General features: G+C 37.6%; 4 protein-coding genes, 1 non-coding gene and 3 pseudogenes across 12 annotated transcripts; 6 read left to right on the top strand and 2 right to left on the bottom strand.

The window, feature by feature from the left end:
* Positions 1 to 31,846: 31,846 nt before the first annotated feature.
* LOC118858906 lies at positions 31,847 to 31,952 on the bottom strand. Its single transcript, XR_005011022.1, has one exon. It is a non-coding gene; the product is annotated as a U6 spliceosomal RNA (small nuclear RNA).
* A 7,173-nt stretch (positions 31,953 to 39,125) lies between these two features.
* LOC118857549 lies at positions 39,126 to 50,989 on the top strand (annotated as a pseudogene).
* Positions 50,990 to 60,269: 9,280 nt separating this feature from the next.
* LOC118855762 (serine/threonine-protein phosphatase 2A activator-like) lies at positions 60,270 to 61,068 on the bottom strand. Its single transcript, XM_036765784.1, has one exon. The coding sequence runs from the start codon at positions 61,052 to 61,054 to the stop codon at positions 60,467 to 60,469; it is 588 nt and encodes a 195-aa protein (XP_036621679.1). The 5' UTR covers positions 61,055 to 61,068; the 3' UTR covers positions 60,270 to 60,466.
* A 27,563-nt stretch (positions 61,069 to 88,631) lies between these two features.
* On the top strand, positions 88,632 to 141,455 carry RNPC3 (RNA binding region (RNP1, RRM) containing 3). Of its 5 annotated transcripts, XR_005010868.1 has the most exons (18): positions 88,638 to 88,906; positions 89,513 to 89,596; positions 90,521 to 90,568; positions 91,880 to 91,998; positions 95,739 to 95,822; positions 97,480 to 97,591; positions 100,002 to 100,070; positions 103,371 to 103,513; positions 108,795 to 108,920; positions 109,727 to 109,863; positions 112,168 to 112,326; positions 113,114 to 113,208; positions 113,300 to 113,358; positions 114,989 to 115,121; positions 116,206 to 116,278; positions 117,196 to 118,640; positions 138,296 to 138,485; positions 141,412 to 141,455. XR_005010868.1 is itself a non-coding variant. In XM_036766731.1 (16 exons), exons 1-15 carry the CDS (start codon positions 88,718 to 88,720, stop codon positions 116,263 to 116,265), a joined length of 1,617 nt encoding a protein of 538 aa, XP_036622626.1. In that variant the 5' UTR covers positions 88,638 to 88,717; the 3' UTR covers positions 116,266 to 116,278; positions 118,563 to 118,768. The 5 variants fall into 5 exon arrangements, 3 of the variants coding, with proteins under 3 accessions (XP_036622627.1, XP_036622626.1, XP_036622625.1); XR_005010869.1 differs by lacking the exons at positions 138,296 to 138,485; positions 141,412 to 141,455 and adding an exon at positions 132,411 to 132,487; XM_036766731.1 differs by lacking the exons at positions 138,296 to 138,485; positions 141,412 to 141,455 and having other exon boundaries at positions 118,563 to 118,768.
* Positions 141,456 to 146,359: 4,904 nt separating this feature from the next.
* Positions 146,360 to 152,427, top strand: LOC118856450 (annotated as a pseudogene).
* A 13,182-nt stretch (positions 152,428 to 165,609) lies between these two features.
* Positions 165,610 to 197,445, top strand: LOC118856448 (alpha-amylase 1-like). The gene is given in 13 exon segments (XM_036766733.1): positions 165,610 to 165,674; positions 173,991 to 174,204; positions 175,784 to 175,930; positions 178,578 to 178,775; positions 186,587 to 186,817; positions 187,209 to 187,342; positions 188,085 to 188,207; positions 188,309 to 188,408; positions 189,917 to 190,035; positions 190,303 to 190,392; positions 190,394 to 190,426; positions 197,095 to 197,121; positions 197,123 to 197,445. Coding segments are annotated over 12 exon segments (1,530 nt in total). The 5' UTR covers positions 165,610 to 165,674; positions 173,991 to 174,036; the 3' UTR covers positions 197,283 to 197,445.
* A 24,678-nt stretch (positions 197,446 to 222,123) lies between these two features.
* On the top strand, positions 222,124 to 240,806 carry LOC118856449 (annotated as a pseudogene).
* Positions 240,807 to 260,626: 19,820 nt separating this feature from the next.
* On the top strand, positions 260,627 to 287,877 carry LOC118856445 (pancreatic alpha-amylase-like). Of its 4 annotated transcripts, none has more exons than XM_036766729.1 (12): positions 260,653 to 260,708; positions 264,262 to 264,522; positions 274,910 to 275,123; positions 276,222 to 276,368; positions 278,709 to 278,906; positions 280,445 to 280,675; positions 281,063 to 281,196; positions 281,932 to 282,054; positions 282,151 to 282,250; positions 283,114 to 283,232; positions 283,567 to 283,692; positions 287,446 to 287,877. In XM_036766729.1, the coding sequence occupies exons 3-12, from the start codon at positions 274,956 to 274,958 to the stop codon at positions 287,633 to 287,635; spliced, it is 1,536 nt and encodes a 511-aa protein (XP_036622624.1). In that variant the 5' UTR covers positions 260,653 to 260,708; positions 264,262 to 264,522; positions 274,910 to 274,955; the 3' UTR covers positions 287,636 to 287,877. The 4 variants fall into 4 exon arrangements, with proteins under 4 accessions (XP_036622621.1, XP_036622622.1, XP_036622624.1 ...); XM_036766728.1 differs by having other exon boundaries at positions 260,657 to 260,708; positions 264,258 to 264,522; XM_036766726.1 differs by lacking the exon at positions 264,262 to 264,522 and having other exon boundaries at positions 260,627 to 260,708.
* Positions 287,878 to 288,358: the final 481 nt, after the last annotated feature.

The following is a 288,358-nucleotide window of genomic DNA, read 5'->3' as shown; positions in this document are numbered from 1 at the left end:
AATTTCTCTCTTGTTCTGTTGCTCATCTATGAAATGAAAGGTTTCAACCAGATAAATGATAACTAATAGTCCTTCCAATTCTAAATCCTACAACTATTCCTCCTCTCACCTCTCCCAAAGCAACTTCTTATATAAGTAACTATTGCCCAATAATTGTGATAGGATGAATTTGTTTGAAGGGCATCTTGTTGTTTCTGTCTTGTTTGATTTTTAAACAAAACCTTTGACATCACTGGTATAGGGAACTTTTAAGTTAAAAACTCCCTTTATCAATTCAGTACCTGCTCAGTATCAGTACCTGCTCAACCTGCTATCAGTACCTGTTCAACAATGCAAACAAGAGCTTCCTGAGGTATTGAGGTCAGGTGATTTGTCTAGGGGTCATACATCCAGTATGCCTTCAAATTAGCATTTTCTTTTAAATCTGTCAATCCTTTTTTATCTTCTTAATACATGCCTTCTATTTTTCTCAATTTTGCAGGAATTTACTCATATCTCCTATCTCCATTCTCTCCTACCCTCCTCATTCTTTTGTCTTCAGTCACTATCTTGAGCAGGAATATGGGATAAAACCAAAGCACAGTAAACACAGTGGTGCATGGGCCACTTCAGCTCCAGTGAACTATTCTTGGTGATTTCAGTAGAGCATGAGGAGAACAGAATAAGAGGACAAAATGAGAATCCCACCAAAAGCAATCTAAGTCAGCCAGTAGATTTAATTTACCAGCCTTCTAACTTTCTACAGAAAGGAACTAATCTCTTAACAAGGTGCCCCTCCTTTTTTCCCCTAACAGTCTGATATGTTCTGAACCAATAAATGACCCATGGTCACCCAAAGGTCACCAGGGATTTCTATCCTAAAATCATTCATAAACTTCAAAAAAAGTCATAACTGTTCTAAAACATAAGACACCAATAGTGGGTAGCCTATCCTTTCCATCCCACTTATTGAAAGGAATATAAAGGGCAGGATTTGGGTCAGAGATAAAGAGACATCCACCTAACAAAATTCACATTGTAAAGTCGGGGACTTTCAACTTTCCCATTGCCTTGCCAATGTTTCCCTACAGGCAGCCTAAAAGACTACTCAGAAACGTTTGAATAAAAGCCCAAACAATGGTTCCTTCACCAGTGGGATCTTTAATTGATTACGGCTGTGTTTAGGGGAGCAGAAGAGACTTTACACAATATGACACAATGCCTTCAGTTTTAAAAATGCTGAGTAATGTCCAGGGGAAAAGAGATCCATCATCAACCCCACTGATTTAACTTTATATAGAACTGTCTGTGTTATTTATTTAAAAATACAATAAATCCACACCACCTTTTTGATTGAATCCCTAGCATGAATGGGGGTGAGGGATGAGGGGAGAGAGCTAATTTCCATGAATGTACATGCCATGGAGCATGTGAGATCGAAATATTAAACATTAGACAGAAGAATAAACAATAGGCACTTCCTGGAATCCCCCTTCAGCCAGGCTCCCATATCTGTCAGTTTGCTGAGGTCCTCACAGAACTACAGCATTTTTTTTTAAGCAAGTCAAAGTTAGTTCAGATAAACCAAGGAGTAATAGTCACTTTGGTAATTCATATTGTTTTAAAAAAAAATCTGATTAAAAAAAGTGAGTTTACTTTCCCAGATGTTCTACTGCTAGTTGAAATTAACTAAAATAACCCCAAAGATTCCACCTATTTATTTAGAAACCTAGTAGACCAAGAACAGTTGAAGGGATTTAACTGGAATCAGTAGATGGCTTTTTATTTGTCTGCAAACAGTGACCTCTACAGGTCAAACTACCACAAAAACACAGACTTTTCAGTTCTGTGAACTTGAATTAAAGATGATTTATTCAAGTCAGAAGCGTGTTGTGACTTATGGTATTAGCTTTAAAAAATGCATTAGATCATCAAAGCTATTTTATCCTTCGAATTGTCAAACCCCACCCAAATCAAACATTCTCTGATAAATCAGTCTTCAGAGCTGCTGACTCCAATTTCAAAAGGCAGTGATAACCTGACAAGTTTTTTAGCTAGGATTAATGAACTATGATGGCTGTGGTCTAGAATTCACCATGATGATACTGAAATACTTGGTTTTTGTTTTAATGAAAATTAGGCAGGTAAACCTAGGAAGATTACTTCTGAATTCAAATCTATGAGCCTGAACGTGGATGTCTACCAACCAATAAGCATTTATTAAGTGTTGGATAAGTGGCAAGAACTATATAGGCCCTGGGAACATAAAGACAAAAATAGCTCTTGCCCTCAGGGAACTCACATTCTATAAGGAGAGACAACATGTACACCTATATGTAAATTCAAAATATTTATAAAGTAAATTAATTGAGGGGGAACCACTAGCAGCTGGAGGAATTAATAAAAGACATCATAGAGAAGGAGAAACTTAAGCTGGGCTTTGAATGAAATAAGGAATTATAAAAGGTAGAAGTGAAGAGGAATACCCTTCAGACATAGAGGACAGGCCGTGCAAAGGCACGGACATGGAAAATGAAATGATGGAAATGGAAGCTGGAATGTCTTGTGTAAAAGAGCAGGTAGACTGACTAAAAACTAGAGTCTGTGAAGAAGAGTAATGAGTGATATGAAAGTTAGGCTGGGAGAGTCTTTAAAAGCCAAATGGAAGAGCCACTGGAAGTCTTTGAATAAGGGAGTGATATGGTCAGATGTGAGCTTTAGGAACATTTGGGCAGCTGTGTAGAGGATGATTTGGAAAGGGAAAAGAATGATGCAGGAAAAGCAAACAGGAGGCTAAGCCAGGTTAGAAGTGATGAGGATGGCGGCATAATGAGCAAAGAGAGGGGGATAGATGTGACACATGTTGTAGAGGTGGAAATGACGAAGCCTGGCCACTGTTTGAATATGGAAGCTGAGGGAGAGTGAAGTATGACTTAGATTTTGAACCTGGGAGCCTTGAAAGATCATGAATCCATCTATAGACATAGAGGAAGGAGTTCAGAAGACAGGTGGGTTTGGAGAAGAAGAATACTCTTTTGGACATATTGAGTTTGAGATGGTCATCTGTAAAAAGAGTTGGAGAAGGATATGGCAAACCACTCCAGTATCTTTGCCAAGAAAACCCAAATTGGATCATAAAGAGTCAGACACAACTGAAATAATACAATAACAAGATATCCATTTGGAAATGTCTGGTATGCATCAAAAATACAGAAAAGATTGATTTTTTTTTCTCACTCGCTATAACTTTTTCTTAGTTGATGACTTAACTGCTCATTTCTAAGGATCTCTTATTTTTGAAATCTAAGAATTTTTCCTCTTTTAGTAACATGATTATTTAGTATGTGATAGCCTGTCTCTTCAATAAAGTTTTATGCTGTTGTCTCACTGAAGCACAGATATGATCTTGGGTTCTTGAAAATGAGAACATAAAAAAGATCAACACTGGCAGATCCTATTAAATCAGATTTTAAAATTTTAGATCAGATATAGTCCTTGCCCTTGTGGAGCTTATAGTTCAAAAACAGAATGAACTGCCTTGAGAGTCCTGAATTTCCTCTCACTCTAGCTTTTTAAGCAGTGGCTATCAGGAATGTTTTACAGAAATTTCTTATTCATTAATTCATTAAATCATTCATTCATTCCACAAGTATTTATGAAGCACATTCAGTGTTCTAGATACTGTGCTATACTAAGGGATATAAGGATAAAAACAAAGTAGTCTGTAACCTTGAGAAGTTTAGTAAGTCAATGGCAGTTAATAAACATTTATTAAGTACCTACTGTGCACTAGACACTGTGCTAAAAGGCTGAGGATGAGGCAAAGACAAAATAAAGTTTCTGCTCTCAAGTTGTTCGCACTTCAATGGGAAAGGGTAGGTTATGAAGGATTGTGAATGTAAACAGGATTTTATATTTGATTCTATGGTTGGAGTTTATTCTGTGTTTGGGAGTGACATGGCTTCCACAATTTACATTCTATGGAATAGGTGATAAGGAGAAAGAATACGTCCATAGATAGAAAAATGCAAAGTAATTTGGAAACCAGAAGTACTATCAGTTACATTTGGATTAAAGCAGAGGCCCCTTCTAAGTGAGATGTTGTGCTTCTAAAAGGCTTTAAATGTGATCCTACCAGAAAACTTTGTCTTAGCTGACTTTGGAGAAGCTTATTATCAAATTGACTGCTTTAAAAAAAAAGACAGAAACTCACAGTTTCTACTAACATGTGGAGGAAAGAGTTCAGTTGTAATTTGCGTTGGTAGAGGGAGTTATTTTTGTCCTTCATGCTCAGAGAGGACCAAAATGATACTACAATGTTGGGGCAATGTACAGTGTGTCCAACTGTGGCTGATCAGACCAATATAAGCTCAGAAGGCTCTACCATAAGTTGGGCACAAATAGTCTGCAACAGTCCCCACTGGGGATGGAGATCTTCTAAATTTATGTATCTCAAGTATCTTTTGATCTACTTTTTTTCTGCTTTGCTCATAGAACACAGTGCATTCTTTGATGTGGGCATGCAATGCTGCATGGTCCTGTGCCGGCATCCACCATGTGTCAGGATTGATACCTTGAGAGAGACCTTGAGAGTGTCCTTGTATTGCTTCTTCTGACCTCCATGTGAGCAATTGCCTTGTGTGAGTTCTCTGTAAAATAGTCTTTCAGGCAAACTACGTGGCCAGCTCATTGAAGTTGTACTTTCTGCAGGAGAGTTTGAATGCATGGCAGTTCAGCTTGAGAAAGGATCTGTGTCCAGTACCTTATTTTGCCAGGTGATCTTCAGAATCTTCCTAAGACAATTCAAATGGAAGCATTTAATTTTCTGGCGTGAGCACTTGACTCTCTGGGTTTCATAGGTATACAACAATGGGGTCAGGGCAATGGCTCTGTAGATCATTGTTTTTTTGGTAGGCAGCCTAATACCTCTAATCTCCTACACTTTCCTTCAGAACCTCCCAAATGCTGAGCTAGCTCTGGCAATGTGTGCATCAAACTCATCATATCCCTGGAAAGTATAATTTTGCAGATGAGGAAACTGAGGCAAACAAAGGTTAAGGTTAAGCTAGTAACAACAGCTAGTAAATGTTTAAGGTAGAGTGTGAACTCAGCTCTTCTTGATTCTAGGTGCGGCACTCTATCCACTATGACACCTCGCTGCATTCAGTAATCCCACTTGTGTGTTAAATATGTGTATGTGTGTATGTTATATAATTAGGTTATGTGTCCATGAATAGATAACTCTAGAGGCTTGTCCAGGGCAGCTAAGTGATGCAGTAGATAGAGTGCTGGGCCTGGAATCAGGAAGACTCATCTTCTGAGTTCAAATGTGGCCTAGCTGTGTGATCCTGGGCAAGTCATTTAACCCTACTTGCCTCGGTTCCCTCAATTGCAAAATCAGCTGGAGAAAGAAATGGAAAAACACTCCAGTATCTTTGCCAAGAAAACCCCTAATGGGGTCATGAAGAATCTAACACAATTTAAATAACTGAACAACAAGAGGCCTGTCCACCCACCCCTCTGCAAAAGAGAGTTTGATTCTGGCCAAGAATAGAAGCAAGAGACTGGGGCCATGAGGATAGCCACTCTGCTCTCCTTATATAAATGGGGTATCAGGCTAAAATTATATTTATCTGTTCCCTTAAATATTGTTAGTCTATGGAAAATAATTTTTAGTTTCAAGCTGAGATGCTAATTAGTATCTCTTAACAGGGAAGGAGTGACCCAATCTGCATATCCAAGACTTTTGACTCCTTTCTCATTATTTGCTATTTACACAAAGACCACACATGGCAAATAAACTCATTTATCCAAGCCAATAGTAAACAGAAATCAGAGAAGCTATAAATATGAGAACATACTAGACAACACACAAAGAGAATAAGCTCTCTCACTAGTAGCGAGATACCTCAACTCATTCAGGTGAGAGAATCTCAGATCTTAGCCTAGGAAAAATTCTCTGAAATCTCTCATGTGGTAAACTGGGGAAAGGAACATGATCAAGGTGCCTACTCTTCTATATCTTAAGTTCTTCCCAGAGCCTTCTTCTCCTTTCAGAGACCACTTCCTGATGAGAATCTGGAACTGCTCTTCTCCCTCAAAGCTGACAGCCAAAAAAATCAAGATCTCTCTTGTCTGCCATACCGAACAACCACCAAAAAATTATTTTATATAGCTAGAAAAAAATATAACAAAATTCATCTGGAAGAACAAAAGGTCAAGAATATCAAGGGAATCAACAAAAAAAAAATGTGAAGGAAGGTCGCCCAACAGTACCAGAACTCAAACTATTATAAAATGCTAATCATCAAAACTATCTTGTAGTGGCTAAGAAATAGAGTGGTGGATAAGTGTAACAAAATTAAGTATACAATACGTTGTAATAAATGACCATAGTAATTTAGTGTTTGATAAACCCAAAGATCCAAGCTTTTGGGACAAAAACTAATTATTTGACAAAAACTGCTAGGAAAACTGAAAAACAGCATGGCACAAAGTAGGTAAAGACCATCTCACACCCTATGCCAAGATAAGGTCAAAATGAGTATAGGATTTAGACATAAAGGGTGATACCAAAAGCAAATTGGAGAAGCATAAAATAGTTTACCTGTCAGATCTACGGATAAGGGAAGAATTTAGGACAAAACAAAAGATAGAGAATATTGTAAAAGGTAAAATGGATAATTTTGATTATATTAAATTTAAAAAAATTATACAAATAAAACCAATGTGACCAAAATTAGAAGGAAAGCAGCAAACTGGGAAAATTTTTATGGTAAGTATCTCAGATAAAGGTCTCATCTCTCAAATATATAGAGAACTGAGTAAAATTAAATTTAGTTTTCAAAACCTGAAACTTCAGAGAATTTCAGTTTTTATATACTTATTTGTTGTTTCTATCATGTAGGCTGATATAAGAATCTAAAAAAATCATGAGTGTCTAAATGTAAAATTAACTCTTCTTTTAAAATTATCAGACAGATATTTCAAAAATGGGGAAGTAATTTCACATTCTTTACAATTATTAATATAACTTTATGTGTAAAATTCTTAATCCAATTTTGAGAACTTATTACTAAAACGTAATCAAAGCCTGAATTTTCATGCTAGATACATTTGGAAGCCAGTCATATATGTATATAGTTCTAAAGGAAAAAAATATCTAATTGTGTCTCAAAATTTGCCATTCCATTTAATTAGAAATCTTTTGCATTACATCATTGTCTTATTACTTTGTCTAGCCCCCTCCCCTGCCCCTTTTGGAAGATATCATCCCTACTTACAATTTGACCACAAATACAAATGAAAATCATAAGATTTTTCATAATTGCATCCTATTATAGTAACTCAGAGATGTTCCTATATCAATTTATTAATTTATAGATTTAGTATTGTACTTAAAAAACTTCCACTGCTTACCTGCCCTAATTCTAGAAATCTGCTATGAAAAGAAAAGGAGGGACACAGTTATAACACTGTCAAAACTTGTTCCCTTCAAGGGCACAGACTGACCTGACATATACCACAACAGAGGAAAAACTCTCTTAACTCTGATTCCAGCCATGAGTCATATCTGACAACTAATCATGTAGTCACACTAATCATGTAGTCACAGGGTATCAAAAGTCAGGTTGTGGACTAACCAGGTGGGGAAATTTCCTTTTCAGAAAGGAAATAGCACATTGAGGAAATTGAGTCAAGGATTCTACCTTAGGCCATGCCAAGACTGTCCCCTCAAATTCTCCCAGGGACAGACAGTCACCTGTAACAGTTCTCAGACTGCAGCACATGTCATTTTCTGCCACTGGCTTCATGACAATTCAGACAGCCATCTCTGTAATCAAAACAAAAAACAATAGTAAATCATAGTCCCAAGAGATTTCACCTCAAATAGCAAAATTTCAGCAATCACAACATAGGTTTTGAAAACTATTAATTTCTTGTGTTTACCTAACAGCTATATTTCATTTATTCTTTACTTATAAATTAAAACTAGCCACACTGTAAGGTTTCAGACATGTAGCAAATACATGATAATTGACTCATTTAAACCACCCTCTATATTTTCATAATTTTTAGTGAAAGCCAAAAATTTTCAAATGAAAACTCATGCTTTATTATAGTAAAATTATTATTGTTTTAAAACAAAATATATACCATTAAGTATTTGACTGTTTTCAAATGTCTATTTTTATCATATTCTTTTGAAAGTTCAATTCATTCTCTAACAGCATCCAGATAAAAAGAAGTTATCTTTTTAACAACATTTGTGATCCAATGGTTTTCCAAATTTCATAACAGAATTTGGAAATACAATAACATATAAAATACTATGTATTTAAAAAATGAAACAAAACTTATCAGTCAGATGACTTCAATTTGGCCAAATGCATTTCCAAATTATCTGACATAGAAATTTTTAATCTTATTTCCTTTGATATTTTTTACTAATCACATCTAAAATCCAGTATAGAGTTATCAAGTATGGAGCAATTACATTTAGTTAAAGAAATAAGTCAACATTTATATAGTACTTACCATGTATTAATCACTGTGTTAAGCACTTCACAATCATTATACTATTTGATCCTCACAACAACTTGTGACATAGGTACTAGTGTTATTTTCTTCTTTACAGATCAGGAAACTGAGACAAATGGAGATAAGATAACTTGTGTAAGATCTCACAACTAATAAATTTCCGAGACTGGACTATAACTCAGGTTTTCCTCATTTTTCCAGCATTTTTTTGTTGTCATTGTCCTACACCTTTATTTGGAAACCTGATCAGAGATGAGAGGGGTTAATAGGGTCAGAGAAAGAGGGTTTCTGGGGAGTCAGATGTGGTCTCTGAACTGGGGCAGGAGTCAGAGGGGAGTACCTGAGCTGGAGTGGGGCTTCAAGGGGTTACTGATCTGGGATATAGATCAGATGAATTGGGATGGGGGAGCAAAAAGTCCCTGATTTAAACAACCTTTTTCTCTTTTCATGGTCAAGGAAGTGTTAACAAGAGGCAAGTATAAAATGCAACTTTGAGCAAATCTTCTTCTGAACATGGGCTCCGATAAATTTGTTCTATTTTCTATTATCTTTTGCCTGCATAGCATTCTCAGCTATGATTGCAGTGGGGATGATATGACTTAGTTGGGTTTCATAAAGCTTCTGAATGATCTACAAGTCTTCTGTTGCTATTTATTCATTGAGTCAACATTTTTTTTTTGTCTGAAAGGACCTCAGAAGCCATCTAGTTCAAATCCATTAGTTAAGAAAAACGAGGCCTAGGAAAGTTAAGTGACCAACTCTACCACTTCTTTTCTTTGTCTCTCCTAGGAGATCCTGTCAGTCTTGCTTTTATCTAGATGTGACTTCTTTATGTCTTCTATCCTTGAAACCAGACTTAAATTCAAGAAGACAAGTTCAAATCCTGCTTTGGAAACTTTATGGTTGTGATTCTGGGAAATTTGCTTAACCTCTCCAAGTCTTGGTTTCCTCATCTGTAAAAAAGGATAATAGCTCCTACCTCGCAGTATTGTGGTGAAATTCAACTGAGATAATATATGTAAAGTTCTTTGAAAACCTTAAAGCACTATATAAGCTCTAGCTATTACTATCATTCAATTCTTCCAATAATATCTCAGCTCATTGACACATTATACAAAGAACTCATATACAGAATATTACCAGATAAGTTAACGTTTAGAGATGCTCTAAAAACTGTGCTTCTTAGCATACTTTCTACACCACTCCTTTCCACTCACCCCTCTTCCCACAAGTCCATCACTTTCATTTTGGAAGTGAACTTAGGGTCATTTTTCTTTGTTTCATGGTTTGCCATGAATGAAGATTTCACTGCCAAATAGCCAAGTTACTTGTAATAAATCTCTCCACATTTGGTGCAGTTAATCTTTAAACACTATAATCGTCTATAATCCAGGCTATATTATATTTTTTTCTAGCTTAGTCAAATTTACCTTCCACTGGGCTACTAACAAGAACTTAAGGAACCTCTAAGCCCCAATGAGGCCTCAGAGTATGACTTTGCAAAGTAGTCTTGCTATATGTTCATTAATTATATGCCTTGTCAGAGTAACTGATTATAATATACAGCCAGTCAGCAAATATCACAGGTCTATACGCAAGATACTGTGCTAGGCTCTGGGAATGAAAGGATAAAAAAGAACACAATACCTTTTGCTTTAGCATTTATAGAATGCATTTTGCCAAAGATTTTAGGAGCGTATTTAGATTGTACAGCATGGATGAAATCATGTTTATGAAACCTGTGAATTCTAAAATTCATTTACAAGTGTTCCTGAAATATGTTTGTTTCATTCCATTTTTAAAAATGCTGGAAATCTATGCACTTCCAAACTTTATTTTAAGCGTGAGTTGTAGTACTTGTAAGAGGCAATAGACTATAGAGGTCAGCAAAACTATGAAAATCCTGTAATTATCTAAATCTGAATTAAAATTATAGTTTTGCCAAAAAGCATAAAGGATTAATTTCTGCTTAGTTCAAGCTTGTCAGGAGTTCTATGTCTTTCTTGGTTTGGGCAGAAACTGTCATACTTAGTAGCAGATTTTCTATAAAATCCCTTTTTTCATTCTAACATTTAGTTAAGCAACTTAGCAAATGTTCTCATAAAATTTCAAGGCACAAGCAACTTAAATATTTGTAGTAAAAGGGGATAGAGAAATTAGATAAGTGAAATCCACAGATAATCCAAATACCTAATTTTCAACATTTTCATTTCTTGCCATAATTTTATCAGCACTGCTTCAAGGAGGTAAAATCTATTATTTTGAGTTTCATTTCCATTTATTTTCATTGTTCATAACCTACCACCAGTGCTTAAAAAGTCTGGAAAGAGATGCTTTAAAAAGTGAAGGTTACATATATGTAGATTTTTACTATATGTCATAGATTACATATACTTATCTAGATGCATATTCATATATATACATATATAGTCATTACATATTCACAACTCATTGGGGTAGGCATTATTTTCTCCACTTTATTAATGAGGAAACTGAGGCTTAGAGAAATAAAGGAACTTAGAATCCCTAGTCTCAACTTCTTAAAATCAGGGTTTTACTGATTACACCACCACCAAACACACACACACACACACACACACACACACACACACACACACACTCTGACCAGTGCCTCTTCTACACTTCCATGTTATCTTGTATGCATTTTGTATTTACTCAACTATGTAATGGGGTACTGGCTAATGAGAGCCCAGTCTCAAGAGTTTATACATCATCTGCCTACTGTTAATTCACATAGACTCTTAGTGAGACTGCTCCTGAAAATATGTGATAGAAAGATACCTTTCCTTCTGATTCAAAGCAGGTATAGATATCCTTAGATTATTTCCTGTTCTTTTACTTTGTGGTGATGAAAAAACCTCTTAATTGGCTACTGAGTTGGAATGGAATAGGCATACAAATGTGTGAATGAGAGGAATAATGCATTTTATCCTGGCTATTTTTGAGTGAGGAGGAAGAAAAAATGGTGTGGGACTCTGAGTGAAGAGGAAATGTAGCAGCAGTGGCCAACTGCCTGCTGTCTTATCTCCCCTCCCAGCCACCATGTGACTGTAAACACATGGTGCCTCTCTTTCTGTCTCTGTTTTGTTTATTTTTTCTTGATCTTAAGTGACTCTTAAGTATTAGAGACAGAAAGGACTAAGCTACAACCTTGTGAGTATCAAAAGGTCAGAAGAATCACCAGAGCTCCAACCATTTGAGTCCAAAGGAGAGTGTGCTGGTAGCCACAGCACACAAGCCAAGGAGGAGCCAATTTTATAGAATAATCTGATTGACTCAACTCAGCAGTGAAATGATAGCAGCAGTTGTGATATAATATCTTGAAAATAAGTGAGCAACTCTCCTATCAACTACTTTAAATTTGAGGCCTCTCTCCTCAGGGACCAAGGTGATAAAGGACATTATGGAAATCTGAGTAAATATTCTTTTATAAAAGTGAATTGATATTAACTGGTTAATTCCTATTGAGAGATCAAATGGTCAAACTGATATTGGGAGGGAATACACTAGATGTGGGAAAATGAGCAAAACTACTCCATAACCTCACAGCCCATCTTGATTACCTCTAGTACCCTACACAGAGAAGTAGTTTGGTTCTTGCGACCTAACCTGCCTATTCAAGTTAAGACTGGGAGAGTGAGCCTAAAACTTGAAGTTCATATCTAGATATATTTTGCACCTCATAAAATGTATATTTCCTGTGGGCAGGGATTATTTCATTTTGTCTTCCTATCCTTAGTTTCTAATATGTATGTAGTGTCTAAATAAAAATGTAATACATGCTTATTAATTCAATAATTGATTGGTTCTGACTTTTAATTTCATTTTATTTTTCTGGGAGGAATTATTCTTGCAATGCAATAATTCTTGCATTGTTTGTCAAACTCAGTCTTCTAAACCTTTTGCTTTGACTTGTAGATACTTCTTATGTTCTTCTAATTGTGCTGTCTCAACTTTACTATAATATTTTGGATGAATTATTGAACTTTTTAAAGTTCTTTCTCCTCCATTCTCATGTTTAGGGTAATGACTTCTTTGCTAAGATTTTCTAGATTTTTGATGACAAGACTCTGGGCAAGCCGTTGAAACAGCCCCCCAGGCTTTGATAACTCGATGTTGGTGCTTCTCTGGTAGCTATGTATTACTATGGATAGATTGGTTTGTGTTATTTGCTCTGTTTATATAATGTATGCTTGTAATTTCTGTTTGTATTTGCTCTGAAGTTCAGGGAGCTGCTCTTTTCTTCCTGAACTAAATGAATGATACATATATGTTTAATTAAAGTAAGACTGTTAACCCCTTAAAGTTGCTTTCCTTGGAAAAGCAGATCAAAGAACCTGTGTCGGACAGCCCTTCTGTGTGCTGGTGTTATTGGCCTTACACAGCCACAGTAGCTGCTAGCCACATTGTTGTTACAAAAGATTAAATTATTTATATCCCTAAAAATGAAGATGGTACCGGTAACTCGTGAGAAATGTATCTCTATTAAGGCAGTTAGAAGAAGTATACATAGACTTAATGTGTGGATATAAGTTGGCTTTGCTGTGATGAAATAAAAAACAAAATTAAGGGGTGAAAAAAAGGATTGTACTGGGAGAAGAGGAAGGGGAGAGGCACAATAGGGTAAATTACATCACATGAAGAGGCACAAAAGATCTATTAGAGTAGAGAGAAAGAAGGGAGGGAGTGAGCATAGTTTGAACCTTACTCTCATTGGATTTGCCTCAAAGGGAATAAGACACACAATTCCCCTATAGGGAAGTAGGAGGGGACAGGGGAAAGAAAAGGGAAAGGGGGGGTGGAGCTGATAGAAAAGAAAGTAGAAGGGAAGGCAGAAGTAGGAGGAGAAAGGGGAAAGTAAAGGAGGGACTGATGGAAGGGAGGACAGATTGAGGGAGGTAGTAGTCAGAAGCAAAATACTGGTGAGGAGAGACAGAGCCAAAGGAGAGAGAAGATTATAAGTGGGGGTGGGGGGCAGGGATAGGTTGGAGGGGAACACACAGTTAGTAATCATAACTGCGAATATGAATGGGATGAACACTCTCATAAAATGGAAGCAGATAGCAGAATGGATTAAAAACCAGAATCCCAGAATATGTTGTTTACAAAAAACACATTTGAAGCAGAGAGGTACACACAGAATAAAGGTAAAACACTGGAGCAGAATATAGTATGCTTTGGCTGAAGTGAAAAAAGTAGGAGTAGCAATCCTGATCTCAGACAAAGCAAAAGCAAAAATAGATCTAATTAAAAGAGATAAGGAAGGAAACTACATCTTATTAAAAGGTACCATAGACAATGAAGTAATATCAATATTGAACATAAATGCACCAAGTAGTATAGCATTCACATTCTTAGAGGAGAAATTAAGGGAATTACTGGAAGAAATAGACAGCAAAATCATACTAATGGGGGACCTCAACCTCCCTCTCTCAGAAGTAGATAGATCTAACAACAAAATAAGAAAGAAGTTAAGGAGGTGAATAGAATTTTGTAAAAGTTAGATATGATAGACCTCTGGAGAAAAGTGAATGTGGATAGAAAAGAATATACCTCTTTCTCAGTGGTACATGGCACCTACACAAAAATTAACTATGTATTAGGGCATAAAAACCTTATAATCCAATTCAGAAAGCCATAAATATTAAAGGCATCCTTTTATATCATGATGCAATAAAAATTATGTATAATAAAAAGTCATGGAAAGATAGGCTAAAAACTAACTGTAAACCAAATAATCTCATCCTAAAGAATGAGGGGGTCAAACAACAAATCATAGAAACAATCAATAATTTCATCAAAGAGAATGACAATAATGAGACAATATACCAAAATTTATGGGATATAGTCAAGGCAGTTCTTTGGGGAAATTTTATATCTCTAAATGCTTACATGAATAAAATAGAAAAAGTGGAGATCAATGAATTGGGCATGCAAATAAAAAAGCTAGAAAAAGAATAAATTAAAAATCCCCAATTAAACACCAAATAAGAAATTCTGAAAACCAAAGGAGAGATTAATAAAATGGAAAGTAAGAAAACTATTGAACTAATAAATAAAACTAAGGGCTGGTTTTATAAAAAAAAAAACAAACAATAAAACAAACAGTTGCTTAATTTGATCCAAAGAAAGAAAAGAAGAAAACCAAATTATCAGTATCAAGAATGAAAAGGTGAATTCAAAACCAACAAAGAGGAAATTAAAACAACAATTAAGAGCTATTTTGCCCAACCGTATGCCAATAACTTTGACAATCTTACTGAAATGGATGAATATTTACAAAAATATAAATTGCTCAGATTAACAGAAGAGGAAATAAAATACTTATATTACCCCATTTCAGAAAAAGAAATTGAACAAGCCATCAATGAACTCCCCAAGAAATCTCCAGGTACAGGTAGATTTACAAGTGAATTCTATCAAACATTTAAAGAACAATTAATTCCAATACTACATAAACTATTTGGGAAAATAGGCAAAGAAGGAGTCCTACCAAATTCTTTTTATAATACAAATGTGGTACTAATACCTAAACCAAGAAAAGCCAAAACAGAGAAAGAAAATTACAGCCCAAACTTCTTAATGAATATAGATGCAAAAATTTTAAATAAAATATTAACAAAGAAATTACAGAAACTTATCACAAGGATAATGCATTATGACCACATAGGATTTATACCAGGAATGCAGGGCTGGTTCAATATTAGGAAAACTATCAAAACAATTGACTATATCAACAACAAAACAAACAGAAACCATATGATTATCTCAATAGATGCAGAAAAAGCTTTTGACAAAATACAACACCCATTCCTATTAAAAAAACACTAAAGAACATAAGAATAATCAGAATTTTCCTTAAAATGATAAGTATCATTTATCTAAAACCATCAGCAAGCACTATATTTAATGGGGATAAGCTAGAAGCATTTCCAATAAGATTGGGGGTGTAACAAGGATGTCCATTATCACCACTGTTATTCAATATGGTACTAGAAATGTTAGCTTTAGCAATAAGAGAAGACAAAGATATTGAAGGAATTATGATAGGCAAAGAAGAAACAAAACTATCATTCTTTGCACATGATATGATGATATACCTAGAGAATCCTAGAGAATCGAGTAAAAAAACTATTGGAAATATTTTTAAAATTTAGCAAAATTGCAGGATATAAAATAAGCCCACATAAATCACTGGCATTTCTATATATTACTAACAAAGCCCAACAGCAAGAGCTAGAAAGAGAAATTCCATTTGAAGTTACTGTAGACACTATAAAATATTTGGGAGTCTACCTTCCAAAACAAACCCATGAACTATATGAACATAATTATAAAACCTTTTCACACAAATAAAATCAGATCTAAATAATTGGAAAAATATCAGTTGCTCATGGGTAGGCATATAATAAAAATGACAATTCTACCTAAATTAAACTACTTACTCAGGGCCATACCAATCAAACTAACAAAAAATTATTTGATATAGCTAGAAAAAACAATGATGAAATTCATGTGGAAGAACAAAAGGTCAAGAATATCAAGGGAATTAATGAAAATAAACTCAAGGGAAGGTGGCCTAGCTGTACCAGATCTTAAATTGTATAATAAAGCAGCAATCATCAAAACTACTTGGTATTGGCTAAGAAATAGGGTGGTGGATCAGTGGAAAAATTAGGTACACAAGACACAATAGTCAATTACTATAGTAATCTACTATTTGATAAACCCAAAGACTCCAGATTCTGGGATAAGGATTCCCTATTTAACAAAACTTGCTGAGAAAACTGCACAACAGTATGGCAGACTAACATCTTCTGTTGCATACCAAGATAAAATCAAAATGGGTACACAATTTAGATAAAAAGGATAATACCATAAGCAAATCAGGAGAATAAGGAATAGTCAGATCTATGGAGAAGAGAAGAATTTATGGCCAAGCAATTGAGAATATCATGAATGTAAAATGGATAATTTTGATTACAGTACAACCAAGATTAAAAGGGAAGCAGAAATCTGGTAAATAATTTTTATACCCAGTTTTTCTTATAAAGGACTCATTTCTAAAATATATAGAGAACTGAATTAAATTTATAAGAATACAAGTCATTCCCCAATTGATAGTCAAAGGATATGAATAAGCAATTTTCAGATGAAGAAATTGAAGTTATTTATAATCATATGAAAAAATGCTCTAAATCACTATTGATTAGAGAAATGCAAATTAAAACAACTCTGAGGTACTACCTCATACCTTTCAGATTAGCTAATATGGCAGAAAATGAAAATGACAAATGTTGGAGATGTGGGAAAATTGGAACACTAATGCATTGTTGGTGTAGTTGTGAACTGATCCAGTCATTCTGGAGAGCAATTTGGAACTATGCCCAAAAGGCTATAAAAACTGTGTATACCTCTGATCCAGCAATACCATTCAGACTATAGCAATATTTTTTCTATTTATTTATCTATTTATGACTTTTTTTTTAAATTTTGAGTTCCAAACTACTAGGTCTATATCCCAAAGTCATCATAAAAAAGGGAAAAGGACCCACATGTGTAATGGCAAGCAAAGTAGGACTTTTTTGCTGTTTTTTTCTTTTGGAGTGCTTCTTAGCACTAAGGCAATCAAATGCCTTTGATCGAGTCTTGCCTTTGTTTGAATCAAGAGTCTTTGATTGAATCAAGAGTCCTTGATTGGAAACAGTATACATACTCTGAGGTTAGCATTTTGCTTTGGGGCTCATTCATTGGAAGAGTGTTTGTGTGATTTAGACAGATGAGACTCTGGGTAGCCATTAAGGAGCCCTCAGCTTTGAAAAACCCAGATGTTCGTGCTTATCTCTCTGGTAACTATGTATGTATTTCTATGGTCAGACAGAATCTTGTCTGTTGATTTGTGCTATTTTCTCTGTTTGTAATTTCTGTTTGTATTTGCTCTGAAGTTTAGGGTGCTGACTTTTTCCACTGAACTAAGTGAATAACATATATATATATATATATATATATATATATATATATATATATATATATATATATATATATACACACACACACACATATATACATATATATATATATATATGTGTGTGTTTAATTAAAGTAAGATTTCCTTTAGAAAAGCAGATCAAAGAACCCATGCTAGCAGCCCTCCTGTGTGCTGGTGTTATTGGCCTTACACCTCCACAGCAGCTGCAAGTAGCACTGTTGTTACAACATGTACTAAAATAGTTATAGCAGCTCTTTTGTGGTGGCAAAGAATTGGAAATTGAGGGGATGCCCATCATGGGGAATGGCTGAACAAGTTATGGTGTATGAATGTAATGGAACACTATTGTTCTATAAAAAATGATAAGCAGGCGGATTTCAGAAAAACCTGGAAAGATTTACATGAACTGATACTAAGTAAAGTAAGCATAACCAGTGCACTGTGCACAGTAACAGCAACATTGTACAATGATTAACTATGATAGACTTAGCTCTTTTCAGCAATACCGTGATCCAAGACAATTCCAAATACCCATGATGGAAAATGCAAACCACATCCAGAGAAAGAACTATGGAATCTGAATACAGAGTGAAGAGTATTACTTTCACTTTGTTTGTTTTTTTTTTCTTTCTCGTGGCTTTCCCCTTTTGTTCTGATTTTTCTTTCACAACAGGACTAATACGGAAATATGTTTAACATGATTGTACACCTATAATTTGTATTAGATTACTTGCTGTCTTGGGGAGGGGGGAAGGAAGTGAGGAAGGAAGAAAAATTTGGAACTCAAAATCTTACAAAAAATTAATGTTGAAAACTATCTTTACATGCAATTGAAAAAAAATACTATTAAAGAAAAAAAAAGAAATAATTAGCAGGATGATTTCAGTAAAACCTGGGAAGACTTAAATTAACTAATGCAAAGAGAGGTGAGTAGAACCAGGAGAACATTGTATACAGTAACAGCAATATTGTAATGATGATCATCTGTAAAATACTTAGCTACTCTGATCAAAACAAATGATCCAAGACAATTCCAAAAGACCCATGATGAAAAATGCATCTACCTCCAAAGAGAGAACTGATGAACTCTGAGTGCAGATTGAAGCATACTTTTTTCACTTTATTTTTCTTGCTTATCTTCTTTTCTGTAACATGTTAAATGTTAAAATACATTTTGCAAGATTTCAAATCTATAACTGATATCATATTGCTTGCCTTCTCAGTGGATAGAAGAGGGGTGGGAGGGTGGAAGATGATTTGGAACTCAATTTAAAAAAAATGAATGTCATAAATAAAGAGATAAATAAATAGAAAAAATGTTTCCTATAGTATGAGTAATAAATTAATATTATAAGATATTAAAAGAAACCTAAAAAAAGAAAAAAAACATATGTGTGTGCTTTGATAAAAAGAGAAAATTGTGCAATCAGGCAAACATTTAGGTGTCAGTTTCAAAAAGGGAAAAATATATTTGTAAGGGAGTGATACTGAGTGAGTAAATAAATATTTATTAAACACCTACTATGTGCTATGAGTGCTGGGAATAAAAAAAAAGGTCTAAGATAGCCCCTGCTCTCAAGGAATTCACATTCTAATTGGAGAAGACAACACATAAGAAGCTAAAAAGGAAGAGAGGAGGAAGATATACGGTGCAGGGAAATGATAAAGTCCTGAAGCCAGGGTGGGAAATGATCTGAGGACTTGTTAAGGTATAGAATTGGTTCCAGCTTACAGGATGATCAGTTTCTAGAGATGATGATGGTGTCCAGGAGAGTAGCTGAAAGGGAAATGATGGGTGCCTTCCATAAAAATGGTAAAAGATCTGAGAAGACTTTTCCAACGTTTACCCTCCACCCTATTAGTACTTTGCTTCAATTCACTTTGGCCTCAAACTTCATGGGACACTGAAAGTATCACTCTCTAACATCTACTAAGTACAAGTGAAAGGGAGAAAGGGGTCTTAGAAGGTACTTATGAAGTTATACAACTTCCACTGAGCCTCAAAGCATATAATCATCACAGACCAACTCCTTAATGGTACTGACTGTTTCAGGTCCATGAGGTAGTTGAACAATACAGCCACCCATGCATGAGACATCCCCAGAGAAATCTACACAATACCTTCCTAGAACAGGTAGTATACCAGAAGTCTATCCAAATGCGCAAAAGATACAGTATAATAGCACCTGTACTACTTTGTTACAAGAGCTCTGCCCAATTTCATCTCTTTTTCTCCTTCCTTTTCTCTCTCATTATTCATCTAAAGAAACATAGGGATCAGTCTCACTATATCAGCAATTGTTTCTTTGGTAGCTTAAACCCACACAGAAACCCTGGTGAAACTTCTTAACACTACAACCGCATTTTCTCAGTTCCCACTCTACAATTCAATTGCGTTGCCTCATATCCAAACTCACTAATAGTCCACACACCTCTTTCCCCTGGTGGTGAGATAAACAGTTAAGCTACTCTCCCTTTAGGATGACCCTATTTCCCAGGGACCTTTACATTTATATGCACATTTGTACTGAAGATCCCTCTTATTCCTTGCCATGCCCCTCTAAACACCTCACAAAGGGAAAGAACTAGGGATGTTCAAATGTCAAGCAACTTTCCCCTGCAGTGAGTACATTACTTCCAATATATAGTAGTATCCTGGATGGGGAGCCCCTGATAGGAAAATCATTCAGTATCCTTGTAGTATACCCACAAAGATTGCTCCCAAGAACCTGAATGGTCTATATAACTTCTCAGTACCAGTGAAAGCCAAGGTCTATGTTTGCTCCTCTATGTTGTGACTCTACCCCTTGCTCCTAGGTTCTGGCTCCTGTCTGGTTTAGGAACTCCAAGTCAAGCATTTTAACTACTCTCTAACACTGCCTTAGAAGAAGAAGCTAGAGATGGGGTAGTAATACCTGTTATATGGTCCCTGCCCTCTAGGGACCTTAAAATCTAGCTGGGGAGACACAATATTAAAGAAGTGAATTAAGTAATATTAAAGAGGTGAAAAAATACAAAACAGTAAATGATTAAGTACTAAATGAACAGAATAGGCAAAAAGTATCTTTGTGGTATAACTAAAAGCTATTCAAATGAACCAAAGTGGATTTCTATACTATCTGTGTAATGAATCAGTAGTACTTATGGGCTATTATGAAATTGTAGTGTCTGATAGATTTTAGAATTGGATTAGACATCTGGATGATTAAGAAGAACAATAACATGCAGTTATACTGTAGGGATAAATACAGTCAATCCATCATCATATACCAGGAACTAAGTTGATCAGGAAAAGAAAACAAAATCCTCATTTTGCTCCCATGGGCATAACCTAACAAATGCATTGCTTAGATATTTCATTTTTATTCTCATTTTATAATCTTGTACCCTTTTTAAGGATCAAAATAAAATAGATAAAAGGGGAAAAAATTACATTCTCTGTCACCACCTTTTTTACAAAAGGCAAAAAATAAAAATACTACGAGGCAAACCTCCAATGTATGTGATTTCATCTTGCTATGACTTAATAGATAGAAAATTGGAAATTGCCTGAGGCAGGTAGAGGTTAAGAGATTTGCCCATGATTTTGCCTTACTTTGTATTCCTGGGGCTTAGCAAAATGCTTGCTGATTAATTGATTACCTAGTGAGTGTTGAAGGCAGGATATGAACCTAAATTAATCTGACTCTAAGCACACTATTCAAGCCTTTCCACAATGTAGCCTTTAGGATGAATTCAGTGTTATATGGCATATTTGAAATACCTTCTTATTGACTATATAGACAAAAATTGTTGTCCTGTAACTTTTTTAAATTTTGTGTTTAATTTGTGGAACAAAAAAGCATTTCCAGAACATAGTACAATAAAAAAAGATGACCGTACATTAAACTGCAAATCTACTGTACACAACTTGCTATTCCTTTTTTTTCTTCCCTCCCTGCCCCTTTCCCCAGCCTAGAGATGGCTACCATTAGATACAAACAGACAAACAAGCTACTATTAAATACATCTGTGTATGTATGTATATACATAAAATGTGTGTGTATGTAAAATAATTCCATATATACTCCTATTTGTCAGTTCTTTCTCTGGATGCAGATAGTACCTTTCTCCATAAGTCCTTTATGGTTAATTTGGATATAATTATTAAAATCCATGTTATATTCTATTTTAAACATGCCATTCCATGGGGTATAAATAAAAAGTCCAACAATTTACAACCTGATCATCCAATGACTGTATTCCAATTTATACTGCAAAGGTAAATCACTATCTCAGAACAACTACCGAAGCTGCACATTTCCTTTAGAAAATAGAGAATATTTCCTTGGCTAACTAATTAATCATATTATATAATAAATAATGTTATTTTAGTTTGACATTTAAGCAAACTTTTAAAGTGGCAAGACAGTAAGAAGAAAATAAGGAAGAAAACAGAAATCAGGAACCAAGTAAAGATGAAAATAAATTCAGAATTATATATAAAAACATATCAGCTTAATATGTTATCATAATAAACTATGCCATACCAAAAAAAAAAGGAGAACAACCAAGTGAAGTTAGCCATAATGGAAATGAGGATCGAGGCATCTGCTTTATTATAAAGTACCTGCAAATCGGTTATTAAGCATATGTAACTGGGAAAAACACTGACTATAGAGTCAGAGTGTGCTATTATTGTTGTTCAGTTGATTTTCAATTGTGTCCAACTCTGTGACCCCATTTGGGCTTTTCTTGACAGAAATACTGGAATATTTTGCCATTTCCTTCTCCAGCTCATTTTACAGATGAAGAAACAGAGGCAAACAGGGTTAAGGGGCTTGCCCAGGGTCACACAGCTAGTAAGTGTCTAAGTCCAGATTTGACCTCAGGAAGTTGAGTCTTCCTGACTCTAGGCTAGGCCAACCACTCTATTTAATGCTCTACCTAGCTGATCTGAAGTCAGGGGACCGGCATCCAAATCTAGTCTCTGAGACTTACTTCCTGTGTGACCTTAGGCAAGTCACTTAACCTCTCTGGGCCTCAGTTTCCTGATTTGTAACATAAGGCTGTTCGACTAAATGGCCTATGAGGTCCCTTCCAACTCTAGGTCTATGATCTTATAATCTGTCACTAAATATAACTGCGATTGAATGAATGTGTAATTTCGGATAATAAATGTATCAGTATTAGCAAATCTATGTACCATAAACATCAACAATCTCACTGCAAATAGTGAAACCCAAGACAAAGAAAACAAGGGCTAATATAACCACTCTGACTTCTACATTCAGTGTGTAACTATCTTTCATTTGTCTTCCAAAAAAGTTTTACTCTCTTTAATTATAAAATTAATATCAGATTTTTTTTCTCTTTTGTATATTTATTTCTAAAAACCCTCAAATGCTCTGTGGCCTGATCAATGCGTATGTTCTTATCAAAGATGATGAGAGCAAACTTTCCATTCCTTCCATTCTTTGAGACTCTTGTCCATTTCCTCCTGTAAGTTTCCTATGGGGGTCCACCTGCACATGGTATTAGCCTTCCTCACCTCTGACATCATGAGGATATAAGTGAAGTGTGCAGGCTGTCCGCTGCTCATCTCTTATTCACACCATGTGACCAGCTCATCTTCTTTATCAATCATAGATTTCCCTGATGATATCTTTTATTCCGGTTCTTCAAACTTCTTGTTTGTAATATGCTCACATCTACCCAGAGACTCTCTATTTCCCTCTGTGTGATATTTATTTTTAATTCTTGGAGCCTGTAACTTGTGACTCATTGCCACATACAACAATATAGGATATAGGTTTAGCCCTACCACAGCTTCCTGTCCCCAGCAGAGTAAGATTTGCAAAGGCTGCAAGAGTTAGCCCTTGACACACAAATTAGGAAGAAGCAGCTTCGATGACTTTCCTCAGGCAGCAGTAGCAACACAGGCAGGCAGTTTGTTCTTCAACATGCAGTGAATGCATTATCCTTTCTATTTTGTCCTTCATTGTATAGAAATAGCCACAGTTCAGAAGTGGAGAAACAACTGGGAGCTGTGAGTAGGACAGTGAAGACCTCTCATGGAATCTGGGTCTCAGCCTTTGTGTGAATTGAGTGGGATAAATGGAGGTGAGGACTTGGCTCAAGGATTCTGATTGACAGCTAGGCCTAAGTTTCGAGTTACTAAAAATCACCTGAACTGTGCCCTCACCAAATAAGGATAGAAGTGTTCTTAAGAGTCGGTATTGGCTAAATTAGTGTTTCCTTGTTACTGGTACCTGGGTTAGATTTCCACGTTTAGATTGGGAGCCTGAGCTCCACAATGACAGTAAAGGTCAGTGGTGGGTGGCGACTGTTTGCATTAAAGTAGATAACTAATTTCTGCTTTCTGGGCCCAGCCTCTCCCTATCAATTGTCTATGGGTTCAGAGACTACCCTTTCTCTCGAGATCATAAATAAAGACTCCTTTTTCTCCTTCTTGCTTTGATGAGAAGTCTCTGAATATTTCAATATTACTTGAGTTGTCTCACACAGCTGTTTGGCTGTGGGTGAGGTATTAGAATCATGGGAGTTGGGCATAAATGAAGAAAGAACTACCCAGGAGTAGTTGTAATCCAAAATTGGGAGCATCTAGAACTTTGCCTTATTCATAGATCTGCTTGGGGAGTGAACTGCTGGCACAGAACTTGTTATTTGCCTGTGTCTACTTCCAAATACTGCTGTAATCTGGTAAATTTATGCATTTCTTATTCCCTGCCACTCTCCCTTCTTCCTGGTGAACTACCATTAATTGCCTTTTGGAATTTCCTGCTCATTTAAGTCTTTTCTACGTGTTGTTTATACTTCTATGAAGAGTTTTGAATCCAGATAAAGATAAGTTTACTGCATTCTGAGCTATAGTTTGCTATAGAGGAAGTAGGTAAAAGGGGGGAATGCACTGACAAGTGGGAATTTTTCAAAGGCTACTATAGACCAGAGTGTCTACTCCCTGCTAAGTAATTAGGGGGAAAATATTTCTTCTCTAATATAGGAGATCTGAATTTACTGATTTCCATGAATAATCAACATATTTCGTTTCCTCAAAATAGCAGGGAAAAAGGACAATTGTGACCACAATATATTACATTTGAAAATTAAAGGTAAAATGAGAGACAGTGTTTTGTGCAGATCAATTTATTATTTACGCTAGCAGTGACCAATAAATTGGGTCACTGGAATCTCTCAGTGACCAAAGACAATGAGATGGGGCTTACTAGCTTTCATATAGTTTGGGGAAGTATGAGAGAACAAAGAGCAGAGTCAGGCAGGTGAGGAAAACAATGTGATTGATCACAAAGGAGACAGCATCATAGCGATGGGGACAAATGATGGTTAGAAATTGGGAATGAGAGGCTGGCAACAACTCCCTCCTCTTAATGACTAAAAAATGTTAATTGTTTAAGTCCACTGTCGGCGGCCGGACGGGATGTGCCCCACTTCGGCACCCCGTACTCCCCGACTACCGCCTATCACTCACCCTGCCCTCGGGTCTTCGGACGTCTCCAGCTCCTCTCGGGGGATGCGAGAGGAGAATCACCAGGCAGAACGCCGGAGTCAACAAGCAGCTTTATTGCATGGCGTACCAGAAATCTCACACAAATCCCACTGACCCTCTCTGGGGAGCGCCTTATATTGGGTGTTTCGGGTTGGCTCCTCCCCAGTTCCTCCCCGAGGGTGGAGCTCCTCCAGTAAGAGCCGCCCCGGTACTGACGTGGTGGAAGCCACACGGGCACTGCCGCGTCAGCAGGTCCAGACTCTCTGGCGTCTCACTACCCTCTCGGGGGGCCCAGGCCCAGAGCGCCCCTAACAGTCCACCTGCAAGATGGTGGATTAGACTTCTTTGGATAACAAACAAGACATCCTTAAAGATAGCTCGGTGATGTAAAGACACTAGACCACGCTCATGGTACCTCCCTACCTCCTTCAAGGATAGTAGACTTCCTTGACATAAGAAGAGAACAGTGATTAACAAGAGAACTGGATTTCTAAACCTAACTCATAATAGGGCAGCCGAATTTCTGAACTAAATTCAGAGACAATCATGACTTAGGCAGTTACACGACAAAATCAATTAATTGTAAATAGGATCAATTTTTAAAAGATAAAGAATCAGTTTTATTGTTTTAAATGCAACTAGCTGCCCTGGATTATGGGGGGGGGGGAGAGGAAGGAAGAGGGGAATAGGCCTGTGTTAAGCTGTCTAGTGCCTTCTAAGGTCTTCATTTGTATTAAAAAGATAGGGTCTTGTTTCTGAGAGATTTGGGTAAGGTAGCTTTAGAATTTCAACAGACCAGATAGTCTGTTCTCTGACTCCCTAGATTAAAGATTCTAGGACTTAGAAGCTCTAGAGATCCATATAACTGCTTTTTATTATTCCCCAAGTAAACAGTATTTGCACACTAGATTAAATGGTTATGGATTGCTTCCAAGAGTCTCTACAATGTTCAAAGACTTGATATCATCCACAAAAGGAGTATCTAAAAGATCTAACTTTCCACAGAAAATCTTTTTTCAACTTGAAGTCCATGCTGAATATCCTCCATTAGAGTAGAGCTCACTGCAACTAACATTTTCTCTTTTATTGATCACCTGATAGTTATCAGATGTCATTGAACTAGGTAATATCTGTTGTATCTTTTTAGGGTATATTTTACTGATGTATTTTGCTTTTCATTGCCTAAATTTCTCTCTGTATCCTCCTCCCACTTTCTTCACAAAAGATATTTCCTATAACAGAGAACATTAAGAAGAAAAACTATCAATACATTGAAAAAAATTGAAAGTGTATGTCATGGACCTCCCACTTCTGCAAAGGAGTGGAAGGAGATTTTTTTTTTCCTTAATCTCTTTCTTGGAGGCCAAGCTTGCTCTTTTAAATTTCAAAACATTAACTTTTGATGTGTGTTTTTGTGATTGTTTTTTTCTATTTACATTGCTGTAGACACATAATAAGTGATTAATAAATGTTGATTGATTGATTGTAGTCACTGGCTATCTTGTTTTATTGTCTCTACTTCACTCTACACTAGTTCATAAAAGTCTTTTTATACTTTTCTATATTCATAATATTCATCATTTACTTCATTAGTATCCCCTTAAATTTATGCAACACAGTTTGTAGCCATTCCCCAAGCAATGGGCATTGACTTTATGTCCATTTCTATGCTACCATGAAAAGCTTTGCTAAAAATATTTTGATATGTATTGGGATTTTCTTATCAATGACCTCATTGGGGTATATGCATGGCCATGAAATCTCTGGGTTAAAGTGTATGAAAATTTTAGTCACTTTAACACTTTAGTTACTTCCTGTTGGATGGGAAATGATCTGAGGAAGTATGAGGTACACAGTTGGATTTATCTTGCCAAATGATGAGTTTCTAGAGATCATGAAATTTAGAAGAACAACCAGATGGGAAATTATGAGGTGAATTCTTGGAGATTCCTCCTTAAATGGTAGAGGATCTGGGAAAAGCTCTCCAATGTCCACCCTCTTCAATCAGAGAGAGGGAGGGGCCCCAGGGTCAGGGGGTATTTAGGAGAGGTGAATTTCAAAGTAAATTTCATCGCTGAATGAGTTTGTGGAGATCATGAAATTTAGGAAATCAGCTGGGTGAGAAATGATGAGGTGAATTCTCTGGATATCATCCTTAGTTAGGAAAATCCCACCTTTCTAACCAGCTATCCATATCTCAAATCTACCTTTATCTTTTGAAGCCCTGAAGACATCATCTGCGCCTACATGATAGTGGCAAGTTCACTGGCTTTGAAGCAGAGGACCTGGATTTAAATCCTGCCTCTCTCGTTTACCACCTGTGTAATCCTGCACGTCATTTTACCTCTGTGGACCTCGATTTCTCTTTTTTTGTTTACATTGAGAGAGCTAGAATGATGGCTTCTACAATCCCTTCGAATTCTAAATCTATGATCTTATGACTAAGTCTTTAGTAAGATTTCACAGTGGGGCAATGCTTTCTAGACTGTTAGTGGCAAGATTATATATGCCCGCATTTGTAAGCTATGATGGGTAGGGGCCATTAAACTTGTCAAGTTTTGAGAGTTTCTCCCTCACATTCTACTTGGATTCATGCCCTGAGAAGAAGAGAATATATTATTGTTATATGGACTTAAAACATCAAGTTCCAAGTCTAATCACTTCCTAAGTCCTATTTCTTCACAGTATCTCTAGGATTCTTCCCTTCCTCTCCATTTCTTTTGTGCCCCTTAATACTTTAAAACTGAATTATTAAAACAGCCTTCCAGCTAGGCTTCTGACCTTCAAGTTCTCTCACTTTAGTTAATCCTGTGTATTGCTGCAAGCTTAGTCTTCCAAAATTATCCTTTCGTTATCTTATTCCACTTTCTTTAAAAAAAAAAAAAAACTACAAATGCTCACATAAAGAGACATCTTTATCTCTTCTGCAGTTTAACTTTTGCCTTAAATTTTCATACTCCATACTCATGGTGACCCAAATCCTTGACCCAGAGCTAGTATCCTTCCAAATTTATTGTAATAACAGGTTGGTAGGTGGGAGGAACTTTTATGTAGATTGGGAAATATCTATGTGACAGCCCTTTACATGTTGAAGACAGACATCTTGTCTCTCTTAAGTTTTCTCTTTTCCAAGATAAGTACCCCAAATTGCTTCAACAAGAGTATGATGCTCTTTCCAATATGTCTTTTGTTTAAGAATTAAGAAAAATTATAATCTAAACCTAATTGAGTTAGATAATGTAGAGAGAGAGGAAATCACGAGAAACGTTTTTTACATTTTAGTGAATATGTAAGTAATAACATAGTACTAAGAAGGCCTGTTGACTTAAATGTTTATCTTTTCAACTACTTCTTAGTTTGAGATTGATGATTAAACAACTCTGAGAGGCAGCGATTCAATACCGAAATTGGTGTGAGTAAATGTATCTTATTTTATCCTATAAAAAAATATGGTGGTGTAAAATTTTCATGTTGTACTCTGAAATCACAAACCATTAGCTGTCTCAGAATGCTATTAAAAGGTGAACAACAGCATTCTCACTGTAGCTTTAATGATATTTTAAATGGATTTGCCTTAAATTAAATACCAAAGCCACAAGTATTTACTTTATGAACATAATACAGGAAATGAAAATCATTCCTTCTATTTAAGATTCAGTTCAAGCATGAACTAATGTAGTTGCTTCAGCAATGGATGCTCCATTCTCTCCTCCTGGCTAGAATTTCCTTCAGTACTTATTTTCCAAAAATATCAATAGCAATGCCCTTTTATGTCCTTGAGAGTACAAAGGTCAGCATTGGGTCATGAGTCTTTTAAAGGTAAGAGCACAATGAAGCAATCATATGGGGGAAAAAAGACAAAGTTAAGACTTTTTTAAAAATCTATATAAAATTTTTGGAGTTGTGATTTTAAAAAGACTGCTTGAAGCTCTAGATCATGTATTCACCGAGAAAGAGTCTATTTGGACTAGAAGAATGGCAAAGAATGTTTACTTTCCTCATTTTATTATTAGTATATATATATATATATATATATATATATATATATATATATATATATATATATATATATATATATATATATATTAGATTTGGCAGTAAGGAGGTATTAGGAGGATGTAATTTACATGTAGATTATTTTTGCTGAGTACTCTCCTCCAACACTTGTTCATCTTGTCTTATTTACTTCATGGTCCCTCTCATTCCATTTTCTACTTTCCTTCTATTAGTGCTTCTATTATTGCAGTCTGAAGACCAAGGTTCAAATATTGCTTTCAAAAGTAAGGATCTGATGCATTGTATACACCAGTAAAGTCCCTTAAATAACTTCAAAATTATTGGGATGCTACCCTTAGGAAGAAAGCACTATAGGCTGGGGAGTTCAGGACAGACCTTATGAAGAAGATGGCATTTGAATTGTACTGAAGAAAGACAAGTATACTAAAAGGTAGAGACAAGGACAGAGAGAACACTCTAGGCATAGAGGACACCCAGTGCAAAGACACAGAGATGGGAGATGAAATATTGTGTGCAAGGAATAGCGAGATCAATGAATAAGAAAACTGGAATGAGAGAAAGGTGCCAGATGCTGAAGAGCTTTCAATGGTAAACAGAGGAGTTCGTATTTGATCCTAAAAGTAATAGGGAACCAGAACAGTTTATTGAGTAGAGGAGGTGGGATGTGCTATAGTCAGACCTACCATATAAAACCATAACTTTGATAACTATGTGGATAATCTATTGGGTTAGAAAAAGACAGGGTACATGGAAACCAATTAGAAGTCTATTACAATATTCCAGACAAGGTAGGGTTTGAACTAAGAAGGTGATTTTTCTGAACAGATAAAAGGAAACACATTTAAGAGATGTTGTATAATGAGAAACCATAAAACTAACTGAATATGTAGGGCAAATGAAGAGCCAAAGATGATACTGGTACTTTAAAAAAAAACCTCATCTTTTTATTGCTTATGGGCATATACATGGTGAAAGCTACAGATTTTTTCTATAATTAACTTCTTTATTTTTAGTTTTCAACACTCACTTCCATAAGATTTTGAATATTAAATTTACTCTCTCTCCCTCTCTGCCCCTTTCCCCAAGACAGCGTGCATTCTGATATCGGCTCTACTTATACTTTCACATTACACATATTTTCATGTTAGTCATGATGTAAAGAAGAATCAGAAATGATACGAGGGACCACAAGAAAGAAGAATCAAAACAAAACAACAAAAGAAAAGGAGAGTAAAGAGTATGCTTCCATCTGCATTCGGACTCCAAAGTTCTTTCTCTGGTTGTGGATAGACTTTTCCATCATGAGTCTTTTGGAGTTGTCTTAGATCCTTGCATTGCTGAGAAGAGTTAAATCTATCAAAGTCAGTCATTGTACAACGTGGCTGTTACTGTGTACAATGTTCTCCTGGTTTTGTTCATTTCACTCAGTATCAGTTCATATAAGACTTTCGAGGTTTTTCTGAAGTCTGCCTGCTCATCATTTCTTATAGTACAATAGTATTCCATTACATTCATATGCCACAACTTGTTCAGCCATTCCCCAATTGATGGACATCCCCTCAATTTCCAATTCTTTGTCACCACAAAAAGAGCTGCCATAAATATTTTTGTACATGTGGGTGCTTTTCCCATTTTAATGATCTCTTTGGGATACAGATCTAGAAGTGGTATTGCTGGATCAAAGGGCATGCATGGTTTTATAGCCCTTTGGGCATAATTTCAAATTGCTCTCCAGAATGGTTGGATCAGTTCATAACTCCACCAACAATGTGTTAGTGTTCTAATTTTCCCACATCTTCTCCAACATTTATCATTTTCCTGTTTTGTCATGTTAGCCAATCTGATAGGTATGATATGGTACCTCAGTGTTGTTTTGATTTGAATTTCTCTAATCTATAGTAATTTAGAACATTTTTTCATATGACTATAAATAGCTTTAATTTCTTCTTCTAAAAACTGCCTGTTCATATACTTTGACCATTTATCGATTGGGGAATGACTTGTATTCTTACAAAATTGACTCTGTTGTCTATATGCTTGTATTGGGAATTAAGTTGGGACTTTTTCACTATTTTAGAATGATAAGTCTCTTTGATTGAGCCTTACTAGGTGAAAAGCCCCAGGCCCAAACCCCTCTCTGCTAGGTGCTAAATTGATGTGGGCATGAAGCCCTGGGGTAGGGGTGGGGCCCTAAGGGGAGTTGCTAAGACCAGAGCCAATAGTATGAGCCTAAGTTCTGGTCACTCAGATGACGTTTAATGATATCCAAAGACTGTATAAAAAGAGAGAACAGAACTATTTGCTTGAGGCTCTGACTCCTGGAGGAGTGTTGGCATGGGACTCTGGGCAGCTACTCTAAAAGCCTGCTGGCTCACCCAGATCTTGATGGTTTCTTGGTAACTATGAATTGTATTTGGTCTGTTTATAATGTACATTTGTAAGTTGTTTATATTTGCTCTGAAGTTCAGGGTGCTGGCTTTTTCCCCTGAACTAAGTGAATGATATTTGTATGTTGGATTGAAATAAGATTGCTAACCCCTTAACACTACTTTTCTTAGTAAAGCAGATCAAAAGAATCTGTGCTGGCAGCAGTCTTGTTGTTGGGCTTGTGTTGGTCTTTCACCCCCACAGCAGCTGCTAGCCAAATTGTTGCAACAATTCTTTAGAAATGAGGCCTTTATCAGAGACACTGGCTATAAAAATTATTTTTCAGTTTTCTGCTTCCCTTCTAATCTTGGCTGCATTGGTTTCATTTGTGCAAAAACTTTTCAATTTAATGTAATCAAAATCTTAACGATATGGAATGCTTCATGAGTTTGAATGTCATTCTTGTGCAGGGGCCATGTAATCTTCTCTGCATCATTCCAATTTTAGTATATGTGCTGCTGAAGTAAGCATGATGATATTGATATTCCTAACCTAGGTAATTAGAAGGATTATGGCACACAACAACAGTAATAGTAAAGTTTGAAGTCTTTGTGATTTGACCCTATACCTATGAATAGGCAAACTTAAAGGAAGGAAGAACTCTAGATTCTTTTCTCTAGAAGTGGAATTTAATTTTAGGGATTAGAAGAGCAGAGATTAAAGTATTAGTATTTTTGTCCAGTCTATTTCTAGATTTAGATTATTCTTAAAGTTTGCAGAGAGGTGTCACACAAATAGTAAAACTTTACAAAAAGAAAAAGAAATCTTATATGGTAATAATGTGAATTAATTGAAAGACAGTTTCTGGTTCATTTTTTGTGAACTGTTCTTTATGTGTACTAGAATCATAATCTCTTTCTGATCATTAATTGGATTTTACGACAGAAATTAAAAATGACCATACATAGAGTGTATACCAGGACTGTAACAGAGTAATAGCCTAATCATTTTCAGGATCCATTATCCAAACAGTGCTGTTTTCTGGTTCAGGAATGTATTTAAATGTAAAGATGTGTTTAATAAATGCATTACACGTTTGTCACATGTGGCAACAGTGAGATTCTATGCTGGTAGGAAAATAGTTCAAAAAACAGGTTTGTTTTGTTAGTGACAACTATGCAAAATGTAAAAAATAAAAATAAAAGGTGGGGGGTGGAATGTGGGTTAAGAAGGTAGAAGCTTTTTTTTTTTTCAACATCTTTTTTGTCCCTTACTCAACCCCATTGGCATGCCAGTCAAAGAAGATAAGGGGAGCAGAGCAGATTGCATTTCCACTCCCCCACCCCCACCAAGCCTCTACGCAGCTCTTATTGTATTGAGGTGTTTTTTGTTTGTTTGTTTGTTTGTTTTTTAGTCCCCTGAATTGGATTTGTGTGGGCACAGGATCCTCATAAGGAGTTAAATGATAGTTACAATAAACGTCCAACTCTAAGTTAGATAGTTGTCTGGAATCACATATTGGCTTTCCAAAGAAGAGAACTGATCTTAACCTGTAAAAGGTGGATAATAACAGCACCTATTTCAGAGGGTTGTTGTATCAAATGAGATATTTGTAAAGTGCTTGTCACAGTGCCTGCCACAAAGAAAGCACTTAATACACGCTTGATGATTGATGATGTGCCTCTTCATGCACATTCCCAGGCAACACTTGTGATCTAAATATCTGTTACTTGGTCACACATATTCTCTGTGTGTACACTCCCCTCTCCTTTTCCCACTTTAATGCACACAAACTAGTAGTATAGTAACCTATGAGAAAGCACAACTCTTGTGAAATAAGGGGATTGGTTTGTCATCACTTTATTTGCTTTGCCGCTTGACTGAATGTCATTTGTTTTAAACTCGTGTATTTTCTGGATAGCTGGTAAAAAATACAGATGATAATGGCAGTTCACATGCTGTAGTTTTGAGTACACACTGAACCTCGAAAAGATTTGAATTAATTTTCTAGTGATCCAATGTGAGAAGGAATGCTGATCAGAACACAGTCACAAAAGATGTATTTTCCTCCATTAGCTACCCTCTCCAACCAACCACAAATATTAATGATTCAGCACTATTTTTTTTTTTTAGTGATTCATTGAATTAAGAGACTTTACCTTTTTAGGGGCAGGTGGAATGGGAGGGTGTGATGATTTTGAAACCAATAACATTGCCAATTTAGTTTGCAGACAAAATGAAACCAGCTGGTTAATATTACTTACTTTTAAGCATCAAAGTTTTAAGGTTAAAAGAATTACACTTTCTGAAAGGGTATGATTATCTGCCATAAATATTCTCATTTGTTTTTAAAATAACTATTTTTGAACAACTGAGATACTGGTTCATTTGAGTAGTGTGAAAATATAATATTAGGAACATAAAAATCATCATCCAAATATGCAGGACCAAATGGAGAAAGCATATGCTCTCAAACATTAAGCCTTGTCTCACTCCCTCTTCTACTGAGGAAATGCTTGGGAAAAGAAGCCCCAGAATAACAACACTGCTTTAACCCTTGTAAATGACTAGTCTTTTGTTAACTACAGAATAACAAATTCAGGAGCCACACCAGGAAATTTATTGCAGGAAACCCTCGGAGCTTCTAACAGAATCTCTATTGCCTGCTTCAACCCCTACCCATTATTTCTGGGATTCTCATCCTACCCTCTCCCTCCCTTCACAAGGCAATCTGGTATGCATAGCCCTCTCACTCTGCAAAAGACACACACACACACACACACACACACACACACACCCCTTAATTAAAAAGATTTTATTAAGTACCTACTATGTGTAATGGGTGTTTGGTGCAAGCACAACATAAGATAGAATAAAGAATTACAAACACCTTGACAGATCTGGAGAGATAGAAATAATTTGTAACTGGGGGTGGGGGTACCTCTTCATTTATGAACCTTTTACATACCTTATCCACTCACCAAAAGTAGTGAAAAGAACACTGGTTCTGCAATCAGAAGCCTTGGGTTAGAACCCTACGTATAACAATACCTGTGTGACTTTGTGTAAGTGCCTTAACTGCCCTCTGCTTCAGTATCCTCATCTTTAAAATAAAAGGGTTGTTACAAATATCTTTGAGCTCTAGCTCTATATTTTAATATACAATAAATTTGAATTTTACTTAGTGGCGACAGGAACCAATAAAGATATTTGAGCTGAGGATGTATCTGGGCATAAGAAAGATTATTCTGGCAGGGATATGAAGTATGTATTGGGAGGGAATATGTAGGGGCAGGACAGAAGATAATGAGGCTATTACAAGAGTCCTAGTAAATGATAGTAAGAGTCTGCATTTGTATGGTGACTGCAGAAAACGAGAGGAGAGGTCAAATGTGAATGTGATTATACAAGTGAAGTTGATAGAACTTTATAACTAAAGAAAAGAAAGAGTCAGAGTTAACCACAGGGTAAGGAACTTGGGTGACTGAATGAATGGTTATGCTACAGATATGAATAGTACAGTCAGAATAGTATGTTTAGGAGAAAAGAGTTCAGTTTGAGGTACCCATGGACATGTCTTGTGGGTAGTAGGAGATGATACATCTAGAGCTAGAAGGGACTTCAGAAGCCAACCCCCTCATTATACAGTTGAAGCCACTGAAATCCAGAAAGGTGAAATAATTTGTCCTCAGGGTCAGCCAGGAATTAAGTATCAAAAGCAGGATTTAAAGCCAGATCTAAGACTCTAGAATAAGTGTGCTTTTTCATTGCAGTATACTGTGGGTCTGGAACACTGAGGACAGATCAAGCAATCACTCCATAAAACAGTAAACATTTATTAAAAACATACTGACAGGGTACGGGCCCAAGCTAAGAACTTTGCCCCTTAGAATTTGGGCCCTGGAAAACCCCACCTTGAACTCCTCTTAAACCTCCCCACTAGATCTGGTATTCCCCTGAGGCTATAATCCTTTCGTTATGGTTTATGCCCAAATCTCTGTTATCCTTAACCTAGCCTAGCCCTTCATTATCTGTTATCTCCAGATAGCCTTCTGCTACCTCCCATCCTTAATCCTATTCTCTTGGTTTTCCCCTTCTGATCTCTAGTCACCCCAGCTTACTGGCCACTCCCATCAAGATCCTCCCTAGACTTCTCCTCCAATCACTCCAGACTACTTGGCCAACCCTAGATCCCTCCCACAATCTTTCTGTATAAAAGATCCATCTAGGCCTCCTGCTCAGATTCAATCTGGCCTGCTTACATTAGTTACAAATGTTCAGATTCCTTAAGAGTCTAGGCAATATGGTGAATCTTTAATAAACTTTATTTTTCTTTGGCTGAAAGAAGGCTGGAGTCGAATTCATTTGGGCAGGACCCATGCATCGCTATTTCAGGGTCCCAGAACCCGTAAACCTCAACACTACTATGTGCCAGGCACTGTGTTAAGCAGCAGGGATACCAAAGGAGGCAAAAGACAGTCCCTACCCACAAGGAACGTACAATCTAATGGGGGCAACAACATTCAAACAAATATATACAAAGCAAGATATATTCAGGATAAATAGGAGATAATTAACAGAGGGAAGACACTAGAATTAAGAGGGGTTGAGGGAAGCTTCTAGTAACAGACAGGATTTTAGTTTGGAATTTAAAGGAAGCCAGGGAAGTGTGTAGATGGAGTGGAGGAGGCAAGAGCATTCCAGGCATGGGAGACAACAGAAAAAATGTTGGAATGTGGAGTGTCTTGCTCTGGAACAGCTAGGAGGTCAGTGTTACTGGATGAAAGAATATATGTCAGGGAGTAAAGTGTAATTAGGCTAGATACAGGTGAGGGATGGGGGCTAGGTTAGGAAGGGCTTTGGATGCAATAAATGAAGTCTAGGAGTGACCAATATGGCAGTCATCTGTGTAGAAGTGATAGTTGACTAGCAGGCAATTGGTAACCTCACAGACAGCAGTTTCAATAGAGGGGTGGGTACAGAATCCTGATTGCAAGAGTGTATTGCTCTTAAGTCATCTCTTTCTTAACTCTATAATGACTTAGGCAGGTCTCTATATCTATAAAGTCACCACTAGATGAAGCTTGTGTTGCTTCAAAAAAATCTCTTCCATGAAAAATACTATCTAGGGAAATGTTTCCAGATGTACTGAGTGCAAATTTAAGCACATTTTTTCCCTTTATATTTCAAAGATTTTTTTCCCCACAATCTGGCTAACGTGGAAATGTCCTGCATGACTTTACACATACAATGGGTATTATATTCCTTGCCTTCTCAATGTATCAGGGACTAGAAGGAGGGAAAGAATTTGGAACTGAAAATATAAATTAAAAATGTAAAATAGAAAAAAAATTCTCTTCCAATTGAGCAGCCTTATAGTAATCAGGGTTGGCTTGTCAGGGACTTCAAACATACACCACTTATCCTAGGCCAAAACAAACATAATCTTGAGGCAGTATGAGAATGATAAATAATTTGCATAAAAGAGTTCATCCATTCAATGAGTCTTTACATCTAGACTAGAGTGCCCCACCCCTGGCACTATTGCCTCCGTGAGCTACTGCAAAGATGAGATCCACAATTCCAAGTCTTCCTTTTGCCCATTAACTATAAAGTTAGACACTGTCTCCTCCGTTAGGAATGTAAGCTCCTCCAGTGCAGGGACTGTTTGCTTTTTCTTTGTATCCCTTACATTTAACACAGCGCTTGGCACATAGTAAGTGCTTTATAAATTTCAAATTGATTATCTGCTAGTTAGTCTTCAAATTAAGCAGTTGATGGCAAACTAGTGAGAAATCAGTCCTCTAGCTGAAACTTAATGAATCTATAAAGTTTAGTCATTCCCTGACAAATCCTTTGTCTCCATGACTCCTTGTCCAATCAGGACAGAAGAAGCCTCTTTTTCAAAGACTCTAAAGTTTAAGGACTTAGAAAACTGAGATATGAGTACTATTTCTGAAATTAGCTGTATTACTTTGGACACAGGATCACAAAGCCAGAGTTTGAAAGGTAAACAGGTTCAAAAAATCAACTTCACAAATACAGAGTGTGGCTAGAAACAAATCTTGTGAAAAAGATCTAGGAGCTTTGATGAACTGAAAACTCGTTCTGAACATCCAAGGTGATAGTGATAGCACTAGCTACATGGGCTACATTAGGAGGAACAATGAGAGGAGTGATGGTCTTCCTTGGCCTCACAGGATGTAACTAGGAGGGGAAAGATGGTAACTACAGAGAGATAGATTTAGGCTTGATGTTAGAAATAACCTTCTGACAATTAGAGCTACTCAAAGTTGAATGTGCTGCTTCAGGAATTATTAAGATCTCTCTCCTTGGTTATCTGCAAGTAGAGTCTGGATTACTATTTGTTGGGGCAAAGGGGTTGTGTTATAAAGAGGATTCTTATTCTTTTGTGGTTGGATGGGCAAGATAGCCTATAATAACAACAATAATAATATCTAGCATTTATAATAGTACTTACTATCTTTCTGCAGGCACCATGCTATGTGTCTAAAAATATTATTTTTTGATTCTAACAACAACCCTGGGAGGTAGGTGTTATTATGATAATGAGAGTCTGTATTTGGGTAGTGGCTACAGATCAAGAGAGGAGGGGATGGGTGTGAATGTTATTATATAAATGAAGTTGATGGGTTTTATACCTGACTATGAATAGTTACAGAAAGGAAAGAGTCAAAGATAACCACAAGGTAACTGAATGAATGGTCATAGCTGACTGAATGAATGGTTATGCTACAAGTATCAATAGTAAAATCAGCATAGTATGTTTGAGAGAAAAGAGTTCAGTATTGGATATGTTCAGTTTGAAGTACCCATGGACATGTCTTATAAGTAGCAGGAGATCATAGACTCTATAAATCTAGAGGTGACCCAGTTTGCTGTATGTTATCTCATCCAACTCAGTACCTATGCTGCTTAAAAATGTATAACGTTAATCAAACATATAAGAATATGGGTTTCCCCAAAGCTACTATGGCCTGTGTCCCTTGATGGCCTTTTTTCACAGTATCCCTGCTAAGCTTTGTAGCAAAAGTAGTAATATGATGCTCTATGGCTTTTTTAGTAACAGTCATCTTAAGAAAATGCTTGGGAAAGTAAGCCTATATGTTACTATGAAGCATCATACATTCAGATCTCTCTATGCGTTCTTCTGCCATGGAATAAGGCTAGGTTCAGGATTATCATCATTCCTTTAGTTGAGGAAGAATTGTATATATCCTAAGGGATGCCTTCCCCAGCATTAAAATGTCAAGTCCATCACTTCCCATCAGCAGTGTTTACTCACATATTCCATGGACTTGGAAGCAACTTCATATCCTTCTTCATATCCCCTATCCTCCCCAACACACACTAATAAACATATACACACACATACCACAACACTACCGTCACTATCACTACCAAATGCACAGAAGAACATTATCTAAATTAAGTCCCCAGAACACTCCTGGGTAGAATCAGATTCACAGAATTAACAACTAGAAGTCCAACTCCCTCATCTTACAGATGAAGAAAACAAGGCACAGGGAAATTAAATTGCTTGTCTAAATTGAGGTAGGATTTGAACTCATGTATTACGATTCCAATAAAAGTGATTTTTTCATCTTGCCTCTAAAATAAGGGTATCCCATATTGTCACCAAATAAACATGAAAATAATGTTATAAGGTCTTCCGGTGCCAATATGGCAAAGTGAGGAAGGCACTCCAGGAGCCCTCCCAAATTCCCCTCCAAACAACCTTGAAAAATGCCTCAGAACCAATTTATGAGCTTACCAGCACAGCAGGAAAGGTCTGTCTCACTGAGGTAGGAGGGGAGACTGTTAAACAAGCAGCATCAACAGGCTACACCCTAGGGAGTCTGCAGCAAGGCTCTGAGCCCCAGAGCAATCCGCCAGTGAGGCCCCACACCTATGCAAGCCAGCAGTCCCAGACCAGCAGCACAGCAAGGCGTGATACTCCCCTTACCCTTACTCTGACTCATGCAGGCCACCAGTGAGGCCCCACCCACCCCCATTACTGACCAGTAGCGAGAACCCATCCCCAGAGACAACAGCAGCAAGACTCCATCTAGGCAACAAGACCCTGCCCTGCAGGCCAGCCAACAGTGAGACTCCACCCCAAAGACAGGCCAACTGGGAGGCCCTGCACCCCAGCACCAGCTAGCAGAAAGCCTACTCCCTCCAGTGCAAGCCAGCAGATAGGCCCTGAGGCCCTGTGAAGGTTAGCAGCAAAGCCTCAAGCCCTGGCACAAGAAGCTCAGGACACTGCAGGAGCAGAGTCAACTTTTACATAAAAGTACAAAGTCATGAAATAGGCAGGAAAAAAATTAGCAAAGAAAACAAAACGAAACAAGAACTTGACTATAGAAAGTTGCAATGATGACAGGGAGGATTGAAGCACAACTGAGAAGAGGACAACAGTGTCAAAATGGCTATATACAAAGCCTCAAAGAAAAATATAAATTTGTCTCAGACCCAAAAAAAGAACTCCTGGAAGAGCTTAAAAAGGATTTTGAAAAGCAAATAAGAGTAGAAAAAAAATTGAAAAAAAATGAGAGTAATGCAAGAGAATCATGAAAAATGAGTCAACAGCTTGGTAAAAGAAACACACAAAAATGGGAAAATATATACAAAAATTCACCAAAGGAAATAACTCCTTAAAAAATAGAATTGGACAAATGGAAAATGAAGTACAAAAGCTCATCAAATAAAATAATTCCTTATAAATTAGAATTGGGCAAGTAAAAGCACATGACTTCATGGGACATCAAAAAACGATAAAACAAAATCAAAAGACTAGAAAAAGAGAAGAAAATGTGAAATTTCTCATTGCAAAAACAACTGACCTGGGAAATAGATCCAGGAGAGATAATCTAAGAATTATTGTAATACATGAAAGCCATGATCAGAAAGAGCCTGGACAGCATCTTTCAAGAAATTATCAAGGAAAATTGCCCTGATATCCTAGTACCTGAGACCAAAAAAGAAATTAAAATAATCTACCAATCACCACCTGAAAGAGATAAAAAAATGAAAACTCCCAGGAATATTATAGCCAAATTCCAGTGCAATCAGATCAAGGAGAAAATACTGCAAACAGCCAAAAACAAACAATTCAAATATCGTTGGGGTACAGTCGGGATTACACAGGATTCAGCAGCTTCTACATTAAAGAACTGGTGGACTTGGAATATGATATTCTGGAAGACAAAGGAGTTAGAATTGCAATCAAGAATCACCTGCCAACAAAGGGCACTATAATCCCTCAAGGGGAAAAATGGATATCTAATGAAATAGAGGACTTTCAAGCATTCCTAATTAAAAGCTCAGAGCTGAATAAAAAAATGATTTTCAAATACAATACAAGAGAAATATAAAAAAGTAAAATAAAAATGAGAAAGAGAAAACATAAGATATTCAATAAAGTTAAACTGTTTATATTCCTACATTAGCAAGGTGACATTTAAGGACTTAATCGCAATAAGAGCAATTAGAAGGAGTATACATAGACGGAGTGCAGGTATGAGGGGACTATGATGGAATGACATCCAAAAAACAAAACAAAATTAAAGAATGAGAAAGAAGATTCCACTGGGAGAAGAGGTAAGGGAGAGATAGTATGGGATAACTTATCTGACCTAAAAGAGGTATGAATAGGTCTTTCATACCTAGCTATTACAAAGAAGGGGAAGATGGGGGGGGTGGAGTGGCAGGTAACATTTGAACTTTACAACAGAATTGGCTCAAAGATGGAATAACATAGACACTCAGTTGGATATAGAAATCTATCTTACCCAATAGTGGAGAAAAAACAGGTGGGGATAAGAGAAGAGGGAAGAACTGATAGAAGGGAGAGCAGATTGGAAGAGGCTGTAAACAGAAGTAAAACACCTGTGAGGAGGAAGAGGATAAAAAGTGAGAGGGAGAGAAAGATAAAGAGGGGAAGATAAGCTGGAGAGAAATACACAGTTATTTATCATAACTGAAAACGTGAATGGGATGAATTCAATCATAAAACAGAAGTGGAGAGCAGAATGGATTAAAAACCAGAATCTAACAATATACAGTTTACAAGAAACACATTTGAAGCACAGAGACAAACACAGAGCAAAAATAAGACACTGGAGGAGAATCTACCATGAAGTAAAAAAAAAAGCAAGGGTAGCAATTATGATCTGAGACAAAGCAAAAGCAAAAATAGATCTAATCTACCACAGACAATGAAGTAATAGCAAAACTAAACATATATGCACCAAATGGTATAGCATCTAAATTTTTTAAGATGTTAAATAAATGAGTTACAAGAGGAAATAAACAATAAAACTATACTAGTGGGGCACCTCAACTTCCTCCTCTCAGAACTAAATAAATCTAACTGCAAAATAAACAAGAAAGAAGCTAAGGAGGTGAATAGAATTCTAGAAAAGTTAGATGTAAATTTCTGGAGAAAACTGAGTAGGAATCGAAAGGAATATACCTTTTTTCAGCAGTACATGGCAACTATACAAAAATTGACTATGTATTAAGGTATAAAAACCTTACAAACAAATGCAAAAAAGCAAAGAAATTAAATGCATCCTTTTCACATCATAATGCAATAAAATTTATATCCAATAAAGGAACGTGGAAAGATAGATTAGTAATTAATAGGAAACTAAATAATCTAATTCTAAAGAATAAGTGGGTCAAAGAACAAAACATAGAAACAACCAATAATTTCATTAAAGAGAATGGCAACAATGAGACAAGTTACCCAAATGTATGGGATGCAACCAAATTAATTCTTAGGGGAAAAGTTATATCTGTACACACTTACATCAATAAAATAATTAAAGAGCAGATCAATGAATTAGGCACTCAACTAAAAAAAAACTAGAAAAAGAATAAATTAAAAATCCCCAATTAAATACCAAATTGAAAATCCTGAAAATCAAAGAAGAGGTGAATAAAATTGAAAGTAAGAAAACCAATGAACTACTAAATAAAACTAAAATCTGGGGGTTTTTTTTTGAAAAAAAAAACATAAAATAATTAACTCTTAATTAACTTGACTTAAAAAAGGAAAAAAGAAAACCAAATTCCCATTATCAAAAATTAAAGGGGTGAATTCACCATCAATGAGGAGGAAATTAAAATAATTATCAGGAACTATGGTATATTGCCCAATTATATGTCAATAAATCTGACAATCTAAATTAAATGGATATTTATAAAAATATAAACTGCCCAGATTAACAGAAGAGGAAATAGAATACTTAAAAAAAACAGTTTTAGAAAAAGAAATCAAACAAACTATCAATGAACTCCCAGAAGGGAAAAAAAAATACTCAGGGCCACATGGATTTACAAGTGAATTCTACCAAACATTTAAAGAACAACTGATTCCTATAAAAGTCTTCTAAATTGAGAGGAAATAAAATGGTAAGGGGATAGGGAGGGGGGAGAGGACAAGGGAGGGATCTTTAGAAGGGAGGGCAAGTGAATAGGTAAAAGGGGGGTATAGAATGGTGTTTAGATCAATAGGAATGGGAGGATAAGGGAGGGATCTCTAGAGGGGGAAGGTGAGGGAATAGTTTATGGAGGCTATAGAAGGGTATTTAGATTCATGGGAATGGGAGGATAAGGGAGGGATCTTTGGAAGCAGGTAGGCAAGTAATAAGAGGGCAAGGTAGAGGGTAGAAGTAAAGTAGAGAAGGCAGGAGGAATAGGAAAGGAGATGTGCACAAACATACAAACAAAGATCAGGAGTAGAATGTGTTTGGGAAAGTGTATGCCTATATATGCATGTATACATGTATATGTATCTATCTATAGCTATAGAGAAATATATCCACATTTAATTGTAGCTTTCTGGGGTGGGGGAAGGAGATAGGGAAAAAAAGAACAAAGTAAAAAAGTGCACAGCAGAGAACTAAAGAAAACTCACAAGGAAGCAAAGATGGACAGCTCTGAACACAACATGTAGTATTCCTCAAACTGGCTTTCTTGAAATGAAAATTTATTGTTACATATTTTGAAATGTTCTGCTATGCAACACATGCTTTTTTTCTTTCTTATTTTTTATTTAAGTTCCAATGTTTAAGTTTATGATATGTTTCTGTTTCTTTTCTCTATGCTCTATTTGTGTTCTGGTGTTAAGACTAAAATAATGAAAAAAAAAGAACAATTGATCCCAATACTATATAAAATATTGGGAAAAATAGGAGAAGGGTGTGGAGTCAAGATGGCAGCTGGAAAGCAGGGAATTGTGTGAGCTCCCCACCAGGTCCCTCCAAAAATCTATAAAAAATGGCTGAACAAATTCTAGAACTGCAGAACCCAGGAAATAGCAAAGGGAGGCAGGGCTCCAGCCCACGACAGCCTGGATGGTGGCTGGGTGAGGTCTATCATGCACGGAGCTGGGAGCAGAGGGGAGCAGAGCTCAGCGTTGGCGGCGGAAGGACCAACCAGACCAGGAGCCGGGCGGAACAGGCCCTAGCGCCCTGAATCAGTGAGCTGCGGCAGTTACCAGACTTCTCAACCCACAAACATCAAAGACGACAGAGAAGGTTAGTGGGAAAAGCTGCAGGGAACAGAGTGGAAAGAGTTTGAGGTTTGGCCACCACTCCAGGGGCAGCAAAGGTGGTGCAGCTACACAACTACAGCTGCAGTTGCTTTTGACCCCAGCCCCACTTGGTGGGAGGAATTAAGTGGCAGATCAGAGTGGCAGTGCAGAGCCTGCTTAAGATCTCAGTCAGGTCCGGGTTGGGGGCTCTTGGGGAAGGAGGAGTGCTGGTGTGGCAGAGCTGGCTGTATAGAAAAAGCTCTGAAAATAATAGCGCATCCCCTCAAGCTTGGAACAAAGTACTCTTTACTCTACAAGCAGTCATACCCCCATGAAAAACTCAAGGGTCAAGTAAGTTGGATGGGAACATGGCCAGGCAGCAAAAACAGACTCAGATTCAGTCTCAGACTTTGGAATCTTTCTTTGATGACAAAGAACACCAAAACATACAGCCTGAAGAAGTCAACAAAGTCAAAGAGCATATATCAAAAACCTCCAAGAAAAACATTAACTGGTCCCAGGCCATGGAAGACCTCAAAAAGGATTTGGAAAAGCAAGTTAGAGAAGTAGAGGAAAAATTGGGAAGAGAAATGAGAATGATGTGAAAAAACCATGAAAAAAAAACTGAAAAAAATATTGAAGAAAACAACACCTCAAAAAAGAGACCAACTCAAATGGCAAAAGAGCTCCAAAAAGCCAATGAGGAGAGGAATGCCTTGAAAGGCAGAATTAGGCAAATGGAAAAGGAAGTCCAAAAGACCACTGCAGAAAATACTACCTTAAAAATTAGATTGGAGCAAATGGAAGCTAGTGACTTGATGAGAAATCAAGATATTATAAAACAGAACCAAAGGAATGAAAAAGTGGAAGACAATGTAAAATACCTCATTGGAAAAACCACTGACCTGGAAAATAGATCCAGGAGAGATAATTTAAAAATTATTGGACTCCCTGAAAGCCATGATCAAAAAAAAGAGCCTAGATATCATCTTTCAAGAAATTATCAAGGAGAACTGCCCTGATATTCTAGAGCTAGAGGTTAAACAGAAATTGAAAGAATCCACAGACTGCCTCCTCAAAAAGATCCCCAAAAGAAAACTCCTAGCAATATTATTGCCAAATTCCAGAGCTCCTAGATCAAGAAGAAAATACTGCAAGCAGCCAGACAGAAACAATTTCAGTATTGTGGAAACATAATCAGAATAACACAAGATCTGGCAGCTTCTACACTAAGGGACTGAAGGGCTTGGAATACGATATTCTGGAGGTCAATTGAGCTAGGATTAAAACCAAGAATCGCCTACACAGCAAAACTGAGTATCATGCTCCGAGGCAAAATATGGACTTTCAATAAAATAGAGGACTTTCAAGCTTTCTCAGTGAAAAGAGCAGAGCTGAATAGAAAATTTGACTTTCAAACACAAGAATCAAGAGAAGCATGAAAAGGTAAACAAGAAAGAGAAATCACAAGGGACTTACTAAAGTTGAACTGTTTTGTTTATATTCTTACTTGGAAAGATGATGTGTATGATTCATGAGACCTCACTGAAGGGAATATGCATATATGTGTGTGTGTGTGTGTGTATGTGTATATATACATATATGTGTGTGTGTGCGTATGTATATATGTATGTGTGTATATATGTATATATAGATAGAGGGCACAGGGTGAGGTGAATATGAAGGGATGATATCTAAAAAAATAAAATCAAATTAAGGGATGAGAGAGGAATATATTGAGAGGGATAAAGGCAGAGATAGAATGGGGTAAATTATCTCATATAAAAGTGCCAAGAAAAAGCAGTTCTTTAGGAAGGGAAGAGGGGGCAGGTGAGGGGGAATGAGTGAATCTTGCTTTCATCAGATTTGACCTGAGGAGGGAATACCATACACACTCAATTGGGTATCTTACCCCACAGGAAAGAAGGAAGAAGAAGATAAAAAGTGGGGATGATAGAAGGGAGGGCAGATAGGGGAGGAGGTAATCAAAAACAAATACTTTCGAAAAGGGACAGGGTCAAGGGAGAAAATTCAATAAAGGGGGATAGGTTAGGAAGGAGCAAAACATAGTTAATCTTGAACAACATGAGTATTGTGGAAGGGTTTTACATAAGGATATGCATGTGGCCTATGTTGAATTGCTTGCCTTCTTTGGGAGGGTGGGTGGGGAGGGAAGAGGAGAGAGAATTTGGAACTCAAAGTTTTAAAAACAAATGTTCAAAAACAAAAAAAAAAGTTTTTCCATGCAACTAGGAAATTATCCACAGGCAACGGAGCGTAGAAATTTATCTTGCCCTACAAGAAAGCAAGGAAAAAGAGGATGGGAGGGGAATGGGGTGACAGAAGGGAGGGCTGACTGGGGAATGGGACAACCAGAATATACACTATCTTGGAGTGGGCAGAAGGGTAGAAATGGGGAGAAAATTCGCAATTCAAACTCTTGTGAAAATCACTGCTGAAAACTAAATATATTAAATAAATTAAATAAATAAAAGGAAAAAAAAAGAAAAACAGGAGAAAAAGGAGTCCATTTGACCCTGAGCATTTTATTTTCCTAGGGAGTTCATGTAGGAGTCCTACCAAATGCTTTTTAGGACACAAATTTGGTGCTGATACCTAAAGCAAGAAGAGTAGAAACAGAAAAAGAAAATGAGAGCCCAATTTTCCTAATGAATATTGATGTAAAAATTCTAAACAAAATAGTAGCAAGGAGATTACAGAATATATCACAAGGATCATATGCTATGACCAGGCAGGATTTATACCAGGAATGCATATCTAATTCAGTATTGGGAAAACTATCAGCATAATTGACCATATCAATAAAAAAACCAATAGAAATCATATGATTATCTCAGTAATGCAGAAAAAGCCTTTGAAGAGATGCAACACCCATTCCTATTAAAAATACTAGAGAACATAGAAATAAATAGAGCTTACCTTAGGATGATATTTATCTAATATTTATCTAAATTTTATTATCTAATTTATCTAAATTTATTAAATTTAATATTTTAATTATTAAATTCAATGTATTATTATTAAATTATTAAATTTATTACATTAAATCTAAATTCATTTAAAACTGTTAGCAAGTATTATCTGCAATGGGGATAAGCTAGAAGTCTTCTCAGAAAAATCAAGGGTGATGCAAAGATGCCCATTATCACCACTATTATTCAATATTGTACTAAAAATACTAGCTATAACAATAAAAGAAGAAAAAGAAAATGAATGAATTACAATAGACAATGAAGAAACAAAACTATCACTCCTAAAGAATCAACTAAAAAGTTAGTTGAAATAATTAACAACTTCAACAAAGTGGTAGGATACAAAACAAACCCAGATAAACCATCAGCATTTTGATATATTGATATATATATATATATATATATATATATATATATATATATGTATATAGACAGCAGCAAGAAAGAATAGCAGAAAAAAAGAGAAATTCCATTTAAAATAACTGTAGACAATATAAAATATTTGGGAGTCTACCTGCCAAGACAAACCCAAAGGTCCAAACTTTTGGGACAAGAACTCATTACCTGACAAAAACTGCTGGGAAAACAGTATGGCAGAAACTAGGTAGAGACCAACATCTCATATACCAAGATCAAGTCAAAATGGTACATGATTTACACATAAAGGGTGATACCATAGGCAAATCTGGAGACCATGCATGGTTTAACTGTCCAGTCTATGGATAAGGGATGAATTTAGGACCAAAAAGGATACAGAGAGCATTATGAAATGTAAAATGGATAATTTTGATTATATTAAATTAAAAAGGTCTTATACAAGCAAAACCAATGCAACCAAAATTGGAAGGGAAGCAGAAAATTGTGGGGGCGGGGCGGGATTTACAGCAAAGTATCTCTGATAATGACCTTATTTCTCAAATGTATAAAGAACTGAGTCAAATTCATAAGACTAGGTGGGGGCGGAGCCAAGATGGCCGCATGAAGGCAGCGTCTTACCGGAGTTCTCTCGCAAGGTCTGTCAGATTCCTATAAAAAGGTGAATGTGAGCAGATTTGAGAGAGTCAGAAACCGTGAGCAGTCTGTGTGGGGCAAATTTCCGAGCCAGGAGAGTCTGAAAGGCCGAAGGCACGAACCTGTAGGCTCAGAGAGTGCTTGGTGCCAAGCTGCTCCACACCAAAGCGGAGGCGGCTGGCCGGGAAATCCACATGGGAGACAGGCTGGGAGAAAGCTGGGTGCCCAAAACCGGCGGAGATCCCCAGGCCTCCCAACACAGGACGGCAGTCTGTGGAAGTGACGAGAGGCAGCGCAACGCCACCAGCTGTGAAACACTGACTCCTGAGGCTTGCAGCCCAAACATATGAAACTCGGATTCTTGAACTTCCGGGAGGCATAATGTCCAGGTAAATGGCTCTAATCCCTCCCCTCCCCACCCAGAGAATTCCTCGGGGGAAAAAAAAAGAACGCTGGAACTGAGCAGAAAGTAGTGGGGCTTCAGTGGTCAAATAGTAGAAGTTCATTAGTCCTAGAGGGGCAGAGTCGGCAGGGGTCAACGCCAGGAGCCCAGACGTAATCATGCTCCCCCAGGGGAAGTGCCAGACATCAGCTCAAACAACAAACAGCTGAGACCATTGCTGAAAAGCAAGTGCTGGAGAGCACCCATAGGGAGTGAGAAGCCAGGGAGCCAGACCCCTCCCCCACACCTCAGGAAACTGAAGGCTATAATTCTAGACTCACAACCCCCAGAATAAGAAAGTTGGGACAGAAAGCCCTGAGGCCCAAAGGATAAAATTCGTTGTGAAGCCAGGAAAAGACAAACCAACATGAAGAAGAACACCAAAAAACCGAGGACAATAGATTCTTTTTATGGAGACAGGCAGGATCAAAATACCAATAAGGAAGAGAACAGCAATGACACTGTAGATACATCGGATACCTCAAAAGGTAATATGAACTGGTCTCCAGCCCAAAAAGCATTGCTGGAAGAGCTAAATGAGGATTTTAAAAACCAAACTAAGGAACTAAAAGAAAAAAATGGAAAAAATGGAAAAAAAAATCCACTGATGAAATCAAGTCCCTAAAGAATAAGATTGGCAAAATGGCTACAGAGATTCAGACTCTAGAGAGAGAAAATGACACCCTGAGAGACAAAATCAACCAACTGGAAAAGGAGACTCAAAAGCAAAATGAAAACACTAACTCATTAAAAATTAGAATTGAGCAAGTAGAAGTAATGAATCTATGAGGCACCAAGAAGTAGTAAAACAAAACGTAAAGAATGAAAAAATAGAAAAAAATGGGAAATATCTAATTGGGAAAACAACTGACCTGGAAAATAGATCCAGGAGAGACAATTTAAGAGTTATTGGTCTACCAGAAATCCACGATGAAAAAAAGAGCCTTGACAGTATCTTCGAAGAAATTATCAAAGCCAACTGCCCAGAGGTCCTAGAACCAGAGGGCAAAATAGTCATAGAAAGAATTCACTGATCACCCCCTGAAAGAGATCCCAAACTGAAAACACCAAGAAATATTATAGCCAAATTTCAGAACTATAAACTCAAGGAGAAAATACTTCAAGCAACCAAAAAGAAGCAATTGACATATCGTGGAACTACAGTCAGGATCACACAGGATCTTTCAGGTTTCACATTAAAAGACAGGAGAAATTGGAATATGATATTCCGAAGGGCAAAGGAGCTGGGACTACAACCAAGGATCAACTACCCAGCAAAACTAAGCATAATTTTTCAGGCAAGGTGATGGACATTCAATGAAATAAGGGAATTCCAGATCTTCCTGATGAAAAGGCCAGAACTCAATGGAAAATTTGATCTCCAAATACAAAACTCAAGAGAGACATAAAAAGGTAACCAGGGGGAAAAACCCCACAAACCTTATTAACCAATTACGGCAGGTTGTTTACATCTTTATGTGGGATTATATCATCTTATGTATGTTTCATATATGTGTATATATATATATATATATATATATATATATATATATATATATATACATACACATATATAAGCCAGTCTTGAGAATGGTACAGCTATTATGACAATTGAAAGGGATATACATAGGTTGTGAATGCCTGTATAAATTAACTGATGTAAAGATATAAAATATAAGTAAGAGATATAAAGAGAGAGCTATGAGAGAAGCGGTAAGGAGGTAGTAGAAAAGGGTAAATTACACCAAATGAAGTAGCACAAAAACATATTACAGTAGAGGGAAAGAAGGGAGGGAGAAGAGCAGTATTTGAGCTTTACTATCATCTGATCTAGTTCAAAAAGGGAATAACATACCCTAATAAGTTTAGAAATCTAACTTGTCGCTCTTTGCAGCTCGCGCCGACCATGGGAATCTCCCAGACAACTGGTACAAGAACCGCAAGACCGGGGGCAAGCGCAAGCCCTACCACAAGAAGCACAAGTATGAGCTGGGCCGGCCGCCCGCCAACACCAAGATCGGCCCGCCGCATCCACACCGTGCGAGTCCGAGGAGGCAACAAAAAGTACCGGGCGCTGAGGCTGGACGTGGGCAACTTCTCCTGCGGCTCCGAGTGCTGTACCCGAAAAACAAGGATCATTGATGTGGTCTACAATGCATCCAACAATGAACTGGTCAGGACCAAGACGCTGGTGAAGAATTGCATTGTGTTCATTGATAGTACCCCATACCGCCAGTGGTATGAGTCCCACTACCCGCTGCCGGTTGGAAGAAGGGAGCGAAGCTGACTCCTGAGGAGGAAGAAATTCTAAATAAAAAGCGGTCAAAGAAGATCCAGAAGAAGTACGAGGAGCGGAAGAAGAATGCCAAGATCAGCTCTCTTCTGGAGGAGCAGTTCCAGCAGGGCAAGCTCCTTGCCTGCATCGCATCCAGCAGGCCAGGCCAGTGTGGCCGAGCAGACGGCTACGTGCTCGAAGGCAAAGAGCTTGAGTTCTACCTGAGAAAAATCAAAGGCCGAAAGGGCAAATAAACCCTAACTTGGACGTTCTCTAATGGAATAAATCCCCATATCGTTTAAAAAAAAAAAAAAAAAAGAAATCTAACTTGTCCTAGTAGGAGGGGAAGGTGGGAAAAAAGTGAGGGGGGTGGTCAGAAGGGAGAGGAGAAGTAACAAGTGGGAAACGATAAGATAAGGGAGGGGAATAAAGAGGGAGGGTAAACTGAGGAAGGCGGGGGTCAAAAGCAAAACTTTGTTGAGGAGAAGGGGAAAGGGAGAAATAAAAGCATAAACAGGGGGAAATAGGATGGAGAAAAAGACACAGATAGAAATCATAACTCTGAACGTGCAGGGGATGAACATTCTCATAAAACAGAAGCAGATAGCAGAATGGATTAAAAACCATAATCCTACAATATGCTCTTTACAAGAAACGCATCTGAAACAGGGTAATACACATAGGGTAAAGGTAAAAGGCTGGAGTAAAATATATTGGGCCTCAGCTGAAGTAAAAAAAGCAGGTGTAGCAATCCTAATCTCAGACAAAGCAAAAGTAAAGATAGATTTAATTAAAAGAGATAAGGAAGGACATTACATCCTGCTAAAAGGCACCATAAACAATGAAGCAATATCATTGCTTAATATATATGCACCAAGTGGTAAGGCATACAAATTCTTAGAGGAGAGGTTAAGGGAGTTACAGGAAGAAATAGACCACAAAACCATAATATTGGGAGACCTCAACCTCCCCCTTTCTGAACTTGATAAATCTAACCTCAAAATAAATAAGAAAAAAGTTAAAGAGGTAAACAGAATTTTAGAAAAGGCACATATGATAGACCTCTGGAGACAACTGAATGGGGATAAAAAGGAATATACTTTCTTCTCAAAAGTACATGGCACATACTCAAAAATTGACCATGTGATAGGGCATAAAAACCTCACAATCCAGTGCAGAAAGGCAGAAGTAGTCAAAGCATCCTTTTCAGATCATGATGCAATAAGAATGATTTTTAATAAAGAACCACGGAAAAATAAGCTAAAAACTAATTGGAAACTAAATTTAATTCTAAAGAATGAGTGGGCCAAAGAACAAATCAGAGAAACAATTAATAACTTCATTCAAGAGAATGACAATAATGAAACAACATACCAAAACTTATGGGATGCAGCAAAAGCAGTTCTTAGGGGAAGTTTTATATCCCTAAATGCCTACATGAATAAAATAGGGAAAAAGGAGATCAATGATCTGAGCATACAGCTGAAAAAGCTAGAAAAAGAGCAAATTGAAAACCCCCAATTAAATACCAAATTAGAAATACTGAAAATCAAAGGAGAGATTAATAAAATTGAAACCAAGAAAACTATTGAATTAATAGTAAAACAAAGAGCTGGTTTTATGAAAAAACCAATAAAATTGATAAACCTTTGGCCAATTTGATTAAAAAAAAGAAAGAAGAAAATCAAATTACAAGTATCAAAAATGAAAAGGGTGAGGTCACCTCTAATGAAGAGGAAATCAAAACAATAATTAGGAATTATTTTGCCCAACTGTATGCCCATAAATTTGACAACCTTAGAGATATGGATGAATATCTACAAAAACATAAACTGCCCAGGCTAACAGAGAAGGAAGTGAAATTTCTTAATAACCCCATATCAGAAAAAGAAATTGAGTATGCCATCAATGAACTCCCTAGGAAAAAATCTCCAGGGCCAGATGGTTTTACATGTGAATTCTATCAAACATTTAAAGAACAACTAATTCCAATACTTTGTAGACTATTTGGGAAAATAGGTGAAGAAGGAGTCCTACCAAATTCTTTTTATGACACAAATATGGTACTAATACCCAAACCAGGTAGAGTCAAAACAGAGAAAGAAAATTATAGACCAACTTCTTTAATGAATATTGATGCAAAAATTTTAAATAAAATATTAGCAAAAAGATTGCAGCAACTCATCACGAGAATAATACACTATGACCAGGTAGGATTTATTCCAGGAATGCAAGGCTGGTTCAATATTAGGAAAACTATTAGCATAATTGACCATATCAACAACAAAACTAGCAGAAACTATATGATCATCTCAATAGACACAGAAAAAGCCTTTGACAAAGTACAACACCCATTCCTATTAAAAACACTAGAAAGTATAGGAATAAGTGGAACCTTCCTTAAAATTGTAAATAGCATCTACCTAAAACCATCGACAAGCATTATTTGTAATGGGGATAAACTAGATGCATTCCCAATAAGATCAGGGGTGAAACAAGGATGTCCTTTATCACCCCTATTATTCAATTTGGTACTAGAAACGTTAGCTGTAGCAATAAGAGAAGAAAAGGAAATTGAAGGAATTAGAATAGGAAAAGAAGAAACTAAATTATCACTTTTTGCAGATGATATGATGATTTATCTAGAGAATCCTAGAGAATCAAGTAAAAAACTACTTGAAATAATAAACAACTTTAGCAAAGTTGCAGGATATAAAATAAATCCACATAAATCCTCAGCATTCCTATACATTACTGACAAAGCCCAACAGCAAGAGATAGAAAGAGAAATTCCATTCAAAGTTACCGTAGGCACTATAAAATATTTGGGAGTCTATTTGCCAAGACAAACCCAGGGCCTATATGAACATAACTATGACACACTTTTCACACGAATAAAATCAGATCTAAATAAATGAAAAAATATCAGTTGCTCATGGTTAGGCCTAGCTAATATAATTAAAATGACAATTTTACCTAAATTAATCTATCTATTCAGTGCCATACCAATCGAACTACCAAAAATTATTTTACTGAGCTGGAGAAAATAATAACAAAATTCATCTGGAAAAACAAGAGGTCTAGAATATCTAGGGAATTAATGAAAAGAAATGATAGAGAAGGTGGCCTAGCCATACCAGATATTAAACTGTACTACAGAGCAGCAGTCATCAAAACTACCTGGTACCGGCTAAGAAACAGAGTCGTGGATCAATGGAATAGGATAGGTACACAAGATGGAGAAGTCAACGACTATAGCAATCTACTCTTTGATAAACCCAAAGAATCCAGCTTCTGGGCTAAGAATTCAGTATTTCACAAAAACTGCTGGGAAAACTGGAAAATGGTAGGGCAAAAACTGGGCACAGACCAATATCTTACACCATATACCAAAATAAAGTCAAAATGGGTTCATGATTTAGGAGTAAAAGCTGATACTATAAGTAATTTGGGAAAGCAAGGAATAGTTTACTTATCAGATTTATGGAAAAGTAAAGAATTCATGACCCAACAAGAGATAGAGAGCATTACAAAATGCAAAATGCATAATTTTGATTATGTCAAATTGAAATGTTTTTGTACAAAAAAAGCCAATGCAACAAAAATTAGGAGGGAAGCAGAAAATTGGGAGAAAATCTTTGCAACTAGTATCTCTGATAAAGGCCTCATTTCTAAAATATACAGGGAACTGAGCCAAATATATAGGAATACAAGCCATTCCCCAATTGAGAAATGGTCAAAGGATATGAACAGGCAGTTTTCAGAGGAAGAAATTAAAGCTATCTATAGGCATATGAAAAAATGCTCTGGATCACTACTGATTAGAGAAATGCAAATCAAAACAACTCTTAGATACCACATCTCTCCTGTCAGATTGGCTAAAATAACAAAACAGCAAAATTATAAATGCTGGAAAGGATGTGGGGAAATTGGAACATTGTTACATTGCTGGTAGAGTTGTGAGCTGATCCAGCCATTTTGGAGAACAATTTGGAACTATGCCCAAAGGGCTATAAAAATGTTCACACCCTCTGACCCAGCAATACCACTTTTAGGGTTGTATCCCAAAGAAATCACACAAGCGGGAAAAGGACCCATATGTACAAGGATATTTATAGCGGCTCTTTTTGTGGTAGCCAAGAATTGGAAATCAAAGGGATGCCCATCAATTGGGGAAAGGCTGAACAAGCTGTGGTATATGAAGGTAATGGAATACTATTGTGCCATAAGAAATGGGGATGATACGGACTTCATAACAACCTGGAAAAACCTACACGACATAATGCTGAGTGAGCGGAGCAGAGCCAGGAGAACATTGTACACAACCACAGATATATGGATTCCGTGAGGACCAACCCTGACATACTTTGCTCTTCTCAGCAATGTAAGGTGCAAGGACAACGCCAGGGGACTCACGATGGAGAATGCTATCTTCATCCAGAGAAAGAACTGTGAAGTTTGAATATAGATTGAGGAACAATACATGCTCGCTTTTTTGCTTCTCTTTTGTTTTGGTTTTTGGGTTTTTTTGTTTTTTTTTTTTTGGTTCTGTTTCTTCTTTCTCATGACTCATTCCATTGGTCATAATTCTTCTCCACAACTTGACTAGTGTATAAATTAATTCAATGCGAAGTTATACATGGTAGTTATATGAGATTCCAGGCCGTCTTGGGGAGGGAGGGGGGAGGGATGGGAGAAAATCTGGAACTCAAAATTATGTAGAACTGTGTGTGGTAAACTAAAAATAAATAAATAAAAAAAATTCATAAGACTATAAGTCATTCCCCAATAGATGAATAATCAAAGGATATGAACAGACAGTTTTCAGACAAAGAAATCAAAGCTATTTATAGTTGTATGAAAAAATGCTGTAAATCACTATTGATTAGAGAAATGCAAATTAAAACAATTCTGAGGTTCCACCTCTCACCTATGAGATTGGCTAAGATGACAGAAAAGGAAAATGATTAATGTTGGAGGAGATGTGGGAAAACTGGGGCACTAATGCATTGTTGATAGAGTTGTGAACTGATCCAACTATTCTGGAAAATGATTTAGAACCATGTCCAAAGGGTTGTGAAACTGTACATATTCTTTCATCCAGCAATACCATTGCTAGGTCTGTATTTCAAAAAGAAGAATTGGAAAGTGAGGAGATGCCCGTCAATTGGGGAATGGCTGAGTAAATTGTGGTATGTGACTGTAATGGAATATTACTGTGCTATAAGAAATGACAGGCAGGATGATTTCAAAAAAATTAGAAAGATGTACATGAAATGATATAAAGTAAATTGAGCAGAACCAGGAGAACATTGTACACAGTAACAGCAATATTATATGATGAACTGTGAATGACTTAGCTATTCTCAGCAATACAATGATCCAATATAATCCCAAAGGACTCCAGATGAAAAATGCTATCTGCCTCCAGAGAAAGAACATGATGTTGTCTGAATACAGACTGAAGCATACTATGTTTAACTTTTTCTTTCTTTCTTTTGCTCTTTTTCTTTCTTTTTCTTCCTTCCTTCCGTCCTTTCTTTCTTTGTCCCCTTGGAATGCTTAACTAATCTTCATGTGGAATGATATTCATGTCCATTACCCTTCTGGTTGCCCACCTCTAAATGCCATTGAATCCAAACTCTTCATTTTATAAATAAGAAACTAAAGCCTAGGGAGATTAAATTTGATCTAATAAGTAGTCATGAAAAGTACTTGAGCAGATAGATGATATAAGAGGCCTTTTCCCACTCTAATATAGCTCTAACAATCTATATTCTACTTCTCTAACTTGCTTTTCCAAATCCTTTTTAAGCTCTTCCATGGCCTGGGACCAGTTCATGTTTTTCTTGGAGGCTTTTCTTGTAGGCTCTTTGACTTTGTTAACTTCTTCTGTCTGTATGTTTGGGTCTTCTTTGTCACCAAAGAAAGAATCCAAAGTCTGAGACTGAATCTGAGTGCGTTTTTGCTGCCTGGCCATATTCCCAGCCAACTGACTTGACCCTTGAGTTTTTCAGTGGGGTATGACTGCTTGTAGAGTTTAGAGAACTATGTTCCATGCCTGGGGGGATGTGCCAGCTCTGCCACACCAGCACTCCTCCTTCCCCAAGAACCCCCAACCCGGACCTGACTCAGATCTTAAGCAGGCTCTGCACTCCCACTCTGATCCGCCACTTAATTCCTCCCACCAGGTGGGCCTGGGTCCGGAAGCAACTGCAGCTGAACTTCTGTAACTGCCCCACCTTCGCTGCCCCGGGGCTGGTGGCCGAACCTTGAACACCTTCCACTCCCGCAGCTTTTCCCACTAACCTTCTCTGTTGTCTTTGGTGTTTGTGGGTTGAGAAGTCTGGTAACTGCTGCAGCTCACTGATTCAGGGCGCTAGGGCACATTCCACCCGGCTACTGGACTGGTTGGTCTGCGCCGCTCACGCTGGGCTCTGCTCCGCTCCCAGTTCCCAGCTCTGTGCAGGATAGACTTCACCCAGAGACCATTCAGGCTGTCCTGGGCTAGAGCCCTGCTTCCCTCTGCTGTTTTGTGGGTTCTGCAGTTGTAGAATTGTTTCAGAGACACTTTTTTATAGGTTTTTGGAGGGACTCAGCGGGGAGTTCACACTAGTCCCTGCTTTCCAGCCGCCATCTTGGCTCCGTCCCCCCAACAATCTATATTCTAAAGTTTTATCTAATTTTAATTTACAAGTATAGACAGTAAAGAACCTTGTAGAAAGATAGAGGACATTGGCAAGAGGTAAGGAGTAAGGAATGGAGGGCCAAGCTAAGATAGAGATTGCAAATTTCCAAATGCCAGAAGTTCTGTCCTCTCTTATTTGGTCCTACTCCGACTGTAGTCCATATAGTTTATTTACTTTGTCATTCTCAATGTATACCTAGAAGAAAATAAGGCAAGGTCAGGTTGCATAAATAAGATGTACTTGTTCTTCATAACTATTAGTGCAGTATGTGTGTTCTGGTCCTCCCTCTCTCAGCCAGGCTGTTAATATCTGCCTCTCAAGGTTTCAGGGGAGTAATCCTAAGGGGTTGTAAGGTAGCAAGTGGCAAGGAATGTGTTCTCTATTTCCATTGACTGAATACCCCACCAGCTATGTTCCTGTCACAATAATCTTGCTAGCAGCTACTGTGGCTGTGTAAGACCAATAACACCAGCATACAGAAGGGCTGCTAACACAGGTTCTTTGAGTTGCTTTTCTAAGGAAAGCAACTTTAAGGGGTTAACAATCTCAGTTTAATAAAACATACATATATCATTCACTTAGTTCTGGGGGAAAAGATCAGCCCCCTGAACTTCAAGGCAAATACAAGCAGAAATTAAAAACATCAACAGACAGACCTTGTCTGATCAAATCACAACACATAGTTACCAAAGAATCAATGGGTCTAGGTTAGCAAAGCCGGGGGGCAGGTACAACGGCTTGCCCAGAGTCTCAACGCTCCTTCCATGAGTGAGCCCCGACAGTCAAACACCAAGCTCCCTTAATTATATCCTGTGCGGGCCTTGAGGGCTCCGACCTCACCCAGGGTAGGTATGTGAAAGTTACCCAATCCCAGTATCACATCATATACAAGTCAATGACCCCTGATTATCTTAGTGCTAGAAACATTCCTAAACAAGATCACACTTCACCAGCCTCATTCAAAGGCCAGAATCATTAAAGGCATTTAAGAGAAGAACAGCAAAAAGCCCTACCCTGATTACCATTACAGTTCCTTACCTTGTTAGGGAGCTATAACTACCTCTACCCCCAGTTCCATTTAACCACTTAAGGATGATTAATGTTTACAAAGCTATATTTACTTCAAATATATAGAAAAAAACCCAACATATAAGCATTTTCCCTCATGCCTTCCATTCCTTCCCCTGTACCATTTGGTTTCTGGGAGAGTAGGCTCGAAACTTAGCTCAAGTCACGCATAGCATTGCTTCTACCAACTTCATGCCAAGATGCAGTATGATTGCTAGGTAAGTTATTCCATTGGTCTAGGGTCCCAAAAATTGCTCCCAAAGATTATGCCCCACTCCTTGGGAGCCAGCATTTTGCATTGACTCTGGAACACCAGAATTCTGTAGTGCTTTCCTGACAACTCTTCAAACTCACTAGTCATGAGGTTTCTCTGTGCCTACCATGCGCCACCGCACCCCCCATCTAAAACAAAGAAGAAAGAATAAAAAGTCCAATGACTAAGGCCTGTTTCTTAATATGATATGGCCACAGCAGGTAAAAGACCCTAAGGTCATTTTCCTTATAGCATGGTCTCTACAGAAAAGGAGGTAGTTAATACTACCTCTTTTAAAATATTTCCAAAGCTAATCAAAGAGCCTCCCCTTCACCATGTAGTTAGACATGGAACAAGTTACAGAATGCCTACTTATAATCCACAGTATCTCCAAGACACTTCTCTAACATGTTATCATGATACTACCAGAAGTAAATTCCCTAGAATCTTCCAGGTTGAAAGGTTGTATAAGTCAAAGACAGGTAATGGGGTCTGTTCACGGACTATACCCCTACACATAAATAGCACATATTTGTTTTTGTAATTATTAGAATAAACTGTAAAGTTATACCTGGACATAGTTCTAGACTTTCAGTTCTGTTCTACCATTTCTCTCTCTTCCCCCAAATATCACCTCTAACTTTGAGGGGAACTAGCATTAAGAGAACAGCCTAGCACAGTAGAAAAAGAATTGGAGGTGTAGTCAAAAGAGTTGGGTTTTTATTCTTTTTTTTTTCCAGGTGCAAAACACATTTTTAATCAGAACAGCAATGAAAGAGCAAGGGGTTAGGGTGAAGCAGCCTCAAAATGGAGTGGTGTTGGCACATAGTGGGCAGGCCCTTGCATGAGAGGCCAGGAAGGTGACAGCCTACCTAACTCCATGAGGGGTCCTGGTGGAAGATATTTGGCCTCCTTTTGGAAAACTTTATATAACTCGTATCTTCTCCCCCAGCTCAAGCCCTAAGAATGCTCTGGATCAGTGGCCCCGGATGACAATCCAGCTAAAATGGCAATGGGACCACAGACCAGAGAGGAAATCCAACACACTGTGCTTGTCAGGGTGTTCCCCTACCCAAAAGGAGTGTTGCCCAGATCTGGGGATGTGTGAAAGAAGATGAGGGGATGGGCCTAAGCAGCCAAATAAAATGTTTGTTTTAAAGAAAAAGAAAAAACAACCCTGATACCAAAAGCAGAGGAAGAAACACTTAATGGAGAAGGGGATTCTATAGGGAAAACCTACAAAACCCATCTCCTTGTAACAGATCTGGAAGAGCTCAATAAATGTTTGTTGAATTGAAGAAAACTTGGAACTCAAGTGCTGATAGCATCACCCCTATCCCAGTTCACCACCCCCATTCCTGAACCCAAATATCCAAGAGCTAGAGTGCTGTAACTTGGCCCTCAAGCAAGTCACTTACCTCAGCCCCCAAATGGCTCTAACAGTATAAGACCAGCTTTCCCAAAGGTAGGCGTTGTTACCTCCTCTGTCTTGTGCCCTAGGACCTGGGAAAATCCCACTGGCATGCAATTGCCATTGCAATTGCAATTCATCTCAGTAATAAATAGGATGCATTCCAGGAACATGTAGTCCTTGTGATTCTCATTCACCGCTTTTTCATCCACAAAGTGCCTAGGCTCCAGATGGGGGTGCTCTATAAGCTGAGAACTGCCCCAGATGAAGGGCAAAAACTGGAAGTCATCTAGACCCCACACTCCTTGGCTTCCAGCTGGCTCCATCCTGTAGGTTTTCTAAAGTTTCCTCATAACCTCAAGGTACCGATTAAATACTTTGAAGACAATGGCCATTTGATCATCTACCCTGAGGACTCCAATCTTGCAGAGACAGCAAAGGAAGGCAGCAAAGGCCGCTTCATGACCTGTGCCATAATCAATTCGGGTAGGGTTTCCCACTGATTCCTTTAGGTAAAGGGCCACCTCAGGTACAGCACCTGCCAGATGACTAGGGACCACTGTGGCCACTAGGTTTTCTGCTTCCTGGTCAAGTTTAGCATACCAAGTCCTGAAGGCTTTGTTCCCAAATCTGGAGGGCTGATCCATGGGAGGGGTCTCATCAATCCATCTGTCTAATGTGTTGAGGAGAGCGACAAGCTTATTAACGGGCTCAGAGACTTTGTATTCACAGGTTAACTTCTTCCCCTTAACCCCTTCATTTAAGGTGAAGATGAAACCAATGTAATCTGCATATGCCTGAGACCGTTTCCACTTGCCCATGTCAGGAACTGTATTTATCTCCTTCTTTGGAATCATGAAGTTATGAGCAGTAGGAGGGGACTCCTCCAAAGAGTCTGAAGGCTGCTGGCGACCGCTCTCTGCCATATTCTTCCCCGAGCTGCTCTGTCCACCCGCCCGACGCTGTCACCTCTCACCTTTCCCTTTTGCCTCCCCTGGTGGCTCCACCCTGGGCTGAGACGGAAGAATTTACTGAAAAGGAACCGGCACCCGCCCGCTATAACCGAAAACCGCGACCAAGCGTCACCCAGCCTGAGCCACCCGCCATGTTGATGCGGGGCGCCTGAGAAGCGCATCCACCCATTGGGTTTTTATTCTGGTTAAATTAATGACCACCTGGTTGGCCTTGGGCAAATCATTTAGCCTCTCTGGTCCTCAGTTTCCTTATTTGAAAAATAAAGGTATTGGATCATATAGTTTTCAGGTCTATTAAAGTTCTAAATCCTTGGATACTAAAAAATTAGCCTTTTGAGAAAGATTGTCCTGGTATTGTACAAAATAAACTAGCCTGGGAAGAAGCCAGAGGCAGAGAAACTGGCAAGGGGATTGTTACAGTAATCCAGGAATGAGTTCAGACAAGGCTAGTAACTGTAAAAATGAGGAGAAGCAGTTGGATCTAAGTCATTATGGAGGAATGACAGGGAATAATTCTGTGACTAATGACACAGGGACAAAGGAAAGAGGTAAGCTGAAAATAACTTTTGAGGAATAAGACAGCAAAATGCTTCGCATTTTGGTTATGACTGACAGTACTGGACTAGGAAAGAAGGGTGTTTCTTCCTTTGGAGTACATTATGAGGCGCCAACATCCACCTTCAACCTGTAAAAGCTATGTGAAACTGCAGAAATAAATGTGAGGAATTCATAACCCTCCCTTCTCTATTTAATGCAAACAATGAGCCACAGTGATGGATGCCTTAGAAGACCTTCTAATGATAGTGTGTATTTACAAGCCATTGAGTACCTACAGCTAAGAAATTAAATAAGTAGAATGAATTTGGTCCATACATCTTTAAGTGTCACTCCATCATAGATCACACATCAGTTCACTGTTGTTTTTCTAGTTAGTCCACCGCTGAATTAACGGCCGCCAGTGGTAGATGTGTAAACAGGCATCTCTTAAGCCAAACTGTCCGAATGGCTTGCCAAAAAGAAAATGGGTCAGAGGCTTATGCAAACATCTGGAAGTCATTTGAGCAAAAGAAACAACTCTGATGAAACATGGCTGAGTAAATGTCTTGACTAATGGGAACTGCTACCGAATATTCTTCTTGAAGATTCTATGTCCGGGGAATGAGCCCAGAAAGGAGTCCCCTCTTCCTCTTACATTTTTGGAGCCAAGCTTCTCTTCCACTCTAGGAAAAGAGCTATTCCCTCCATAGCTGATGATTCACAAGAAGTGCCACTCTCACCCCCATTCCCCTGCCAGATGTTTCTGTGTCCCTCTGGGAGCTGGATCAAAGACTATAACTGAAATTTCTTTGGGCCTGTCAATGTAAATAAGAGTTTCTTATTGTTAAGTAAGCAACAAGTCTGAATCTCAGACATCATCTAGTCCAACTCTCACATTTCACAAATGAGGAAACTGAAACAGAAAAAAAGTTAAGGGACTGGCTAATATTCACACATTGAGTAAGGATCAAAGGTGGAATTAGAACTCAGGTTTCTCCTGAAATCAAGGTGCATGTGTTTTTCATTTCATCTCTCATGTGACTTAAGAGCTATAGTGGAGAACTCACAACATCCTGAGGCAGCCCTTTTGGATGGCTGTAATTTCTTGGAACTTCCTCCTAACATTGATCTGAAATCTAATTCCCTGTCATTTCCAGTCATTGGTCTTCTTTTTCTGTTCACTGGGGCTTTATACGTATACTTAGTGTTATAAAAGTCAAATGCTTTAAGCTATTAAAATATAAAATTGCACTGAGATTTCTGGGACACCTTTTGTATACATGTGCAGGTATGTATACATATATGTATATGTATTTACACACATATATACACAAATACACACATGTATGTACACACTTACATTTTCCCTCATGGCAATCCTTAAATCCCACCTGATACATGATATGCACTTGTTTCTTGAATCTAGGTAGTATTTATTTGAGGGTAATCTTTAGGGTTTTTTGGAACATTCTTTTTTTTTTTGCCAGTTTCAAACAATCAGCAAACATTTATTAGGCACACGCTATGTACCAGACACTGAGCTAAGTGCGTAGGATATAAAAAGAGACAAAAGACAATCCCTACTGTCAAGGAGCTTACCATCTAATGGAGGACAAAACACACAAACAAAAATATACAAAAGAAAAGATAAATAGGCAATAATTAACAGTTTAATCCCTCCTCCATGTAACAAATAGGTGAAGACACCTATCAAATAGGTGAAGATGACCATCACATCCCTCTTCAGTCTCCTTTTTTCCAAGATAAATATCTCCAATTCCTTCAACTAATACTCCTATAACATGAACTCAAGTTCCTTTACTATCTTGGTTGCCTACCTCTGGTTATTCTTGAGCTTATCACTGTCCTTCTTAAACTATGCAACTAAGGACTAAATTTCTGGATAAAGTATCTTCTTCTGGATGAGTAGTTCTATTGCTAGCTGCTGTGGCTGAAGGGGTAGCAGATGGTAAAAAATGAGAAATAATACCTTCTCATCTCCTGATTGGGGCGGGGCGGGGTTTGAAGAGAGACAGGGAAATGACCTTCGCACTGACAGTGACAGAATAAAATGGATAATAGCTAATTCGGCTGTCTAAGACTAGAAAGAGAAGGAAGAGGAAGTTCAGGAAGGATAAGTAGTATTTTAAGAAGAGTATAATGAAGTATTAGAAGGAATGGGGTGATAATGGTAATAATAGTTTCTTCTACCCATCCCCAACCTTTTCAGCTTTATCTAAATTAGAGGCCACTCTGAAATGAATTAGGAGAACCAAACAGCCATGGAGATTCATGTCTTATCCTGCAAGTGACTGGTTTAGTGAAACCAGAAATGATGGGGTAAAATGAAAAGACTGAGGGTAATCTAACACAACAGTAGCTATGGACAATCTTTCCATCTTTAACAAAAAAGGAAAATAGCCGTAATCAGTAACAAACTGCCAATCTACTTCTAATTTTAAAAAAAGCTATGTAAAAACCCACTGCTCCGACCTCTTTCGAATTACATGCTGTTAAAAACTGTATTTTAAAAACACTATATAATGATAGTAAGAAAAATCATCTTGCCTGTGTGAAAAAAAATTTTTAGAATACATGATTTGAACTTGCAACTTTTATAGACTTTGTAATATATTCAGAAGAAAAAAATAGTTTGGTGTAATCTTGTGAAGTTAAAATTCTCCCTATGTTTCAGTGTCACCATCTGTGAAATAAAAATTAGCCTCCTACAGATTGCTATACAGGAACATCCTGCATAATAACTGCTTTGGCCAAACTCATTTTGCAATAGAATCATTAATAGATAATTGTCAAAACTAAAAGTAAGTTCTCAAAAGTAATATTGCTTATTATTCAGCCTATTGCACCAGACCAGTTCAGTACTTTTCAAGGGTCCTCACCCCAAACAATTCAGTTACTAGAGATAGCCTGGTATAGGAGATAGAGCTCTTGGGTTGGACCAAGGATGACATGGGTTTGAATCCTACATCAACACTTACTGATTGTGTGAGCATGGTCAAGTAACTTAACTTCTTTCAGCTTTAGTTTCCTCAGATGTAAAATGGAGAAAAGAATATCTATAGTATTTTATCATGGGATTGATATAAGGATCAAACAAGATATTGTATGTTTGGGGAAACTAACAAGATTTGCAGGTTGTCCCTGGTGGGCACCCTAAATAAGAACAAGCAATTTTATTGCTGGCACATATGTATCATAAAGGCAGAATTTACAAAAAAAATGTGCCTGTGAAAGAGGCTCTTCTTGTTCCTGAATTTACTTGGATGGTCATTACTTGGATGGCGCTAATGGAAGCCTTGTCACAGAAGTTCAATACAGTTTTTTGGGGGTTTTTGGACTGGTGTCTCCAAAATAGTGTGATGGGACAAAGACTGACAATCAGGGACTTGACAAGCACTAAACATAACTTTTTAACCTCAAGTAAGATCATAAGCTGTGTTAAAGGACTTTAAGCAGCAGCCAGAAAAGTATTAATCAAAAGAACCATCAATCTTTGACAGAGGGCTTCTACCACTGGCTTTTGCCATCTGTGAGGCCATGCTAAATTAGCATAACTTGAATTAGAGAATATTTCTAAAGTGGTGCCAGTCCTCTGATTGCAGAACCAGCACTCTTTCCAGTGCCATACTACCTGATAAAGATCCCTGGTGAAATGGCTTTAATAAATAGATCCTAGTCTACAAAGTCAGTTAGTTGGCACAATGGACAGAGCACTAGGCCTAGAGTCAGGAAGACCTGACTTCAAATCTAGTCTAAGTACTAATAGTAAGTACTAGTTGTGTAACCCTGAGCAAGTCACTTAACTTCTCTCTTCCTCAGTTTCCTCAACTGTAAAATAGGGATAATGTCAGCGTTGTTATAAGGATAAAATGAGATAATATTTATAAAGTGCTTAGCACAGTGCCTGAAATGTAGGAAGAGCTATACAAATGCTTATTCCCTTCTCTTCTCCTTCTTCCTACACAGCCCAGAAGAGCTTCATTCCTCCCTTAGAAAGTACAACTGTCCCCAGGGAAATGACCATAAGGATTTCAGTTAACACCAAAGCCATCTAGTTCTATGTCTAAGACTTCAGTTCTATGAATAGTAAATAGGGAGATTCAAATTCCAGCAGAAATGACGTAACATACAGCAGTTGGCATAAATACATTGCCTGGCAGAGGGAGCTATGAGGACATCAATAAAGTATACTGACATCAGACATTTATAACATCAGAGATATGAATTTCTCTAACCCCATATGTGCCCAAATACCACATATGTGTCCTCCATTAATGTTCACTCCATGAGGCCCCTTTAAATATATTCCCTGAACACAGGATTCTAGTAGGGATGAACCAGTTTGGGTACGCCTAGATAGAGATATGTATAATCAGAATCAATCAATCCATCAGTCAACAAACATTATTAATGGCCTACCATGTACCTAGAGCATTGTGATAGGCACTTGAGATACAAAAACAAAGAATGAAACAACTCTCTACTCTCAAGGAGCATATATTTTAATGAGGAAGACAAAAACATATTTAATGATAAAGAGAATAAATATAAAACAATTAAATCTAAGGTAGTTTGGAAGGGAAAGCACTAATAGTTGGAGGGTCAGGATAGGCTTCTTGTAAAAGGTGATGTTTGAGATCAGTCTTGAAGGAAGATAAGGATTTTAAGAGTCAGAAGTAGAGAAGAAATACATGCCAGGTATGAGTAACTGTGAAAAAGCATAGAGATGGGAGATAGAGTATACTATGTGAGGAGCAAGTCAAGTCTACAAGAATTTACTAAGCACTTACTATATACCAGGTACTATACTAAGCACTGGGAATTAAAATAGCAAAAAAAGAAAGACAACCCCTGCCTTCAAAGAGCTTACATTCTTTTTTTAATTTTCTTATTATTTAATATTATTTAATATTTTTAACATTGATTTCCACAAGATTTTGAGCTACAAATTTTCTCCCTATTTCTACCCTTCCCCCCACCCAAGATGGCATATATTCTGATTGCCTCTTTTGCCAGTCTGCCCTCCCTTCTGTCATCCCATTCCCCCCCCCACTACCACCTTATCACCTTTCCCCTTACTTTCTTGTAGGGCAAGATAGATTTCTATATCCCATTGCCTGTATGTCTTATTTCCCAGTTACATGTAAAAACAACTTTTTGGGGAAACATTTATTTTTAGAACTTTGAGTTCCAAATTCTCTCCCTTCTTCCCTCCCCACCCACCCTCCTTGAGAAGGCAAGTAATTCAATATAGGCCACACATGTATCATTATGCAAGACACTTCCATGATAGTCAGGTTGTAAAAAGACTAACTATATTTCCCTACATCCTATCCTGTCCCCCTTTATTCAATTTTCTCCCTTGACCCTGTCCCTTTTCAAAAGTTTTTGCTTTTGACTGCCTCCTCCCCTGATCTGCCCTCCCTTCTATCATCCTCCCTCTCTTATCCCCTTCCCCCCTACTTTCCTGTAGGGTAAGATACCCAATTCAGTGTGTATGTTATTCCCTCCTTAAGTCAAATCTGATGAGAGCAAGATTCACTCATTCCCTTTCACCTGCCCTCTCTTCCCTTCTATTAGAACTGCCTTTTTTGTCACTTTTATGTGAGATAATTTACCCCATTCTATCTCTCCCTTTCTCCTTCTCCCAATATACCCCTCTCTCACTCCTTAATTTTATTTACTTTTTAGATATAATCCCTTCATATTCAACTCACCTGGTACCTTTTTTCTATATACCTATATATGTGTGTGTATATATATATATATATATATATATATATGTATATATTCCCTTCAACTACCCTAATACTGAGAAAAAGAGCTTACATTCTAAAGGAGAAAGACAATACATAAAAGAAAGCTAAAGATGGGTTGGGGGGAGTAGGGGAACGAGAAGATACCCACACAGGGCCATGGAGGTATAGTCTAGAAGATCAGTTGTGGAACAGATAGAATCAAGGATGGCTGGTATAGGAACTTCCTCAAAATGGTGGTTCCAGGAAGAACTTATCAATTGGAGGAGGTGGGGACAGAGGTGAAAGGATCTTCCAGGATGAGAAGGTAGCTGAGGTATGGTGAAGAAGTCTGGAGGGTTAGGTCTGGAGCTAGAAAAGGGGGAAAGAAAGAAAAGAAAAAAAGCATAGTTTGGCTGGATCACAGAGACCATAATGGGGAGTAATATACAAGAAGTCTGGAAATATATACTGTGGCCAGGCTGGGAAAATTTTAAATGCTGACAGTGAAGTATGTATTTGATCCTAGAGGCTGGAGGGAGATAGTGTAGTTTAATGAATTGGAGACTGACGTGATCAGATCTGCACTTGAAGAAAATGACTGGTAGCTATGTGGAAGATGGACTGCAATGGGAAGAAATTTAAGGTAGAGAAATTACTTAGGAGAGTATTGCAATAATCTACACAAGAGGTGATGAAGGCCTGAACTAAGATAGTAGCTATTTGAGTACAGAGATGGGGTAAGACATGAGAGATGTTTGGAAGTAGAATTAAGAAATGAATGTGTTGATGAGGGAGAGTGAGGAATCAAGGATGTGGCATAAAGGTTAAGAACTTGAGAGACTGGAAGAATATTACAACATCTGAGAGAAATAGGGGGTTCAGGAGGAAGTAGCATGGGCATTATGACCAGATAATTGGCATTATGGAGTAAAGCAGACTGGAGCATTGTGTTAATATGGGAGAAGAACTGCTCAGAGGAACTCGGAACATGAAGTGTTAAGTATGTCAGAGTTTTAAAAGAAAGATGGTATGCTGGTGTTTGGAAATATGCCTGCAGAAAATTCCTCAATGAATTGGGTATTTCTCATTTATATCACTGTTCCCGAATCACTAATTATCCCCCATTCATTGTTTTGCCTGGCATTGTGTTTCTCTAGAACCAATTCTTGTAATGATTCTATTAGATTCATCAAGCATTTATTAAGTGACTGCAACCTGGAAGGTGTTAGGCACTCAGGATATGAGAAACATGAAACTCTCCTTGCCTTCAAGGAGCTTACATTCTAATGGATTGTACAGATCGATGAGATAATACCTTTGAAAAATCTATGAATAATATATAAATTTAAAACTATTTGAATGTCATGTACAAGTGACTTTGTCCATTGCTTTGTCTCCCATGCACACACCTAGCTCTTTTTTATCCTGATCTTGCTAAGTAAATTATTACTTTCTCTCATAGGTAGAAGGAGTTAAAAAGCAAATTTTTTAAAAGACTTAAAACTACTGTGGTTAGAATGGCCTTTGTTTTCTTTGAGTGACTCAGCTTACCTCATTTAGCCTTGCTGGGTGCTGGGGCTTGCTCTTCCAGGGCAGGAAGCCCAGACACCATGCCAGGAAGCAGAGAACTTCCTGTGTGATGAGTCATGGGGCTGGCTGAGGGGAGGTGTTAACTCCAGAGCCATGCCCTGTTGGGTGTTAACCTAGTCTACGCTAGGGGGAGGGGCCAACTCAAGAACCAGTCGGCCCTGGTCATTCAGGTGGTGCTTGATGATGTCAAAAACTCTATAAGAGGGGAGAGGACAGCTTGAAGAGCTCTCTTTTCCTTTTCCGGTTTGCGCAACAGCAGTGGGTAGTGTGACTCTGGGCCAGCCCTTGCTCTCGGGCCGAGCCCAGATGTTGGTAACTATGAATTGTATTGGGTCTTCAAATATCGGTTGATATTTGTAATTTGTTTATATTTTGGTTTTGAGGTTCGGGATGCTGGTTCTTTTCCCCTGAACTAAATGAATGTTCTGAACCTCAGGGTGCTGGTTTTTTCCCCTGAAGTAAGTGAACGAAATTGTATTTGGTCTGTCTCTTGATGCTTGTCTCTTTGCTCCCCTGAGCTAACTGAATGCTGGTGTTTTCCCCGAACTAAATGAATGTTGTCTGTATGCTAACTGAATGCTGGATTAAAGTAAGCTGGTCAACCCCTTCACCGTGCTTTCCTTGTTTAAGCAGATAAAAAGAACCTGTGCTTTCCCGGCGTGCCGGCAGCCTACTGGGTGCCGGCAGCCTCCTGGATGCTGGCTGTGGGGGGCGGGGATCTTACGCCCCCACAGAAGCTGCTAGCTGGGTTGTTAAAACAACTGCTTAAGATGCTATCCTGATTCCTTGTCAGTTTACATGTAAATATTAAATTAGTTTCTTATCTGGAGATAAATGAGGCATTGAGGGTAACATAATAACTTTAGTAATAGTCGCACACTTAGTGACAGCTTACTGGCATGAAAAAGTTGTCTTTTTTTGTTTTTAAGCATTTAACTTAACCACCACAGGTGCCTAAGGTACAAGAAAGTATAAAATTCTTTAAGTTTTTCAGATACCAAGTAGCTATAATTCTGTCTAGTAACATAACAGATTCTCTTACTTGTCCCTTATAATCCCCTTAGCTTCATATTTAATCATCAAAATGTTCCATAAAAATATTCCTACACTCTATAAAGGGGAGTATATTGACAGCAGAGTACAGTATCCTCATTAATAAAAGTGTCACCACATTTTTCAAGCCTGAGGTGCTTCCTGGTGAATACAGCACATGGACAGATGTCATGGCCTATAGTCTGGTTGCCCGAAAATCTTTGTATTTGTTTTTGTTTTGTTTTGTTGCTAATTTCTGGATAGATGAGGTAGCTTAATGTCTAAATTCCAGCTAGATGACTACATAACTACACAAATCCATATGATCTACCCATTCATTCATTCAATATATATTTCTTTTTTACCATCTAACAGCTAGGCATTATAGACAATACAAAATATAACTAGGACATAGTCTCTACCCTGAAGAACCAACTAATTACCCAGAACCATCATTATAATTGAAAGGTTAAGAACAGGCACCCTTATGCTGTAACCACTTAAGATTATTATTTCCCTGACCTTTTTCTGACTTGGGTATACAAATTTGGTAAATCAGGTTTGAAAAGACTCTTGAGGATAAGAGGCAAGTGTCAGGCCAAGGTTGTAATCTTCCACTTATTAATATAGGTAAATACACAAATGTGGGCTTATGGGATATACTTTTTTAGGAGTACAGATTCATAGTGCATCTTGAACTTAGGGTGGCTATCTCCTGGGATGCACCAATGAAAGATGGGGTTTTCCCCCCAGGGAACTATACTACCATGATCCCTCATTTATAAATTTCGGGCCATGATTCATCAGTTTCCCTGACCCTAATAAAGAAAGGCAATATTTTCTATTTCCAGCCCAGGATCACTACTCTTAATGACAATGGATTAAAACTATAAGCTCTGTATAAGCATAGTTACAGAAGTATACAGTATTTATGTACTCATCCTTTCATTTAACAAGTAATAACAGTATGTTAGGTACTCGGAATTCAAGGAAAGAGGGGATAATTCAGCAATGACACAGTGCCAGCCCAGAAGGAGGGAAAAGGGTTACTACAATCATACAAGTAATTATAACTTTGTATTCCAAATGATCCCTAGCAAAGTGCCAGTGGAAGCTCAATAATTACTTTTTGAGTGAATGAATATGTGAACAAATATGAATGAACTATATGGTTCATGTACAGATGATGTTGACAGTAGTACTTAATAAAATGATTATTTCATTTCTGACAATCTCTCAAAAATACAATTAACAAGAAATACTGTAAAATGTATTTAAAATACAAGGTGACATGAAGTTTGATAAAATAGTAAAAATAAAATAGAAGAAAAATTCCAGAGATTTCTATTCTACAAAGATTCAACCATCAATTCTTGCATCTGTGCCACAGTTCCACCCGGATATATAGAACAATGGTGACCTCTGTGCTTGTGTAGCTAACAGGAGGTCAGGACAAGGGAATCATTTGTGATTTTCATAATCTTGGCAATATTGCAGAGGAAGAAAATGGGCTAAGATCAGACAGAGGCACAGCCCACTTCAGCAACTAATACAACAGAACTGATAGGTTCTGGTATGAATCAGGAACATATTTCTCTTCAATGGAGAGCAAAGTTTACAAAATGGCATGGCTATTAGCAGCTACATCCCCCAAAGGAAGAATCCCTCACTATACACTGTTAATACTGAAAGGTATGTGAGATCAGCCTCAGTGGAATGGTGGCAGTCTTACCTTCTTTCTGTGTATTTTAGGCTGGAGGTCGTAGATTCAGAGCTGAGATAGAGCCAGAATTCATTCTGAGTGAGCTAGAACACAAAAAGAAAAGTCAGACTTTTCTCTTTTTCTCTTCTGGTTTGTTATGCCTTCCTAGAGAAGATAAAAGAAAGAAAAGTCTGACTTTTTTCTTTAGGTTCTAGCTCACCCAGAATGAATTCTGGCTCCACAAGTCCAGTGTGAGAGCCTTTGTAGGCACCCCACCACCATCATGAGTCATATTGTTTAAGTTCTGAAAAGGATATTTTAAAAAATCTAAATAGCTATAAAAGTTTCTACCCATTCTGAACTAAAGAAGATTCTTCTTTGGTAGAGCCCTAGGATCCACCTCAGTCATTCACCAACTGCGTGACCTTGGAGAAGTCCAACCTCTCTAGGCTTCATAAATGAAGGGGTTAGACTAGATGTGCCTAAGGCCCCTTCTAGCTCTGAATCTATGATCTATGATCTGACCTCTACAGTCCCTTCAGACTGCATATAGCTTCATGGATTCCAGAAATACAGGCTGGAGTTTGTACGTTTGCCATTTCTCTTTTATGGGAATAAACCTTTTTTTTTTTTTTTTTTTTTAAGAATGCCAATTCTAACTGCAGCTCTCATTATTTAGTCACTTTGGATGCATTTAGAAAGCTTATGCTTCCCCCTGCTGGCAGCTGTGCTGCCATTACTTCAGAAGTTGAGATCCCTGCCATTATTAAGGTTTATTTTTTTACAGTATATTTTTCTCCTTTAAAATTAAATTAATATCAATTTTTAAGAGCTTGAGGATTATTTTATTCACTTTCACCCTCACTTAAGAAATCACAGGATATGAACAAACAATTCTCAAGAGTAATGACAAACTATTAACAACCATATTTTTAAAAAATGCTCCGAATCATTAATAATAAGAAAAACACAAATCAAAACAATCTCCCACATATAAAACTGGCACATGGGACAAAAATGAGAATATTTAATGTTGGAGAGGGTATGGAAAGAAAGGTACAATAATGATTTGTTGATGAAGCTGAGAATCAATCTAATCATTCTAGAAAGTGATTTGGAATTATGCAAATAAAGTGTCTATACTACCCATACCCTTTGTCCCACAGATTACACTGGTAGGCACATATGCAAAAGATTTCACCGATAAAAAGAAAGCCTTCCCATATATACTAAAGTATTTATAGTTGCCCTCTTTGTGGTAGCAAAGAGCTGGGGATAAAAACAAGAGTAGGAGCCCATTCAATTGGGGCATGACTAAACAAACCATAGTACATGAATGTAATGGAATATTATTGTAATGACAACAAACATGATGAAAATGGAGAAGCATGGAAAAACTTACATAAACAAATGCAAAATAAAATAAGCAGAGTGAGAAAAATAATATTCTTGACTACATCAATGTAAATGGAAAGAACAACCATTATAAAATAATTGAAAGCTATGGCTAAACCACAAAGAATAAAGGAAATGAAAAGATATCTCCCCTTGTTTTTTTGTAGAGGTGTGGTAACAAGTATAAAACATTGCATATAATATCAGATTTTATAATGGATTGATTTGTTTTGCTGATTTTTTTCTGTTCCTCCATTTTTCTTTCTTTTTTCCTCCTTGAAGTCTTTGTTGTAGGGATGGCTCCCTATACGGAAGGGAAAGAGGGAAAAATCTAGGCAATGTAAAAACAAAAGATATCAATAAAAATATATTTTGAAAAAAAGCTACTCCCAAAATCTTTCTATCTCTCTGTGGAAATTGTGTTGTGGATGTTTAACAAGTAGCAATGCCCTTATTGCTATACTATATAGAGATCAAGACAGAAATACGTTATAATTACATATCAATTATAAATGTTTTGTTTTATAAATATCATCATAGTCTCAAGTATTTCAGGCAATGATAATAGGTTTATTTTTTACTGTGGCAATAGAATTACTCAATATTACTATATTCCATAATGTTTAAAGTAAGAATTCTAATGTAAATTCAATTTCAAATATAAATGTAAATATTATCAATATACTAAATAAAAAAATACTTCTAATTCTTTAATAGTCTAGAATTTGTCATAGATTCACCAAATATTTTAAATTATGTAGGGACACATTTTTTCAAATCATTAATATTTCATTAACAAAAAATGTAAAAGAGCCTATTTTGTCCTAAAAGAACATTTTAAAAGTTCTTTTTCTTCTTTTAATCTTGAATTTTAAATCTCTTCTCTACTTTGTCTTGTCTTTTTCTGCTTTTGTCCTCCATCTTCTCTTTCCTTCAAATACACTGGTATAGTGGAAAGTGGAGAAGCCTGGGAGTCCCTCCCCTGACAGTCCTGTAACCTTGGTCAAACTAATTTAAGGGAGCAGACATATAATTGTAGCCTAGCATATCATCTATCTGACGATAGAGGGGCCAGTCTCTGGTCATCTTCCTTTCCTGGTAGGCATCAAAGTCTCCCTTGGAGAAGAGTAGGGTGGTACTTTTCCTAGAGAGTCATATTTAGCCAAACCCATTTGGGGGCTAACCTATAAGGATAAAACAACCGCACTTCACTCCCCACCACCCCACCCACCCACCCACATGCATCTCTCTACACAAGACAGAAGGCGACATTACATAAATAAACATAATTTCTTTCAGAACTTTGGTTTCTATGAAGGAAAATGAGCTTATCGCTACTTTAAATGAATGCTAGGAATAAGTATCTCAAAATTAGCAAGGTTACAGTCCTCTGTGGGGGAACATAAAGTAACACTGTTAATTTACAAAACTAAGCATTCTCTTCTCCACTACAAATATGCCCTCCAAGAAGCTCTAGACTTTTCTGCTTTCCAGTTACTTTATGGATATGCTTTCTAATAGGCAGGCAGGCATGCAGGCAACAAGCACTTTAAGTTTTTGTTGTCTGCTAGACACTGGGTTAAATGCTGGGAATACAAATAAGAGCAAGGAGAATCTCTTTCCTCAAGGAGATTACATTCTAGTGGAGGAAGATGATACATAAAAAGGAACTGAAAAGCTAGGGCTGGGAGACAGGAAGGTCTTGTACAGGTGCATGGTAGTAAGAGTCAGAAGCACAGACAGGAGGGGAATGAAGTATGGCTAGTCTGGGTGCATCCCCAAAATAGAGTCTCTACCTGGGAAGAAACTCATCAGCGGGAGAAAAGAGCCAGCAAGGTAGAAGCATGTTCTAGGATGAGAAGGCCCACCACAGGAGCTAAGTGAAGTGCCAGTGTAAGAAGGCAGCTGAGTCATGAGGCAGCTATAGGTGGCACAACAGACAAAGCGGTGGACTGGAGTCAAGAAGACTAGTTCAGATCTGGCCTCAGACACTCACTAGCTGTGTTACACTAGGCAAGTCACTAACCCATCTACATCAGTTTTCTCAACTGTAAAATGGGGATCAATCAATCAATAAACATTTATTAAGAGCCTATGTGCCAGGATGATAGCACCTACCTCCCAGGATTGTTGTGAGAATCAAATTAAATAAAATTTGTGAAGCACTTTAGCACAATGCTTGGCATATAGCAAGTACTGAATAAATGCTTATTCCCTTCACCTTCATGGTCAAGGTGGCAGCCAAGAGTCAGAAGCACAGCCTAGAGGAGAATGGAACATGACAAACCAGGACCTTTTCCTTTTACTTGGATGAAAGGTCTAAAGCTCCCTTAGAACAAATAGCCCAAAGGCCATGATAGCCTCAAAGCCAAAGGTCCCAGCCATCCAGGTAACAAACAAAATACAATAAATGCACTCAGGCTAAGATCCTGCTTTTCATAGATTCTTTTAATGTTATCACAGTTTCTTTCCTCAAGCAACTCTCCAACTGCAGGTTATAAAATCTGTTTTAACTTTTGTTTTCGCCTTTATTATCAGGCTTCGTTAACATTTTGAAGATTCCATATGACAAAACCATAAAGGATCTGTTTGGAGCTGGAGTGATGTTCCTTCAGCTCTTTCACTTTTCCAGATCCCAGTGATCTAAATGGGAAAAGAACAAAAAGAGCCAGGGCTATCAATTCATTTTTTTAAGTGCTGCCTTTCTTATACATACCTAGAACCAACAAAGTCTCTGGCAATCACACTAGTCTCCCTAAAGAAGTACAAATAATGCTCTTTGTTAGCTATGAAGGATATCAAGATAGAAGCTGTACAACCCTGCTCTCAAGGAGCTAACAAACTAATGGAAGGAGCAGCACAAAAATAAGAACCATAATACAAGGGAAAATAAGTATAAAGATATAGGGATCAAAAATGCTAAGAAAAGAAAGAATTTCAGGAGAGTGGGATAGAAAACTAATTAAAGAGGAGTAGAATGATTAGCTTTTTAGTGAAGGTCCAGTTGAGCTTAGAAAAGAAGGTTGCATAACTTCCCCTTGCTCCATTCAGCAGCAGATGTGTAGGAGTAAAGGAGGAAGATGATTAGAGTAATCTAGGGTTGAGGTCTGGCAAGGAATGATATGTCAAGGGGCAAAAGATTCTGAAGGAGAAGATAGTAGAAATTTGAACTGGAATTACTAAGGATCAGGATTGGGAAGAGAGGATAGTTTAGCCAGTAAATGGGGTGATGGGCTGGGAAATAACTAAGGGTGAAGAATAAGCAGTATACTAAGATAGAGGGAACGACACAATAAAAAATTATAATCAGATCATAGAATTTTTTTTTGAGTTGTATCTGATTCTTCGTGATCCCATGGATAACAGCATGCCAATACTATTCATGGAGTTTTCTTGGCAAAGCTACTGGAGTGATTTGCTATTTCCGTCTTCAGTGGATTAAGGCAAACTGAGGTCAAGTGACTTGCCCAGGGTCACACAGCTAGTGGCTGAATTTTTTGTCATTGTTCAGTTGGGTCCAACTCCTTGTGGCCCTATTTGGGGTTTTCTTGGCAAAGATACTGAAGTAGTTTGCCATTTTCTTCTCTGGCTTATTTTACAGATGAGGAACTGAGACAAACATGGTTAAGTGATTTGTCCATGGTCACACAATGAATAAGTGTCTGAGGCCAGATATGAACACAAGAAAATGAGTATTCCTGAATCTAAGCCAAGTGCTCTGTCCACTGTGCCACCTAGCTACCTCCTAAGGGTTTATGAATATAGAAGTGGAACGTGATTGCAAGATTATGCAAAAGATTGTTCTTGTTTGTAGGTGAGGTGAATTTAGAATATGGCATAGCATTGAGAAACTGGGCAGTTATGGTATCTGAGGGAACATCAATATGTATATTGAAATCCCCTAGTATGAAGACAGAAATTAAGGTAAAGAATGTGAATTGGGTACTAAACTCATAGAAAAAGGAGGAAGAATCTCAAGGGGAATAGGAGTCAGTAGATAATGGCCACTACTAGCACTGGTGCCAGCATCAGTATTGAGTGGTAAATTTGGACAGTGCAAACCTCAAAGGAGGAGAGTAATTGTTAAAAGAAAGTGGTAGAGTTTGGAATTGGCAATAGGAAGGAAGGATATTGACTCTCCAACCAAGACCAGAGTAACAGGTATGAAAGACAGCACAGCCAGCACTGAAATGGGTGGCTAGGAATGTCACATTATCAGGAAGGAGCAAGATCTCAGTGAATTTCAGAAAATGGAAGAAATGAGAAATTTTTATAAATGTCTTATCCTCCATCCCACTCTTCTTTAAAAGGTTAATGTTAGAGGTGTTCCACTATATACAGTCTTCCTTTCTATTAAGAGAATATGTATCATAGCAAGTGTTAGAGCCAGAGCTGGGAGAAGTTTAAATCTTGTTTCAGGTACATATTGTATGACTAAGTCACATAACCTCTCAATCTCAGTTTTCTCCTTTGTAAAGTGAGCATAACCATGGGTTAGAGTGATAAAGAGCAAATGAAATGTAAGTAAGGTATTATATACACATTAAAGAACATTAGCTATTATTATTGAGTATACTTTGCATTGATTTTGTCTACCTATTACTTTACTATCTTTCTACTTATTAACATTGGCATTTTCCTCTTTCTTATAGACCATATCTAAGAACTCCAATTATTTAATTGCCCTACTTTGGGGAACAATAATTGTAGAGAAAACATTTTCATACACTGACAAGTGTTAGCATAGGATTCTAACTCCTTCCCTTTTTAACAGCAACTAGACTCTCAACTGTCAACATCCCTTCCTCAGCCTGGTGTTCTGAAACCAACCCCTTTTCAGTCTTCCCTTCCCATTATTTCTAAGGTAAAACTCCCTCGTGTATCTGGTTTGCAGGAATAGGTTCTTTTATATTATTATTTTAAAAAGTCTACTCCTTGGCTAAAATATTTGTAAAATGTGTAATTCTGTCACTGTGGTCCCTTCTCCTTGGTGTACGCAACCCCTCTATATGCACCTAACCTTTCCCATCTTTCCCAGCAGATTGCTGCTGCCATCATTCCAACTCTTTCTCTGTAATCTATCCTAATCTACTGGCTCCTTCCTAGCTCCTCAAAAACATTCCCATTTACCATCTTTAAAATCTTAATTGATGGCACCATCCCCACAAACTATCCTCTCTTCCCATTTACAAAGGAACTCCTTGAGAAAGCTGTCCAAAGTGGATGCATCCACTTTCTCTCCTCTCACTCTCTTCTAAACTCTCTAAAATTTGGCTTCTGGTATCATCATTCAACTGAAACTGTTCTCTTCGAAGTTATCAATATTCTCTTAAGTGAAAAAAATCTAATAGTTTTTTCTCAGTATTCTTTTTTCTTGATCTTTCCATACCATTTGACACTATTGTTAACAGATATCTAGTCTGTTAACAGGTTCATGCTTGGAGTCTTTCTAGCATGAGAGAGAACAATAAATCTTGCATTCTGCTAGCTTAGCCTTCAAGAACCCCAATCTCAACAGCAGGGAAAATAATCAGCATAATTAATCATATAAGAAACAAATAAACTACATTAAAAGTTACACAATTATATCAATACATGCAGAAAAAGCCTCTGGCAAAATAAAATATTTATTCATATTAAAATGTTTAAAGAAAGGGTAGGTTTTAGATTAGTGTTTTCTTAATACAATCAAAAAGCATTTATCAAGAACTTCCTAGTACTGCTAGCAAACACCAACACTTATAGCTTTATTAGTCTTCTGGACCTCCCAGGCTGACACAGAAAAAGTGTAGTGAAATTATATGGATTATATGGACACTAGACTACATGAAGATTTTTAAGTACTGAGACAGGGGAGAAATGGTTATAGCCATCCTGGCCTCTATGTTGCCAGGCTCCAGGTTGCACTGACCTTAGGAGTCTCTAAGTATCAATACTTCTCACTGGACATGGGGCTTATAGGACAAGGAAGTACTTGAGACAGATTGATTCTTTTGTGAAGGCAAACTAGGCCATCTTTTGAATCAATTCTTACCTAGCCTTTAATCACCTAATGTGTGTTGCCTCAGACAAACTGAGACCTGGGAAGGACCTCAGTTTAAAAAGGTCAGGGTTTCCCACTGTATCCAGGGCCATCTCCAGTTTTCCTGACCTATGTCTTGCCACTAGACTCAAATGACTCTGAAGGAGAGAGTGAGGCTGATGAATTTGCACAGCCCTACTTCACTTAAATCCAACTCACTGGCAAATCAAGACAACACCCTCTTGACATCATTGATCCTCTTTGAGAAAGGATGAACGACAACAATACTAGATAACTTTTTAAGAATAAAAGTTATCCTCTACTAGATATATGGTCAGATATTAATCATTTTCAAAAGAAGAAATGCAAATAGCATGAAAAATGCTTGAAAACATTAAAATAAGAGAAATTCAAATTTAATAAGACTAAAGCACCATTTCATAGCCATTAAACTAGTCAAGAGCAGAAAATGGAAATAGTCAATGTTGTAGTAACTGTAGGAAGACAGTCACACTACTGTAATGTTGGTGGAATTGTGAATTGAGTCAGCTGTTCTGGAAAATAATCTTGAGAAAACTTACTCACTTTTTGTACCCATTGATCCTGAGATCTGATGATTGTTCTTCTACCTTTTCTCTCTCTCCTTCATAATCAACAATATTGCTAGTTTCTAGGTACTGTGTTCTGCATTAGGGATACAAATAAACAGGCTTTCCCTGCTCTCAAAGAGTTTACTTTCTACTAGGGACATACAACATCTTCATAGATGAATAAATAAAGGCATGGTACCCCCACCACAGTCAGCAAGAATCAGAAAGAATGTAGATTTTCCATTTAGAGGGGACTTCCAGAGAGGTACTAGCTTTGGGAAGGGGAAGAGAATGCTTTCATCTTAAAATTGGTACAGACTGGTGGCAGTGAGGAATTGAGGCCCCGTTCCTGGATCTTCATGCTGAATTTTTCCTTTATAAGTTTTGGGCTGAGTGCCCATATTCCATAGCACCAGTGAGTGAAGAGGAGCTGTGGGCACTGGACCACTGTGGTGCAAAGGACAGTTTAGAACCTATTAGTACCTATAAGTTAGGGTGCCTCTGGTGAGAAGGTATATATCAGATGTTTTGCATATCTAAGCAGTCAAGCGGTATAGGGGACAAAGGGCTGGGCTTGTAGTGAGGGACATCTCAGTTCAAATCCTGCTTCAAAGACTTACTTGCTGTATGAGCAAGTTATCTTACTTCACTCAACTTCAGTTCCCTTATCTGTATAATGGGGATAATAATAACAAGATTGTTGTAAGGACAAATTGAAATAACTTATATTAAGCACGTTATAAACCTTAAAGTGCTATGTAAATGATAGCTGTTGCTTTGTTGTTTAGTCGTTTTTTTCTGAGTCTGACTCTTAATGAACCCATTTGGTGTTTTCTTGGCAAAGATACTGGAGTGGTTTGCCATGTCCTTCTCCAGCTCATTTTACAGATGAGGAAACTGAGGTAAACAGGGTTAAGTGACTTGCCCAAGGCCACACAACTTGCTGTGATTAATTATCTAATCAAAATGGGTTTAAACTAAAAAAAGATTGGAGAAGAAAAAGATTTATAGGTAGGCAAAATGGAAAGTAGCTACAATGAAAGAAGAATAACAGGAGAGCCGCCCTGGAGTTCACAGGAGAAAACACCCAAGAAAAGAGCCAGTAGTAAAAACCAGGGCCTCAAATATCAATTCATAAATGTCCAGAATTTAGATAATAAGCAAAAGGAATGAGAGGCCCTAATGCAAGGAAGAAAATTTGATTCTGTTTGTATTAGAGACTGGATGGTATGAAACTCATGACTGGAATGTGGCTCTAGATGGGTATACCTTAATCAAATGAAACAGGACAGATAAAATGAGGCGGGAGAGAGGGGAAGCATTGTATATTAAAAAGGTACTTTCCATTGTGAGAAAATGTATGAACCAGAGGCAAGGATTCTGGAGAGGGCATTTGGAATGAAGGTCAATACAGGGAGAAAGAAAAGTAGTTTATTCACTGAAGTATACTACATATAATCTGAATATAAAGAAGAAACATGAGGAGCTTGGGAAATATATCACAAGCCTGGTCCAGAGTTATGATATAGCAGTAACAGGGACTTCAGTTATCCAGACCAGGCTCTGCTGGAGCTTTGCCAAAACCAAAGCACATAATAATTTTGTGACTTGCTTTAATGATATTTTTTTTCCTCTAATAAATGAAGGAACCAAAAAGAAGACATTCTTTTCTGGATCTGATCCTTACTATCAAGGAGGAATTGCAGGGATAAAAATGAAAAGAGAAGGAAGGAGTTATTATTCCTCCTAGAGTATAGCAAAGGACAGGAAATTCAGGCATAGTCTGATATAACCTAGATTTTAGGAAAGTAGATTTCAAAGGGTTTAGAGGAAGACTAGGTAAGATCTTGTGAACTAAAATTCCACTGGAGAAGTCAGCTGAAGGAAGGATGTGAAATGCTCAACAGTGAAATTCTTTAGACATAAAATTCCAGTGAGGAAGAAAAATGGGAATTATCTGGAAATACCCATGTGGATTTATAGGAAACTTAGTGTAAGGTCCGGAATTCCCCAGGCTGGGGAGCCCTGTATCTTCCCCATGACCATATGGCTCCTTGTTACAGGCACACAGTTAACACTGTAATTCCTCAGATAAAACCTATCTCAGGGGTGCCTAACCCAAGGACTCCTTCCCTGGTGCCAGATCCCCAAGGCCCATGATCTGGCAATCCCCTTCCATCTTGTCCCCTTAACAAATCTATCTCGGTGGACTCCCTGGGTTTTCCCATACATAGCATATGCTAACCACTCCCTAGTATCACCCTGCATCACCTGATCAGCATACTTGGCATTCTGTCCTTGTCCCTTTTTCCATATAAGCTTTTAACATTACTTCTATGAGTTTGCAGGTTCCCTCAGAACCCTAAATGTGCGCTTCTATTGGCATCACAATAAACTTTGCCACAAATTTTGCCACTTGACTAAATGATGGCTTAAGCAGGTGAATTCATTCTAGGAAACTCTACCTTGTACCCTGACATTCTCGGGATTCCTAGAATCCCAAATCACATCAACAGGTAGTAGCTTCATTAATAATTACGAGTACTTACAAACAGGGGCAATCTTCTGTCTGGGGCAGCGGACAGAGAGTTCAGTGGATCCCTGCCAAGAACTCCAAAAATCCCTGCGGTAATTATAGAAAATGGACAAAGGAAGGAGGAGCTAGAGAGTTCGTCACTACTGACTGGTGGATATTTTGGGTTTTCTATTTAGTAATGAGCTTCGGGGTTAAGCCTACGCTATGCCCAAACATAAATTTGTGTATTGATCATGTACAGGTCACGATATTCTCATTATGACTTTCATAGGCCACAGTATCTTAAGTTATATCTCAGTGTATTCAGTGTCTAAGTTATGATTTGTTAAAGCTCACCATTTTCAGGCTTCCACCTTTCACAGAGTTTAAGTTTTTATGGCTTTTCCCCAACCAGGACCCCACACTTTGCAACCAATTTTGGTTAAAAAAAAAAAAGCAAGGACACACATTACATAGAATGAATATAAGAGCATGGCAGAGTCTGGTAAAAAAGCATCAGTAATATTAAAATTCAAAATTATCTATGTCTGGTGAAGGATGAGAAAAGGGGTTGTTTGTAGTTATCATGGTCTAATGGGAGTCTAGCACAAACTCAGTATGCCTCTAACAACAGCTCCCTTAAGTGGAGATTCTGAGGAGGGTACTTCATGCTGTTTTGGCAATCAAAATGGGCTCTTAGCACTCATTCAACCAAGTGTCCTTGAAGAGTTTGGCCTTTATTTCCTTGATTAAATTAGGAGTCCTTGATGACCTCCTTGCCTCAAGGGAAAGCCTAGTTTACATGGGTTTGAGTGACATGTTTGTGACATCAGAGGCTTTTAGACCATGTGGGTTTAAGTCACATTTTTGTGACGATTTTAGATCACATGGATGAGTCGCATGTGTGACTCACCTTTGACCCTGAACAAGATATATAAACCCAGAGGTTGGCTTTCTCCTTTGGAGCTCTGAGCCTCAGCAGGAGTGGCATGTGACTCTGGGCCAGCCGTTGTTGAGCTCCCAGCTGAACTCAGATGTTGATGGTTCCTTGGTAACTATGAATTGTATTTGGTCTGTTTATAAATGTATGTTTGTAATTTGTATTTGCTCTGAAGTTCAGGGTGCTGGCTTTTCCCCCTGAGCTGAGTGAATGATGTTTGTATATTAGATTAAAGTAAGATTGTTAACCCCATAACATTGCTTTCCTTAATAAAGCAGATCAAAAGAACCTGGGCTTGCAGTGTTCCTGTTGTTGGGCTTGTGTTGGTTTTTTACCCCCACAGCAGCTGCTAACCGAATTGTTACAACACATGCTTATACATGACTTAGATTAGAAATGCTGAGAAGAGACTGTGGAGCACATGAGCCCTTTTTATAAGTGGTTTTAGTCAGCTATCCACATGGGAAAGAGATGGTTTGTTTTTCACTGGTTGGTGTGTCAGTTTTAGCCTGGCTTCAGTACTCCATGGGGGGAGCTCCTTGCCCCATCACTCAAGGTGACTAGTAAAAACAGTGCAATCTCCAATCTAGTGAATGTGAATGGCCTGGAGGCACATCTGCATCTTCCAGTTAGAGTCTGGAGTTTGTAGAGAGAACAGCATCGGGGCCCTTGAGGAGCAAGGAGTGACATTCCCAGGTGATCTTTGGAACCCCAGCCCAGCTGTAAGCTGGACTTATCCTGCAGCAAAACCTCCATTTTACAGGAACCTGGTGGAGCTGAGCTGAAACAAATTGAGGCTACCTTCCCCGCTGAGATTTGAGGAGAACAATTTGTACTTTATTCTTGCTAAATCTTTTTAAAGCAAATATCCCTTTGTAAAAGCTATCTGATTAATAATGATTAAAAATAGTTAAGTATAACTGGAGCTAGTCATAGACAACTAACAATAGGGAGTAACCAAACTCTCAGCTTGCCCTAGAACTCTGAGGGGCAAATGTGTCTGGCTAGACCCAGGGATAAAGAGAGTACAGCATGGTGCAGTGAGTACAGCACCAGCCCTGAAGTCAGGAGAACCTCAGTTCAAATCCAGCTCAGACATCTGACACATTTACTAGCTGTGTGACCTTGGGCAAGTCACTTAACTCCAATTGCCCTGCCTTCTGCTCTCCAAAAAAAAAAAAGGAGAGAGAATAGGGCATATTCACTCGCAGGGGGAGTTCAGGGGAACAAAACTGAAAGAAGGGATAGAACCTTTGTTTGGTGTAGGAAGAACAAGTACTGGGTACAACAAACTGCCCAATTCTGATTTTGACTACATTTTCCCTGGGGAAACCTTTGCTCTCCCCCACAATGAAAGAACACCAATAGCTAAGAGGGTATTGATACCGAAGCTGAGAATGGGAACACAGAGTTGCCAATCACTTGTCTCAGATGAACTACATCCTTAGATGTGTACAGAAAGAACTGGCACACGTGATTGCTGAGTAACTGTAATATTTATAAGACTGCAGAAAATGATAAGGGTATCACAATTAAAGACAGGGACTAGACCTGTGATTTCATCGATAAAGGGATTCCCAGATCAGGAAATTGTCTACAATTTGGCATCTTTTCTGTATCTTAGTCTTAGAAAGTTGCCTGGAGCCCTGGGAGATTAAATGACTAGTCCAGAGTGACAGAACCGTTGCATGCCTGAGGACATTCTTTAACATTCCTCATCTTGCTGGCTTTCAGGCCAGCTCTCAATCCTTTATGCCACAGTTATCTCCAGATGAGAAAAGGGCAAATGTTCTCTCAATTTCAAAAGCAATCTTAGTCTTCTCTGAGAGAGAGAGAGTAATAGCTCCTCTGTACTGTATCCTGGTCACATCATATCTAGGGTATTGTACTCAGTTCAGTGACAATAACAATACTAGCTACTACCATTCATATAGCTACTCATTGTTCATATGGCTACTCTCATTATATTCTCACAGCTATGGGAGGTAGGTACTATCTCCATTTTACAGATGGGGAAACTGAAAATTTTCCTCTAAATTTAGCGTGATTTATTCAGGGTTAACATAACCAATAGGTGTCTGAGGCTGCATTTGAACTCAGTTCTTCCTGACACCAGGTCCAAAGTTGCATCCATTGTACCACCTAATTTTGGGGTGTTGTATTAGATTTTAGGAAGTTCACTGATAAGCTGGAGAGTGTTCAATGCCAGCAACCGGTATAATGAAAAGTCTTAAGTCCACATCATACAAGAATCTCTTGAAGTGTAAACTCTGAGTCACAGAGGTTATGCAACTGCTAGTTAACCCTCAAAATACTAGAGCTCACACAGGTTACCACAATCACAGTTAACTCCAAGAAATAAAACCAAAGGGCTAACAGTGGTCATAAGCAAAAAGTTTTCTTTATTCTGCTGGAGGAGGGAAACTAGATACATGTGCCAGGGCTTTCTCTAGGAGGAGATGGGCTTTAGTGAGGCCAAATCTTAATACATATAGCAGTGGCTACACAGTGAGCTGTAGCCATGACAATGAGGGCTAACAGCAACGTTGAGACAAGTCTGATTGATAGCAGGGCTTCATGACCAGAATACATTCCTGCAGGTGTTTGTCTGAGCTCAGGGACTGATGGGATAATAGGACCTGTATCCCTAAAAGGAAAAGACCATGTCTTTGATAGCAACTCAGTCCCTGAATTTTCCCTACATGTTACAGCAGCCCAGATCACATCTCCAGATACATCTTGACCAGAGGCATCTCCCCCAAGGCATATGGCCCACCCCAGCTCACTCAGATACTTGACCTACTCTAGATCACTTAATACCCTTTTCACTGTTGCACCTGGCCCACCCCTGGCTGTTTACCACTCTCCAATGCCATCCAGATCTTTTCATTGTTCCTTTTTTGCATATAAGTATCAGTCTCACCCCAATCAAGTTGCAGGTTCACTAGGAATCTCACCCTCACTATCTGAGTTACAATAAACCCTGCCACTTTGACTGGAAGAAGGCCTGAGTGTGTGAATTCATTCCAGGCAGACTCAGCCACGTACCCTGACATTTCAGGGTTCCCAGCAACCCCAAATTGGGTCAGGATCACCTGGGGCTGGTGCAGAAAATATTCTGGGATTTTGCTGTGGCAGATTTCATCCAGAGGGTAAGCAATTTGGACTGCTGTTATGTCAAGCTCAGGTCTCAGCTTGCTTGCTGGGCCTAAGCTCTGCAAAAAGGTGTCTCCTAAAAGTAATAGAAACAGTAAAAAGAGAGCGGTGGTCTTGGCATGGGAATTCTGACAGAAGGAACCAGGGATTTTTACTCTCAAGCAGAGAAGATTTTGCTGAGTAGGGGCAAGATAGCTGTCTTCAAGTAGTGAAAAGAATTTCATGTTGAAGAGTGATCATATTTGATCAGTTTGGCGCCAAATGGCAGAACTAGAAACAAGGGTGCAGGTGGTAAAGAGAATTTAGTCTTCACATCAAGGAAACTATCCAAACAGTTATGTAGAACTCAACAAATGTGGAATGGAATGCCTGGAGGGGTGGTAAATTTCTACTTCTTGAAGGTCTTCAAGCAGAATTAAATATTTTAGGGATGAGGAGGACGAGAAAGTAACCCAGGTCCCTTTAAAATAAAAATTCTGTGATTCTCAGTGACTCTGTAACTATAGTATGTGTAGTGTGTAATATGTACAAAGAAGAGACCCTGGCAAAATGCCACAAGAATTTTCATTTTAGCAGGCACGGAAGAAAGGAGCTTTTAAGGCTGAGTTGGTACCTGAGTTTAGTCTTTAAGAGGGAGGAGGTACAATAAAAAAAAAATTTCAGTGGAGAATGGCAAATCCATTTCAGACATGGGAGGTGCGTTCGTTAACGCACTTAACAGGCTCTTAATAAATGTTGACTGTTTTAAGGTTTTCGAAGCACTTTACTTGTGTTAACTCATTTGACTCTTATTATTCCCATTTTATTGGTAAGGAAAGGATAAGAGATGTGTGAGGTAGTGAGAGAATAAAGTGTGAAGGCTTCGCAGGGAATATGTATATATATGTATTTATATCTGAAATGTTTGAGAATCAATATTTAGAGAAAAGGGAAATGGTATAAATTTGAGTCTGTGGGAATCTGATTATTTAGCCTTTAGGAATGTCTTTCTCCCTCTCCTTCTTTAGATTTATAAATGTCACCTCAGCTGTGAATGGAATACAAGATTGTGAAAGCTTCCCTATGAATAACTCAGGCAATGCGATATTCAAATAGAGATAGTACAAACTTAGTTAGGATGTGAACCTCACCAGGCCTAAGTTTCGTTTTCCTGTCAATCATATGATTTCAGGGAAACCAGATGATATTCCCCTCTCTCCCTCCCCTAGCCTACTTACAAACTGCCATCTTAGCATTAAAATTTCCCTATAAGGTAATTCTGTAGTTTCTGTGCTTGTATTGGGTAAAAACTTGTTCCTGGTTAGATTGTGAGGCCACTCCTCTCTGCAAATGGGGACAGAGCGATGCCTAAGTCTGACAAGACTTGATTCAACTAAAGCTTCTGGTTTTTTTTCTGCCTTGAGAAACTGAGACACCTGTTTTTTTTAACTTGAGTCAGTGGTCTTTTGACCCACACAGAGAGATTAAGTGACTTTCCCAGCGTCACAAAGCTAGGCAGCATTTGAACTGAAGTCTTTCAGATTTCAATATGGTGCTCTACCCACAGCTGGCTGCCTCACATGACTTTTGCCTGAGAAATATATGCCTCACACTTCAGAGACTTAAGACTGGAATGGACTTTGCCAGTCACCGAGTTTCTCATTTTACAGATGAAAAAACTGAGGCACGGAGGTTAAACATGTTCAAGTTCACACAGTTAAAGTCTGAGGAAGGATTTGAACTCGTCTTTCTGACCTGACTCTATCTCCGGCACAATAACTAAAAGTACGTCTAGTCACTGCAAAAGCCTTTTTGGGCCTCCGTTTCCTAATGTGCAAAACAAAGAGTCAAGCCCAAAAGAGCTGTAAAGAAAGTTGGGGGACCGTAGAAAGCCCACGGCAAAATACTAGAAGTACTTCCGGGACAGGAGAGGCCTAATAGCACTACGCATGCGTACAGAGCTAGTCCTGCCCACCAGGAAGGAGGATTTAGAAGCCCCCTCTACTTTTTAACGAAAGCAGAACCCTCGCTTCGGCTCCTCTCGCCCCTTCCCCCCCCCCCCCCCCCCCCCCCCCCCCCCCCCCCCCGCTCAGAAACCTACAGTGTGTTCGAAAAGACAAGTCAAAGTTAGGTCAGCCTGGGGACTCAGTTCTTCACCTTTTGTTTTCTAGCCACTTTTTGGTCACAAGCACAGCCACCAGAAGGACCAAGGAAACCCTTTGCAGCACATGCGCAGCGCGCTAGTCCGCGAGGATCTCGCGAAAAGACGCTCCAGTTCTCGCGTCGTTTTCGCTAAGGCTGCGCTTCCGGTCGTCATCTGGGAGGTACCCTCCGTGCTTGTCCTCTGCGGTTCCTGTCACCGCAACTTCCACCAGAGGTGGCGGCGCTCTAGGGGGAGATGGCTGCGCCAGAGCAGGTCCCGCTGTCGCGGGGCTGCCAGGGCTCCTCAACGCAGCCGCTGCCGCGGGCCAACAGGACCCTCCTGGTGCGGCACTTGCCGGCCGAGCTGACGGCCGAGGAGAAGGAGCATCTCCTGAAGCACTTTGGTGCCCAGGCCGTGCGGGTTCTGTCCGACAAGGGCCGCTTGGTAAGGAAGGGCCAGCGCGGGCAGCCCCAGAGGTCCCGCAGGGCCCTATCCGAGTCCGATGGGGGTGCGGTGAAGACAAGGGCTTGGTTAGGGCGGGGTGAAGGAGGACGAGAGGCCCGATTTGGAAGCCCGCTGTCCTTGCCCTTGTCCTAACCTGTATTACTGTGCCTGAGACCGCGGAGAACCCGCGTATCCCGGAACCGATGAATACGCCCCGGAATCTGGGGCTAGAAAGAAGCTTTGAGCTCCCCTGGACTAGACCCAGAGAGGAAGGTGGGGGTGGAGGTGGAGGTAGGGCGACAAGCAAAATGACCTTTGGCGAGTCTCTTAATCTCTCCTAGACTCAGTTTCTTACACTTTAAAAAGAGGATGATTATATCTGCTGAAGTCCCTAGCCCTCGGTTCTTTGTAAGGCTCTAGTGAAGAAATGCGTTAATTAGCAAGTTAGGTAGTAGAGCCTGAATTATCAGAACGCTGGTGCTCTCACTCCAAACCTAACTTTGTGCAGCACCGAAATGCCTCTTTAATTAATCAGTTTATTTTTACTGTTCCATCCCTTCATCACCCCCTTGTGACCCCTCGACTTTCCTGACTGGAACTTTTGAGGCCGGAAACGGCGATGGTGAAGTGGAAAGAGCACCGGTTTGGGGGTCACAGGACCTAAGCTGGTTGGGTTCCATAACATTCCAGGTACATGAATATCTCATTTGAACTTCACAGGAACACTGTGAGGTAGAAGCTTTAATCCACATCTCGGTTCCAAAACCAGCTATACCTTAACTCCATGCCTTGCTACCTGTGTTAAGGAGTGAGGTGAACCTTGGGCAAGCAAGCCCCTGCCTCTCTCTGCCTCAGTTTTCTCATCTGTCAAATGAAGGGTTCTAAGGAGTTATAACTTCCAATTTTTAGATCTCATAATCCAATGAAGTGTTCCTCATCATTTCCTTTCTAAGAAAAAGTCCCAGGTATTCTTGATAATGGTGAGACAAGTAATGTCTAAGTAATAGAGTCGGATTTCACCCCGTGTCTTCTCCAACTTTAAATCTAGTGCTTTCTCCACATCCTTATGTGATTCTCTGACTTACATGCCAATGTTATGTTTTCCATATAAGTAAGAAAAGTTTTATAAATAGATTCAAAAATTAAAATGAAGTACTTCAGTTGAAACTTATTTAAATGAGTATTAGACTGATTTGTGTTATCTAAAAACAAAACTCCATTGTGAGATAACCAAAGACAAGATCTTTGTTCATCTGGCATAAAAATATAGTAACTTTTGATATTTGCTGCTTTTTATATTTTCTGTCCTCTTAAACTATAATTTTTAGAATAGAATTTTCCCATGAAGACAGGCCAAAAGGGATATATTTAAATAACAACATAAGGAATGATTTTCCTACTAATGAAAACTTATGCTTTGCATTGGAGATTGTAAAAGTTAAAAAGGACATTAAAATACTATGGATGTTTATTTCTTTGGTATAATTTAGTAGATGATGCTCTCAGATTTTCCTGCATTTGATGATTTTGTGTCTTTTAACCATGGGTGCAACTCTTGCTTTTGAGTATACTTTGGTGCTGTTCAAAGTTATGTATATTATGATTGTCTTTCAGAAACACACTGCTTTTGCTACTTTCCCTAATGAAAAAGCAGCAATAAAGGTATGTAATATTCTTGACACTAAACATTTTATCTATAGTCTCTTATCAAATTTGGACTACTGGGCTGAGGCCTGTTGACACATACTCTTGACCTTCTTTATGCTACCCTTCCATTCCTTCTTTCTTTCAACCTCCCTAAGGTAGAAGTGCCTACCAGGCATACCTAATAATAAACGTTTTCAAGTAATTAATTCTATTTGAAGTGCAAGAATTGAAATGTTTCAGCAGATATTTAAATTGAACTAAAAAAAAGTTACTAGACCTTGCTTGTGTGCACTGAGGCTCCTGAACAAGAAAGAAAAAAGAACAAGTTGGAACATTTTTCAGTGTCTTTTTTTTTCCTCCCAGAAGGTTTTGTGGTCCTGAAATTGTGTAGTAGATCTGATTGTGGTGATTCATGTTGCTCAAGGTAGAAGGTTCCATCTGTTTATTAGGAGGATTGAATGTAAGCCAAAATTTGAACTAAAGTTGAGCTTTGTAACTGTAATGTACATGTGACTCATGTTCCTGTGGTATACGCCACTATTAAGCATATAGTAGATGCTAGGTACTATACTAAGCACTAGAGATACAAAAGAAAAAATCAGCAACAATCCCGTTTTCAAGGGACTAATAGTCTAGTTGAGGAAACACAACATGGACACAGCCAAGTATAAGTAAACTATATAGGGTGGTTTTGAGAGAAATAAACAGCTGGCAGCATTGGAAAAGAACTCATACAAAGGCTACACTTGAGCTGAGCTTGGAGGAAATGAGAGATTTTAAGAAACCAAAGTGAGGTAATAGGATTAGTAATAGTTTAAAGTTATTATGCTTCAGGTAGTGAGTTTGGTAATGGCAATTTTAGCCAACCCACATGGTTGCCCAGTGAATATTTCTTGACTTGAGTATCATTGATGGTATTTTCCCTGTTCTACCTAAAATAAAAACTAAATAGGTAAATAATTCTTGACAAAGCAGCCACATGGATAAAACGAACCATTGTTGTAAAATTGGATTTTCACTAATGTTGAAATATATTTTTCTCAATTTTAGTTGTTGTAAGTTAAATACTTTCTTAATTTTAGTTGTTATAAGTTAAATATTTGAGTCATAATAGATTTTTTCTCTCATCCCTGTTACTATCTTGAAGACTTTTTTTTTTTGAATAACCACACTTTTGATCTGTTTCAAGAATCATGATTTATGTATGAACTTAAATAGAGCATTTGGGGTGGAGAAGATTAATTAAAAATGTGTTGCTAATAAGTCAGTTTTAAATGTTTTAGTACATTTATCAAAATTAGCTTTTTTGTTTTGTGTCATTTGAAGGCTTTATCAAGACTTCATCAGCTGAAAGTTTTAGGTCACACTTTAGTTGTTGAATTTGCAAAAGAACAAGACCAAGCTTCCTCCCTCTGCCAGACTTCATATTCAGAGAAAAAGAAAAGGTATGTGGTTATCAGGTTTGTTTGGCTTTTTCCTCACATTTTTAAAGTTATTTTAGAATTGGAAATTATGTTTTGGGGGGAAAATTGCTGAGTAAAGTTTATAGCTATTGAAACCAGTAAGTAAAGAGAACTAATTATATGGAATATTATGCTAATGAACACATTTAGAAATTTATTATTTCAGTTTAAACATTTGTTTGACAGAGTTGAGGTGCAGCACTGAAGAAAAGGGGAATTTACTCTCAATAACCTCATTTAGGGGGAAGGAGTTAAGTTGAAGTTCTCTTGCAGGAGGAGGGTGATGTTTGGTCTTTTGAGAAAAGAAGAGTGGGTTTGGAATAGCTGCTGTCAAGAGTGCTGTTAGGAATCATTCAGGGAAGAATAAAAGGATTTCTGTGTAGCAGTGAGGGTCTTGTTCAGGGTAAATAGCATACATTTATAATAGACTGAGTAGTCCCAGCTATGTGATTTCCTTCGATGTTAGATTCCTTGGAGAGAGGAAGAAGTCTCCATTCCTTTTGCACAGGGGTATGTGGTCCTAGGATGTGGGGATGGGGAAAGGAAAGAAATAATGATCCTAGCACAGGCCTGCACAACATATGGCCTGAGGGCTGCTTGCGACTTGCCCAAGGATTTCGTACATCCTTTGGTGGGCCATATGTTGTCTAGGCCTGTCCTAGCATCCCAAGTTGAAACTGAATGAATTTTTCCTATAGAAACATTGTCACCCATTATGGCGAGTTTCCTGTTTTGCCATTGAATTCTGGGTAATTTTTATACGGTGGGTTGGAAACCTAACATTGGTGATAACTTCATAGGCAGTACAGCAGAAGTCAAACAGTGAAGTTACAAACAAACTTTATAGCAAAGCTTGTTTATAAGTTAGGGGCTATGGTGGCATTCACTGAAAAATATTTGACCTAGAATCTTGGCATTAAGAAGGGACCATAAAGGTCATCAAGTCTAACTTATAATTTTTCTAGAAATAAGGAAAGTGAAAACAAAAGAGATTAAGTTACGTGATCAAATTTACATGACTAATAAGTGGTAGAGCCAGAATTTTAGTGATTTCATTTTCATCCCTTTCCACCCTGTAATCGAAACTCAAACCTTTAGCCTCAGTGTTCTATTGCTACTTGTATCTTGCCAAGCACCAATCCTGGATTTATTTTCATCATCTACCTTATCCTCTCTTGGATACATCCTTTTGACTAGAGCTCCAGGGCCTTAGTGAGTACCTGACAAATTAATGGTTTCAAACTCTAGTTGGGCCCCCGCTTCAATCCATTGTTCTCCCCTGATTTTCTCCTTGTCTTACTCCAAAGCAAGCTATGCCAAATCTTCTCATAGTTTCCCAAGCTCCCATACCTTCACCTCTACCATCAGCCCTTAATCTCTTGGCTAAAGATTTCACCTCTTAACCTTACTGAGAAAATTGAGGCCATTCAACATGAGCTCCCTTTTCTCGCCTTCTCTTCATTTTAGAATTCCTTGACCTCTTTTCTCACCCTCTGCTCATTTTTCCTAGTGTTTGATGACGAAATGACTCTTCTAGCCAATGCAAGTCTCTCCATATTTGCTCTTGATCCCATCTCCTCTGATCTCCAGAAAATGACACCCTCAATAACCTCATTGTCTAATCTTCAGCCTCTCCCTACCCACTAAGTTACTTCCTTAACTGCTTTTAAACATGGCTAAGTCTTTACCATTTTTAAAAAACTCCTAGACCTTAACAGCCTTCTCAGACTGTCACCCTGTATCTTTTTCTAGCCAGACTCTTTAAAAAAAAAACTCTACACACACTCATTACTTCTATTTCTTCTCTTCCCTTCACTCAGCCCATTGCAGTTTGGTTTCTGATTTCATCATTCAACTGAAACTGCTCTCTCCAAAGCTACCAGTGATCTCTTTAATTTTTGAATGTGACTGCCTTTTGTCAGTCTTCATCCTTCTTGACTTTTCTGATGATTTTGACACCACTAACCTTTGCTCCTAGACGTTCTTTTCTGGGTTCTCATGATAACCATTCTTTCTTTTTCTCCTATCTGTGAGATCACTCCTTTCTTTACTGGATCATTATCCATATCATGCTTCCTCTTCTATCCTCCTGTATCCTAAGGCTCTGTCCTAGGCACTTTTCTCTATCTTTACTCTCTCTTGATGGCTTCATTAGCATCTGTGGGTTTAACACCTCCCTGCAGATTATTGACAGATCTATACGTCCAGCCCCATTTTCTGCCCTGAGCTCCAGTCTTGTATCAACAGCTAATCAGACATTTCATATTGAATATCCTGTAGCTATATCAAATTCATTATGTTTAAAACAGAACTTCCTTTCTTTCCCTCAAAACCCACCTAGTCTCTCTAGTATGTAACACACCCAATGGTTATATCTAGACTCCTTAGTGATGCCATACTTTGCTGTTGCTGCCTCCATAACATTTCTTGCGTCTTAGCCCTTCTCTACTCATGTAGCTACTACTCTTGCTTCAGGCCCTAATTACCTCTTACTTAGATTTTTGCAATGGTTTCCTCATTGGCCTCCCTGCCATATATTTCTCACATAGCTGCCAAAGTGATTTTTTTTTCCTAGAAGTGCTAATCTGACCATGTCACACCCCTATTCAATAGACAACACTGGCTACCTGTTGTTTTGGGAATAAAATATAAATTCCTTTGTCTCACTTTAAAACCCTTCACAGACTGCAGCCTGTCTTTCTAGCTTTGTTATATGCTACTCCCCTTTCCACATTCTAGATCCAACCAAACTGGCCTTCTCTCTGCTCCTCACAGCATCCTCTCTCCAATCTGAGACATTACACTGACTGTCCTCCAGACTTATTAGGTACTCCATCCTTGCCTCCATTTCATAGAATCCCTCTCTTCCTTCAGTACTCAATTCAAGTACCACCTTCTACATGAAGCCTTTCTTAAACTTACAATTGCTAGTGCCCTCTTTCCTGAATTACCTTATGTTTATTAGCTGTGTCTATCTAGCACTCTATCTATACTTACATATTGTCTCCCCCATTTAAAACAAAAGCTCTGAGAGGAGGGAATTTTTATTTATATTTCTAACTTCTAATACCTAGCATCCCAGTGCCTTAAGCACTTATTAAATTCTACTTAATTTGTTAAGATGTTATGTTGGTTTGCCATTTCCTTCTCCAGCTCATTTTACAGATGAGGAACTGAGGTAAACTGGGTTAAGTGACTTGCCCAGGATCACACAACTAGTAAGTGTCTGAGGCTAGATTTGATCTCAGGAAGATGATTCTTCTTGACACCAGGCTTGATATTCTATCCACTTTGCAACATAGCTGTCACAACTTAATAGCTAATAGTAATAATTAGCATTTATATAGTCCTTTAAGGTTTGGAAAACACATCATACTTTTTTTTAATTCCTTACAACAATCCTGTAAAGCAGGTGCTGTTATTATTTCCCTTTCACATGTGACGAATTTGAGGGTGAGAAAAGGTAGATGACTGGCCCAGGTTTGCATACCAGCCAAGCCCAGTGTCATGTCAACGGTGCTGCCTAGCTTAAGAGTCTAGGTCTTCTTACTACTACATTGTAAGATAACAGTTGCGTAAAAGTCTTAAGGACAGCTATGACTTATTTATTTTTTGTACCTTCTGCAGCATCTAGCACAGTACACTTCATGGATCACAATTTACTGCTGTATATATTTTCTTGATAAAATTTTAGAAGACCAGTTTTGATCTTTATTTTCTAGGTCTGATGAACCTGTAGAAGAAGATAAAGAAAAAAAAGAGCCAAGTTGTTTGACCATAGAAAATGGAATTGCACCAAATCATGGGTTAGTATTCTTTTTCCTTTCTTTATTTTTTTTTTAACAGTTTGGTTCTTTTTATGAGATTTAATGAAAGTAAAATAGTTTTGAAGTTAGAGGTTATACTCCTGTGCTTTGTAACACGTCTAATGGATATATCTGTAATGAGTATATATTATAAGTAATAGTTGGAGAAATACAAATTAAAATAACTCTGATACCGACTCAAATCCATCAGATTGGCAAAATTGATATAAAATGAAAATGACAAATAGTGGAGAGGATGTGGGAAAACAAGTACATTAATATTTTGCTGGTAGAGCTCTGAACTGGTCCAGCTGTTCTGTAAAGCAATTTGGAACCATGCCTCAAAAGCTATTAAGCTGTGCATATGCTTTGTACCAGTGATACCACTACTAGGTCTATACCCCAAAGAGATCAAAGAAAGAGGAAAAGGATTGAAGTAACAAGAATATAGTAATTCTTTTTTGTGTTAACAAAGAATTGGAATCTGAGGAGGTTGCCCACGAGTTGGAGATTGGCTGAACAAGTTACGGTATGTGTGTGTGATAAAATAGTTTTGCACAGGAGAAAAAGAATTGAAGGAACTAGTTTCAGAAAAATCTAGGAAAACTAGTATGAACTGATTCAGAGGAAAGTGAGCAGAACCAAGAGAGCAATTTATACAATAACAATATTGTAAAGCTAGACAACTTTGCAAAACTTAAGAACTCTGATCAACACAGTGATTAACCTAAGAACTCTGATCAACGCAGTGATTAACCACCATTCCAAGGAGTCATAAAGAAACATGCTGTCTACCTCCAAATAGAAAGCTAGTGATCTTAGGATACAGATTGAAACATTTTCCTTTTTCCTTTTTTTTTCCTCCATGTGGCTAATGCAGGAATTTATTTTGTTTAACTATACTGATTTTTAATGGGCTTTGTTTTTTTTTGTTTGTTTGTTTTTTTGACAATGGGAAAATTGAGAAAAAGAATTCAGAACTGAAAACAAAATACAATTGAACTTAAAAATTGATTGAGCTTTGTAAGTAGCAAACTTAATTAATGCTGAGTTTTTTCAAGCAACATCCACTAAAACAATTACTATGTTACTGTAGAGGAAGTGGTGGGATTTTGCTGTTGTTTTAAAATTAAATCAAGGCATTAGTAAGAGAAATATATTTTTCGAAATGTTCCACTGTACTGGCTCAAAAATAGGCTGAACTTGTAAAATAATGTTACTTGGAAAAATCAACAAAATTGCTGAATTTTATGTAATAATAACTATATAGTGTTTTAATTTTGCAAAGCACCTAACAAGTCTTGTAAGGTGAATAATGTGTTCTTAGCCACCTGATTCCTTTTCATATTCTAAAATGACCAGAACAAATCTCATTTCACCACTGAGTTAGTATGCCTGTTTTCTCAACTGTTCTGACATTGAATTTTTTTCCTTTTTTTTTTTTTGCCAGTTTGATAGAGGTAATACCATAAGAGTTGTTTTAATGAATTTTTCTCTGATTATGAGTGATTTTGAACATTTTCAAATGGATTTTTTTTATTGCCTATTTTTTCACCATTTATTGAGGAAAAGCATTGAATAACTTTTTTGGGAAATGTGTGATTAATATTGCATGGTTTATATTAAAATTTGATAAGAATTTAATTTTTTTTTGTAGGCTAACTTTTCCTTTAAATTCGTGCCTCAAATACCTGTATCCACCACCTTCGAGCACAATACTAGCCAACATAGCAAGTGCCTTGGCAAGTGTGCCTAAGTTCTACGTACAGGCAAGTGGAGGAAATTTATACTTTTGAAATCAAATGCTAATTTTGCGTGCTGCTATTTTAACCCAGCCTATAATGACATCGTGTAACATAAATCTTTAAAAATCCAAGAATTAAGGGGCTACAAGAATAAGGAGTCAGCAGTATGAAATGGCAGCCCAGAAAACTTAATTCCATCTAGGATGCATTGAAATACAAGTGTACTAGACTAGGAAAGTTGATAGTCTTGCAGTACTCTGCCCTTATCAGATCACATCTGGAGATTTGGTTCTGGCCACCATATTTTAGAAGTCCATTGACAACCTGGAGATCAGAGGGCAGTCTTAAAATGGAGAGCTTTATGAACATACCATGGAAAAATCAGTTAAAGGAGCTGAGAATTTACAGCCTATAAAAGACTTAAAATGATAGACATGATGGCTTTTTCCAGTTATGTAAAAAACCGTCACATGGTAGAGAATAGACTGCTAAAGAAGGCCCCAGAGGCAGAACTAAGGATAATGGGTAGAAGTTGCAAAAAAGCCAATTTAGATTTGAAATAGGAGAAAAACAATTCCCTACCTATTAGCACTATCTAAAGATAGAATATATTGCTTTAGAGGTACTGAGTTACCTTTCAGAGAGAATCTTTTCTTTAATATCTTTTTTTACTTATGTAGAATTTCATTACTATATTAGAATTGCCTTAAATTTGGAATTAATTAACTTTAATATATCAGTTGTTCCTTTATAAGACAAATGATTATTAAATAGCCAGTTGTCAGAGTGTAACAACAATGCTACTTGCTGCTACTGTGGCTGTGTAAGGCCAATGACACCAGCCTACAGGAGGGCTACTAGCACAGGTTCTTTGATCTGCTATTCTAAGGAAAGAAACTTTAAGGAGTTTACAATCTCACTTTAATTAAACATACATATATCATTCCCTTAGTTCAGGGGAAAAAGTCAGCACTCTGAACTTCAGAGCCAATACAAACAGAAACTGCACACAGAGCCAATAACACAAATCAACAGACAAGCTTCTAGCTGCCTGACCAAAGCTATGCATACATAGTTACCAGAGAGAGAAGCACCAGCATCTGGGTTTTTAAAGCCTGGGGGCTCCTTAATGATTGCCCAGAGTCTCCATACCAAAACTCTTCCAAAGAGTGAGCCCCAAACAAAATGCCAACCTCAGAGTATATATACACTTCTTTTCAGGGTCAGAGTGCTTCATACCTCTTGAGGGTTTCACACCTCTCCTGACCTAACTAGCAAAAGGGTCTGGGCCTTCCTACAAACAAAGGCAAGACTCAATCAAAGGTATTTGATTGCCCCAGTGCTGAGAAGCACTCCAAAACAAAAGACAGCAAAAAGTCCCACTTTGCTTGCCCTTACAGAGACATCCAGGATTTTTCCTCTTCCTATTTCCTCATTTGGAGGTTAGGTTAAAGTTTAGTTCTCTTATGAAATGATGAAATGAAATCTTGGGTAAGACTTAACCAAAAGGGGAAAGCTTAGATCTTATCTGAAGGTAAAGAGATTCTACTCTAGGTCATTTCTGGTCTGTTGTGTTCTAGACAGGTCTGAGTAGAGGTGGACCTCCTTTGGCTAGGTTGCCCTGGGTGGGGAGTGATCTGGTAGAGATAAGTCTCTGTCCAAGACTGTGTGATCAGTCATGTTTCTCAGTCCCTCATTAGAATAAACCCACCTCTCATTATAATATTTTTCCATTATTTGCTAACCAGTCAGAGCTGATTTCCACCCTCAGGCCCAGCCCCTTTACCAAAAGCTTTATAAGCATTTAAGAAACTCCATGATGGGTCTTTGTTGGTCACCAAGAGGAGGAACTGACTTCATTTTATGGATTATCTGCTGGCCATAATTAATAAAATCAGTTGTAATTTACCCCCAAATTTTGTCTCTTATAAGTTTTCATTGCCACATTTAGAATAGCAGTAATATTTAATGTGGGACTGTAAGGTGTTGAGCTTTATTATCTTGATTATGATTTTTTTTCCTAAAATAAAAATATTTTCTGGCATAAATTCATAAAGTAGTGTCATTTACTAATTTTAATGTGCCTACTATTTTAGCACTATTTAAAAAAACAGCTTAAAGTATGTTTCAGCAAATACAAATGCCCATTTACAGTTGAATATTTCATATAATCCCAAAGTCAAGCCAAATTAGTAAAAATTTAATGAATATGTATGTTCTTAGGAATACATTAAAACTTCCAAATTTTAGATTGTTTTCTGCCTATTATAGTAAAATTCTTCAATACCTCAGTAACTAACCTCTAGATGATGTTGGAGTTAAAGATGGATTTGCTTTCTATAAAATATTATTGTAAGGTTCTAATGTAATGTTATATGCATGTTAAATAATCATTTTAATTCCGAATGATTTAGAAAAGTTTTTTTTTTTTAAGGTGCTTCATCTTATGAATAAAATGAACTTACCCACACCTTTTGGACCAATTACTGCCCGACCTCCCATGGTAAGAATATCTTTCTGCTATTTATAATCTTGAATATTTTTATCTTTATGTATGTATGTATGTATGTATGTATGTATGTATGTATGTGTGTGTGTATTTATAATTAGAGCAAGGATCAACAACTTCTTTTCTCTTGAGTGTATCAGTTGAAGTTAAGTTGATGCTAATAGATGCCATTAAAAAACCCAAGAATTTAAAAAGACTGGGAAAGAATGGAAAAAAAAAAGTAAATGGAAGATAATATCCAAATAAGTTTATGCAAAAAAGCAAGAGGAAAAAAAACAGATTAGTAGATTTCCCCAGTGATAACTAATACTCATTGATTGCCTTTCTTGGTATTTAATAAGTACTGTTGTACTGTGTGTGTGTGTGTGTGTGTGTGTGTGTGTGTGTGTGTGTGTGAATATCTAAAGAGTTCATTATTCCTATTTTGAGTTGACTTTGTTGTAGACAGTTTTATTTCTGCAAGATGTTTAGGGAAGTTGTTAAAATACCATACTTATATGTAAGTAGTTAATGAAACAAGCTATACCATAGAATTATAGATTTAAAGCTAGAAGAGACCTTAAAGGGTATCTAATCCAATCTCCTAATTTTCTAGATAAGAAAACTGAGGCTTAGAGTGGTTAAATAACTTGGTCATGAAAATAAAAAGTTGTAGACCTAGGAGTTGAAATCACATGTTCTGATTTCAAGCCCATCTTTTAGTTTCAGAATTTGGGGAATTTTTTTCCCTTAAAGTAATACTTCTGTAGACAAGACAGCAGGTTTTAGTTACTAAGCTCCAAATAGAAGAAAATTTTCCTAACGAAAATAGCTATTTTTTTGATACAGAACATGTCTTAAGTTCTGTTGCATTTGTAGTTTTGAGTTAAGCTTGGGTTTTCAAAGGCAGTGCTTATAGAAAACAAACTCTGGTACCTTGTAACCACTCAGAAAGGTTGGGTCCAGTGGTGGACTAAGGATCAGTCTGACTATATTTAGAGAAACTTGTCACCTTGTCTTGCATTGGTGGTGTATTTTTTGACCCTGGCAACTTTCAAAGATGTAAGTTTTAGAATCAATGCAGTCTTCAGTGATGGAAGAATAAGTACTAACATTGGGTTGAATATGGGTTAGGGAACATCACGATATCTGAAAATTTAGATCAAGAGATAGCAAAAAAAGTCACAAGCAGTATTACCTCAGAAAACATTAAAAATTAACAGAGCGGAAAATGAGCCTATAAAAATCTTGTTAGGAAATCTAATCCAGATCATTCCAATGGGATTTAGACATGAAATTGGAAATACAATAGTGATAGGAAAATGGGTTAGATTTGGAGTAAGAGGACCTACATTTGAACTACCCCTCTGACATTACCTATGTTAAGTCATAATCTCCATGGATCTTAGTTTCTTCATTGATAAAATGATCAAATAAAAGATCCCATTCACGTTTCTTCCACTACTCAGTTTTTAAAGTATTGAGGAGATATTAGCAACTATCAATCTACATAAGTACTTAGTGAGGGTATGAGAAAAGAACAAGCTTTTGCAGTCAGTTTTACAGACCATATTTTCAGTCACACAACAGATTATAGGATTCTGCCTCCTGTAGTGTTTTGCAAATTAGTCTAAATTGGTAAGACTCTTAGCTGCCATAAATCTAATGGAGATTAAGGGTTTACTGACTGAGTCTTTTCTCTCCTTTACCCTTAAAGTTATGATGACTGCTCTAGAACAATTTACTTCTCTAAGAAATAGTAATGATCAGAATCAGTAGCTTTATATTCGTTTCCCATTTTTCAGAGTTTAACTAGTTTGATTATAATAAACTTTTTATAGTTGTATGCAGTATTATCTTCTCATCTTTATCCTTTTAATTTGGTATTGATTTCACTTTTGCCCTTTTTGTTTGATTGCTGTACACAGTTGATTCAGAAATGACTCATAAATCAGTACCAATTTATTTTCTGTCATAAGCACTTTGACTTTTTTGCAGTGTTATTCATTACATACCATCTCCAGGACTTTCAGACTATTTTTGGTGGGAATACTAATGACTATAGGATCATATATTTAAAGCTGGAAAAAACCGTAGAGGTCTGACCTCTAGTCCTTTAGTGCAATCCTCTCAATTTATAGACAAGGAAACTAAGGTCAAGAAAGGTTATTTGCCCAAGACTGTAAAAGTAGTAAGCCAGAATTGGAACCCAGGTCCTCTTATTCTAAATCCAACATTCTTTTCTCATCATTGCTGAGTAATCTACAAACTTTTGACCTCCTTCATTTTAATCCCAACCTCTTTTTTCCTCATCATCTGAACCCGTTTAGCTATTAAAGTCAACAGTTATTCAATTTCTCTACTTCTTTGTCCCGTGCAACTGAATGCATGATGGTTCCCTTGTCACCATTTATCATGAGCACTACAGACAAGATGACTATCAGTAATTTATATTTCTTATTATCTTTTGGCACACGATGAAATCTAACTTTGCCCAATCTGTTTGCTTCTATAAGAAGAATTTTTCAAATATTCTTTTCTTGAGCTTGCAAATTATCTGTCTTCTGGTTTCATTTATAGTCAGAATGTCAATATTGATGTATATCATGATTCGTGTGAATAATGAATCCCTTGAAGGGATTCCTATGTATGTGAATTCATTTGAAATTGTAATTATATAAACTATGGTAATTGTTTCCAGCATAATGGAAATATGTAATGTCAATTCAAATAATGGGACCACTTCAGGGAATTCATTATTCAAACTAATTTAGGACCTAGTAGCTCTTCTTCTAATGATATATCAGCTGCTTGGTTACTGAAGAGAGTTTTCACATTTAGAGTTCCAACAATTAGTTGATCTTTATATGTCACCTAAAAACATTTCTTTGGACATTTTACTCCCTTTTCCCGCTACTTGTCATTATGTTAAAGAAATAATTTGAGGATTGACTTCCCTAATAGTGAAGACCATTTTGTGTTTTTCTTTGTTTTGTGGATTGCTTTGATTAGAAAGAACATAAACTAGTTGGCAATCTATTGGTGATTATTGTCTTCGTACTTATCTAGGTTGATCCTTGGACAGTGGAGACTGTACTCAAAGTCTTTTCCATCTTGATAGAATCTTCCAGGGCTTGCATCCTGCTAGCACAGTCTGTGAGAACACAGGGCCATTTCCACATCAAGATGAGCCATTGGTGTAGGACTTTTGCAGGAGATTGTTTGCATAGTTCATATAGAAATTGATGTTTTTTCCAGTTGAATTTATAATTTACATGTTACTACATACAGTACTTCTTGGGTTTTTTTGTTTAGTATGAAGAGTATATGCCAGTGCATGTGCCTCTTCCCCCTATACCTCCTTTGCCTCCTGAAGAGCCTCCTGTGCCAGAAGAAGGTGAAGGATCTAGTGGAGAAGAATCAGAATATGAGAGTGGTGATGATGAAGCCCGCGAGAGGTTTGTAATAAATAAGTTTTAGGTGTGAGAAATGTGAAATAGGTGATCCTTTCTCCGTTCAGATTTTTACTTTGTTTATAAGAAGATGTCACTAATTGGGACTAGTAGGATCATTCAGTCAGTAAGTTTTTATTAAGCACTTACTCTGTGCCAGTCACTGTGCTAAGTGGTAACAATACAGAGAAAAACAAAAGCAGTACTTGCCCTCAAAGAACTTGTATTCTAAAGTACGTACAAAATGTATACATAGTGGGGGAAAAAAAGGTAATGTCAGAAGGGAAGGCACCAGCTGCTGAGGGGACTGCGAAAGGCCTGCAGAAGATAGGATTTGAACTGAGTCTTAAAGGAAGCCATGGAAATCATGAAGTATAGGTAGAACATTCCAGGTGTGGAAGATTGGAGGATAGCCAGTGTATGGGCATGGAGATTGGAAATGGAGTGTCATGTGTGAGTACCTAAAAGTAAGCCAGAGTAGTTGGAGCGTGAGGGAGAGAAATGTATAAGAAGACTAGAAAGTTAGTAAGGTGTTGTGTTGCAAAGGACCAATTAAAATTAAGTATATTAAATCTTGAATATAGATTTGAAGGTCAGGGAAAAGCATGGTGAAAGACCAACAACAGCAGCACACAGAAGGGCTGCTAACACAGGTATTTTGATCTGCTTTTCTAAGGAAAACAACTTTAAGGGGTTAATAATCTTACTTTAATTAAATATACATATATCCTTCATTTAGTTCAGGGAGAAAAGCCAGCACCCTGAACTTCAGAGAAAACACAAACAAAAATTACACGCAGAGCTCACATAAGCAGCAAAATAACACAAATCAGCAGACAGGTTTCTGTCTGTCCAAGCAATACATAAACAGTTACCAGAGAGAGAAGCACTAATATCTGGTGTTCTCAAAGCTGATGGGGCTCCTTGACAGCTACCCAGAGCCTCCACAACAACACTCTTCCAATGAGTGTGCCCCCAAAGGCAAAATGCTAACCTCTGACTTTATAGACACTTCTTCAGGGTCAAAGGGCATCACAACCATGGGACTTAAACCCATGTGAACTAGGGCTTCCCTTGAGGTAAGCAGGTCATCAAAGACTCCTGATTCAATCAGATTCCTTAATGCTGAGAAGCACTCCAAAACAAAGACATTAAAAAGTCTACTTTGCTGGTTATTACATTTGAAAGGCAAAACTCATCAAAGATACTTGATTACTTCAGCATTCCAAAAGAAAACAATTGAAAAAAAAAAGGCCCACCCTAAATACCATAACACATGGTCAAAGGGGAAAGCTTATGGAGATGGTAGGGAATGAGATGTAAGGTACAGAAAGAGTAGTTGACCTTGTTAAGGAGAAGGACCCTTTCTTTCTCTGAGATTAGCACAAAAGAAGAGAGAATAGAGAAAGATGAACATTAGAGATTCAGTGCTACCAGGAACAGCTAAGGCTGGTATATTGCTTGAGTTAAGGAATTCTAAGCTACAGTAGGGCTAAAGCCAATACTAAGTCTGTTCCCAGTATAGTGTGATCCTCTGGGAATGGAGAACCTTTTACGCTGCCTAAGGAGGGACCAACTGGTTTAGGTCAGAAACAGAGCATGTCAAAACTCCTGTGCCCATTATCTGGGTTGGGCCTTTGAGTGTCCACTGAAGTTGTAATCTCAGTGAAATTTGGAGACCCAGTCTCCAAAAAAAATTGGAAAGGAGAAGCTTCTGACAGAGTCTTAGTTTTCCTGTTAAAAAAACAAAACAAGACATCTAAATCCTCTGTTAAGAGGGAGTGGTTGGTGTAGGTGGCTTAAGAACAGAAAGTTTGGAACTGATACTGGGGAGCACAATTTGGAAACAATATAGGAAGAGTTCAAAGGAATTTATTGTAGTAAGGGTCCAGTTGAGATTAGCATACGTTTGTATCAGATAAAGTCATCACATATCAAGCTATTTGACTTTCCTCCATTGGTTTTAGCAGTTGGTAAGTAGGACTAGAGAAAGCACACGTGGGAGTAATCTAAAGTTGGAGTTTGCCAAAGGATAGCACAAGGGATTCAAGGATAAAAGACTTTAAGGTTCAGCTAAAACACATTTAAATCTTGGCATTTTGATATTTAAAAGTATCATAGTTAACAGTAGGGTGGGAATAAATGGGGCAAACTGAGAAAAGCAGCAACAAGAAATGACCAGTTATGATCCAACGTATGGATAACAGGGGGTCAGTCATAGCATAGAGGGTCGTTGAATGTAGGGAAAGATGTGTGAGTACTGGGATTCCAGGCAAGGAAACGATTTCAGGGTTAGAGAATAGCATGAGTATCATCTGCTTGATGGCTAGTGTGGACTATAATTACACAGACTTGAAATAGGGTCACAACAGATAAGGATCAGGTCGCTAGGCCAGACAACTTGGGTAGTAAGAGTCTGGGATCTAGGTCTGGAGTGTCTGGATAGAAAGAATTAAACACAGTTTCATGAAGAGATTAATAATCATGAGAGCTCTAGACATTAGTTACTAGGAATGCACAAGTGACTGTAGTATGAAAATTGTCTCCTGACTTCCAGTATACTACTCTTCATAACTCAATGAATTCAGTATCTGGCTTATGGTCTTTCTCTTCTCCTCAAGCTCCTAACATCATACGAGGGAATTTCAGCATATGTATTGAACTCCCTGAAACTAGTTTTTCAGCTTATTCATTTCCTATGACCTAGTCCTCTACCCTACCCCAGCTGCACACAAATTAGTCATGTCCTTGTTATTGCCATTACCCATGTATACACCACTTCATCTTGACCTCTGAAATTCCCTTATCTGTTCATATTCTGTGGTCATTCCCCCAAACCACATTCTTTGTCTTCACCATAACCATTAATCCCTCAATTTTGTTTGTTTTTTCCCCCAGGCCATTACCTGCTGGCTCCACTGACTTCTCTTCCTCATTTTGACCTTTTTTCTCTCTAGTACCTTGCCCTCTTATCAAATGACTTGTCAAGCTCCAGCCTTGGATTGATTACTCTTACCCATACTTTGCCTTCATTTCTATTAAAATGCCACTGAACAAAGCTAAAGAAAATCATGAAGCTAAGCTGGCTGGATCCAGTATGAATTTATGTTACATAATCTCAACAGCAAAATTGTTCTTTTATATCTCACTAATTGATTCACTATCCCACTCTCCACAGAGGCTTTTCCAAACTGTTTCATCCCTCAAACATTCCCATATCCCCACTTACTTAGCTGAGAACTTTGCCTCATATTTCACTGGAAAAATTGAGGCTATTCCCTTAGAGCTTCCTCTTCTCCCTTCTTCCTTATTTTGCATTGCTCAGATGTTTTCTTCTACTGTCAAATCCTTTGCAACCCTATCTCTCATAATGAGGTGGCCTTTCTTGCCAAAGCAAACTCCTCTACATACATATAATCTCTCTCCATTCTATCTTCTCTAGTAAATTGTTCCCTCTTGTTATTTCCCCACTGCTTCATTTATCTTCAGTCTCTCCCCTTATTCCCATCTCTACCCCATCCTCAAAAAACCCTTACTTGATCAGTCTATCCCTGCTAGCTGTCATCTCATTTGTTGTCTCAAATATCTCCATTTTGTAACCAAATCTATAATCAATGTCTCTACTTGCTTTCTTCTCAGTCTTAACTTTCTTCAGCTTTATTTAACCTAAACTGTCTTTCCAAAGTTACCATTGATAAACTAATTCCCAAATCAAAAGGCCTTTTCTCAGTCTTCGTTCTTGTCACTTCTCTCTGTCACTTTTGACACTGTCAGTCACCCTTTTCTTGACATTCTTTTCTCTCTAGGTTTCTGTGACCATGTCCTGATTTTCCTGATTGTCTGAGCAAGCTTCCTCAGTCTCCTTTGCTGAATCTTTGTCCAGGTCACACCTGTCAACAGCTGTAGTTCCCCAGGATTCTTATCATGTGTCCTGTTCTCTTCTCTGTACTGTTTCACTTGGTTCATAATATTTTTCAGTCAGTAGCTTCCATGGATTTCATTATCATCCTTTTTGCTGATGATACTTAGATCTACTTACCCTCTAGATTTGTATCGCTAGGCATCTGTTCTACATCTCAAACTGGTTGTCCCATGCACATCTTAAACTCAGAATGTTCAAAACTGAACTCATCTTTCTCCAAAACCTCTCCCCTTTCAAGCCATCTTGTTGCTGTGGGAAGTACGCTATCTTCCCCATCACCTAGGCTAATAATAACCTAGGTATTATCCTTGTGTCTTCACTGTCATCCCTCATATTCAATCTGTTGCCAATTCCTTTAGATTTTAACTACATTAGATTTCTCATATATGTCCCCTTCTCTGACATTGTCATCACCCTGATGTGGGTCTTCATCACCTTATTCCTGGATCTTTGCAATAGTCTACTGGTTGGTCTCCCTACTCCACTCCATCTTCCACTCATTTGTCAAATTGTTCTTCCTAAAATACAGATTTGAGCATATCACCACTACCCTAATGAAAAGATCCCAGTATCTCCCTATCCCCTCCAAGATCAGAAATAAAAGCCTATGTTTGGTGTGCAGAACCCTTCATAATCTGGCCCCTTCCTACCTCTCCAGTCTTCTTATATCTTACTCACCCACACATACTCTGCAATCCAGTGATAATGACCTTCTTGGTATTTGTTGAACACAGTACTCTATCTTCTGACTTTGGGCATTTTCACTGCTTATTCTCTTGTGCTGTCCTTCCTCATCTCCATCTCTTAGCTTCCTGGGCTTCCTTCAAGTCCTAGTTGAAAACTCCCACCCTCTACAAAGAGCTTTTCCTAATCACTATTAATGCTGCTTTCCCTCAGTTTTATCGTGTGTGTGTGTGTGTGTGTGTGTGTGTGTGTGTGTGTGTGTGTGTATTTGTATGTGTTTGTGTATGTATAGAAAATGAGAGAAAGAGTGTGTTTGTGTATAGTTGTCTTCATGTTTTCTTCCTGTTTAGGTTAGGAGCTCCTGGAGAACTGAAACTGTGTTTTGCCTTTCTGTGTAATCCCTAGCACTTAATACTGTACCTGCCACGTAGTAAGGACTTAATAAATGGCTGTGGACTGATAGAAGTATTTGATTGAAGCCATTGCCCCGCCCAAAAAATGCTTAGATTAGAATTTCTTTTGAAGTTGTAGGAAACTTAATTATGCTTTTGTCTGGTATGCATAATTTTTAGTTGGGATTTTCTTAAAAACTTTATCTTGAAAGAACAATTTTGAGCATTTTATAAATGGTGACACATGGATAAGTTTTAGACAAGGAAGATATATTGTTTTCTAATTTAGGATGACAAAACTGATGGAATTAGCTAATTTTCAACCCAAAAGACCAACAACTGCAAAGCAACGCCATGTAAGGAAAAGGCAGAAGATAAAGGACATGTTGAATATGCCTGCATCTACTTCACATAGGTAATTTCAAGGATTTCTAGCTTTTTTTGTTGTTTTTCATTTTAATTCAGACTTGTGATTTCATCAGTTTTTAGGTTACAAAATAGCACTATGAAATATGAGTTATATCTTCTAAACTTGAAAGAAATACCATGGCCTTCTTTTGAAGGGAAATTTAAAGTTGATTAAAATAAACTCTGATATTGCACTCTAGATTTTTCATTGTGTTGATAGACAATTTGATTTAGAAATGTTTAGGTTTCAAAGTAATTTTTTTTTTAATTCTTGAGGCTTTTTGGGGGCGGGGAGACATTTGAAAAGTTGTATTTTACTTTTTTCCCCACGCTTTCATTGTCCTATCACTTCATATGGAATTATCATCTAAGACTTCCCTTTTCTGTTTGGTTAACTCACCCAAAAGTTATATTTAAATGTTTTGGTTTTCCTTTACTCCCCTGAAGGAGTAAGTAGCCAGAAGGTTTGAGAAATACTTACTGTTCAGGAAAAGTCTTGATAATCTTCTTTTCAAGAACATAACTTTTATTTTGCTTGATACTTAAAGTTATCCTGTTGTCATGTTTTATGTTGCTGTCTTTGAAATTCTGCCACCATTTTGAATTCCCCTTAAGTATAAATAATATGAGAAATTATTTCACCTTCATAGTGCTCATTTTAAAATATCCAAAATAAATATATTGTGATCTTAATTAAAGTAATAGCAGAAATCAGTAGGGGAGACTTTTTCGATAACATAATCATATGTCACTAACTGGAAGAGTTGCTTTTCCCCACTTCGGTGAGACTAATCTGGCGTTATTTTTAAACAGTAATTTACACCCTGCGCTATTACCTTCAGATGTGTTTGAGCAGCCACAACCTGTAGAGCATAAAAAAATAGAATTCAACATATCTTCAGGGATACCTGCTGCGTTTGTAAAAGATTTAGAGGGAGAACAAAATAGTGGTAAGGAGATTTTACAGTTCTTTTATATAATACTATGCAAAATCAAGTTACATTTCTTTTTAACATCTTTTATTTAGTAAAAGGTAAAAAATGTGTGTATACATGCATATATATCTTAACGTTTTATTATACTTAAGATGTATTTTTATGCCTAATTTGGTATTTTTCGTTTATATAACTTTCTACTAGCCTAGAGAATGATTTGAAAGCTAACATTCTCAAGCTACCTAAAGCTAATATTTAATTGTAGGCATCTATGTCACAGACTCAAAATATTGTGGAGTTAGAAGAATCATTAGATACATAATTTTTTAAAATGAATTTTTTTCCTTTTTTTTTGTATTTATTTAGTATTTAATTTTTCCCTAGTTACATGTAAAAGCAGTTTTTAACATTTGTTTTTAAAACTTTTGAGTTCCAAATTCTCTCCTTCCCCTTATTGAGAAGGCAAGCAATTCCATATAGATCATGGAATAGGCATGCAAGACATATCCATAATAGTCATGTTGCGAAAGAAATAGACCAAAAACAAAAAAACCTCAAGAAAAATAAAGTAAAAAAAAATATGCTTCAGTCTGCATTCAGATATCATCAGTTCTTTCTTTGGGTATGGATAACATTTTTCATCCTAAGTCCTTCAAAGTTGTCTTGGTCATTGTATTGTGAGAATAGCTAAGTCATTCACAGCTGGTCATCTTACATTATTGCTGTTACTTTGTGCACAGTACAGTCTTTCCAGCTGAGCAGCATCCAGAGCAGCATCCATTCCAGATGAGAGCATCCTGCTCATCATTTCTTATATAGAACAATAATATTCCATCATTATTACATACCACAACTTGTTCAACCATTCCCCAGTTGATGAGCATCCCCTCAATTTCTAATTCTTTACCCCCAGAAAAGAGCTGCTACAAATATTTTTGTACACATAGGTCCTTTTCTTTTTTTTGTTTTTTATCTCTTTTGGGATACAGACCTAGTAGTGGTATTGCTATGTCAAAGGGTATGCATGGTTTTATAGCTCTTTAGGCATAGTTCCACATTGCTCTGTAGAATAGTTGAATCAGTTCACAACTCCACCAACAGGGCATTAAAGTCTCATTTTCCCTATATCCCCTCCAATATTTGTCATTTCCGTTTTACAGTCTATTAGCCAGTCTAATAGGTATGAAGTAGTACTTCAGAATTGTTTTAATTTGCATTTCTCCAATCAGTAGTGAGTTAGAATATTTTTTCATGGCTATAGATTAATTACTTCATCTGAAAACTCATTATATCTTTTGGTCATTTTTCAATTGGGGAGTGACTCTTATTTTTATAAATTTGACACAGTTCTCTATATGTTAGAGAAATGAGGCCTTTATCAAAGAAACTTGCTTCAAATTTTTTTTTCAGTTATTATTGTTAATTGTATTTCCCTCCATCCTCTTCACCCTACCCCCATTTATTCTATTCTCTTTCTCCTTTCACCCTGTCCCTCCTCAAAAGTGTTTTGCTTCTGATTACTCCTTTCCCCAATCTGCCCTCTCTTCTATCACCCCACCCCTCTTTCTTATCCCCTTCCCCTTCTACTTTCCTCTAGGGTAGGGTAGATTTCTATACCCTATTGCCTGTGTATCTGTGTATCTCTTTGAGCCAGTTCTGATGAGAGTAAGGTTCACTCACTCTCCCTCACCACCACCCCTCTTTTCCTCCATTGTAAAAGCTTTTTCTCACCTCTTTTATATGAGATAATTTATCCCATTCTACCTCTCCCTTTCTCTTTCTCCCAGTACATTTCTCTCTCACCCCTTAATATTATTTTTTTAGATGTCATCCCTTCATTTTCAACTCCTGTCTGTGCCTTCTTGTCTATAGTTACCCTAACAATGAGAAAGGTCTTATGAGTTACAGATATCATCTTTCCATGTAGGAATATAAGCAGTTTAACCTTATTAAGTCCCTTATGATTTCCCTTTCCTGTTTATCTTTTTATGCTTCTCTTGAGTCTTGTATTTGAAAGTCAGACTTTCTCTTCAGCTCTGGTCTTTTCATCAAGAATGCTTGAAAGTCCTCTATCTCATTGAGTGTCCATTTTTCCCTCATAGGACATTAGATATATTCTAACTCATTCTTTTTACAGAAAGTATAGAGGTCTAGAAATATTAAGTGATTTACCAGGTTTTATCAGTGACAAATCTAGAACTAGAATTTAGCTTGATAATTTTACCGTATACTTTACCACATACTTTTCCTCTTAAAACTTTTGAGTTTTTTCTAAATTAGGCATTTACACGAATAATGTTAATACTAAAACTACTTTAGATTTGTCTACTTCTGGAGATACAACCAATGAAGGATTTGGAAAGATCTTTCCAACTCCCATTCTGAATGACAAAGAGGAGATTCAAGAAGACTCAGATGAGATACCAGCAGAATTTGTCTCTAGAAAAGAGTTGGAAAAAGGCAGAATTTCTAAAGAAGGTAATTATTTGATCTACCATAAAATATTATTGCCTGTTTTTTTATTTTGACAGTGATGATTGTGATGACAGTGATCATTAAGTTTCTTTGCATGAAACCACAGTTGCTAAGCACAATGTCTGGCACTTGGTAAACAGTTATTAAACTAATAAAGGAGATCATAATGGAAATGTCTATAAAAATGTCTATAATACTAAGAGGACAAACTTTCAAATAAATTTTTTTACAAAAACAATTGACTTGCTAATTATCTTCATCTTCTTTCATAAAACATTTCATTTACCAGCATCTTTTAATCACTGTTGGCTCAATTTGAGTTCGTTCTAGAAAAATTAGCAACAAACAAAAACTCAAGTATTCAGTAATTAGAACCTCATAGTATTTCCTCCAGTTTAATAGTAGTTAACATTTACATAGCAATTTTTAGGTACCAGACAGTGTGCTTTTACAGTTATTATGTCATTTGATCAACCCTGCAAAGTAGGTGCCATTATCTACATTACACATATGAGGAAACTGAGGCAAACAATTTAAGTGATTTGTCACTTAAGTTAAGTCACACAGTTAATAAGTGTCTGATGCTACATTTGAACTCGAGTTTTCATGACTCCAGGCCTAGCACTCTATCCATATGCACTTTACAGTTTCTATCCGTTTTATATTTTCCAACCGAATATTGAATGCTTTATGTTATTTGGAATTGGTTCTCTTTATGACTTGTTACATTTGTTTTTTGAAATTGGTTAAAACATAATTTCCCCCTTTCTTTTTTATTCATTGCTCTAAGAAATGGAAACACTTTCAGTTTTCAAAAGTTATGAACCAGGGGATCCAAACTGTAGGATTTATGTAAAGAACTTAGCAAAGCAAGTTGAAGAAAATGTAAGTATAATTCCCTAAATTGATCTTTTAGAAAATTTATTTTTTGGCTTCCTTGTGATTTTCCTTTTTTTCCTTCTTGATGAAATTCTAGGATCTTAAGTTTATTTTTGGAAGATATGTTGACTTTTCATCACAAACAGAACGAATCATGTAAGTCATTTCGAACAAAGTTTTGCATCTTATTTATCCTCATTTCTTCCCTAATATTTTCCCTCTAAAACAAAGTGAGGATTGCATAGCAAACAATAAACCATGAAAATCATGATAAGCAACTTTCTTTCAACTTAAGGACTGTTCCCCCAGCAACTTTCAAAATTAGTGGCATAGTTAATTGGAATTTAGATTTAGCATTCTCTTTTTAGCAATCCATTTTGGCTCAGCAGAAGATCGTTTTTAAGCATAAATGTCTTTGTTAAGAAACATGATTTATAAGTTTTTGAAACATGGCATATGGGGGATTTCCTTTAAAAGTTTAACATTTAAAACTTAAGGCCTTTGGTCCAGAGAAAGAACCCTTCAGGTGGACAGTAGCTCCACAGTCCAAGTTTTGGAGTGGTAGGAAGGCAGAAGTAAGGAAGAGGAGGTAATGATGAGACACATTTAGGGAGAAATTGTTTAGATTAAGGAATGTTTGCTCTCTTCTAACTTGACCTTTTTATTTCATCTGCACTGGAGAACACAAAGTATATCTTAGATTCTAGCAGTAGCAATTCCTTTTCAAAGAAGAAGGGAAAAAATGATTATATTACTTAAGAAGAACATAATCCTTTGTAATACTGAAGAGAGGAAATAAGGGGGAAGAATCCACAAACAGATATTATATGCTCAGCTAACTTAGTGTTAAAATTTGGTTTTTACAATTCTCATTAGTTTCAGAATTGATTTCTTACCAATATAGTTTTAAATACTCCTTTGCTATCAAGGTACACAGTGCCAACCTCTTTACTTCATTACTATCCTTGAAACAATATTGAAGGCCAGCTTTCTTAACAGTGACATAAACATGAATTACTTCCATTTGCCATGAGTTTTAACTTTTTAGGAAGAATAAAGAGATTCTGAATGCACAATGCTATAGGCACCTGCAGTGCTAAGTTTTTGCATCTGTGTACCAGGAGTTATAACAGTTCAGTTTTTCACTGTTTTCCAGTATCCTAGACTTCTCAGTGAATTTAATATTATCATTTTGAACACTGAATTTCAGAAACAAAACATTAGTTCTGCAAGGGAACCAGTTTGTGGTATTGGGAAAGGAATATTGCTTAACTAATATGCCTGTTTCCTCAGTTGTTTAACAAGAAGACTAAGTCTCTGTAAGGTCTCATCCAATAGTTTTATGGCTATTATCTTCTCTTAAGAAATTCAGTATCCCTTCTTGCCTTGAGTGTTGGGTTGTTTCCTCTCTTGATCAGAGAGAACTAGCCCCATTTACTTCAATAATGGGAAACTGCTAAAATGGAACAAAACATTTGTAACATATGCATTTCATTTTAGTTACTATTTTTATGGTTTCTAAAGTTTCAAATGTATTCCTGGTTTTTTAAAAATCCAATAAATTTATATTAGCAATCTTTAAAGACCTTTTTTTAGAACAGAATATGTGTGTGTATATATATTTATATATATATATATATATATATATATATATATATATGGTCTTAGATAATGAAGTAATGGGGTGGCTGGGTGATACAAAATCTTTACTATGTATATCAGTTAATTGAACAATTTTGGTTAATGTTAATTAGAAGCAAAATACATTCTTCATAAATTTTTCTAGGTTTGACATACGCTTAATGAAAGAAGGTCGCATGAAAGGCCAAGCTTTTATTGGATTTCCAGATGAAAAGGCTGCAGCTAAAGCTTTAAAAGAAGCTAATGGATATGTACTTTTTGGAAAACCCATGGTGGTGGTATCCTTTTCAAAGTTGTCTATGTTTTGCTGTTTAGGCACCAATTTGTAGTTAAATCTAGTATAGTCCAAAATGCACGGTCAGATACTGTGTAGTCTGGTACCCTATTATAGGATAAAAGGGAAAAAAAAGTAATTTTGTTGTTTGTGTTTTTTTTTTAAGTGACATCTGGTATATATAGTAAGGATAATGTCAGACCAGTCATTTATCAGAAAGATTGGTTTTATGTATGACCAGGCTCTTAATATAGGTATAATTTGTGTGGTAACTATAACCAATAAATATCATTTATTCACTGAATGTGTTAGGTCAGGGGTGGGGAATCTGCAGCTTCAAGGCCACATGTGGTTCTCTAGGTCCTCAAGTACAGCCCTTTGACCAAATCCAAACTTCATAGAACAAATCCTTTTAACATTTTAACAAATCTGTGTGAAGTTTGGATTCTGTCAAAGGACCAGGCCGCGGTTGAAGGCCACATATGGCCTCAAGGCTGCAGGTTCCCTACCCTGTGCTAGGTAATAGAACTAATGTTGGCTTCTATTTTATTTGTGTGTATGGTGTGGTGTGGTGTGGTATGTGTGTGTGTGTGTGTGTGTGTGTGTGTAAATATAAATTTGGTTTAATATATTAATACATGTATATTATTTATATATATGTTAAACCAAATTGATGGACCTCAGGTCAATACCATATGTAGTCTATCTCTTATTTTTCATATGAGAAAACAGGCTGAAGGAGATCAAATGACTTGCCTGAGGTCACCACAGTTGCTAAGTAGCAATCAAGATTCGAACCTAGGCCAGCCTGCTCTTCTCGAAACTAAGTATCCCCAGTCCCTTCCTCCTATAGCATATGGTATAATTGGATTTGCAAAAAAAAAAAAAATTGTCATGAGAGTCAGGGCCAGGGAACAAATAAGATTTGTTAGGGGTAGTAGGAAGAAACAGCCTTACTCTAATACAGGGCTGTGGCTAGGATTTTACAAGAATTGAGTGAATGGATAGTCCAGAGAACTTAGAAATTACATCATTAGCAAATGTAACTTTCGTTTTCCTCCCTCAAGAAATCCTTAATATACTATTAGCAATTTGCTCGATCTGCTAGACCAAAACAAGATGCTAAAGATGGAAAAAGGAAAAGATAGATAATTGCTAAAGGTAAGTAGGGACTTTTATGTAATAAAGGGAAATCATCATTCTTTAAGGGAAAATAAAGAGAATATGCATGTTAGAGTAGTAATTAAACTATCCCAAGTTTTTAAAGACTTTTTTTGTGGGGGAGGAGGAGAACTGTTGCTATTGATTTTGAAGTAATATGAAAACATGTTTTCAGGGGAAAAGATTCAGAAACAAATTTCACAATGAAGAATTGCTCTTATAAATTGTTTCTGTACATAGTGACAAGTTAAGATCTCATATAGTAGCCCAGTAGAAAGCTAAGTGCACTGAGTCTGGTAGTTAAAACATCATTTTAACAAGTTGCATAATTCACGTATGGAAAATAATTGTGAACATTTCACAAAATGAAAGTTAGATATAATTTAGAGATTGATAAAATATCTTGCATATGTCAAGCTCATACCTCCATGGTACTTGTCTGTATTTAGTAAAATAAGAATGAAAATGGTTTGTAAAAAATTTTTTTAAAATTACCTGCTTAATAATAGCATTAAGCATTTTTAGTTAGAAAATTTGTTTCAGTGGCTTCCTGCTTGATCTTTCTGTGGGAAAGAATAATGTTAGAAGTATTAACACTGAATTGAAATGTAGTCCTTTTGTTTGTTTTTTAAAACAAAGCAAAAAAACAACCCTGTCTTTGTGGATTGAAGAGGAGACTAAAAGATGGGCCAAAATGACCCATGCTTCCTAATAATCACTCAGTAAAATGCCTTGAACATTTGTATTTCATTACTATCCCAATTTTATTGTAATCAGAAGATTTTCAAATACCCTAGAGTGAAGGGATTAAGCTTTTAGCAGTCAAAGCATATTCATTTACGATAAAATATCAATACTTTATAAATCTATGCTGAAAAATAAGGAAAATTAAACTACATTCTGCTGTTCTTCTTTAGAAGCATTCCTGCGTAAATACTGCAGTAATACTGTCATGCAAAGTGTATCCTTTCTTGTTGTATCCTTTTTGGGGCAGTGCTTTTCTGTAGAAATATTTTTTTTTCCCTAATGTAGATTAACTTTTGATTCTAGAAATAATATATTTTCAAAATTGTTGGATGTTAGGTTGAAGAAAATTTGATGTTCCTTCTAGATTTGTTTAAATTTGTCTATAATGTACTTTAAGAAAATTCATTCCAGGGAAAGTTAGTGAATCAGGTCATTAAATTTACTAAAGAGATGCTGACAGTTGTTTTAACCCAGAATTTGATCTTAGCTCTTTATATTTATCTTCTTTCTGAAATTTAATTTTTGTAATTTATGGACTTGGTGGTTTTAAAATACCTGTTTTGGGTCTTTTTCTATTTTTGTGCAGTATAATATAGGAAATATATCAGTACTACTTGGATGGGAATAATCTTTCAAAGATATTATAGAAAATCCAAACAAGTTGATTTCTAGAGATTGTCTTCATAATGACTTTCTAAGTGACATAAATACCAGATAACAGTCTTGCTGTTCAGCACCTCAAACCCAGGGTATTAAAATTTTTAAATCCCTACTGAAGTAGGCAGCAAGTGGAATTTCCCCTTATTAGGGCAAGAGACAATTGGAAATACCAAATTATTCTATAGTGGATACATACTTGAAAGAAATAATATAGTTAATCTGCTTATGTCAGTTAATGGTGGCAACCACAGTATGACTGCCAAAACATAGTGTATAACTATCAGTTTCCAAAATACTTTGACTCACCACCTAAACCTCTTAAAAATTGGTCAAATAGAAAGTGTATGTAATCCTTCCTTGCACCCAGAGTCTGTCACAAAATATACACTTAATAAAACACATTGATTTGAATGGCCCAGTGTATTATTGTACACAGTGCTTAATACATGTTTATTGAGTAAAAACCCACTTTTTTCTATCCTCAACCTCTTGAAAACATTGTTAATGCTCATATCAAACTAAACTTTTTCATCTGATAACTTCATAACTTCCAGAAACAGTCTAGATTATAGTTAGTTGTCATTGACACTTGTATAAAAAGTTTAAAAAAAAAGACCAATAGAGTAAATTGAATTCATGATATTTATTTACATTGCTTTTTGGGACCCTTAAAATATATTTAATTTTGGTGCTTTGATTCAACTTTAGGTCACATAAACTATGATTAACCTATAAAAATCAAATTATACTGTAAAATTGACATGATTCACTAATTTTCTAAATCCTAAAGTTTTAGCTTTCTAATACATTTATAATATATAAAATATATTTCTACTAAAATAATTTTCATTTTTGATGGGCTTTTATGGTGTTTTAGGTTCCTTTTGAATTACATATATTTCAAGCATTCTCCACCTTTGAGAAGAAGAAACTTGAACATCTGGACTCTTGAATTGTGCGTAATAGCTTTAAGAATATATTTAAAAGCTTAATGAAATGCATTTAAATCTTATTGGAAGATATGCAGCAGATTTGTTTTAGTCAACTTTCTATACCTCCAATAAATTATTTTCTTTCCATTAAGATGTCTCGATTTTTTGTGTTCAGAGAAATGGATTAAGTGTATTGTTTTTATTGGAGAGAACTACTCATGTATGGTCCTAATTTAAGATTAATCATAAGTGGTGTACAGTTAAAATCACTTTGAAATTCCAAATGTAAGTTTTTTTTTTTTCTAGCCGAATTTGTCAATATTTATTATTATAGGGAAATCACATTAAGGAAACTCCTTCTACCAACGTAGCTTAACACCAGCTCTGCAACTTAAGGCCTTAGAGAGTTTCCTGGGGCATTGAGAAGCTAAATTGTAAATGGTTTGCCCAGAGTCGTACAGCCATTTTGTGTCAGAGTTAAGACTTGAACCCAGATCTTCTGACTCTAAAGCCAGATCTCTTTTATTATAAATTTTGCCGTTTGTCATTTTTACATGGCTACTAAAATTCTTAGGTACATGTTTAAAGAAAAAAAATAACTTATTAAAGCTTTTCACGAACTCTTATTTCAGCTTGGGAATTTGAACACTTACCCTAATGGAATGTTGAGTTTCCTGCCTGTGCCACTTCATTTCGCTACTGTCTACAATTTTCATGTGCTGGTTTTCCAATTATTTTTTGAAAGGTTAAAGGAAATTGTATGAGCAAAAGATCTAAGAATGATACTATTAGGGGAATGATGATAAGCAAATTTATGTGTAAGTACATAAGAATGAATGAATAGTAGTAAGTAAAGTATAATGGTAAATAGAGCTCGAAAATAGACATGAAGATAGTTGTGAGGGAGAAGAAACAAAAGATACTGAGGGCCTTGGGGCTACTATTTGATGTCCCGTTAGGAAATAAGGAGTAGCGGGTTAGGGATAAACGATGAGTTTGCTTTTGGACATGTTGAGTCTGAGATCCCAGTTTGACATCCAGGTAAATACGTCTTGTGATAGCCTTTCATTCTGGGTGATGGAGTGGCCTTTGTGAGCAAGTGTAGTAGGGAGTATCCTGTAATGTCCCACACCAAAAATTTTTTGGGGGAAAAATATTAGTTAAGGTTCTCAGTGGGCTGTTGGGAAACTAGATTATATAGAACCTGAAGGAAAGAATACAAAGATCCTTTTTATAAGTTCTTTTTCTAAGAGAGAAATGAGGCTGTTAGAAGTCATATTTTGGATTGTTAGAAAATTCCCTTTTTTGTAGATAGTAAGCTGTTCAAGATGGTGCAGTATTATGGAAATAGGGATAAGCTGTAGTAGGAAATCCTTTGGGGCAGCTAGGTGGTGCAGTGAGTAGAGCACCAGCCCTGAAGTCAGGGGGACCTGAGTTCAACTCCGGCCTCAGACACTTGACACACTTACTAGCTGTGTGACCTCGGGCAAGTCATTTAACCCCAATTGCCCTGCCTTCCCCCCTGCAAAAAAAAAGAAAGAAAGAAAATCCTTTGACTAAGTAGGCAAAAAGAATAAGTTGGGTCAGTGAGTGAGTGCAGATATCAGTCTGGAATGAGCATTACATAAGCAAGAGACAGTAGCTAGGACTTGAGAGAATAATAATGAGAAGTTACCTCTCATAAGTTTTGTTAGAATCATGTCAGAAAAATCCAGTCACAGAGTATAGATTTCAAGTTGTAATGACCTCAGAATTTTTACCAATAAGGAAACTGAGGCAAGGCAAATTAGTTGATTTGTCCAGAGGCACCCAGCTAATGTCTAAGGCAGATTTTGAATCTGGGTCTTCCTGACTGCAGTGCAAGAGAGAAAATTTTTACTTTTGTATTTCAACTAGGTCAAAATATTTATTCCCTACAGTGTCTCTTTGATTGTTCTTATTCCTTCTGCTCTAAATCCTCTTATCTCCTTTTTCTCAGAGTACCTTGCCTACTCTTGAGAAAATAAAGGGTATTCATGAGTGTCTCTTCTTCCCTCTCTCATACCTCAAAACACATCATTTCCTGTTCTCTCTTCCATTTGTGTTCTTGATTCCATATTCGGTCTCCTCTGGCAACTTGTTTCTCTAGATCATCCCTCCTCATCTCTCCATGCCCCTTTTTGGGGGTATATCTAGAGTCAAAAAGACAGGGACCACAGGCAAAGGCTTCATGTCCTCCCAAGTTTGCACCTGAAACACCAGGCTTGGAGCTAGAAGGATAGGCAGAAGCCCCTTTTCCTATCCTGTTTCTCTTGTCTTCATTTTAGTTATTCACCTCTGTTCTACCACTCAGTCCCTCACCTGCTGCCTTCCTTTTCCGTTGTGGTTTATGGAATCCCTACCTCATTATTTCCTAACTGCCCTTGAAAGTTGGGGTTCTTATGATTTCTCATTTTCTTGTGCTAAAAGGAAATTGTCATCTCCTGAGAAACCACACTCACTCCAAGGCTAGTTCGCAGTTCACTTATCCTTTGCTACTCTGGGCCAAGAGAAATAATTGGTATACTCCTTTCTTCCCTCTGCTACTTCCAGACCCCTCCACCTGCTACCATGGCTCAGCAAACTCCTCTGGGGATCACTCCACTTGTCCATATCATCCAGTGCATATCTTTGCTGTTACTAATTTCCTTCCTTTAAATATAAATATGGTACCTAAGTCATCCTTTTTCTCCAACCCAATCCCTGCACGTAGACTGGGAGACCAATATATAATACATTTGTGCCTTTTGAAGGACATTGGTATTTGAGATCATCTACTTCCTAAACTCCTACAGCTTCTTTCTATCCCCTTTCTTCTAAACTACAACTTTTCTCTTCCCTTAGGTACCTTTAAGGATGATCATATATACCCTTAGATCTTACCATCACACCTGTAACTGCTCCATGATCCTTTGTGAAATTTTGAAATCCCTTTTCTGATTAAAATCACCTTTAATATGATCAAAAGTAAACAGGATAGAAGTTTTTGTAAAAGATGAAAGACAATTTTGATTACAACAAGGTTTCATAGGAATAAAACCAATGCATATTGAATAATAAGGGAAACTTTTAAATGGGAAATTTTTTGCATTGAATATAAACAGTAAAGTTTGGGCAAGGTTCTAACTTGCATTAAGAATTTCTTCACCTAGCAGTTCTCTATACCAGTGAAATCAGAGGACCAGTCCCTGTTCCTGTATATGACCAAAAGCCATTCCCTAATAGAGAAGCCATCAAAGGATATGAATAAGATTTTCAAAGGAGCCCACAGCCTTGTGAAAAAATGGGGAGTAGGGCGGAGACACTGGGAAAGTGGGATACTTTCACTATTAATGCATCTATGAACTCATCCATGCATTTTATATAACAATTTGGACTTCTACAGGAAAAAAAAATTTAATATTCATACCCTATGACCTAGCAATTGTAGTTGACAAAGACCACAAGGAGGTTAAAAAGAAAAGGTTCCATATATACCAAAATATTTGTAGAAAGCAGAACTACAAAAAGTGGATGGTCATCAGGTAGGGAAGGCTGAACATCTTGTGGTATATGAACATAATGGAATTATTCTCTTGTAAGAAATGATGAATATGAGGATTTCAGAGAGGCATGGGAAAACTTATAGGAACTGATGTGGAGTGAAATAGAATTAAGAAGAGAAAACACAGTAATACTAAAAGGTAGCCAAAGTGGGATCAAACTTGGTCCCGATAATGAAACTTGACTTGAAATTTTTATGAGAGGGGCAGCTAGGTGGCGCAGTGAGTAGAGCACTGGCCCTGTAGTCAGGAGGACCTGAGTTCAAAACCAACCTCAGACACTTGATACACTAGCTGTGACTTTGGGCAAGTCACAAAACCCCAATTGCCCTGCCTTCGCCCCTCCAAAAAAAATCTTTTTTATGAAGAAAGCAGGATTTTTATGAGAGAAGACTTAAGGATTTGCATACCTTGTCATACAGTTTTATATATTTTTTATTTTGTTTTCACTTTCTGCTAGCAGTTTTTATTTATTACAAAAGTAGGTTCTGTTTTGGAGCACAGGGATGAAATACGGACATAACCAGAAATGACTGATAAAATGAAACGGACAACCAGAAATGACTGACAAAAGGTACAAACAAAACATTAAGAAAGCTTGTTGCATGGAACTGTTCAACAAGTATTAAACACCTAGTGTGTACATCACTGTCCTATATGTAGTGAGGGCACTAGAAAACCAAGAAAGACATGGTCCATGCCCTCACTATTACATTCTAGTAGGGTTATAAACCACATTCAGTTACCTATATAATTGTAATACAAATTAAATGCATCTAAAACAAAATCCCATGTTAGGTATAAGGGATATCTAAACTAAGGTTGGTTGGGAGTGAGAATTCATTTTTTTTAAAGAAATGTGTCCTCAATTTCCAGTCTAACCAACCTTATCCTATTAAGGTAGCTGAATTAATAGTACTAGCTGGAGTTCTTGGTCCTAGGAGCAGAACGCCATGAAATGTATAAGTAGAAAAAAGCTATCCTTTTCTTGCAATAGTCTGCTAGAAAAGGGCTGGATGAATTTATGCCTACCACAATTCATTTCATAAAAGCTAATTTGTGATTATCACTCTTCACAAAATATTTATAAGGATGTGTTTGCTCTTTAGGAGTTTTGGAACTGCCATCCTTTATAAATGTAAATGAATCAACATTGCTCATTAGAAAACGCATATGTGTGTCTTGGGAATGGAGGTCCACTGGAACGCCTAGTTAGAGTAGTGAATGAATGAATGAAGCATTTATTAAGCTATTAGCTATGTGCAAAGCACTGAGTATACAAATAAAAAATTGAGAAGTCCCTGCTGTTAAGGAGCTCATTCTAATTAGGGAGATAACATGGAAGGCTTCAGTTTCAAATGTAAAAGTCTCATGGTTCTTAGAATGCAGTAGCAAAAAATAAATGGTAATATCTCTTATTAATGGATTTCCACGATAAAATCATATCAGTTTTTGATGTTTAACCATTTGACAATGACTTTGGTGATAAGAGCTTTCTTTTATTGGTTTTGAGATGTGGTGACAGCATCTGCAGAAACAGTTGCCAGGCTGCATCTCCACAGGAGTTGCTTTCTAGAATGATGACTTAAGACTCTGGTCTAGAAGCACTGCTATTACCAAGGCTTTTGGCTTCAGGGTTTTGGGCTGTTCCCATCAGGGTCTGAGAAAGGAGCCACTTGACGTTGGCCCAATTAGGTTTAACCACAACTTGTATACGTATTAGCAATTAAGTGCTGGCCGACTGCAGAGATTCAGGATAACCCAGTATGTGAAGTACTAAGCAAAATTCCTTGAATGGATGTTAACTTGTTTATTGCATATGTAATATGTTTTAGAATTTGGAAGCTGACTCAGAAAAATTAAGGTAAGGTAAGTCAAAATTTCAGGGGAACAAACAAGTGGTAGCTTTGTTCCCCTTCATATTCCCTCTCATAAGCTCATGGCCAAATGTTTGGGGGATGAACAACTTGGTTTTGGGAAGATTACATGGAAAATAGCCAAGACCATAAGAGTAACCTGCTACATGAGCAGGGCCAGAGTTGGTCATGTAAATCAAACTCCTTTCTTTCCATCACCCATCCTCCTTTTCTTCCTTAAACCCTGAACTAATTACGATGCCCACGGATCAGAAGCACAGATCTGTGAGCAGAAATGACACCTTGCTACTCTACCAATCAGTCCACTGAAACTCTTGGAAAAAAAGAAAAACTAAAAGTGGTTGGAGGGTGGGACCTTTGTGGTAACTTTTCAAAAAAAGAAAGCTGGAAAGATATGTTTTATCTCTAGCTGCCTCACCCCTATGAGCTGGCTGTGATACCTAGGTCACCTAGACAGCAAATGTAGGTTTACCACAAGCCACCTAGCTCTCCTGAGACTCCTGTCAGCTATAAAGAATATCTTTCAGTAAATCCTTTTGGTTGTATGTAAGCTGTCTCTTTTCCTTTTGTTATCATGGACACTCATTTACCACAATATCACTGATTTGGAAAATCATTTGTTGCCAAATATAGGAAAGAAAAGTAGAATTTGTTTAACCAATTTAAAGAAAAATCTTAGGGAGCAAGAGAATTAGTATTCAGTCTCAGCAAAATATGAAGTAGCCATCTCTTTGACATCTTCTAATCTCCCTTTCCATACCCCTGTCTTACTATCTAATTCTGTTCTTCTCAGGTTAACATTGCTCTCATGCTAACTTCAGGCTCCTAATTTTATACCCCACACAGGCCTGTCCTAACTCCCAATGTGCACAAATCCTATCTCACCTAACAAAAACCTTCCCTAAAAAAAATAACAAAAAAAAAACCTCATGTGGACATTAGGAGAAAAAGGCAACCAAATTGAACCCATTCACACTAAAGTATCAATGAGTGATAACCCCTTAAGTCTTCCAGAATCCTTTGGATTTTTGAAAGGACTCATGTTAGTACATAGGAATCTACAATTAATGGAATTTCATCAGTATAGTAATGTGAGGAAGCTTCTGTTACTACAGATAATTCTTTTAGCAGGTTCTGTTTGATATTAATTCATTGTCTATGATAACTTTGAGCAAAATGTAGCTTCATATTTATGTCTTTTACTCTTGTTCTTGCTTTGGACTAAGATCATGATCACAATCCCCCCCCCCCCACTTTTTTCACTTCCATTGAAAGCATAAAAGATTTTGTTCCACCTGTTATTTTAATTCTGTGTACATGTCTGTTTTAATTGTGGTTTGCATAAGCAGCATATTGTTGGAATTCTGCTTTTTAATCTGTTCTGCTATCTTCCATTTTATCAGTGAGTTCATCCAATTCACATTCATAGATAACTGTTAAGTATGTGTTTTCCTCCTTCCTAGTCTCATACTTTTCTTAACTTTTGTTTCCCAGCCTCCTTTATAAATTTGTTTTGCTTAAGACTAAATCCCTCTGTTAACTTGCCCTCCCTCTCCCCTCACAATCCCCACCCCCATTTTGTAAATGTTTCTCTATTGAGCGAAATGTATTTATCTTCTCAACTGTGAGTGTTCTTGTGGGAATTCTTTCCAGTATTTCACAGGAAATGTATGGTGGTTTGTTTTTTCTAAAAAATCAAACCTCAAGAAAAATCAGTTAAGAAATCAGAAAAAAGTATGATAGTTCTCCTGTGAGAATTAAAGCTTACAGCAATCAAAATAGAAATACTGTTGTTTCAGGGAAATCCACTGACATCGAGTTGAAAACGAGCAGAAAACACACATAGAGTCAAAGGTTAAGGTCAACATTTCCAGGATCCAAGAAAGGAGCATATAGCAAAGATGTGGTGACAGTCTCTAATCAGTCATCCTTGATCATGTTTGTTGCCATGTTATAAGTATGTATTTGTGGTCTCATCTGCTGGTAAAAATGAGTTATTCTTATACATAAATACTAATAGTTTTATATTTTTCTTCTTTTTTTACAAATCCTTTAAGTAGTATTCCAAGTTATAGAGGCAAAATAAATCCTTAAATGGGCAATTTTGATGTGATTCTATGTGGTGATTTTAACGTTGCTAGCAGATCTAGATGTTACCTTATTTGAATACCTCCCAATAATATTTGCTGGTGTTTTCCCATGTTTGAATATTCACTTTAGGCTATAGTTCTTTATAAATATTACTAATCTTAATATTTCATTTTAAAAATAACTACAATATCAAATATTCGTGGCATTTAATTTTTAAATGATTTTTGGACATTATGTTGTGCCCTTTTTAGTATTTTCTATTATCAGATGTCTATCAAATAAAGGTCATTTTTCTGTTATTGAAATATATAATATTGTCACTATGATAATTATAATAAACCAGGCATTTATGATATCTTTTTAAAGAAAATCTCAGAAACTTTTGCTATAAGCTTATCACAGAAAAATAATTCACTTTATTATTATGGCCACTTATTTTTATTTTAAAATATGTAAATAAACATTAAAAATTCAGAAAAAAAATTTTTCTGAGAATTCCTGGGAATTCTGATTTCTTGTTTCTTAAGACTGATATCAATCTAGAATTTGGAAATAATGCATGTGTATGTATTCTTCCCTCCAACTAGTTCAGATGAAGGTGGGGTTCAAGTGTCACCACTCCTATCCATTCCTCCTTGTTTATATAGACCTCTACTTGTGTACCAAATTAAGTGAGACTATTTTCCCTATCCTTCCTCTCCTTTACTCCCCCTAATGAGTGTATTCCTTTTCCCTTCCACTTCCATTTTTTCCTTGTAAGATCATCAAAACAGAACCACTCCCAGGCCCTCTGTCTAATTAGATGATGATAGTGAGAGGATACATGTATCATCTCCACACATTAGAATATAAATTTTTGTTCAGTCATTTCCAGTCACGTCTGACTCTTCTTCGAGGTTTTCCTGACAAAGACAGTGAAGTGGTTTGCCATATCTCCTCGTTTTATAGTGTTTTTTAAGTTCATTTTACAGATGAATGTATTAGCAAGGCAATAATCACAATATAGACAATAATTGTCAAAATGTCTATATGGTTCTATATCACAAAATATAAGAGACTCTCCCTGTAGAAAGTAGAAGTAAACCATTCATTCAGACACCAGAGAACCAGATCCCAAAACCAATGAGCCCAATCCATCACAGCAGCAGAGAATTCAATACACAATATCACAACAGAGAACCACTCCATCACATAACCTTCTGCCCCCCTGCTGGGGTCTTCCCACAAAAACACAGCACAGCACAAGTCTGCTCTTTCAGCTCTAACTGCTCTCTTCCAGCATTTCCTGTGATACATTTTCCCATTCCTGAGCACGCTCCTCCCACCACATGTGACAGGCTTCCTATGATGTAAGCAGGTCACATGGACCTATTAATGGGTGGGAAAGATCTTCAAATTTAAATTGTCATTACAATGAGGAAACTGAGGCAAGTAGGGTTATGTGATTTGCCGGGGGTCTCACAGCTTATAAGTTTCTGAGGCCAGATTTGAACTCAGTAAAATGAGTTTTCCTGACTTTGAGCCCAGCCCTTCATCCACTGCACTTAGCTGCCCATAGAATAGAAATGGTTTGTCCTTATTTAATCTCTTAGACTTGCTAGTTAACATTTCTCTTGACTCCTGTGTTTGTATGTCAAAGATTATACTTGGCTCTTTTCTTCAGGAAGGCTTGAAAGTCTATTTCATTAAAGGTTTTTTTCTCCTATAGGGTTATACTTCGTTTTGCTAGATAAATTATTCTTGGTTTAAGCTTAGATCTTTTGCTTTCTGGTATATCACAGCCCAAATTGTCTTTATTATAGTGGCCACAATCACTTGTGTGATTGACTGTGGTTCCTCAGTAGTAGAATTCTTTCTTTCTGGTGGCTTGCATTGTTTATAAAGATATTACTAAGAGTTTTTATTTGGGGGTTTCTTTCAGGAGGTGACATGTGGATCCTTTTGATTTCTATTTTGCATCTTGTCTCTAAGAGATCTGGGCAGTTTTCTCATAAGATTTCTTCAAAAATAGTTATCTACCTCTTTTTGGTCATAGCTTTCAGATAGTCTAATGATTTTTTAATTACTTTGCCTTATTCTCTTTTCTGTATTAGTTGTTTTTACTATGAAATATTTTACATTTCCTTCTATTTTTTTCAGTGTTTTTGTGTTTATCACATGAAGTCATGGATAATCTTTGGTACCTTTTGTTCCAAGCTGTTAATTTTTTTTTCAAATTTTTCTTTTATGGTTCTAATTTCTTTTCCCATTTTCCCCTTTCAGCCATCATTTAACTTTTCAAACAATTTTTTAGCTTTTTTTTTCCATTTTAACTCTTGCTTTCTTCTAGGAATTTCAGTTGGACTTGGCCCAACCTTTTATATACATACAATACATATTTACACATATGTGTGTGTATATACTTGTATGTGCATATATATATACATATATATATATATGTATCTTTGCTTATAGGTGTTTTTGAATCATTCTCTTCTTCTTGAGCATCTCTGTCACCATAATACCTCTTTATGATAGATTTTCCCCCTTATTTTTTCCAGCTTACTTCCTAACCCTGAATTTTAGGCTTTGCAAAATTCTGAGGGGAATGTTTCAATTTAGCTTTTGTCCTCCAGCATCCTGCTGTTTTCTTGGGGTATTGACTATTAATTCCAGGATTTCAGAGATAGCCTTGTGGGCTTTCAGTGCTCCCAAAGTATTTAGATCCAGTGTAAAGCCTGATCACTGCCCTTCTGGTCTGAGCTGGGTTTTCTGACCTGAGTTTAGGTGTCCATCACATGACTTTTGTCTTGCCCGTGGTTGGAAGTTCCAGTAGACAGCTGCTGTACTGAGCCACAATCCACCGGCTGGAAAGCACTGCTGATTCAAAGTGATAGAACTGCAGGTTCCTTTAATCCAAATTTCCTGTCCTGGTTATTTTACTGCTGATTTCACACTGAACTAGAAACTGGAGCTGAAATGCTGTTCCACTTGCGGCATCAGAACAACACAGCTATTGTTGATATCTGAATTTGTTCCTTAGTACATATACTGAGTGCTTCTAGAGTGCTCTTCACCCTAGAATGCCACCCTTAGACAAATATCCCCTCCTCAGTATCTTCTAGATTTGTGACCTAGAACTGAGTCATAATTAATGGACCTGCCAGTTGTGCCCTGTTATGAGTCTGGTTGGAATCTCTTCTTGCTTTTGGGCACAGCTTCAGTCCTCTTTCAGTTCTTGGGTGCTAGAATGCTGCATTCCTCTGGTGAGATTTATTTTGTAGTATCCTCTATTTCCCTATGCTGACCTGGGCTGGAAAAATAACTGATTTCTTTTTTTGGATTTTTCTATCCATATTTGATCTGGTGTGTTTTTTAGATCTTTATAGGAGAGGTGTGTGTGGGAGAATTCTGCTGTCAAGAAGGTTGAGGATTGAGGAAAAGTCATTCTGTTTGTTAATAAAGAGATCTCTGGTGGCTTCAGAAAAAAGTCACAAGCAAATGATGAAGTCAGAAGATGGATTACAGAGGGTTTTGGAAGGAAGTGAGAATTAGAGACCCTGAATGTAGAAGGCTTTTTTAAGGCATTCCAAGGGCAAGAGAAATATAGGATGATAGCTCCTAGCTACTGGGCATGGCAGGCTGTTGAGAGAGGTTTTTGAGACCTTGACATGTAAGAGGAGCCAGTAAGTAGGAGGACATTGATCAGAGAGAAAGTGGGGATGATGGTGGGGGAAGTTTGCTGGAGAAGATAAGAGGTGATGGGATAGAGGGAACATTTAGAGGGTTTGACCTTGACAAGCAGACCAACTCATCATCAGAGACCACAGTGAAGGAAATAATAGGGGGATGGTATCAGTCATGTTAGATGAAGAGGAAGAGGATAGGAGGAGAAGGAGTGCGGGTGAACTGCCTCAGTTATTTTCAGTGAAGTATGAGGCAAGCTCTTCAGCTAATAATGGAGGAGAAGAGGGTGCTTAGGGTGACATGGGAAGCAGAAGCTAAGAGACAATGTAAAACAGATACTATGGTGAGACACAGAATTAGGACTTCCTTAATGTAGACAGCCCAGTTCAGATTAACTAGCATGCATTTTTAATAGACCCATTCAACCTAGTTTCATAATTTTGTCTAGTTCCATTCAGTAGCACATGAGTGGGAGAGGAGGATCCTATGAAATTATTCTCGTTTATGATTACCACTACAATAAATAGGCTACACCTATCTGCCCAAAGTCAGGTCTCCTAAGTCGTGGGTAGTTTTCACAGCTTTTCTTCCACTTCTGATCCTATAGAATCTCTGAAAGAGATCAACTTGGTTATTTTGTTTTTCTATTGGTATGGGTAGCAAGCAAGTTAAACTAAAGATATCAACACAAAATGGCATATTTTACCTCATAGATATCACTTGGTAAGGTTAGACCTTTTACTGTTATATGACTCTGAAAGTATATAGCTATTTAAGAGAAACAGGAATGGTGGAGTGTTATAGAGTAGAGATGTATATAAGAAAAAATACAAGAGAAAATCTAGGAGACAGAGGGAAGACACATGGTAGATCAATGGATACAGAAAGAAGCAATATTGTCATCAATATAATGAAGAGCACTTAGTATGGAAATAAATGGGAAGTTTAGGATACAAATTGTTAGCCTGACAGTGGCTGGTGACAGCAGTGATGGGGAATGTTAATTGTCCAGACATCTATTAGAGTTCTTGGTGTAATAAAGGCAGACCAGCTAATCACTTCTTTATTTAACTTGATAACAATTTCATCTTTCAAATGGTAGAGGTGACAAAAAGAGATGTTTTATGCTGGGTCTGCTTTTCACCAACAGGGAGGAACTAGTTCCTTAGGCTGAACTGATGAAAACGTCGGGGAAAATCAACCATTCCATCTTAGAATTTGTAATAGAGAGGAAAATTGGGCTGAGTGTGATATATAACTTTGAATTGGGAGAACATATTTCAAAGGGCTCAGAAAAAGGAAAGAAATCTTACCTATACATACACATGCTGTTTATGTGCATATATGTATGTGGTGTGTATACATGCCATATACATGTGAGATATATATGTTTGTGTATACTAAGGACACATCCATGTACCTTGAGTAGATTCTTTTAAATCTGGTTGCTAACATTTTATTAGTAACTCGTATGTGTATGTATATAGATGTGTGTATTTATTTTTTACAATTTGTCACTTCATTATATACTGTTTTATATATGTTATTTATATATATATAGTTTACTCTGTTTTGCAGATGTAATGATGACAATGATAATAGCTCTCATTGTTTATATAAATAAGCCAGAGAGGTGATCCAGCCTAGTAGATAGAGGTTAGCCTTGCAATAAGGAAGACCTGGGTTTAAGTACTGTCTCTGATACAATTCAGCTATCTGATCGTGGGTAAGTGACAACTTCTCAGGTCCCTAGGTAGCTCTCTCTATGACTATAAATTGCTGCTGTGGAAAGAATTTCCATACTAACTGTTCCCTACATCAGTGAAATCATATATAGGGGAGATGGATGTGTCTATAATCTATACACATGCACATATATATCACAGATGTATTATATGTACTTGTATGTATGTGCATGTGGATGTGGATATGTATATGCATCTATTTGTGTGTATGTATGCACATAGGTATATAATGTAGCTGTAGATTATTACCATAAGCATTTAAATACAAGGAAGATTATTGTGCCCTCAAGTAGATGATAAAATTTTTCATGGAGAAATAGGTGTTAAATTAAAACTGAAGGGATGGATAGTATTGAGAGAAAGGGGGAAAAATTCCTAATCGTGAGTTTGATTTGGGGTTTGCATTTGACAGATAATGGGAAATAAAAAATCAAACTGGGAGGGGAAGACCCTCAGGGTTCCTGACCAAAAGAGAAACAGTTACTATTTAGTATTTAAATTCACTCTGAGCTAGGAGGACAGAGACCTATTGTCCAATCTATGAGCTCCAGAGTGAATTAGGTTTAAGGCTTGGTTTTTGAGAAAGAAATTTCTCCCTCATTAATTGTTCACCAGTCAGGGTTGATTTTTCTCCTGTCAGGGACATTCCCTTTCAAAAAAAATTTAACTTACCCAGTGTCTCCATTAGCTGTTTTTGGTCACCTAGAGATTCTACTGACTATCAATTTATTGATTATCACTACCCTAATTAATAACTGGATTATTAATTACCCAGAAACTCTGTCTCAGACTTTTCCTCCATCTCAATTTCTTAAGGTAATCTTAGTTCATTGTCTTCATTACCCATCCTGTAGGTATGAATGTCCAGATATTTGAACCCTTAACTCAGACCTGCACAACTGCTGCTACCACAGATTCAGTCACCACAAGGCCAGTTTCTGTTTTGCTGGGGCCAGGGCTATACTGACGTGGCCTGTGCTGGACTGCATTTCACTCTCACCCAGGTGTGACAGACCTTTCCTGCTGACCTTCTAAGTTTTCTTTGGCATCTGTGGGCTGAAAGGTCTGGAAAAGCTCCCTAGAGGCAGGGGCCATTTTCCATTTTGTTTTGTCTTGCAATGCCTGCCATAGTGCCTGGCACATAGCAGCGACTTAATAAATGTTTGCCGATGAGTGGGTTAATGACATAAGTAGATGGTAAGCCCCTTGAGAATAGGTTGTGTTTCAGTTTTTGTCTGCATACCCTGAGCATCTAGCAGAGTGCCAGGCATATAGTAAGAGCTCCAATAATTAATACTTGTTGAATTGAAGAGGTGTAGTTTTGCAGAACAGAGAAAATGCTACACTTAGAACCCTGAAGACTAACCTTCATATCCTGCCTCTGGCACTATTACTTGTGTGATGGTGAGCAAATCACTTCACCTCCCTGGGCCTAAGTTTCCTCATCTATAAAATGAGGGGATTGGACTAGAATGCCTTTCAACTCAAATTCTATGATCCTAATGAAATGAAATGGTTCTCTTTTTTTTAAATTAATATAGGAAAATCTAATAATTAAGGTAGAAGGGATAAGAAGTATTACCTAATTAAGGAAGTCTGGAGAGCAGTGATTAAGTTAATTCCAGTCTCTATTCATTGATTTGATAAGATAATGATTCTGTCCAACATTCACCTAAGCAAAGGGTAAATTTGGACAACCTGTTTCGTTCCAGTCCAATGATGATGAGCAATTCATTGGTAAACTAGACAGATTTTTGTGCCTTAGTCTCACTTAAGACAGAGCCAGGCTGTGGAGTAGAGGAAAACAGAAGCACCATGTCAAGAAGTGGCATTTCTGGGCTGAGGGAGGAAGCTGCAACCAAGAATCCATCTGTTCTAGATGTATACTCCTGGGGTAGAGGGGTAGGGAGGGTAAGTGTTCTAGAAGCATCTTGTGTTACCTTGTTGACTTTTTCTTTGGTCTTCTAAGAGAGGATAACTTTTTTTTTTTTTATTAATTTAGACGAAACCTAGAACTGATTTTCTGAGGAAGATGAGGAAAAGTCTGAATTAATAGTATTTATAATGTTAAAAAGGCTTCTTAATCTGCGGTCCATGAATTCTTTTTTTTGTGTGTGTGCCTAAAGGTTTTTATTTTCCAGCAAGTGTTTTTCGCCCTCTTTAAAATGCATTTTCTAAGGGAACACACCCAAGTGCAGATTACTGGCTTTACTAATCAAGTGGCATCTTGATTTTTCTAAAGCAGAAGATAAAATATTTTTAGCACTAAACACAGTAGCTATTTTTTTTGAAGATTTTATTTATTTATTTAATATACTTAGTTTTCAGCATTGGTTTTCACAAGAGTTTGAATTACAAATTTTTTCCCCATTTCTACCCTCCCGCCCACTCCAAAGTGGCCTATAATCTGGTTGCCCCGTTCCCCAGTCAGCCCTCCCTTCTGTCACCCCTCTCCCCTCCCATCCCCATTTTCCCTTACTTTCTTGTAGGGCAAGATAAATTTCTACGCCCCATTGCCTGTGTATCTTATTTCCTAGTTCCATGCAAAAACTTTTTTTTTGTTTTTGAACATCTGTTTTTAAAACTTTGAGTTCCAAATTCTCTCCCCTCTTCCCTCCTCGCCCACCCTCTCTAAGAAGGCAAGCAATTCAACATAGGCCACATGCGTATCATTATGTAAAATCCTTCCACAATACTCATGTTGTGAAAGATTAACTATGTTTTGCTCCTTCCTAACCTATCCCCCTTTATTGAATTTTCTCCCTTGACCCTGTCCCTTTTCAAAAGTGTTTGTTTTTTATTACCTCCTCCCCCTGTCTGCCCTCCCTTCTATCGTCCCCCCTTTTGTATCTTCTTCCTTCTTTCCTGTGGGATAAGATACCCAATTGAGTGTGTATGGTATTCCCTCCTCAGGTCAAATCCAATGAGAGCAAGATGTACTCATTCTTCCTCACCTGCCCCCTCTTCCCTTCCTAGAGAACCACTTTTCCTTGTGACTTTTATGCGAGATAATTTACCCCATTCTATCTCTCCCTTTCTCCCTCTCTCAATATATTCCTCTCCTATCCCTTAATTTGATTTTTTTTTTTAGATATCATCCCGTCATTTTCAACTCACTCTGTGGCCTCTGTCCATATATATACATGTATATGTATATATATATATATATGTATATATGTATATATGTATATATGTATATGTATATATATACACCTACATATATACATACATAGACACACATATGTATATATGTGTGTGTGTGTATATATATATATACACACACATACATACATACATATATATGTATATGCATACTCCTTTCAGCTGCTATGATACTGAGGTCTCATGAGTCATACACATCATCTTTTCATGTAGGAATGTAAACAAAACAGTTCAACTTTAGTAAGTCCCTTCTGATTTCTCTTTCTTGTTTACCTTTTCATACTTCTCTTGATTCTTGTGTTTGAAAGTCGTATTTTCTATTCAGCTCTGGTCTTTTCACTGAGAAAGCTTGACAGTCCTCTATTTTATTGAAAATCCATATTTTACCTTGGAGCATGACACTCAGTTTTGCTGGGTAGGTGATTCTGACCTCCGTCATATCATATTCCAAGCCCTTCGATCCCTTAATTTGGAAGCTGCTAGATCCTGTGTTATCCTGATTGTGTTTCCACAATACTCAAATTGTTTCTTTCTGGCTGCTTGCAGTATTTTCTCCTTGACCTGGGAGCTCTGGAATTTGGCAACAATATTCCTAGGAGTTTTCTTTTGGGGATCTTTTTGAGGAGACGATCTGTGGATTCTTTCAATTTCTATCTTACCCTCTGGCTCTAGAATATCAGGGCAGTTCTCCTTGATAATTTCTTGAAAGATAATATCTAGGCTCTTTTTTTGATCATGGCTTTCAGGGAGTCCAGTAATTTCTAAATTATCTCTCCTGGATCTATTTTCCAGGTCAGTGGTTTTTCCAATGAGATATTTCACATTGTTTTCCACTTTTTCATTCCTTTGGTTCTGTTTTCTAATATCTTGATTTCTCATCAAGTCACTAGCTTCCACTTGCTCCAATCTAATTTTTAAGGTAGTATTTTCTTCAATGGTCTTTTGGACCTCCTTTTCCATTTGGCTAATTCTGCCTTTCAAGGCATTCTTCTCCTCATTGGCTTTTTGGAACTCTTTTGCCATTTGAGTTAGTCTATTTTTTAAGGTGTTGTTTTCTTCAATATTTTTTTCAGTATTTTTTCATGGTTTTCTCACATCATTCTCACTTCTCTTCCCAATTTTTCCCATACTTCTCTAACTTGCTTTTCCAAATCCTTTCTGAGGTCTTCCATGGCCTAAGACCAGTTCATGTTTTTCTTGGAGGCTTTTGATGTGGGCTCTTTGAATTTGTTGACTTCTTCTGGCTGTACGTTTTGATCTTCTTTGTCACCAAAGAAAGATTCCAAAATCTGAGACTGAATCTGAGTGCATTTTCACTGCCTGGCCATGTTCGCAGCCAACCAACTTGTCCCTTGAGTTTTTCAGCAGGTTATGACTGCTTTAGGGTAAAGAGTACTTTGTTCCAAGCTTGAGGGGATGTGCTGTTGATTTCATAGCTATTTCTATACAGCCAGCTCTGCCACACCAGCACTCCTCCTTCCCCAAGAACTGCCAACCTGGACCTGATGCAAATCTTAAGCAGGCTCTGCACTCCTGCTCTGATCCACCACTTAATTTCTCCCACCAGGTGGGCCTGAGGCTGGAAGTAACTGAGCTGCACCACCCCCACTGCTCCTGGGGTGGTAGCCTTAACATGAGCTCTTTTCACTCTGTCCCCCGCAGCTTTTCCCACTAACCTTCCCTGTTGTCTTTGGTGTTTGTGGGTTGAGAAGTCTGGTAACTGCCACAGCTCACTGATTCAGGGCGCTAGGGCCTATTCTGCCCAGCTCCTGCTCTGGTTGGTCCTGCCACCACCCAGGCTGGGCTCTGCTCCCCTGCACTCTGTGCATGATAGACCCCATCCAGGGACCATCCAGGCTGTCCTGGGCTGGATCCCTGCTTCCCTGTGCTATTTTGTGGGTTCTGCAGCTCTAGAATTTGTTCAGAGCCATTTTTTATAGGTTTATGGAGGGACCTGACAGGGAGCTCACGCAAGTCCCTGCTTTCCATCCGCCATCTTGGCTCTGTCCACCGGTCCATGAATTCTTTAAAGAAATATTATGATAATTATTTCCATATCACTGATTTTCTTTGTAACCCTATGTTTTTGGTGCATGAAGAAATATTATTCAGAGAAGGGATTTAGAGGCTTCACCAGAGTGCTAAAGGGGCCTGTGACATACACATACACATATACACAGTATTAAAAACCACTAAGATCAACCCTTAATTCACGCTGGAGTCTTCCTTTAATGTTGTTTAGTTATAATAGCAAGTACCATTTTTATAACACAAAACACTACATGTGGTAGCTCATTTGGTCCTCCCATCTTAGGATGTAGCTGCTATTATGCTTATTTTACAGAGGAGGAAACTGAGGCACAGAGAGGCATGTGCAGAGTTACATAGATAGTAAGTGCCTGAGGAAGGATTGGAATTTAAATCTTTCTGTTTCTAAGTTCAATGCTCTATCCATTGAGTGGTCTTGCTTGACTTAGATGTGAGACTTTTTTCCTACCTCAGTAACTTAATACCTTTCAAATTACTCTAATAAAGTCCTGGCTGACCAGAATTTTGCTCTCTAATGAACAAGAGACTATTCCAACTGTTACAGATTACAAAGTAAATGGGGAAGGGCTTTCAGAAGTACAATCCAAAGGTTATGAGAAACTTGTTTAGTTTAGGACAACTGCTTTCTGGTAGGGTATTTTATAGGAGCCAGATAGTTTAGAGCAATAGGCTTTCTGAACACAGACCCCTTAATATTTAACCTTGTTTGCAGGGCCCTGTAAGAGCTCACAAGGTCTGTATGTTAAGTGTATATGTGTGTGCATGTATGTATGTATGTATGCATTCATGTATATATATCTGAGAATGGCCAAAGCTGAAGCAGCCACTCACCGGCCAGATCCCAATGCTATATGTAAGGAAATTTTGACCTGCTCTATTTTTTCTGACATGGGACCTGTTTGCCCCTCCTTAGAAAGCCTGGAGATTCTATGCACCTGGGGGCTCACCATGTTGGTGAGCAGACACTGGATTGGGTTTAGCCTTATGGCAGCTTAGAATCCCCAAACTGAAGCAATCCCCCATCCTCAGACCCCTTATGGTAGGGGCTACAGGCATATACCACCAAGCCTAACTATGTTGTGGATATTTAGTAATAAATAACTAGTGTGAAATGCCTTAGCATCTGTCTGTCCCCAGAGCTTGAAGATAAGCCCTAGAGACAAGAACAGCTGAGCTGACGAGTTACTCAGGCACTGGCTGTGTTATCCTAGGCAAGTCATTTATCTCCTGGCAGACTCATTTTTCTAATCTCTAAAATGACAGTAATAAGAGCACTTGCCTCACAGATTTGTGAGGATCAATTGAGATAATAAATAAAGTATTTAGCAAGTCTTGAGGGACTATGTAAATGCCAGCTATCATCATCTTCATGGTTGTTTCATTAGAATGCAACTTCAAATTCTTTGAGGGTGCTGACCCTTGTTGGTCCTCCCCACCCCCCCCATCCCTTGGATGGAATTTTTTGTCTCTCTACTCAATTTTCCCTTCATTTCCTATACAAGTTCTCCTTTCCCTTTTATCAAGACAGAATGCTGTGGTTGAAATTCTGCTGGATTTGAAGTCAGAGTACCTGGATATGAATCCTGGCTCTACCACTTTCTGACTCTGTGATCTTGGGCAAATCACTCAACCTCTGGCATCTCAGTTTCCTCATCTGAAACGATCAGATCCTCCAGCTGGACCATCTTTATCTTCCTTACCTAAGAACACATTAGAAGGTGACACTCCTTTATTAAAAGGTCCATGACAGTTAAAAATGAGAGGGGCACTTGATTTAGAGTGAGAAGATGATGTATATTGTGGTGCAGGCTCTACCCCTTACTGCTGGCATGACCTGCAGCAGTCATTTAACCTCTATGGGCCTTGATTTCTTCATCTAGAAACTGAGGGAGTTTGGACTTAAATGGCTTTGAATGTCCCTTCTTTTCTATTCTAGCTAAAGAAACAGTGGCTTAACTGTTTCAAAAAGCTTCTTGTAGTTTATCAGAAACTGTGAAGACTGAAAAATATTAAAGAGGAAGTGTCTAGAGTCAGGGGTGGGGTAACCTGTGGCCTTAAGGGCCACATTGGCCTTCTAGGTCCTTAAGTGTGGCCTCTCAGTCAAAAATCCCTTAGAAAACATATGAGTTGACATTTGTGATAAAACTCCTTATATTAATCTTTGGGTCTGAGTATCTGGTCAACATAATATAGGTCCTTCGTTAAGGATCTCTAAACATCACATGGAGATGATCCAGTTTCCCAGCCATGCTGGGCTAGGTTAAAACAATGCAATACAATTTTCTCATAATTCCCATAATTGCATAATGTCATTGTCAGGTATAGATCAGACTACTGAGAGGGCTCACAATGGACTACTTTTGAGAAGGGACATTTACATGTAACCTAGTAACCCATTCTTAATGTTCGTTTAACCAGTACATTTTGAGACACAGATGTCTCATGTAGTAATCTGGTCCCTAAATATCTTGGACAATATGCTTATTCTCAGGATAGGTCTAAAAGGGGCTCTGCTTCTCTGGTTCCAAATCTAGAGGTTCCTAGATAATTCTGACATAATATAATTTAGTACTACCACTTAAATTTGGTTCTCTAATTTTGAAACTTCAGAGAATTTCAGTTTATATCTCATTTGCTGTTTATATCCTTATCTAAATCCTGTAACTGATATAAAAATCTTTTAAAAATTTATGAGAGTCCAAACATAGCATGAGGTCTTTTGCCTTTTAAAATTATCAGACAGATACTTTAATAATGGGAAAATAATTTTACTTTCTTTGCCATTATCCATACAATTTATGTGTAAAATCTTAATCTAGTTTTGAGAATTTATTACTAAGACTTACTCAAAGTCTGAATTTCCATGATACATAAATGTGGAAGGCAATCATATAATCCTGTTGCTTTCTTAAAATTTACTGTTCCATTTATTTAGAAAACTTTTACATTACATCTTTGTCTTATTACTTTGCCTAATCATTTCTCCATTAGGAGGATGTCATCTCTAGATTATAATTTCACCACAACTATAGGTTAAGCTTGTAAGATGTTCATACTTGCATCCTCTTATAGGTACTCAGATGTTCCAGTATCAATCTATTATTTAATAGATTTAGTATTGTACTTACAAAACTTGTTGATTATGGAAATTTGCTACAAAAAAGGGAAAAAGGACATAGTTATAACATCATGTATCATTGCAGAGGTAAAAATTACCTTAGCTCTGCTGGATTATGGCCATGAGTCATATTTGGCAGCTAATCATTTAGTCACAAGATATAAAAGGCAAGACTCAGGATTAACCAGGTGGGAATTTTCCTTTTCCAAAAGGAAATAGCACAATGGAATAGCAGGGTTAGTAGGGTCCTATCTAGGCTGCGCCCAAGGTCGTCCTCAAGATTTTCCCAAGGACAGACATCCACCTTTAGGAGTTCCCAGATTACAGCAATGCCGTTTGCAACTATTGCTTTATGACAATTCAGAAAACTCTCCCTGAATTCAAAGCTCAAAACAATAGTAAATTACAGTCCCAGGAATTTTTAACTTAAGTAGCAAAATTTCACTAACCACAACTTAGGGCTTGAATATCTTTCCTGATGTTTCCAAACTTAACATTTCATTTATCCTTATAAATTAAAACTATCCATATTCTGCAGCTTCAGACATGCAGCAAATACCTCATAGTTGACTCATCATTAATATGTTCAAGCTACATCTTTAAACCATCCTTTATACTTTCATAATAGCCAAGATTTTTCAATAAAAATTTTCTATTATATATTAATATTATCTTCCTTAGAACAAAATATACCATATTAAATATTTAACAGTGTTCAAATATCTATTTTAATACTCCAATTCATGTGTAACAGCATCCAGATTAAAAAGTTGTTTCATCTGACAGCATTTCTGTTAACATGGTTTATCAAATTTCACAATATAAGAGAATTTAGGAATACAATACTAACAGAAACAATACCGTGTATTTAAAACATGAAATAAAACTTCAGATGACGTCAGTTGCATTTACAAACTATCCCATATAAAAATTGTTAAACTTCTTACCTTTGGCATTTTAAAACCACTTTGGGGTTATCAGGTATGGATATTCAATTAAAGAAATAGAAATATTATAGTGCTTAGCATATGCCAGTCACTGTTTTAGTCACTTTACAATCATTATATTATTTTGATCTTTGCAACAACCCTGGGAAGTCGGTACCATTATATTTCTCTTTACAGATGACGAAACTGGGGCAAACAGAGATAGGATAACTTGCCTAAGATTACCCATCTAATAAAATTTCTTCAACCAGGTCACGATTCAAGTTTCCCTACATTTTTTCTAGCATTTTTTAACACGTATATTTGGGAATCTGATCTGACATGAGAAGGGTTAAGAAGGAGAGGAAGAAAGTCTTTGAACTGAGGGAGTCACAGGGAATCTCTGGTTTATACAGTCATTCAAGGAAGGGTTAACAAGAGGTTGCTATCAAGTACAAACCATTTATCTATTTTTTTTCTGCCCTCTGGAATTACTTCCAAACTAGCTGCCTTCCTTCATTGCCTTAGAACAATGGAGCTATTAATATTGCTATTTACTTTTAAAACTTTGATAAAATCTCATTCTCATTTTTCCTTAAGATGGCAGCAGGAAAACAGGAACTCGCTTAAGCTCTCCCCCAAATCCCTCCAAACACCTGCAAAAAATGACTCTGAACAAATTCTAGAGCTACAGAACCCACGAAATAACTGAGGGAAGCAGGTCTCCAGCCCAAGACGGCCTGGATGGTCGCTGGGAAGTGTCTATTGCACTGGGAGAGCAGTGTAGCCCAGCCTGGGCTGCACCAGTACAAACCATGCACTGAGGAGATCAGATGGTGCAAGCCATAGGTGCCTGAATCACTGAGCTGTGGCAGCCACCAGACTTCTCAATCCACAAATGCCAAAGACAACTTAGCAGGTCAGTGGGAAAGCTGCTGGACAGGGGTGGGTGGGTGGGAGGAGTGTGAGGTGGGCCCCAGCCCTGGGGCTGTGGAGGTGGTACAGCACTACAGTAGCAGGAAGCTCCTGCAGCTGCTTCCAGAGCTCCAGCTATGGTTGCTTCTGGCCCCAGGCCCAGGTGGGAAGAATCAAGCAGTGGATCAGAGCTAGAGTGCAGGGTTCTCTTACTTTGCCCTGCTTGGATCTGGGTCACAGTGTGCACTGGCGGTTCTTGGGGGAGGAGGAGCACTGCTGTAGCAGAGCTAGCCAAGTAGAAGTAGCTCTGAAAACAGCAACGCAACGCCTCTGAAGCTTGGGACAAAGCACTTGTCATTCTGAAGGCAGTCATACCCTGACAGAAACCTCAAGGGTCAAGTAGTTGGCTGGGAACATGAGCAAGCAGTGCAGAAGAATTCAGACTATAGAATCTTTTTTTTGGTGACAAAGAAGATCAAAACATACAGCCAGGAAAAGTCAACAAAGTCAAAGAGCCCACATCGAAAGCCTCCAAGAAAAATATGAATTGGTCTCAGGCCATGGAAGAGCTAAAAAGGATTTGGAAAGGCAAGTAAGAGAAGTAGAGGAAAAATTGGGAAGAGAAATGAGAGTGATGCAAGAAAATCATGAAAAACAAGTCAATGACTTGCTAAAGGAGACCCCCCAAAAAATTAAAATAACATCTTAAAAAATAGACTAGCCCAAATGGCAAAAAAGAATGCCTTGAAAGGCAGAATTAGCTAAATGGAAAAGGAAGTCCAAAAGACAACTAAAGAAAATACTACCTTAAAAATTAGAATGGAGCAAGTGGAGGCTCGTGACTTTATAAGAAATTATAAAACAGAACCAAACGTATGAAAAAATGGAAGACAATGTGAAATATCTCATTGGAAAAACCACTGACTTGGAGAATAGATCTGGTAGAGATAACTTAAAAATTTTTGGACTACCTGAAAGCCATGATCAAAAAAAGCCCAGACATCATCTTTCAAGGAAAGCTGTCCTGATATTCTAGAACCAGAGGGTAAAATAGACATTGAAAGAATCCACAGATCACCTCTTGAAAAAGATCCCAAAAAGAAAACTCCTAGGAATATTATAGCCAAATTCCAGAGTTCCCAGGTCAAGGAGAAAATACTGCAAGCAGCCAGAAAGAAACAATTTGAGTATTGTGGAAACATAATCAGGATAAAACAAAATCTAGCAGCTTCTACGTTAACGTATCGAAGGGCTTTTGGAATATGATATTCCGGAGGGCAAAGGAGCTAGGATTAAAACCAAGAATCACCTACCCAGCAAAACTGAACATAGAACTCCAGGACAAAGTATGGATTTTCAGTAAAGTAGAGGACTTTCAAGCATTCTTGAAAAAGAAAAGACCAGATCTGAATAGAAAATTTGACTTTCAAATACAAGAATCAAGGGAAGCATGAAAAGGCAAACAGGAAAGAGAAAACATAAGGGACTTACTAAAGTTGAACTGTTTTGGTTACATTCCTATGTGGAAAGATGATATTTGTAGCTCATGAGACCTTTCTAAGTATTAGGGTAGTTGAAGTAGTTGAAGGGAATATACATATGTACATACATAGACAGACAAAGGGCACAGGGTGAGTTGAATATGAAGGGATGATATCTAAAAATAAATAAATAAATACAATTAAGGGGTGAGAGAGAAATATATTGGGAGAAGGAGAAAGGGAGAAATAGAGTGGGGGTAAATTATCTTACGTAAAAGTGTTGAGAAAAAGCAGTTCTATTGGAAGGGAAGAGGAGGCAGGTGAAAGGGAACGAATGAATCTTGCTCTCATCAGACTTGACTTAAGGAGGGAATAGCATACACACTCAATTGGTATCTTACCCGACACGAAAGTAGGGGGAAAGGGGAAACGAGAGAGGGTGTGATAGAAGGGAGGGCAGAGCAGGGGAGGAGTTAATCAAAAGCAAACACTTTTAAAAAGGGCCAGGGTCAAGGGGATAAAATTGAATAAAGTGGGACAGGATACGGTGCAGGGAAATACAGTTAGTCTTTCACAACATGACTGTTATGGAAGTGTTTCCCATGATGACACATGTGTGGCCTATGTTGAATTGCTTGCCTTCTCACAGAGGGTAGGTGGGGAGGGAAGAAGGGAGAAAATTTGGAACTCAATGGTCTAAAAACAAATGCTCAAAAAAATTGTTTCTTTACATGCAACTGGGAAATAAGATATACAAGCAATGGGGTATAGAAATCTATCTTGCCCTATAAGAAAGTAATGGGAAAGGGGATAAGGGGAGCGGGGAGTGGGGTGACAGAAGGGAGGGCAGAATGGGGAAAGGAGCAATCAGAATATATGCCATCTTGGGGTAGGGGTAGGGTAGAAATGAGGAGAAAATTTGTAACTCACAATCTTGTGGAAATCAATGTTGAAAACTAAAAATATTAAATAAAGAAATAAAATGTGGGAAAAAAAAGAAAATATAAATGTATTTGATAAACCTAAAAAAAAACAAAAATAAACACACAAAAAAAAAAACCAAAAACAAATTCCACAGGGTGGTACTATAAAACTTACTAAGATATTTCCAAAGAGAGTGAGTTCCTGGAACTATCCCAATGTCCCAGGAGTTCTCCCTTGCAATCTTAAAAATGATAACTCTTCAAATCTTCCAAAATATGCTTAGATGTTTTTAGCAGTTATACAAACTTTGGTTTTTTTTCTTATTACCTAATTTCCTGAGGAAAGCCTAATGTGGGAGTTAGTCTTGCTTACTGGGAAGGTTACTTCAACTGTGAAAGTTCATTAATCTTTCCTACTGTTCTAAACTCTCTGGCTAGATCCCTTAGAAATATTCCTCACTGGCTGCATTTTAAATTTTTCAAGGTAACAGAATCTATATCATCAACATTTTACACAACACAGACATTTTACATTTTACAAAGACATAAACATAGATAAAACAACAAAACAGATAAAAACAGAACAAAGCATGCAGTCACAATGAATGCAGAGGCACAGTTACAGAGGCATGCAGTTTCAACTTTACAAAGATATGCAATTTAAAAAACAAGAGCTACACAGAGAGACAAGAGGTGTGCACTTACAGTATTACAGAGGCATGCAGTTAAAAAATAACAACAGAGGCTCACAAAGAGGCCAATTAACAGAGGAGTGCAGTTTATGAAAGGGTATCCTTTCCAGAGTGATCTGAGATGAAATGGGTCACCAGAGGGGCCATGAAGTTTTCCTCACAAAGAATGGTGAGCTCAACCAAGATGGCAGCTTGGGATTGGAGCAGAGAGAAGGTCAGAGGACTCACCAGATGAGGAGGGGGTTGGACTGCAGAGAAATGAATATCCAGTGGTGCCCAGTCCATTCTCACTGGTACCAGAGAGTCCAATGGCCCAGTTTCATGTCTAATCCTACTTCTGATGCCAATTAAGGTCAACCTGACTGAACTGGACTCCAACCTGTGGGAGGCTGGAGCCCAACAGAGCAGGCTAGGTTATTACTTTTTAAAGTGCCATTAAGCTTACAAAGTACTTTCCTCCCAACAATCACATAAAGTATGTAGAATATTATCCCTGATTTACAGATGAGAAAACTTGGAATCAGAGAGATGGTAACTTGACTAGGTCCAGATAGTTATTAACTCATGAAACCAGAGCTTTAACTTTCCTAATGTGTAAGTCTAGCAATGGGAATCTTGGGGACAAAGAGTATGGATATCCAAGTCACCATTTTTTTTTAAAGAATTCTTTTTGGAATAGTTGGATAAATTCACAGTTCTATCAAACAGTGTGTTAGCGTCCCTGTCTTGATTCATGTTTCTGTTATTGTGATTTGGAAAAATCTCTCATGGGAATGTTAGCAGTTTCCAGTTTGTCTTTTGAGAACTGTTTGTTCTTATCTACTCAGTCACTTCTCCACTTACATGACTAAACTTTTAGACAGTTTTTAATGAAATCCTACAACAAACAATATTTTTACAGGTACAGAATGAACTAGATGGCCAGATGGCTTCTAAGGTTTGTTCCAAGAAATTTAATGAAACTACTTAGGTATCTGTGTTAGTAATTTGAAATAAGAAAGAGTATGATCTTTTCATGTAATTTATATATGTTCAACTCCGGAAAAATTTCATAGGTTGAGATGAAGAAGATTAAATAAGAGTGAAATAACTTTTTGTAAAAAATACAAGATTGAATATTTTCTCAACAGAAGGATAATGACTTCAGCATTTATTAAGAAATACGTAATGTTCTCAATTTACATTGACTGTTAATTTTCTTCTGTGAGTAAAGGGTTTTAGAAATAAGGTCTGATCCTAATTAAAGCACAGCTGGATCAATATTGTCAGCATAAATATAAATATTCAGGTGTTTGATATGTCTAATATTCTCTGCGTAAGAAAAATACGGAGTCCTTAAAGGTTATCTGTGCTTATGATCCTGGGAAATTTTACAGACTGTTTTTACCTGTTGAATTTAACACTACTTGCAATCTTTTTCAGAATACAAATAAGTCTGTGCTCTAAGTAGGCATCCATTCAAATTAATATTTGCTAATATGTTTCTTGTAGGAGTATAAATAGCTGCTGAAAAGAGGGCTAAGTACTTCAAAGCAAAATGAGGCTCTTACTGTTGTTTTCAGCCCTTGGGGCCTGCTGGGCACAGTATCATCCCCATCTGCGAAATGACCAAACATCTATTGTCCACTTATTTGAATGGCACAGGGATGACACTGCTCTAAATTGTGAGCGTTACCTAGCTCCCAATGGCTATGGGGGTGTTCAGATATGTGCACTTCAAAATTTATTTGATATTCATGTTCTAGGCACAATAAATAATTTAATTTATGTCTGTAACTACAAAGAAAAGAGGATAAATTGAAGGGGTTGAACTAGATGATCTCAAGGGACACCTCTAGTTGTAAGAACTAGGCATTTGGAAGAACTTGGTGTATAGAGTCTGAGACCTGGAGTCAGGAAGACCTCAGACACTAGGTGTCTGACTATAGGCAAAATTTTAAGCCTCTTTCTGCCTCAGTTTTTTCATCTGTAGAATGGGGATAATAATAGCACCTTTTATTATCACCTGTCTCCCAAGGTTGTTGTAAGAATCAAATGACTTAATATTTGTGGACCGATTTGCAAATTTTCAAGTGCTATATAAATGCTAGATATTATTAATTCCTATCTTAAAAAGCAGTATAGAACAGAGGCAAAATCACTGCTTGTTGTTCAGTTGTGTCTGATACTTCATGATTCCATTTGGTTTTTTGATTGTGTGTTTCTGCTGGATTTTGTTGTTTTTTGTTTTTGTTTTTGTTTTGGTAAAGATATTGGAGTGGTTTGCCATTTCCTTCTCCAGCTCATTTTACAGATGAGGCATTGAGGCAAACAAGGCTAAGTGACTTGCCCAGGGTAATACAGCTATTAAGTGTCTGAGGCCGTATTTGAACTCAGGGAGATGAGTCTTCCTGATTTCAGGTCCAGAGCTCTATCCACTATGACACCTAGCTTCCCTGAAAGCATTGGACCTGGGGTTAAAGGATCTGAGTTCAAATCCTGGTTCTGCCACTTACTACCTTTGTAACCTTGGCCATGTCACCTTAAAGCTTTGTGCCTCAGGTTCCTCATCTGCAGGTGGTTGGACAAGATGACCTTTCTGTTCCCTTCTGGCGCTAAATCTGGTTCTACAAATTAATATATGTGAAATGACTTTAAGAACAGTTGTGATGTTATGCATATAAGGGTTTCTACCAAAGTAACTTATTGATCCCTTGTTTAAATCTTTAATAGTGTATCACAACTCATTATATTAATGAATTTTCAAACAGTTGTAAATATAACACAAAATATGGTCTACTTGTTAGTAACTCCTTTGCCTTCCCAAAATTTAGGTCTTACTGCCTAATGAGAATGCAGTGATCACTAACCCTTTCAGACCTTGGTGGGAAAGATACCAGCCAATTAACTACAAGATAGGCTCGCAGTCTGGAAATGAAGATGAATTCAGGGAGATGGTGAAGAGATGCAATAATGTTGGAGTAAGTGGATAACAAGTTATTTAAGTCAAGGGTTCTTCTTCTGGGGTCCACATATCACCCGAGAGGTCTGTACATGAATTCCAGAGAGTCCATGAACTTGGATGTCATAAAATTACGTTTTTATTTTCACTACACTTTATGTGAAATTTAGAATTTCCCTTTGTTATTTAAAAATGGTCGTTCAGAGAAGGGGTCTGTTGGTTTTGCTATACTGTCTAAGGGATCAATGACACAACAGAGATTAAGAACCCCTGTTCAATGGTTCAGGAGATACGCTAATGAATGCATTATGCTGTTGTGTACAAATGACGTATTATTCACCAGAATTCATAATCTAACCTGTGGTGATCAACTTGTGTTTCATGTACAGATGAGATTGCAAATGGGTCATGCCATAGTGAAGCTTTCCACTTTGAAACTTTTACTCTCTTAACCAACCTGTTGAAAGGCAGCTTAATGGACTTTAATAAAGTTTTAAAGATGCTCTTTAGAGTGAGACCCTCAAATGGGCAGAAAACACCCTACGGCACACATGTCTACAACACACATAATCAATTTAGTCTCTTTAGCCAAACTGATTTAATGAAGTAACTGCCTTCTTTCCAATGACCTGTGAGTTTAGCCAAAAGAGGTGGATAGGTTGAATGTGGGTATAAACATATTCTTATGAAGACAAATAAAATATTTTTAATCTATTCTCTTGGGAAATAGTTCTGGGGAAGAGGTAGTGCATTTGAGAGAAGGAGAATATTAGCTCCTTGTAGTTAGGATTGTTTGGTTTGTCTTTGCATTCCCAATGCCTTGCCTTAAAGTGTCTCCTGTAGTGGTGTGTGTTATATTATAAGTTACAGGAAGAAGAAGATATTAAGTTAGGTTCATTGCCTAATTTAATGTCCAAGGTTCTAGCTTCTAAAAGAAATCAGAGGTCTTGTGAAGCGTTTGACAGCTGGTAGCTCAGAGAGCTGGACCTGGAGTCAGGAAGATCTGAATTAAAATCTGGCTTCAGATAATCACTAGCTGTGTGACCCTGGGCAGGTCACTTACCCATTGTCTGCCTCAGTTTCCTCATCTGTAAAATGGGACTGATGATAGCACCTACCTCCCAGATTTGTTGTGAGGATTTAATGAAATTATAATTGTAAAGTGCTTAACACAGTGCCTGTAACATATTAAGTGCTATATAATTGTTAGCTCTTTATAATTATTGTTATCCTACTAGTTTTATTTTGTACTTTATCTCCTGTTTGCTCTATTCTTCTGGTGTTCAAATGTGGGTCTTTTATGAGAAACAACATGGTATGATGAGAAGAACACCAGACTTGTAATCAGAATATTAGTTTTTGAGCCCTGACTCTCCTTTCTTGTACTCAGATGACCCTGGGCAGATGACTTATCCTCCCTATGGTTTAGTTTCCTTGTCTGTAAAATAAGGATAATATTGTTTGCCCTGCCTGCTTCTTAGGGGGTTTGAAAGGTTCAAATGAAACAATATATGTGAATGGGCTTTGTAAACTGTAATGTCTAATACAAATGTAAGATGTTATTCTTATGGGTGAATAAGAATGTGGGGAGATAGTGACATATTTTCCCCTTCAGTGATTCCTTCCTTCCCTTGTTATATTAAAATAAAATAAAAAATAGCAGAGCAAAACCATCTGACACAATGGCCCTGCGTGATAGCACATGCAACATCCTGTACCTGTAATACCTCACCCAGGCTAATACTGGTCATTACAATGAATCAGTATCTAGCTTGCCTCAGTGTTCTTTTTGTTTGTATCATTATAATCATTGTGTATATCCTCCTCTTTTTTCTCTTTACTTGAGTCTCAAATAGTTCCCTTTATTTATGTGCAACTGGTGACCACTGATTTTCAGGCCCAGCCTGATTTATTTAAGGTCCAGAGACCAAAGACAGTTTCATGGCTTAATTATAAAACACCAGGAAGACATATTTGTACACTAATTGAAAAAGTAGTTGTCTAATTGTACCAACATTCACTATAATTCATTAAATGATGGGGAGAAGTAGCATGCTGATGTAGAAGGAGGGCAGAATGAAGACTCAGAAGCTGAGTTCAAGTCCTTTCAGTGATGCTCCATCTGCTAATCTCAAACAAACCTTACTTTTGCAGGTGAACATTTATATGGATGATGTAGTGAATCATCTGTGTGGGAGTGGTGTGGGTGATGGAACTAGTAGCACCTGTGGCAGTTACTACAATCCTGGAGCAAGAGACTTTCCTGCTGTCCCATACTCTGGCTGGGATTTTAATGATGGTAAATGTAATACCTACAGTGGGGAAATTGAAAGCTACAATATTTATCAGGTAAATTTTTAGTTATTATTGAGTAACCATATATGGTTTATCTGCACCCAAGTTTTCTCCGCAGTCCAGCTTCCCTAGCTGACATGCACAATCCCATGTTCCTACTCTCTGCTGCCAGGATGGTTTGTGTACATGAATGTCAATGTCCTCTTCTCCTGGACTATTGCAATAATCACTTCATTGGTCCTCTGCTTCCCATCTCTCCACTATTTAATCCATATTCCATATAGCTCCCATAGTGATACTTCTCAATCACAGGTCTGACTATGTCACTCACTTGCTTATGAAGCCTTAGTGGATTCCTGTTGCAAATCAAATACAAATCTAAATATAAAGCATTTAAAGCTCTTACCCATTTTCTCCATCCTATCATTCCAAACTGTTACATGTTCCTTGCCCTCACTCACTCTATGTTCCAGCCATACTGACCTGCTTGCTATAAATACTAAACATTTTCTTTCCAAATGCTTGCCTTTGTCTGGAATGCTCTCCCTCTTATTTCCTCATCTTGGGGTTTTTGGTTGCCTTCTGGATTTAGCTCAAGTACTATCTTTTACATAAACTCTGTCCTGGTCCCTCTAGTTTTTAGTGTTTTCACACCCACTGTTCTCCCCCCAATGATATATGTACATGTTTTATTACTGCAATAACATTTAAGTTCCTTGTGGACTTGTTTTGTCTTTGTATCTTTAGCTGGTTGCACAATGCTTCACACATAGGAAATCCTTAAGGAATGCTAGTGGTGCAGTGTATAGAGATCGAGCCCCGGAGTCAGGAGAACCCAAGTTCAAATCCAGCTTCAGATACTTACTAGCTGTGTGACCCTAGGCTAGTCACTTAATCCTAAATGAGAGAGAGACACTAGGCAAGTCTCAAAGAGAGAAATAAATATATATATATATATATACATATATATATGTATATATATGTGTGTGTATGTGTGTGTGTATATATATATATATATATATATATATATATACATATAGAGAGAGAGAGAGAGAGAGAGAGAGAGAGAGAGAGAGAGATGGAGAGATGTTTATTGAATTGAACTTCATCAGTATAGGAAACTTCCTAGAAGAATTGCAGCCCTCTGTCTTTCAGAGGAATTTCCTAAAGGGCATAGAAGTTACATGACTTGCTCAAGATCAGGATTTGAATATAGCTTTTCCTGACTCTAAACCCAGAACTCTATCCACAATCCCAACTGCCTCTAGACACACATGAAGTTATAAGATTATAAGATCTAGAGCTGGAAGGAACCACTTCAACTATGTAATCCAACCTTCCTATTGTACAAATGAGGAAACCAAGGCCCAGGAAGGATAATGAACTTTCCCAAGATCATGCAAGCAGGATTTGAACCCAGGTCCCCTGATTCTGGAGTCAGGCCTCTCTTCATTGTATCACATTAAAGGGAAACTAATTTTAAGATTACCCTAGCCAAAAATGCTTCAGTGCATTGTGATTCTGGTGTTTAAAATGAACATTTCACAATTGGGAGCCAAAAGACGCTGCTGCCTATGTATCACATAGATCATTATTGTTTTTACAGTTTAGAGATTGCTGTTTGTCTGGGCTTCTTGATCTTGTCCTGGAGAAAGATTACGTGCATTCCACAATTGCTGCCTATATAAACCACCTGATTGACATGGGTGTGGCAGGGTTCAGAATTAATGCTTCCAATCATACGTGGCCTGGAGACATGAAGGCATTTCTCGATAAACTGAAAAATTTAAGCACACACTGATTCCCACAAGGATCCAGACCATTCATTTACCAGGAGGTACTAAGATAAAATGTGTGCAAATGCTGGGGACAGAGGTTGAGTGACAGGGTATGCATGTAATGATTTTATTTTTTGTGGAAAATTGTAATTTTGATTAAATGGAGATTTTCTGTAGGCTGGCCCAGTTATGTGTTTAATTCTGGTTATGCACTCCTGGTTTGGGTCAGCATTTTCACTGGGTAAAAATAAAAATTGCATAGATAATTTGATACTTTTTGAGAGAATCCCTCCAGAATGGAAACATTCAAGTCATCTTTTAAAATGAGAAAATTAATTTAAATATTTAATAGCAGACAGCACTAGAATTGTTGGCACAAAATACTAATATGGTGACTAAAGTATTTTGAGAGTTTCTATGCAACATCATATTCTTTCTCTGATTTCTACTAGGTAATTGATCTAGGTGGCGAGGCAGTTCAAAGCAGTGAATGCTTTGGAAATGGTCAGGTTACAGAATTCAGATTTGGTGCAAAATTCGGCATAGTTATTCGCAAGTGGAATGGAGAAGAGATGTCTTGTTTAAAGTAAATGAAAAAGGGGGTTCACCTTTGGACTACTGCTCAAAGAGTGTGCAACAATTTTTAGGCATTTATTTAAATGTTCCCAGTGTGAACTAGGATAGTTCTGCATTGATATCAATTAAGCATTTTTATTATACATAGATTTCAATTTAAAAACAGGCACTTTCAGAACCCTAAGAATCACTAGGTTTTAATTCAATCATGATAGGATGGAACTATATTCTGCTAATGCTTATTTTTATAATGTACTAAAACCATGTGAATATGAGCATTTAAAAATCACTGGAATATAAAAATAACACATTGGAGCCTCCCTACGATACCCCTTGCTTTAATACAGATTCTACAATACTCTTTTCCTATACAGAGTCTCACATAGAGTATATAAATACTACATAAATACCTAACATACATAGGGCCCAGTAGAGTTTCAGCTTAACTCTGGAATGTTAGAGCTGAAGGAAACCTTAGGGAGCCAAACTCCTTTTACTGATATAGAAATTAAGACCCAGAATGGTGAGGTGGCTCATTCGAGGTTAAATTGTTAAGTGATTAATTCAGAATTGGATCTCAGTTCTTCTGGCTTTCAGTCCAGGTCTCTTTTCAGCATACTATGCACACTCTGGATAAAGTTTTCTGCATATTTATGTTAAGGAGTACCCCACAGGGAGAAAAGACCAGGAAAAACCTGTGAGCCATAAGTAAAACACTCCTTATTTCTTTGTCCAGGAACTGGGGAGAAGGTTGGTCCTTGATGCATTCAGACAGAGCACTTTCCTTCCTTCTCTTCCCTTCCCATCACTTTTCTTTCCAACCGAAAAAGAAAACTTTAGTTATTATTATAGTGGGAATTCCTTTCATATATCAATTGGACTAAAATGACCACTGGCCTTCCTCACTATTCTCAAATTCTGTGATTTTTTCTTTTCTTTTCTAAGTTGCTTTTTGTATTCATCCTTTAAAACCTCTAGTATTACATGGTATAAGCTGCTTGTCTAAACTTATTTTTGGCCAAAATGTGTTCTAGTTTCCCCAGCAATTCTCATTTAACTTTCCTGAAGTAGTTTGTCTGACCGATGGAACCCTGTGTTCGAGAGTTAGAATGTTCTTCATTCCCATTCACTTACTCTGTTCCACTGATCTACTTTTCTCTTTTTTATACCCTACCAAATAGTGCTGATGATTAGTACTTTATAATACAGTTTGAGGTCTAGAAGTACTTTTTCTGCCTTTTTTCATCATTTTCTTTGAGACTGGGGATGCAAGGAAAATATTTATATAGAGAGTTTTGGAAGAATTTGATTAATAGGTGACACTTTAGTTGGGGGGTGATAGTAGTGGTAATTAGCACTTATAACAGAAGCAGAGGAAATTGGTATAAGAGATTCATGATATCTTTACAGGTATAAAATGTGTTCATGATCCTGAGAACCCTCTGCATAAATCTTGAACTCCAAAATCAAGCAGGGTATAGTAGGAGGCCTACTGAGTTTTGAGTCAGGGGACCTGTTTTTGAAATCTTGGCTCTGTTACTGTGTGACCTTGGTCGAGTTACTTAATGATTAAGACTTATGTAGCATGTTATTAAGATATATATACAAAACACTTTAAATATATTATTTCATTGATCTGCACAACAACTTTGCAAGGCTGTTGCTATTATTGTTTTCATTTTGCGGATGAGGGAATTGAGGCACAAAGCAGTTAAGTGACTCTCCTAGGGACACATAGTCAGTGCACAATTTGAAAGCAGGTCTTCCTGACTCCAAGTCACATGTCATATCTACTGTACCGCCTACCTTAAAATTTCGGCCTCAGTTTCTTGATTAATCAAATGTGTTTAACTAAATGGGTTTAACTAAATGACCTGAAAAGACCCTTCATTTCTGATTCATTGTCCTCAATGGAAAACTGTTTCTAATATGGACCAGTGACCCAAAACCCTTGTGTATATTCCAGTTGTGGACTTTTAGGGGGGCAACAGATTTGTTGAACAGCTAGCAACGCTGAGGGAGTAAGGATGCATCTTCGTCATCATCATCATCATCATCATGCTAGTAGTAACCTTGATAACCAATGTATCAGTGCTATATGGTTTGTGAAGCTTTACGTTCATTATCTTATTAGATTAGAGGAAGAGGGAGTAAATCAAAAAAAATGAAAATAGGAATAATACTTATAAACTATATAAAAAGAGTATGGAGGGGTGAAAAAAAAAGAAAACGGTATTGGTTAGTGTGGGAGTTGTAATAACACCAGGCAGGGTTGAAAAGTTCTGCCTTTTCCCAAAGCTTTAAGCTTAGAGAAATATAGCCTGAGTAAAAATATCTTCAAACTTACCTTCCAACTTCTCACATCTCTTTTTAAGAGTGAGTAGGTTGGCAGCAGTAATGTACAAAGGCCATGTAAAGCTTTTGTGGTTTTCTAGCCAGGGGCTTATGCCTTAGCATTTTAGATCCTTTAACAATCTTATATCAATGAACTTGCCATACCCGGAACTGAGTCTTCCACCTACAACTCTTATAGTCTCTCAGTCTGATTACTGAAATAACAGAAGACAAAAGTCAACCAAGTGTACTGCCTTGTCAAAACTTACAGCTGTTTGTCTTTCTAATTCATATCTTTCGTGCACAGTGACATCAAAGTACATTGACCCTGGATGACTTTACAATTCAATCACTGAAGCACCAGATGATTTTTTTCCTTAGCTTTCAATCCAAAACATTTTTTGCTTCCTCAAGGAAAAGGTTAAATATGATCAAATTTAAATTATAGAAAGTAATCAGTCTTTACTGAATAGAAGCAACTGGTACACCGCATTTGTCAGAAAAGAGCATAATGAAAATCTATTATATATACAGATTCTCTGAAGTCTTCATTCTTGTAAGAATCTTCACCTTCAAACACTCACCACTGGCTAAGAAGTTCTGTCATCTCTTATAGTGAATAAGATTTCTTTAGCTTGTTTGAGGACTGCCCAGATTCATTAGGAACACATCATTCTGGAGCCTCTCCATTTGTAAGGCTTTTATTTATGGAACAGACATACTCTAAGCATCTGAGATGGCCTTGCTTGTGTGTTTTTCAAAACACATTTCATATTCTTGCTTTATAGTTATGGTTTGTCTTTTGTATTACACGGCATTGTCATCAAATCTGCAAACTGGTCTTCCTGCTGGAACCTACTGTGATGTCATTTCTGGAGATAAAAGTAGTAACCATTGTACAGGAATTGAAATCAATGTTGGCAGTGATGGTCTTGCTTACTTTAGTATTAGCAACACTGCTGAAGACCCATTTATTGCTATCCATGTGGATGCTAAATTATAATAAATTACTGAATGAATGGCATTTCTAGAAACAATAAACAAAGTCAAATCCCATAATGATCAGTTCCCTTTTCTTAGATGTGCAATTGTACTAAAAATCAAGAAATTTTCTGCTGTGTAATATCAAAAAATACTGTCAAAATAAACCTACCTTCTTGACATTTAGAGCATATGTTAGGTAATACTTAGAATGTAATTCTACTAGAATGTAAATCTATTAGATCCAATTAAAAGTGACATGGAGAGAACAGCAAAAATGTTTTTGTGTTTATTATGAATCCTATGTTATTCTTCCATTTTTATTCCTCATTAATGGAAAACATAGAACTTTATTTTCTTTATTTTATTTCATTAACCACTTTAATGAGGGCAAAATCTATCAGAATTGTTTTCATTTTCATCTGCAAAGGTATATTACTACAATTAGCAGGCAGAATGGTTCTGCTTTTAATGAAACAGTATATATGGTTATGAATGTCATCTTAAGTGGAATTATAGTGGTCACTTGATCTAGTTTGCTCCAATTTCCTAATCTTTAAATGAGCTGTAGAATGAGACAACAAACCAAAATTTATGGAATGCAAGTGATACTTAGGGGGACAATTATATCTCTAATTGCTTACCTCAATAAAGTAGAGAAAAAGCAGATTAATGAATTGGCTTTGGAACTAAAAAAAAGACTACAAAAAGAACAAATTAAAAATCTTTGATTAAACGCCAAATTGGAAATCTTGAAAAATCAAAGGAGAGATTATTAAACTTGAAGTTCGGAAAACAATTGAACTAATCAATAAAACTAGAAACTGTCTTTATGGGAAAATCCAATAAAATAGAAAAATCATTGGTTAATTTGATAAAAAAAAAAAGGAAAGCAAAGCAAATTACTACCATCAAAAATGTACCACCAGTAAAGAGGAAATTAAGAAAATTGTTAGGAGTTTTTATGGCCAATTATATGCCAATAAATATGACAATCTAATAGAAGTGGATGAATATCTACAAAATTAAATTAACCAGATTAACAGAAAGAAATAAAATACTTAAACAACCTAATATTAGAACAAGAAATTGAACAAGCCATCAATGAACTTCCTAAGAAAAATTCCCAGGACCAGATGGATTCATAAGTGAATTCTATCAAATATTTAAAGAATAATTAATCACAATAGTATATAAACTATTTAGAAAAATAGGTGGAGTCCTACCAAATCTCTTCTATGACACAAATAAGGTGCTGATACCCAAACCAGGAAGAGCCAAAGCAGAGATAGAAAATTAAATTCCAATTTCCCTAATGAATACTGAGGTAAAAATTTTAAATAAAACACTAGAAAAAAAAATACAGCAACATATGAGAAGGATCATACACTATGACCAAGTAGGATTTATATCAGGAATGCAGGACTGGTTCAATATAGCATAATTGACCATATCAATAATAAAACCAACAGAAATCATAAGATTATCTCAATAGACGCAAAAAATCCTTTGACAAAATACTGGAGCCATTTCTATTAAACACTCTAGAGATTATAGAAATAAATGGAGCTTACCTTAAAATGATAAATAATATTTATCTAAAACTTTCAGTAAGCTTTGTCTTTAATAGGGATAAACTAGAAGCCTTCCCAAAACAATCAGGGGTGAAAGAGGTTCGCTATTATCACCTCTATTATTTAATATTTTACTAGAAATGTTACCTTTAGCAATAAGAGAAGAAAAAGAAACTGATGGATTTAGAATAGGCAATGGGGAAACAAAACTACCACTCTTTGCAGATGATATATTATACTTAGAAAATCCTAGAGAATCAACTAAAAACTACTTGAAATTATTAACAACTTTAGCAAAGTTGCAGGATACAAGAGAAGCCCTCATAAATCATCACATTTTCCATATATTACCAACAAATTCCAGCAGCAAAAGATAGAGAAATTCCATTTAAAATAACTACAGACAATATAAAATACTTGAGGGTCTACCTGCCAAAACAAACTCAATAACTATACGAACACAACTATAAAACACTTTTCACAAAAATAAAGTCAGACCTAAACTACTGGAAAAATATTAATTGCTCATGGGTAGGTTGAGAAAATATGATAAAAATGGCAATTCTGCCTAAATTAATCTAAAGTACCACACCAATCAAACTATCTATTATTTTTATAGACAGAAAACACAATAACAAAATTTATCTGGAATGACCAAAGCCAAAGGATATCAAGGTAATCACTGAAAAAAATTCAGAAGAAGGTGGTCTAGCTGTACCAGATCTCAAACTGTATTATAAAATGGTAATTATGAAACAAGCTGGGAGTGGCTAAGAAATAGGGTGGCGCTAATGCATTGTTGGTGGAGTTGTGAACTGTTCAATCATTCTGGAGAGCAATTTGGAAGTATTCCTAAAGGGCTATAAAAGAATGTATACCTTCTGATCCAGCAATATCACTACTAAGTCTGTATCCTAAGATCATAAAAAAGAGAAAAAATGACGCACACATAAAAAAGGTTTGTAGCAGCTCTTTGGGGTGGCAAAGATTTGGAAATTGAAGGGATGCTCTTCAATTGGGGAATGGCTTTTCAAGTTGTGATGTATGAATTCAATGGAATGCTATTGTGCTATAAGAAATGATGTGCAGGTGGATTTCAGAAAAACATGGAAAGACTTGGATGAACTGATGCTGAGTGAAGTGAGCAGAACTAGGAGAACATTTCACATAGTAACAGCAATATTGTGTGATGATCAACTATGATAGACTTTGCTCTTTTTAGCAATGCAATGATCAAAGACAATTCCAAAAGATTCATGATAGAAAATGTTAACCACATCCAGAGAAAGAACTATGCAGTATGAATGCAGATCTAATCATACTATTTTCACTTTTTTTCTTTCTTATGGTTTTTCCTTTCTGTTCTGATTCTTTTTTTCACAACATGACTAATATAGAAACATATTTAATATAATTGTATGTGCATAACCTATATCAGACTGCTTGCTTTCTTGGGGATGGGGGTGGGGAGGAAGAGATGGAAAATATTGGAAGTAATATCTTACAAAAATGAATGTTGAAAATCATTTTACATGTAATGGAACAAAATAAAATACCATGAAGAAAAAGAAAAAAGAAGTAGAGTAGACATGAGGTTTTTAGAAGGAACCTAGTTGCAAGGAAGGCCAGCTAGGGTGCACAGTGAATAGAATGCCATGCCTGGAGTCAGGAAGACTTATCTTGGTGAGTTCAAGTCTGGCCTCAGACACTTACTAGCTGTGTGACCCTGACAAGTCACTTTGCCCTGTTTGCTTCAGCTGCCTGATCTGTAAAATGAGCTGGAGAAGGAAATGTCAAACCACTCTGGTTTTTTGCCAAGAAAAACCCAAATGGGGTCACGAAGAGTCGCACATCACTGAAACCACTGAACAAGAACAAGAAGTTCCAAAGAAAAGGATTCAACCAAACTCAACAAGAGTGGTTAAATGACAGCATAGAACGCTATGATCATTTAGAGCTGAAAGAGATCTTAGAGGTCATCTACTCTGAAAGCAGCTCATGTGATTCTAAATGTAATTCTTTCTCCATTATGCCACACTGCATCTCAAAGTACTCTTTCTAATCCCTTTCATTTCTGTGGGTCCCCATTAATAACCCTTGGAAGCAAACCCATTGATAAATCCAGATCAGATCTCCTAAATCAGTGGTTTCCAAATTTTTGATCATGTTCTGTTAGTAATTTTTTTTCTGAGAACACAACCCATTGACTACTTATTTAATAAATTATATTTACCTGTATATAGCTATGCACATATATATGACTATATGAACAATTATGTATAACAGGGCTGTCCAATCTTAGGTTTTATTGAAACAATAGATAATATATTTTGATTTGCGATTTTAGTGAGACCTCTGGGGTAGCTTGGCTTTGTTTACTAAAGGATTTACATAAATTTCTGTGCTTGTAGGCAGCTGGATAAATCACACTGCAAGCTGCATTTTGGACAGCCCTGATGCATACTGTAAAACTTATGCAGAAATAGAAATTGCAAAAAGATGAGAAAAAATGAATTAATATTTGATCTAAAGAGTTTATCAGAAGGACTTCCAGTGTCAGACAATTAGAAAGCCACCTCAGAATTGATCTAGGAGCAGGGAAGCAGCTTACTAATACAGCAGGAAAGGTCTGTCTTGCTGGAGTTGGAGAGGAGCTAGATCCAAGAGCAGCAGCCAGCCTCACAGCAGGGGGCCTGCAGGAGACCTCTGAGCCTGGGGCAGTCCACCAGGGAGGCCTGCCAACTGTGCCCTGGCTGGGATCTTTTCTTGCTTTTGGGCACAGCTTCAATCCTCTTTCAGTTCTTGTGTGCTAGAACGCTGCATGCCTCTGGCCAGATCTATTCTTTAATGTCCTCAGATGCCTCTATCACCCTATGCTGACCTGGGCTGGAAAAAATAACTGATTTTTTTCTTGGATTTCTCTATTCATATTTAATCTGGTGTGCATTTTAGACTTTTATGGAAGAGGTGTGTATGGGAGAATTCTGCTGTTAAGACAGTTGAAGATTGAGGAAAAGTCATTCTATTTGTTAATTAAGAGATCACTGATGGCTTCAGAAAAAATGTCTCAACCAAATGATGAAGTCAGAAGCTGGATTATATAGGCTTTTGGAAGGAAGTGAGAGAAGACGTGGAGACCCTGAATGTAGAAAGCTTTTTTAAGGCATTCCAAGGGCAAGAGAAATATAGGATGATAGCTCCTAGCTATGGGCATGGCAGGCTCTTGATAGAGGTTTTCGAGGATGAGGAAGACCTTGGCATGTAAGAGGAGTTAGTAGATAGGAGATTGATCAGAGAGAAGGTGGGGATGTATAGCATGAAGGCAGAATTCATGATTTTAAAGAAAATCATATATATACCTGAATGGTTCAGAACCACAGGATATAAGGAATTCTCTAGGTAGAAGGCAGAGGAATTAAAACATTTATTCAAGCTCCAAAGTAGAAGACCCACAGACCAGTGTCCCCAATTCAATATCCTGGCCAAAAGCTTCCAGGCCCAATAAGTCTGTCTCACAAGAGTAACCAGGAGGTTACAGAAAAACTTTATGGCATTAAACCAAATCATATTCATGCTTCCCCCCTCCAATAAGAAGATTACCCTCTGGCCTCCACCCCTTGCTCAGCACTCTCCAGTCCACACATGGGTCAGCCCTCCTCTGAGCAGCACCTGCCGCTGCAGCTCCTTCTGCTTCGGCTGCTGCCACCCATGCTACTTTTCCTGCCTTCACCACGTCTCTATCTCCAAGCTGTGTTCTCTCTTTTTATACAGTTTCAGAGGTCATCAAATGTCATCTGAGCAACCAGAACTTAAGCTCCTATGATTGGCTCTGGTCTTAGCACCTCCTCTTAGGACCCTGGGGGCTTCACACCCACATCTGCTTAGCACCTAGTAATCCAGGGTTTAGGGCAAATTTAGGAGCAAAGATCTAATCAGACCTCCCTTAGTTGGCCCCACCTTAAGCCTATTCAAATGGGCGGGGAAAGATCTTCTCCTTTACTGATTGCCTTAAGGGGATTGATAGTGGGGGAAGTTTGCTGGAGAAGATAAGAGGTGATGGGATAGAGGGAACATTTAGAGGGTTTGATCTTGACAAGCAGAAAGACCAGCTCATCATCAGAGATCACGGTATAGGAAATTATAGGGGGATGATATCAGTAATGTTAGATGAAGAGGAAGAGGGCAGAAGAAGGAGTGCTGGCGAGCTGCCTCAGTTATTTTCATTGAAGTATGAGGCAAGCTCTTCAGCTAATAATGGAGGAGGAGAGGGTGCTTAGTGTGACATGGGAAGCAGAAGCAAAAGGAAAATGTGAAACAGGTGCTATGGTGAGTGAGACAGAATTAGAACTTCCTTAATGTAGACAGCCCAGTTAAGATTAACTAGCATGCATTTTTAATAGACCCATTCAACCTAGTTTCATAATTTTATCTAGTTCCATTCAGTAGTACATGAGTGGGAGAGGAGGATCCTATGAAATTGTTCTTGTTTATGATTACTGCTACAATAAATAGGCTATACCTATCTGCCCAAAGTCAGGTATTCTAAGTTGTGGATAGTTTTCACAGCTTTTCTTCCACTTCTGATTCTAAGGAATCTCTAAAAGAGACATACTTGGTTATTTTGTTTTTGTATGGGTATGGGTAACAAGCAAGTTAAACTAAAGATCTTAACACAAAATGGCATATTTTACCTCATAGATATCACTTGGTAAGGTTAGACTTTTGACTGGAATATGCCTCTGAAAGTATGTAGCTATTCAAGAGAAACAGGACTGGTGGGGTGTTACAGAGTAAAGATGTATATAAGAAAAAGAAAATACAAGAGAAAATATAGGAGACAGAGGGAAGACACATGGGGGATTGATGGATACAGAAAGAAGCCGTCTTGTCATCAGAGTATCCTGAAGAGCTCTTGGTATGGAAATAAATGGCAAGTTCAGGATACAGATTATGAGGCTAACAGTGGCTGGTGACAGCAGTGATAGGGAACGTTAATTGTCCAGACATCTGTTACAGTTCTTGTTGTAATAAAGGCAGATCAGCTAATCACTTCTTTATTTGACTTAACAATTTCATATTTCTTTTTTTAATTTAATATATTTAATATATTTAGTTTTCAGCATTGATTTTTACAAGAGAATGAATTACGAATTTTCTCCCCATTTCTACCCTCCCCCCCACTCCAAGATGGCATATATTCTGGTTGCCCCATTCCCCAGTCAGCCCTCCCTTCTGTCACCCCACTCCCCTCCCATCCCCTTTTCCCTTACTTTCTTGTAGGGCAAGATAAATTTCTACACCCCATTGCCTGTGTATCTTATTTCCTAGTTGCATGCAAATACTTTTTTTTGTTGTTGTTATTTTTGAACATCTGTTTTCAAAACTTCGAGTTCCAAATTCTCTCCTCTCTTCCCAGTTCTCCTTGATAATTTCTTGAAAGATGATATCTAGGCTCTTTTTTTGATCATGGCTTTCAGGGAGTCCAATAATTTTTAAATTATCTCTCCTGGACCTATTTTCCAGGTCAGTGGTTTTTTTCCAATGAGATATTTCACATTGTCTTCTACTTTTTCATTCCTTTGGTTCTGTTTTCTAATATCTTGATTTCTCATCAAGTCACTAGCTTCCACTTGCTCCAATCTAATTTTTAAGGTAGTATTTTCTTCAGTGGTCCGTTGGACCTCCTTTTCCATTTGGCTAATTCTGCCTTTCAAGGCATTCTTCTCCTCATTGGCCTTTTGGAGCTCTTTTGCCATTTGAGTTAGTCTATTTTTTAAGATGTTGTTTTCTTCAGTATTTTTTTCAGTATTTTTTTGGGTCTCCTTTAGCAAGTCATTGACTTGTTTTCATGGTTTTCTTGCATCATTCTCGTTTCTCTTCCCAATTTTTCCTTTACTTCTATAACTTGCTTTTCCAAATCCTTTTTGAGCTCTTCCATGGCCAGAGACCAGTTCATGTTTTTCTTGGAGGCTTTTGATGTAGGCTCTTTGACTTTGTCGACTTCTTCTGTCTGTATGTTTTGGTCTTCTTTGTCACCAAAGAAAGATTCCAAAGTTTGAGACTGAATCTGAGTGCTTTTTCGCTGCCTGGTCATGTTCCCAGCCAACTTACTTGACCCTTGAGTTTTTCAGCGGGGTATGACTGCTTGTAGAGTAAAGAGTACTTTGTTCCAAGCTTGAGGGGATGCACTATCATTTTCAGAGCTATTACAGCCAGCTCTGTCACACCAGCACTCCTCCTTCCCCAAGAACCCCCAACCCAGACTGGACTCAGATCTTCAGCAGGCTCTGCACTCCTACTCTGATCCACCACTTAATTCCTCCCACCAGGTGGGCCTGGGGCCAGAAGCAACTGCAGCTGTAGTTCTGTAGCTGCACTGCCTCTGCTGCCCCCGGTGTGGTGGCTGAACCATGAACTCGTTTCACTCTGTCCCTGCAACTTTTTGCACTAACCTTCTCTGTTGTCTTTGGTGTTTGTGGGTTGAGAAGTCTGGCATATGCTACAGCTCACTGATTCAGGGTGCCAGGGCCTGCTCTTCCTGGCTCCCGGTCTAGTCGGTCCATGCGGCCCACGCTGGGCTCCACTCCCCTCCTGCTCCCAGGTCTGTGTGCGATAGACCTCACCCAGTGGTCATCCAGGCTGTCCTGGGCTGCAGTGCTGCTTCCCTCTGCTATTTTGTGGGTTCTGCAGTTCTAGAATTTGTTCAGAGCCATTTTTTATAGGTTTTTGGAGGGACTTGGCGGGGAGCTCATGCAATTCCCTGCTTTCCAGCTGCCATCTTGGCTCCGCCCCCAACAATTTCATCTTTCAAATGGTACAGGTGACAAAAAGAGATATTTTATGCTGGGTCTGCTTTTCACCAACAGGAAGGACCTAGTTGCTTAGGCTGAATTGATGAAAACTTTGGGAAAAATCAACCATTCCATCTTAGAATTTGTAATGGAGGAGAGGAAAATTGGGCTGAGTGTGATATGTAGCCTTGAATTGACAGAAGAGATTTCAAAGGGCTCAGAGAAAGGAGAGGAATCTTGCCTATACATATAGACACATACATATATGTGTATATGCATATATGTGTGTATGTGTATATCTATATTTTTGTAATACACATGTGAGATATGTGTATATACGTATATGTCTGTATATATGTGTACATAATATACATATATATGTGTAGATGTGTATATATTCGTGTATATGTGTATATGTGTGTGTATGTGATACATCCATGGGCCTTGAGTAGATTTTTAAATCGGCTTACTAACCATTTACTAAGAATTCCTCTCTGTGTATGTGTGTGTGTGTTTGTGTATAATTTCTTTTTACAATTTGCCATTCACTTTCATCAGCCAAGACATTTGAAGGGACACAGGAAAATTTAAGAATAGGGGTTGAGGATGGGAAGATGATCTTTTTCTGTACTTAAAATTCTCTCTCCTTCCATGAGCTATCTCCTTACGCCCTTTCAGAATCTTTCTTTACTTTCAAGGTTTAGGTTATTACATGGCCAGTGAAGCTTTCACTATTTTCTCCAGGATCCAGGAGCAGCAGCCGTAGCTTAAAATACTTTCCTGGTCCCTATCTTGTCACATGCCTCCTCTGTGTCCTAGGGACATGAAACTTGTCATCAAGCCAGCAACTCTATTCCCCCGCACGCTGTCTCAGGATTTCCATGTTCCACTGGGTCCTGGGCTCTTTCTTGGCACTATTTACCCAGAAATCTCTGGTAAGTTACAAATAGAGGTTGATACTTCTTTGCACCTTTTCAATGGCTTTGTCTTTCAAAGATCTCTTAAATAAACAGGGGCCATACTGCCCTTCATATGCTGAAACCCTTCCCCACCCCCCTAACTTGGAGTTAATCAGTGGTCTCTTTCTCTCTGTCTCTGTCTATCTCTCTGACTCTCTCTCTCTCTCTCTCTCTCTCTCTCTCTCTCTCTCGCTCTCTCGCTCTCGCTCTCTCTCCCCCTCCCTTTTCCCTCTCTCCCCCTCTCCCTCTCCCTTTCCTCTCTCTCTTCTTCCTCTCTTTTTCTCTCTCTTTCTCTGTCTCTGTTTCTCTGTGTCTTCTTTCTATCTCTCTCCTCTCTCTGTCTCTGTCTGTCTCTGCCTCTCCAAACAACCTCATATTTATTTGGTTTGTACATTCATTCTGAAAGCTTTGCCTGCCAGCCATCTGACTCTGCTGAACTCAGTTTATTATTTTAGATTACCAGTCCTTTAAGGGATGGAGGAAGGGAAGGGATTCTTTTGGGTGGGTGGAGAGAGCAGGAGGGAAATGTTCATTTTTTTGGCCCTTGGCAGTCCCTATTAAAGAGCCAAGGAAGACACCCTGGGTGATCAGCAATTGAAGGCTGTTGTCTCATGAATTAGCAGGTGAGATTGCAGATGGGATGGATCCCTTGCTTTGAAGAAGGTGAAGTAGGGCAAGTAGTTTCAGTCGTTTAAATGCCCAGTGTGTACGGACTCTTTTCTCTTGAAATAAGTTGCTTCTGTGTATATAATTTGATACAGTTCAGTGTTTTAAAATAGGTTTCAGGCTTGTTGACAGCTAAGTATTCATGCTGAAGTCCAGGAGCACAAACAGAACTGCCTGCTCCTGTTTCTCAGGTCATGCCTGTGGTACCTCTGACCTTGCTGTCAGAATTCCGTGCAGGGAATCGAGACTTTACACCACTGCACACCAGGAATAAGTCTTGCATAGGTTCAGCTCTTGTGTTGGAATCTCTATTATCTTTGTCTAGGAAGTTTTCCAAGGCATTGAAGATTTATGTAACTTTTTTTGGTGGTAAGAGGGACCTCCAGGCCCACATAGTGGATGGAGTGCCAGACTTGAATGGGCAAGTCATTTCAACTCTATAAAGTTCGCTTTTCTCTTTGGTAAAATGGGCTTAATAAGAACTCCAGTACCTACCTCTCCTCACAAGATTGTTGTAGATTCAAATGAAATAATATAAGTGAAGCATTTTCCAAACTTTCTGGCTGCTTGCAACATTTTCTCCTTTACCTGGGAGCTTTGGAATTTGGGTATCATATTCCTGGGAGTTTTCATTTTGAAATCTCTTTCAGGAGGTGATCAGTGGATTCAATTTCTCTTTTCCCCTCTGGTTCTAGAATATCAGGGCAATTTTCCTTGATAATTTCTTCAAAGATGATGCCTGGGCCCTCTTGTTGTTCATGGCTTTCAGGTAGTCCAATAATTTTAAAATTCTCTCCCCTGGATCTGTTTTCCAGGTCAGTTATTTTTCCAAAGAAATATTTCACATTGTGTTCTTTTTTTCATCCTTTTGCTTTTGTTTTACTGTTTCTTGATTTCTCATAAAGTCACTACTTTTCATTTGCTCAATTCTAATTTTTAAGTTATTACTTTCTTCACAGAGGTTTTGAATCTCCTTTTCCATTTGGCCAATTCTACTTTTTAAGGAGTTTTTTTTTCTTTAGTGACTTTTTGGGCCTCTTTTACCATTTGGCCTCATCTGTTTTTTAGGTTATTATTTTCTTCAATTCTTTTCATGTCTCCTTTACTAAGCCATTGAATCATTTTTTTTATGATTTTCTTGCATCACTCTCATTTCTTTTCCCAATTTTGACTCTGCCTCTCTTACTTGATTTTCAAAATCTTTTTTGAGCTCTTCCATGGCCTGACACCAATTTCATGTTTTTCTTGGAGGCTTTGGATGTAGGATCTTTGACTTTGTTATCTTCTTCTGAGTGTGCGTTTTGATTTTCTTTGCCCTCGTAGAAATTTTCTATGGTCAGAATTTTTTTTTTCTGTTCTTTGCTTGTATTCCCATTGTGTTATTTAACTTTTAACTCTTTTCTGAGGTAGGGCTCTACTTCCAGGTGCAGTGTCCCAGGCTTCAGGGGTTTTGTGCGGCTGTTTTCAGAGATATTTCTAGGGACCTGTAAGCTTTTAGTTCCTCCAGGGTGGTATGATCTAAGAAGTGTTTACTCCTCTCCTGGCCTGTGCTGTGGTCTGTGAGTGACCACTAGCACTCTTTTCTGCCCTGAAACTGTGAAGAAGGTCCCCACTGCACTGTGGCTGCAAGCTCTGGTGTGCTAGTGCTCCTTTTTGCATTGGAACTGCCACCCAGGACTGTGACCCAGATCTCAGTATGGGCCAAGTAACGGATTCTTGCCTCAGTGCTAGCAAGGAGACCCCTGTAATCTCCTTCTGACCTTGACCCCTTTACAGACTGTTAGCTGACAGCTCTGGAAGCAGCCAGTGCTAGCACTGATTCAGCCACCCCAAAGCCTGCTCCCGGAGCTGGGGCTGTGCTGACATGGCCTGTGTCCTATTCTCACCCAGGTGTGACAGATCTTTCCTGCTGACCTTCTAAGCTGTCTTCAGCATCTGTGAGCTGAGATGTCTGGAAATTGGTACCACTGCTAAAGATTCAGTCACCCCAAAGCCTATTCCTGGTTTGCTGGGACAGGGCCTGTGATGATGTGGCCTGTGTTCCACTCTCACCCAGGTGTGACAAACCTTTCCTGCTGACCTTCTAAGTTGCCTTGGGCTGGAAAACTATTTCACTCTGGCTTTTTGTGGATTCTGCTGCTCTAGAAATTGTTTAGAGTCATTATTTAAAGGTATTTGGAGAAGTTTGGGGGACAGCTCAGCTGAGCCCCTCTCTTTAGTCCACCATCTTGGCTCTGCCTCAAACATTTTGCAAACTTTAATAGCAGTGTATATATGAAGTATTATAAAGTTATTATAGAGTACCAGTTATTATAGAGTAGGACATACATGTTGTATCCTGTGATTAGAGTGATAGCTCCCTAGGGGCAGGGGCCATTTCCATTTCATTTTGTCTTGCAGTGCCTGGCATAGTGCCTGGCATAGAGCAGGCACTTAATAAATGTTTGTTGATGGGTGGATCGATGGCATAAGTAGAAGGTTAGCTTCTTGAAGTCAGTTTTTGAGTTTTTGTCTTCATACCCTGAGAATCTAGCAGAGTGCCGGGCACATAGTAAGAACTCAAAAAATTAATAGTTGTTGAATTGAAGAGGTGCAGTTTAGCAGAATAGAGAAAATGCTAGACTTAGAACCCCGAAGACTAACCCTCATATTCTGCCTCTGGCACTATTACTTGTGTGACCATGAGCAAATCACTTCATCTCTCTGGGCCTGTTTCCTCATCTATAAAATGAGGGGGTTGGACTAGAATGCCTTTCAACTCAAATTTTATGATCCTAATGAAATGAAATGGTTCTTTAAAAAAAAATAATACAGGAAAATCTAATAATTAAAGTACAAGGGATGGGACCTGTTGCCCCTCCTTAGAAGGGAGATCCTATGCGGGGCTCACCATATTGGTGAGCAGCCACTGGAATGGTTTTAGCTTTATGGCAGCTTAGAATCCCCAAACTGAAGCAATCCCCCATCCTCAGACCCCCATATGGTAGGGGTTACGGTATATGCCACCAAGCTTGACTACCTTGTGCATATTAGGTAATAAATAACTAGTGTGAAATGCTTTAGCATCTGTTTACCCCCCAGAGCTTGCAGGTCTTAGAGACAAGAACAGCTGAGTTTTACAACTTACTCAGACACTTGCTATGTTATCCTAGGCAAGTCATTTACCTCCTGGCAGACTCAATAATAACAGCATTTGCCTCACAGAGTTGTGAGGATCAAATGAGATAATAAAGTATTTTTCAAGTCTTAAGGTACTGTAGAAATGACAGTTATAATCATCATAATTATTTTTTTATTAGAATGCAGTTTCAAATTCTTAAGGGTTCTGACCCTTGTTGGTCCCCCCCCCATCCCTTGGGTGTAATGTTTTCTCCCTCTACTTAATTTTCCCTTCATTTCTTTATATGAGTTCCCTTTTCACTTTTATTAAGACGGAATGCTGTGGTTGAAATTGTGCCGGATTTGAAGTTAGAGGAACTGGGTATGAATACTGGCTCTGCTACTTTTTGACTCTGCGATCTTGGGTAAATCACTCAACCTCTTGCATCTCAGTTTCCTCATCTGAAGCTATCAGATCCTCCAGATGGACCATCTTTATCTTCCTTACCTAAGAACACATTAGAAGGTGACACTCCTTTATTAAAAGGTCCATGACAGTTAAAAATGAGAGGGGCACTTGATTTAGAGTGAGAAGATGATGTATATTGTGGTGCAGACTCTACCCCTTACTGCTGGCATGACCTGGGGCAGTCATTTAACCTCTATGTGCCTCGATTTCTTCATCTAGAAACGGAGGGAGTTTGGAATTAAATGACTTTGAATGTCCCTTCTTTTCTATTGTAGCTAAAGAGTCAGTGGCTTAACTGTCTCAAAAAGCTTATTGTGCTTTATCAGAAGCTGTGAAGAATAAAAAATATTAAAGAGGAAGTATCTAGAGTCAGGGGTAGGGAAACCTATGGCCTTAAGGGCCACATTGGCCTTCTAGGTCCTTAAGTGTGGCCTCTCAGTTAAAAGGCCTTTAGAAGACAAAAGAGTTGACAATTGTGATAAAACTCCTTGTATCAATCTTTGGATCTGAGTTTCTGGTCATTGGTTAAGGATCTCTAAACAGCCCATAAAGATGGTCCAGTTTCCCTGACATTAAAGGCTACATTCAAACAATGCTCTAAACTCCTTACAATTCCCATAATTGCACAATTACGTTTCTAGGTACAGATCAAACTACTTAGAGGGCTCACAATAGACTAGTTTTGAGAAGGGAGATTCAATCCTATTAACCTATTCTTTTTTTAAAAAAATTTTTTTGGAGGGGTAAGGCAAGGTAAGGCTTTAAATGACTTGCCCAAGGTCAGACAACTAGTAAGTGTCAAATGTCTGAGGCTGGATTTGAACTCAGGTCCTGTTGACTCCAGGGCCAGTCCTCTATTCACTATACCAACTAGCTGCTCCTAACCTATTCTTAATGTCCATTTAACCAGCACATTTTGAGTCCCAGATGTCTCATATAGTTACCTTGTCCCTAGATAGCTTTTCTTGGACAATATACTTATTCCCAGGACAGCTCTAAAAGGGGATCTGCTTCTCTGCCTCAAAAAGTACAGGTTCCTAGAGAATTCTGACATTATATAATTTAACATAATCAATTAAATTTGGTTCTCCAATTTTGAAACTTCAGAGAATTTCATTTTATATTCCATTTGCTGTTTCTATCCTTACTAAATCCTGTACTTAACATAAGATTGTTGTAAAAATTCATATGGGTCCAACCACAACATGAGCTCTTCTGCCTTTTAAAATTATCAGATAGATACTTTAATAGTGGGAAAATAATTTCACTTTCTTTACCATTATCCATACAATTTAAACATAAAATCTTAGTCTGATTTTGAGAATTTACTTGGAAGCCAATAATATAATCCTGTTGCTTTCTCAAATCTTACTATTCCATTTATTTAGACAATTTTTACATTACATTTTTGTCTTATTATTTTGTTTAATCATTTCCCCCTTAGTAGGATATCATTGCTATATTATACTTAGCCACAAGTATAGGTTAAATAGTGATTCAGAGATGTTCTAGTATCAATCTATTATTTAATAGATTTAGTATTGTACTTAGAAAACTTCTTGATTATAGAAATTTGCTATAAAAGGAAAAAGAGGGACATAGCTATAATAATATCATATATCATAACAGAGGGAAAAATTCCCTTAGCTCTGTTTGATCCCAGGCATGAGTCATACTTGTTAGTTAATCATAGATGTTTAAAGCAAGACAGGTTTAATCAGGTGGGAATTTTCCTTTTCAAAAAGGAAATAGCACAATGTGGTAGCAGAGTCAGGAGGATCCTACCTAGGCTGTGCCCAAGGTTATCCCCAAAACTTCCTAGGCACAGACATACACATTTAGGAGTTTCCAGACTACAGCACATGCCATTTTCTACTATTGGCTTCATGACAATTCAGACAACTATCCCTGTAATTAAAGCTCAAAACAATAGTAAATTACAATCCCAAGAATGTTTATCTTAAATAGCAAAATTTCACTAACCATAACTTAGGGCTTGTATATCTTTCATGATTTAAACCCAAATGCTTAATATTCCATTTATTCTTTACTTATAAATTAACACTAACCATATTCTGGGGCTTCAGACATGCAGCAAATACCTGATAGTTGACTCATCATTAATATGTTGAAGCTACATCTTTAAACCATCCTATACACTTTCATAATAGCCAATATCTTCCAATAAAGTCTATCTATCACATATAATTATTATTTCTTATAAAAATATACCTTATTAAATATTCAACACTACTCAAATATCTGTTTTTTAACATATCCTTTTAATAGCCTAATTCATGTGTAGCAGCATCCAGATTAAAAAGTTATTTTCTCTATCAGCATTTCTGTTACAATGGTTTATCAAATTTCACAGTATAAGAGAATTTTGGAATACAATACTAATACAAACAATATCATGTATTTAAAACACAAAACAAAACTTTAGATGTCATCAATTGCATTTCCACATTGTCCCATATTGAAATCATTAATTTTATTACCTTTGGCATTTTAAAACCACTTTACAGTTATCAGGCATGTAATGGTTGTGTTCTATTAAAGAAATAAACATACTGTAGTGCTTAGCATATGATAGTCACTGTGTTAACCATTTTACAATCAATATACGATTTTGATCTTCACAACAACCCTGGGAAGTGGGTACTATTATATTTCTCTTTACAGATCAGGAAAGTGGGGCAAACAGGGATGAGATAATTTGCCTAAGATTACACAGTTAATAAAATTTCTGCAACCAAAACGTAATTCAAGTTTCCCTACATTTTTTCCAGCATTTTTTAACACCTGTATTTGGGAATCTGATCTGAGATGAGAAGGGTTAAAAAGGAGAGGAAGTTTTTGAACTGAGGGAGTCACAGGAGATCTCTAGTTTTTACAATCATTCAAGGAAGGGTTCTCAGGAGATTGCTATAAAATACAAACTGTTTACCCAATTTTTTTTCTATCTTCAGTCTGGAATTACTTCCAAACTAGCTCTTTCCTTCATTGTCTTAGAACAATGAAGGTATTAATCTTGACATTTGCTTTTGAAACTTTTATAAAATCTTATCTTTATTTTTCCTGAAAAAAAGTTCTACAGACTGGTATCCCAAAACTTACTAAGATATTTCAAAGAGAGTAAGTTCCTGGAATTACCCCAAGGTCCCAGGAGTTCTCCCCTGCAATCTTAAAAATGATAAATCTTCAAACCTCCAGAATATGTCAAGATGTTTTTAGCAGTTTTACAAACTTTGGTTATCTGATTTTTTTTTCATATTACCTAATCTCCTGAGGAAAACCTAAAGTGGGAGTCAGTCCTGCTTATTAGAAAAGTTACTTCAACTATGAAAATTCATTAATCTTTCCTAGTGTTCTAAACTCTGGGTAGAGCCCTTATAAGTCTTTCTGACTGGCTGCATTTTAAATCTTTCAAGGTGACAGAATCTATACAGACATTTTACATAGCACAGACATTTTACATTTTTACAAAGACATAAACCAGACAAAACAACAAGACATACAAACAGAACAAAGCATGCAGTCACAATGTATACAGAAGCACACAGTTACAGAGACATGAAGTTTCAACTTTACAGAGGTGTGCAGTTTAAAAAATAAGAGAGGCAAGCAGAGGGACAAGAAGCATCCAGTTACAATATTACAGAGGCATGCAGTTAAAAAAAAAAACAGCAGAGGCACACAGAGTGTCCACTTAACAGAGGGTTTTTTTTTAAATAAACAGAGAGCTCTTAATGAAAGGATATCCTTTCCAGAGTGATCCAAGATGAACTGGGTCACCAGAGTGGTCATGAAGTTTTCCTCACAGAGAATGGTGAGCTCAACCAATATGGCAGCTAGGGATTGGAGCAGGGAGAAGGCCAGAGGACTCACCAGATGAGGAGGGGGTTGGACTGCAGAGACATAAATCTCCAGTGGTGCCCATCCATTCCCACTGGTACCAGAGAGTCCAGTGGCCCAGTTTTGTGTCCAATCTCACTTCTGATGCCAATTAATGCGAACTTGACCGAATCTCCAACCTGTGGGAGGCCTGAGCTGAACAGAGCAGGAAAGTCAAGAATCAGACAGAAGGTTGATTTCAAAGTGAGGGAACCAGCTTGCAAGCCAGGAGGCAGATTAGACAAATGTGCCAGGGCCTCTCCCATAGTGGCAGTCCCTCTTTAGTGTGCCTGAACCTTGACTGATATACTTCTGGCTAGACAAAGAGTCAAACAACGTAGTATAGCATCGGTACTGAGGCTCACAGCAAAAGCAAGGCACAACAACAACATTAAGGCAAGTTGTCTAGTGACAAAAAGTCCATTTGTTCATAGCATGGCTTCACGTCTGGGCCTTTTGGTGTTTTCCTGAGCTCAGGGACTATCAGTTCCAGAAGGTGAGTACAAAGGATTGTTGTTATGCCAAGCTTAGGGCTCAGCTTGCTTGCTCGACCTGAACTCTGGAAATCAGGTTGTCTCCTAATATCTTGATACTAATTGATATGTGCGTGATATGTCTAATATTCTTGGCATTAGAAAATACACTAAATCCTTAAAGGCTGTCTGTGGTTATGGTCCTGGGAAATTTTACAGACTATTTTCACCTGTTGAGTTTTACACTACTTGTAATATTTTTCAGAATACAAATAAGTCTGTGCTCCTAGTAGCCATCCATCCAAATTATTATTTGCCAATTTGTTTCTTTATAGGAATATAAAGATTGGTTGAAAAGAGGGCTAACAACTACAAAGCAAAATGAGGCTCTTGCTGTTGTTTTCAGTCCTTGGGGCCTGCTGGGCACAGTATGATCCCCATCTGCGAAATGGCCAAACATCTATTGTCCACTTATTTGAATGGCGTTGGGATGACATTGCTCTTGAATGTGAGCGTTACCTAGCTCCCAATGGCTATGGGGGTGTTCAGGTATGTGCACTTCAAAACTTATTTGATATTCATGTTCTAGGCACAATAAATAATTTTAATTTATACCTGTAACTAAAAAGAAAGGAGGATAAATTGAAGGGGTTGGACTAGATGACCTTGAGGAACCCTCTAGTTGTAAGAACTAGGCAGTGCAAGCCACAGATACATGGATTCCGTGAGGACCAACCCTGACATACTTTGCTCTTCTCAGCAACCTAAGGTGCAAGGACAACTCCAGGGGACTCACGATGGAGAATGCTATCTTCATCCAGAGAAAGAACTGTGAAGTTTGAATACAGATTGTGGCACACTACATGCTCGCCTTTTTTGCTTCCCTTTTGTTTTTGTTTTTGGGTTGTTTTTTTTTTTCGGTTCTGTTTCTTCTTTCTCATGACTCATTCCATTGGTCATAATTCTTCTCCACAACTTGACTAGTGTATAAATTAATTCAATGCAAAGTTACACATGATAATTATATGAGATTCCATGCCGTCTTGGGGAGGGAGAGGGGAGGGAAGGGAGAAAATCTGGAACTCAAAATTATGTAGAACCGGGTGTGGTAAACTAAAAATAAATAAATAAATTTAAAAAAAAAGAATGAGGACTTCTTGAGAACACACACACAAAAATAAAAAGAACTAGGCAGTGCAGTGTATAGAGTGTGGGACCTGGATTCAGGAAGACCTGAGTTCAAATCCAGCCTCAGACACTAGGTGTCTGACTATGGGCAAATTCTTTAACTTCTGTCTGCCTCAGTTTTCTCATCTAAAGAATGGGGATAATAATAGCAGCTTTTGTTATTACCTGTCTCCCAAGGTTGTAAAAATAAACTGAGTTAATATTTGTGAAGTGATTTGCAAACTTTCAAGTACTATATAAATGTTATCTATTATTATTAATTCCTGTCTTAACAAGCGATGTAGTACAGAGGCAAAATCACTGGTTGTTGTTGTTCAGTCTTGTCTGACACTACATGAACCCATTTGTGGTTTTTACGTGTGTCTGTTTTGTTTCTTTTTTGTCAAAAATACTGGAGTGGTTTGCCATTTCCTTCTCCAGCTCATTTTACAGTCGAGGAACTGAGGCAAACAAGGTTAAATGACTTGCCCAGGGTAATACAGCTAGTAAGTGTCTGAGGCCAGATTTGAACTCAGGGAGCTGAGTCTTGCTGATTTCAGGTCCAGAGCTCTATCCACTATGCCACCTACCTGCCCTAAAAGCATTGGACCTGGGGTTAAAGGATCTGAATTCAAATCGTGGTTCTGCCACTTACTACCTTTGTAACCCTGGCCAAGTCACTCTGGAACTTTGGGTCTCAGGTTCCTCCATCTGTAGGTGGTTGCACAGGATGACAGATGTTCCCATCTAGCTCTATATCTGATTCTACAAGTTAATGTATGTGAAATGACCTATAAGAGCACTTATTATGCTATGCAAGTAAGGGTTTCCTGCCAAAGTAACCCATTGATCCCTTATTTAAATCTTTAGTAGTATATCACAATGGATTTTCAAACATTTCTAAATATAACACAAAATATGATCTACTTGTTATTAACTCCTTCGCCTTCCCAAAATTTAGGTCTCACCGCCTAACGAGAATGCAGTGATCGGTGACCCTTTCAGACCTTGGTGGGAAAGATACCAGCCAATCAGCTACAAGATATGCTCACGGTCTGGAAATGAAGACGAATTCAGGGAGATGGTAAAGAGGTGCAATGATGTTGGAGTAAGTAGATGACAAGTTATTGAGGTCAAGCGTTCTTCTGGGGTCCACAAATGCCCCAAAAGGTCTTTGGATAAATTTCAGAGGGTCCATGAACTTGAACTTGGATGTCATAAAATTTCATCTTTATTTTCACTAAAGTCTAAGTCAAATTTGAATTTCCTTTGGTCATTTAAAAACGATCTTTCAGAGAAGGGGTCTGTTGGTTTCACCATATTGTCTAAGGGATCAATTATACAACAAAGTTTAAGAACCCTTGTTGGATGGTTTAGGAGATTACATTGTTAACTTTTCCTGCCTCATGCATTCTGCCTCTATCTAAATTTTGATTACTGTGATAATACTTTCATTGATGTCCCTGTGATCTTATGCTTTTGGAGATTTCTTCCGATAGAACAGATTTGATCCCCATCTAGCCTCCCTATCCTCTACCACTCTTGTCTCTGTACTGTAACTCTTCCACCCACTTAAAGTACACAAATACACAAATACACACACACACACACACACACACACACGCAAACGTGTGTGTACCCTCTAGTTCAAATGTAGCTATCTAAAAGTCATTTTTTTAAGTCATATTTTCGAATTCATTTATGTACCAGAGAAACCTACATTTATGTAGCCAAAGAAACTTGATGGTGGTCAAGTTGACCTGTGATTTTCTGAGGAAAAAGCTAGTTAAAATAGGAAAAAAAATGCATGATTTCAAAGGCTCCTTTTGTTGCCAGCTAAAACTAGGTATTGCTCACCAATTCTTGAATTTTAGTTCATTATTCTTACAATGTATGCAATACACTAATGAATACATTATTCTGTTGTGTACAAATGATGTATTGTCCACCAGCATTCATAATCCAACTTCTGGTGATCAATTTGTGTTTCATTACAGATGAGATGGCAAAGGAGTCATGCCATAATAAGTCTTTCCACTTTGAAATCTTTTATTCTCTTAACCAACCTGGTAACAGGCGGCTTAATGGGCTGTAGTACTGTTTTAAAGATGTTCTTTAGAGTAAGCTCTCAAACGGGCAGCAAACACCCTACAGTACACGTCTACAACACACATAATCAATTTAGTCAGTTTAGCCAAATTGATTTATTGAAGCAATTGGTTTATTTCTATTGACCAGTGAGTTCAGTCAGCGCAAATTGATTGGTTGTAGGTGGGTATAAACATATTCTTATGAAGACAAACAAAATATATTTAATCTGTTCTCTTGGGAAATAGTTCTGGGGAAGAGGCAGTGCATTTGAGAAAAGGAGAATATTAGCTCCTTGAAGTTAGGATTGTTTGATTTGTCTTTGCATTTCCATTGCCTTCCCTTAACGTGTGCCCTGTAATGGTATGTGTTATATTATCATTGGAAGGAAGAAGAAAATAGTAAGTTAGGTTCATTGCCTGATTTAATGTCCAAAGTTCTAGCTTCTAAATGAAATCAGGGATCTTGTCAAGCATTTATTAAGATCTGCCATCTCCTTGACTGCTGGTGGCTCAGAGAGCTAGATGTGGAGTCAGGAAGACCAGAATTAAAATCTGGCCTCAGACAATCACTAGCTGTGTGACCCAGGGCAAGTCAGTTACCCACTGTCTGCCTCAGTTTCCCCATCTGTAAAATGGGACTAATAATAGCACCTACCTCCTAGATTTTTTTGTGAGGATTTAATGAGATTATAATGGTAAAGTGCTTAGCACAGTGCCCGGAACATACTAAGTGCTATATAATTGTTAGCTTTTTGTAATTGTTATTATCCTTCTAATTTTATTTCATTGTATATCTCCTGTTTGATCTATTCTTCTGCTGTTCAAATTTGGATTTTCTATGAGAGACAACATGGTATGATGAGAAGAACGCTGGACTTGTAATCAGAAGATTAGTGTTTGAGTCCTGACTGTGCTTTCTTCTACTCAGATGACCCTGGGCAGATTACTTATCCTCCCTAGGGTTTAGTTTCCTTGTCTGTAAAATAAGGATAATATTGTTTGCCCTGCCTGCTTCATAGGGGGTTTGAAAGGTTCAAATGAAACAATATATGTGAATGGGCTTTGTAAACTGTGATGTCTAATACAAACGTAAGCTGTTATTCTTATGGGTGAGTAAGAATGTGGGGAGAGAGTGACATTTTTTTCCCCTTCAGTGCTTCCTCCTTTCCCTTGCTATAATGAAATAAAATAAAAAATAGCAAAGCAAAACCATCTGACACAATGGCCCTGTGTGATAGCACACGTAACATCCTGTCCCTGTTATACCCAACCCAGGCTAATATTGATCATTACAATGAATCAGTATCTAACTTTGCTTCAGTCTTCTTTTTGTTTGTATCATTATAATCATTGTGTATATAGTTCCTCCTATTTATATGCAACTAGTGACCACTGATTTTCAGGCCCAGCCTGATTTATTTAAGGTCCAGAGACCAAAGAGAAAGATGAAGTTTCATGGCTTAATTTTAAAACACCAGGGAGACAGATTTATACACTAATTGAAAGAGAAGTTGTGTAACTTCATTTACATTCACTATAATTCATTAAATGATGGGGAGAAGTAGCATCCTGAGGTAGGAGGGCAGAATGTGGAGTCAGAAGGTGAGTTCAAGTCCTCTCACTGATACTCCATTTGCTAATCTCAAACAAACCTTACTTTTGCAGGTGAATATTTATGTGGATGCTGTAGTGAACCATATGTGTGGGAGTGGTCTGAGTGCTGGAACTAGTAGCACCTGTGGAAGTTATTACAATCCTAGATCAAGATACTTTCCTGCTGTTCCATACTCAGGCTGGGATTTTAATGATGGTAAATGTACTACCTCCAGTGGAGAAATCGAAGACTACAATAACGCTTCTCAGGTATTTTTTAGTTATTATTAACCATATATGGTTTATCTGCACCCAAGTTTTCTCCCCAGTTCAGCTTCCTTAGCTGACTTGCACAATCCCTTGTTCCTGTCCTTTGCTGCCTAGATGATTTGTGCACATGAATGTCAATGTCCTCTTCTCCTGGTCTATTGGAACAATCACTTCATTGGTCCCCTGCTTCCTGTCTCTCCACTATTTAATCCCTATTCCATGCAGCTGCCAAAGTGATATTTCTAAATCACAAGTCTGACCATGTCACTCGTTTGCTTAAGAAACTTTTGTGGCTCCCTATTGCCTCAGGGATCAAATACAAATCTTTCTTTTGGCATTTTAAGCTTTTTTCCATTTGTCTCCAGCCTATCATTCCAAATGTTACATATTCCTTGTCCTCACCCACTCTATGTTCCAGCCATACTGACCTGCTTGCTGTACCTTGAACATGGCATTTTTTTTTCCAAACCCTTGCCTCTGTCTGGAATGCTTTCCCTCTTAATTCTACATCTTGGGGTTCTTAGTTACCTTCCAGATTTATCTCAAGTACTATCTCTTACATAAAACTTGTCCTGGTCTCTCCAGATTTTAGTGTTTTCATACCCACTGCCCTCCCCCAATGATATAGGTACATGTTTTATTACCGCAATAACATGTAAGGTTCCTTGTGGACTTCTTTCGTCTTTGTATCTTCAGCTGGTAACACAGTGCCTCACACATTGAAAATTCTTAAGAAATGCTAATTTGGGGCAGCTAGTAGTATAGTGTATAGAGCACCAGCCCTGGAGGCAGGTCAGAGGACCTGAGTTTAAATCCAGCCTCAAAATCTTAGTAGCAGGACTCCTGGGAGCCAAGATGGTGGAGCAAGTAGTAAATCACTCTTACTGTCTCTCACTGACCCCTAAAACCCCCCAAAATGGCACCCTAGGAAAAATTCTGGAATCGCAGAGACAGTGGAAATATAGGGAGAAGGAGTCTTTTTCCTGGGAAACTTGGAGGATGACCAGAAAGGTCTGCTACACTAAGATAAGGCAAGCACAGTTCAGGATGGGAGGCATCCCAGCAAGCTTCGGGAAGCCTCACCTCAGTAAACCAGTGGGCAATCCTGAGCCCCAAGGTGATAGAGTAGGCCAGTGCCAACACCAGGACTCCCATGTGCCTTAACATAGCCAGGGGAACCAGTGGGCTCCAGCTCAGAGAACCATCGTATGCTTAGTGCAGCCTTGGGAGGGCTGGAATCCTCCAGCAGCTGATCTCCACATGATTCAGTGCAGCCCTGGGTGGGCAGGTGTGCTTCAGCAGCCAGACCTCCATGTGCTTCAGCGTAGCCCCAGGGAAATGCAGAAAAACCTCACCTTGACTCAGCACATGCCAGACACCACTACTAGGACCCAGCTCAGCACCAGGTAAGCTTCCTGACCCCTACAGCCTCTAACTGCCATCACCCAAGGCCCTAGTATACAAAGCCAGCGACTAGGCCCCTGGCCCCCTGCATAAGAAACTTTGAATAGTGTCCCCTGTGCTCCAGCAGGAGAGCTCAACTTTAAAAGCCAGGAAATGGGCAAACAAAATGAGGAAAAAGCAGAAAAGGACACTGACCATAGAGAATCATTATGGTGGCACAAAACACAAAATCAGAAGAGGATAGCATTGTTAATATACCTACTTATGAAATATCAAAGGGAAATATGAATTGGTCCCAAACCCCAAAAGCTTTCTTAGAAGAGCTCAAGAAAGGTCTTAAAAGTCAAATAAGAGAAGTAGAAGACAAATTGGGAGAAGAAATAAGAGGTATGCAAGAGAGAAAGTTGACAGCTTGGGAAAAGAAAGGACCACAATTGACTGAAGAGAATACTCCTTAAAGAATACAATTGGCCAAATGGAAAAGTAGGTACAAAAGCTAAATGGAGAAAACAATGCATTAAAAATTAGAATTGGGCAAGTGGAAGCTAATGACTCTATAAGACATCAAGAATCAGTCAAATAATATCAAAATAATGAAAAAAATAAAAGACAATGTAAAGTTCCTCATTGAAAAAACAACTGACCCAAAAAATAGATCCAGGATAGATAATTTAAGAATTATTGGACTACCTGAAAGCCATGATAAAAAAAATAGAGCCTGGACAGCATCTTTCAAGAAATTATCAAGGAAAACTGCCCTAAGGTGCTAGAACCAGAGGGTAAAATAGTCATTGAAAGAATCTATTGATAAACTCCTGGAAGAGATCCTGAAAGGAAAACTCAAAGGAATATTATAGACAAGTCACAGAATTACTGGGTCAATGAGAAAATACTGCCAGCACCCAGAAAGAAACAATTTAAATATTATGGAACCACAGTCAGGATTATGCAGGACCTAGTAGCTTCTACATTAAAGAATGGGAGGGCTTGGAATATGATATTCTATAAGGCAAAAAGCATGGATTACAACCAAGAATCAACTGCCCAGCAAAATTGAGCATCATCTTTCAGGGGAGGAGATGGACATTTAATGAAATAGGGGAATGCCAAATGTTCCTGATGAAAAGACCAGAGCTCAATAGAAAATGTAGTCTTCAAATAAAAGTCTCAAAAGAAGCATAAAAAGGTAAACAGGAAAGGAAAAAAAAACTATGTTATTCAACAAGGTTAAACTGTTTATATCCCTACATGGGAAGATGATAATCCTAATTCTTGAGAACTGTATCTTTATTACACATTTAGAAGGTGTATACACAGACAGATGGTGTGGGTATAAGTTGACTTTGATGTGATGATATAAAGTTAATTAACTAAGGGATAAAGAAAAGGATCATTCTGGGAGAAGAGGAAAGGAGAGGGCAGAAAAGGGTAAATTACATCACATGAAATGACACAAAGATGTATTACAGTAGAGGGAAAGAAGGGAAGGAGGTGAGCATTGTTTGAATCTTACTCTCATTGGATTCGGCTCAAAGAGGGAATAACATAGACACTCACTTGGGTATAGAAATCTATCTTACCCTATAGGAAGTAGAAGGGGAAAAGGGGAAAAAAGAGATGGGGGCTGGATAAAACACAGAGCATATTAAGGGAGATAGTTATCAGAAGCAAAAACACTAGTGAGGAGAAAGGAGAGAGAAGAGTATAAATGGGGAAGCTAGGATGGAGAGAAAGACACAGTTAGAAATCATAACTGTGAATGTGAATGGGATGCATGCTCCCATAAAATGGAAGCAGATAGCAGAGTAGATTTGAAACCATAATCTTACAATATAATGTTTATAATAAATACATTTGAAGAAGAGAGATATACACAGAGTAAAGGTAAAGGGCTGGAGCAGAATATATCATACTTCAGCAGAAGTAAAAAAAAAAAAAGCAGGGGTTGCAATCCTGATCTCAGACAAAACAAATGCAAAAATAGATCTAATTAAAAGAGATAAGGAAGGAAATGACATCTTGCTAAAAGGTGCTGCAGACAATGAGGTAGTATCAATACCAAACATATATGCACCAAGTGGTATAGTATCCAAAATCTTAGAGAAGTTAAGTGAGTTATAGGAAGAAATAGACAGCAAGACTACACTCGTGGGGGACTTCAACTTCCCCCTTTCAGAACTTGATAAACATAACCACAAAATAAGTAAGAAAGAAGTAAATGAGATGAATAGAATTTTAGAAAAGGTAGATATGGTAGACCTCTGGAGAAAACTGAATGGGAATAGAAAGGATATACCCTTTGCTCAGTAATACATAGCACCTACAAAAAAAATTGACTCTGTACTAGAGCATAAAATGTCACAGTCCAAAGCAGAAAGATAGAACTATTAAATGAAACCTTATCAGATCATGTTGCACTAAAAATTGCATATAATAAAAGGTCATGGAAAGATAACTAAGAATTAATTGGAAACTAAAAAATCTAATCCTATATAATGAGTGGGTCAAACAAAAAATCATAGAAACAATCAACAACTTCATCCAAGAGAATGACGACAATGAGACAACATACCAAAACTTATGGGATCCAGGCAAAGCAGTTCTTAGGGGAAATTTCATATATCTAAATGCATACATGAATAAAACACACAGAGAGAAGATCAATGAACTGGGCATGCAACTAAAAAATCTAGAAAAAGAACACATTGAAAATCCTCAAATAACTAATTGGATATTCTGAAAATCGAAGAGAATAACAAAATTGAAATTAAGAAAACTATTGAATTAATAAAACTAAGAGCTGGCATTATGAAAAAAAACAGTAAAATAGATAAACTTTTGGTTAATTTACTTAAAAAAAGGAAAAAAGAAAATCAAATTGCCACTATCAAAAATGTAATGGATGAATTCACCACCAATGAAGAGGAAATTTAAACAATAATTAAGAGTAATTTTGCCCAACTGTATGCCAATAAATCTGACAATCTTAGTGAAATAGATGAATACTTATAAAAATATAAGTTACCCAGATTAACAGAAAAGGAAATAAAATATTTAAATAACACCATTTTAGAAAAAGAAATCAAAAAAGCCATCAATGAACTCCCTAAGAAAACAATCTCCAGGGTCAGATGGATTTACAAGTGAATTCTACCAAATGTTTAAAGAATAATTAATTCCAATACTATATAAACTATTTGGAAAAATAGGTGAAGAAAGTCCAACAAATTATTTTTATGATACAACTATGGTGCTGATATCTAAATCAGGAAGAGCCAAAATGGGGAAACAAAAATATAGACTAATCTCTCTAATGAAGATAGATGCAAAAATTTCAAATAAAATATTAACAAAGAGATAACAGAAACTTATGACAAGGATAATACATTATGGCCAGGTAGGATTTATGCCAGGAATGCAGGGCTGGTTCAATATTAGGAAAACTATCAGCATAATTGACCATATCAATAACAAAATTAACAGAAATCATATGATTATCTCAATAGATGGAGAAAAGGCTTTTGACAAAATACTACACCCATTCCTATTTAAAAAAAAACACTAGAGAACATGGGAATAATTGGAATTTTCCTTAAAATGTTAAGTAGCACCTATCTAAAACCATCAGCAAGAATTATATATAATGGGGATAATCCAGAAGCATTTCCAATAAGGACAGGGGTGAAACAAGGGTGTCCATTGCCACCACAGCTATTCAATACTGTACTAGAAATGTTAGCTTTAGCAATAAGATAAAAAAAAAGAAATTGAAGAAATTAGAATAGGAAATAAAGAAACAAAGCTATCACTCCTTACAGATGGTATGATTGTATACTTAGACAGTCCTAGAAAATCAACTAAAAAACCTACTTGAAATAACAACTTTAGCAAAGTTGCAGGATATAAAAAAAAAACCCACATAAATCACTGGCATTTCTTTATATTGCTAACGAAGCTCAACATCAAGAGAAAGAAAGAGAAATTCCATTTAAAATAACTGCGGACAGTATAAAATATTTGGGAGTCTACCTGCCAAAGCAAACCCAGGAACTATATGAACGCAATTAGAAAACACTTTACACACAAATAAAGCCAGATCTAAATAACTGGGAAAGCATCAGTTGCTCATGGGAAGGCTGAGCTAATTATAATAAAAATTACAAATATCCCTAAATTAACTTGCTGTTTTAGTGCCATACCAATCAAACAACCAAAAAATTATTTTATAGAACTAGAAAAAATAGAAACAGAATTCCTCTGGAAGAACAAAAGGTCCAGAATATCAAGGGAATTAATTAATGAAAAGAAATGCAAGGGAAGGTGGCCTGGCCAACCAGATATTAAACTGTATTGTAAAGCAGCAGTCATCAAAACTACTTGGTACTGCCTAAGAAATAGAGTGCTGGAGAAGACACAGTAGTCAAATACTATAGTAATCTACTTTTTGCTAAATCCAAAGACTCTAGCTTCTCAAAAACTCACTATTTGACCAAAACTGCTGGAAAAACTGGAAAATAATATGGCAGAAACTAGGCATAGAGCAACATCTTACACCATATACCAAGATAAAGTGAAAATGGGTGCACGATTTAGACATGAAGGGTGATACTATAAACAGATTAGGAGAACAGGAAACAGTTTAGCTGTCAGATCTATGAAGAATGGAAGAATTTATTACCAAACAAGAGATAGAGAACATTATGAAATGCAAAATGGTTAATTTTCATTACATTAAAAGTTTTGCACAAACAAAGCCAATGCAACCAGAATTAGAAGGGAAGCAGAAAGCTAGGAACCAATTGTTCCATCCAGTGTCTCTGATAAAGTCCTCACTTTTCAAAAATATAAAGAACTGAGTCAAATTTATAAGAATACACATCCATCTCCAATTGATAAATGGTCAAAGGACATGAACAGGCAGTTTTCAGATGAAGAAATTAAAGCTATCTATAATCATATGAAAAAAATTCTCTTAATTACAATTGATTTGAGAAATACAAATTAAAATAACTCTGAGGTACCACGTCATACCTATCAGATTGGCTAACATGACAAAACAGGAAAATGATAAATGTTGGTGAAGATGTTGGGAAAGTGGAACCCTAATGCATTTTTGGTGTAATTGTGAATTAATCCAATTGTTTTGGAGAGCAATTTGGAATTATGCCCAAAGGACTATAAAACTGTGCATACCCTTTGACCTAGCAATATCATTCATAGCTCTGTATCCCAAAGGGATCATAAAAATGGGAAAAGAATACATATGTGCAAAAATATTTACAGTAGCTCTTTTGGTGCTGGCCAAGAAATGGAAATTGAGGGGATGTCTATCAATTGGGGAACAGCTGAACAAATTATGGTATATGAATGTAATAGAATGCTATTGCTCTATAAGAAATGATGAGTAGGCAGACTTCAGAAAAACCTGGAAAGGCAGAACTAGGAAAATATTGTATGCAGTAACAGCAGCATTGTGTGATGACCAGTTTTGATAGACAATCCCAAAAGACTCATGGTGGAAAATGCTATCTACATCCAGAGAAGGAATAATTGAGTCTGAACAAAGATTGAAGCATACTATTTTTCCTTTTTTTTTTCATTTCCTGTGTTTTTTCCCTTTGGTTCTAATTCTTTTTTACAAGATGACTAATGTAGAAATATGTTTAATATGATCGAACATGTATGGCTTATATCAGATTACATGTTGTTTTGGGGAGTAGGGAGTGAAAGGAGAGGGAGAAAATACAAAACTCAAAATCTTAAAAAAAAAGAATGTTGAAAACTAAAAATAAATAAATATTTTTTAAAAGAAAAGGAACTTACTAGCTGTGTGACCCTGGGCAAGTCATTTACCACAAATGTCCCAATTAAAAAAAAAGAGAGAGAGAGATGCTTATTCAATTGAGCTTCATCACTATAGGGAATTCCCTAGAATTGCAGCCCTCTATGCTTCAGAGGAATTTCCTAAAGGACGTAGAAGTTATATGACTTGCTCAGGAACAAGATCTGAAAGTAGCTCTTCCCAATTCCAAATCCAGATCTTTATCCAAAATACCAAGCTACCTCTAGACACACATCAAATTATAGGATCATAATATCTAGAGGTGGAAGGAACCACTTTGGCCATGTAATCCAACCTTCTCATTTTACCAATGAGGAAACTAAGGCCCAGGGAGGATAATGAACTTTCCCAAGATCATGCAAGAAGGATTTGAATCCAGGTCCTCTGATTCTGGAGTCAGGGCTCTCTTCATTATATCACACTAAAGGGAAACTAATTTTAAGATTACCCTAGCCAAAAATGCTTAAGTGCATTGTGCCTCTGGTGTTTAAAAGGAACACTTCAAAATTGGGAGCCAGAAGATGCTGCTGCCTATATATCACGTAGATCATTGTTGTTTTTACAGGTTAGAGATTGTCGTTTGTCTGGGCTTCTTGATCTCGCCCTGGAGAAAGATTATGTGCGTTCCACAATTGCTGCCTATATGAATCACTTGATTGACATGGGTGTGGCAGGGTTCAGAATTGATGCTTCCAAACATATGTGGCCTGGAGACATCAAGGCATTTCTGGATAAACTGAACAATTTAAACACGTACTGGTTCCCTGAAGGATCTAGACCATTCATTTACCAGGAGGTACTGAGATAAAATGTATGTAAATGCTGGGGACAGAGGTTGAGTGGCAGGGTATGCAGGCAATGATTTTATTTATTGTGAAAATTGTGATTTGATTAATGTGTGTTTTCTATAGCCTCACCCAATTATGTCTTTAATCCTGGTTATGCAGTCCTGGCTTGAGTCAGCATTTTCACTGGGTAAAAATAAAAATTGCATAGATAATTTGATGCTTTTTGGGAGAATTCCTCCAGAATGGAAAAATTCAAGTCATCTCTTAAAATGAGAAAATTAATTTGAATATTTGATATCAGACAGCACTAGAATTGTTGGCACGAAATGCTAATATGATGACTAAAGTATTTTGAGAGTTTCTATGTAACATCATATTTTTTTCTCTGATTTTCACTAGGTAATTGATCTAGGTGGTGAGGCAGTTCAAAGCAGTGAATACTTTGACAACGGTCGGGTTACAGAATTCAAATTTGGTGCAAAACTCGGCACAGTTATTCGCAAGTTGGATGGAGAAAAGATGGCTTATTTAAAGTAAATGAAAAAAGAGGGTTCACCTTTGGACTACTGCTCAATGAAACCTTCCTCTGAGTGTGCAACAATTTTTAGGCATTATTTGAATGTTCCCAATGTAAACTGGATCATTCTGCATTGATAGCAATTAAGCATTTTTATTACATATTGATGTCAATTCAAAAACATGTACTTTCAGAACCCTAAGAATCACTAAGTTTTAATTCAATCATGATAGGATGGAACTATATTTGGCTAATGTTTATTTTTGTAATGTACTAAAACTATATGAATATGAGCATTTAAAAATCACTGGAATATAAAAAGAACACATCGGGGCCTCCCTATGACAACCCTTGCTTTCATACAGTTTCTACATTAAATCTTTTCCTATACAGAGTCTCACAGAGAGTATATAAATATTACATAAGTAGCTAACATATATAGGGCCCAATAAAATTTCAGCTTAACTCTGGAATGTTAGAGCTGAAGAAAACCTTAGGGAGCCAAACTCATTTTACTGATATGGAAATTAAAACCCAGAATGGTGAGGTGGCTCATTCGAAGTTAAATTGTTAATAAGTGATTAATTCAGAACTGTATCCCAGTTCTTCTGGCTCTCAGTCCAGTTCTTTTTTCAGCATATTATGGGCATTCTGGATAAAGGTTTCTATTTATTTATGTTAAGGAATACCCTATAGGGAGAGAAGAGCAGGAAGAACCTGTGATCCATAAGTAAAACACTCCTTATTTCTTTGTCCAGGAACTGGGGAGAAGGTTGGTCCTTGATGCGTTCAGACAGAGCACTTGTCTTTGTGGATAATCATGACAACCAGAGGGGCCATGGAGCTGGAGGAGCTTCCATTCTCACCTTCTGGGATGCCAGGTAGGTGGTAGAGTTATCTACCTTTTTTTTTTAAAAAATATTTACTATTGATCTCCAAAATTTTCTTCTTTTCTTTAATGGCCTTGCTTTATAACTTCCAGATTGTACAAAATGGCAGTTGGATTTATGCTTGCTCATCCTTATGGATTTACACGAGTGATGTCAAGCTACAGGTGGTCAAGATCCTTTGAGAATGGAAAGGTATTTTTAATTTCAACATTTAGCAAGTACCTACTATATTAGGGAAAGATATAATCAATCAATAATCAGTCGATCCATAAGCATTGATTCTTTACTGTATGCCAACTGTGCTAGGTTCCAGGGACGTGAAACAGTGTCAGAAACTAAATAGGGCGTAGATCTTCCCCTTATTGAGCTCACAATCAGTTGGAAAGATACAGTGAATGTACCGATAACTATACAATGAAATTATACCCAACAAGTGTAAGAGAAAGAAAACCAAATCAAGTTCTTTGTGAGGTCTGAGGCAGAAGAAAGTTTGTAACTTTGTATCAGTAAGGCCAGATTCATGACCTGGAGGATGACCATGAACATGCTTGTATGGTTCAGAATCGCAAATTATGAAAAACTCTCTAGGTAGAAGGCAGAGGAAGTATGACATTTATTTAGGCACCAAAGAAACAGATCCCAGAACCAGTAATTCCAATTCGATATAGCAGTAATTGTATTCCAAAACCAGTGAGCCCACGTCAATATAGCAACAAAGAGATTAAAACACAGTATCACAGCAAAGAGTCAAGTCATCCTGTAACCTTTCTCCCTGCTAGGGCCTTCCCATAAACAATCACTCACGAATCCTATCTGTTTTGCTTGCCTGTGTCCTCTCCTACCTCAGTCCTCTGGTCTGCAGCTCTCTGGCTTCCACTCTCCCTCAGCACTCTCTTCTGCAGCTCTGTGGACTTGGGAGTTTTTACTTCTTGTTGGCTGAATTCTGAAGTCTAGCTTCTCTTCTGACCTTCTGAATTCTCAGTTCCCAATATCTGCCTCCTGGGTGTATATGTTCTTTTTAGGGCCTGAGGGCTTCAAGCTCAATAGGCAAAAGAGTGTGCGAAAGATCTTTAATCACTGATTGGCATCACCAAGGCATGGGCCTGCCTCCCCTAACTGGCCCCAACCTGTATTGAACGGGTGGGAAAGATCTTCACTCACATTATCACAACAACTTACGGAAGAGAAAGACTTCATGATGGAGGTGACATTGATACTGAGGTCCAAAGGTGGATGGAGATAGGATTGGATTCTAGGTACAGTGACTACCATTGAATCTTCTCTGCCTAAGACAGAGAGTAATGAAGTATTCAGAGGGTGGCAATTAGTACAGTTTTGCTAAAGAATAGATTATGTGATAGAGACTAGTTGTAGATAAGATTGGAAATATATAATGGTCTCAAATTGTAAAGGTTCTGAATAACAGGCCTAATTTTGTTCAGTAGGCAGTAGGGAGTTGCTGAGGAGTTTTGAGCAGCAGATGACACAGTCTGTGAATAAGATCATAGATTTAGAGCCAGAAGAGACTTTATAGGCCATCTGATTTTCAGCTGAGGATATTGTGGCCCAGAGTGATTTGTCCAGGTCACATGAGTAGGAAATAGCAGAAGCAGGACTCAATCCAGCATGGGAAAAGGAAGGGGGAAGAACCAAATAAATGAAATCACTGATACTCATGTCTCTGTTTTTGACAAACTAAGGATGCTAATGATTGGGTTGGACCACCCAATGACAATGGAGTGATTAAACAAGTAACTATCAATGAAGACACTACTTGTGGCAATGACTGGGTTTGTGAACACAGATGGCGTCAAATAAGGTAGGAAGCTTAGTTGTACCTTCTGACAGCATTCTCTTAACAGCTGATATATAGGTATCCCAAAAAATTTTAGTCCAATATTAAATGTTAATATCTTAAAACTGCACTAAGACTTTTGGTCTGTATGCAACTCTGTACGTGCACGCACACCACACCACACACACACACACACACAACACACACACACACCTTCACAAAGAGGGCAAAAAAGGAGGGAGAAATACTGAAATCAAATACTTTTAACAATATATTTTATATTTATTACAGGAATATGGTTACTTTCCGTAATGTAGTTAATGGCCAGGATTTTACAAATTGGTGGGATAATGGAAGTAACCAGGTGGCTTTGGCAGAGGGAACGAGGGTTCATTGTATTTAACAATGATGACTGGTAAGTAGCAGTTAATTTTTTAAAGTTTCATTTAAACATATGCCTTGACTGAACTTTTTTTTTTATTCCTGATGATTTTATTGATATTTCTAAATTATCCTGTAGGGATTAGAATAGATTCTGCCAAGTAGAAGAGAGAGGAAAGAGAAAGAAATAAGATGAAAGGGAGAGAGAAAAAACTTCTCTAAAATTAAGACATAAGAAGTACATTTGCAGATTACTTCTAACTTGTAAGAATTCCATCTTTTAGCCTCTCTATCTACTTCACATTGTATTGGAAAACAACAAAGGGAGTTTTTAAAAAAAATATTTATTTAATTTATTTAATATTTAGTTTTCAGCATTGATTTCAAGAGTTTGAATTGTGAATTTTCTCCCCATTTCTACCCTCCCACCACTCCAAGATGGCGTATATTCTGGTTGCTCCATTCCCCAGTCAGCCCTCTCTTCTGTCACCCCACTCCCCTCCCATCCCTTTTCCTTCGTTCTTGTAGGGCAAGATAAATTTCTACGCCCCATTGCCTGGTATCTTATTTCCTAGTTGCATGCAAAAACTTTTTTTTTGTTTTTGAACATCTGTTTTTAAAACTTGAGTTCCAAATTCTCTTCCCTCTTCCTTCCCACCCACCCTCCCTAAGAAGGCAAGCAATTCAACATAGGCCATATGCGTATCATTATGTATGACCCTTCCACAATATCATGTTGTGAAAGACTAACTATGTTTTGCTCCTTCCTAACCTATCCCCCTTCATTGAATTTTCTCCCTTGACACTGTCCCTTTTCGAAAGTGTTTGTTTTTGATTACCTTCCCTCTATGTGCCCCCTTCTATTGTTTCCCCTGTTTATTTCTCTCCTTCTTTCCTGTGGGATAAGATACCCAATTGAATGTGTATGGTATTCCCTCCTCAGGTCAAATCTCATGAGAGCAAGATTCACTCATTCCCCCTCACCTGCCCTCTCTTGTCTTCCTATAGAACTACTTTTTCTTGCCACTTTATGGAAGATTTTACCCCATTCTATCTCTCCCTTTCTCCCTCTCTCAATATATTCCTCTCTCATCCCTTAATTTGATTTTATTTTTTAGATATCATCCCTTCATATTCAACTCACCTGTGCCCTCTGTCTATATATATCTATACATATCTATATCTATACACACACACACACACCACAACACATAATATATAATAATATATCTATATATATATATATATATATACATACACATATATATATGCATATTCCCTTCAGCTACCCTAATCCTGAGGTCTCATGAATTACAATCATCTTTCCATGTAGGAATGTAAACAAAACAGTTCAACTTTAGTAAGTCCCTTGTGATTTCTCTTCTTGTTTACCTTTTCATGCTTCTCTTGATTCTTGTGTTTGAAAGTCAAATTTTCTATACAGCTTGGTCTTTTCACTGAGAAAGCTTGAAAGTCCTCTATTTTATTGAAAATCCATATATTGCCTTGGAGCATGATACCAGTTTTTCTGGGTAGGTGATTCTTGGTTTTAATCCTAGCTCCATTGACCTCTGGAATGTCATATTCTAAGCCCTTCGATCGCTTAATGTAGAAGCTGCTAGATCTTGTAATCCTGATTGTGTTTCCACAATACTCAAATTGTTTCTTTCTGTCTGCTTGCCGTATTTTCTCCTTGATCTGGGAGCTCTGGAATTTCATGACAATATTCCTAGGAGTTTCTTTTTGAGATCTATTTGAGCAGGCGATCTGTGGATTCTTTCAATTTCTAGTTTACCCTCTGCTTCTAGGATTTCAAGGCAGTTTCCTTGATAATTTTGAAAGATGATATCTAGGCTTTTTTTTGATCATGGCTTTCAGGTAGTCCAATAATTTTTAAATTATCTCCTGCATCTATTTTCCAGGTCAGTGGTTTTTCCAATGAGATATTTCACATTGTCTTCCACCTTTTCATTCCTTGGTTCTGTTTTCTAATATTTTGATTTCTCATCAAGTCACTAGCTTCCACTTGCTCCAATCAATTTTAAGGTAGTATTTCTTCCGTGGTCTTTGGACCTCCTTTTCCATTTGGCTAATTCTGCCTTTCAAGGCATTCTTCTCCTCATTGGCTTTTTGGAGCTCTTTTGCCATTTGAGTTAGTCTGTTTTTTAAGGTGTTGTTTTCTTCAGAATTTTTTTCAGTATTTTTTTGGGTCTCCTTTAGCAAGTCATTGGCTTGTTTTTCATGGTTTTCTTGCATCATTCTCATTCTCTTCCCAATTTTCCTCTACTTCTCTAACTTGCTTTTCCAGATCCTTTTTTGTTCTTCCATGGCCTGAGAGCAGTTCATGTTTTTCTTGGAGGCTTTTGATGTAGGCTCTAACAAAGGAAGTATTAATAAGGAAGACATTACTATCCATCTTCTAGTCCTTCTACTATAGTATCCCCATATTTTTTTAGCAGGTTTTGGGCTTTTCTTACAATTCTTAAACTTACTTTTCTTTTAAATATGTTTTATTGATATCTTTTGTTTTTACCTCATAATCATTTCTTAATATTCTCATCCTGTAAAACCATCCGTTGTATCAACAACAACTACAACCACAACCACAACCACCACATGTATTAGGGATCCTTGAAGAGTTTGGATTTTGTTTCCTTTGATTAATTCAGTGTATTTCATTGAGTCTTACTGCATGCTATGCCCCAGGCCCAAACCCCTATTAGGTGCTAGACCTATTGTGGGTGTGGATTGGTAATTAAGGAGGGGCCCAAGGTGGGGCTAACTAAGGGAGGCCTGATTAGATCTTTTCTCCTAAATTTGCCCCAAACCCCTAATTACTAGGTGGTAAGCCTACGTGGGTGTGAAGCTCCCAGGGTCCTAAGGGGAGGTGCTAACTCCAGAGCCAATCATAGGTGCTTAAGTTCTGGTTGCTCAGATAGCATTTGATGATGTCTGAAACTGTATAAAAAAAGGGATGACAGAGCCATTTGCTCAGGGTTCTCACTCTTGGTGGCATGCGGATGTGGAGACTCTGGGAAGGTGTAGTTAAGATCCCTCCAGCTTGCCCGGATGTCTGGACTTGGTTTTCTTGGTAACTATGAATTGTATTTGGTCTGTTTGTAATTTGTTTGTATTTGCTCTGAAGTTCAGGGTGCTGGCTTTTTCCCCTGAACTAAGTGAGTGATATTTGTATGCTGGATTAAAGTAAGCTTGTTAACCCCTTAACGTTGCTTTCCTTAGTAAAGCAGATCAAAAGAACCTATGCTGGCAGCGTTCTTGTTGTTGGGTTTGTGTTGGTTTTTCACCCCACAGCAGCTAGCCAGATTGTTGAAACACCACAGTACACAGTTAAGAAAGGAAAAAAAAAAAACTACACCCATAACCAATAAATGCAGTGAATGTGTTGGACAATAGATGCAATATCACATACAGGATTCCTCACCACTCTACATAGAGGTTGGAAATGTTTTTTATTTCCCAGACTCAGATTGCTAATTAAAATTATTCCTAGTGTGTCTTGCTCCTAGGATTCTTTTCATTTACATGAATATAATAATTGTATTTATGATTCTATTTTCCTTACTCTATATCACTTCATGTAAATTTCCCATGGTTCTTGAAATTCTTTATACATGTCATTTCTTGCCCTTTGGTGATCTATTTTGCCTGTATGCCACCATTTGTTAAGCTATTCTCCAATGAATGTGAATTTACTTTGTTTTCCGTTTTTTGCTACCACAAAAAGTGCTTCCATGAATATTTTGACATATTTGAAATCTTTCTTTTTTGGTCTTTGGACTCCTTTGGACAATTACTCATGACTGATGTCTCAGGGTAAAAAAGTATTTTTTCACACAATTTCAACTTGTTTCCCAAAATGGTTAGAAAAATTCCCATCTCCACTAACAGTATTAACATACTTATCTCCAACATTTAATTTTTATGTTTTTTGTAACTTTGTGCCCATTTTCTGGGTTTCAGATGAAACCTTAAAATTATTTTATTTTGTACTTTTTTTATTAGTATTTTGGAGCAATCTTTGCTTGGTTGATAATACTTCCTTTGAGAACTTTTTGTTTATATCCTTTCCCCACTTTCCACTTTGGAATGGCTCTTGGTTTAAAATTCCTTACCTAGAAAGGATAGCATATTTGTCTTTGGGATAATGGGTCCAAAGATTTTCTACATTTCATGATTTCTTTTTTTATTTTAGTTGCATTGGTTTTATTTAAGGAAAATCATGCTAATTTCTTCTACTTAATTTTTTTTGTGCTCTATTTTATCTCTTGTTTGGTTGGGAGTTTTCTCCCTAACCATAATTTTGACAGGTATTTTCCTCCATCCTCTTCCATTTCAAAGAAAAAGAAAACTTCAGTTATTATTATAGTTGGGATTCCTTTCATATATCAATTGGACTAAAATGACCACTGGTCTTCCTCCCAGTTCTCAAAATTCTGTGATTCTTTTTCTTTTCTTTTATAAGTTGCCTTTTGTATTCATCTTTTGAAACCTATAGTAGCACATGTTATAAACTGCTTATCTAAACTTATTTTTGGCCACAATATGTTCCAGTTTCCCCAACAATTCTCATTTAACTTTCATTAAGTAGTTTATCTGACTGGTGGAACCCTGTGTTTCAGAGTTAGATTGTTCTTCATTACCATTCACTTACTCTGTTCCTCTGATCTATTTTTCTATTTTTAAACCCTACCAAATAATGCTGATGATTACTATTTTATAACATAGCTTGAGGTCTGGAAGTACCATTTCTGCCTTTTTCATCATTTTCTTTGAGACTATATATGAAAGGCAAATATTTATATGCATGGCCTTAGAAGAATTTGGTTAATAGACAACATTTTGGTTGGTAGTGAAGGGTGGTGATTAGCCCCGATAAGGGAAGAAGACAGAATTAGTATAAGAGATTCATGATATCTTTACAGGTATAAAAGGTGTTCATGATTCTGAGAAGCCTCTATAAATCTTGAACTCTGAAGTGAAGCAGAGAGAAGTAGGAGGCCTACTGAATTTTGAGTCAGGGGACCTTGTTTTGAAATCTTGGCTCTGTTACTATGTGACCTTGGACAAGTTACTTAATGGTCAGGACTCATGTAGGAAGTTAAGATTTATATATAAAACACTTCACACGTATTGATTCATTGATACACTCAGCAACATTTTAAGGTTGTTGCTATTATGATTCCCATTTTGCAGATGAAGAAACTGAGGTACAGGGCAGTTAAGTGATTCTTCTAGGGAAATACAGTAAGTGCCCGAGTCAGAATTGGAAAGTAGGTCTTTTTGGCTTCAATTCATACTCTCTATCCACTGTACCACCTACCTTAACATTTCAGCCCAGTTTCTTGCACAGTCAAATGAATGGGTTTAACTAAATGACCTCAAAAGACCCTTCTAATTCTGATTTATTGTCCTCAGTGAAAAACTATTTCTAATGCTGACACATTACCCAAAACCTTTGTGTATGTTCTAGCTGTGCACTTTTAGGAGGGCAACAGTTTTGTTGAACAGGTAGCAAATGCTGAGGGAGTAGAGATGCATCATCATCATCATCACCATGATCATCATTGTGACACTAATAGCAACTTTGATAACCAACATATCAGTGCTATAAGATGTTCATAGCTTTACATGCATTATCTTATTACATTAGAGGAAAAGGGAAGAAATCAAAAGAAATGAAAATAGGAATTGTACTTATAAACTATAAAATGAGGAGGCAGGGGTGAATAAAAGGAAATGGTAATGGTTAGTGTGGGAGTTGTAATAACACCAGGTAGGGTTGGAAGTTCTGCCTTTTAGTTCTACTTTAAGCTATGGGAAACATAGTAAAAAGTAATATGAGTAAAAAGATCTTCCAACTTACCTTCCAACTTCTCACACCACTTGTTAAGAGTGAGTAGGTTGATAGCAGTAATTTACAAAGGGCATGTAAAGTTTTTGGGGTCTTCTGGCCAGGGGATTATGCCTTAGGATTTTAGATCCTTAACAGTCCTGTACCAATGAACGTGCCATAACTGGAACTGAGTCTTCCACCTACAACACTTAGTCTCCCAGTTTACTTACTGAAATAACAGAAGACAAAAGTCAACCAAGTGTACTGCCTTGTCAAAACTTGCAACTGTTTGCCTTTTATAATTCATATCTTTCATGCACTGTGACATCAAAGTACATTAGCCCTGGATAACTTTACAACTCAATCACTGAAGCACCAGATAATTTTTTTCTTAGTTTTCATTCGAAACATTTTTTGTTTCCTCAAGAAAAAGTTTAAATATGATCAAATTTAAGTTATCGAAAGTAATTGGTCTTTCCTGAATTGAAGCAACTAGTGCATCAATCTGAAATGTTTCCATTTATCAGAAAAGATCACAATGAAAATCTATTGTATATAAAATTTTCTGAAGTTTCCATTCTTGCTGTTTAAATCTTTACCTTTAAGCACTCACCACTGGCTAAGAAGTTCTGCCATCTCTGGTAATGAATAAAGTTTCTTTAGCTTGTTTGAAGACTGCACAGATTTGTTAGGAACATTTCTCATTCTGGAGTCTCTCCATTTATAGGACTTTTATTTGTGGAACAGACATACTCGTAATCTAAGAGTCTAGGGTGGCCATGCTTGTATGTTTTTCAAAACATGTTTCATATTCTTTTTATAGTTATGGTTTGGCTATTATATTACAGGGCACTGTCATCAAATCTGCAAACTGGTTCCTGCTGGAACCTACTGTGATGTCATTTCTGGAGATGAAAGTGATAACCGTTGTACAGGAATTGAAATCTATGTTGGCAGTGATGGTTATGCTTACTTCAGTATTAGCAACAATGCTGAAGACCCATTTATTGCCATCCATGTGGATGCTAAATTATAATAAATTACTGGATAAATAGCATTTCCGGAAATAATAAGCAAAATCAAATCCCATAATGATCAATTCCCTCTTCTTAGATACACAGTACTGAAAATCAAGAAATTTTCTGCTATCTAATGTCAAAAAATACTGTAAAAATAAACCTAACATCTTGACATTTAAAGCATATTTTATTTAATAATTAGAATGTATTGATTATATCCTTTATCAGATCCAATTAAAAGTGATATGGAGATAACAGCAAAAAATATTTGTGTGTTTATTATGAATACTACATTATTCTTCTGTTTTTACTTCTCATTAATGGAAAATATAGGATTTTATTTTGTTTTATTTTAAGGACCACTTTAATGAAGGCAAAAAACCTCAGAATTGTTTTCCTTTTCATCTGCAAAGGAATATTACTACAGTTAGCAGGCAGAATGGTTCTGCTTTTAATGAAACAGTATCTAGGCTTATGAATGCCATCTTAAATGGAATTTTAGTGTATCTAGTCCAAATCCTTAAGCAACATGTGACTTTTTCCCAAATGATCTTATTCCTTCTGCTTATTTCTTTCAGTGATGTGTTAGATCTCACTTCCAGATTCAAGCCATGTGTACATTTAATATATATGTTTTCCATGTCTACATCTAAAACATTAATAACAGTAGCTAGCATCATTTAATGCTTTAAGGTTTTCAAAACAATTTTGCCAATTTATCCTCACGATAACCCTTTGAGTTAGATGGTATTATTATCCCCATTTTACAGATGAGGAAACTTATACAAATGGAAGTTATATGATTTGTCCAAAGTCACACAGCTAGCAATTATCTGAAATCAAATTTGACTTCATTCCTTCTTGCCTTTAAGCCCAGAACTCCATCCATTGTGCCACCTAACTGCGTAATACACATTATTGGGTAGGACATGGTAGAAAACAGTAAAAAATATCATAAAACATAGCCCTCAAGTGTGAGACCAACAATCAATCATCAACAAATGTTTATTAATAGTCTGTTATGTATCAGATATTAAATAATACTTTTAGGGTCTAGTATTTAACCACATGTATGCACTGACCCATACTGTCTGTCATGCAGCCTATAGTTAACCATCTTGTTCCCAAGCGTATCATAAGTAAACTATTAATTCACACCAGAAACAAAATTATTTCCATATTATAAATAATCTTCCTAGAGAACAAATGGCCAGTCTGGAAAGAACAATTTGAGAACCACTTCTCAGTATTATATATAGTCATGGCTTTTAGAGGCACAAATTGTAACAGCTTATGTGTGTATGGATGTTAACACATTATTCATTTGAGCCTCAAAACCCTGCATGGTTGATAGCAGTGTAGATATTATCTCCTCTATTTTACAAATGAGGGAAGTGAGGTGTTTAGAGGGAATTTAGTTGCAAGTAGGGCCAGATAGGTTTTACAGTGGATAGAGTGCTGGGCCTGGAGTCAGGAAGGCTCATTGTCCTGACTTCAAATCTGGCCCCACAATTACTAATGGAGTGACCCTAGCAAGCCACTTGATCCAGTTTGTTTCAGTTTCCTCATCTGTAAAATGAGCTGGAGAATGAGACAACATATCAAAATTTATGGAATGCAACCAAAGTGGTACTTAGGGGAAAAATTATATCTCTAATTGCTTACCTCAATAGAGGAACAGCAGATTAATGAATTGGCCATGGAACTAAAATTAAAAAAAAAAAGACTAGAAAAAGAACAAACCAAAAATCCCTGACTAAACACCAAACTGGAAATCCTGAAAATCAAAGGAGAGATTATTAAAATTGAAAGTAAGAAAAACATTGAACTAATCAATAAAACTAGAAATTATTTTTTATGGGAAAATCCAATAAAATAGAAAAATCATTGGTTGATTTGATTTTAAAAAAGGAAAGGACATCAAAGTACTACTATCAAAAATGAAAGGAGAGAATTCACCACCAATGAAGAGGAAATTAAGAAATTATTAGGAGCTATTTTGGCCAATTATATGCCAATAAATATGACAATCCAATAGAAATAAATGAATACCTACAAAAACATTACCTTTGGCAATAAGAGTAGAAAAAGAAATCGATGGATTTAGAATAGGCAATGCAGAAACAAAACTACCACTCTTTGCAGATGATATATTATACTTAGAAAATCCTAGAGAATCAACTAAAAACTACTTGAAATTATTAATAACTTTAGCAAAGTTGTAGGATACAAAAGAAACCCCCATAAATCATCAGCTTTTCCATATATTACCAACAAATTTCAGCAGCAAAAGATAGAGAAATTCCATTTAAAATAATTGCAGATGATATAAAATACTTGGGGGTCTTTCCGCCAAGAAAAACTCAGGGTCTATATGAACACAACTATAAAACAGTTTTCACTAAACAATTGGAAAAATATTAATTACTCATGGGTAGGCTGAACCAATATGATTAAAATGGCAATTTTACCTAAATTAATTTAAAGTGTCATACCAATCACACTATCAATTATTTCACTTAGTTAGAAAAAATGCAACAAAATTCATCAACCAAAGCTCAAGGATATCAAGGTATTCAGTGAAGAAAAAATGCAAAAGAACATGGTCTAGCTGTACCAGATCTCAAACTGTATTGTAAAGTGGTAATTATCAAGCAAGCTGGCACTTTCCTATTACTGGTAACAGAGTGGTGCTAATACATTATTGGTGGAGTTGTGAACTGTCCAATCATTCTGGACAGTAATTTGGAAGTATTTCTAAATGGCTATAAAAGTATGTATACCCTTTGATCCAGCAATACCACTACTAAGTCTGTATCCCAAGAGATCATAAAAAGGGAAAAAAGGACACACATGTACAAAAATGTTTGTAGCAGCTCTTTGGGGTGGCAAAGATTTGGAAATTGAGAGGATGCCCATCAATTGGGGAATAGCTTTTCAAGTTGTGATATATGAATTCAATGGAATGCTATTGTGCTATAAGAAATGATGAGCAGGTGGATTTCAGAAAAGCCTGGAAAGACTTGGATGAACTGATGCTGAGTGAAGTGAGCAGAACTAGGAGAACATTTTACATAGTAACAGCAATATTGTGTGATGATCAACTATGATAGACTTTGCTCTTTTTAGCAATGCAATGATCAAAGACAATTCCAAAAGATTAATGATGGAAAGTGTTAACCAGAGAAAGAACTATGCAGTATGAATGCAGATCTAATCATATTATTTTCACTTCTTTTTTTTCTTTCTTATGGTTTTCGTTTTTGTTCTGATTCTTCTTTCACAACATGACTAATATAGAAATATGTTTAATATGATTGCACATGTATAACCTATATCATACTGCTTGCTTTCTTGGGGATGGGGGTGGGGAGGGAGGGAAAAAAATTGGAGTTCATCCTACAAAATTTATGTTGAAAATCATTTTACATGTATTGAACAAAATAAAATACCATGAAGAAAAAGAAAAAATAAATAGGAGTAGACATGAGGTTTTTAGAGGGAACCTAGTTGCAAGGAGGGCCAGCTAGGTTGCACGGTGAATAGAATGCCAGGCCTGGAATCAGGAAGACTTATCTTGGTGAGTTCAAGTCTGGCCTCAGACACTTACTAGCTGTGTGACTCTGACAAGTCATTTTGCCCTGTTTGCTTCAATTGCCTGATCTGTAAAATGAGCTGGAGAAGGAAATGTCAAACCACTCTGGTTCTTTGCCAAGAAAAACCAAATGGGGTCATGAAGTGTCGCACATCACTGAAACCACTGAACAAGAACAAGAAGTTCCAAAGAAAAGGATTCAACCAACTCAACAAAAGTGGTTAAATGACAGAGCATAGAACGCCTATGATCATTTAGAGCTGAAAGAGATCTTAGAGGTCATCTACTCTGAAAGCAGCTCATGTGATTCTAAATGTAATTCTTCTCCATTATGCCACACTGCCTCTCAAAGTACTCTTTCTAATCCCTTTCATTTCTGTGGGCCCTCATTAATAGCCCTTGGAAGCAAACCCATTGGTAAATCCAGAACAGATCTCCTAAATCAGTGGTTTCCAAATTTTTGATCATGTTCTGTTAGTAATTTTTTTTCTGAGAACACAACCCATTGACTACTTATTTAATAAATTATATTTACATATGTATATGTATACACATAATATGACTATATGAACAATTATGTATCTATAAAATATATGCAGACATAGAATTGCAAAAAGATGAGAAAAATGAAATAACATTTGATCTTAAGTGTTTATCAGAAGGACTTCCATGCCAAGATGGTGGAGGGAGGAAGGAACCCTCTGAAGTCCTCCTAATTTCCCCCTCCAAACACTTAGAAAACCACCTCAGAATTGATAATGGAGCAGGGAAGCAGCTTACTAACCCAACAGGAAAGGTCTATCTCACTGGGGTTGGAGGGAGCTAATCCAAGAGCAGCAGCCAGTCTCACCACAGGGAGCCTACAGCAGGGCTCTGAGCCTGGGGCAATCCACCAGGAGGCCCAGCCTTTCTGCAAAGCAGTAGCTCCCTAGGCAAGTGAGCAGTTTGTGCAGTGAAGCAAAGCCCACCCCAGTGACCCTGCCCCCAGCACAAGCCACCAGCAAAGCCTTGACCCCATTGCTGACTGGTAGTGAAACCCTATTCCAAGGCTGGCCAACAGTAAGACCTCTGCCCTGGGGCCTACCAGCAGAGAGACTCTGCTACCATAGTAATCCATCGGCAGGGCCCCACCCTTGGGGCAATCAAACAGAATATCCCTCCTCCAAGGTCAGCCCATTGCAAGCCAGCAGTAAGATCCAGAGCCCCAGCAAAAAAAAAAAAGGCCTGGAGAGTGCATACCAGAACATAACTTCCACATAAGAACACTAAGTCACAAAAAAGGATAGGAAAAAATGAGCAAAAGAATTAATAAGAGCTTGACTATAGAAAGTTACTATGCTGATAGGGAGGATCAAGGCACAAAGTTTGAAGAGAACAATAGTGTCAAAATGGCTAGATGTGCAGCCTCAAAGAAAATGTAATTTGGTTTCAGGCCTAAGAAGAACTCCTGGAAGAGCTTAAAAAGGATTTTGAAAGCAATTAGAGAATCAGAAGAAAAATTGGGAAAGAAATAAAAGTGATGCAAGAGGTTCATGAAAACAGTTCAATAGCATGAGTAAAGATGTACAAAAATTTACCAAGGAAAATATTCCCTTAGAAAAGGACTGGCCAAATGGAAAAGGAAGTATGAATGCTCACTGAAAGATACTAATTCCTTAAAAATTAAATTGAACAAGTGGAATGAATCTATAATGAATCTATAAGACATCAGAGACATGATAAACAAAATTTAAAAAAGTAAAAAAAATATGAAAGTTCTCATTGGAAAAACAACTGACCCCACAAAAGAGATCCGGGAGAGATAATATAAGAATTATTGGACTACCAAAAAGCCATGATTAAAAAAAAAAAAGAAAAGAAAGAAAAAATTTTTTAAAAAGCTTGAACAACATCTTTTAAGAAATTATCAAAGAAAACTTCCTTGACAGCTTATGACCAGAGTGCAAAATAGAAATTGAAAGGATCCACCATCACCCCTGAAAGAGATCCCAAAATGAAACTCCCAGGACCATCATAGCAAATTCCAGAGCTCACAGATTAAGGAGAAAGTTTTGCAAGCCAACTAAAAAAACAAAACAAAACAATTCAAATACCATGGAGCTACAGACAGGATTACATAAGATTTGACAGCTTCCACCCTAAAGAACCAGAGGGCTTAGAATATGATATATCAAAAATGCAAAGGGAGTGAGTATTACAACCAACTGAATCTAAACTTTCAGGGGAAAAAATGGACATTTAACAAAATAGAGGGCTTTCAAGAATTTCTAATTAAAGAGCAGAACTGATAAAAAATTTGACCTCAAAATACAAGAATCAGGAAAACATAAAAAGGTAAAAAAGAAACATGAAAGAGAAAACAAGATATTCAATAAGGTTAAATGTTATGATATTTGTATCTCTTAACTTATTACTATAAGAGCAATTAGAAGGCATATATGTAGAAAGAAAGTGTGGATATAAGGTGGCTTTGATGGATGATACCCAAAAATAAACAAAATTCAGGGGTAGGATAAAAAAAATTGAACTGGAAGGAGGTGGAAAGATTGGAGGTAAATTATCACACATCAAGAGGCATAAGAGCTATTATAATGGGAGGGGAAAATGGAAAAGGGGGCAGCAAGCAAAGCTTAAACTTACTCTCATCAAATTGGTTCAAAGAGTGAATATGGTACATACTCAGCTGGATATGAAAAACCTATTTTACTCTATAAGGATGTAAAAAGGGATGAGGATAATAGAGGGTAGGGAGTGGATAAAAGAGAAGGTGTATGGGGAAGGCAATGATCAGAAGTAAGAATACTAGTGAGAGAGAAAGGTAGGAGTAACAGAGAGAGGGGAATATAAAGTGAACAATAGCATGGAGGAAAACATAGTTATTATAACTAGGGAATGAATCCACATAAAAAATGAAAGCGGATAGGATAATGGAATAATAAATTGATTAAAAACCACAATCCTACAATATGTTGTTCACAAGAAACACATTTGCTCCCAAAGGGTTCTGATCTGTGTAAAAGCTGATCACTGCCTCATTGTCTGAGCTCTCCAATTTCCTGACCTGGGTTTTGTCCATCACACAAATTTGTCTTGACCCTGGTGGACTGAACCACACTCAGCACTGCTGGATTCAGTGATAGAACTGTAGGTTCCCTGCCCTGGTTATTTTACTGCTGATTTCAGGCTGACTAGAAGCTGGAGCTGAAATGCTGCTCCACTTCTGGCGTCAGAACAACACAGCTTTTGTGATATCTGAATTTGTTCCTTACTCAGCACATATACTAAGTGCTCCTAGGGTGCTTCTCACCCTAGAATGCCACCCTTAGACAATATTCCCCTCCTCAGTATCTTCTAGATTTGTAAACTCAGAAGTGAGTCATAATTAACTGACCTTCCATTTTGTGCCCTGTGATAATCATTTAATATCATTTAGTAACTTAAATAACGGTCAGAGCCTGAACTGAATAACCAGAGGAAGAGCTTAAACTGATTAACCAGCAAGAAGGAGTATGAACCTAACCAACCTCTTTGTTCTCTGAGTAAACTCAGAGAATACTCTTCCTATGTCGACAAGGCCAGATCGGGCCGGCTTAAGAACATTCTTTCCTCTGTCTGTTAGCCATTAAGGATGAGACCCTTACCCGAGAAACTATCCTGCTTAATATTTTATGGGCATATACTATGGTATGGCATGTTAATGGTAAATTAAACACAGAAATGCTGGTTTGTAGTTTCAATTGACCCTTGTCAACTCTCTTATTTTATTGTATTTACAACCTATCAATTTAGAAAAGTCCTCTTCTTGTATCATGGTTAAACATACATGGAGATCATAAAATTGAGTAATACAGACATGCTGAGTTGCGAGTATTCTAAACATGTATTAAACTTCATTCTGTTTAGGCAGTCAGATTTTGTCTGGCTTCATACAGGTATGTATCTGCTAGCTTTAAGGGAAGAAACAATATGAAATTACATATCACCTAGCTTGTTTGCCTTCTTTAAACCAAACTTCAGGTCGACACCTGTTATGAGGTCTGGCTGGGATCTCTTGCTTTTGGCACAGCTTCAGTCCTCTTCACTTCTGTTGTGCTAGAAGCTGCATCCCTTTGGCAAGCTCTATTTTCTAGTGTCCTCATACCCCTCTATCTCCCTTCATTGAGCTGGGCTGGAAAAAATACCTGATTGTTTTCTTGGATTTCTCTACCCATATTTGATCTGGTGTATTTTTTAGATCTTTATGGAAGGGGTGTGTGGAGAATTCTGCATTTCAAGTAGGTTGAGGATTGAGGAAAATCATTTCATTGTTAATAAAGAGATCTTTGGCGCATCAGAAAAAAGTCTCAACCAAATGATGAAGTCAGAAGCTAGATTACAGAAGGTTTGGAATTAAGTGAAAGAAGAAGTGGCGACTGAATGTAGGTGGCTTTTTCAGGCATTCGAAGGGCAAGAGAAATCTAGGATGATAGCTACTAGCTACTGGGCATAGCAGGAGGTTGAGAAAGGTTTTGAGTGTGAAGAAGACATCGACATGTAAGAGGAGCCAGTAAGCAGGAGGAGATTGATCGAGAGATAGTGGGGGAAGTTTGCTGGAGAAGATAACAGGTGATGTGATAGAGGGAACATTTAGAGGGTTTGACCTTGACAAACAGAAAGACCAACTCATCATCAGATATCACAGTATAAGAAATTATAGGGGGATGATATCAGTAATGTTAGATGAAAAGAAAGAGGGCAGAAGAAGAGGGAATTCTGGTGAACTGCTTCAGTCATTTTCTATTTTTTTGACAGATTTTTTTTCCTTTTTTCTGACAGCTTACTTTATTTAATATTATTAGTTTTCAGCATTGATTTCCACAAGATTTTGAATTACAAATTTCCTCACCGTTTCTACCCTTCCCCCCACTCCAAGATGGCATATATTCTGATCGCCCCATTCCTCGATCAGCTCTCCTTTCTGTCATCCCACTTCCCCCCATCCTGTTTTCTCTTACTTGCTTGTAGGGCAAGATACATTTCTATGCCCCATTGCCTGTATATCTTATTTCCCAGCTGAATGCAAAAAAAAACCACCATTTTTTTGTGAACATCTGCTTTTAAAACTTTGAGTTCCAATTCTCCTCCCCTCTTCCCTCCCTACCCACCCTTCCTAAGAAGGCAAGCAATTCAATATAGGTCACACATGTATCATTATGTAAAACCCTTCTACAATACTCATGTTGTGAAAGACTATATTTTGCTCCCTCCTATCCAGTCCCCCTTTATTCAATTTTCTCCCTTGACCCTGTCCCCTTTCAAAAGTGTTTGCATTTGATTACCTCCTCCCCCATCTGCTCTCCCTTCTATCGTCCCCTCTTTTTATCCCCTTCCTCCTTCTTTCCTGTGGGATAAGATTCTCAATTGAGTGTGTATGTTATTCCCTCCTCAAGTCAAATCCTATGAGAGCAAGATTCACTCAGTCCCCCTCACCTGCCCCCTCTTCCTTTCCAACAGAACTGCTTTTTCTTGCCACTTTATGTGAGATGATTTACCCCATTCTATCTCTCCCTTTCTCCTTCTCTCAATACATTCCTCTCTCATCCCTTAATTTAATTTTATTCTTTTTAGATACCATCTCTTTGTATTCAACTCACACTGTGCCCTCTGTCTGTATATATACACACAAACACACACACACACACACGCACACACACACATATTTATGTATGTACATATATTCATATTCCCTTCAGCTACCCTAATACTGAGGTCTCCTGAATTATACACGTCTTCTTTCCATGTAGGAATGTAAACAAAACAGTTCAACTTTAGTAAGTCCCTTATGATTTCTCTTTCTTGATTACCTTTTCATTCTTCTCTTGATTCTTGTGTTTGAAAGTCAAATTTTCTATTCAGCTCTGGTTTTTTCACTGAGAAAGCTTGAAAGTCCTCTATTTTATTGAAAATCCATATTTTGCCTTGGAGCATGATACTCAGTTTTGCTGGGTAGGTGATTCTTGGTTTTAATCCTAGCTCCATTGACCTCTGGAATATTGTATTCCAAGACCTTTGATCCTTAATGTAGAAGCTGCTAGATCTTGTATTATCCTGATTGTGTTTCCACAATACTCAAATTGTGTCTTTCTGGCTGCTTGTAGTATCTTCTCCTTGATCTGGGAGCTCTGGAATTTGGCAACGATATTCCTAGGAGTTTTCTTTTTGGGATCTTTTTGAGGAGGTGATTGGTGGATTCTTTCAATTTCTATTTTACCCTCTGGGTCTAGAATATCAGGTCAGTTCTCCTTGATAATTTCTTGAAAGATGATATCTAAGCTCTTTTTTGATCATGGTTTTCAGGTAGTCCAATAATTTTTAAATATCTCTCCTGCATCTATTTTCCAGGTCAGTGGTTTTTTCCAATGAGATAGTTTCACATTGTCTTCCATTTTTTCATTCCTTTGATTCTGTTTCATAATATCTTGATTTCTCATAAAGTCACTAGCTTCCACTTGCTCCAATCTAATTTTTAAGGTAGTATTTTCTTCAGTGGTCTTTGGACCTCCTTTTCCATTTGGCTAATTCTGCCTTTCAAGGCACTCTTCTCCTCATTGGCTTTTGTAGCTCTTTTGCCATTTGAGTTAGTCTATTTTTTAAGATGTTATTTTCTTCAATACTTTTTTGGGTCTCCTTTAGCAAGTCACTGACTTGCTTTTCATCGTTTTCTAACATCATTCTCATTTTTCTTCCCAATTTTTCCACTACTTCTCTTACTTGCTTTTCCAAATCCTTTTTGAGCTCTTCCATGTCCTGAGACCAATTCATATTTTTCTTGGAGGCTTTTGATGTAGGCTCTTTGACTCTGTTGACTTCTTCTGGCTGTATGTTTTGGTCTTTTTTGTCACCAAAGAAAAATTCCAAAGTCTGAACCTGAATCTGAGAGTGTTTTCACTGCCTGGCCATGGTCCCAGCCAACTGCTTGACCCTTGAGCTTTTTGTCAGAGTACAGCTGCTTGTAGAGTAGAGAGTACTTCGTCCCAAGTTTGAAGGGCTGAGTTGCTGTTTTTAGAGCCACTTCTACACAGCAAGCTCTGCCACACCAGCGCTCCTTGTCCCCCAAGAAGTGCCAACCAGGATTGTGGGCCAGATCCAGGCAGAGCAAAGCAGGCTTTGTACTCCAGCTCTAATCCACTGCTTAATTCCTCCCACCAGGTGGACCTGGGGCCAGAAGCAACTGCAGGTGTAGCCCTGGAAGCAGCCTCAGAGCTGCACCACCTCTGCTGCTCCCAGGGTGGTGGCCAAATGGTGAACTCCTTTTACTCTGTCCCAGCAGTGTTTCCCACTAACCTTCTCTCTTGTCTTTGGTGTTTGTGGGTCGAGAAGTCTGGTAATTGGCACAGATCACTGATTCAGGGCACTACACCTGTTCTGCCCAGTTTCCTGGTCTAGTTGGTCCAGGCATGCTCATGCTGGGCTGTGCTCCGCTCCACTCCCAGCTCTGTGTGATATGTAATACCTGAGCAGCGCAGGTATTGCTAAAAAAAAAAAAAAAAACCCTGCCCCCAGCCCCTAACTAAAAAAACCCAGTTTGCCATAAGAAAAAACAGATTTAGTTCCTGCCATTTGGCATTCAGCAAGTGTCCTTGGCCCCCGTGACTGTTCTGGGAGTATAGATTGTTTGGCCAGGGGAGGCACCTGATGCTAGCAATCTCTGTTTCCTGAGCAGGCTGAGAGATGTCCCTATCTTGTGTCAACAAACCCATCTGGAGCGTCCCTTGGTCTGCCTATGGTCTTGAAGGATGAAGGCCTCAGCCCCAGACATTCTTTTGAATTTCTTATTCTTATCTTATGTTGTGGGATGTAAATGGCAAATTGGACAGAGAGATCCTGGGTTGTAATTCAGTTGACACTTTGTCAGTTGTCTGATATGCTGTACTTGCAGTCTATTTAGGAGGTTCCTCTTCATGTATAATGATCATAAAAGTGAAAAAGGCTTGCCAAGCCTGCCAAAAATAACATATGCAAGCTTCAAGAGATAATTAACCACTGCTCCTTGATCTATTGTATAAATTTGACTTCTTCACCTCAAACTCCTGGTCATTCTGATTTGGGTTGAACCCCGAATGGCCGCCAGCTAATAAATTCTCCATTTAAAACTTATACTCTGTGGTGTGTCTCACTTGCTCTTGGTATAACAGATAGACCCTCCCCAGTGACCATCCAGGCTGTCCTGTGCTGGAGCCCTGATTCCCTTTGCTATTTTGTGTGTTCTGCAGCTCTAGAATTTGTTCAGAGCCGTTTTTTATAGGTGTTCGAGGGGACCTGGGGGGGAGCTTAAGTAAGTCCCTGCATTCCAGTTGCCATCTTCACTCCGCCCCTGCCTCAGTCCTTTTCAGTGAAGTATTAGGCAAGTTCTTCAATTAATAATGGAGGAGGAGAGGATGCTTTTGGTGACAATGGGCAGCAGGAGAAAAGAGAGAATGTGAAACAGATGCTATGGTGAGTGAGACAGTGAATTAGGACTTCCTTAATGTATACAGCCCAGTTAAGATTAACTGGCACGAATTTTTAATAGACCCAGTCAATCTAGTTTCATAATTTTATCTAGTTCCATTCAGTGGCAAATGAGTGAGAGAGGAGGATCCTATGACTGCTACTATCAATTTATTGATTATCACTAGCTTAATTAATAAATTGATTATTAATAACACAGAAACTCTGTCTTGGACTTTTCATTTATCTCATTTTCTTAAGTAATCTCCTTAGTTCATTGTCTTTGTTACCCATTCTGTAGGTATGAATGTCCAGATATCTGAGCCCTTAATCCAGGCCTGCACAACCTGCAGCCCACAGACTGTTTAGAGCCTTGGGCTGCTGGCAGTACAACAAAGGATTTCCTCTACATACAAAGGATGTTTTCCTCTACACTTTTTATTGGCTGCCTGAAATCCTTTGGCATGCTGTAAGTGGCCTGAGTGCTGTAAGTTGCAGACTGCAGGTTGTATAGGTTTGCCTTAAGCCTTTTTTTTAATTCATTGTCTCCTGTGAAATCCAGACCATTTCTACTTTATTCTTTTATGCATCACCCTTATGAAGTCAAGCTCCAGCATTTTTCATGTAACTCCATGTATACAAACATCTCATTATAAACTCTTCAATCACCTTTCACTTTCATCAAACAAGGGATTTAAAGGGAGGCAGGAAAATCTAAGAATAGCAGTTGAGGAGATGGGAAGATGACCTGTTCCTGAACTTAGAATTCTCTTTCCTGCTACGAGCAATCTCTGCATGCCTGGAAAACATTATCTCTTCGTCTCCCATTCTCAGAATCTTTCTTTACCTTCGAGGTTCAGGTTGTTACCTGAACAATGAAGCTTTCCCTATTTTCTCCAAGATCCTGGAACAGCAACCCTAGCTCAGAATATTTCCTGGTCCCTACCTTTTCACTGGCTTCCCCTATGTCCTGGGAACATGACACTTGTCATGTAGCCAGCAACTCTATTCCTCCGTACACTGCCTCAGGATTTCTATGGTCCATTGGGTCCTGGGCTCTTTCTTGCCACTATTTACCCAGAAATCTCTGGGAAGTTACAAATAGAGGTTATTATTTCTTTTAACCTTTTCAATGGATTTGTCTTTCAAAGATCTCTTAAATAAACAGTGACCGTATTGCCCTTTGTATGCTAAAAGACAAACCAACCCCAAAACTTGGAGTTAAACAGTGGTGTCTTTCTTCGTGTCTCTGTGTGTGTCTTTTCTCTCCCTCTCTCTCTCTCTCTCTCTCTCTCTCTCTCTCTCTCTCTCTCTCTCCCCCCCCCCCCATCTCTTCTCTGTGTCTGTGTTTCTTCTTTATCTCTCTCTCTCCTCTCTGTCTCTATCTCTATCTCTGCCTCTCCAAACAACCTCATATTTATTTAGCTTGTACATTCATTCTGAGAGCTTTGCCTGCCAGCCATCTGACTCTGCTGACCTCAGTTTATTGTTTTAGATCACTAGTCCTTTAAGGGATGGAGGAAGGGAATGGATTCTTTTGGGTGGGTGGAGGGAGTAGGAGGGAAATGTTCATTTTTTTTGGTCCTTGGCAGTCCCTATTAAAGAGCCCAGCAAGACTTCCTGGGTGATCAGCAATTGAAGGCTGTTGTCTCATGAATTAGCAGGTGAGATTGCAGATGGGATGGATCGCTTGCTTTGAAGAAGGTGAAGTAGGGCAAGTAGTTTCAGTCGTTTAAATGCCCAGTGTGTATGGACTCTTTTCTCTTGAAATAAGTTGCTTCTGTGTATATAATTTGATACAGTTCAGTGTTTTAAAATTGGTTTCAGGCTTGTTGACAGCTAAGTATTCGTGCTGAAGTCCAGGAGCACAAACAGAATTGCCTTCTCCTGTTCCTCATGTTCCTGGTCATGCCTGTGGTGCCTCTGACCTTGCTGTCAGAATTCCATGCAGGGAATCAAGAGTCTTTCCACCATTGCACATGATGAATCACTCTGCTATAGGTTCAGCTCTTGTGTTGGAATCTCTATTATCTTTGTCTAGGAAGTTTTACATGGCATTGATGATTTATATAAATTTTTTTGAGGGGGGTGGTAAGAGGGACCTCCAGGCCCACATACTGGATGGAGTGCTGGACTTGAATGGACAAGTCATTTCAACCCTCTGAAACTCTCTTTTCTCATCTGTAAAATGTGGTTAATAAGAACTCCAGTACCTACCTCTCCTCACGAGATTGTCATAGAACTCAAAAGAAATAATACAAGTGAATCATTTTGCAAAGTTTCTAGCTGCTTACAACATTTTCTGCTTGACATGGGAGCTATGGCATTTGCCTCTCATATTCCTAGGAGTTTTCATTTTGAGATCTCTTTCAGGAGGTGATTGGTGGATACTTTCAATTTCTATTTTACCTTCTGATTCTAGAATATCAGGGCAGTTTTCCTTGATAATTTCTAGAAAAACGATATCTAGGCTTTTTTGTTGATCATGCCTTTCAGATAGTACAATAATTTTTAATACTGTCTTCCTGGATCTATTTTCCAGGTAAGTTGTTTTTCAAAGGAGATATTTCTCATTGTCCTTTTTTTCATTCTTTTGGTTTTGTTTTACCATTTCTTTATTTCTCATAAAGTTATTAGCTTGCATTTGCTCAATTCTAATTTTTAAGTTTTTGCTTTCTTCAGAGAGATTTTGAATTTCTTTTTCTATTTGGCTAATTCTATTAAGGAGTTTTTTTCTGTAGTGAATTTTTGTGCCTCTTTTTCCATTTGGTCAATTCTGTTTTATAAGGCATATTCCTCATTTGTTTTTTGTACCTCTTTTACCATTTGGCCTTATCTGTTTTTAAAGTTATTTTCTTCTGCATTTTTTTGTGTCTTCTTTAGTAAGGCACTGACTTGTTTTTCATGCTTTTCTTGTATTACCCTCATTTCTTTTCCCAATTTTTCCTCTGTCTCTCTTACATGATTTTCAAAATCCTTTTTGAGCTCTTCCATGGCCTGAGACCAATTTCATATTTTTCTTGGAGGTTTTGGATGTAGGATCTTTGACTTTGTTATCTTCTACTGAGTGTATGTTTTGATTTTCTTTGCCGTCATAGAAATTTTCTATGGTCAGAATTTTTTTTCTGTTCTTTGCTTGTATTCCCACTGTGTTACTGAACTTTTAACTCTTTTCTGAAGTAGGGCTCTACTTCCAAGTGCAGTGTCCCAGGCTTCAGGGGTTTTGTGCAGCTGTTTTCAGTGAAATTTCTAGTGACTTGTAAGCTTTTAGTTCTTCCAGAGTGGTATGATCTAAGGAGAGGTGTTTACTCCTCTCCTGGCCTGTGCTATGGTCTGTGAGTGACCACTAGCACTCTTTTCTGCCCTGAAACTGTGAAGAAGGTCCCCACTGCACTGTGGCTGCAAGCTCTGGTATGCTAGTGCTCCTCTTTGCATTGGGACTGCCACCCAGGACTGTGACCCAGATCTCAGTATGGGCAAAGTAACAGAGTCTTGCCTCAGTGCTAGCAAGGAGGCCCCTGTAATCTCCTTCTGACCTTGACCCCCTTATGGTCTGTGAGCTGAGAGCTCTGGAAGCAGCCAGTGCTACCATTGATTCAGTTGCCCAAAGGCCTATTCCTGGTTTTCTGGGGTTGGGGCTGTGATGACTTGGCCTGTGTTCCACTCTCACCCAGATGTGACAGACCTTTCCTGCTGACCTTCTAAGTTGCCTTGGGCTGAAAACCTTTTGTGGGTTCTGCTGCTCTAGAAAAATTGTTTAGAGTCATTATTTAAAGGTATTTGGAGGGGTTTGGTGGAGAGCTCAGCTGAGTCCATGCCTTTATTCTACCATCTTGGCTCAGCCTCAAGCATTTTGCAAACTTTAATAGCACTATGTGTATAAACTATTATAAAGTTAGTGTAAACTGGAGTACCAGTTTTTATGGAGTAGGATATATATGCTGTATCCTGTGATTAGATTGAAAGGTCACTAGGGGCAGGGGCCATTTTCCATTTTATTTTGTGTGGCCTAGCATAGGGCCTGGCACATGGCAGGTACTTAATAAATGTTAATGGCTGGATTGATGACATCAGTAGATGACAAGTCCCTTGAGAATAGATTAGGTTTGAGTTTTTGTCTTCATATGCTGAGAATCTAGCAGAGAGCCTACTACATAGTAAGAGCTCAAAAAATTACTTGCTGAATTAAAGAAGTATACTTTGGCAGAATAGAGAAAGTGCTAGACTTAGAACGCTGAAGACTAACCTTCACATCCTGCCTCTTGAACTATTACTTGTGTGACTAAGGGCAAATCACTTCACCTCTCTGGGCCGTAGTTTCCCCATTTATAAAGTGAGGGGGTTGGACTAGAATGCCTTTCAACTCAAACTCTATAGTCTTAATGAAAGGAAATGGTTCTTTTTTTTTTTAAAGTGATACAGGACAATCTAATAATTAAGATATACGGGATAGGACCTATTTGTCCCTCCTTAGAAAGCCTGGAGATCCTATGCTCCTGGGGGCTCACCATATTGTTGAGCAGCAGACACTGGAGTGGTTTTAGCCTTATGGCGTCTCAGAACCCCCAAACTCAAGCAATCCCCCATCCTCAGACTCCCATGTGGTAGGGGTTACAGGTATATCCCACCAAGCCTGACTACACTGTGTATATTTAATAATAAATAACTAGGTGTGAAATGCCTTAGAATCTATCTGCCCCCAGAGGTTGAAGGTCTAGATACAAAACCAGCTGAGTTTGACAGCTTACTCAGAGACTTGCTATGTAATCCTGGGCAAGTTATTTAACTCCTAGCAGACTCAATTTTCTAATATGCAAATTGAGGATAATAAGAACAAGTGCCTCACGGAGTTGTGAGTTGTGAGGATCACAATAAAGTATTTTGCAAGTCTTAAGGCACTATATAAATGCTAGCTATCATCATCATTGTTGTTTGATTAGAATGCAATTTCAAATTCTTCAAGGATGCTGACCCTTGTTGATCCCTCCCTCCCCCTGGATGGAATCCTTTCTCCCTCTACTCAATTTTCCCTTCCTTTCTTTAAAAGAGTTCCCCTTTCCCTTTTATCAAGATATCATGCTATAGTTGAAATTTTCCTGGATTTGAGGTCAGGGGAACTGGGCGTGAATACTGGCTTTGCCACTTTTTGACTCTGTGATCTTAGGCAAGTTACACAACCTCTGGCATCTCAGTTTCCTCATCTGATGCTATCAGATCCTCTAGCTGGACCATCTTTATCTTCCTTACCTAAGGACAAATTAGAGGGTAACACTCCTTTATTAAAAGGTCCATGATAGTTAAAAATGAAAGTGGCACTTGATTTTGATGGAGAAGATGATGTACATTCTGGTGTAGGCTCTACCCCTTACTTCTGGCATGACCTGAGGTAGTCATTTAACTTCTATGGGCCCTGATTTCTTCATCTAGAAACTGAGGGGGTTTGGATTTAAATGACTTTGAATGCCCCTTATTTTCTATTCTAGCAAGAAAGACAGTGGCTTAATTCTTTCCAAAAACTTATTATAGTTTATCAGAAACTGTGAAGAATAAAAAATATTAAAGAGGAAGTGTCTCGAGTCAGGGGTGGGGAACCTGTGTCCATAAGGCCACATACTTGTGGCTAGACAGAGTCAAACAGTGTAGTATAGCAATAGCAGTGAGGCATAACAGCAGCAGTGAGGCCAGGTTGTCTAGTAACAAAAAGTCCATTCACAGCAGGGCTTCATGTCTAGACCGTTTGGTGTTTGCCTGAGCTCAGAGACCATCAGTTGCAGAAGGTGAGTGCAAAGTATTGTTGTTGTGCTAAGCTCAGAGCACAACTTGCTTGCTGGACCTTCACTCTGGAAAACAGGGTGTCCAATATCTTGATATTTACCCCTTTTGGACAATGGGAGGGAGTCTGAAGAACACCTGCCTTTCTGGTCAATGAAGGAGAGACAGGTAAAAGGCAAGATGACATGAGAGGTCAGGTTTGCCAGGAAAAGATGTTGCCCAGGGGGTTAGATTCTTGAGGGTACCTATCTGGCAAGTGTGCCCCAGGTATTATGGTTAGCCATGTTTTGCTTGCAAGCAGAAAAGAGAAAGGGGCCGAGAATGTGGAGAGAGAAAATGCCAACACACACTTGAATCAGAGCCTTGCTGGTTGGGTACATAACAAAAGGGAAGAGGAAAAAAACCTAGGACAGTATACACAGTCCTTGTCTGGAATCTTGGGACAGCTGTCTCACCTGGATGTTGACTTTTTCTGGTTCCGTACTAGATGAACCTTGAGGTCCCCAGAAGGTTCTGCCATCCAGTCAGGAGCAGGAGCTTTCTTCAGATGATTGAGGAGTACATACTCTCAAGTTTGGCAGCTCTAGGAGTAGTAGAATAACCTGGTAGGGGCTCTTAGAATACATATGGATTGACAATTGCAAGAAAACTCTTTATATCAATCTTTGGATCTGAGTTTCTGGTCAGCATAACATAGGTCCTTGGTTAAGGATCTCTAAACAGTGCATAGAGATGGTTGTTTCTCAGCCATGTAGGGCTAGGTCTAAACAATGCAATAAAGTTTTTTCACAATTCCCATAATTACATAACTATATTTTCAGGTACAGATCAAACTACTGAGAGGGTTCATAATGGACTAGTTTTGATAAAGGAGATTTAAGCCTACTAACCTATTCCTAATGTCCATTTCACCAGCATATTTTGAGACCCACATGTCTAATGTAGTTACCTAGTCCCTAGATATCTTTTCTTAGACAATATGCTTATTCCCAGGACAACTCTAAAAGGGACTCTGTTTCTCTGGTTCCAAATGTACAGGTTCCTAGAGAATTCTAACATAATATAATTTAATACAATCACTTAAATTTGAATTTCTAATTTTGAAACTTCAGAGAATTTCAGTTTATATTCCATTTGCTATTTCTACCTTATCTAAATCCTATACCTCATTTAAGAAGCTTTTAAAAATTCACAAGGGTTCAATCATAACATGAGGTCTTCTACCTTTTAAAATCATCAGACAGATGCTTTAATAATAGGAAAATAATTTCACTTTCTTTACCATTATCCATATAATTTATGCATAAAATCTTAATCCAATTTTGAGAATTTATTACTAAAACATACTCAAAGCCTGAATTTCCATGGTAGATAAATGTGGAAGCCAATCATATAATCCTGTTGCTTTCTCAAAATTTACTATTCCATTTATTCAGAAAACTTTTACATTACTTCTTTGTCTTATTACTTTGCCTAATCATTTCTCCATTAGGAGGATGTCATCTCTAGATTATAATTTCACCACAACTATAGGTTAAGCTTGTAAGATGTTCATGCTTGCATCCCATTATAGTAATTCAGAGATGTTTCAATATCAATCTGTTCTTTAACAGATTTAGTATTTTACTTATAAATCTTCTTGATTACAGAAGTTTATTATAAAAGAAAAAAGGGGGGCATGGTAATAACAATGTCATGCATCATAAAAGGTGGAAAAATTCCCTGAGCTCTGTTTGATTCCAGGCATGAATTGTATTTGGGGCCCAATCATGTAGCCCAAGATATTTTTTCCTTTTTTTTTTAAATTTTTATTTTTAGTTTACAACACATGGTTCTACATAATTTTGAGTTCCAGATTTTCTCCCCTCCCTCCCCCCTCCCTCCCCAAGATGGCTGGAATCTCATATAACTACCACGTATAACTTCGCATTGAATTAATTTATACACTAGTCAAGTTGTGGAGAAGAATTATGACCAATGGAATGAATCATGAGAAAGAAGAAACAGAAACCCCCCCCCCCCCCAAAAAAAAACAAAAGAGAAGAAAAAAAAAGGTGAGCATGAAGTGTGCCTCAATCTGCATTCAAACTTCATAGTTCTTTCTCTGGATGTAGATAGCATTCTCCATTGTGAGTCCTTTGGAGTTGTCCTTGCACCTTACTTTGCTGAGAAGAGTGAAGTATGTCAGTGTTGGTCCTCACAGAATCCATATATCTGTGGTTGTGTACAATGTTCTCCTGGCTCTGCTCCATTCACTCAGCATTATGTCATGTAGGGTTTTCCAGGTTGTTATGAAGTCCGTATCATCCCCATTTCTTATGGCACAATAGTATTCCATTACCTTCATATACCACAGCTTGTTCAGCCATTCCCCAATTGATGGGCATCCCTTTGATTTCCAATTCTTGGCTACCACAAGGAGAGCCGCTATAAATATCCTTGTACATATGGATCCCTTTCCCTCTTGTGTGATTTCTTTGGGATACAACCCTAGAAGTGGTATTGCTGGGTCAAAGGGTATGAACATTCCTGTGGCCCTTTGGGAGTAGTTTCAAATTACTCTCCAAAATGACTGGGTCATCTCACAATTCCACCAATAATGTAACAATGTTCCAGTTTTCCCACATCCTCTCCAGCATTTATCATTTTCCTGTTTTGTTATTTTAGCCAATCTGACAGGAGAGATGTGGTATCTCAGAGTTGTTTTGATTTGCATTTTCTCTTATCAGTAGTGATTTAGAGCATTTTTTCATATGCCAATAGATAGCTTTTCCTTTTTTAAAACATTTTATTATTTATTTACTTAATATTTTTAGTTTTCAGCATTAATTTTCACAAGAGTTTGAATTACAGATTTTCTCCCCATTTCTACCCTCCCCCACTCCAAGATGGCATATATTCTGATTGCCCTGTTCCCCAGTAAACCCTCCTTCCTGTCACCCCACTCACCCCCATCCCTTTTCCCTTACTTTCTTGTAGGGCAAGATAAATTTCTATGCCCCATTGCCTGTATATCTTACTTCCTAGTTGCATGCAAAAACATTTTTTTTGAACATCTGCTTTTAACACTTTGAATTCCAAATTCTCTCCTCTCTTCCCTCCCCACCCACCCTCCCTAAGAAGGCAAGCAATTCAACATAGGCCACATGTGTATCATTATGCAAAACCCTTCCACAATACTCATGTTGTGAAAGACTAACTATATTTTGCTCCTTCCTGTCCTACCCCCTTTTATTCAATTTTTTCCCTTGACCCTGTCCCTTTTCAAAAGTGTTTGTTTTTGATTACCTCCTCCCCCTATATGCACTCCCTTCTATCATCCCCCCCTGTTTATCTTCTTCTCCTTCTTTCCTGTGGCATAAGATACCCAATTGAGTGTGTATGGTATTTCCTCCTCAGGTCAAATCTGATGAGAGCAAGATTCACTCATTCCCCCTCACCTGCCCCCTCTTCCTTTCCAATTGAACTGCTTTTTCTTGCCACTTTTATGTGAGATGATTTACCCTGTTCTATCTCTCCCTTTCTCCCTCTCTCAATATATTCTTCTCTCATCCCTTAATTTGATTTTATTTTTTTTAGATACCATTTCTTTGTATTCAACTCACCCTGTGCCCTCTGTCTGTATATATACACACAAACACACACACACACATATATATTTATGTAGGTACATATATGCATATTCCCCTCAGCTACCCTAATACTGAGGTCTCCAGAATTATACACGTCTTCTTTCCATGTAGGAATGTAAACAAAACAGTTCAACTTTAGTAAGTCCCTTATGATTTCTCTTTCTTGTTTACCTTTTCATTCTTCTCTTGATTCTTGTGTTTGAAAGTCAAATTTTCTATTCAGTTCTGGTATTTTCACTGAGAAAGCTTGAAAGTCCTCTATTTTATTGAAAATCCATATTTTGCCTTGGAGCATGATACTCAGTTTTGCTGGGTAAGTGATTCTTGGTTTTAATCCTAGTTCCATTGACCTCCAGAATATCATATTCCAAGCCCTTCGATCCCTTAATGTAGAAGCTGCTAGATCTTGTATTATTCTGATTATGTTTCCACAATACTCAAATTGTTTCTTTCTGGCTGCTTGCAATATTTTCTCCTTAATCTGGGAGCTCTGGAATTTGGCAACAATATTCCTAGGAGTTTTCTTTTTGGGATCTTTTTGAGGAGGCTATATGTGGATTCTTTCAATTTCTATTTTACCCTCTGTCTCTAGATTATCAGGGCAGTTCTCCTTGATAATTTCTTGAAAGATGATATCTGGGCTCTTGTTTTGATCATGACTTTCAGGTAGTATAATAATTTTTAAATTATCTCTCCTGGATCCATTCTCCAGGTCAGTGTTTTTTCCAATGAGATAGTTCACATTGTCTTCCATTTTTTCATTCCTTTGGTTCTGTTTCATAATATCTTGATTTCCCATCAAGTCACTAGCTTCCACTTGCTCCAATCTAATTTTTAAGGTAGTATTTTCTTCAGTGGTCTTTTGGACCTCCTTTTCCATATGGCTAATTCTGCTTTTCAAGGCATTCTTCTCCTCATTGGCTTTTTGTAGCTCTTTTGCCATTTGAGTTAGTCTATTTTTTAAGATGTTATTTTCTTCAGTACTTTTTTGGGTCTCCTTTAGCAAGTTATTGACTTGTTCTTCATGGTTTTCTCACATCACTCTTATTTTTCTTCCCAATTTTTCCTCTACTTCTCTTACTTGCTTTTCCAAATCATTTTTGAGCTCTTTCATGTCCTGAGACCAATTCATATTTTTCTTGGAGGCTTTTGATGTAGGCTCTTTGACTTTGTTGACTTCTTCTGGCTGTACGTTTTGGTCTTCTTTGTCACCAAAAAAAAGATTCCAAAGTTTGAATCTGAATCTGAGTGCTCACTGCCTGGCCATGCTCCCAGCCAACTGCTTGACCCTTGAGCTTTTTGTCGGGGTACAGCTGCTTGTAGAGTAGAGAATACTTTGTCCCAAGCTTGAAGGGCTGAGCTGCTGTTTTCAGAGCCACTTCTACACAGCAAGCTCTGCCACACCAGTGCTCCTTGTCCCCCAAGAAGTGCCAACCAGGATTGTGGGCCAGATCCAGGCAGGGCAAAGCAGGCTTTGCACTCCATCTCTAATCTGCTGCTTAATTCCTCCCACCAGGTGGGCCTGGGGCCAGAAGCAACTGCAGGTGTAGCCCTGGAAGCAGCCTCAGAGCTGCACCACCTGTGCTGCCCCCGGGGCATGGCCAATCATGAACTCCTTTCACTCTGTCCCAGCAGCTTTTCCCACTCACCTTCTCTGTTGTCTTTGGGGTTTGTGGATTGAGAAGTCTGGTAACTGCTAATGCTCAATGATTCAGGGCCCTATGGCCTATCCAGGCTGGCTCCTGGTCTAGTTGGTCCAGGCGTGGCTCATCCTGAGCTCTGTTCTGCTCTGCTCTCCGCTCCATGCGAGAGACCCTTCCCAGCGACTATCCAGGCTCTCCTGTGCTGGAGCCCTACTTCCCTTTGCTATTTTGTGGGTTCTGCAGCTCTAGAATTTGTTCACAGACATTTTTATAGGTGTTTGGAGGGACCTGGTGGGGAGTTTATGCAAGTTCCTGCTTTCTAGCCGCCATCTTGGCTCTGCCCAACTACTTACGATCTTAAAAATGATAACTCTTCAAACCTTCAGAATGTACTAAGATGTTGTTAGCAGTTCTATAAACTTTGGTTATCTGACTTTTTTCCTTATTACCTAATCTCCTGAGGAAAGCCTAATGTGGGAGTTAGCCCTGCTTACTAGGAAAGTTAATTCAACAGTGAAAGTTCATTAATCTTTCCTAGTGTTCTAAACTCCCTGGCTGAAGGCCTTAGAAATTTCCCTGGATAGCTATATTTTAAATCTTTAAAGGCAACAGAATCTACACAGACATTTCATTTGACACAGAAATTTAAATTTTGCAAAGACACAAACACAGATAAAACAACAAGACAGATACTAACAAAAGAAACCATGCAGTCACAATGTATAGAGAGGCATATAGTTACAGGTACATAGTTACCAAAGTATATCCTTACCTATGTGACCTGAAATGAACTGGGTCACCAGAGAGGCCATGAAGTTTTCCTCACAAAGAATGGTGAGTTCAACTAAGATGGGAGCTTGGGATTGGAGCAGAGAGAAGGGCAGAGGACTCATCAGATGAGGAGGGAGTTGGACTGCAGAGAAATAAATCTCCAGTGGTGCCTGCTCCATTCCCACTGGTACCAGAGAGTCCAATGGCCCAGTTTCATGTCCAGTCCCACTTCTGATACCAATGAATGTCATCAATGTCACTTGAGCTGAACTGGACTCTAACCTGTGGATGGCTGGAGCCCAACACAGTAGGCAAGAGAGAGAAGAGTTAAGAATCAAATAGAAGTTTAATGTCAAAGTGAGGGAAACAGCTTGCAAGCAAGGAGGCAAATTAGACACATATGCTGGGAACCTACTCCTAGTCGGGGTCCTGCTTTAGTGTGGCTGAACCTCGATTGATGTATTCGTGATTAGATAAAGAGTCAAACAGTGCAGTGTAGCAACATTAATGAGACACACAGCAACAGCAAGGCACAGAAGCAACAGTGAGGCAAGTTGTTTACCGACAAAAATTCCTTTCATAGCATGGCTTCATGTCTGGACCCGTTGGTGTTTGCCTGAGCTCAGAGACCATCAGTTCCAGAAGGTGAGTGCAAAAGATTGTTGTCATGCAAAGCTCAGGGCACAGCTTGCTTGCTGGGCCTAAGCTCTGGAAATCAGTTTGTCTCCTAATATCTTGATACTAATTGATATGTGCTTGATATGTCTAATATTCTTGGCATTAGAAAATACACTAAATCCTTAAAGGTTATCTATGGTTATGGTCCTGGGAATGTTTATGGACTATTTTCACCTGTTGAGTTTTACACTACTTGTAATATTATTCAGAATATAAATGAGTCTGCTTCAAGTAGGCATCCATTTAAATTAATATTCACTAATTTGTTTCTTATAGGAGTATAAATAGCTTCTGAGAAGAGGGCTAAATACTTCCAGGCAAAATGAGGCTCTTACTGTTGCTTTCAGCCCTTGGGGTCTGCTGGGCACAGTATGATCCCCATCTGCGAAATGACCAAACATCTATTGTCCACTTATTTGAATGGCGTTGGGATGACATTGCTCTTGAATGTGAGTGTTACCTAGCTCCCAATGGTTATGGGGGTGTTCAGGTATGTACACTTCAAAATTTATTTGATATTCATGTTCTAGGCACAATAAATAATTTTAATTTATGCCTGTAACTAAAAAGAAAAGAGGCTAAATTGAAGGGGTTGGACTAGACAATCTTAAGAGACCCCTCTTAGTTTTAAGAACTAGGCGGTGCAGTACATAGAATCTGGGACCTGGAGTCAGGAAGAACTGAGGTCAAATCCAGCCTCAGACACTAGTTGTCTGACTGTGGGCAAATTCTTTAACCTCTGTGTGCCTCGGTTTTTTTATCTGTAGAAAGGGGATAATAATAGCACCTTTTGTTATTACTTGTCTTCCAGGGTTGTTGTAAGAATTAAATGAGTTAATATTTGTGAAGTTATTTGCAAACTTTCAAGTGCTATATAAATGCTAGCTATTATGATTAAATCGTATATTAACAAGCAGTACCATAAAGAAGCAAAATCACTGGTATTATTCAGTCATGTTTGACACTTCATGACTCCATTTGTGGTTTTTGCTGTTGTCATCATTGTTGTTTTGGCAAAGATTCTGGAGTGGTTTGCCATTTCCTTCTACAGCTCATTTTGCAGATGAGGAACTGAGCCAAACAAGGTTAAGTGACTTGCCCAGGGTAATATATCTGGCAAGTGTCTGAGGCCAGATTTGAACTCAGGAAGATGAGTTTTTCTTGACTTCAAGTGCAGTGCTCTATTCCACAATGCCACCTACATGCCCCGAAAGCCTGGACATTGGGTTTAAAGGATCTGAGTTTTCAAATCCTGGTTCTGCCACTTACTACCTTTGTAACTTTGGCCAAGTCATCTTAAAACTTTATGTCTCAGCTTCCTTATCTGTAGGTGGTTGCACAGGATGACCTTTATGTTCCCTCCCATCTTTAAATCTGATTCTACAAGTTAATGTATGTGAAATGACCTTTAAGAACAGTTATGATACTATGTAAATAAGGATTTCTACCAAGTAAGTCATTGATCCCTCTTTAAACTTTAATAGTATATCACAACTCATTGTGTTAACAAATTTATTTCTAAATATAACCAAAATATGGTCTACTTGTTACTAATTCCTTTGCCTTCCCAAAATTTAGGTCTCACCGCCTAATGAGAATGCAGTGATCACTAACCCTTTCAGACCTGGTGGGAAAGGTACCAGCCTGTAGCTACAAGATATGCTCACGGTCTGGAAATGAAGATGAATTCAGGGAGATGGTGGAGAGATGCAATAATGTTGGAGTAAGTTATTAAGTCAAGGATTCTTCTTCTGGGGTCCACAAATGCCCCAAGAGGTCTTTGGATAAATTCCAGAGAGTCCAAGAAATTGAACTTGGATGTCATAAAATTGCACCTTTATCTTCACTAAACTCTAAGTCAACTTTGAATTTCCTTTGGATATTTAAAATGTCATTCAGAGTAGGGGTTTTTGGGTTTTACCATACTAAGGGATTAATGACACAACAAAGAACAAGAACCCCTGTTGGATGGTTCAGGAGATTACATTGTTAACTTTCCCTGCCTCATGTATTCTTACTTCCATCTAAATTGTGATCACAGTGACGGTGCTTTGACTGATGTCCCTACGATCTCATGCTGTTGGAGATTTCTTCCAGTAGAACAGATTTGATCCCCATCTAGCCTCCCTATCCTCTACCACTCTCATCTCTATCCTGTAACCCTTCCACCCACTTAAAACACACACATACAACACACACACACACACACCAACATGTGTGTGTACCCTCTAGTTCAAAGTTAGTAGCTATTAAAAGTCATCTTTTTCTAAATCATGTTTTTCAATTCATTTATGGGCCAGAGAGAATTTAAGGCAAAGAAAACTGATGGTAGTAGAGTTGACCTTTGATTTTCTGAGGAAAAACCTAGTAAAACTAGGGAGCATCATTTCAAAGGCTACCCCTGTATCCAATTAAAACTACATATCGCTCATCAGTCCTTGAAGTTTAATTCACTAGTATAACAATGTGTACAAACATTAATGAATACATTATATCATTGTGTACAAACAATGTATAATTCACCAGAATCATAATCTAACCTCTGATGATCAACTTACATTTCATGTATAGATGAGATGGCAAAGGGATTATGCCATAATCAATCTTTCCACTTTGAAACCTTTTATTCTCTTAACTGTTGACAGGCAGCTTAATGGATTATGTTTTAAAGATTGCTCTTTACAGTGAGGCTCTCAAACGGGCAGCCAACACCCTGTGGCACACATGTCTATAACACACATAATCAATTTAGTCATTTTAGTCAAACTGATTTAATGAAACAATTGGTTTATTTCTATTGACCAGTGAGTTCAGTCAACACCAATTGATTGGTTGTAGGTGGGTATAAACATATTCTTATGAAGACAAAATATGTTTAATCTGTTTTCTTGGGAAATAGTTCCGGGGAAAAGGTAGTGCATTTGAGAAAAGGAGAATATTAGCTCCTTGAAGTTAGGATTGTTTGGTTTGTCTGCATTTCCAGTACCTTCCCTTAAGGTGTGCCTGTAAGGGTATTTGTTATATTACAAGTGGAAGTAAGAAGAATATATTAAGTTAGATTCAGTGTAGGATTTAATGTTCAAGGTTCTGGCTTCTAAAGGAAGACAGGAGTCTTGTCAACCATTTATGAGGTTCTGCCATCATCTTGAGAGCTGGTGGCTCAGAGAGCTAGACCTGGAGCCAGGAAGATCTGAATTAAAATCTGGCCTCAAACAATCACCAGCTGTGTGACCCTGGACAAGTCACTTACCCATTTCTGCCTCAGTTTCCTCATCTGTAAAATGGGACTAATAATAATCACCTATCTCCCAGGTTTGTTGTGAATATCTAATGAGATACTTATTGTAAGGTGCTTAGCACAGTGCCTGGAACATAATAAGTGCTATATAATTGTTAGCTTTTTATAATTATTATTACCGTACTAGTTTTATTTAGTTGTATATCTCCTGTTTTGGTCTATTCTTGTGGGGTTCAGATGTGGATCTTTTATGAGAGACAACATGATATGATGGGAAGAACACTAGACTTGCAATCAGAAGATTTGTTTCTGAGCCCTGACTCTGCTTTCTTTGAACTAGATGGCCCTGGGCAGATCACTTATCCTCCCTAGGGTTTTGTTTCCTTGTTTGTAAAATAAGGATAATACTGTTTGCCTGGTCTGCTTCATAGAGGGTTTGAAGATTCAAATGAGACAACATATGTGAATGGGCTTTGTAACCTGTAATGCCTAATACAAATGTAAGTTGTTATTCTTATGGGTGAGTGAGAATGTGGGGAGAGAGTGATATTTTCCCCCCTCATTGAGTCCTCCCTTCCCTTGTTGTAATAAAATAAAATAAAAATAGCAAAGCCAAAACCATCTGACACAATGGCCCTGTGTGATAACACACACAACATGCTGTACCTGTAGTACCCCACCCAGGCTAATGTTGGTCATTACAATGAATCAGTGTTAGCTTGCTTTAGTCTTCTTTTTGTTTGTATCATTATAATCATTGTGTACATCCTCCTCTTTTTTCTGTTTACTTGAGTCTCAAACAGTTCCCCCTATTTATATGCAACTAGTGACCACTGATTTTCAGGCCTAGAGTGATTTATTTAAGGTCCAGAGACAAAAGAGAAAGACAAAGTTTTATGGCTTAATTATAAAACACCAGGAAGATAGATTTGTACGCTAATTGAAAGGGAAGTTGTCTAACTTTATCAACATTCACTATAATTCACTAAATTATATGGAAAAGTATCATCCTGACATAGGAGCGCAGAATGTGGAATTGGAAGGTGAGTTCATGTCCTTTCAGTGATGCTCCATCTGCTAAGCTCAAACACGAACCTTACTTTTTCAGGTGAACATTTATGTGGATGCTGTAGTGAATCATATGTGTGGGAGTAGTCTGAGTGCTGGAACTAGTAGCACTTGTGGCAGTTATTTCAATCCTGGAGAAAGAGACTTTCCAGCTGTTCCATACTCTGGTTGGGATTTTAATGATGGCAAATGTAAGAGCAGAAGTGGGGAAGTTGAAAGCTACAATGATGTTTATCAGGTAAATTTTTAGTTATTTTTAACTAATTGCATATTTTTTGTCTGAATCCAATCTTTCTCCCCAGCCTGGCTTCCCTAAGTGACTTGCACAATCCCATGTTCCTACCCTCTGCTGCTTAGATGGTTTGTGTACATGAATATCAATATCTTCCTCCCCTGGACTACTGAAACAATCTCTTAATTGGTTGCAGGTTTCCAGTCTCTCAACTATTTCATCCATATTCCATACAGCTGCCAAAGTGATATTTCTAAATCACAGGTCTGAACATGTTACTGGCTTGCCTAAGAAGACTTAGTGGCTCCCTATTGCCTCTGTGATCAAATACAAATCTTTCTTTTGCCATTTAAAGCTCTTTCCCATTTGGCTCCAGCCTATCATTCTAAACTGTTACATAATCCTTGCCCTCACCCTCTCTGTGTTCCAGCCATACTGACTTGCTTGCTATACCTTGTACATGACGTTTTCTTTCCAAACACTTGCCTTTGTCTGGAATGCTCTCCCTCTTAATTCTACATCCTGGTCCCTCCAGTTTTAGTGTTTTCACACCCATTCTCATTCCTCAATGATATATGTACATGTTCTATCACCCCAGTAACATGTAAGTTTCTTGTGGACTCTTCTGTCTTTGTATCTTCAGCTGGTAGCACAATGCCTCACACATAGGAAATTCTTAAGAAATACTAATTGGGGGCAGCTCATGGTACGGTGTATAGAGCACCAGCCCTGGAGTCAGGAATACCTGAGTTTACATCCAGCCTCAGTATCTTAGTAGCAAGACTTCTGGGAGCCAAGATGGTGGAACAAGTAGTAATTTGTTCTCACTGTCTCTTATTGACCTCTTAAAAAATAAAAAAAAAAATAGTACACTAGAACATATTCTAGAATAGCAGAGACAGTGAAAAGAGCTCAAGAAAGATTTTAAAAGTCAAATAAGAGAGGTTGAAGAAAAATTGGGAAAAGAAATGAGAGGTATGCAAGAGAGAGTCAACAGCTTGGGAAAGGAAGGACAAAAATTGAATGAAGGAAATACTCCTTAAAAATAGAATTGGCCAAATGGAAAAGTAGGTACAAAAATGCATTGAAGAGAAGACCACCATAAAAAGAAGATGATCAAATGGAAAGGGAGGTACAAAAATTCACTGAGGAGAACTCCTTAAAAAGTAGAATTGGTCAAAATAGAAAAGTAGGTACAAAAGCTAAATGAGGAAAACAATTCATCAAAAATTAGAATTGGGCAAGTGGAAGCTAATGATTCTATGAGACATCAAGAATCAGTCAAACAATATCAAAATAATGAAAAAATAGAAGAAAATGTGAAGTATCTCATTGGAAGAATGACTGACCTAAAAAATAGTTCCAGGATAGATAATTTCAGAGTTATTGGTCTACCTGAAAGCCATGATAAAAAAGAACCCAGACGGCATCTTTCAAGAAATTATTAAAGAAAACTGCTCTGAGGTCCTAAAACCAGAGAGTAAAACAGTCATTGAAAGAATCCACTGATAAACTCCTGGAAGAGATCCCAAAATCAAAGTTCAAAGAAATATTGTAGCCAAATCCCAGAATTATCAGGTCAAGGAGAAAACCCTGCCAGCAGCCAGAAAGAAACAATTTAAATATTATGGAAGCACAGTCAGGATTATGCAGGATTTAGCAACTTCCACATTAAGGGACTGAAGGGCTTGGAACATGATATTCTGTAAGGCAAAGGAGCTTGGATTGCAACTAAGGATCAACTATGCAGAAAAACTGAACATAATCTTTCAGGGCAGGAGATGAATATTCAGTGAAATAGGGGACATCCAAATGTTCCTGATGAAAAGACCAGAGCTCAATAGAAAATTTGATCTTCAAATAAAACTCAAGAGAAGCACAAAAAGGTAAATGGGAAAGAAAAAACAAAAATGTGTTGTTTAATGAGGTTAAACTGTTTACATCTCTACCTGGGAAGATGATACTTGTAACTCTTGAGAACTGTATCTTTATTATGACATTTAGAAATAGTATAGATAGATAGCAGGTGTGGGTATAAATTGACTTCGATATGATGATACAAGTTAATTAACTAAGGGGTGGAAAAAGGATCATGCTGGGAAAAAAGGAACGGAGAAGACAGAAAAGGGTAAATTACATCACATGAAATGGCATAAAGACCTATTACAGTAGAGGGAAATAAGGGAAGGAGGTGAGCATTGTTTGAACCTAACTCTCATTGATTTGGTCGAAGAGGGAATAACATACATACTTGCTTGGGTACAGGAGTCTATCTTACCCTATTGGAAGTGGGAGCGGAAAAGGGGAAAAAAGGGAGTGGCACTAGGTAGAAGGGATGGCAGATAAAGGGAGGCAGTTGTCAGAAGCAATACACTAGTGAGGAGTGAAAGGGAGAAAGGCAAGAGAAAAGCATAAACTGGGGGAAAATAGGATGGAGAGAAAGACAAAGAAATCATAACTGTGAATGTGAATAGGATGAATGCTCCCATAAAATGGAAGCAGATAGCAGAGTGGATTAAAACCATAATACTATAATATATTGTTTACAAAAAACACATTTGAAGAAAAGAGATACACACAGAGTAAAGGTAAAAGGCTGGAGGAGAATATATTATGCTTCAGCTGAAGTAAAATAAAAGCAGGAGTTGCAATCCTGATCTCAGACAAAGCAAAAGCAAAAATAGATCTAATTAAAAGAGATAAGGAAGGAAATGACATCCTGCTAAAAGGTACCACAGACAATGAAGTAATATCAATACTAAACTTATGTGCACCAAGTGTTATAGTATCCGAAATCTTAGAGGAGAAGTTAAATGAGTTATAGGAAGAAATTGACAGTTAAACTATACTAGTGGGGGACCTCAACCTCCCCTTCTCAGAACTAGACAAATCTAACCACAAAACAAACAAGAAAGAAGTTAATGAGATGAATAGAATTTTAGAAAAGTTAGATATGGTAGACCTCTGGAGTAAACTGAATGGGGATAGAAAGGAGTATACCTTTTTCTCAGTGGTATATGGCACCCACACAAAAAGTAACCATGTATTAGGGCATAAATCTCACAATCCAATGCAGAAAGTCAGAAATATTAAATGCATCCCTTTCAGATCACGATGCAATAAAAATTACATATAATAAAGGATCATGGAAAGACAGACCAAAATTTAATTGAAAACCAAAAAAATTCTAATCCTAAAGAATGGGTGGGTCAAACAACAAATCACAGAAACAATCAATAACTTCATCCAAGAGAATAAAAATAATTAGACAACATACCAAAACTTATGGGATGCAGTGAAAGCGATTCTTAGAGGAAATGTTATATCTTTCAATGCTTACATGGATAAAATAGAGAAAGAGGAGATGAATGAATTGGGCACACAACTAAAAAAGCTAGAAAAAGAATCCTTTAAAATTCCCCGATTAAATAACTATTTGGCTATTTCTGAAAATCAAAGGAGAGAGTAATAAAATTGAATTAAGAAAACTATTGACTAATAAAACTAAGAGCTGGTATTATGAAAAAACAGTAAAGTAGATAAACCTTTGGTTAATTTTCTTAAAAGAAAGAAAGAAAGAAGAAAAACAAATTACCAGTATCAAATTTAAAAGCATGAATTCACCACCAACAAAGAGGAAATTTAAACAATAATTAGGAGCTACTTTGCCCAACTGTATGCCAATAAATCTGACAACCTTAGTGAAATGAATGAATGCTTACAAAAATATAAATTGCTCAGATAAACAGAAGAGGAACTACAATACTTAAATAACCCCATTTCAGAAAAAGAAATTAACAAGCCATCAATGAAATCCCTAAGAAAAAATCTCCAAGGCCAGATGGATTTACAAGTGAATTCCACCAAATGTTTAAATTCATAAAAAGAATTTGGTAGGACTCCCTCTTCATGATACAAATATGGTACTAATACCTAAACCAGGAAGAGCCAAAACAGAAAAAGAAAATTATTAAACAAGAAAGAAAATTATAGATGAATCTCCCTAATGAATATAGATGCAAAAATTGAAAATAAAATATTAGCAAAGAGAATGCAGCCATTTACCACAAAGAATATACCATGATTTATGCCAGGAATGCAGGACTGGTTCAATATTAGGAAAACTGTCAGCATAGTTGATCATATCAATAACAAATTTAACAGAAATGATTTGATTATCTCAATAGATGCAGTAAAAATTTTTGAGAAAATACAACATCCATTTATATTAAAAATAATACTAGAGAACATAGAAATATTTTTCTTATAATGATAAGTGGTATCTATCTAAAACCATCAGCAAGAATTATATGTAATGGGGACAAGCTGGAAGCATTTCCAGTAAGATCAGGGATGAAAGAAGGATGTCCATTATCACTACTGTTATTCAGTACTGTACTAGACAGGTTAGCTTTAGCAATGAGAGATGAAAAAGAAATTAAAGAAAATAGAATAGGCAAATAAGAAACACAGCTATCACTCTTTGCAGATGATATGATCATATACATCATAGAGAATTAACTAAAAGACTACTTGAAAGAACAACTTTAGCAAAGTTGCAGGATTTAAAATAAACCCATATAAATCATCAGCATTTCTATACATTACTAACAAAGCTCAACAGCAAGAGATAGAAAGAGAAATTCCACTTAATGTAACTGTAGGTAATATGAAATATTTGGGAGTCTACCTGCCAAAGCAATCCCCGGAACTATATCAACACAATTACAAAACTCTTTTCACCCAAATAAAGCCAGATCTAAATAACATCTATCAAAATGGGTCATTGCACAATGTTGCTATTACTGTGTACAATGTTTTCCTGGTTCCATTCTCTTCACTCAGCATCAGTTCATGTAACCCTTTCCAGGTTTTTTGAAGTCTGCCTGCTCATCATTTCTTGGAGTACAATAGTATAGATCTAAAAACATCAGTTGCTGATGAGAAGGCCCAGGTAATATAATAAAAATGACAGATCTATCTAATAATTAATAATTTAATTGATAATTTAGTGCCATACCAAAGTACCAAAAATTATTTTATAGAACTAGAAAAAATAGGAACACAATTCCTCTGGAAGAACAAAAGATCCAGAATAAATAAGAAGAAATGCAAGGGAAGGTGGCCTAGCTGTAGCATATCTTAATTGTATTATAAAGCAGCAGTCATCAATACTACTTGGTACTGCCTAATAAACAGAGTAGTGGATCAGTGGAATTGGTTAAGTACAGAAGACACAATAGTCAGTGACTATAGTAATCTACTTTTTGATAAATCCAAAGACTCCAGCTTCTCCAGAACTCACTACTTGATAAAAATTTGCTCAGAAAACTAGAAAATAGTATGGCTGAAACAAGGAATACACAAATATCTTACACTGTATATGAAGATAAAGTCAAAATGGGTACACGATTTGGACATAAAGGGTGATACTATGAACGAATCAGGAGAACAAGAGATAGTTTACCTGTTACATCTGTGGAGAATGGAAGAGTTTATAACCAAACAAGAAATAGAGAACATTGTGAAATGCAATAATTTTGATTACAGTAAATTAAAAGTTTTGCACAAAGAAAGGCAATGCAACCAGCATTAGAAGGGAAGCTGAAAGCTGGGAAACATTTTTTTTTTCCTAATCAGTGTTTCTGATAAAGGCTTCATTTCTCAAAAATATAGAGAATGGAGTCAAATTTATAAGAATGCAAGTCATTCCCCAATTGATAAATGGTCAAAGGATATGAACAGGCAGTTTTCAGATGAAAAAATTAAAGCTATCTATAGTCATATGAAAATATGCTCTTAATTAATTTTGATTAGGGAAATGCAAATTAAAATAACTCTGAGGTACTACCTCATACCTATCAGATTGGCTAACATGACAAAACAGGAAAATCATAAATGTTGGAGAAGATGTGGGAAAATTGGAACACTAATGCATTGTTGGTAGAGTTGTGAATTGATCCAGCCATTTTGGAGAGCAATTTGGAACTATGCCCAAAGGGCTATAAAATTGTACGTACCTTTTGATCCAGTGATATCACTTCTTGATCTGTATCCCAAATGGATCATAAAAATTGGGAAATGACCCATATGTACAAAAATATTTGTAGCAGCCCCTTTGGCGGTGGGCATGAATTGGAAATTGAGGGGATGTCCCTCAATTGGGGAATGACTGAACAAATTGTGGTATATGAAAGTAATAGAATACTATTGTACTCCAAGAAATGATGAGCAGGCAGACTTCAAAAAACTTGGAAAGGGTTACATGAACTGATGCTGAGTGAAGAGAATGGAACCAGGAAAACATTGTACACAGTAATAGCAACATTGTGCAATGACCCATTTTGATAGACTTACCTCTTATCAGCAATGCAGTGATCTAAGAAAATTCCAAAAGACTCATGACGGAAAATGCTATACACATCCAATGTAAGAACTATTCTGAACAATACTGAAGCATACTATTTTTCCATTTTTTTTTCCTTTCCTGTGGTGTTTCCCTTTGGTTTTAATTCTTCTTTACAATGACTACTGTAGAAATATGCTTAATATGGTTGTACATGTATGGCTTATATCAGATTACACTTTTTCTTGGGGGGGGGGTGAAAATTTAAACCTCAAAACCTTTTAAAAAATGAATGTTGAAAATTAAAAATAAATTATTTCTTTTTTAAGAAAAAGAATTTACTAGCTGTGTGACCCTGGGCAAATTATTTAACCCCAAATGCCTCAATTAGAGAGAGAGAGAGAGAGAGAGAGAGAGAGAGAGAGAGAGAGAGAGAGAGATACTTAATGAATTGAACTTCACCAGTACAGAGAATGGCAGAGAATTGCAGCCCTCTATGCTTCAGAGGAATTCTCTAAAGAAAATAGAAGTTACATGATTGGCTCTGGAACAGGATCTCAAAGTAGCTCTTCCTGACTCCAAATCCAGATCTTTATCCACAATACCAAGTTGGCTCTAGACACACTTGAAATTGTAGAATCATAAGATCTAGAGCTGAAAGGAACCACTTCAACTATGTAATCCAACCTTCCCATTGTACAAATGAGGAAACTAAGGTCCAGGGAGGATAATGAAGCAAGAAGGATTTGGACCCAGGTCCTCTGATTCTGGAGTCAGGGCTCTCTTTATTATATCACACTAAAGGGAAACTAATTTTAAGATTACCCTAGCCAAAAATGCTTAAGTGCATTGTACCTCAGGTGTTTAAAATGAACAGTGCAAAATTGGGAGCCAGAAGATACTGCTTCCTATGTATCACATAGATCATGATTGTTTTTACAGGTTAGAAATTGCCGTTTGTCTGGACTTCTTGATCTTGCCCTGGAGAAAGATTATGTGCGTTCCACCATTGCTGCCTATATGAACCACCTGATTGACATGGGTGTGGCAGGGTTCAAAATTGATGCTTCCAAACATATGTGGCCTGGAGACATCAAGGCATTTCTGGATAAACTGAACAATTTAAACACAAGCTGGTTCCCTGAAGGATCCAGACCATTCATTTACCAGGAGGTACTAAGATAAAATGAGTGTGAATGCTGGGGACAGAGGTTGAGTGACAGGGTATGCATGCAATGATTTTATTTATTGTGAAAAAATTATAATTTTGATTAAATATGTGCTATCTATTGGCTGGCCCAATTATGAGCTCATCCTGGTTATGCAGTCCTGGAATGGGTCAGCATTTTCACAGGGTAAAAATAAATTTGCATAGGTAATTTGATGCTTTTGAATTGAAAAATTCAAGTCATCTCTTAAAATGAGAAAATTAATTTGGGTATTTTAATAGCATATAGCACTGGAATTGTTGGCACAAAATGCTAATATAATGACCAAAGTATTTTGAGAATTCCTATGCAACATCATATGTTTTCTCTGATTTCTACTAGGTAATTGATCTAGGTGGTGAGGCAGTTCATAGCAGTGACTACTTTGACAACGGTCGGGTTACAGAATTCAAATTTGGTGCAAAACTCGGCACAGTTCTACGCAAGTGGAATGGAGAAAAGATGTCTTATTTAAGGTAAATGAAAAAGGGGGGTTCACCTCTGGACTACTGCTCAGTGAGTGCGCAACAATTTTTAGGCATTTATTTAAATGTTCTCAATATAAACTGGGATAGTTCTGCATCAATAACAATTAAGCATTTTTATTACACATTGATGTCAATTCAAAAACATGCACTTTCAGAACCCTAGGATGGTACTATATTTGGCTAATACTTATTTTTATAAAGTACTAAACCATATGAATATGAGAATTTAAAATCACTGGAATATAAAAATAACACATTGGAGCCTCCCTATGACACCCCTTGCTTTAATACAGATTCCACAATACTCTTTTCCTATACAGAGTCTCACGGAGAGTATATAAATAGCACATAAGTGCCTAACATATGTAGGGCCCAATAGAGTTTCAGCTTAACTCTGGAATGTTAGAGCTGAAAGAAACCTTAGGGAGCCAAACTCCTTTTATTGATATGGAAATTAAGACTCAGAATGGTGAGGTGACTCATTGGAGTTTAAATTGTTAATAAGTGATTAATTCAGAATTGGATCCCAGTTCTTCTGGCTGTCAATCCAGTTCTCCTTTCTGTATGCTATGGGCATTCTGGATAAAGGTTTCTGTTTATGTTAAGGAGTACCCCACAGGGAGAGAAGACCAGGAAGAACCTGTGAGCCATAAGTAAAACATTCCTTATTTCTTTGTCCAGTAACTGGGGAGAAGGTTGGTCCTTGATTCGTTCAGACAGAGCAATTGTCTTTGTGGATAATCATGGCAACCAGAGGGGCCATGGAGCTGGAGGAGATTCCATTCTCGCCTTCTGGGATGCCAGGTAGGTGGTGGAGTCCTCTACCTTTTTTTTAAGATCTTAATAATAGTCTCCAAAATTTTCTTCTTTTCTTTGATGGCCTTGCTTTATAACTTCCAGATTGTACAAAATGGCAGTTGGATTTATGCTTGCTCATCCTTATGGATTTCCAAGAGTGATGTCAAGCTTCATGTGGCCAAGACACTTTGAAAATGGGCAGGTATTTTTAATTTCAACATTTAGCAAGTACCTACTATAGAAAGAGACCTGTGGGGAGTCATTGTGAGAAGATATAATCAGCAATTGATCCATAAGCACTGATTGTTTACTATATGCCAACTGTGCTAGGTTTCAGGGACATTAAGCAGTATCAAAACCTAAATAAGGCATAGATCTTCCCCTTATCAAGCTCACAATCAGTTGGGAAGATACAGTGAATATACAGATAACTAGACAATGAGATTATACTCAACAAGTGTAAGAGAAAGAGAGTCAAATTAAGTTCTTAGTGAGGTCTGAGGCAGGAGAAAGTTTGTAACTTACTGGAAGAACCAGGGAAAGCTTCATGATGGAGGTGACATTTAAACTGAGATTCAAAGGTGGATGAAGCCAGGATTGGATTCTAGGAAAAGTGATTACCATTGAATTCTCTGCCGAAGGCAGAGGCTATTGAAAGTATTCAGGGGGTGTCAATTAGTGCAGTTTGGCTAAAGAATAGATTATATGGTAAAGACTAGTAGGGGATAAGACTGGAAAGAAATGATTGTCTCAGACAATTTTAAAGGTTCTGAATAACAGGCTGAGAAGTCTAAATTTTGTTCAATAGGCAACAGGAAGTTACTGAGGCATTCTGAGCAGAAGATGATGCAGTCTGTGAATAGGATCATAGATTTAGAGCCAGAAGAGACTTTACAAGCCATCTGATTTTCAGCTGAGGATATTGTGGCCCAGAGTGATTTGTGCAGGTCCCATGAGTAGGAAATAGCAGAAGCAGGACTCAAATCCCGCAATGGGAAAAGGGAGGGAGAAGAACCAAATAAATGAAATCACTGATACTCATGTCTCTGTTTTGACAAATTAAGGATGTTAATGATTGGATTGGACCACCCAATGACAATGGAGTGATTAAAAGAGTAACTACTATCAATGTAAACAGTACTTGTGGCAATGGGTGGGTTTGTGAACATAGATGGCGCCAAATAAGGTAAGAAAACTTAGTTGTACCTGTCTGACAGCATTCTCTTAACAACTGATATATAGGTAACCCAAATTTTTTAGTGCAGTATTGAACTTTAATATTGTAAAAGTACACTAAGACTTTTGGTCTGAATGCAACTGTGTATACACACATACATATACATATCCTCACAAAGGGAGGAAAAAGGGAGGGAGAATACTAAAATCAAATACATTTATCAATATTTTGTATCTTTTGTTTACAGGAATATGGTTATTTTCCGTAATGTAGTTAATGGCCAGGATTTTACAAATTGGTGGGATAATGGAAGTAACCAGGTGGCTTTTGGCAGAGGGAACAGAGGGTTCATTGTATTTAACAATGATGACTGGTAAGTAGTGGTTAATTTTTTTTGAAGTTTCATTAAAAATATGCTTAATTGGTCATTTTTCTTACTCCTGATGCTTTTATTGATATTCCCGAAGGGTACCTGTAGGGATTAGAATAGATTCTGCCAAGTAAAAAGAGAGAGGAAAGAAAAAGAAATAAGATCAAAGGGAGATTGAAAAAACTGTAAAATCAAGACTTCATGAAGAATATTCTCAGATCATTTCTACCTTGAATTAATTTCTTCTTTTAACCTCTGTATATACTTCATATTGTATTTGAAAACAACAAATGATGTATTAATAAGGAAGACATTACTATACATCTTCTATTCTTTTTACTAAAAGAATTCCCATATTTTTAGTAGCTTTTGGGCTTCATATTTATTATTAAAATTTCTAAACTTACTAATTACTTTTCTTTTTAATATAAATTTTATTGATGTCTTTTGCTTTTACATCATAATCATTTCTTAATATTCCCACCCTGTAGAACCATCCCTTGTATCAACAACAACCACAGCCACAACAACCACAATACACAGTTAAGAAAAAAAAACCTGCATCCATGATCAATACAGTGAATTGGACAATAGATGCAGTATCACATACAGAAGTTCCTCACCTCTCTACATAGAGGTTGGAAATGTTTTCTATTTCCCAGACTCTGATTGCTAATTAAAATTATTCCTAGTGTGTCTTGCTCCTAGGATTCTTTTCATTTACATGAATATAATAATTGTATTTATGATTCTATTTTCCTTACTCTATATCACTTCATGTAAATTTCCCATGGTTCTTGAAATTCTTTATACATGTCATTTCTTGCCCTTTGGTGATCTATTTTGCCTGTATGCCACCATTTGTTAAGCTATTCTCCAATGAATGTGAATTTACTTTATTTTCAGTTTTTTGCTACCACAAAAGTGTTTCCATGAATATTTTGACATATATGAAATCTTTCTTTTTGGTCTTTGGCCTCCTTGGAGCAAATACTCATAAGTAGAGTCTCAGGATCAAAAAGTATAAACAGTGTAGTCACTTTTTCACACAATTCCAATATGTTTTCACAGGATGGTTAGAAAAATTCCCATCTCCACTAACATTATTGGCATACTTGTCTCCAGTATTGATTTTTTCTGGTTTTTGTTACCTTTGTGCCCATTTTCTGGGTTTCAAATGAAACCTTAAAATTATTTTATTTTGTATTTTTCTTTTTATTAGTAATTTGGTGCAATTTTTGATTGGTTTATAATACTTCCTTTGAGAACTATTTGTTTATATCCTTTGTCTACTTTCCACTGTGGAATGACTCTTGGTTTAAAATTCCTAAACAGATGGGATAGCAATTTCTCTTGGGGATAACAGGTACTAAGATTTTCTCTTGTTTATGTTTTCCCTTTTTATTTTCATTGCATTGGTTTTTTTGTGCAAAAGCATACCATTTTCTTCTAATTCATTATTTTTTTTAAATTTTGTGCTGTCTTTTATGTCTTGTTTGCTTTGGAGTTTTCTTCCTAACTCTAGTTTTGAAAGGTATTTCTTTCCATTATCTTCCATTTAAAAGAAAAAGAAAACTTCAGTTATTGTTATAGTGGGGATTCCTTTCATATGTTAATTGGACTAAAATGACCACTGGCCTTCCTCCCAATTCTCAAATTTTGTGATTGTTTTTTTTCCTTTTATAAGTTGCCTTTTGTATTCATCCTTTGAAACCTATAGTAGTACATGGTATAAGCTGCTTGTCTAAACTGATTTTTGGCCACAATACGTTCCAGTTTCCCCAGCAATTCTCATTTAACTTTCCTTAAGTAGTTTATCTGACTGGTGGAACCCTGTGTTACAGAGTTAGAATGTTATTCATTCCCATTCACTTACTCTGTTCCACTGACCTACTCCTATATTTTTTAATACCCTACTAAATGGTGCTGATTATTCTACTTTATAATATAGTTTGAGGTCTGGAAGTACCATTTCTGCCTTTTTCATCATTTTCTTTGAGACTATAGGTTCAAGGAAAATATTTATATACTGGGCTTTAGAAGCATTTGGTTAATAGGTGACACTTTGGTTGGGGGGCAGGTGGTGGTGATTAGCCCTCATAAGGGAAGAAGAGAAAGTTAGTATAAGAGATTCATGCTATCTTTACAGGTATAAAAGTGATTATGATCCTGAGAAGCCCCTGTACAAATCTCGAACTCCAGAGTGAAGCAGAGAGAAGTAGGAGACCTACTGAATTTTGAGTCAGGGGACCTTGTTTTGAAATCTTGGCTCTGTTACTATGTGACCTTGGTCAAGTTACTAAATGGCTAGGAGTTATGTAGAAAGTTAAGTTTTATATATAAAATACTTTACACATATTGATTCATTGATATACCCAGCAACTTTTTAAGGTTGTTGCTATTATTATTTCCATTTTGCAGATGAGCAAACTGAGGCACAGAGCAGTTAAGTGATTCTCCTAGGGGAACACAGTAAGTGCCTGAGTCAGAATTTGAAAGCAGGTCTTCTTCCAATTCATACTGTCTCTCCACTGCACCACCTACCTTAACATTTTAGCCTCGGTTTCATGCACAATCAAATGAATGGGTTTAACTAAATGACCTCAAAAGACCATTCTCATTCTGATTTATTGTTCTCAATGAAAAAATGTTTCTAATGCTGACAAGTGACCCCAACCCTTGTGTATGTTCCATTTGTGCACTTCTAAGAGGGCAACAGATTTGTTGAACAGGTAGGCAATACTAAGGGTGTAGGGATGCATCATCATTATCATTATCACCAGCTCCATCATCATCTTCACCATCATCATCTTCATCTTCATCATCATCATGATGCTATTAGCAACCTTGATAACCAACATATCAGTGCTATAAGATGTGTGAAACTTTACATGCATTATCTTATTATATTAGAGGAAGGAGGAAATAAAAAAAAAAGGAACAGTACTTATAGACAATGTAAAATGAGGAGGGAGGGGCAAAAACAAAAAGAACTGTAATGGTTAGTGTGGGAGTTGTGATAATACCAGGTAGGATTCGAAAATTCTCTTTTAGTTCTGCTTTAAGCTTTGGGAAATATAGCCTGAGTAAAAAGATCTTCGAACTTACCTTTCAACTTCATACACCTATTAAGAGTGAGTAGGTTGACAACAGTAATTTATAAAAGGCATGTAGGGCTTTTGTGGTCTTCTGGCCAGGTGGTTATGCCTCAGCATTTTGAACCTACCATACCTGGAACTGAGTTTTCCACCTCTAACACTTAGTCTCTCAGTCTAGTTACTGAAATAACAGAAGACAAAAGTCAACCAAGTGAACTGTCTTGTTAAAAATTACAGCTGTTTGTCTTTCTAATTCATATCTTTCGTGCACAGTGACATCAAAGTACATTGACCCTGGATGATTTTATAGCTCAATCAGTGAAGCACCAGATGAATTTTTTTAGCCTTCAGTCCAAAACAATTTTGCTTCCTCAAGAAACAGTTAAAAATGATCAAATTTAAATTATTGAAAGTGATCAGACTTTCCTGAATGGAAACAACTAGTGAGTAGACCTGAAATGTTTCCATTTATTGAAATAGAACACAATGAAAATCTATTGTAGATATAAATTTTCTCAAGTCTCCATTCTTGTTGTTAAATCTTCACCTTCAAGCATTCACCACTGGCTAAGAAGTTCTGCCATCTCTGGTAGTGAATAAGTTTTCTTAAGCTTATTTGAAGACTGCCCAGATTCATTAGAACTATTTCTCAGTTTGGAGCCTCTTCATTTATAGAATTTTTACTTATGGAACAGACATAATTGCAACCTAAGCATCTAGGGTGGCCATGCTTGTATGTTTTTCACTGGTTTGCCTTTTGTTTTACAGGGAATTGTCATCAAATCTGCAAACTGGTCTTCCTGCTGGAACATACTGTGATGTCATTTCTGGAGATAAAAGTGATAAACGTTGTACAGGAATTGAAATCTATGTTGGCAGTGATGGTCTTGCTTACTTCAGTATTAGCAACACTGCTGAAGACCCATTTATTGCCATCCATGTGGATGCTAAGTTATAATAAATTAATAAGCAAAATCAAATCCCATAGTGATCATTTCTGTTTTCTTAGAGTTGAACTAAAAATCATGAAATTCTCTGCTATATAATTTTAAAAAATACTGTCAAAATAAACTAAACATCTTGACATTTAAAGCATATTTTTAAATAATTAGAATGCAATGATTATATCCGTTATTAGATCCAATTAAAAGTTATATGGAGATAACAGCAAAAATATTTGTGTGTTTGTTGTGAATCCTCTGTCTTTCTTCTGTTTTTCTTCCTCAGTAATAGAAAACATAGGACTTTATTTTGCCTATTTCATATCCAGGACCACTTTAATGGGGGCAAAAATACATCAGAATTGTTTGCATATTCAGTTTCAAAGGAATATTACTACAATTAGCAGGCAGAATGGTTCTGCTCTTAATGAAATGGTCTATAAACTTATGAATGTCATCTCCAATAGAATTGTAAAAGTTATCTAATTCAAATCCTTATGCAACACGTGAATTTTTTCCCAAATGGTCTTTTAGCTTCTGCTTATTTCTTTCAGTGATGTATTAGACCTCATTTCCAGATTGGAGTCATGTGTAAATTTAATAAATCTGCATTCCTTGTTTACACCTAAGTCATTAATAATAATAGCTAGCATTATTTAAAACTTCAAGGTTTGCAGAACAAGTTTGCAAATTTTATCCTCACAGTAACCCTTTTGAGTTAGATGATATTATTATCCCCATTTTACTGATGAGGAAACTGATACAAATGGAAATTAACTACCTTGCCAACAATTACACAGTTAGTAATTATTTGAAGTCAAATTTGAACTCATTTCCTCTTGCTTTTAATCCCAGAACTTAATCCATTGTGCCATCTAACCACCTAATACATATTATTGAGTAGAACATGGAAGAAAGCAGTCAATAATATCAAAAATATATCCCTCAAGTGTGATATCAACAATCAATCAATCATCAAATATTTATTAATGTTCTGTTATGTATCAGATATTAAAAAATAATGTTAGAGTCCAGTATTTGACCACATGTGTGCACTGACCCATAATGTCTGTCATGCAGCCTACAATTAACCATCTTATTTGCAAGATTATCATAAGTAAATTACTCATTCACACCAGAACCAAAATTATTTCCATATTATAAATGATATTCCTAGAGAACAAATGGCCAGTCTGGAAAGAACAATTTAAGAACCATTTCTCAATATTACATATAGCCATGGATTTCCAAGGCATAAATAGTAACAGCTTATATGTGTGTGGTTATTAACACATTATTTCATTTAAGCCTCACAACCCTGCATGGTTGATAGTAGTGTGATATTACCTCCTCTATTTTACAAATGAGGGAAGTGAGGTTTTTAGAGGGAAATCTACTTGCAAGGAGGGGCAGATAGGTTGCAGAGTCGATAAAAAATGGAGTCTGGAGTCAGGGAGACTCATCTTCTTGAATTCAAATCTTGCCTGACACTTATTAGCTGTATGACCCTGGCAAGTCACCTAACTCTGTTTGCTGTAAAATGTGCTAGAGAATGAGACAACATACCAATATTTATGGAATGCAGCCAAAGTTGTACTTAGGGAAAAATTTATATATCTAATTCCTTATCTCGATAAAATAGAGAAAAAGCAGATCAATGAATCGGCCATTCAAGTAAAAAAAAACCTAGAAAAATTTAAATTAAAAATCCTCAATTAAAAATCAAATTGGAAATCCTGAAAATCAAAGGAGAGATTAATACAATTGAAAGTAAGAAAACCATTGAGCAACTGAAAGTAAGAAAACCATTGAGCTAACAAATAAAACTAGAAATTGTTTTTTTGTGGAAAAATCCAATAAAATAAAAAAAAACATTGGTTAATTTAAAAAAGAAAGAAAATAAAATTACTAGTATCAAAAACAAAAGGGGTGAATTCACTACCAAAGAAGAGGAAATTAAGACAATTGTTAGGAGCTATTTTGACAAATTATATGCCAAATAAATATGAAAATCTAAATGAAATGGATGAATGTCTACAAAAATATAAATTATCCAGATTAATAGAAGGAGAAATAAAATACTAAAATAACCCAATATTTGAATAATAAATTGAACAAGCCATCAATGAACTCCATAAGAAAAAAATCCCCAGGACTAAATCTATTTACAAATGAATTCTACTGAACATTTAAAGAACAATTAATCACAATAACATATAAACTATTTAGAAATATAGGTGAAGAAAGAGTTCCATCAAATTCCTTTTATGACATAAATATGGTGCTGATACCCAAACCAGGAAGAGCCAAAATCAGAGAAAGAAAATTATAGACTAATTTCCCTAATGAATATTGATGCAAAATATTGAAATAAAATACGAACAAAAAAAATGCAGCAATATATCACAAGGATCATATACTTTGACCAAGTGGGATTTATACCAGGAATGCAGGACTGGTTCACTGTTAGGAAAACTATCACCATAATTGACTATATTAATAACAAAACCAACAGAAACTATATGATTATCTTAATAGATGCAGAAAAGGCTTTTGACAACATACAGGACCCATTCCTATTAAAAAAAACACTGGAGAATGTAGGAATAAATGGAGCATACATTAAAATAATAAAGAATATCTATCTATAACCATCAGCAAGCTTAATCTTTAATGGGGATAAATCCTTCCCAAAACAATCAGGGGTGAAGCAAGGATGGATATTATCACTTCTGTTATTTAATATTTTACTAGAAATGTTAACTTTAGCAATAAGAGAAGAAAAAGAAACTGATGGAATTAGCATAGGCATTGGGGAAACAAAACTATCACTCTTTGCAGATGATATAATGTTATACTTAGAAAAACTTAGAGAATTAACTAAAAAACTACTTAAAATTACTAACAATGTTAGCCAAGTCGCAAGATACAAAATAAACCCACATAAATCAGGATTTCAATAAAGTACCAACAAAATCCAGTAGCAAGAGATTGAAGGAGAAATTCCATTTAAAATAATTGTAGACAATGTAAAATACTTGGGAGTCTACCTGCCAAGACAAACTCAGGAACTATATGAACACAACTATAAAACACTTTCCACACAAATAAAGTCAGATCTAAACAATTGGAAAAATATTAGTTGCTCATGGGTAGCCTGAGCCAATATGATACAAATGACAATTCAACTTAAATTAATTTAAAGTGCCATACCAATCAGACTATCAAAAAATTATTTTTATAGAGTTAGGAAAAACAATAACAAAATTCGTGTGGAATAACAAAAGCTCAAGGATATCAAGATAATCATTGAAAAAATGCAAAAGAAGTGGTCTAGCTGTACCAGATCGCAAACTGTATTATAAAGTGGTAGTTATCAAACAAGCTGGTACTGGCTAAGAAATAGAGTGGTGCTAAAGCATTGTTAGTGGAGTTGTGAACTGTCCCACCACTCTGGAGAGCAATTTGGAAGTATTTCTAAAGGGCTATAAAAGTATGCATACGGTTTGATCCAGCAATATCACTACTAGGTCTGTATCCCAAGAGACCATAAAAAAGGGAAAAAAAGACCCACATGTACAAAATATTTGTAGCAGCTCTTTTTGTGGCAGCAAAGATTTGGAAATAGAGGGGATACACATCAAATGGGGAATGGCTGGACAAGTTATGATATACGTATGTAATGGAATGCTACTGTGCTATAAGCAATGATGAGCAGGCAAATTTCAGAAAAACTTGGAAAGACTTACATGAACTGATGCTGAAGGAAGTGAGCAGAACCAGGAGAACATTATATATAGTAACAGCAACATCGTGTGATGATAAACTATAATAGACTTTGTTCTTTTCACTAATGTAATGATCCAAGACAATTCCAAAAATTTCATGATGGAAAACGTTAACCACATTCAGAGAAAGAACTATGCAGTCTGAATGCACATTTAATCATAGTATTTTCACTTTTTTTTGTTTTTTTCTCTTTTATAGTTTTTCTTTTTTGTTCTGATTCTTCTTTCACAACATGACTAATGTGGAAATATGTTCAATATGATTGCACATGTATAACACACATTGGATTTCTTGCTGTCTTAGGAGGGGTATGGGGAGGGAGGGAAAAAATGGAACTCCAAATCTTTAGAAAAATGAATGTGAAAACTATCTTTACATGTAATTAAAAATACTATTAAGTAAAACAAAAAGAAAAAAATATTCAGTGGAAATAAGGCTTTTAGAGGGAATCTAGTTGCAAGGAGGGCCAGCTAGGGTTCACAGTGAATAGAATGCCAGGTCTGGCATCAAGAAGACTTATCTTGCTGAGTTCAAATCCGGCTTCAGATACTCACTAGTTATGAGACCCTAGGCAAGTCACTTAACCCTGTTTGGGTCAATTTCCTCATCTATAAAATGAGATGGAGAAGAAATTGTCAAACAACTCTGGTTCTTTGCCAAGAAAAACCCAAATGGGGTCATGAAGAGTCACACATTATTGAAACCACTGAATAAGAAGAAGAAGTTGCAAAGAAAAGGATTCAACCAAACTCAACAAAGGTGGTTAAATGACAGAGCATAGAGTCCTATGATCATAGATGTAGAGCTGAAAGAGATCTTAGAGGTCATCTACTCTGAAAGCAGCTCATGTGATTCTAAATGTAATGCTTTTATCTGCTATGCCACACTGTCTCTCAAAATATTCTTTTTAATCCCTTTCATTTCTGTGTGCCCCCATTAATAACCCTTGGAAGCAAACCCATTGGTAAATCCAGATCAGATCTCCTAAATCAGTGGTTTCCAAATTTTTGATCATGTTCTGTTAGTAATTTTTTTTCTGAGAACACAACCCATTGACTACTTATTTAATAAATTATATTTATATATGCATATGTATACACATATATATGACTATATGAACAATTATGTATACTATAAAACATATGCAGACATAGAAATTGCAAAAGGATGAGAAAAAATGAAATAATATTTGATCTTAAGAGTTTATCAGAAGGACTTCCAAGGCCAAGAAGGTGGAGGGAAGAAGGAACCCTCTGAAGTCCTCCTAATTTCCCCTCCAAACACTTAGTAAACCACTTCAGAATTGATCATGGAGCAGGGAAGCACCTTACTAACCCAACAGGAAAGGTCTGTCTCACTGGGGTTGGAGGGGAACTAGATCCAAGAGCAGCAGGGAGCCTACAGCAGGGCTCTGAGCCTGGGGCAATCCACCAGGGAGGCCCAGCCTTTCTGCAAAGCAGTAGCTCCCTAGGCAAGTGAGCAGTTTGTGCAGTGCAGCAAAGCCCCACCCCAGTGACCCCAGCCCCAGCACAAGCCACCAGCAAGGCCTTGACTCCATTGCTGATTGGTAGTGAAGACTTACTCCAAGGCTGGCCAACAGCAAATACAAGAATCAAGGGAAACCTAAAAAGGTAAAAACGAAACAAGAAACAGAAAACATAAGATATTCCATAAGGTTAAACTGTTTAACATTTATAACTCTTAACTTCATTACTATAAGAACAATTAGAAGGAGTATATGTAGACAGAAAATGTGGATATAAGGTGACCTTGATGGGATGATACCCCAAATAAAAAAAATACAAGAGTAAGAAAAAAAAATCACTGGAAGAAGAAGGAGGGGTGGGGTTGAAAAGGGTAAATTATCCTATATAAAAGAGGCATGAAAGAGCTATTATAATGAAAGGAAGATGGGAGAGGGCAGGCAAAGCTTACACCTTACTCTCATCAAAATTGGTGCAAAGAGGTAATGCCACACACACTCAATTGGATATAAAAATCTATCTTACCCTATAAGAAAGTAAAAAAGGGATGAAAATAATAGAAAGAGGGTAGGGACTGATAAAAGGGAAGGTATATAGGGGAATACAGTAATCAGAAAAACACTTATGAAGAGGGAAATGGTGGGGAGTAAGAGAGAAACAAGTGAAAAATAGCATGGAGGAAAACACAGAGTTAGTTATCGTTAACTATAAATGTGAATGGAATGAACCCACACATAAAATGGAAGCAGATAGTAGAATGGATTAAAAACCACAATCCTGCAATATGTTGTTTACAAGAAACACATTTGCTCCTAAAATGTTCTGATCCAGTGTAAAGCCTGATCACTGCCCTCCTGGTCTGAGCCCTATAAGTTCCTAACCTGGGTTTGGGTGTCCATCACATGACTTTTGTCTTGCCCCTGGTTGGAAGTTCCAGTAGATTGGAACTCAGTACACCTGCTGTATTGAGCCACAATCAACCAGCTGGAAAGCACTGCTGATTCAAAGTGATAGAACTGTAGGTTCTCTTAAACCGGATTTCCTGCCCTGGTTATTTTACTGCTAATTTCAGACTGAACTAGAAGCTGGAGCTGAAATGCTGCTCCATTTGTGGCATCAGAACCACATAGCTATTGTTGATATCCGAATTTGTTCCTTATTCAGTACATATACTGCTCCTAGGGTGCTCCTCACCCTAGAATGCCACCCTTAGACAAAGATCCCTTCCTCAGTATGCTCTAGATTTGTGATCCAGAACTGAGTCATAATTAACTGACCTTTCAGTTTGTGCCCTGTTATAGGTCTGGCTGGGATCTCTCCTTCCTTTTGGGCATAGTTTCAGTCCTCTTTCAGGTCTTGTGTGCCAGAATGCTGCTTGCCTCTGACCAGAGCTATTCTCTAGTGTCCCCAGACCTCTCCATCTCCCTATGCGAACCTGGGCTGGAAAAATAAGTAATTTTTTCATGGATTTTTTCTATCCATATTTGATCTGGTGTGTTTTTTAGAGGTGTGTAGGAGAGTTCTGCTGTCAAGACATCAAGAAAGTTGGATTGAGGAAAAATCATTCTATTTGTGGCTTCAGAAAAAGTCTCAACCAAATGATAAAGTCAGAAGACAGATTACAGAGGCTGTTGGAAGGAAGTGAGAGAAGTCGAGACCCTGAATGTAGAAGGCTTTTTCAAGGCATTCCAAGGGCAAGCGAAATCTAGGATGATAGCTACTAGCTACCGGGAATGGCAGGCTCTTGAGAGAGGTTTTTGGGGATAAGGAAGACCTTGGCATGTAAGAAGAGCCAGTAAGTAGGAGGAGATTGATCAGAAAGTGGGGATGATAGTTGGGGAAGTTTGCTGGAGAAGATAAGAGGTGATGGGATAGAAGGAACTTTTGGAGGGTTTGACCTTGACAAGCAGAAAGACTAACTCATCATCCGATATCACAGTGTAAGAAATTGTAGGGGGATGTTAGATGAAGAGGAAGAGGGCAGGAGAAGAGGGAGTTCTGGTGAACTGCCTCAGTTATTTTCAGTGAAGTATGAGGCAAGGTCTTCAAGTAATAATGGAGGAGGAGAGGGTGCTCAGGGTAACACAGGAAGCAGGAGAAAAGAGACAATGTGAAACAGATACTATGGTGAGTGAGACAGAGAATTAGGACTTCTTTAATGTAGACAGCCCATTTAAGATCAACCAGCATGCATTTTTCATAGACCCATTCAACCTAGTTTCATAATTTTGTCTAGTTCCATTCAGTAGCACATGAGTGGGAGAGGAGGATCCTATGAAATTATTCTCATTTATGATTACCACTACAATAAATAGGCTACACCTATTTGCCCAAAGTCAGGTCTTCTAAGTCGTGGGTAGTTTTCATAGCTTTTCTTCCACTTCTGATCCCATAGAATCTCTGAAAGAGATAAACTTGGTTATTTTGTTTTTCTATTGGTATGGGTAACAAGCAAGTTAAACTAAAGATATCAACACAAAATGGCATATTTTACCTCATAGATATCACTTGGTAAGGTTAGACCTTTTACTGTTATATGACTCTGAAAGTATATAGCTATTCAAGAGAAACAGGAATGGTGGAGTGTTATAGAGATGTATATAAGAAAAAGAAGACACAAGAGAAAATCCAGGAGACAGAGGGAAGACACATGGTAGATCGATGGATACAGAAGGAAGCAATATTGCCATCAGAGTATCCTGAAGAGCAGTTAGCATGGAAATAAATGGGAAGTTCAGGATACAGATTATGAGGCTAACAGTGGCTGGTGACAGCAGTGATGAGGAACATTAATTGTCCAGACATCTGTTAGAGTTCTTGTTGTAATAAAAGCAGATCAGCTAATCACTTCTTTGTTTGACTCGATAATAATTTCATCTTTGAAATGGTAGAGGTGACAAAAAGAGATATTTTATGCTGGGTCTTCTTTTCGCCAACAGCGAGGACCTAGCTGCTTAGGCTGAATTGATGAAAACTTTGGGGAAAATCAACCATTCCATCTTGGAGTTTGTTATAGAGGAGAGGAAAATGGGGCTGAGTGTGATATATAGCCTTGAATTGGGAGAACAGATTTCAAAGGGCTCAGAGAAAGGAAAGAAATCTTGCATATACATGCACATACATTTATAGATGCCTATATGCATTTATGTGTGTATGTATGTGTATATATTCATATGTATATATATAAATAAATATACATGTGATATACATGTAATATATATGTATGTATATATTAGGGACAGCTCCATTTCCCTTGAGTAGATTCTTTTAAATCTGGTTGCTAACCACTTACTTGTACCTCCTGTATGTGTATGTATGTATGTGTGTATACATACACATATATATGCATGTGTATATATGTATATTACAATTTATCACTTGATTGTATACAGTCCTCTATTTTGTGTATCTAATGATGTGATGATGATAATAATAGCTCCCATTGGTTGTATGCATACATAAATAAGGGAGGTGATCTGGCATAGTAGAGAGTGTTTATCTTTGGAATAAAGAAGACCTAAGTACTAAGTTCAAGTACCACCTTTGATACAATTCAGCTACCTGACCATGGGTAAATGACAACTTCTCAGGTCCCTGGGCAGCTTTCTCTAAGACTATACATTGCCACTGTGGAGAGAATATCTTTACTAGCTGTTTCCTACATCAATGAAATCACATATAAGGGAGATGGATGTGTGTTTCTAATCTATACACATGAACATATATATCGGATGTATTATATGTTATGTATATATATGCATGTGTGCATATGCTTATATGCATCAACATATGTGTGTGAATATAGGTATAGAATGTAGCTATTGATTATTGCCATAAGTATTTAAATACAAAGAATATTATTGTGCCCTCAAGTAGATGATAAAAGCTTTCATGAAGAAATAGGTATTAAATTGAAACTTCAGGAATGGATAGTATTGAGAGAATTGAAGAAAACGTTCCAGGTCAGGGGTTTGATTAGGGGTTTGTATTGCCAGATAGTGGGAAATAAAGTAGTAAAAATACGTGGTAATAAGTTTTGTTTTGCTCACAGTAACCTAGTAATTGAAAACATTATTTTGGAAAATTCAATGATATTGAGTACTACAACTACACAATATAATGAAATAATATTAGAATCATATAATATATGTACATGTGTACATATTCATGAAGGGATATGTCGATTATTTTTGAACAGCCATTTTGGGGGCTAAAAGTACAAATGACACACTTAAGTTTACTCTGCCTTGTTAACATTTTCTCCACCACTTTTAAAATGCTAATTAACAAAACAAATAAATGAAGCTCTGACTTGTAACATTTGAGTATTTCCAAAGTGGAAATGCTCATACTCAAAATTTTAAAATCAGGGAGAAGCGGTTACAGTTGATTCTAGCAACCCTTAATATATACCAGCTGATAAGGTTTACTTTCACCTGGTTATCAATACAAGGAGTGACATTTCATTTTGTTTTGTAGTTAATAACATAAAGAAATTCTAGTCAGATATCTTCATGTGCTTAGAATATGAAGCTTGTTTGTAATCACTTTTGGAATTGTTATTTCTGAGATATAAAAGAGTAAACATCTGCTCTCAAATTAGAATGGAGTACTAAAACACAGTAAAACAGATTTTCCCCACAAGTTTTAATTTGTGATGTTCTTATATCATTTTAAAATTTATGACATCTGTACTATATATATACATATACATATATATATATATACATACACATATATATGTATGTCCCAGTTACTTATATTCTCCAAAGAGTCTTTAGATTCTTCCCCTCTGTTGGGACAGCTAGATAGAGCAGTGGATCTGATGGGGGTGCTTGGGTGCTTGTGCTTGGACCCTAATTCTAACATCACATTTCTCCTTAGCCTCTGCTTGGGTGCCTGTGCCTGGACCCCAATTCCAAAACCATATCCAGTTCTAAAATCACATCTCTCCCTAGCCTCAAAATACTGTCTCAGGAAGTTACTCTCCAGTTCAAGGGCAGCATGCCTTAGCAAAACATTTATCTCTCTTCCTGATACTGCGGCCAGCTGCACATATAGAATTTATTGGTCTGGACTCCTGGTGTACAGGCTAATTTGGCTGTGCACTGGACCATAATGATATTTACTACTTACTGACCTTACTGATATGTATCCCAGACATAGTCATATGTATGCTCCCTTACATTTATATTGTCTAACAAGACATTGATGGAAGCAGCCTGAATGTTTCCAGTCAGCCATGACAGTTAGTTGACTTAGTGACATTTCAGGCCAGAACCCACACCTTGAGGTAGCCACCCCCCCCCTCTCCTTGGGCTATTTCCCAGTGAACTCTGGGTAAGATACCTGCACAGTAGATACAAAAAGTGCATGTTCCTTTAAGAACTAACCACTCCCTAACCACTCCCTAATCCCACCCCTAAGCAACTAATTAACACACTTGGCTCATGTTTCACTCCAAAATGTCCTATATAAGATATACTTGTATCCCCTTTTAGATTGCAGGTTCTCTAAGAACTCTTGCCTGCTGAAAAGCATAATAAATCTTTGCCACCTTGGCTTGAAGAATGCTTGAGTCCACGAATTCATTCCAGATGGCCCTGACTCTCACCAGTACTCTGGTCCTTGAGGGGTACTCCTGCTCAACTACCCTGTCTGGGAGCTCCAGTCTTGGGGTTCCTGGACCTCATCTCCCCAACCTCAACATTTCAAGCACCTGAAGTCGGGAAGACTCATCTTCCTCAGTTCAAATGTTGCCTCAGGCATTTACCAGTTGTGTGACCCTGGGAAAAAAAACTTAACCCTGTTTACCTCAGTTTCCTCATCTGTAAAATGAGATGGAGAAGGAAATGGCAAATCACTCCAGTATCTTTGGCAAGAGATCCCACTCACATGGGATCATTTTGAAGAGTTGGATATGGCTGAACAACAACAAACTTTTATGACTCATGCCAGATTATTTTGCTTGGTACTAGAAAACAGTTAGGACCAATAAGTAGATGTTAAAGCGTGGTAGATTAGGGGAAAAAATTTCCTAAGAATTACAACTGTCCAGAAAATAGAATGGGCTGCCTTCAAAGGTAGTTCTTCATGACAGGAACTATTTAAACAAGGGATGATTGATCACTTGCCAGAGATTTTGTAAGAGAGTATTCATGTTTTAGTTATAGGCTGTAGTAAGTAAAGTAAAATATCTTAGAATTCTTAAGATTCTGTAGTTCTTTGTATTCCTTTAAATCCATTGAAATCCTAAGCACATCAAGTAGCTAGGCTGTGTCCATGAATGAGCTCTGCAAATAAGTTTGTTTATGCCTAAAGGCTCATCACCTCATCACCACCAGCTGTGCCCCCAGATTGGAGGGTGGAGCCATGAACTTAAAAATCTCCATTTAAAGTGGCAGTTCAGCACAGACATATCCTCACTTCCCATCTACCTGAAATACCTTAGGGCTTCTCCAACTTCCTCCCCCTGTGGAAACATCATCATTCTGTAAGATCTAATGAGCCCTGCTGCTTACATCTCCTATCTTCTGTCCCTCTGTTCTAAGGGTAGAACCATGAAATCCAAAACCTCTGTTTAAGAGGGGAGCTCAGTTAAGAAAATTTCATTTCTCATTTGGCTGCATTATTTTGAGATTTCTCTGACTTTTCCATCATGTCCCTCGGTCAGGCACCTTGCCAGCTCTATTGTTTCCCTCCCTGCTTCTCCCTTTCAGTTTTGTTTTCTGTGTTATTTTTGCTCTACTAGATGAACTCCTGGAAGGCAGGGGCTGTCTTTCTACTTTTGTATTTGTATTCCCCATGCTTAGCATGATTTCTGACACAAGGTTTCAGGGATATCCTAAAGGTGTTGGAAGGGCTTATTGTTAAAATTTTCAATCTGAGTAACAGCACTATTGAAAGATGATTAGCCATGAATGACTCAGCTATCATCCACAATACAGGCATCCAAAATATCTCTGAAGGACTTATGATGAAAACTGCTATCCATCCCCAGAAAGAGAACTGATGGTGTCTGAATAAAGACTGAAGTATGCTTTTTTTACTTTCTTTATTTTTCTTCAGTTTTTTTGGTCTATGTTTTCTTTCATGACATGACTATTATGGATATGTTTTGGATGACTCCACATGTATAACCTATATCGAATTACTTGCCTTCTCAAGTGGGGGGGGGTTGGGAAGGAAGAAGAGAGAGAATTTTAAACTCAAAATTTTAAAAACAAATGTTTCCTTTGACCCAGCAATACCACTTCTAGGGCTGTATCCAAAAGAGATCATAAAAATTGGAAAAGGACCCACATGGACAGAAATATTTATAGCAGCTCTTTTTGTGGTGGCCAAGAACTGGAAATTGAGGGGATGCCCATTATTTGGGGAATGGCTGAACAAGTTGTGGTATGTGAATGTAATGGAATACTACTGTGTTATAAGAAACAATGAGCAGACAGACTTCAGAAAAACCTGGAAAGACTTATAGGAACTGATACTGAGTGAAGTGAGCAGAACTAGAAGAACATTGTACATAGTAACAGCAGCATTGCATGATGATCAACTATGATAGACTTAGTTCTTCTCAGCAATACAAGGACCTAAAATAACTACAAAAGACTTGTGATGGAAAATGCCATCCACATCCAGAGAAAGAAATGTGGAGTCTGAATGCAAATCAATGCCTACTATTCGATCTCTTTTTTTGTTTTGTTTTGTTTTTCTTTCTCATGGTTCCTCCCATTCATTCTAATTCTTCTTTACAACATGACTAATGTGAAAATATGTTTAATAAGATTGTGTATGTAGAGCCTATATCAGATTGCAGGCTGTCTTGGGGGGGAGGGGAGAGAGGTGGAGAAAATTTAAAACTTATGGAAGCGAATGTTGAAAACTAAAAATAAATAAATCAATTTATAAATAAAACTAATGCTAAGAATGGTTTTTACATGTAACTGGGGAAAAATAAAATACTAAATAAAAGCTAAATTTTTTTTTCAATTTGAGCATTTATACCTGAGAAATCAGCAAATTCTACAAATCAGTGCTTGATTGATTGTTTTGTTGATTGTGACTCTAAACTAAGAAACTTATGGGGAAAATGTTAATACTGCAGATTAAGCTTAAAAGTCTGTCTTGTGTGCATTTTAAAACTGGTTGTTAACCATTTACTAGCATACCCCTCATGAAACACATTGGTCTGGGCATATGGGCAGCTAGCCCTTTGATGTCCACATGCTTTCATGCTATGTGCTTCTGGTCCTACAGTGTCTAGCATTCAGAGACTCAGATTTAGGTGTCATCACTTCCTACTTCCTATCAGGTCTTGTATATAAGTGTTATTTTGGGCTTTTCTTTCTTCCCTTTTGAGTTTAAATGAGCATAGACTTAGAGCTAGAAGAGACCTTGAATATCATGGTCAATCCCCTCATTTTACAAATGAGGAAACTGAGGTCCACAGGAGGTGAATTCTCAGGTTCAATAATAATAAGTTTTTATATTACCTCAAGGTTTGCAAAGGGCTTTTACAAATATCATTGGTTATTCACCACAATCCAGGGAAATAAGTGCTATTATTTTTCTTGTTTTACTAATAAGGAAACTGAGGCAGAGGTTAAAGGAGTTGCCCAGAGTCACACAGTTAGTAGTGTTCTGAGGTAGGATTTGGATTCAGTTTTCTTGCCTTCATGTCTAGCTCTCTACCCATTGCAATGGCCAGCTAGATGGAGGAGGGGCAAGGGAGGTTAAGGAAATAGAAGAAGGGAAAACACTATCTCCTCAGCACCACTGCCTCACTTGAAATTGTCTTTCACATTAAGCTTAGCTTCTGAATTTTGAGAGAAATTATTTTATATTAGTAACCGATTATTAAATTAAGGTTAAGATTTTTTCTCTTTATTTCCTGATTCAGTGACCAGACCTGTAGATCAGTCAGCCAGCCTCATGACCTTCTCATCAGAAACACTGCCTTCTGTTTACTAAATGCAAATAAACTTCGTGGATGCACTCTTGCTGCAAACATTGGCATTTAATAGTCTATGTGACTGTAAGGAGAAGAGACAGAGGATTTGAGAGTAATGAAGGCAATGTGTGGCACAGAGTACTGTACTGATCATAAGAAACAGTTTGTTGCTAACTTGGAGGGAAAATTGAGCCAACACACAGTTGGCAACAGTGGAGTGGAAAAGGAGTGTAAGCTTTCAGAAATTTGATATATAGCATTGCATTTGCTCATCTTGGTCAGAATACTCACAAACATCAAGACTGGTTTAATGAAAATGATGGAGAAATTCTGAAACTGCAAAATGAAAAAAAGAGAACTCCATAGGGTTTATCAGCAGGATAGTTCTTCCATCTCTAAGGAGTCAGGATTTAATTCTATCAAAAGTAAACTAACAAGCAAAGCTTAGAGAGATGCAGGATTCTTGGCTCAGTAAGGAGGCAGATGAAATTCAGTTTTATACTGATAGTAACAACCCAAAGTGCTTTTATAATGCCCTGAGGGCTATCTATTGGCCAAAATCCTTTGGTGCATCTTAACTAGTGCTGGTGGAGCCACATTGATTAGTGATAAGGACATGATCCTAGAGAGATGGACTGAACATTTCCATAGTGTTCTTAACAAACTATCATCAATCAATGCTGAGGCCATTGACCATTTAGCTCAGGTTGAGGTCAATTGCTTTCTAGCTGAAGCTCCAACCGAAGAAGTTTTGAATGCCATTAGGCTCCTTTCATGTGGAAGAGCACCTGATGCTTATTCTATTCCAGCTCAGATTTTCAAGGTAGGGGTTCATTGCTCATACAGAAAGTGACTGAAATTTTCCAGGTTTTATGGCAAGAGGAGTATCCCCCAGGAGTTCAAGGATGCCTCCATTTTTTATCTCTATAAAGGTAAGGAAATAGACTGTCCTTTGAAAATCATGGGAGGGGGGAAAGTCTCTCTCTTAATCATTGCTGGTAAGATTCTTGCCAGAGTCCTCCTTAATAGTCTGATTCTTCACCTGGAAGATGGTCATATACCTGAGAGCCAGTGTGGTTTCAGAAAGGACAGAGGGATGGTTGATACGGCATTTGCTGCCCAACAACTCCAGGAAAAATGATGGGAACAGAACAGAGATCTGTACACAACATATGTAAATCTGACCAAGGCCTTTGATACTGTTAGTCACAAGGGCTTATGGAAAATTACGTCAAAATATGGTTGCCCAGAGAAGTTCATCAGCATTGTATATCGATTTCAAGACAGCATGCTTGCCTGGGTTCTAGATAATGGACAATGCTCTTGTGCTTTTCCTGTCTCCAATGGAATAAAACAAGGTTGTGTGCTTGCTCCCATGCTTTTTAGAATGATGTTTTCAGCCATGTTGTCAAATGCTTTCAATGAGGATGAACATGATGTCAAGGTCAGCTACTGAGCTGATGGTAAATTCCTCAACTTGAAAAGGCTATAAGCCAAGACCAGAGTGGAGGGAGTGTTGGTGCATGGTTTTCTGTTTACAGATAATTTTTGACTCAGTGCAGCCTCTCAAGCTGAGATGCAACAAAGTATGCCTTGATTCTCTTTTGCTTGTGCTTATTTTGGCCTAAAAATTAACACCAAGAAAAAACACATGCTCCATCAACCACCACCGCACCGTCAATATATGGAACCATTGGTTACAGCAAATGGAGAAGTTTTGAATTCTGTGGATAAGTTCAATTACCTTGGTAGTGTACTTTCCAGGGATGTATACATTGATTATGAGGTTGACACACACATTGCCAGAGCTAGCTTAGTGTTTGGGAGGCTCCGAAGGAAAGTATGGGAGAGAAGAGATATTAGACTGACTACCAAACTGTGAACCTCATTGTTGTATGCCTGTGAAACCTGGACAGTATACCAGCACCATGTTAGGAAACTGAATCATTTCCATTTGAATTGTCTTAGGAAGATTCTGAAGATCACCTGGCAAGATAAGGTACAAGACCCTGAGGTTCTTTCTTGAACTAAACTGCCAAGCATTCAAACGCTGCTTCAGGGAGTGCAACTCTGATAAGCTGGCCATGTTGTTCAAACACAAAACGTGTACTTGCTAAAAAGGCTATTTTATGAAGAATTCACACAGGGCAAGTGTTCACATGTTGATGGTGGTGAGAAGAAATGATACAAGGACACTCTCAAGGTCTCTCTTAAGAACTTTGGAATTGATTGTGTGACATGGGAGAAACTGGCACAGGACCACTCAGCATAGCATGCCCTCTTCAGAGCAGGTGCTGTGCTCTAAGACAATGCAGAATTGAAATGGCTCAAAAGAAATGCAAGATACTCAGATTTAGAGAACCTGTCCCAAATGTTCACAAGGACTATTTGTGCCTGACCTGTGGTAGAGGATTCTGAGCTCATACTGGTCTGATCAGCCACATTCAGACACACAGAAACTTGACTGTAGAATAGTGATGTCATTTTGGTTCTCTTCAAGAACAAGGGACAACCACCAACCAACCAACTCTGTAGGACAAGGCTGATCCTCAGGGAAACTGATTCTCATCTTGATTGGGACCCTACCCAACTAGGAGACCTTATTTCTATGTAGAATTTAAACTGAATCTAATCTAGGTGAATTCAAGCCTTAAAACATTAAGCCTATACCTTTGCACCACTCCATTGGAGTTTAGAATGACCCAATTCAGGAAGAAAAAAACAGCCAGAGTGGTCTGGGTACAGATTGATTCCTTGTCCAGATTGCTGGGGGTGAGAGGGGCTGAAGACCCCACCTACTCATTTAAATGCCCACCCCTTCATTATGTTCACCAATCAGGGTTGATTTCTCCTGTCTAGGACATTTCCTTTCAAAAAAATATTTAAGGCATTCAGTGTCTCCATTAGTTGTCTCTGGTCACCTAGAGAATCTGTTGACTCTCAATTTATTGATTGTCACTAGCCTAATTAATAATTTGACTATTAATTACCCAGAAACTCAGTTACTGAGACTTTTCATTCATCTCAATTTTTAAAGTTAATCTCCTTAGTTCATTGTCTTTTTTACTCATCGTCTAGGTACGAATGTCCAGATATCTGAATTCCTTTTTCTATTCATTGTTTCTTGTGAATTTCAGACCATTTCTACTCTATTCTTTTTTGTATCGCTCTTACCGAAGTCAAGTTCCAGCATTATCCATGTACCTGCATATATACAAACATCTCATTCCAAATTCTTCTATCACCTTTCACTTTCATCGACCAAGGGATTTGAAGGGATGCAAGAAAATCTAAAAATAGGGATTGAGGGGATGGGAAGATGACTTGTACTTAGAACTTAGAATTCTCTCTCCTGCTACGAGCTATCTCCCTATGCCTGGAAAACAATTCCTCTTCATCTCCCATTCTCAGAATCTTTCTTTACCTCCAAGGCTCAGATTGTTACCTGCCCAATGAAGCATTCCCTATTTTCTCTAGGATCCATGAACAGCAGTCCTAGCTCAGAATGAGTTCCTGGTCCTTACCTTGTCACTAGCTTCCTGTGTCCTGGGGACATGAAACTTGTCATCTAGCCAGCAACCCTATTTCTCCACAAGCTGCCTCAGGTTTTCCATGGTCCAGTGGGTCCTGAGATCTTTATTGGTATCATTTACCCAGAAATCTCTGGGAAGTTACAAATAGAGGTTGATGCTTCTTTTCAATGGCTTTGTCTCTCAAAGATCTCTTAAGTAAACAGTGGCCATACAGCCCTCCATATGCTCAAAATCCACACCCCCTCAACTGGGAGTTAATTAGTTGTCTCTTTCTTTTTCTCTGTGTTTGTCTCTTCTCTCTCTCTCTCTCTCTCTCTCTCTCTCTCTCTCTCTCTCTCTCTCTTTCTAATGGCTAGCAAAGTGAGACTTTTCAACCTGTTTGATGTTTTTTTCTATTGGAGTGCTTCTCAGCACTAAGGCAACCAAGTGCCTTTGCTTGAGTCTTGCCTTTGATTGAGTCAACAGTCTTTGATGACCTGCTTAAGTCACAAGAAAGCCTAAGTCACATGAGTTTGAGTCACATGGTTGTGATGCCCTCTGATGCTGAAGAAGCCTATGTATACTCTGAGGTTAGCATTTTACTTTGGGGCTTATTCATTGGAAGAGTGTTCCTGTGATTTGGTCAGACGGGACTCTGGGTAGCCGTTAAGGAACCCCCTTCTTAACGGTACTTCTCTCCGGTAATTATGTGTGTATTGCTATGGTCAGACAGTTAGCAGCCCTGTCTGCTGATATGTATTATTTGCTCTGTTTATATAATTTCTGCTTGTAACTTCTGTTTATTTTCTCTGAAGTTCAGGGTGCTGACTTTTTCCTTGGAACTAAGTGAATGATATATGTAGGTTTAATTAAAGTGAGATTGTAAACCCTTTAACCACAGATATATGGATTCTGTGAGGACCAACCCTGACAGACTTCACTCTTCTCAGCAACACAAGGTGCAAGGACAACTCCAAGGGACTCACGATGGAGAATGCTATCTACATCCAGAGAAAGAACTGTTAAGTTTGAATGCAGATTGAGGCACACTACATGCTCGCCTTTTTTCTTCTCTTGTTTTTGTTTTTGGGGTTTTTTTTTTTTTGGTTCTGTTTCTTCTTTCTCATGATTCATTCCATTGGTTATAATTCTTCTCCACAACTTGACTAGTGTATAAATTAATTCAATGTGAAGTTATACATGGTAGTTATATGAGATTCCATGCTGTCTTGGGGAGGGAGGAGGAAGGGAGGGGAGAAAATCTGGAACTCAAAATTATGTAGAACTGTATGTTGTAAACTAAAAATAAAAAAATTTTAAAAATTAAAAAAAAAAGAAAAGCAGATCAAAGAATCTATGCTAGCAGCCCTCCTGTGTGCTGCTGTTAATGGCCTTACACCTCCACATTAGCTGCAAGTAACATTGTTGTTACACTCTGTCTCTCTGCCTCTGTTTCTGTCTCTCTGTCTCTGACTCTCTCTCTCTCTCTCTCTCTCTCCTCCACATCTTTTTCTCACTCTATCCTCTCTTTGTCTCTGTGTCTTCTTTCTGTCTGTCTCCTTTCTGTCTCTGTCTCTCTCTCTACCTCTGTCTCTTTCCTCTCTCTCTCTCTCCCCACCCCTCTCAATCAAATATGCTGTCTAAAGTCAGTTAGGATCCCCTGAGCCCCCATGCATCAGGAAATTGTGCACTTAACCATGAATAAGCCAACACTGCTCTGCCACAATGTAACAGAGTAACAGGGGACAACTTGGGGTTTTCCCACATGCTCCCTGGCAGATGAGGGCGATGCTGCAGAGGCCTCCACTGCTGTCTAGCTCCCCACTGAACCGGCTTGTGAGGGCAGCTGGGCAGGCTGTTGGTTGGGGAAGGCCTTGGCCCAGGGTATCTCTCTCTCTCTCTCTCTCTCTCTGCCTCTCCAAACAAACCATATTTATTTAGCTTGTACATAAATTCTATAAGATTTGCCTGCCAGCCATCTGACTCTGCTGACCTCAGTTTGTTGTTTTAGATTACTAGTCCTTTAAGGGATGGAGGAAGGGAAGGGATTCTTTTGGGTGGGTGGAGAGAGCAGGAGGGAAATGTTAATTTGTTTTTGGTACTGGGCAGTTCCTATTAAAGAGCCAAGCAAGACTTCCTGGGTGATCAGCAATTCAAGGCTATTGTCTCATGAATTAGCAGGTGAGGCTGCAGATGGGAAGAATCCCTTGCTTTGAAGAAGGTGAAGTAGGACAAGTAGTTTAAGTTGTTTAAATGCCCAATGTGTACAGACTCTTTTCTCTTGAAATAAGTTGCTTCTGTGTATATGATTTGATACAGCTCAATGTTTCGAAATTGGTTTCAGTCTTGTTGACAGCTAAGTATTCGTGCTGAAGTCCAGGATTGCAAACAGAACTGCTTGCTCCTGTTTCTCATGTCCCTGGTCATATCTGTGGTGCCTCTGACCTTGCTGTCAGAATTCTGTGCAGGGAATTGAGACTTTACACAGTTGCACACCAGGAATAACTCTTGTATAAGTTCAGCTTTTCTGCTGGAATCTCTATTATCTTTGTCTAGGAAGTTTTTCATGGCATTGATTATTAATGTGACTTTTGTATTTGGTGCTAAGAGGGACCTCCAGGCTCACATACTGGATGGAGTGCTGGACTTGAAGGGGCAAGTCATTTCAACTCTCTGAAGTTCACTTTTCTCATCTGTAAGATGGGGTTAATAAGAACTCCAGTACCTACCTCTCCTCACAAGATTGTTGTAGGACTCAAATGAAATAATATATGTGAAGTATTTTCTAAATTCCTGGCTGCTTGCAACATTTTCTCCTTGACCTGGGATCTTTGGAACTTGGGTATCATATTCCTGGGGATTTTCATTTTGGGATCTCTTTCAGGAGGTGATTGGCAGATTCAATTTCTCTTTTCCCATCTGGTTCTAGAACATCAGGGCAGTTTTCGTTGATAATTTCTTGAAAGATTATGTCTAGACTCTTTTTTTGATCATGCCTTTCAGGTAGTCCAATAATTTTTAAATTCTTTTCTAGGTCTGTTTTCCAGGTCGTTTGTTTTTCCAAGGAGATATTTCACATTGTCTTCTATTTTTTTCATTCTTTTGGTTTTATTTTACTATTTCTTGATTTCTTTCCACTTGCTCAATTCTAATTTTCAAGGAATTATTTTCTTCAGAGAGTATTTAAAGTCCTTTCCAATTGGACCAATTCTATTTCTTAAGGAGTTTTTTTCTTTAGTGAATTTTCGTGCCTCTTTTTCCATTGGGTCAATTCTATTTCATAAGACATTCTTCTCCTCATTGGCTTTTTGAACCTCTTTTAATATTTGGCTTTGTCTGTTTTGTAAGGTATTATTTTCTTCAATATTTTTTGGTGTCTCCTTTACCAATCTGTTGACTTGTTTTTCATGATTTTTTTCCCATCATTCTCAATTCTCTTCCCAATTTTTCCTCTACTTCTCTTACCTGATTTTCAAAATCCTTTTTGATTTCTTCCATGGCCTAAGCCCCAATCATATTTTTTCTTGGAGGCTTTGGATGTAGGAGCTTTGACTTCGTTGTCTTCTTCTGAGCGTGTGTTTTGATCTTCTTTGTCACTATGGTAACTTTCTACAGTCAAAAAAATTTTTTTACTCACATTCCCAGTCTATTACTTGATTTTTAATTCTTTGTTAAAGTAAGGCTCTGCTTCCAGGCTGGAGGGTGCAGTATCCCAAGCTTCGGGGGTTTAGCACAGCTGTCCTCAGAGACACTTCTAGGGACCTGTAAGTTTTTAGTTCTTCCATGGTAGTATGATCTAAGAGGAAATGTTGATTCCTTTCCTGGACTGTGCTCTGGTCTCTGCGTAACTACTGGTACTATTTTCTGCCCTGAAACTGTGAAGAGGGTCCTCATTGCACTGTGACTTCAAGCTCTGGTGTGCTAGTTCTCACCCAGGGTACAACAGGTCTTTCCTGCTGTCTTTCTAAGTTGTCTTTGGCATCTGTGGGCTGGGAGTTCTGAAAACCACCACTGCTGCCACTGAGTGGTGGGGGAAGCATCTTGTGTAAACTTGTTGACTTTTTCTTTGGTCTTCTAAGAGAGTATCATTTTTCTTTTATTAGCTTACAAGAAAGCTAGAAGTGATTTTCTAAGGAAGATGAGGAAAAATTCCAAATTAATAGTATTTCTTAAATTAAATAGGCTTCTTAATCTGGGGTCCATGAATTCTTTAAAAAAAATTTTGATAACAATTTCAATATCATTAATTTGCTTTGTGCTGCTATGTATTTTATGCATGAATAAATATTATTCTGAGAAGGGATTCATAGGATTCACCAGACTGCCAAAGGGGCCTGTGACACAAACACATGCACACACACACACACACACACACACAAACACACACACACACACACACACACACATACATACACAGAATGGAGTCTTCCCTTAATGTTGTTTAGTTATAATAGTAAGTAGCTACAGATGGTAGCTCATTTGATCCTCCCAACTTAGGATGTAGGTGCTATTATCCTTATTTTACAGAGGAGGAAACTAAGGCACAGAGAGGCTTGCCCAGAGTCACATAGATAGTAAGTACCTGAGGAAGGATTGGAATTTAAATCTTTCTGTTTCCAAGTTCAATGTTTTATCCATGGAGTGATCTTGCTTGACTTAGATGTAAGACTTTTTTTTCCTACTTTAGTAACTTAACGCCTTTCCAATTGCTCTAATAAAGCCCTGGGTGATAAAAATTTTGCTCTCTAATGAACAAGAAAATATTCCAACTATTGCAGATTATGAAGAAAGTAGGGAAGGGCCTTCAGAAATACAACCTGAGAATTATGAGAAACTGTTGTTTAGTTTAGGACACCTGCTTTCTGGTAGGGTATTTTATAGGAGCCAGATAGTTTAGAGAAATAGGCATCTGAACACAGACCCCTTTTATTTAACCTTGTTTGTAGGACCCTGTAAGAGCTCACAAAATCTGTATGTTAAGTGTATATGTGTGTGCATGTATGTATGTATGCATTTATGTATGTATATCTGAGAATGGCCAGAGTTGAAGCAGCCACTCACCAGCCAGATCCCAATGCTAATATGTAAGGAAACTTTGACCTGCTCTATTTTTTTCTGATATGGGACCTGTTTGCCCCTCCTTAGAAAGCCTGGAGATCCTATGCTCCTGGGGGCTCACCAAGCAGACACTGGACTGGGTTTAGCCTTATGGCAGCTCAGATCCCCCAAACTCAAGCAATCCCCCATCCTCAGACTCCCATGTGGTAGGGGCTACAGGCATATACCAGCAAGCCTGACTAGGTTGTGCATATTTAGTAATAAATGACTAGTGTGAAATACCTTAGCATCTGTCTGCCCCCAGAACTTGAAGATAAGCCCTGGAGACAAGAACAGCTGAGCTGACAAGTTACTCAGGCACTGGCTATGTTATCCTAGACAAGTCATTTACCTCCTGGCAGACTCATTTTTCTAATCCCTAAAATGACGGTAATAAGAGCACTTTCCTCACAGACTTGTGAGGATCAAATGAAATATTTGAAAAAGTATTTAGCAAGTCTTGAGGGACTATGTAAATGCCAGCTATCGTCATCTTCATTGTTGTTTCATTAGAATGCAATTTCAAATTCTTGTTGGTCCGCCCCCCCACCCCCAGCGCCATGGAATTTTTTGTCCCTCTACTGAATTTTCCCTTCCTTTCTTTAAAAGAGTTCTCCTTTCCCTTTTCTCAAGACAGCATGCTATGGTTTAAATTCTGCTGGATTGGAGGTCAGAGTACCTGGGTGTGAATCCTGGCTGCTACTTTCTGACTCTGTGATCTTGGGCAAGTCACTCAACCTCTGGCATCTCAGTTTCCTCATGGGAAGCTATCAGATCATCCAGCTGGACCATCTTTCTCTTCCTTACTTAAGGACAAATTAGAAGGTGATACTCCGGGGAGGGGGTGGAGCCAAGATGGCCGCATGAAGGCAGTGTCTTACCGGAGCTCTCTCACAAGGTATGTCAGATTCCCATAAAAAAGTGAATTTGAGCAGATTTGAGAGAGTCAGAAACCGCGAGCGGTCTGCGTGGGGCAAATTTCCGAGCCGGGAGAGTCTGAAAGGCCGGAGGCACGATCCTGTAGGCTTGGAGAGTGCTCGGCTGCGGAGCTGCTCCAGACCAAGGTGGAAGCGGCTCGCTGGGAAATCCACGTGGGAGACGGGCTGGGAGAAAGCTGGGCGCCCGAAACCGGCGGAGATCTCCAGGACTCCCAACACAGGACGGCAGTCTGTGGTAGCGACGAGAGGCAGCGCAACGCCACCCATGAAACACCGTCTCCAGAAGTTTGCAGCCCAAACTTCTGCGTATTAAACGCAGCTTCTTGAACTTCCGGGAGTTCTTAATGTCCAGATAAACAGCTCTAATCCCTGCCCTCCCCACCCAGAGAATCCCTGGGGTGGGGGGGGGGAAAGAACGCTGGAACTGAGCAGAAAGTTGTGAGGCTTCAGTGATCAAATAGCAGAAGTTCATTAGTCCCATAGGGGCAGAGTCGGCAGGGGTTAACGACAGGAGCCCAGACGTAACCTTGCTCCCACAGGGGAAGTGCCAGACATCAGCTCAAACAACAAACAGCTGAGACCATTGCTGAAAAGCAAGTGCTGGAGAGCACGCACAGGGAGTGAGATGTCAGGGAGCCAGACCCCTCCCCCACACCTCAGGAAACTGAAGGCTATAATTCTAGACTCACAACCCCTAGAATAAGAAAGCTGGGACAGAAAGCCCTGAGGCCCACAGATAGAAATTTGTTGTAAAGCCAGCAAAAGGCAAACCAACATGAAGAAGAACACAAAAAAACCAAGGACAATAGATTCTTTTTATGGAGACAGGCAGGATCAAAATACAGATATGGAAAAAGTAAGTAATGATACGGTAGATACATCAGATACCTCAAAAGGTAATATGAACTGGTCTCCAGCCCAAAAAGCACTGCTGGAAGAGCTAAAGGAGGATTTTAAAAACCAAATTAGGGAGCTAAAAGAAAATATGGAAAAAAAGATTGGCGAAATGGCTACGGAGATTCAGAATCTAGAGAGAGAAAATCACACCCTAAGAGGCAAAATCAACCAATTGGAAAAGGAGACTCAAAAGCAAAATGTAAACACTAACTCATTAAAAATTAGACTTGAGCAAGTGGAAGCTAATGAATCTATGAGGCATCAAGAAGTAATAAAACAAAACGTAAAGAATGAAAAAATAGAAAAAAATGTGAAATATCTGATTGGCAAAACAACTGACCTGGAAAATAGATCCAGGAGAGACAATTTGAGAGTTATTGGTCTACCGGAAATCCACGATGAAAAAAAGAGCCTTGACAGTATCTTCGAAGAAATTATCAAAGACAACTGCCCAGAGGTCCTAGAACCAGAGGGCAAAATAGTCATTGAAAGAATTCACCGATCACCCTCTGAAAGAGATCCCAAACTGAAAACACCAAGAAATATTATAGCCAAATTTCAGAGCTATAAACTCAAGGAGAAAATACTGCAAGCAGCGAAAAAGAAGCAATTCACATGTCGTGGAACTACAGTCAGGATCACACAGGATCTCTCAGCTTCCACATTAAAAGACAGGAGAAATTGGAATATGATATTCCGAAGGGCAAAGGAGCTGGGACTACAACCAAGGATCAACTACCCAGCAAAACTAAGCATAATTTTCCAGGCAAGGTGATGGACATTCAATGAAATAAGGGAATTCCAGACCTTCCTGATGAAAAGGCCAGAACTCAATGGAAAATTTGATCTCCAAATACAAAACTCAAGAGAGACATAAACAGGTAACCAGGGGGAAAACCCCACAAACCTTATTAATCAATAAGGGTAGGTTGTTTACATCTTTATGTGGGATTATATCATCTGATGTATATATACATATATATATATACATATATATATATATACACACATATATAAGTCATTCTTGTGAATGGTACAGCTATTATGACAATTGAAAGGGATATACATAGGTTGTGAATGCCTGTATAAATTAACTGATGTAAAGATATAAAATATAAGTAAGAGAAATAAAGGGAGGGCTATGAGGGAAGCGGTAAGGAGGTAGTAGAAAAGGGTAAATTACACCAAATGAAGTGGCACAAAAACATATTATAGTAGAGGGAAAGAAGGGAGGGAGAAGAGCAGTATTTGAGCTTTACTGTCATCTGATCTAGTTCAAGAAGGGAATAACATACTGTGATAAGTTTAGAAATCTAACTTGTCCTACGGGAAGTGGGAGGGTAAGGGGGGAAAAAGGGAGGGGGGTGGTCAGAAGGGGGAGGAGAAGTAGCAAGTGGGTAACGGTAAGATAAGGGAGGGAAATAAAGAGGGAGGGGTAACTGAGGAAAGCGGCGGTCAAAAGCAAAACTTTGTTGAGGAGGAGAAGGGGAAAGGGAAAAATAAAAGCATAAACAGGGGGAATTAGGATGGAGAAAAAGACACAGATAGAAATCATAACCCTGAACGTGCAGGGGATGAACATTCTCACAAAACAGAAGCAGATAGCAGAATGGATTAAAAACCATAATCCTACAATATGCTGATTACAAGAAACGCATTTGAAACAGGGGGATACGCATAGGGTAAAGGTAAAAGGCTGGAGTAAAATATATTGTGCCTCAGCTAAAGTAAAAAAAAGCAGGTGTAGCAATCCTAATCTCAGACAAAGCAAAAGTAAAGATAGATTCAATTAAAAGAGATAAGGAAGGACATTATATCCTGCTAAAAGGCACCATAAACAATGAAGCAATATCATTGCTTAACATATATGCACCAAGTGGTGAGGCATACAAATTCTTAGAGGAGAGGTTAAGGGAGTTACAGGAAGAATTAGACAGCAAAACTATAATATTGGGAGACCTCAACCTCCCCCTTTCTGAACTTGATAAATCTAACCTCAAAATAAATAAGAAAAAAGTTAAGGAGGTAAACAGAATTTTAGAAAAGGCACATATGATAGACCTCTGGAGACAACTGAATGGGGATAAAAAGGAATATACTTTCTTCTCAAAAGTACATGGCACATACTCAAAAATTGACCATGTACTAGGGCATAAAAACCTCACAATCCAGTGCAGAAAAGCAGAAGTAGTCAATGCATCCTTTTCAGATCATGATGCAATAAGAATCATTTTTAATAAAGTAACATGGAAAAATAAGCTAAAAACTAATTGGAAACTAAATAATTTAATTCTAAAGAATGAGTGGGCCAAAGAACAAATCAGAGGAACAATTAATAATTTCATTTAAGAGAATGACAATAATGAAACAACATACCAAAACTTATGGGATGCAGCAAAAGCAGTTCTTAGGGGAAGTTTTATATCCCTAAATGCCTACATGAATAAAATAGGGAAAGAGGAGATCAATGATCTGGGCAGACAGATGAAAAAGCTAGAAAAAGAGCAAATTGAAAACCCCCAATTAAATACAAAATTAGAAATAATAAAAATCAAAGGAGAGATGAATAAAATTGAAACCAAGAAAACTATTGAATTAATAAATAAAACAAAGAGCTGGTTTTATGAAAAAACCAATAAAATTGATAAACCTTTGGCCAATTTGATTAAAAAAAGAAAGAAGAAAATCAAATTACCAGTATCAAAAATGAAAAGGGTGAGGTCACCTCTAATGAAGAGGAAATCAAAACAATAATTAGGAATTATTTTGCCCAACTGTATGCCCATAAAGTTGACAACCTTAGAGATATGGATGAATATCTACAAAAACATAAACTGCCAAGGCTAACAGAGAAGGAAGTGAAATTTCTTAATAGCCCCATATCAGAAAAAGAAATTGAGCATGCCATCAATGAACTCCCTAGGAAAAAATCTCCAGGGCCAGATGGTTTTACATGTGAATTCTATCAAACATTTAAAGAACAACTAATTCCAATACTTTGTAGACTATTTGGGAAAATAGGTGAAGAAGGAGTCCTACCAAATTCTTTTTATGACACAAATATGGTACTAATACCCAAACCAGGTAGAGTCAAAACAGAGAAAGAAAATTATAGACCAATTTCTCTAATGAATATTGATGCAAAAATTTTAAATAAAATATTAGCAAAAAGATTGCAGCAATTCATCACGAGAATAATACACTATGACCAGGTAGGATTTATTCCAGGAATGCAAGGCTGGTTCAATATTAGGAAAACTATTAGCATAATTGACCATATCAACAACAAAACAAGCGGAAACCATATGATCATCTCAATAGATGCAGAAAAAGCCTTTGACAAAGTACAACACCCATTCCTATTGAAAACACTAGAAAGCATAGGAATAAGTGGAACCTTCCTCAGAATTACAAATAGCATCTACCTAAAACCATTGACAAGCATTATTTGTAATGGGGATAAACTAGATGCATTCCCAACAAGATCAGGGGTGAAACAAGGATGTCCATTATCACCCCTATTATTCAATTTGGTACTAGAAACGTTAGCTGTAGCAATAAGAGAAGAAAAGGAAATTGAAGGAATTAGAATAGGAAAAGAAGAAACTAAATTATCACTTTTTGCAGATGATATGATGATTTATCTAGAGAATCCTAGAGAATCAAGTAAAAAACTACTTGAAATAATAAACAACTTTAGCAAAGTTGCAGGATATAAAATAAACCCACATAAATCCTCAGCATTCCTATACATTACTGACAAAGCCCAACAACAAGAGATAGAAAGAGAAATTCCATTCAAAGTTACTGAAGGCACTATAAATATTTGGGAGTCTATTTGCCAAGACAAACCCAGGGCCTATATGAACATAACTATGAAACACTTTTCACGCGAATAAAATCAGATCTAAATAAATGAGAAAATATCAGTTGCTCATGGTTAGGCCTAGCTAATATAATTAAAATGACAATTTTACCTAAATTAATCTATCTATTCAGTGCCATACCAATCGAACTACCAAAAAATTATTTTACTGAACTGGACAAAATAATAACAAAATTCATTTGGAAAAACAAGAGGTCTAGAGTATCTAGGGTATTAATGAAAAGACATGCTAGAGAAGGTGGCTTAGCCACACCAGATATTAAACTGTACTACAGAGCAGCAGTCATCAAAACTGCCTGGTACTGGTTAAGAAACAGGGGTGTGGATCAGTGGAATAGGATAGGTACACAAGTAGATGAAATCAACAAGTTTAGCAATCTACTCTTTGATAAACCCAAAGAGGCCAGCTTCTGGGCTAATAACTCACTATTTGACAAAAACTGTTGGGAAAATTGGAAAATGGTAGGGCAAAAACTGGGCATAGACCAATATCTTACACCATATACCAAAATAAAGTCAAAATGGGTTCATGATTTAGGAGTAAAAGCTGATACTATAAGTAATTTGGGAAAGCAAGGAATAGTTTACTTATCAGATTTATGGAAAAGTAAAGAATTCATGACCCAACAAGAGATAGAGAGCATTACAAAATGCAAAATGGATAATTTTGATTATGTCAAATTGAAATGTTTTTGTACAAAAAAAGCCAACGCAACAAGAATTAGGAGCAAAGCAGAAAATTGGGAGAAAATCTTTGCAACTAGTATCTCTGATAAAGGCCTCATTTCTAAAATATACAGGGAACTGAGCCAAATATATAGGAATACAAGCCATTCCCCAATTGAGAAATGGTCAAAGGATATGAACAGGCAGTTTTCAGAGGAAGAAATTAAAGCTATCTATAGGCATATGAAAAAATGCTCTGGATCACTACTGATTAGAGAAATGCAAATCAAAACAACTCTTAGATACCACATCTCTCCTGTCAGATTGGCTAAAATAACGAAACAGGAAAATGATAAATGCTGGAAAAGATGTGGGGAAATTGGAACATTGTTGCATTGCTGGTGGAGTTGTGAGCTGATCCAGCCATTTTGGAGAGCAGTTTGGAACTATGCCCAAAGGGCTATAGATATGTTCATACCCAGCAATACCACTTCTAGGGTTGTATCCCAAAGAAATCATATGGACCCATATGTACAAGGCTATTTATAGCAGCTCTTTTTGTGGTAGCCAAGAATTGGAAATCAAAGGGATGCCCATCAATTGGGGAATGGCTGAACAAGCTGTGGTGTATGAAGGTGATGGAATACTACTGTGCCATAAGAAATGGGGATGATGCAGACTTCGTAACAACCTGGAAAAACCTACACGACATAATGCTGAGTGAGCGGAGCAGAGCCAGGAGAACGTTGTGCACAGCCACAGATATATGGATTCCGTGAGGACCAACCCTGACATACTGCGCTTTTCTCAGCAACCTAAGGGGCAAGGACAACTCCAGGGGACTCACGATGGAGAATGCTATCTTCATCCAGAGAAAGAACTATGAAGTTTGAATACAGAACGAGGCGCACTACATGCTCGCCTTTTCTGCTTCTCTTTTGTTTTTGTTTTTTGGTTTTTTTTTTTTTGGTTCTGTTTCTTCTTTCTCATGATTCATTCCATTGGTCAAAATTCTTCTCCACAACTTGACTAGTGCATAAATTAATTCAATGCGAAGTTATACAGGACAGTTATATGAGCTTCCATGCTGTCTTGGGGAGGGAGGGGAGAGGGAGGGGAGAAAATCTGGAACTCAAAACTATGTAGAACCATGTGTGGTAAACTAAAAATAAATAAATTAGTTAAAAAAAAGAAGGTGATACTCCTTTATTAAAAGGTCCATGATGGTTAAAAATGAATGGGGCACTTGATTTAGAGGGAGAAGATGATGTATACTGTGGTGCAGGCTCTACCCTTTACTGCTGGCAGTCATTTAGCCTCTATGGGCCTTGATTTCTTTATCTAGAAACTGCTGGCAGTCATTTAGCCTCTATGGGCCTTGATTTCTTCATTTAGGGTTTGGAATTAAAAGACTTTGAATGCCTCTTCTTTTGTATTCTGGCTAAAGAGATAGTGCCTTAACTGTTTCAAAAAGCTTATTGTGGTTTATCAGAAACTGACAAGAATAAAAAAAAATTAAAGAGGAAATGTCTAGAGTTGAGGGTGAGGCTTTCCAGATCATTATGTGTGGCCTTGTGACTGAACACAAATTTTACGGAACAAAAGGCCACACTCAGGGACCTATAAGGCCACATGTGGCTTTAAGGCCACAGGTAACCCACACTTGGCCTATACCAAGGTCTGCCTACCAGCCCCCTTCTTCTTCCTCTTCCCCTTCCCCTCAAACAGACTTGAGAGATTGCTGGACATCTACAAATACTTCTGAGATAAGGCAAAGTTTGGTGAAGTTATGGGGTGTATGTGGGGGAAGTAGAAGTGTAGGTTCAGTATATGATACTGTCAAACAGAGAGAACTGTCCTCTAACATGAGGATGGCCAGAGCTGAACCAAGCAGGTTAGACAGGAGAGTTAGGAATAAGACAGAAGTTAATTTCAAAGTGAGGGAAATGGACTGCAAGCAAAGAGGTAGACTAGGCACATGCTTCTGGGCCCTGCCTCTAGTGGAGAGAGTCCAATGGCCCAGCTCTGTGTCCATTCCCACTTCTGATGCCAATTAATGACAATAGGACTAAACCAGTCTCACCTGTCATTGGCTGGAGCCCAATAGAGTAGTCTAGAGACAGGAGAGTCAGGAATCAAATAGAAGTTTAATTTCAAAGTGAGGAAAACACAAACAAGCAAGGAGGCAGATTAAACAAATGTGCTGGGACCCAACCCCTAGTGGGGTCCTGCTTTAGTGTGGCTGAACCTTGACTGAAATACTTTTAGACAAAGGGTCATCTGTAGATGGGGATGATAATACTACCTACAGGAGTATTAGGAGGATCAAATGAGAAGTGTTTTGCACTATGTAAGTGCTAGCAATTTATTATTCAGTAGTGAAGATGAGAAAAGAGAAAAAGAACAAGAAAAATGTATGGCTGGAACGTTAAAATGGTAAAATAAAAAACAAATTTTAGAAGTAAAAGAAAATTACAGTGAGCTCTCTAGGACAACCCAACCATGTTACTGGAACGCAGTTGCTCAAGGTCCCTGTATTGATCACTTGTTGATCCCACAACAACTGGATTGGTTTTAGCCTTATGGCAGTTTAAGAACCCCCAAACTCAAGCAATCCCCCCTTCTCAGACTCCCCTTGATAGGGGTTACAGGTATATGCCCCCAAGTCTGACTATGTTGCGCATATATGCACAGGTTTGAAGTGCCTTATCGTCTATCTGGCCCCAGATTTTGCAGGCCTTAGAGACAAGAACAGCTGAGGTTGAAGACTCACTCAGACACTTGCAGTGTGTCCTTGGGAAAGTCCAGTTCCCTAAAGTTGCTCTCTTAAGTCTTGCATCTGAAGCTCAAGTCACTCAATACCAAACCCAGATAACTTAGGAGGCCATGTGGGAAGGTGGAAAAAACCTTGGATTTGGAGTCAGACTACTTTGATTTCAGTCCTGGTTTTGCTAGTTACTGGGATGTGATGTCTAGAAAATCACTGAACTACTCTGGTCCTCATTTTCCTCACCCATGCAATAATAGCATTGCTCTACATGATCAACAAGGATACTTTGTCATTATAACATCATTTCCTTTAAATGAGAAGACTGTGATCATCCTTCTCTAAGTATTACTTTTTAAAGTGCCATTAGGCTTACAAAATACTTTTTTGCTCACAGTCATATAAGGTATATGTATTGGGGATCCTTGAAGAGTTTGGCCTTTGTTCCCTTTGATTAATTCAGTTTCTTTGATTGACTCTTACTAGATGCTGAGCACCAGGCCCAAACCCTTATCTATTAGGTGCTAAGCCTATGTGAGTATGAATTGGTAACTAAGGTGGGGCTCCAGGTGGGGCCATTGATCTCAGCCGATAATAGGAGCCTAAGTTCTGGTCAGGTCAGATGACATTTGATGACATCTGAAACTGTATAAAAAGGGAGAACTAATGTATTTGCTTAAAGCTCTTATTCCTGGAGGTGCGGGACTCTGGGCAGCTGTTCTAAAGGCCTTTTGGCTGAACTCAGATGTTGACAATTTTCTTGGTTACTATGAATTGTATTGGGTCTGTTTGTAATTTGTTTGTATTTGCTCTGAAGTTCAGGTGCTGGCTTTTTTCCCCCTGAACTAAGTGAATGATATTTGTATGATGTATTAAATTGAGATTGTTAACTCCTTAATGTTGCATTCCTTAGTAAAGCAGATCAAAAGAACGTGAGCTTGCAGCATTCTGTGAGCAGGTTGTTGTTGGTTTTACACCCCGCCCCTCCACCCCCACCCCAGCTGCTAGCTGGATTGTTGAAACAGTATGTAGAATATTATCCCTGATTTACACATGGGAAAACTTCCAATCAGAGAGACGGTAACTTGACTAAGAACTGATAGTTATTAAGTCATGAAACCAGAGCTATGACTTTCCTAATGTGTATGTCTAGCAATCAGAATCTCTGGGACCAAAGGCGTGGATGTCCTAGTCACTTTTTAAAGCATTCTTTTTGGAATAGTGGCATCAATTTGCAGTTCCTTCAAACAGTGTGTTAGCTTTCCTGTCTTTAGGACCACCCATTCATCATTGACTTTTTCCATCATTTGTCATCTTGGCCCATTTGTTGGATGTGATAGGAAACCTTACAGTCATTTTGACTCATGCTTCTCTTATTGTGATTGGGAAAAATCTCTCATGGGGATTTAGATTTAGTAGTTTGCAGTTTGTCTTTTGACAACTGTCTGTTCATATCTACTCAACCACTTCTCTACTTCCGTGACTAATCTTTTAGATAGTTTTTCATGAAATCTTACAACAAACAGTATCTTTACAGGTACAGAATGAGCTAGATGGCCGGATGGCTTCTGAGATTTTTTGTAACAAGTTTAGAAGAAGCTAGTAAGATAGATATTGGTGTTAGGAATTTGAATCAAGAAAGAGTATGATCTTTTCGTGCAATTTCTGTATGTTCAGATCTGGAAAGATTTCAAAGATTTGGATGAAGAAGATTAAAAAGAGCTAAACAACTTTTTGTAAAAAATACAGGATTGAATATTTTCTCAGTGGAAGGATCGTGACTTCAAAATTTATTAAGAAATACATAATGTTCTCAATTTACATAGATTGTTAATTTTCTTCTGTGAGTGAAGGATCTTAGAAATAAGGTCTGATCCTAATTAAACCACAGCTGCATCAATATTGCCAGGATAAATATAAATATTCAGGTGTTTGGTATGTCTAATATTCTGTGCGTAAGAAAAACACAAAGTCCTTAAAGGTTATCTGTGCTTATGGTCCTGGGAAATTTCACAGAGTATTTTCACCTGTTGAATTTAACACTACTTGTAATCTTTTTCAGAATACAAACAAGTCTGTGCTCTAAGTAGGCATCCATTCAAATTAATATTTGCTAATTTGTTTCTCACAGGAGTATAAATAGCTGCTGAAAAGAGGGCTAAGTACTTGAAAGCAAAATGAGGCTCTTAGTGTTGCTTTCAGTCCTTGGGGCCTGCTGGGCACAGTATGATCCCCATCTGCGCAATGGCCAAACATCTATTGTCCACTTATTTGAATGGCGCTGGGATGACATTGCTCTCGAATGTGAACGTTACCTAGCTCCCAATGGCTATGGGGGTGTTCAGGTATGTGCACTTCAAAATTTGATATTCGTGTTCTAGGCACAATAAATAATTTAATTTATGTCTGTAACTACAAAGAAAAGAGTATGAATTGAAGGGATTGGACTACATGATCTCGAGGGTCTCCTCTAGTTGTAAGAACTAGGCATTTGGAAGAACTCAGTGTATAGAGTCCGAGACCTAGGATCGGGAAGACCTGAGTTTAAATGCAGCCTCATGCACTAGTTGTCTCACGGTAGGCAAATTCTTTAACCTCTGTCTGCCTCAGTTTTTCATCTGTAGAATGGGAATAATAATAGCACCTTTTGTTATTACCTGTCTCCCAAGGTTGTTGTAAGTATCAAATGAGTTAATATTTGTGAAGTGATTTGCAAACTTTCCAGTACTATATAAGTTCTAGCTATTATGATTATTATTTCCTCTCTTAACAGGTAGTATAGAACAGAGGCAAAATCATTGCTTGTTGTTCAGTTGTGTCTGATACTTCATGAGCCCATTTGGGTTTTTTGTTGTGGTTAGGTTTTTTTTTTATTTGGCAAAAATAGTGGAATGGTTTGCCATTTCCTTCTCCAGCTCATTTTACAGATGAGGCATTGAGGCAAACAAAGTTAAGTGACTTGCCCAGGGTAATACAGCTGGTAAGGGTCTGAGGTCAGATTTGAACTCAGGGAGCTGTCTTGCTGATTTCAGGTCCAGAGCTCTATCTGCTATGGTGTCTAGGTGCCCTAAAAGCATTGGACCTGGGGTTAAAGGATCTGAGTTCCAGTCCTGGCTCTGCCAGTTACTACCTTTATAACCTTGGCCATGTCACCGTAAAGCTTTGTGTCTCAGGTTCCTCATGTGCAGGTGGTTGGGCAGGATGACCTTTCTGTTCCCTTCTGGCTCTAAATCTGATTCTACAAATTAATATATATGAAATGACTTTAAAAACAGTTATGATGCTATGCATATATGGGTTTATACGAAATTAACTTAATGATCTCTTGTTCAAATCTTTAATAGTATATCACAACTCATTGTGCTAATGACTTTTGAAACATTTCTAAATGTAACACAAAATATGGTCTATGTGTTACTAACCCCTTCCTTCCCAAAATGTAGGTCTCACCTCCACATGAGAATGCAGTGATCACTGACCCTTTCAGACCTTGGTGGGAAAGATACCAGCCAATTAGCTACAAGATATGCTCACGGTCTGGAAGTGAAAACGAATTCAGAGAGATGGTGAGGAGGTGCAATAACGTTGGAGTAAGTAAATAACAAGTCATTTAAGTCAAGGGTTCTGAGAGGGTTCTTTGGTTGAAGTCCCTGTGATCTCATTCTATTGAAGACTTCTTCCAGTACAAGATTTGACCCCCACCTGTGCCTCCCTATGCTATACAACTCTTGTCTCTGTCCTGTAACACTTCCACCCACTTAAAACACACACTCACGCACACATGTGTGTATCTTCTAGTTCAAGGTTAGTAGTTATCTAACAGTCATCTTGTATAAATCCTCTTTTCAAATTCGTTGATGTGTCAAAGAGAATGTAACCCAAAGAAACCTGATGATAGTGGAGTGGACCTATGCTTTTCTGAGGAAAAACCTTGTTAAACTGGGAAAAAATCCATCATTTCAAAGCCATGCCTGTTCTTAACTATAAGAGATGTTGCTCATCAGTCCTTGATGTTTAAATCACTATTCTTACAATGCGTACAATACATTAATGAATACACTATGCCATTGTGTACAAATGACGTATTAGTCACCAGAATTCATAATCTAACCTCTGGTGATCAACTTATATTTCATGTACAGTTGAGATGGCACAGGAGTCATGCCATAATAAGTCTTTCCACTTTGAAACCTTTTATTCTCTTAACCAACCTGTTGACAGGCAGCTTAATAGACTGTGATAATGTTTTAAAGATCCTCTTTAGGGTGGGGCTCTCAAATGGGCAGCAAACACCCTACAGCACACATGTCTATAGCACACATAATCAATTTAGTCCCTTTAGCCAAACTGATTTAATGAAGCAACTGGCTTATTTCCAAAGTCCAGTGAGTTCAGTCAGAACAGCCAGTTTGGATGTATGTGGGTATTAATATATTTTTATGAAAGACAAATTATATTTAATCTATTCTCTTGGGAAACAGTTCCAAGGAAGAGGTAGTGCATTTCAGAACAGGAGAATATTAGGTTCTTAAAGTTAGGATTGTTTGGTTTGTCTTTGCATTTCCAGTACCTTTGCTTAAAGTGTGCCCTGCAGTGGAATGTGTTATATTATAAGTGGAAGGAAGAAGATGTTAAGTTAGGTTTGTTGCCTGATTTAATCTCCATGGTTCTAGCTTCTAAAAGAAACCAGGGTTCTTGTGAAGCATTTATTAGGCTCTGCCATCATGTTGACTGCTGATGGCTCAGAGAGCTGGACCTGGAGTCAGGAAGACCAGAATTAAAATCTGGCCTCAGGCAATCATTAGCTGTGTGGCCCTGGGCAAGTCAGTTACCCACGGTCTGCCTCAGTTTCCTCATCTGTAAAATGGGACTGAGGATAGCACCTACCTCCCAAGTTTGTTGTGAAGATTTAATGAGATTATAATTGTGAAGGGCTCAGCACAGTGCCTGGAACATAATAAGTGCCATACAATTGTTAGCTTTTTATAATTATTATTACCCTACTGGCTTTATTTAGTTGTATATCTCCTTTTTTGGTCTCTTCTTGTGGGGTTCAGATGTGGACCTTTTATGAGAGACGATATGGTGTGATGGGAAGAACACTAGACTTGTAATCAGAAGATTAGTTTTTGAGCCCTGACTCTGCTTTCTTCTAACCAGATGGCCCTGGGCAGATCACTTATCCTCCTTAGGGTTTTGTTTCCTTGTCTGTAAAATAAGGATAATACTGTTTGCCTGGTCTGCTTCATAGGGGGTTTGAAAGGTTCAAATGAGACAATACTTGTCAATGGGCTTTGTAACCTGTAATGCCTGATACAAATATAAGTTGTCATTCTTATGGGTGAGTAAGAATGTGGGGAGAGAGTGACATTTTTTCCCCTTCAGTGATTCCTCCCTTCCCTTGTTATAATTAAATAAAAATTAGTAAAGCAAAACCATCTGACACTATGGTCCTGTGTGATAGCACAGGCAACATCCTGTACCTGTTATACCCCATCCAGGCTGATATTGTTGATTACAGTGAATCAGAATCTAGCTTTGCTTCAGTCTCCTTTTTGTTTGTATTAGTATAATCATCGTGTATATCCTTCTCTTTTTTCTGTTTACTTGAGTCTCAAACAGTTCCCCCTATTTATATGCAAGTAGTGACCACTGATTTTCAGGCCCAGCCTGATTTATTTAAGGTCCAGAGACCTAAGACAAAGACAGTGTTTCATGGCTTAATTATAAAACACCAGGAAGACAGATTTGTACACTAATTGAAAGAGTAGTTGTCTAACTTTATCAACATTCACTATAATTCACTAAATTATGTGGAGAAGCAGCATCCTGAGGTAGAAGGAGGGCAGAATGTAGACTGAGAAGCTGAGTTCAAGTCCTTTCACTGATGCTCCATCTGCTAATCTGAAACACAAACCTTACTTTTGCAGGTGAACATTTATGTGGATGCTGTAGTGAATCATATGTGTGGGAGTGGTGTGAGTGCTGGAACTAGTAGCACTTGTGGCAGTTATTTCAATCCTGGAAATAGAGACTTTCCTGAAGTTCCATACTCTGGCTGGGATTTTAATGATGGTAAATGTACTACCTGGAGTGGGGAAATTGAAAGCTACCAAGATATTTATCAGGTAAATTTTTAGTCATTATTTGTAACCATGTATGGTTTATCTGCACCCAAGTTTTCTCCCCAGTCCAGCTTCCCTAAGTCATTGCACAATCCCATGTTCCTACCTTCTGCTGCCAGGATGGTTTGTGTAGGTGAATATCAATGTCCTCCTCTCCTGGACTATTGCGATAATCACTTCATCGGTCCCCTGCTTCCCGTATCTCCACTATTTCATCCATATTCTATGTAGCTGCCATAGTGATATTTCTTAATCACACTTCTGACTACGTCATTCACATGCTTAAGAAGCCTTAGTGGCTCCTTATTGCTCTGGGGTCAAATACAAATCCTTCTTTTGCCATTTAAAGTTCTTTCCCATTTGCCTCCAGCCTACCATTCTAAACTGTCACATATTCCTTGCCCTCACGCATTCTATGTCCCAGCCATACTGACCTGCTTACTGTACCTTGTACATGGCATTTTCTTTCCAAACCCTGGCCTCTCCCTGGAATGCTTTCCCTCTTAATTCCACATCTTGGCGTTCTTTGTTGCCTTTTGGATAGAGCTTGAGTACTGTTGCTTACCTAAAATCTGTCCTGGAACCTGCAGTTTTTAGTGTTTTCATACCCATTCCCCTCCCCCAATGATATATGCACACGCTTTATTCCCCCAATAGCATGTAAGTTCTGTGAAGACTGTTTTGTCTTTGTATCTTCAGCTGGTAGTACGATTCCTTATACATAGGAAATTCTTAAGAAATACTAATTGGAGGCAGGTAGTGCTGCAGTGTATAGAGATCCAGCCCTGGAGTCAGGAGGACCTGAGTGCAAATCCAGTTTCTGACATTTATTAGCTGTGTGACCCTGGGCAAGTCACTTAATCCTAAATGTGTATGTGTGTGTGTGTGTGAGAGAGAGAGAAAGGAAGAGAGAGAGAGAGAGAGAGAGAGAGAGAGAAAGGGAGAGAGAGACAGAGAGAGAGAGAGAGAGAAAGAGAGAGAGAGACAGAGAGAGAGAGAGAGAGAGAGAGAGAGAGAGAGAGAGAGAGAGATGTTTATTGAAATGAAATTTAGCAGTATAAGGAACTTCCTAGAAGAATTACAACCCTCTCTCCTTCAGAGGAATTCCCTAGAGGACATAGAACTTATATGACTTGCTCAGGATCAGGATTTGAATGTAGCTCTTCCTGACTCCAAACCCAGAACTTTATCTACAATACAAACTTGCTCTAGACACACATGGAGTTAGAAGATGTAGAGATGGAAGGAATCACTTTGGCCATGTAATCCAACCTTCTCATTTTACAAATAGAGAAACTAAGGCCCAGGGAAGATAAGGAACTGTCCCAAGATCATACAAGCAGGATTTGAATCCAGGTACTCTGATTCTGGAGTCAGGGCTCTCTTCATTGTATCACACTAAAGGAAACTAATTTTAAGTTTACCATAGCTAAAAATGCTTCACTGCATTGTTCTTCTGGTGTCTAAAATGAACACTTCAAAACTGGGAGCCAAAAGATGCTGCTGCCTATGTATCACATAGATCATGATTGTTTTTACAGGTTAGAGATTGCCGTTTGACTGGGCTTCTTGATCTTGCCCTGGAGAAAGATTATGTGCGTTCCACCATAGCCGACTATCTGAACTTCCTGATTGCCATTGGTGTGGCAGGGTTCAGAATTGATGCTGCCAAACATATGTGGCCTGGAGACATCAAGGCATTTCTGGATAAACTGAACAATTTAAACACATACTGGTTCCCTGAAGGATCTAGACCATTCATTTACCAGGAGGTACTAAGATAAAATGTGTGAAATGCTGGGGGCAGAGGCTGAGTGACAGGGTATGCATGCAGTGATTTTATTCATTCAGTATCAGTTTGATTAAATGTGTGCTTTCTAGAGGCTGGCCCAATTGTGTGTTTAATCCTGGTTATGCAGCCCTGGATTGGGTGAGCATTTTCACAGGGTAAAAATAAAAATCGCCTAGATAATTAGATGCTTTTTAAGAGTATCCCTCTAGAATGGAAAAGTGCAATTCATCCCTTAGAATGAGAAAATTAATTTGAATATTTTAGTGGCAGACAGCACTGGAATTGTTGGCACAAAATGTTAATACAATGACTAAAGTGTTTTGAGGATTTCTTGGCAACATCATATTGTTTCTCTGATTTCTACTAGGTAATTGATCTAGGTGGCGAGCCAATTACAAGCAGTGAATACTTTGACAACGGTCGGGTTACAGAATTCAAATTTGGTGCAAAACTCGGCACAGTTATTCGAAAGTGGAGTGGAGAAAAGATGGCTTATTTAATGTAAATGAAAAAGGGGGTTCACCTTTGGACTACTGCTCAATAAAACCTTCCCCTGAGTGCGCAACAATTTTTAGGCATTTATTTAAATGTTCTCAATGTAAACTGGGATAGTTCTGCATCAATAAGAATTAAACATTTTTATTACACATTGATGTCAATTCAAAACCATGCACTTTCAGAACCTAAGAATCACTAGGTTTTAATTCAATGATGGTAGGATGGGACTATATTTGGCTCACACTTATTTTTACAATGTACTAAGACCATGTGAATATGAGCATTTAAAAATCACTGGAATATAAAAAGAACATGTTGGAGCATCCTTATGATACCCCTTACTTTAATACAGATTCTACATTAAATCTTTTCCTATACAGTCTCACAGGGAGTATATAAATACTACATAAGTACCTAGCATATATAGGGTCCAGTAGAGTTTCAGCTTAACTCTGGAATGTTAGAACTGAAAGAAACCTTAGGGAGCCAAACTCCTTTTACTGACATGGGAATTAAGACCCGGAATGGTGAGGTGGCTCATTCGATGTTAAATTGTTAGTAAGTGATCAATTCAGAATTGGATCCCAGTTCTTCTGGCTCTCGATCCAGGTCTCCTTTCAGTATACTATAGGCATTCTGCATAAAGGTTTCTGTTTATGTTAAGGAGTATCCCACAGGAGAGAAGACCAGGAAGAAGCCGTGAGCCATAGGTAAAACATTCCTTATTTCTTTGTCCAGTAACTGGGGAGAAGGTTGGTCCTTGATTCGTTCAGACAGAGCACTTGTCTTTGTGGATAATCATGACAACCAGAGGGGCCATGGAGCTGGAGGAGATTCCATTCTTACCTTCTGGGATGCCAGGTAGGTGGTGGAGTCCTCTACCTTTTTTTTAAGATCTTATTAATGGTCTCTCAAATTTTCTTCTTTTCTTTGATGGCCTTGCTTTATAACTTCCAGATTGTACAAAATGGCAGTTGGATTTATGCTTGCTCATCCTTATGGACTTACGCGAGTGATGTCAAGCTACCGGTGGTCAAGATACTTTGAGAATGGACAGGTATTTTTAATTTCAACATTTAGCAAGTACCTGCTAGAGAAAGAAACCTGTGGGGAGTTATTGGGGGAAGATATAATCAATCAGCAATTGATCCATAAGCATTGATTGTTTACTGTATGCCAAGTGTGCTAGGTTTCAGGGACATGAAACAGTGTCAAAAACTAAATAAGGCATAGATCTTCCCCTTATCAAGCTCACAATCAGTTGGGAAGATACAGTGAATATACAGATAATTAGACAATGAGATTATACTCAACAAGTGTAAGAGAAAGAGAGTCAAATCAGACCTTTGTGAGGTCTGAGGCAGAAGAAAGTTTGGAACTTACAGAAGAACCAGGGAAGGCTTCATGCTGGAGGTGACATTGAAACTAAGCTTCAAAGGTGGATGGATACAAGATTGGATTGCAGGTACAGTCACTAGCATTGAATTCTATGCCTGAGACAGAGAATATTGAAAGTGTTCAGGGAGTGGCAATTAGTCCAGTGTGTCTAAAGCATAGATTATGTGGTAGAGACTAGTTGGAGATAGTATTGGAAAGACATATAATGGTCCCAAATTGTAAAGGTTCTGAATAACAGGCTGAGAAGTCCAGATTTTGTTCAATAAGCAATAGGGAGTTACTGAGGAGTTTTGAGCAGCAGATGACACAGTCTGTGAATAAGATCATAGATTTAGAGCCAGGAGAGACTTTATAGGCCATCTGATTTTCAGTTAAGGATATTGTGGCCCAGAGTGATTTTTCTAGGTCCCATGAGTAGGAAATAGCAGAAGCAGGACTCAAATCCCGCAATGGGAAAAGGGAGGGAGAAGAACCAAATAAATGAAATCACTGATACTCATGTCTCTGTTTGGACAAATTAAGGATGTTAATGATTGGATAGGACCACCTAATGACAATGGAGTGATTAAACGAGTAACTATCAATGAAGACACTACTTGTGGCAATGACTGGGTTTGTGAACACAGATGGCGTCAAATAAGGTAAGAAGGCTTAGTTGTACCTGTCTGACAGCATTCTCTTAACAACTGATATACAGGTATTCCAAAATTCTTAGTGCAGACTTTTTGTCTCTCTGCAACTGTCTATACATATACATATACTTATTCATATACATGTACATATACATATACATATAAGTACACATATACATGTACATGTACATATACATATACATATACATATACATATACATATACATATACATATACATATACATATACATATACACACATCCTTACCAAGGGGGGAGAAAGGGAAGGAGGAGAATATTCAAATGAAATACATTTATCAATATTTTGTATCTTTTGTTTACAGGAATATGGTTATTTTCCGTAATGTAGTTAATGGCCAGGATTTTACAAATTGGTGGGATAATGGAAGTAACCAGGTGGCTTTTGGCAGAGGGAATAGAGGATTCATTGTATTTAACAATGATGACTGGTAAGTATCACTGAATTTTTTTTAAAAATTCATTTAAATATATGCTTAGCTGACCATTTTTTGTGACCCCTGGTGATTTTATTGATACTTTCAAAGGATGCCTGTAGGAATTGGAACAGATGCTGCCAAGTAAAAAGACATAGGAAAGAAACCTAAAGAAGATGGAAAGGGAGAGAGACAAAACTTCTCTCTAATCAAGACTTCATGAAGTACATTGTCATATCAGTTCTCTCTTGAAGGAATTCCCTCATTTAGCCTCTCCCTCTCTATTTTTAGCAGGTTTTGGGCTTCATAGTTATTCTCAAAATTTCTAAACTTACTAATTTCTTTTGAATATAAGTCTTTTTGATGTCTTTTCATTTTACATTGTAATCATTTCTTAACATTCCCGTCCTATAGAACTATCCCTTGTATCAACAACAATCAGTACCACAACCACAATGCACAGTTAAGAAAAAGAAACTTCGTCTATAACCAATACAACAAATGTGTGGGACAATAGATGCAGTATCACATGCAGTGGTTCCTCAGTTATCTGCATAGAGGTGGGAAATGTGTTTTATTTCCCAGGCCCAGATTGCTAATTAACATTAGTCATAGTTTGTCTTGCTTTTAGAATTCTTTTCCTTTATATGATTATAATAGTGTTTATGATTCCGTTTTCCTTCCTCTCTACCACTTCATGTAAGTTTCCCACAGTTTTGAAATTCCTTATACATGTCATTTCTTATGGTCTTTTGGTACTCTATTTTACTCATATGCCACAATTTGTTCAGCTATTTCCCAGTGGATGTGACTTTGTTGTCAGCCTTTTCCTGCAAGAAAATTACTTACATGAATATTTTGACATATTTGAAATCTTTCTTTTTGGTCTTTGGACCCCCTTGGTGCATATACCCATGAATGGAGTCTCAGGAATAAACAATTTAGTCATTTGTTTTCACACAATTCGAAACTGTTTTTCCGGGATGGTTAGAAAAATTCCTGGCTCCATTAACAGTATTAGCATCCTTGTCTCCAATATTGAATTTTTCTGTGTTTTGTTACTTTTGTGACAATTTTCCAGTTTCCTGAATGAGACCTTAAAGTGGTTTTATTTTGCATTTTCTTTTTATTAATAATTGGGAACAACTTTTGCTTAGTTTGTCATACTGCCTTTGAGAAATATTTGCTTCTATCCTTTGCCCACTTTCCACTGTGGAATGGCTTTTGTTTTAAAATTCCCTAAACATATAGGATAGCATATTTCTCACGGGGATCACTGGTACCAAGATTTTTCTCCAGTTCATAGTTTCTCTTTTTATTTTAGTTGCATTGGTTTTATTTGTGCAAAAGTATGCCAATTTCATCTAATTTAATTCTTTTTGGGGGGCTTCTCCCCTATCTCTTGTTTAGTTGGTGGTTTTCTCCCTAACCATGATTTAGAAAGGTAATTCTTTCCATTCTCTTCCATTTGAAAGAGAAAGGAAACTTCAATTATTATTATAATAGGAATCCCTTTCACAAATCAATTGGACTAAAATGACCATTGACCTTCCTATCAATTCTCAAATTCTATAATTCTTTTTCTTTTCTTTTCTAGGTTGCTTTTTGTGTTTATCATTTGAAACCTATAGTAGTACATGGTATAAGCTGTCTGTCTAAATTTATTTTTGGCTAAAATGTGTTGTAATTTTCCAGGAATTCTCATTTAATTTTTCTGAAATAGTTTATCTGACTGGTAGAACTCTGTGTTACAGAGTTAGATTATTCCTCATTCCCATTGACTCACTCTATTCACAAGTCTACTTTTCTGATTTTTATACAGTACAAAATAGTTCTGATGATTACTATTTTATTATATATTTTGAAGCCTTGAAGTACCATTTTTGTCTTTTTAAAAAAATACATTTTCTTTGAGACTATAGATGTATGGAAAATATTTATATACATCACTTTAGAAGAATTTTGTTAACGGTGACCCTTGTGTTGGAGGTGATGCTGGTGGTGACTAGCACTTATAATGGAAGAAGAGGAAATTAGTATAAGAGATTCATGATATCTTTTCAGGCATGAAAAGTGTTCATGATCCTAGAAAGCCTATGTATATGTCTTGAAATCCAAAATGTAGCACAGTATAATAGGAGGTCTCCTGGATTTAGAGTCTGAGGACCTGGTTTTAAAATCTTGGCTCTGTTACTATGTGAACTTGTTCAGGTTACTTAGTGGTTAGGACTTACACAGCTCGTTATGATGTATTTACAAAATGCTTTACACATATTAATTCATTGATTCACATACCGACTTTGTAATGTTGTTGCTACAATTATTCTCAGTTTGCCGATGAGAAAACTGAGGTACAAAGCAGTTAAGTGACTCTCCTAGAGACACACAGTAGTCAGTGTCAGAGGCAGCATTTGAAAACAGGTCTTCCTGACCCCAAGTCACACTCTGTATCCACTATATGCCCCTTACCTTAACATCTCAGCCTCAGTTTCCTGATCAGTCAAATGAATGTGTTTAACTAAATGACCTCACAAGAACCTTCTAGTTCTCATGTATTGTCCTCAATGAAAAACTGTTTCTAATGTTGACAAGTGACCCCAAACTCTTGCGTATGTTCAATTTGTGCCCTTTTAAGAGGGTAATGGATTTGTTGAATAGGCAGCAAATGTTGAGGGAGGAGGGAGGCATCATCATCATCATCACGCTAATAGAAACCTTGATATCCAACAGATCAGTGCAATAAGGTTTGTGAAGCTTTACATGAATTATCTTATTAGAGGGAGAAGGAGGAAATGAAAAGAAATGAAAATAGGAATAGTACTTATACACTATGTAAAATGAGGAGGGAGGGGTTAAAAATAAGAAATGGCAATGGATAGTGCGGGAGTTGTGATAACTCTAGGTAGGGTTGGAAAGTTCTGTGTTTTGGTTCTGCTTTATTCTTTGGGAAATACAGCCTGAGTGAAAAGACCTTTCACCTTACCTTCCAACCTCTCCCACTTCTTGTTAAGAGTGAGTGGGTTGGCAGCAGTAATTTCCAAAGAGCATATAAAGCTTTTGGGATCTTGTGGCCAGGCAGTTATGCTTTAGCATTTGATATACTTTAACAATCCTGCATCAGTGAACCTGCCATACCTAGACCTGAGTCTTCCAACACTTAGTCTCTCAGTCTTCTCACTGAAATAACAGGAGACAAAAGTCAGCCAAATGAACTGCCTTGCTAAAAGTTGCAGCTGTTTGTCTTTCTAATTCATATCTTGCATGCAGAGCAACAATGAAGTACCTTGACCTTGGATGACTTCACAATTCAATCACTGAAGCAACAGAAGATTCTTTTTCTTAGCTTTCAATGCAAAAACATTTTTTGCTTCCTTAAGGAAAAAGGTTAAAAATGTACAAATTTAAATTATTGGAAGTAATTGTTCTTTCCTTGATGGAAGCAACTAGTGCCTTGATATTTCCATTTATCAAAAAAGCTCATAATGAAAATCTCCTGTAGATACAAATTTCTGAAGTCTCCATTCTTGTCATTCACATCACCACCTTCAAGCATTTACCACTGGCAAAGAAGTTCTGCCCTCTCCGATAGTAAATAAAGGGTTTTTTTTTTGCTTGTTTGAAGACTGCACAGATTCATTAGAAATATTTCTCATTCTGGAGTTCCTCCATTTATGGGATTTTTACTTATGGAACAGACATACTTGTAATCTAAGCAACTAGGCTGGCCATCCTTGTATGTTTTTCATTGGTTTGCCTTTTGTTTTACAGGGAATTGTCATCAAATCTGCAAACGGGTCTTCCTTCTGGAACCTACTGTGATGTCATTTCTGGAGATAAAAGTGACAACCGTTGCACAGGAATTGAAGTCTACGTTGGCAGTGATGGTTATGCTTACTTCAGTATTAGCAACAATGCTGAAGACCCATTTATTGCCATCCATGTGGATGCTAAATTATAATAAATTACTGGATAAATAGCGTTTCCAGAAATAATAAGCAAAATCAAATCCCATAATGATCAATTCCCATTTCTTAGATATGTAGTACTGACAATCATGAAATTTTCTGCTAATGTCAAAAAATACTATCAAAATAAACCTGAAATCTTGACATTTAAAGTGTATTTTATGTAATAATTAGAATGTAATGATTAAATTCTCTGTTAGTTCCAATTAAAAGTGACATGGAGAAAATAACCAAAATAGTTGTGTATTTATTATCAACCCTGCATTGTTCTTCCATTTTTATTACTCATTAATGGAAAACATAGAACTTTATTTTCTTTGTTTTATTTCATTAACCACTTTAATGGAGGCAAAATACATCAAAACTGTTTCCATTTTCATTTTCAAAGGACTATTAGTACAATTATCAGGCAGAATGGTTCTGCCTTTAATGAAAGAGTATATAGGCTTATGAATGTCATATCAAATGGAACTGTGAAAATTATCTAATCCAAATCCTTATGCAACACACAACTTTTCCCAAGTGATCTTTGAGCTTCTGCATATATCTTCCAGTGATATATTGGATCTCACTTCCAGATGTGGGTCATGTGTAAATTTAATAAATATGCCTTCCATGTCTACATTTAAGTCATTAATAATAATAAGGTGGGGCTCCTGGTGGGGCCAATAAAGGGAGGTTTGACATTTGTTGTCTGAAACCTTGTAAAAAGGGAG

This window comes from Trichosurus vulpecula, chromosome 7 (assembly GCF_011100635.1).
Source record: "Trichosurus vulpecula isolate mTriVul1 chromosome 7, mTriVul1.pri, whole genome shotgun sequence".
NCBI lineage: Eukaryota > Metazoa > Chordata > Mammalia > Diprotodontia > Phalangeridae > Trichosurus > Trichosurus vulpecula.
The sequence above is the reverse complement of the archived record's forward strand: the minus strand, read 5'-3'. Positions and strand labels throughout refer to the sequence as shown.

Coding starts and splice junctions, on each gene's coding strand:
- LOC118856445 (XM_036766726.1), top strand. CDS start 274,956: ATGAGGCTCTTAGTGTTGCTTTCAGTCCTTGGGGCCTGCTGGGCACAG. Junction 278,907..280,444: donor GCTACCAAGATATTTATCAG/GTAAATTTTTAG, acceptor TTGTTTTTACAG/GTTAGAGATTGCCGTTTGAC. Junction 283,233..283,566: donor CACAGATGGCGTCAAATAAG/GTAAGAAGGCTT, acceptor TTTTGTTTACAG/GAATATGGTTATTTTCCGTA.
- RNPC3 (XM_036766731.1), top strand. CDS start 88,718: ATGGCTGCGCCAGAGCAGGTCCCGCTGTCGCGGGGCTGCCAGGGCTCC. Junction 100,071..103,370: donor TTACTGCCCGACCTCCCATG/GTAAGAATATCT, acceptor TTTTTTGTTTAG/TATGAAGAGTATATGCCAGT. Junction 108,921..109,726: donor CCTGCATCTACTTCACATAG/GTAATTTCAAGG, acceptor ATTTTTAAACAG/TAATTTACACCCTGCGCTAT.
- LOC118855762 (XM_036765784.1), bottom strand. CDS start 61,054: ATGGCAGAGAGCGGTCGCCAGCAGCCTTCAGACTCTTTGGAGGAGTCC.